The sequence below is a fragment of the Apteryx mantelli genome, chromosome Z (genome assembly GCF_036417845.1).
Source record: "Apteryx mantelli isolate bAptMan1 chromosome Z, bAptMan1.hap1, whole genome shotgun sequence".
NCBI lineage: Eukaryota > Metazoa > Chordata > Aves > Apterygiformes > Apterygidae > Apteryx > Apteryx mantelli.
Window position 1 is genome coordinate 45780023 of NC_090020.1, and position 270803 is coordinate 46050825.

The window sequence follows — 270803 nt, forward strand, 5'->3', positions numbered from 1 at the left end:
CCCAAGGCTCTGCACAATAATGAAACAATGCCATTGATGGACAGTCAGTTACATGCTTAAACAATGTTAGGAAAGCAGTCACCACTTAGACTGCCTTCACAATACACAAAGAAGAAAAGACATCCCAGAATGTCTGAGCATACCTGAAAAACCATCTATGAAAGAACACTGGGTAAGAAGTCAAACATGAAGAAAGGGGATATTCTTCTCCTTGTCCTCTTCACTTTGTTCTTTGTCACAACAAGCATCCTGTATTTGATTGGCAATTTGTAAAGCTCCTTTGACATCTTGGTTGTGAACACTTGCTGTGAGTGTCACAGCTGCACTCAAGACAGAAATTAACACCCTCAAGGTCAGGCAGCTGTGGGGAAGAGTCATATACTTCCATCAGCACTTCCCTGCAGAGTAGCCCTCTGAAAAATCTTTATTCTGTGGATAATGTGCGTAAGCATGTCATTTTAATTTCTTTTCCAATCTTGCATTTCTAATGCTACTTGCTATGTTAGATTGCAGCCTAAAACTGCCTTAATCAGTAAAGGATTTTCAGTCACTCTGGCCATGCTCTAAACCAGGTCCCCAGGCTGAACAGCTGCAGAAGTTAATCTAGCTTCTCAGTAATGAATTCATTCACCTCATTCATATGCAAGTCATGCATAAGTACCACAACTTTAAAGTAAGACCAAAACCAATCTTTTTAAATGGAGTGAATGTACAGTAGACTTAGACTGAAGAAGCTTGCACAGAATTCACAAAGGATTTGCTGTGTTAGTGAGGGAAGCTGCACACACTGCAGTTAGATAAATTCCTTTCACTGCTGCCGTCTAATTCGTTTTCTTGCCTACAAAATGGTATCAGTCTTTGCTGTCCCTGGGGCAGAAGGATGAGCAACTAACTGCCTTCCAGCAGTACCCCTTAATCTGAGACCCATTGAGGGGGCCATAGAAATTAAGGATTTATCTCTTCTTTGCCTCCTCCACTCTAATCTGGATGGTGAAGTTACAAATCAACTGCTTAGTGTGAGTCTCCCAAATGGTTGCCAACACATCCCTGCAACATCTGTCCAACGCAGTGCATTTCAGCTGAGCGAACTGGCTTGTGGGTACCTGGGTCTGGTGTAGTTGAGGTATTAGGCGGAGCATTTCTGCAGCAGGCTCCTATGTCAGCATGCTCCAGGGTGTACCTGGAGCACCTTGTAGCCTCTAGTTTTCTTATTTTTACCAGTAGGGAAGCTAAAGCTGAAGGAAGAATGGTCAAAAATAGATAGGAAAACAGTACTACTAAAGGCATCCCAGTGTTGGCATTAGGCATTTTACATTTGCTCTTGCTGGTGGGGGTTATGTTGCTATATTCATGTACCACAAGATGCTCAGCATATTTGCAATGCATAGATCAACGAAGAGTGTTACCATGAACTGTTCTAAATATACCCTCAAATGCCATTCTAGTCAGTCCTAGGTATACATCTATCCCTCAGAAATTTCTCTTTCCTCCTTTTTATTGCTGCCAGTGATTTTGATCCAAAATAAATGAAACTGAAAAGTTCATTACAGAAGCTCCAGGTATACTTTTGCACCTCCCATTGATCTATAGCATCTTGAGTGGTATAGGGCATTTCACTGTTTGGCTTGGCCTTTGTGTTGGGCTACATATGACCATACTTAAAAGAGTGTATCAGCAGTAGCATCTGCACTTTCTCTGGATATAGCCAAATCATCCCTGAAGGAAACTTATAAAATACTTCTGAACAGCAAGTTGTTTTCCTTTGGAATGGGCTCAGCTCTACAATATTTTCCCGGAGCAAGACCTCTGGAAAATGTAGCTTTAATACTTTCTGTAACTGATCATCTGATCAGTTTGGTTGATAGTACAGGATAAAATTTAGGTCCTGATGCTGATCTCCACTTCAGTGGGCACGTACAGGAGTCTCTCAAAGACCTAGTGACTGCAGAGTAAAGTTGGACAAATTCAGATTAGAATAATGCCACAAATTAAACTGCCAGCAGTTTAACTATTATTACAGCTTTGCTGAGAATATGCAGAACCATCTTTGGATGAGGAAAACTGGATTTCTTTATCAAAGTGGTATGCCGTAACTCACTGACAGCCAGCCATTTTTGTAGTTAATGTTGGTCAGTCACAATATAAATCAGTGCTCCAGCTGGCCTTTCCTGTGACTGGCTGCACAGCAGGGACACAGAGAGGACATGCTCCACTGTGCTCCCATACCCCGCAAACTGTACTCAACTGCCTACACTGCTGCTCCTCACTCATTTTGTCTTTACTACCATTCATTTCCTCCATGCTGCTAAAACTGTCTGTCCTCATCTATTGCTTCCTCCCACACCCAGACAAATACCTCCTTGCAATCCACACAACAGGCTTCCTACTGCTGGGTCTTGGCTGTGGTCCTCACACCCATCCCTACCGCAGTGCCACCATATGCAGTCCCCCAGCCTAACCCTTGCAGGATCTGTGGCCACTGCACACCCCCTCTCTCTACAGGCGCGGTCACATTTCTTGTGACTTGCTGGCAGGAAACTTTCACATTACTTCTTCTCCTCCCCAGAAAATTAGCCAATAATTGTGTACATTACATACTCCCTCCTTGCTCTCTGATGAAGGCAACTGTTAGGAAAAGCCATAAAGTGGTATGTGTGCAGCAGGCCATTTCTTGACTGGTTGGCTGCTCCTGAAGTCACCAATGGTTACAGGCTTGATTTACCACATCAGCCCTATGTGCTTGCATTATAAGGCAGTCAGCAGAATAACCTTGACATTTGTGCACCTCTGTGAAACAGACTGCAGGCTGAGAGAGCGTGCAGTCTGTGTACTGTGCCGACCCCAGGCTTCCCAGGCACTCACCTCTTCTTCTGCAACTCCTTTTTGAGTGGTGAGGGGTGAACACCGCATGGTGTTGTCAGTGTCATCAGAACAGATTTCAGAAACAAAATACAGATGTTCCTAGGAGATGCCCTTAAGATTGCACTTCTTACTGGGTGGGGGCAGCACCTTTCCTTGTTTTGACCATAAGAAAGTGTTTTTGTTTCAGACAGAATCAACAGCATTCATCTTCTGTGCAGAAAATATAGCCTGAGGTACAAGAGCTTATCACAGGCCGAGTGAAAATGTTTAAGGGCACATTTATTAAAGCAAAATACTGAAGCCAGAATAAGATCAGGACTCCTGTGTTTTTATTCCATGTTGTTTATAACTGGTATAATAAAACAGGCCTAATTATTTTAATCCTCCTCAAGGAGTCAGAATCAGTAATTAAAGGTGGCAATAATTACCTTCTCTATATTTAAATATAGCACTAGCATTCAAGAGGGTGATTCATTAATACATATCTCTGATTCATCATGAAGCACAAACAATCAGGCCACCAAAACATAGTGTTGTTATAGGGCCTCACCTAAACCCCATTGAAAACAGTAGTAAGATTCACATTCAGTGAACTTTGTGTCATACTCTTCGTATTAAAAAAAATTACTGCTTTTTAGACTTCCTACTATGTGCCATTCTGGCATTGTTTTCCAGTCTATGGTATATGAAAAATGGTATCTACAGTGTGGTAAAATAAGGCAGTATTCATTCTGGGGCTACTCATTGACATTTTTTAGGAACTTACTACCTATATGAACAGTTTAAGATTTGGTGTTGCTCAGTATGTGCTTTTGAAACATTCAGAATAGGTACCAAAGCCTGTAGAGCATATTTAAAAGGCTCCTTTCTTTTGGTCTTCATTAAAAATATAGTCCAAAAGAGTGCAGAATCACAGATGCAAAATACAGTTTGGAAGCTGTATAGTGGTGCTTTGTAAGCAAAATTGTACCATCAAGGCATATTCCTCAAAAAAGATTTCTATTCCACCATGACACTAAGCAACCATTCCATCCAGTGTCATAAGATAGTCCTTAAAGTGAATATTGTTCATACTCCAGATGTTCCTGTGTAATGGCCATACAGAACAAGAGACTATGCTTTGAACGCAGCATCAGTGAGTTCGGTTTCTTGATAGGGAACTCCAAAGCTCTACACCATTCTTCCCAGTGGAAGACTTAAGTATTAGTATGTGACATGACCAAAATGACTTAAGATACTTTGGAGAGCTGCTGCATTGCTGAAAACTGAAGCCAAAATGTATCTGAAATTTGACTTACAAGAATGGTAGCATAACTTTCTGTTAAAGCTGGAACAGAACTACATTTATTGCAGCTGGTGTTAAATACCCTGCCTTTTACAGGTTGAGCTATTATGGCTGCTAGATGGTTACTAGCTCCTTGTAACTGTGAGCACTTTCAGAAGCGATGACTGCAGGCAGCAAGTTTTATTATTATTAGATGCCAAATTGTGAAGATAACTGAGGAAAGAAGAGCTTTGAAAACAAGAATCTTGGATTGCTCCAAGAAGGTTGCAAAAAATAAATAAATCATAGTCCAGCCACAACACTCGAGGAGTTTTTATGCTGTATTTGTTGCAACCACAGCTATATTTAGAAATGAAAAATGGAAGGAAAACATTTTATATGTATATACCTAAGGGTACATCTGTATCATGCAAGGGAGCATATTGCAGAGATCCCTGGACAAGTGTGGCATAAGCTAGCTCCAGAAAATACTAGTATAGTCCCTTCCATATAACACTGTGCCAAAGCTTGGAAAGACAGTGTTGTGCAGTGTGGACAGTCCACTGTGTGCTGAGCTAGTGCCTGGGGCCCTGTGCTCTGTACTAATGTCCTTCATAGACACACCCCAAAGGCAATCACTGCCTTACAGCATCTGCAGTTGAAGATATAAAACCTGACTTTTATGCAAATGTCAGTCTGAGAAGAGGAGCACTGTGCCAATGCTTTCAAAGCCAAACAGTGGTATTACCATGCTCAATTTATGGTATGTTTATTGTACAGTCAATTGATTACAATGCCTCATGGCAAACAGTGAATAGGAAATGACTGCAAAAATGGAGAAGCAAATATGGGCACAATTAACAGAAAGCATATTTTATGTAACTTCATGTCTTAATTATTTTATTTTACTTAACAATTTACAGTGTGATGTCTGTAGGTTGATCCGAATGCGCTGCACAGACCAGCCAAATCCAATTTCTTGCATGCTCAGGAATACTGAGGCCTATGCACCAGGAGAATCGGGAAAAAAAGAAACTAGAAAGACTCAGAAGAACAGGAAAACAGAACTCCATAATTTAAACTCAAATCTTGGAAGTAAAGCTTGGGAGTTTATGCTTATACTTGGCTCTAAAAAAATGTATTGTACAAGTACAATTTGCTCAAACAAAATATGCTGGTTAAATGAGCAAGTTACAGTGTCAGATACTCTGCTATAATGATTACCTTTCCCTGAATACTCAAGTGTGCACTGGTTTATAAATTCTAAATTCTTTATTAAAAATACCCTGCAAAACTTTTAAGTGACAGATTTCTAAAAACAAGAATGATCAGAAAACAAGAAACCTGAGGTTTTGTTTGGCTTTGGATTTGTTATGGGTTTTTGCATCCTTAAAATCCAGACCAGGAAGAAATTTCACATTACATAAATGGATGACTTCAAGCATCATGATCTGAACTAAACCTGAGAAAGATTAAAAAGCAATTGTAGAATACACACTGACAGACTGGAAGAACAGAGATGACTTCAGCAGCATGGAAGAAGGCATTCAAGCAGACTAGGTGAGGGCAGGGGAAGAGTGTTAAGCTCCTGCAGAGTCGTACAGAGCTCCTACTCCTTAAGAGTGTTAAGCAACTTTATAGCATTTTTTTTTTAAATACTATATTCATCCACAGTTCACCCATGCTTCTTATCCATCTCGTCTTTCATATCACATTATTCATTCTCCTCCACTTCCATTTGCTTCATTTCTTTGTTTTGTTTTCCACACTTGCTGCTCTCAGAGCTCCCTGTTCCTTTTCTCTTCTGCATTCCAGTTTCCCATGAGCAGGTTGCAGATACTATCTCCACATCATCCTTTGCCACTTCTCCACCAAATGAGGTGACACTGTCTTGAAACTGCCTTTTTTCCATTTACGTTTGCTGCCATCACATCCATCTTTGATGCAGCTGCCTTCATTTCCTTCTACCCTTTTGCTTGCTGCCCTGTATCCTTCTCTCTCATTTTCTGGAATGAATACTCCATCTTTAACAATTCCTAATTGCTATTTCTGAAGGATCAAGTCATTCATGACCTCTCAGCTGTTGCCATTCCTGGATCCCTGTGTTGCCACTGACTAGGACCACCTCACTTTTCCTCATACAGAAAATAATTTAGGCACTGGGCTTCTTCATTTCTTTCCACACCTTTCCAGCTCTCACTTCCCAGCATCTCTCCTCTTTTGAGCAATATCCGCAGAATTTCTTTCCGCCATTTGTTCTCATACATAAGGCAGCTAGGCTTCAACCTGTTTTCTGAAGTTAACCTCTTTGATTTCCTGGAGTTTTCTCTTTTGTGATAATCTGTTAAACTCATCCCTGATGATGTCAGCTTTCATGCCAGCAATTAATCCACTCGCTGCTCTGCACATTACCTCACACTCATATTTTAATATAATCAGGAGTGTGGGCTTCACATCCTCTGAAGAAGCTATTATTTCATTTCAGTCTCTGCCAGGCACTACTTTAATTAAGGTCTCTTGTGCTGCAATTCTGCTTTCTAACCATCCATCAGGCTTTTTTCCACAGTACCCAGGAGTCTCACTTTCATGACCTTTAGCACTTTTATGACTTTCTGTCACTCAATATTGACTTTTCCATTCTCCGCTCATTCTTCCTTTCCTCCCATCAGTGTGATCACCTATTCTCTCAGTGCTCTGTGTTCCTCTCTACACAACTCCTATTCATCTCTTGCCATTAGAAGATTCCTACTACTAGTCATTACCTACCAACCACCTCTGGTGCTCTGCCCTTGCCCTTACCCTGCTGAGTATCTCTGCTGGGGAAATCCTGTAACCAGTCTCGTTTCCTCCCCTGCAGCTTCATTCTCTCCTACTTAGTTCTGCCATCTTCTTAGCTAAGTAGTTCTGTGTTTCCAATGTAATTAAGTTTGGCATCAGTAGACACAGACTGCTTTTTAACTAACTTTAACTGTATTCTCAAGTCCTCACCTCCTCCTACTTCCGCTTTCTCCTTCCCCAGAATCCCATAGTTATTATGAGAGAAAATGGAAAACGCTACTCCACTTTTTTCTGCCCTCAGCTATTCTTCATTTCCCTTTTCCAGTCCTGCAGTTTTCTTCTCAGTCTCCCTTCTCACAGACCTACATAGTTCTCACTGTCTTCCTTAGTCATTCCAGCGATCTACTCACTGGAGCATAGGTGAGCTCTTTTGGTCTACAACTTGGTCATTCACATCCCAGTTCCACTCCTTTCTGTCTCTTCTCTGTATAAGTCTCTGTCTCTGCGCATCCCATTACAAGTCTTTCTCCTTAGCGCTTGTATTTCTGGATGATGAGCAAGCTTCCTGAGTGGGGTGATGATACATATATATATATGTATCATACATATATATATATATGTATCATATATATATATATAAATGTAAAATAATATTTCTGAAAATTGTCTTAAGAGTTGGAAACAGGCCACTACAACAAAGCATACTTATAATCAGTATCTTTGTCCATATTATTTCCTCTTCAAGGTGCATTTCATAAATTTTGTACCTTAGGTGTTTACAAAGCATTGCTTTCATTTTCCCATGCAGGATATAGAAACATAGGTTACAGGTAGTTAATAAGCTTGCTGGATATGGATGAAGATTCATTAATAGCTGTTGGGTGATTTGTTACCATTTCCAAGAGCACCTAAATCTTCATATAAATATATTCTGAGTCTTAGTTATCCCTAGAGAAAACATGGATCATTTTTCTTCCATTAACAATGGAACACCAATAGCACTGTTTTTATTTATATGCACATTTCCAGGCCTAAAGCTTGTCCCTTTAAAATTGCTAGTATTAAATTCTGATGAGCCGTTGATGAAGAAAGAATTATGGGTCAACAGCAACCCTGTTAACATCTGTGCACAATGCATATTAAAAGGAAACATAAAAGTCTAAGAGGGTTTTGCAAAGTTTATCGGTTTCTCTTCCATAAGTAAGATGGTGTAAGTGTGACAAATTACACAATCCTTTTTAGCTGCACTAGTTGTAGAAATTAAAAAAGAGATGTATCCTGTTATTGTTTGTGATACTGGAGTCCCCATACATATTGTAATGTGCAGCTGACCTCCCTAAGAACAGTGAATGTCCTTCCACAACACTTCACATGACAGTGTCCTCTGCTTTGTACACCAGTACAGCAGACCTGAATCTTAAGAATCTTTCTGCCTCCCCTCTTCGATACTTAATGCATGCTGCTGGGCCAAGCATTTTTTTCCAGTTAGTACGGTGTAAACCTCAAAGGCTCGGATTCTAAAGCATAGCAGGAACAGATAATGGTCACTGGATTGAATTACAGTTATATGATGTAGTGAAATGAAAGCATTTTGTGCCCCCATAGTTGGAAACTGAGGAGAAAAGTAGACAGAAAGGTACATTAGAGAGCCCAGGTGTGTGTACACAGCCCATGACTGAGAATCTCTGCTAGGACTTTCTCCAGTGTTCACTGAAATCAGCAGGAGTCAGTTCCACTGACCTCGTTGACATGGGGTCAAGTCCTGCATGTGCAGTTTTAAACTTCAGGTAAGGGTCCTCAGTTTGCTCTCCAGCTGTCTGCTTCCTCTATGTGAAAAACCTCAAGTTATTTTAAAAAAAGAACCAATATTGATGGAACATTATAGAAATTTAACTTGTAATTATAGCCATATTATTATTATATCATTTGAGAGCTACCATGAAACAAAGGGAACACAAAATGATGTTATTATGAAAACTTTTTGAAACCACTGACCTTGAGTTCTGTATTTTACCACTGGAAATGTGTGTCAGTGTTTTTATTGGAGAGAATCTAAAATAAATGTAACATAGATATAGAAGGACCTCTGACCTCTCAATTCTGCATTGTCACTGGCAGCTGAATCTTTCAAAAAGCTTTGTCAGAATGACCAATAGGTTATTCGTTGGAAGACAAGGCAGATGGTTGCAGTTAATGAAAGCAAGAATTCTCTATGAAAGATCAAAGCAAACCAAAATGCTGCATTTTTCTTGCTTCAGTCTCTCAATTACTGGTATAATAGAAATATTGGCTCAGTCTAGTATCTAGTCTCTATACATGAGAAGACAAGCATGCCAATAGCTTTTGAAGGAGAATTCTTGTTATTCCTGAACGTGTGAGCAGAAGCAAAGTAAATAGTTCGGATGGAAAATGTAGAAACTGTGAATGATCTGGCATGCGTGCAGAATGGTTATGACCAATAAGAACCAAGTTCTTTGCAATAATTAGAGTCTGTTTTTTTGAAAGAAAGTATGAAACGACACTGTTTCTATCTTTTTCAGCAGTACTGTTTAGTGACTCAGCTCGAATTGTTAGAGTTGGGTGTTCCTACATACCTGAAGCAGTACATCATCTTTAAACAGAAGGCTGTCTGATTCCAGTGACTGTCTAGACTTGAATAATTGCTTGCAAGAACCAACACTTCAAACGCAGGTCTGGTGATTCAAGCGGCATATTTTGATATTAAGTTAGCAAAGGCATAGGAAGTCTCCGTGTCTAGCTTGTGACGCTTTATCCTTGTAACTTTAAGTGAGTTGAAATTTGTTATGTTTCTGAGGTCTAATCAAGGACTAATTTCTCTGATAAACTCACTCTGGGCTCCCGTTCATGCCAAACTCTTGACACACAGCCCTGGATCTGCGTTAGGTCCTCTCTGCCACTGAGTTTTCTGTGACTAGAGCTCAGACAGAATCTTCATCACTCTTTGTTCAACCTTTCTAACCTATTTGTTAAGACTGCTTTAAAAAGCTTGCCAAGATAATTAGAGCTAAAGCTCAATTAAAAACTACAAAGGCATTTAAGTTTTTGGCACCATATAATGACTTTTGACAGAAAGAAACTTAGCAGGTCCTTTTCAAACAGGAAGAATGCAGAATCTGATTGAGTGCCTTGTTTGGGAATGGTAATTGTAACAATACAGCCTGCTGGGAACCTTGCAGCAGTCTGTTTATTCATTTCCATTACCTTGCCTGGAAGCTGAGCCCTTCACTCTTCTCAGAGGGGTACGTGATTTTATATTTTATTATAAATGTAACATTCGTTTGAAAATATCTTCTGAAGACCTTTTATAATAATAATAATAATAATTCATTTTTTGCACATAGAACATTTCTTTTGGAGTGTCTCAAAGCACTTATAAACACCGATCAATTAAAACTCATAAAATTTAATAAATTGAATTTTTTTTTCCTTCACAGTAGAGGACAGTGCTATAAAAAGAAGTTTAGTGACTTCTCTAAGGATTCGCAGAAATACAAATCTTCAATTCTCAATCCTGTTCCTGACTCTTTAACCATTTCCAACCCAACACCCCAAATTGTGATGACTGAGTAATCTCAGATTCTGTTCATTTCTTTGCTGACATTTTAATTGTCATCCTTTTGAGTTATTAACAGAAAACAAGATACACTTGGGTATTTTGTTCTAATACTGCACAATTCCAAGAAAGTCAATCCATTAAAAATTGATTTCAAAAATTGATTTTCAGCTAAGTTCAAGGAACAAAGAAGAATATAAAGAAAAAACAAGATACTAGAAAGCTTCTTGAGACAACTGAAAGGTCGTGGTCATCATCATCATTCTGGAGAGAGAAGCCACTCTTTTGGATTCTCATATTCCTGTGCAGAAGAGAGCCTCTTTACAGAAGAATACACTAGTTCTCACAGTTCTTTTTTCACTCTGAAATGGTCTCTTCCCAAGTCAAAATATGATCTGCCAGTTCAGGCTTCTTATACCAGAAAAGACTGTAAGTACTTTGTTTGATCTCTGTAAAAGTGCATAACTTTGCAAGTTTATGACTGTCAAGTACTTAGATTCAGTCTCTTCTGTGGAAAAGAGTTATCCCACTTTGAGAAAGTCCCTTCCAGTTCACTGTGGAAAACTGCTAACTTCCACATTCATATGAGATGTAAAGTTGATAAGGCATCAACTAAATTGGGATAACACTTTTATGTAGCACTACATCATTAAACTTTTTCAGCTTATGGGCTTCATTTCTTCCCTGAATTAGAATAAAAGATCCAAGCCCCATAGACAATGGTCCCATTTTATTGTTCAGTAACAGAATAGACCCATATGTTATATGCAGTAAAGCTTTTTTACACAGGAGAGGTCAGTTACTCATCCAATTAGTGGTCAACCCTAATTGTCTCTGAAGGGAAGAGCCTCATAATGCACTTTCCAAGTTTGCAATGCTGCCCAGGAGATGTAGATGTCCCTTGTGGTAACTAGTTTACACCCTGAAGCAAGAAGCTTGATTACCCCAACGTAATTAAGTTAGCTATGTGTACAAATGTAATTAATGGTCTTAATGTTATCCTGCCTTTAAAAAAAAGTAGTAACATTGTGAGTCAGTGATCTCCCCAGGCTGATTGCAGTGTATGTAGCATAAAGTGTTTTGTTCAAAATCTACTGCCATTTGATATCAGCAAGTGCATCTTTCTTCTTGAATTAGGAAACATAAAACACCTTTATCACTGTATATATATCAATGTCTAACTTAACAGTAAGCAAAGATCAATTGCACACTGCTCATATCCACACGGATGTTAATGCCTCATAAGCAGAAAAGACTCTTCTGAGTGCTGCTTTTTATTTAAATCTTACTTTAGACCAAGTTTATAACTGATGAGTAGAAAAAAATGGATTCGTGACAATAGCTAGGTTATGTGAGTGTCTGGGCTATATCTAGGCAGATCTGAAGAACTTGCACGTCACCTTACATGTCTAAGTCCAAAATACAGGCACCTGTGTGATATCCAAACTCTACACAAGTAGCAGCTACCAAAACTTGTACATACTTGAAGCTCTCAGAAGGCTGTTTTCTGCCAGTAAGCACCACCTAGATCGTGGCACCAGTGGCACAACCAAAACCAAGCCTGCTCAAATTCTAAAACAAGGTATTTCTTAGCCTTTTTCTTTTGCAGAGCCCAATTCAAGACACAGCTTCAAATCACACCTAGAGAATTGTGTTAGGGAAATGAAACAGCAAGAGAAGAAACTTTCTTGGCTGCCTACACTGCATCAACTAGGTCAGTGGTTAAGGCAAGCAAATTAAATAATGATTTGGGTAAGTACTCATCAGGGAGAATGCTTTTAAGATAGCAAATCCACAGCAGAACCCTGTTACAAGGACCGCCCCTCATTTCCTAGGAATACCTTTTGCTGTGTAAATGCCATGCTGCTTCTGAGTCGCATGTGTTATGTGGGTGAAAATGCGTCAAAAATCTTTAAAATTAGCTAAACCTGGATATTGATTAACTGCAGGAGTCTTTCACAGATGGATGAAAATGTGTGGCATCGCTCGAATTAGGTGCTATGGCAGAGCGAGAAGCTAGTATATAGCCATTTTTACCTGGAGAGAGGCCTTGATTACTTGGCATCAGAAGAGTAGTTCTCCAGTGACCTGGTATTTGAAACTATTTGTCCATTCTTGTTCTAAAAATCTTCTGGCTGATAATAGTTATTAGTGATGACTCATCTAAATACAGTAATTTCATATAAGGACATAAATCAAAGAAGCCAGACTTTCCATGTCATTATAAAAACAGAATCTAATTAGGATTGCTCTATGTTCGTATGAGAACTAGTTGTATTTTAATAGCTTTCAAGCAGGTAGGAATGGTATGCTGATTACAGATGCAGTTACTTGGTTTGTGTTTTCTAACTAGATTTTAGTCCTCAGAGAAGCTGAACAAATCCCAAAGTAAGAAAGTCACCCTCTTTAGTTTAGCTAGGCTTCATCTCTTCATAAATTTTGGTTATAATTCATCAATCTTCATAATACACAGAACTCTAATTGATGTTATTTTAAAAAAATAACAGTTCTAAAAATGAAGCTCTCCCTTGCCTCCGGGGAAAAGGAGCTGCATCTACCTCTTTGAAAATAGATTATTTGCTAACCTCTGAGTGTAAATTACTGGAAAAAGTCCCTGTAGACTGAGCAACTGTAAGCTAACATTCTTCCTGAAATACCTTACTACACTTCTGCCATGCAAAAGGAAGATTAATTTACACTAATACTGATGTTACTTTACTTCTATAGCTTGTCTTTGACAAGGCACTTCAGGTATATGAAGGAAAACGTGAGTGAATCACTGTGTAGTATGGAATTCAATGCTTTTCTTCCCACAAACACCTCAATGTTTATATCCTTAATATCCTTACACCTAGGATAAACAATGTGGAATTTTAGTCTGCCTGTAACTTTTCAGCATTTAGTAGTTTTTGCTTCACTACCCTGAAGTAATTTCTAAAAAATTCAGGGCTTTACAGATATGGTTAACTGCTTACCCTGGGCAAATTAAATTAAGCCTCTGGCATATGATGAAAAGTTTGTTTCACCTAATTGAGCATCTAATGAGTATGGATGAATTTGAGCTACTCATAGAAATTTTGTTTTTCAAAGGTTTTCTGATTAATGTCCACTCAAATGGGCAGAGAAACACATTGAATTTATACATTCATAAGCTTTTGAAAGAAAGCTTAAAATAAGCTTGTGACCCCTCCAGAATGCTTCCTCTCAATATGTTGTGTCCTGTACTGATATCTGTAGTTATTACAGAAATACCCCGACCCACTTTTCCTTTTGATACACACAATTGCTTCTTCTTATTTCATTAGGCTTTTCCATACAACATTGTGCACATTCACTAAGAAGCTGCACTATTCAGCTTTATGATTACTCTGATCAAACTGGCATGTCAGTTTTTTCCCCTCTGGAATACACACCTGGCAACTTGATGTAGCTTCTTTACCAGCAAAATGTCGAACAACCAGGGAAAGAGGGGGTAGCATGTAATTTTGGATTCTGTTGAGATTACTGAAAGCTTTATACTTTTGACCTTGATCCATTTGATAGTATTCCTCTATGAATTCTTCATCTTAACAGTATTGCAAAAACCTGAGATGGGCACTTTATTCTTTTATTCATTATTACACATTAATAAAGCTCTAGAATGTGTCTTGTCGTTTGGGTTAGGATAAAGGAAGAAATTCTTGTAATGTGAAAAGCCAAAAATTTTTATCTCAGAAATCTTCTCATTTTGAGGAAACCTGCAGGCTTCTAGACAAAGGATTTTAAATGAAGAGATTGTGTCTGAAGAAAGTTCCCAGTCAGTTTTTCTCACCACACAGCTTGGTCACAGTGTTGTTACTAAGGGCTCATGTGGTTATCTACACTTGTTTCCTTCAATTCCACGTTTAAAAAAAAAAATATCTCTCATTCAGCAAAAGCCTGATTTGACCATGACTTTTTGAAGCTTGCAGTAGCTTTTTTCCTTCAAAACATTTTGTTCTGCCTTCCCCTTCCTTTTAAATCACTAGCCTTTGTGATCCTGCCTACATCCAGACCCTAATCCCTTCGTGCAATCACCCTACTGCTTTTGTTTGTTCAGGCTTTTCTTACCATTTCCTTTGTCTCTGACTAGGTGCTTTCATTTAATGCCTTTATACCTCCATCCATTTATCCTATGCCTATACTGAAACTGAAGATGTGATTGAAGCACATGGAGGCATGCCCATGCTAACTTTAAGCTACCTGGTTGTAGTACATGATTATTGCCTTCAGGCAAACCTGCCAGAGATTCGAGTTACTCACACAAGCTGTGGCACACACCCCTGCCCACACCCGCAAATCCATGACTCCACTTCTTCACTGCATTGCTTCCAAACTGCCCGGGTTAGAGTCAGCATGGATATACATCCCAAGGTGTGCCAGTCACCTTAGTATTGGCTGGGTAGATTCACACATCATATCTCTCTACCCCAGAGCTGTGCGTGGCTTATCTCAGTGGGACAGTTTGTTTCTTCCCCAGAAATGGATTCCTGGCTGTGCCCTGCTTCCACGTGACGATAGATTAGGTTTTCATTAGCTAAAGTTTCTTTCAGTTCCTATGGGCTCTCCCTGAAAGGGCCCAATGGCACGTGCAGGAACTGACGAAATGGGCTTTTTTCTATTCTCAGATAGAAATCAGATATTACTTATTACTCACCAGTTTCAAAGCATTTGTCAGCTGAAGCAAGAATGAGACATAGCTGGAAACTTGGTTACTGCTGAGGTGACAAGCTGGCTTGTTGCTCTGATGAGCTCTGTGGACAGTGGGTTGTGTCTCACCTTCTCCCAGTTTCTGGTATGATCTTGGCCATAGGAATCTTTTTTTCACAGAAGTAAAAATAATGCTGTAGATTACATGTATTTTTTCAAAAAATGTAAATAAAACAATACGTACTTTGCTGTAGCGGACCATTTTATCCTGGGGAACTAATGTGGGCTTTTTCACTGAACCGGGCCTGTTTAGCTGTAGCAAAATTCAAAGAATTCAACATTCTTCATCCAAGGCTAGAATAAAACATTCTTAGCCCTTCTCAGATTTTCCCATCTCAAATGACCTTCATTTATCCCTTTTAACAAATTCTTCCATAATACTTTATGAATCACCATCCTAGTATTAAACCAAATTACACTTAAAAATAAAGACACTACTCCCTCTCCTCTCCAGCTGGCAACATAGCCTGGGAACATGCTTTCCCAGCTGCTTATGCTAAAAGTTATAGTGTTTTCTTTGTGGTCTCAGCCAAAGAGTACCTTAGGATATTGTAATTCATGTTTTCGGTTTTGTTTTGCTAAACAAGTTAACCACTATCATGTCTGGATTTTTCTCCACTATATTTCCGTTAAATGCCGTAAGGCATCTCCCAGGAGCCGTGTTGACTTGCTCATGTTTTCAACTAAAATGTTTACAATAATGACATACCATGGACTGGGAGGAATTTTGAAAAATAAAAGGTCTCTGAATGGGAAAGTTAGGAACAACTTCTGTAAAGAATGTTTTACTCTCATTGAATTTAAATACCCATGTCAGCTTATGTAGCTGGAAAAAAAATGTTCTCCGTTTTCTTTGGGAGGGAAGGAACAGTGAGGGGTAAAGAATGCCAGCCTGCCAGTCCCCTGTTGGCAATAATAATTTGAGATTTTTGTTCCATTTGGGGAAATGCTTGCCTCCCATAAAGACATAAAACCTTTTGCATTCAGAGAGTGCCTCTGCATTTATGATGCTTTGTTTCTGTTCGCATGCTTCATGCATAGACCAATGGTCTTCAGTTTTGAGCAGCAGTTTTCACACTGCTGAAAAGAGGATTATGCTAATACCCCCTTTGGAGTCATCTGTAGACAACCAAAATCATTCTTCCTGGTGTTGCTCCTGACCGTTGCTGCTTCCTCAGTTAACTCCTTCAGCTTCTTTTATTTTGTATTAATATTTTCATTTTATAGCCGCAGGACATCAGCCCATAGTAGCACTCTCAGATTACTGGGTTAAGAAGCATACTTAATCTAGCTGCTCATAAAGCTTGTTGTTCCGAGGGATCTTTGCTGAAACAAAAGTATTATTCATGGCAAGAACTTTACTGTGTGCTACTTACAGGCTTTTTTCTCTTTGGAGTCATTTTTGTCTCAGGTATGCTTTTTTTTTTTATAAAATTACCTGTGTAACACCCATGTCCCTGCCTGTTTTCTCTAATAATACTAATAATTACCATTTCCAGAGACACACAGTTTTGTACATCAGTGTCCAGCTTAAAATCATTTAATAATCCATTTACTTTCAGCTTTAATAGAAAAATTGACTGAGGTTTTATTATCACCTTTGCCAATTTTGTGCATATCCTGCAGGCTCTTACAAACACTCTTGAAATGATAAAATTATGTTTCTTGCAACATTTACACAGGTGCTGAGCATTGTTTTGGCTCCAGTGCCCTCATGAGCTGTTGTTAATGCTCTCCAGGTCTAAGCTCTGTATTTCTAAATTAGGTCTATTTGCATCAGATATTTTTGATTTCTTTCTTTTTTTCCACTGTTCTTGCTGCTTTGGATTGTTGCCCACGTTTCATAAACTTCATTCCGGTCTGGATTATTTCTGATGTTTGCCAAATTACTTTGTCCAGAGTCAGTCTGAGGTTTTCAGTTGTTCTCTCACTCCCTTTCTCCTCCCCCAATTCTTTTGTTGTTCCAGACCTAATCAAGGTCTGAGCCTCTTTTTAGGGATTCATCCCTGTTTGTTTCCTTTTTCTTAAATTAAATCACTAGCTTTTTGCAGTTCCATATTAGTTTTATTCTATTCCTTCGCAGATTTTATTTTAATACGAAATGCAAAAATACTCCTCAAATTTTTTCAGTGGTTTCAACTAGCTTCCTGTTTAACTGCTATGCACATCAACTGTGTCAGAACTAGCCATATGGTAGAAATATGCCTTTTTTTCTTTATATTTTGTTCCTTGCAGATGCAGAGTGCCACACAGTTAAACACTTCCCCCTCCATACATACGTTTTTGTAGTTTCAGATCTGTTGGCTGTTGACCACTTCATCCTTCCATTCAGGCAGTTTTCTTAGGTCCTTTTTACTTCATTACCCTGTGGGAGCCAGAAGCTGCTCAGCGTTTATAGTGCTTTATCCCACGTTGGTTAAGCTCCAAGTTTGAAGTTAGTCTGAAAAATTCTGCCCACAAGGTTGCCCTCAACATGGAAAAAAAGTCCCCATGCCATAGTAGGAGCCCTTTAACTTTCAGATGTGTAGAGAAGGATACCATGCCATCTTTAGGCTGTGATTGCCACCAGTGCTACAGCTGTCTCTGTGCTGTGCCCTACAGGTGCCACAAATTCCCCAGGCTGCTCCCATGCTGGGAGCAGCACAGCCCCCAGCACACATCTTACTTGGGATATCAGCAACCCACATAAACCCATTCGCGTGGGGAAAATATAGCAGGGGAGGACCCTGGCAGCACTCTAGACCTGCCTCTGGCTGATGGCTGTCACCCCCACAGCTCCTTCCCTGTGTCTGCTGCTGTCCCAGAGTGACTGATGCCAGCTGTCCTGAGGGTGGCAGTGACAACCGAGAGGAAGCGCAGTTCCCAGGGCAGAGGGACCTAGCGTGCAGCACAGGAAGCATGGCAGTGCCCCCTGCTTCCTTGCAACTGCTCATGTGAGCGAGTGGCAGCTCAGACTGCTAGGGTCAATGGCTCAGATGAGTGGATGGGCCTTAAAAGAACCAAAGTTATCAGCATCAGAGCAAACTCCCAACTCTGGTGCATTACTCACCAACTTGTCAACTGCAAATTCTTCTCACTCCCTGCATTGGTACATCTTCACATCTGTCTCCCCTTTCCATCTTCTTCAGCAATACAAATTATTACGTTAACCTCCTCTGAGTCACTAGCATTGCTAGGCAAGCCATGTGTGGCCTGCAAATCCTCTACTGGGGCAACTGCATTTCTAAAATTTCCCCCAGGTGAAGCAGCCAATGCCTTGTGCAGCTCCACTGGGCTCAGGTGGTGTAGTCTTTTCAGCTGGCTAATTCCCTTCCCCAAAGCAATGCAGATGTGAGGCTGGAAGAGTTAGTCTCCTTCTCCTCTGTCAGGAAGACTTCACGGAAAAAATATTTGATCACTTTGAGGTGCTGGAGTGCATCAGGCTAGTGTTTTATCATCTGTACCAGAAAATCATCTTGCATCTCCTCATGTCTTACAATGGTTTTCTCTGCAGAGCAGGGTCTCTTGTTCTTTGGGTTTGAATGCTTAATGAAAGCAAACCACTTTTGGCAGTTACACAGCTATGTGATTATATGAAAATAAAAACAAACTATCTGTTTCATTCCAGACTGGAAGCTGATAGGAAAAGAATTATATTTTTATCTAGATGGCTGAATCTGGGTAAAGAAATATTCTGTCTCAGGAAGGCTTATAAACTCTATTTCTATCTCATCACTAGATATGCCTGTGGAAATAAGAAGTTTGCTAATATTTCTCCTCTATAACGAGTCATTGCATTTATAGACTAAGAGAGATCCAGAGAAGATTTTCTCCTTTTCTAGTTATGAAACAAGTGTGGCTGTTACTTCCAAAACATTTTTAAATGTCAACCAAAAATCAGTGCAATTTGATTGAGTATGCCACAATACTTTTTTTAAATCATGTATATTTTTTGGAGTTAAAAAGCCATTGAAGTTTCTCTGCTAGGAGAACTCAATGCAAAGCACCTAAAATTAGATTCAGGTGCCCTTAGTGGGTCATATATCTGATCTTATAAAATAGTCTAATCTGTGAGAAGCATTTAGATTTTTCAGGAAATTTCTCTGTAGAGAATCTGTAATAAGACTTCCTTTGTTACAAGCACACTTTTTCATGTACACTTTTAAAGTACACTTTAAAAATAAATTTTCTACCTTTTTGCACAAAATATTGGTAAAATTCTTAAGAGCTGACATACTGCTTTTGAAATCACATTGTATGAATTGGAACAGAACCTAAACTGCTTTTGCTGTTGAAACCTTAGAAAAGATTTTTGAATATGTTAACATAAGGATTATAAATCTCCGAGAAAAACAAAATATTTCTTACCTGAATGAAGGATATAACAATCAGAGCATCTGGTATTAGATTTTACTCACCTCTGAATGATGAACAATTTGGCTGGTCCGTAGTCAGCACTGTTCTTGCTTCCTGTGAACTAAGACACCATCTGTATAGCCTTAAAATCCTCCTACACATTCCTCCTCTCAGATTTGCAGCCCCAGCCTCGCCTGTGACTTGCACTCTGATTTGAAGGCCCCTCTAAAAGTCTTTGCTAAAACAGAAGAATCCCTGCCCTTCAAAGCACTATTTTCAGCACAAACTGCACAACTAGCAGTCAAAGCTGAGAAGGCTCTGGCATAGCATCGCTTATAACCACAGCTATATATAGTTATACATACATATGTACGTACACAGAGGTATTTTTACCATTTAATTTCTAGCAGAAAGCCATTCATGATTCCATGAGTTTCAGATTGGGACTTCCAGTTCTTTATTAAATGAATGACAAAAATGTGAATGCTACGGAACAGAAACATTAATATAAAGACTAATCAGCTTCCTTTTTTGTATGACTTCCATTTCAAGGTCTCCCCTTCTTCAATTAGTCCCCATGAATTGATTGTTTAATGCATAACTAATCTTGAACTTGTTCTTCTCTTGCTGATGGGAAAATTAAAGTTAATTTTGTTGAAGTCATGGTGCTTCTGTTGCACATTTGTCAAACGGTGATATTTTCAAAATCCGTATGGCAGCTGTTCTGCTTCTGCTCAGTAGTACACTGATTTCAATGGTATTTATAAACATGAAGACCTCTACTCTATTTGCTACAAAGGAAAAAAATAACAGTTTTCCCCATAAATACAGAATTTTTCCCTCATGGTGGTAGGAATTTTGTTACCATGTGCTGTGTTATAATGTGTTGAAACATACTATTGCTTTAGGTTGGAAGGTCTGACCTGCTGGCAAAGAGGGATAGAAAACTAACAGCAAAGGGTTATTTCTCTACAATAAGCACACAAAAAGAACAGACAGAGAGTTCTCTAGAGAAGTTTGCTTAGAAATATATTTCACACATTTTATTTATGTAGCAAATATATTTTGACCAAGCAAAACAATACATGTGTCATACAATTATTTGAAATGAATCTGAACTTCACCTCCAAGCCTTTTGGGAATACCTGCCCAAATCCAACCTTTGTTAATCCCCTGTTTCAAGTTTTATGGTTTTCTAAGGCAATTTTGTCTATATAGCACTGATGAAACACACACACAGTCAGTACATCTCATTTGGAATAAAATTGCAGGTTTTGTATTCACCTTTCAGTGACTTTAAACAAATCTTTTGTAAAAGGTTTGTGCAGCACACAGCTCAGATTAAGTCTCCTGGAATTGTAAAACAAAATGAATTAATAAAAGTGAAAGCAATAATATACACAGTATCAAATCCTGATTACAAGAACAACTGCGCAGAGCCTGTGAATCCTCCTCTGTAACACTGATGTAGAGAGCTGACCACTTAGAGAGCTATAACATAGTTGCTGAAACAACATGTAAGAAGCAGCAGAAATCCTGACCTGTGGCACTCATTTTGTAAGGAAGTATTTTCTCCCTGGGTATGCACTATCCAAAGCCCTTCAAGCATCCTAGAACAACTTAAATCATTCATACTATATTTTTTTGCATGCACAGATGCCATGGGTTTGTTTCACTGGATGAAGTGGACATGGAATCTGCCTCTCTTTCCTGTGCCAGCCCTGTTTTGTGCCTCAAGATACAGCAGAGTGCTGTGCGCCAGCAGAAGGGTAGAAGGAATTCAATTCTGTTCACTCAAGTTTACCCACAAAGTTATTCAAATGGTTTGAGCCTTGGACTTTTGAATTTCCAGTCCCTAATCTTGACTACATTGCAGCAAGCAGATCATTTCATCAACTGTAGTTTACTATGTCATGTGAATTTCCTTTCATTTGAATAATAGTATGTAATCTTTACTTTTGTGATATTTACTTTACTTGCTGTTTTTTTCTTAGCCATTACTAAAGGGTCATATTAAGCTGAGCTAAATCTCTTGATGCAAGTGCTCAAGCATCATAAGAGTCTTGTGACTTAGCATAACACAAGGAAGCTTTTATCATCACTTGGAGGCAGAGAAATAAATATAGATAGCTAAACATATATAATTGATGAAATTAAGCAGCCTGAAAGTAGACAACATTAGCAAGCATTGGGAATTAACATAAGAACTTAAAAAGTGGTTGAGGAACTGTCTGAAAGGGAGACAACATGGAGCTGTGATGAAAGAGGAACTGCTGGGCTGGAGAAAGGCAGTTAGGGAGTTCTTCAAGTATTGGTTTTAGAACTGATATTATTTAAATATTTTCATCAATGACCTTGGAAAACAGGGTAGGAGTATGCTAATACAATGTACCAGTGCCATGTATAGCCATGACCTGATAAAATGGGAAGAGTCCAGCTACAATATAAAGAAGGCCATATGGATTTCTTTTCATTGCATGATAAGGTGCTACTGCCAGAACAGTTTGGCTTTTGGCCCACTCTCTGCCATCGTCCTTCCCAACCCCCTTCACGTGTGATAAGGGAGCAACACGCAAGTATGATGAATATTTTGGGGAAGCTACAGCCTCTTTCCCATCATTCACTTTTCCGAGGGCCTCTTGGGGCCTGCTGGTGTCCTTCCCATGACGTGACCAGACCCATGTATCACATGAACAAGGCTCACTTACTCAGATATCCCCAGCCACATTCCAGATTTCCACTGAGTGTGCCAATGGGAACATGCATGTATTTCAGGCCACATGTGAAGAAAACATATGCATGTCCTATCTGATGACCTAAATGTGAACCAGACAGGTTAGAAGAAGAGATTCATGACAAGTCAAAAGATCAGGAAAAAATCCTATGTTATGGCCTTCATTGCCTGTGCTGCCAAAAGTTACTCTAGTCAAGCTAATTAATAAGGCTTTGGGGGAAGCAAAGTGTGAATAACCCAAATATCCTACTGAGGAATATTCTTCATGTATGACTAATACCCTTGGATCAATACAACTTTTAGACGGTCTTTCTTTAGCATAAAGTGAATATATAACATACAATTGTGATCTCTCTTGGAACAGCTTTTCTTTTGAGACACCCAGCGTTATATCTATATATTTTGATAAGGGTTTCTTCTTGTTGCAAGAGTCTGAAAAAGAGCAAGAACAATGTTCAGGTCTGTCTTCAATAGTGTGTTTTAAGGCTATGTACCTTTTGTGTGCTTTTGAAGTATTCCAGCCTTAGAGCAAACGTAACTTTCCTCTTATTTCTGTTTTTGAACTCATGGGATTTCAAACCTCGATGATCTTTGAGGACCCAAGAATAACATATTAGCTAGTTTTTCAGATTATTGTTTTCAAGTTTACAAGTTTACAAGTACAAATAGTCTAAAAACTGGAGGAAAAAGCTAATCATCTCCTCTCTCAACACAGTTCTATGGATAGAAAAACAATTGCTTTCAGGCCCTTAAGAGTGATAAGAAATCTTGTTTCTCTGCATTTTTCAGGTATTTTATTTTCTTCCTACTGAAGATTCTGATGTATCTGGAGTCATAGTTCTGTTCTGAAAACTTTACTGTCTACTTATGGCAAATGGCATAGAGCAGTTGGGTGAGCTTGATTGCCACAGTCTACTCTGCACACCCAAGGCAATGATTTTATGGGACTTCTGTTGAGCTTTAGCCAACAAAGTTAGAATCAAATATCATGCTGTATCACTCATATATAAAAAAGTCTAGACCTTCTAATTCTAAGAAACAGGAAGGTTCTCTGTTAGTGATCTATTTATTGACCTATTGAAATATTTTTGAACAGTGATGCAAAGAGGCTACACATGCATTTTTATTTTAAGCTAAAAGGGAGGCAATGAGTATTTATAAATTTCAATGTATGTATCTGAATTACATGTGTTGTCCTACAATCACCATTTCAGAAGAATCTTGCTCAAGAGGAAGAGATAGTGCATAGTTCTGCATACATGGATTCCATTAATAAGAATAGCCACAAAGTTATCTAGGGTGAGGATTACATGATTTGTATTTTGTATGAGTAATTTTGTAGAATAAGAATTGCTGGACTGGTCAGACTCAGGAAGTATGTAGCAAAGCAGTGATCAATAATTTCTTTTTTAAAAGAGAACATTATTACAGGACAACTATAAAATGATCCTTACCCTGCTATAGTCTCCCAGCTTCCGACACTTAACGATTTAGGAATTTTCAAAACTGGCGGTGGTACCTGAGCTATTGTTTTTAATAGCCACTGGAGAACCTATCTTCCCTGAATTTGCCTAACCCCTTTAGAATGTATTTACCCACTGGGTTTCCACATGTTATACTTGTATGAAAAAGTACTTCCTTTTTTTGTTTTAAAACTGTTACTCAATAATTTCATTGTGTGCTACCTAGTTCTTATGAGGTAAAAATCTCATGAAGTCATTTCCTATCTATCTACTGTATCCACACACATCTGTAGTTTCACAGGTTTCTAATTGTCCTTCAGTTCCCCTACTTTGCCATTTTTTATTTTGTGTTGAGAAATACTAGCTTTTTACTCTTTCCTCATATGGGAGCCACTAGGCATCTTAGTACTTTGTCTAGGTCTTCTATATCATTTTAGAGATGAAATAACTAGAACTGCAGGCAGTATTCAAGATATGGGCATACTATTGATTTGTGCAGTGTCACAACAATATTTTCTTTTTTTTTCTCTACTCTCCTAATAACAAAGTCTAACATTCTCTTTGTCTTCTTGCCTGCCACTGAGCACTGGAACTGACATTTTCAGTGAATTGTACACAACGCCTCCTGAATCTCTTTCCTCAGTAATAGCTATTTTAGAGCCTGCCATTGTGTATATACATATATAGCTTCCATACGTACTGACCCATACTGAAATTCATCTTTCAGTCCAATTGTCCAGTCATTGGTACGTATCTTATAATGCAGAATCCTGAATAGTAGATGTGGTCCCAAAGGAATATGAAAGCTTAAGAATTACAGGAAAAATACCAATACGTGTATCAGTCCGAAATGAAAAACAACATACTTTTGATTAAAGATATTCACATGCCAATAGAAAAGATATATTTAAGAGAAGATGCTTAAGTAACAACTCTACTAATGTGGTTGCAAGTTGAGTTTATACAATGCACTTCAGTTCAAGTGTTCTGGATGAAGTGTTACATTAAATGCTAGAATTATTTCACAGAAAAGTCCCAAAGACATCCAAAGACTATGAAAATATTAACAGGAATTTAATCTTTATGCAGTTCTGAAACTACTGAAGGCAGAGAACAGTGAGGCCAAAGACAATTGATACTAAAGAAATATCACCAAACCAGAAAAATGAGGAAAGGATGTTTTCAACTACTCTTCACTCCATGTGTTTCTTCTGATAATTTCTTCTATCCCAGGAAACACAGTATCTAGAATGAAAAGTGCTGTGAGGAGACATTTTTCTTTCTGTAATAGATAGCACATGCTCATTATATCACATTCATCTCACTATGGATAGGTGAAGAGATTTGGAAGACCTGAAATAAAAATTTATTCTTGACAAAAAATATATTTCTTAGTGGAAAGATATTTAAGAGAGTTTAGAGCACTACCTTAGATCACATAAGCTAGTTTAAATGAACATTAAAAACTTTCATATAGTTTAGAATTACAAGAGATCAATTAAAATCAAACCATTACTTTTCATACCAAAGAGTAAGCATAACATATTAGGAACCAATAACTTTGTATACTGTGTTGGTCATGAGACACAAATATTGACGTGAATTATGTAGTAAGCCTTTGGAAAACTTAATGAATATTTCATACAATAAATAAGGTATTGCCCTCTCATCCCTTTCTTTTTTTTTTTCTAAGACTCATTACTATCTAGATGCCTCCAAAATAAAATTAGCAGATAAATTTTGCTAGGTTATAGATCAGTCATAGACAAGTACTATTGCTTATTTATGAGTTAAAAATGATGAATTTGGAAATAACCAGTGGAAAAAAACATGAATCTAACAGAAATAGAACTGCCCACTAATAATTTATGAATATGATTAATCTGGTACTGGTGTATTTTCTTTTTGAATACATAGGTTTAGTCTAATGACAAGTAGGAGAGGGACACAGGAAGCGAAAAAAGCAGGAAAAAAAAGGAAAAAATAACTCGAAATAACTTCTTTGCACCCTGTTAGCAATAAGGAGTTGAGGAACAATCCTATGAAAGGAAAAGGTTGATGAAATTATAGATCAGAAAGACTATTGCAAATCTTTTTTGTTTTTTAAAGGACACAGTTTCAGGAGAAGAGGTTAGCTGTTCTGGGAGCTTTTCAAACCGACTAGATAAGTGCGCAAACACCCATTAGGAGCATCTGAAGATGCTATGCCTCCCCAGGAAACAGGAAGATAGATGTATGTAGAACAGTCTCTCTTTTTAAGTCCTTGTGCTTTATTCTTACTGTTAAAATAAGCCAGATATTGTATTTGTATCCATTTATATACATTCACGCTATGGGTACAAGTGTACTGACCCTGTTAGGCAAAGATTTTTACACTGTTATTATCCATACTGGAGCACCCCAAGCCTCCTGCTCTCACCTTCAATTTATATGATAGTAAGAGGGCTTTTAATAATAACTGTAGTAATAAGAATTGTAGTAATAACTGGGCTCTCCCAGTTGCTTCCTTTCAGTCCAAAAATCTGGAGCCGGAAGGACTGTGAGAGAGAAAGACAGGAAGGTAGGTTTTGAATGTGCATACTGAAAACATTTCTAGAGAAAGAACAGTTATTGGTAAGAAACCCATTTTTTCACTTTGAGTGGTTGTCTCTGGAAATATTCACATTGGGGGAGATGCCCAAAAGACTCCTGGATGGACTAGCCATGATCTATTGTTCTGAAAACTCATTTGTTGGTAGTTCTAGATTGCTCTCAGTCTCGAAAAGAGTGTTATGTCGGTAGGTTTTGTGCTGGCTCTCAGGGTTGAAAAGTAGACAAATGTTCATGATATCCAGCATGTCTTCAAAAGCTTGGTCTGAGTGATGAGATTATCCATTATAAAAGGCCAAGGTCAAATATAAAACTCAATCCAACCTCACAGCAAAAAAAAAAAAAAAAAAAAATCAAGAAATTACATTTAACAGTTAGAAAAGCCTGAAGAAAACAAAGAAAGCATGGAGTCAGCTTTAATACTGATAGTAGAGACAGTTTCAGCCAAGCAGTTGAGGCGACTGAGGGATGTCACAGCGCAACCTTTAAATTTTGCAAACTGTAGAATAAAGCAGATCAGCAATCAAGGTGGCTGATACCTGGCTAACACGTATCAGTCCACTTTCTGGTGACGGTCATGCCCCTGACATGTCTGGATAAAATGCATTCACTAGCAGCATCAGAGGATGTCACCTGAAGGGGGTAACCCATCTTTTAGTGAATGTGAGAACGATTTTTTTTCACCACACTTCAAGCAGACTTTCAAATCAGACAGCAAGGGTAAGTCATGAGCCCTAGGCATTTCTGGGATGAAACCCCTTAAGAGTCAGAGATTAGCCACATTCTGTAATTTTTACCTTTCTATGGGAGAAACAGGAATAACCAGCCTCATAGAAAGTAATTCCTAGGTAACTACGAGTTATCCATTATGTATCTTAATATCCCATTATCAGCTTCTGTCATCATCCCAGATACCTGCATTCAGGAACTGAAAACACAAAATGGGAATGGTGTGTTTGGTAAACAACTTATCTACGGCATGAATAACCCTTAAATTTAGATGAATGCTCCGGCTGCCGAGAGTGTGAATCATGAAACGGCCTCTGTGCAGAGGCCAGTAATTTCATCTGGTTTCCCCAGTAATAGGGCATATATTCTCTACAGCTATTGCCATATAGCAGGTACCAGTGATTCACCATATCACTGCAAATCTCAGCAAAGGGACAGAAAATCTCAAATGAGCTTGAGATTTTGAGATTTCTGAGTAACTCTGCAGATCACCTGACATACTCAGGGAACACAGAGGGGAGGAGTACTGCATCCTTTTTATTAAAATGTGAACTGCACTTGAGGGAAAGGCAGCATATCACTGAATACTGGTAAAATTCTTCAGCTTTTGGTTCTAGCACACATGTAGCTACAGTGACAACGAACATATATTCTTCTTGAAAAATAAAAGCAGTTGCTCAGCTTTGTTACACCTGACTGGCAGAGAGAGCTGATACACAGGGTATTATAGCCAAAATCCAGTTCAAGAAATTGGAAGAAATTTACTCCATTCATTGGCTAATCTATGGCCTTTTGGAACAAGGTAATTTCCTAGACTGGATAGCTAAATTTTTGGTAAACAAGTGCAAAGCACAGCATAACATGACACACTAGCTAAAATTACAGTAAATATGAGAGCAGAGGAATGCCAGTGCTGCTTGAGAACAGTCTCATGATCAGTGACATACAAGTACAATACATATGTATTTTCATTTTAGCATATGTCTATTTTCAAATGTATGTAATACTTCCTATGCTCCTCCATGCTCATCCTGTTAGGCCAGCACAAATTATCATATCAAAGAGTTTATAATGCCATCTTAATATTGAATAAAAACCTTTCTGACTGTCATATGGCAGAGTGCTATTTCTGCATCACTTTTCACATTTGATCATTTTCAAATGCTGCATGAAAACATTAAAATAAAGTCAGGGCAGGGCATGAAGCCAGGTATTTGTATATATTTTTAAACTTTGATCCTGGGAAAATATTCATCAGACAAGTATCTCCTTTGAATATTCATCTAGATGAAAGAAAATTTGCAAATTTCAATTTCTGACTTAGCCATTTGGGCCAAAATGTCTCCAATAATTCTGACACTATATATACAGTTGTTCACAATATTATCCCACTTCCTCCACAAACAACTCTAGAGCAAAGCTATGTATGCCCAGCAAAGAAACAGATGTGGTTTGTGGTGTACGACAGGCAACATACTGACTTGCACTGATAAAAAATTAAAGCTCCGCTGTCTAACAGCTTGGTGTGAACGGGCGTTATTTACAGAGGTAATGAGAAAAAAGGCCAAGGGTCCCAATAGGTGCCCATATACTTCTAGTTCTGGAGAGTCATTAGTTATTTTGCTTTTAGAAAGTATGGCATTCTGTAAAACAGAGCAAGAGTAAACTGGGTCTCCAGAAGACAGGAAGTTTGGTATAGCTGGACTTTTGGTAGCAGAGAAGGCTAACAGAGCTGGAGGAGCTTTGTATACTGTTGTGTACTGGTATAGGCACAGTATGGTTTCTAGCATGTGTAAGGCAGGAACCTCTCTTAAAATGCACAATCTAACATCCTTTCTCCTAATACCACTGGCTGACTGGAAACAGACTTCCTGAGAGTCGTTACCTCTACATGCAGCATTACTATTATCTTCTGTATCTCACTATAAATTAACACCCATATGAGAATGTTAACTAGGTAACTATTGTTGACTGTACATATTCTGGATATAACACCTAATGGTGTGATTTGCTAGAAAGATGGTCCTTTTTGCTAGAAAGATTTTGTTGGTATTCCTTAGAAAAGCCCTATATCACTTTTCTAGTGTCATTTCCCCCAGTGTTCATAAAGGAGATTAGCAGAATTGGACTCCCTGAAGAGGACATGTGAGGAAAGTTGAACTACTAAAAAAGATGAAGTTTATAAGAGGGCTGAACTGAATTGCTGGAGTTAGTGGTTTTCTAACCCCCACATTCCTTCAACTTAACAGTGGCACATCCAAGTTCTGAATCTCTAGGAACCCCTGCAGGTGTTTGGAGCAGAAACTCAAGGCCGATTCAAGACGTAGTCAGACAATACTGTCAGTCTGCAGTTACTGAATCCTAATCTCACAAAGGACAGATTGAAATAGCTGAACATTTATGATTTATGCTCATTACTGTCTGATGTGAATAGCAGACTGACAGAGCTCCCTGGAAAGTGTCCTGAGGCTTCTCTGAGAAAACATACTGTAGACACTCTTTAGGATAAGAAAAAGCAAACAAACATATTCTCTCTAGGCCACTTGCATAATGACCTAACCTGCAATGCAATCTCCAGCACGGCTGCCCAAGTCAGCACACAGGCAGTTTTAAACTGCATGTAGCAAAGCTAGCGACGGAGGGTTATGTTGTCCTCGGAGAACGGCATCTGTGAGACTTAACTAACATGTTCTAAATTCAGCAGGGGTCAAGAGTCTTCTCATGCTAAAGGAAAATACTATCAGTATCTTATTTCTTTGAGGGACAGCATGTTTCCATTCCACTGAGTTTATAACAGCTTGGATCAAACTTAATTTTGGAAAGAAAATTCAAGCTAGCCATCTCAATGTACCATTTTTCCAACGCAACAAATAACAGAGATGTTTGCAATGTACTGAATGGATGTGCAAATGCTCCCAGCTTTCTTTGAATCAGACTGACGTGTTATAATGGAAGTGGCTATGATCCCATAGCTGTATTTATACAGTTAAGAAGTCAGATACAACAATATTAAAGTGATTTGGAAGCTAGATTCTTCTGCAAATGCCACTGTTATTGGATGTGAACAGAAGATTAATGGTATTGCCTTTGGACTATGTATCCGCTCTGCATCTCTGTGGATCCAACGACTTGCATCACATTGTGATAGCTGCAAGTGCCGATTATTATTCTTAGACTAAAACACCACTTTTTGGCTTGAGTATTTTATATGAAAGTTAGGAGAGAATTTTTGACGTAGGTAGTTTACTTTGTGCAACATTCTCCGGAAAGTTTTGTCAGGTGCTGATAAAACGTTGGACTTACCAAGCATACAAATACTAGTAAAGTAACTAGTGAAGAAAAGGCTGTGTGTATGGTCTGCATTTACAGAAATTACTGTTATTCACTACAGAAAGGCTTATAACAATGGTGCATGTACAGAATGTGCTATACAGAAGAGTAAGAATTTTTGCCGTTGAACTAGTACAGTAAAAGGTGAATTGCACAGTAATAAAAATTATTAAGCCAGTGAGGCAGAAATGGTAACACACACTCTGTCCCAAATTCGCAATTGTATTTAGAGGCTTGGAGTGACTAGCAGGGGAAGGATTGGAGTCGCTGTTGTTTAGATAAAGGTGAAGATAGCACTGTTGTAGCTGATTTCTCATTCTGTTGAACAGAAGTGTTTAAATAACGTACGGTGTAAAAGGTGAGCTGCAATGGCAAAGCTGTCTTTGCTGTTTGAAGAGTCATTATTAGGACACTGACTTTAGCAGAGTTTCAGGAATGTAAATGAGGCTTTAATCTGGCCCGCTAGGTTCAGACACAGACCTCATCACATCCTGAATTACACTGAGAAGTACATCAAAACTCTCATATCCTCCACTAAACTATACTACCCTTTTTATAAAAGCGGAGATGTACATTGAGACAGGCTTGACCATGTGTAGACCTAGATTTTAAGGTAGTCTGCATTCACATTTCCTCTTTTGTATTTGAAGACGTACTTACAATCAAACATGTTTTCTTATCTTGTTTGTTGTTAGTCTTCTATTAACCTTATCTTTTCTTCATGTGAGGAATTTGGAGCAGGAAGAGCAAGCTTAGCATCAGGCTTGGAGAAGGAAGGAAAGCTCTTCTAAGCACAAAAGAGAGACCAAAGCCATTGTCATGGCAACAAGAATCAGACGTGAATGCTGCTCTTGCCTATATTCTAGTAGACAGGTTAGAAAAAAAAAACACTTTAAATTGGAGGTGCAATATTTCTGGTTAAACGTTGCATCTCTCTAAATTATAGCCTAGTTCATATAAATTGCAAAGAAGAAGATTCAGAAAAACAGGTTTGTATATAGATTAACCTAAATATATCATTTTCTAGAATGTGGAATACCATATAGCTATTGTACAGAAAACAGGTCCCTCAAAGAATACATCTCTTCCCAACGTTTGTCTCTTAGCATTTTATATTGAGAAAAATCTTCAGTTTTCCAAATAGTAGCTCCTAATGAAATAAAATTATTTCCTAAAATTCAAAATGCAAACAAAGTATATGTATCTGCACATGCTAGTATAAAAAATACATTGAAATGAAATCATTGTAATCACTTCAATAAGCAATCTAAAAAGTGCATGATTCTTAAGTGCTTTCATTTTTGCTTTAAAAAAAATTGCATACGTTTGAAATGGCTTTCGAAAGAGCACAGATCCACTGATCCTGTATTATAATCCTCCTATACTTGCTGAATACGTTAAATACATTCAAGCATTATGTGCCAAATATTTAACACGTTAAATACCCAGGAAGTATTAGAAGGTCTGAAGGAGTGTTCAGGCAAAAGTCAGGATTCTGTGTCATCTGTTTCTTTGCTGATGGAAGTTATGAACAGTACCGCATTAGGTCTAAGGGAAAATATCTTTTCTCCTGTTTTTAACATGACACAGTTTTATTAGCCTTCCATCTCAAATGTGCCAGTGCTAGCTAACCATTGGCTAATATCAAATCTTTTGTTCCTCTCCAGCGATCTGCTTTCCAGAGCCTGAGCAGTGCCCTCGCTTCTTCCTGCCACCACTGCTCCTCCCGCTGTGGTGGCCCAAGTGTGAGAGTGCCGGCATCCTCTCGGCCTTCTCCCTAGCATTTGTCTTTGTCAGCCAGGCCCATCTCTACATCTGTGTCTTACTGAAAAGACAGCAGGTATCTAAACCAATGTTGGAATTCTTTTCCTGGAGAAAGAAACCTGCCAAACAGTGATGCGAATCCCCATCATGGGGCCCTGTTGGCCACCGAATGTTACAAGAGCATTTCTCCTGCAGTATGAGCCAGCATGCCACTTGTAGAGCATCTGGTGATCCAATATGTCCAGCATTATGCAGGTGATAGTCACTCTTATCACTTAATATCATGGGTGATAATCACCAAAATGCTCCCATGCTTTGTTTAAATCAGTTACTGAATGAAAAACTGATTCAGTTCAGCTACAAGAGGGAGACTGTGTTAATGGACAAAGAAAGTCACTTGAGCTTGAACTTTTCAGCCGCAGCCCAGCAGTCTGTGACAGAAGGTACATATACACTATTAGTCAATATAGCCTATATTTTAGCATTGATCCCACAATCTTCACTGACACTAAATTACCATATTGCAGTATGTACAGAAACTTCCTTTTGCCATATTCTTTTTGCTAGAAGACTGCCATATCCTACCTGTTTGATCTATTGATCTAAGATGGCATCGCACAAGATGTGGCCAATTTTGCCTTTCCTCACTACTCTGCATGGATGCTGCCATGGAGTATCCTACACAAGACTACGAAATGCTTTCAGTACCTCTGCTTCACACCAAAGTCCTTCACCACAAACACATCAAAATATATCCTCTGCTGTATGCTCTGGTCCCTTCTAAGATAGAGACACACATTTGAGGTTTCTGTTTTCAAGATTCTTGACCTGGAACAGAATAAATATCTAAATAAATTATTTCTAAGGGAACGTGAAAGTAGTAAGAAACTAAGACTTTCAGTCATGATGAAATGTTTGAACAGCTATGGAGGTTAGAGCAAGACTGAACAATAAATTTGTGCAAGAAATAAAGACCCTCAGAAACCTCAAATTTCAAATGCAAGACACTCCTTGCAATTTGGCATCTCCATCTAAAAAAAAAAAGTTCTACCCCATCAAAAAATGTCACTGCACTTACTCTTTTCCTGTGGGCAGAAGTAAGATGAGATGGTTACTTACATTCACAGCAACTGCTGTTTGGAAAATTTTCTCTGCTCTTTTTGCCTTCAGCCACTAGAGTAAGCTGTCTTTCAAAATAAACCTGAGGAATGCTGTTTTTTTCTGTCTGTATTACAGTATTTTTACTGTATTTTAAGAGCATTTCCACAGCTATAATCTCAAAATTGACAATTTCAGTAGCATTGCCCTTATCATAGAAAACTCCTTAGGTAGACTTTAATGAAGGAATTTAGGTATACCCTCAGGACCTAGATGCAATTTTTATACATCCTTCTGTTTATCTGGGTCAGTACAGTTGTAGGATCTGTCTCTTTTTCAGACAGAGGCTTGTACTGTTCATTCTCCTCAGAGTGCAGAAACAAGCCAAACATCTACTTTTTTTTTCTTTTTTTTTCTTTTTTTTTTTTTAAGGGCTTCTCTGTTTGACTTGTCAGAAGTTATCCTCACTTTTTCTCTACTCAAGCCGAAAGGATTGGCAGTTTGAATTTTCAGGATATGTACGGTGTCCAGATGATAGAAAACCATTTGCTCTTTCCAAGATCTCTAAACACGAGTTTTGCAGGGTTGTTTGTTGATGCCCAGCTACAAGAAATACTGCAGCATTGCAGTCAGGCTGTCATTGACTGCTGTCGTGCCAGCAGATGCTGTACATTGAGCTCATCCTCCTAGTGCTAGTCTACAACAGCAGCCATACCAATTCCCATTGTGCCCTCCAAATCCTCTAGAAGTTTGCCACCATTTCATCAGGATGTATGTTTCTGGAGAGAATATGAATTTTTGGATACCAAAAATCTCAGCTTGCCAAAATGCTGTAGGTCTGTCATAGATGCAAAGAAACGTGCATTCGTCAGAAACTTTGGTTCCTAATTGCTAAGTTTCATAATTCCTAGTCACCAAGCCAAGTCCCAAATACATAAACAGCAATGTTTCTGTCCCTGGGAGATAGTCCTGGCTAGATGCTCTCTCAGTCCCATTTTCTGCACCAGTTTTCCACTGCCAAATTTCCTTTTTACCCAGATAAATTCTCTCTTACCTTGACTAAAGTTTTTAGAACTACAGAATGTCCAACTGTTTTAAAATAATTACATAATCTCAAAACCTTCCTCTTCCTGGTATGAAGAGTGGAGTGTATAAATACTGATCATCTGCTGGCTTTCCTCTCTCTTGTAGAACATTTAACATTTGAAAACCAAGCATTCCCTCTGTGACGAGGAATGATTACCACAGACTTGAAGGTGAATTATATTTCTAAGATTTTACATTTGCCTATTGATTTTCCAGCTCCATGTATATATATATATATATATACAGATTTTTACTTTAAAGACTTAGGTTGCTCTTGAGTGCAGGCCTGCTACCCATCTCTCAGTAGTGGAAGCAGGAATATTTGTACTTCCATTAATTATTAGAACACGGACATAAATCTCTTCAAGGGCATAGCAGATCTTATCAACAACAAATATATTGCTGTTTTCCCAAAGAGTGATGATTCAACAAAGCCTGAACACTAGATTAATATAATCACAGATTAATTTCAGATTTGCCAATCATATAGCAATTTGTCCTTTACATTAGACCAGATATCTCTGCAGGGACTGCAGACTTTCTCCCATACTAAGAGTGATACAAACAATAAGGGAAGTATCTATATACTTAATTCACTTAGAAAGTTCTTAAAGGGGACTCTAGGTTTTGTTGTAATATGGACACTGGCTTTTCAAAACTTTTGTGTCCCTAAACCTCTGTCCAGTAGCATAGGAACAGGCACCACAACCTTTCCAACTTTGACCACTAGAGTGCAACTTACTGTTTCATACCTAATCCATACAGTAGTTCTGAAACACTGGCAAATCCACAAGCAAACAATACCTAATAGGAGCAGAGTCCAACAAAATTCTGTCCATCTATGGCTGTCTGGGAAGTCAGCCAGTTCTGAGCAATCTCAGTTTTCTTTTTGCCCATGGAAATATCCCTTTGATGATTGCATGGCTGTGATATATTACTCCTTTTTCAAAGGATTCCCGTTTCCTCAGGTTCAATTTCAGACTGGCAATCTTCTGTTTTCACAGGCCAATTGTAAATACATTGGTTCTCGGTCAAAGGTTGTATTATGTAGCAAGATACCATCTTTCAGCAAACAAGCATTAGCCTTCAAACGTGGTTTGAGGCACTATGCAAGACAAGAACAATCACTTTTCATTATCACAAGTCTGGTATGACCATAAAAACATTGTTCCTTTGCCCTTTGGATTAGCTTTCACTTGCCAATATCTACTTTTAAAGCCAAATGTAACATATAAAATTAAACCTAATATAGGCGCCAAGTTACCACATATTAATGCCAATCAATAAAAATCCTTTGAAGTTCAGTTACCACCTTGATCCAAATCTAAAATAGTATTGCACTGGCGATTACCCTCACTTTTGGAGTAACTGTAAATACCCCCTTCACCACACGCAACCCTCCATTACACCACAGCCAGTATCTTTCTAAACCTGCTTATCAGCCACAATGCATGACTTCAACAGTGCCAAAGTGAAAGGAGATGTGTCTACAAACATTCAGAAAAAATCTAATGAGAGAGAGGTTTACCAAGAGAACTAGCAGGTCATTGCTCCTCATGCCCATCTGATTAGCATCCCTGAAGCACCAGCTTATACTTGTGCTAGAGTTCCTATTTCAGCTTGTGTTTTTTATGACAGTCTTGAGAAGGAACCCAGGCAGCCTAGTGAAATTCATACTTTGACCATAGTTTGCAATGCAAAGGTGAACTGAACTTTTACAGACCTTACATTCTGAAATTTTAGAAATTGTGACACAGGCAATATAAATTTTCTAGAGACTACACAGAATCTGTGTATGTTGCCGCAGGGTACGTGCACGTGTGTGTATTTCGTTTTGTGTTTTTGATCAAAACGTGGGGAAGACAAGGACTGATGGAAGACTCCTTACAGATTTCCATAAAGCCTTGAGGAAGGCAGTCTCAATGTCTCTCTCTTTGTTACTGATAAATACTGAGGTGATGGCTATTTAACATTTACCCCCCATAGCATTCTCATGTTAGACTACTGAACCATAACTAATCTTTTTCTTGGTTTTAGAAGAGAGCTCTTAGTTCCTAACTGAGAAGACCTTTCTGGTTTTCCCCACTTAAATGTATATTACCACTGAAGAATGAATCTACAGCAGCCTTTTCTTCTAGGCTAGCATTTACTTGGTTCACTGCTTCATATTTTGTATATTAAAAATATCCTCCCCCTCCCAAGACTGGTTACTACTTATTAAAAACATTCAGAAGATAAACAGGAAACCATTTCTGATCCAGATCTGCAGAGCTTTGTCAGTTAAAAATCTCCCAAGCTGTAGGTTTCACGTTGCAGCTACTCCTCACGTATTCTGTACTGGAAAGCTACCAATTGCCCGCAAATCATGGAGTTTCACACGGACCATATCTTTAAAAAGGAACCTACACAAATGCAATTTGTAAGGTACCTCTCCTAGCAGCAGTTACACATTTATTAGCCATAATAAAACCCAATTATTAGCATGTTGGCTTATATTCCAGAGGACCAGTTTTTGATGAATGAAAATTCACAATTCATTTGCTCTATTTTGAGACCAATTAGGTGGATAGGTTGTGGATTCTCTATGCCAAAACCATTTTAATAAGCCTGCCTTACATTTATATTTGAGCCAGCGTCTGCTCTTCCCACAGATTTCACAGATCCTATCCCACATCCAATAGTCAAGCTCCTATTAGTGTTTACTCACCAGATATAAGCAAAAGGAATGAGATGATTGATTTTGCACTGTCAAAATGGACCATTTCCTTTTGGTGTGCAAACCTTATTTCCTTATCTGGATGAAGGACTTCTACTAGCTTGTTCCATTCTGAATTTACACATTTATAACAGCCGTATTCAATCTTTTGCTGTAATACTTGTCTGTCTGAACCACTTCCAGTAGACTCATACTGTTTTTCTAAAACAGCAATGAATTCCAAACTAAAATAGTTCAAAATATATTGAACAAAAATTATATTCCTTTTTATTATCATACATATTAAACAAAGAGCTTTGTGAACAAAGATCACAGTGACAAGTCACAGCTTCCTCATGCAAAGCTGCTTCTCTCAGTACACTACGTCAAGTGATTCAGATCATATAGCTTACTTAAGATGTCTTCTGTCTCCATTAGGCAATTTAAACTTCAAGTCCAAATTCATTTCTAAATGTGCCCACTTCCAGTTTTCCCTGGAAATGTTCAGTGCTGCACAGTACATCACGAAGAACATTTCAGATAAAGGTGGCTCTTTCTGTCAGTGTTCAGCTATCGTCTTTGGCCTCACATCTTCAAACACGCACCTGGATCTTGTACATGGTCTGGATATCTAACGAAGTCTTCCTTCCTCCTCACAGGAGCAGGCCCTGCAGCACCAGCAGAAAGGAACATGTCACATGGTTACCAGTCTCTTCTTGACTTTCTTGCTCATTTTCCCAGCTAGTCCTTTGGGCCACCATATTGAACTAAGCCAAATATGTCCCCAAGGAGTTTTCTCAAAGACGCAAGACTTTTGCATGAGTTGGATCTGAACAATCTGCTTTCTCCTCCTCAAGTCCATATGGGCCTTGAGAAGCACTGCTGCAAATGTACAGTGTTACTAATGACATTTAATCATCAAGAAGCTGACCTTCACTGTCATCTGGAAGTGCTCAGTTTCCATCATCAGGCTGTTTTACTCCTTAAGTCTTTGAAGCTCTTTTCTGTTATTAAATTCCAAGTTGGCCAAAACTTTAATGTATTCTATTTTATAGGGAACTTTCTGATCCAGCATGATCAGATTGCTGATAGTCTCTTTAATGCAACTTGACTCTCTGGTTATTTTGTGGCCAAGTTTCTCAATATGCCTAAATCTTTTGTTCCAACCAAGACTTCATCTGTGCTTGCAAGCCATTTTTCTATTTTTCCTGGAAGCCCTCCAGCTCTCTTTCTTATTTCATTAAGAGCTTAACTATTTTTGCAGTCTTAAAAGATGGCAGAGACATTCAAACGTAACAGTTCCAGATCATATTTTGCCTACAATAATACATATATAGTACATACCATAGCATTTGGTTCAAAAAACTGGTCTAGAGATGCTACTTGCTTTTTGCAATGCTATAGGACAATTGCTATGTATAGAAATCTTTGAATTTGACTGGAAGCCCATATTTACTGAAAATTTAAGAACTTGTAAAAGATTTTGGTTTCACTGTTTTCTTGGTGAAGTTCTTCAGGTTCAAAGCATATGGTTTAAAGAGATTTTGAGTTCTAAAAAGAAAGGTACAACAATTAATTTCTTCAAAATTAATTGAGCTGTATATCATTCATACTGCAGAGACTTGTACACATAGGTTACTTGAACTGGAGGTTTCTTTCTTTAAGCTAGTTATATATCTGTAGGGATATTCCTACCTGTTTCTTCAAGCATACCACAGAAAACAGAGAAGGTTAGAAAACGTCTGACACAGGGATCCTCACAAAAGCAGCTCAAACCAAAGAAATTACATGTTTTCTTGGTCACTGATGTGAACAGGTTGATCTTGGAGGGTTCCCAGTACCCAAAGTTGTAACACTGGACATTGCAAAGTCTCTTTCTTCTTTACGGGTTCTTTTTGGAAACTGGGGGAAGTAATGGAGGAGGGAGAAAAAGAGAGGAGGGAGCCAAACACTATTCAAGTGGATTCTCAGACAAGGACAGTATGCTAGCAGTTATGTGAGACAAGAGTGTCAAACAAGTAGGCCATGAACCCCAGAGGCATGCTCAGTGATGTACATTAAAGTTGGGAAATTCTTTAAGAGCCGGTTGAGTGCTTTGACAGATGCTGCAGCAAGCATAGCTCCAGAAAGCTCTGTAGTTTGCACTGGGATGAGGTGGAAGGCTGCGTACGTCCTGGAGCTTACAGAAGCAGAAGAAGGTGTGAGCAGGATTTGACCCCATTTGACAACTGGTCCGGGTGAATCTTTTCAACCAGTTGCTGAGGGACACACAGAGAAAGTTTGACCCAAGATGACTGGTTGACATTGTCAGGAGCTTGGATAAAGACCGTAAACAGCTTACAGACAGATAAAAGGGCAGGTTGCTCAAATCTTGTTTAAAACAAATAAAATACCAGGGTCAAATCAGGACAAACCCAGTTTAGTAATTGTCAGGCCACAACTGTAGAGAATATATTTTCTTCTCCATGGAATTGAACTCTGGTATCTCTGTTGAAGTTAGGTATCAGACTACTGCATTTTTTGCTGCTATAACAAGAAAAGTCAAGAAAAGTCAAAAAAGTGAGCCAGGTTCAAGCAGCAAGTTGGTACACTAAAATTTGGTGAATCTTACAAGAAGTAGCCATAGAAAAAAGTGGTATTTTATCATACTACACAAAGATTTCCCCCATTAAATCAGGAGAGCTGCTTGATCAGGGTTTTTTTGTTTGTTTTTTTAAAGAATATCAGTAAAAGTACATGCTGATTCTGAACTATCTCAACAGGAATTTTCACAAATTTCTACTATCTTTTGATCCAAGAAAATTGATTGGAACTGGGGAATCCTGGAAAAACTCTGAAGTTACCAGGAGCAGCAGATAAGATGGCAGCACTAACCTTCTTCTAAGAACACTAAGAAATATTTTCAAGAGTATCCCAAGGAAGGAACATGTAAAGCCTGTATCTACAAAAGATCTGGTAAAGCTGAACATTAAAAAGGCAGACACAAAGGGAACTAAAGGCAGCCCTCATCTCTGCCCTGAGCCAAGCCCTGCTGGCAGCTCTGAAGTAGTGCCCACTGTTACCTCTGCCGAGCAAGCAAAGGAGACCATTGCTGAAGAAATCGAACTATGGGCAAGTCACTATTTCAGCTCCTCTGTTCCTTGTGAATGGGTCTTTTACCTAGAGCCTGTCATTTAGAGATCAGCAGAAATTGAAGACTGTGTTCTTACATTTTATCCTGTCAAGTCTTCCAGGACTGACTTCTCTAATAGGCTACTTTCCTTTTTTTTTAAACTACCTAGACTGTTGAAATAGTTTTGCCGTTGCTTGGGAATTCTGTTGGTTCTCTCTAGAGATTGTCTAAGTCCAACCCCCCTGCTTCTAGCAGGGTCACCTAGAGCACATTGCACAGGATCATGTCCAGGCAGGTTCTGAATATCTCCAGAGAAGGAGACTCCACAACCTCTCTGGGCAACCTGTTCCAGTGCTCTGTCACCCTCACAGTGAAAAAGTTTTTCCTCATGTTCAGATGGAAACGTCTGTGTTTCAGTTTGTGCCCGTTGCCTCGTGTCCTCTCGCTGGGCACCACTGAAAAGAGTCTGGTCCCATCCTCTTGACACCCTCCCTTCAGATACTTGTACACGTTGATAAGATCTCCTCTCAGCCTTCTCTTCTCCAAGCTAAACAGGCCCAGCTCTCTCAGTCTTTCCTCATAAGAGAGATGCTCCAGTCCCCTAATCATCTTTGTAGCCCTTCGCTGGACTTGCTCCAGCAGTGCCACATCCCTCTTGTACTGGGGAGCCCAGAACTGGACGCAGTCCTCCAGATGGGACCTCACCAGGGCTGAGTAGAGGGGGAGAATCACCTCCCTCGACCTGCTGGCAGCGCTCTTCCTGCTGCAGCCCAGGATACCATTGGCCTTCTTGGCCACAAGGGCACATTGTCCCAGGCTATGTTATTCCTTCCTGAAGGAAAGCTGAGGCACAGTGTCCTGGAGCTCAGCTGAAACAAGCTTCAAGCTGATAAACCTCAAATTCAAAAGAGAAGCTGGGAGACGATCCAAGACAACAGTCCTGTCCTTGGCAGGGATGTGCTCTCTTCCAAGCAGTAAAGGCAACACACACAACCATTTAGAGGCATGATCCTCTTGTTCCATCAGAAGGAAAGGTCAGGTTAGAACTTTTGCCAGCAATTATATCACTAAAGAGAAAAAACAAAAGAAAAAAGGCCAAGAGGCATTTAGCTAGCACACAAAGAAGGGAGAAAGCAGTACACAAGGAACAGCCAAGTTAGAAACGAAAATAAAAATAGACTAGATATCTGAGAAGACCACAAGGTACTTACTGGGTCATGATTTGCAAGGAACTGAGGTACATTCTTCCCTGCACCCTGGCTGCATGTGGTGCACAGGGGGTGATAGAAGTAAGCAGGGCAGATACCATTAGTGTTTAAGAAGTCTCTAGTTGAGTCATACCCAGGACATGAATGAGTTATAGACTGTCAATCAAAGGGCACCCCCTTTAACACATTCTTCCTACTATATAGCGTCTGTTACACTATGAATCTAAAGCTCTGAAATGTATTACAAAATATCCTGTCTTTACAGTTCAAATAGCACCAAGTTTACATTTGATAAAGAAATAGTTATTTCATTTTCTCATTACCCACAGTGTTAGTAAATAATTCATATGAAAGAAGGAAAGTAATCTCAATAATACATTATTGCCACTACATAGAAATTCTGGCAGAGAAAAGCTAGTGATACAACATATATCATAAATATTAATTAGTTCATAAAACCTGTATATTAAAAGACAGACAGATCCACAATTTAGGATGGTAATTTATAGTTTGCCTGCCTGAAAATCCCAGTATTTTTCCAAAGAAGAATTAAGCTTATTCTGGATCCTGTATTAAGTCTTTCTGTATATTCCCTCTTTTATAAAATAAAATACCTTTTGCTAATTTTTGTTGTTGCAAATTCTTAAATGTTATAATTCTTAAAAATATATAATCAAATATTACAAGAGCACAGCAGTTATTCTAAAATGAATAGGACATCATATTGAATCTCTATATCTTTATATATAATTCTGAACTGTCCTATATAAAACTACTCATCACAAGTCAGATAACCTGTTAGATCCTTTACTGCGCAACGTATTTTAGTGTGCAAAAACTGAAGTCGAAACAGTCATTTAAGAAGAACCACCTCCTTGAATATTACATCCAATAGACGTATTGCAGAACATATCAGATAGTACTTATTATAGAAATTATCATTAAAGATATGTGTGGAAAGATGTGGCAGCTGTCACGTTAAAACATGAAGTACCCAGGTATAGATCAAATACAGCTAATTATATTTCAAAAAGGAAAAGATGATTTTACCAGTAGCTGTAATTAGTGGAATGTAACTGTCCAGATTGTCACGCTGATATTAATGGATTCTGGAATAGGATGACCTTAGAAAGGTGATCTTCAAAATGGACCCATATCCATTGCTGCCTGCTTCAAATACATGTTATATACTTTTATTCTTTTCCTTGAAATTTCAGCTTTAAGATTATGGGTCTTTAAGTGATGTGTGTATACGCATATCTTATACTTATAGCTATGACTATTTGGTCCATCAACTAGTCCCAGACTGAAATTTATACTAATTGTCTTTGGTACTCATTATGAAGCTCTACCAGCACTTTGGGAAACAAACCTGTAAAGCATCTGTGACTGTTCAACTTGTCACATGTAATTACACCATACTATATTAGTATTATGTACTTAAAAGCATTCAGTCTAATTATGGCTGTACTGTTATTTTGACTGTATTTTCTAATAGCCTATTTGTTAATTTGCCCAGTGAAGTTACAAGAATAGCTTCCATTCTATTACTCTAAAATACACAGAAAGAGAAATGAGATTAATTCAAGACAGTAAAAAATTATTCTAGCATTTTACACCTGCTATTAATTTCTGTTATTTTAGCATCAGATTTCTTTTGTGAAAGAAGAGGTACCCATTCCCTTCCCATGTCCTGCATTCCCATTGTTAAGGTGTCTGCACTCAGTATCTATCTTCATCTGTTTGGCACCTGTGAAATAAGATGGCATCTTTCATCAGCAGTGCATTTCAACACAGAAAGTCCTCATTCCCAAATATTACTGATATATCAACCTTCTTAAAGAAATCATGTTTGCTGTTTGTTTTTTTAATTAGCTATGGTTAAGGCATTGATGACACTGAACACCTCTCACAATAAGATTATCTTTTATTAGAGATCTTATATTACATTTCCCCAAAAGATATAAAACCTTCCAAGAGAAAATATCAAAAACCTTCAATTTAAATCAGTTTGTTTCAGAGACAATATGAGCAAGTAAAAACAAAGACATTTCAGATAAAGGAATGTAAAAAAATCTCAGTACAGGTACAACTCTGATATGAAGAGTAATTACAAGGTTTTAAACCATTTCTTACACAGCATTGTCTTTAAAACAATATTGGTTGAAAGTAAGGATGCTTGGTTCTCTTAACCAGTAGTTAAAAAACCAGCAGCTATAAAATTAGAAAAAAGTAAAGAATCTGATGAAATTAGACAGCAAATGCACAGAAAAACAGGAACGTGAAATCTCTATATAAGTACAGTGTAAGAATTCACAAGAGCTGTTGAAAAGCATCAACGGCCACATCCTGAACCAGTTATGGTAAAGTCTCTTATCAGACTTTGGAGTTTTAACTTAGTTAAAGGTTTTAGGAAAGGACCCCAAATTGAAGGCTGTTCTGTTGCTGCATTAAAAAAAAAAAAAGGCAAAATAACAGAACAAAGACTAAATCTGCTGGTTAAGGAAAATTCAGGCATCATGATTGTACTGCTGATGATAAATTAAAAAGATACAATGCTATGAAACAGCTTCTGGAAAAAATTCCAACAGGCAAAATACTTTAAAACTTTATTGCATCAAAATTTTACTTTTCTGTTTAACAAAACTTAAAATAGAATTTTGAAAGCTCTCTTGCGCAGAACACACAAAAGTCTCTGAAGTGTTTTAATTCTTAAGATGCAACAAAATAAATGTTATTAGAACCTTCTCCTGGCAAGTCTACCAAGCTGTAAGTTCCAGCAAAAAAGAATTCTATTTTCAAATACTATAACTAAGAAAACTTACAGTACATGTTTATTGCATGAAAACATCCATTTATTGGATCCATCTGATTCTTCCATTTATGGTTAGTGGTTTTTATGTTCTTGACATAACTTGCATCAGATCCTGCTAAATATTCCATTAATTACAAAACATACAGTAGATTGAGTTAAGTGGGGAAACCTACACAATCCTGACAGAGATCCAGCCATGAAAATGCATGAAATTAAAACTTTTCTTTCATTTTCTTTAAGATTGCCTGTAGCTACAAGATATAATTTGATACACTGTGGAACGATAATGATCAAATTAAGTACAGTTGGCAGTATGAAGAGTTTGAAAATAGCACATCTTTTTACCAGTTGACTTTTCACGCATTATTATTAAAGAAAGTGACGTATGGAAAAGTAAATGTTAAGCAAGAGATGGAAATAAGAGGTATGAAGATAAAGAAAGGTCAGTAAAGGGGATCACACTCAAATGCACGTTTATAAGTTTTAATCGTAAACAGTAGTTCTACGTAGGGAAATACTTTCCACACTCAAATGGCTTCGGCACTAAATGTGAATTAGTTAATACGTGAAAGAAAGCAAAAAGAGTAAGAACCTACTCTTTAGTAATGTGAACTCTGGCGATGTTAAGTGAGGTTGCAAGTTTGAGAAATGATGTTTAAAATATAGGCACATGATTCTGAATGCACAGGTCACCACAATGTGTGACACGCAAGCACAACTCATGATGGGTTTGCAAACTATGTCTTGCTCACTATCAAACCTCTGCATCAAGTTGCAATTTCCTTGAAAGTAGCTGAATTTAGATTTTACAGTAATTCTTGATTTTTTTTTTTTGTTTTGTGATATGACATCATTTTAATACATTCAAATAGTCAAAATGTTCAGAATAAGATAGCACAAACTCGGTGCAGGAGGACATAGATCAGAGTGTGGCCAGCATTGTCAGATAGGAGATACACAGTTTAAGTATTATATAAACTACCCTTCCCCCAAAACATTAACGTAGACACCAAAATTGTAACAAGACGTATCAAAAAATAAGGCACATTTATCTTGATATGGTAATCTTGAAATAGAAAACTCATTTCAGAGAACATCAATATCCAAATGAGTTTTGTAAAAAAATCTTGTATTCATGACAATTACTGACATTTCTTATCATATATGATAATGGAATAATTGCACATATCCCAGTATGTCAAGTAACAAAATGGGAGTTTTATTAAACATTTTCAATGCAAAATTGTTTTGTAGATTCATGTTTTCCTAGTTACATAGTTCAAGCAAATGGTAGAAGCATTAAAATCTACCATCACTTATCACAAGGACTGCAAGCTTTCATTCTACCACAATTCAAAAATCTCTTTTCTGTTGAATAAATTGAAATTATTGTCATTTATGCAAATGATTGCAAATATTTGGACATTAGCTACTACCCAAGAATATTTTATTCTATTTTAATTCCAAGCTGCATCAGGGATTTCTACACTGAATTATTTGTACATAAATTCACGAAGGATCAGCAAAACAGGTTGTTTAAAATCCAACCCCCTCCCTACGAAAACTAAAATAAGAACACCAGATACACCATTAGTTAGCATTTAACCTGAGATTTAATCTGTTGAGAGGTTAACATCCTTTGAAATTTCTTCACTTGTTGCATTAACTTATACTGATGTTGGTATTTCATGAAAAAAAAAATGTTGCTTGCAACATGGCTTTTCACTGTGTTGGTCAAAAAACTATAGAATGTATGTTTTTTCTCACAGTATCCAGAAGCTGGAATAATAATAATGTGCTTCTTATTGCACATGAAACTTGGAGGAGATACAATTGCAGATTCCTCTTCTCTATCTGAGGATTAAAGCCAGATTTCATCTTAGCCGAATCCGGAACGTATTTATCTCCATAGAACTCATAATTATTTCACTTATATTTCTGGCATCTGGAGGTGAATGCATCAAAGATAAAGATGTGGGTGTAAGACTTGCCACGCTGAATTTGTTAAAGAGTTTATGCACCTTTATCTGGAAAAAAAAATATATATATATATATTTAGAAAATAGAATACATACCTTAAAATTGATTTTAAGTTAATCTTTAGCAATGATCCAAATCATACATTTCTTACAGGTAGTAGCACAGCAAATCTTACACCAAGGACACCAAATATTTCTACAAACCACGTCTCAAATGCTATACACTAGAAAAAGCCATTTTAGACAGTGTTCACTTGTCACATTTTAAAGCAACTAAATTAAGCTTAAATCAATATACAAAAAAAACTGATGGAAATATTTGGATTAAAATTCTTCCTGTTTCTAATCACGACAAGAGTCTTCTGTTAACAAAAATCCCAAACCTGTTTCAAGATTTGATTATGAAAATCCTACAGATGCACAATTATCCAGCCCCAGATCTGTAACCTTTAGAAACAAGCTGTATAATTACAGCAGTTACATATAACAATTTTACGGCGTATGCAACACGCTCAGGTGTTTGCAGTGATGTAGGTCATACAAGTGAGCAGGAACAGACAAACACATGCTGTAAGAGGTAACAGTTTTCAAAGTAGCAGTCACATAACTTTGAATAGTATTACTTAACATATTCATGACAACACACTTGAGAATTTGTAATTCAACTCTTTCCTTGATAAACTTGTTTACATTACACTATTTGAAAATTATTTGAGGAATATTGATCAGTTGCTTGAAAATAATATTCACAGGAAATTAATAAGATTAGAACTCCAACCTAGACGTTTACTTGCTGATGCTTACATGGTAATTTATATACAAGAAGTTTCATATCTTTATCAAAGGAAAGCACTACACTCAGCTTTCGAGATAAACATATCTAGTATCCTGAAATTATCACTCCTGAGAAATAACCACTAAGATTTCAACCACAATTGGACTTTAATATCAGTGTTTCTGCAAAAATTACACAGGAAAATATCCAAAAAATGTCACTATACCTTTCCCTGAGTAGTGGAACAGAAGAGACCCACATCTCTGTCCGAAAATCTACAATCAAATCCCTTCCTGTGAAGAATCAGAGCAGCTTCATCAGATGGCTCAAAATCCACCTGCAAATAAACAAAAGAAACAAAAGTTACTCAGAAAGTAGCATAGCAAGCAAGACATTTTAGGACATCATAAGCTAATTATAAGCTTACAGTGATAGAGCCACTTATGCCTCAAATAATGTTCAGTCTAGATTGAAGAGCCATACTACTTTTAATTTTATAAGATTAAACATAAAAAGAACTGAACAGCAAAGTGATTTCAGACGTACAAATTACTATAGAATATAAATTTGTTAAACCAGGGAGTTCAAAGTTGGATATATACATAAGTGCAGACACAAAATTTAAGTGTAGCTTAAGTTGTTTAGTGTAGTTGTATTAATTGGTTTCCTAGATAAATTACAAAGTAAAAACAAAACAAAATAAAAAGGATGTGGTAATTGCAATAGCCAGCTTTAATTGTTCATAGTGACTATCTTCTATCAGATTTTCATTTTGCATATCTGGTCCCTAAAATCTTACTCAGCTTAAGGTCTACAGGAAACCACACACTAATAAACAATTATTAAATAAATTTTATGTTTGTAGATGAAATATATGTTGCTCTTGAGCCTTAATTAGCATCATACAGTAATCCACAATCTCAGCTTTGTAGTTTGGACCAAAACACTAAAATCGCTTAGAACAAAATGGTCACAGGATATGCTATCATATTAATAACGACATCTTGTTTTGATGTGTACTTCAGAAAAAGTCAGATCCTCGGACTGGCTGGGAAGCTGTTTAATTTTTAAAAAATTGTTTTATACCAAGAGATGAAAAGGGATTAAAAATAAATAAATCAATCGTACAGGAAGAGTAGCAGAAAGGAAGTTGTTCTTCACATTGCATATGTTTTCATCATAAGTATTCAGCCCTTTCCCTAAGCAGTAGCCAGTGCTTAGGAAAAAAACTGTTTACACATCACACCTGGGAGAAAACTGCCTGTTTTCCAATGCAAACTGTGTCAATAAGCGTTAAGCTTTTTATTATGCTTTAACCCTTGGAAGTGTAAGGTATGAGAGATGTCTTAATCAAATACGCTTCATGTTCAAACCCATCTCCTCCTAATAAAGGAGACCGTGGAACCAAAACCAGCTTACTTGAAACACAGTATGACACAGTTTCATTGTACTACAAATTCACAGTATTAATTACTCACTGAGATGATGAAAAATAGTAAGCAGATAAACTTAACATCTCTGTGTTATTAAGTTCCTCATTTCAAAATAGTAAAAATGTACTCAACTGTATTTGGGCTTGAAATGGGATACTTATATAAATCATTGGCTGGTGAAAACTTTGCATAGTTTGCAAGGCATGAATGAATGTCAGTTTGGTCTTAGAAGGTTTTTCCAAACAAAATGGTTAAAATAAACTAATATCAGGTTCTTAATTAGTGAATTGGGTCCATCATCAGCATAGTTAAACAGGTTTACAGCACTTTATATCCTTGAGGGTTGAAAATTTTCTACATTGTTTATTGGAACAGCAGCACCATTTTCTACATTAAATAAGGTAATTATGATGATGTAACAAAATTAGCTTCAGTTTTCAACCATGAAATACCAGGCTTGGTTTTAACTGTCATTGATGTGACATGTAGATGAAATAAAGCACTGCACTTAAAAATACATGTTTTTATGCACACAAAATAATACTGTCTGCCTAAACATCAGATTAGTGAAGTATTGAAATTCATCCTGCAAAAGCCCAACCTCCTATGGGTGTAAAGTGATGCTAGAAATGACAAGCCAGTCATGGATATCAACACTTTCTCTACATCCAGTGGAATTATCTTGCAGTCATCTGCATAATAAATGCATTTCAAATGACAGCATGACTATTTCAACTCTTAAGTTTTTTAAAATTAAATATTATCCTGATTAAGATTCAGAATGTTTAAAATTGTTAATTATTTAATAACTTCCTAAGTGTTTAGGAATAGAGCTTTGCCAAGTATAAACATCTGTGATATAGCAGTCAACCATTTAGACTTCCCAAGACTTTATCACGCACATAACACCCACGTGTGAAGAATTATGCTGTTTTAACTTACTATAAAAGGAGACGTAAGACATAGCAAGTTACCATAGCCTCTCCATCTGCTTTAACTTACCTTTTCTTATACCATCTCTAGGTGAATTAGATTAAGTGCATGCAAGCCTAAAGGAACGTCTGAGTGAGTATGAACCTAATTTATGTCACACATACCTTCTAAACTTGGCTATAACCGTATGAAAACCTATATCAATTTTCTCAATTTTCAACAAATGCCAATATCCTTAATCCTGTAAAACTTCACAGCAATGTCATATGACAAAAATTCCCGAACTACCGTACAATCAAATCTCTGACTGCCTTTCTCAGAACAGCTGCCAAGGCTTGATTTGATTTTGATCTCTCTGAAAAGTTTAATGCTGTCCTCCCAGCATCCCAGCGCTCCTGGATGGAAAAAAAATTTTTGCTAGGCTGTCTCATAAGCAGTATTCTCAGGGCAACATTGCTAAGATTTTGATGACAAAACCATTTAAACGGTTTCTATCTGATTACTACAAGCTAGCAGATATGCATTAAAAAGTTTAAGCAACAGGACAAAAATATATATTTAGTATAAAAGACCAAATGAAGTCAATTTTTAAATGCTGAGGCCCAGTCTATTTATAGTAGGTAAAATTTGTGTCAGTCAATTTAAAAACTAGGGTTTTATTAAAAATGTCTTTAATTTTCATCTTCGCAAGGCATTGCACTCTTCCATGACAGGATCACATATCTTACAACGGCAGCAATTTTTTCCTCTCTGAGGGGAACGATTTAAATGGAAACAAGAACCTTCCTTACATTTTGTCCTCATTTATGCCTTAATGAACTCTCATGCATTCTGATTTCTGCCTTAAATCTTAATAATACTCTATTTTAATTTGATACACTTTTTCTGTGAAAATGTAATTATACAATCTCTTGAAAATCAGTTCCAACAGCTAAAGCAGTGTAGAAGTTTACATTTCTGTAAAAAATTGTATTGTGTCAATTAATAAAAATTATGACATTTGCCACTCATTCTTGGGGGATGGAAAAAGGAAGCAGGAAACGAGGAGAGAACTAAGAAGGTCATTTTGGCATGCAAGAAGTTCACTGCAGGGCATAGCACCATTTCTGCTGTGGGGAAGAACTGTTCTTGTCTATAGTGATAGTTCTCCTAGTGTACAACTACTAGTAATTTTCCCTTTGAAGTGCACAAACTAGTACTGCAAACTCAAGAGCTGTCAAACAATGGCCAGTATGGTGGTGCAAGTTTTCAGTTCTTGCAGAATTACAAAAGCTAGTCATTACACTGCAGTTTAGGAAGGTACATGGTGAACTTTGTATATGAGTAAAATATTTTACTGGACTATATTAATATGTTTGTTCATTAAAATAGTAATTCAGCTTACCTTTGATTGGATTGTCCTCAGATTAACTATATGCATGTCACAAGGCATGGATGACATGAGTGGAGAAAAAGTATTTAACATCTCAGGAACACCTGAATCTGCATAAGTTGTCATTGGAATTACAGGATGATTTATGAAAGCAGAAGTTATATGGCTAAGGAGCGAGGGAAAACTGACTGATGATTTCTCTTCATTCTGCAAAACACAAGAGAAAATATTTGTAAAATCAAATTAACACATCAACATGCCTAAATTTCTAAACCCATTTACTTTACATATGATTCTACTAACTTAATACAATATTTTAATTTATAGACTGACCATTTAATTACTTCTGGAAACTTCTGATCATCCACTAATTCTCTTTTCCAGTACTAGGAATATCTACTGCATTTACAAATCATTACTACATCTTTCAAAATGATCCTGGGAACATATCTCCATTTACACTACTGCTCAGTTTTCAGTGTTATACCTCAAATATGTAACCTAGAAAACATCCGTAATGGGTTGCTTATCAACATTTATTGTTAGCCCCTGCTGCTCACTCCCCTCTCACTTCATGCTGTCAAACGAGGTTGGAAATTTGTTAGTGGGACCTACTGTTTGCAAATGGAAGGCTGACTTTTGGGAGGGTTGGCAGGGGGGCTGAAACATCTCGCTTGAAATTTAGTGTATTTGACAAACTTTAACAAAGAATCACAAATTCCCTGTTCACTGACCCTGCGATTCTTGAGCACTTGATCAGTGGGGTCAGATAACTGCCCCAGAGCTGGGGACTTACAGCCTCATCTAGTTGCTCAGTGAAAAAAAATTATCAAATTCACTCTTGATGTTACCAGTGTGCTTTTCAAGAGCGTCATCTTTTCTAAACAGCTTCAGAGCATAAAGAGCCTCTCATTCTGGGCATTTTGAAATGCTGCATATGTTCTACCAGCTTCTATCACTGAAAGTGCTCTGAACAAAATAGTAGCTTGACTATACTAGAAAAACTAGAAAACCAGAAAACAATTTAATAATGCCTCTGTTTTCCATGTGGAAAACTAAGCTATCATGTTTAGTACATTTGGTAACATAGGGGAAAATGACTTAGGGCAACAATACTACCTTCATCAAACAAGAGCAAGCGTGACTACTATATCCTCAAAAGAACACCTGTGCATGTTGAGGCATTTGAGCCCTGGTTGTGCCTACTAGCATGATTTGAAAGAGAGCTGGCAGAAATGATCTCGATACATTTGAGACCAAAATAAAAATTCCTGTGACTGCTGCTTTCAGAAAAGAGCATTCTGCTCAGCTGCAACATGAAATTCAGCATCGTGTAGTAGAGCTCTGTGGGCAGACATCAACATTTTATTTCTTTTCTCACAAGCGGAAGAATTCCTGCATAACAGTTCTGTTAGACCTAAAATGGTTTAGAAAAACTGTCACTCAATATAATATAAAAATAATCTAAACTGACCTCTGTGTAGAGTTCTCTGGTCAAAATCACAATGTAAGAGCAAGCAATTCAAGATTTTCACATAAATATTTCACAAGATGAGTTTAACTTTCAAACAAATTGTTCATCACACTTAAAACCTCTGATCTACAAATTCATGGATTTATCAACACAGAGAGCAGATATTTATTGCCCTTGTTATTGCTAATTGCTTTTGAATTTTCTGGAACTAATGTGACACAGATGAAATAAAATGGTTAAACTGCAAAACCCTGAAACATTTAACTGTTTATTATTCTAACACACTGGTTAAAGAATACACAAAATATAGGGCTTCTGATATAATAAAGTTATTCAGAAGAATATTTTAAAGTTGAATAACACTACTGCAAATTCTCTTTCATATGTTAGGCTGAAGATCTTTCACAACATTGGAAACTTCCATCTATTTATTATTTAAAGTTGGAAAAATTCTTGATAAAGCAGTCTTATGACTCCACCATTCCTTATGACTCCATCCCCTTCCCACTTGTAGGTTTCCCTTTACTAAAATCTACATATCGTACCAGCCACACAGACTTCTAAGCAAATTAAAAACTCAAGTCAGAAAAGCAAAAAAATTACATCCTTCAATGTGTAAACAATGTAGTTTAGAAAAAGGAGTAAGTGACTAAAGACCAGAGCAAGTTCCTACTTCAGCAATTTGCTCCTATCTATTCAGTATCTACCTGAACACTGAGTGCCAGCTATAGCTCTTCGCAGGCTGCTTCTTCTACATAAATTCTCTGTCCTGTATTTCCTACTTTCTTCAGATTCATCTGACATGTATCCTCTTCCCCTCCCCCCCACCCCTTTCCTTTTTTAAAATCTAACTTCTTAAAACTGTTTTCTGGAAGCAACTGCAACAAGCATCTTTGTCGCTCTCAACTGCCTAAAGATTGCTTTCAGCAGTTGTATTTCAGCATCACAGCAGCAGCAACTCAAGGGACTCTTTCTCCATCTTTTACAGAATTGTGCTTTTATTTGGCTGCAGAAGTTATGTCACAAACCTGAAATGACTAAGTTCAAGCATTACTGACTTTAACTAGCAATAGCTCATTAAAGCACCACAGAAGCCAGAAAATAGATCAACTTTATAATGGAATATAAAGTTTTAAAACATCAGTGATGATAAGATAGAAGCGTGGGGACACTTATTTTTGTTCTCATTTTTCTTTGCATATTTAATCAAATAAAGCCTGACTTATTTATAGTTAAATAAGTGGTTTCTAATGAAAACTTTGCAGAGCTAAATTACTGAAAACATAGCATCTTAAGCTTTGCCAAATTTAAATTTGCATTTTATGATAGGCTGAAAACATGGAGCTAAAAAATAAATGGGAGATATGTAAAGCAAAGGAGGGGATTATTTATCTGTTCATAATGACAACCATAATAGTAAAGTTATTAAAATTCCTGGTTTGGGATATGCATGCATGTGTATTTATTTATAACTCTGCAATACCATGAAACACATACGAATTTGTAGCAATTGAAAATATGCCAGAACTGAATTGATGCAGGATGGTAATTTCTGTTTTGTTCTCAGTTCCTTTCTTAATAATGACTAACAGTGTTTGCCTCTTTGGCACCTACTAAGCATTGAGGCTAATATTTTCATAGATCTCTTATGATTCCAAAATTACTTTCCAAATTGGTAATAATCAATAGTTGCAAAGTATAGGATTGCTCCCCCGTGTGCATCACTACATTTACCTACATTGAATTCCATCTGCCATTTTACTGCATGCTTACTCAGTCTTATTAAGTCCTCCTGCAATTCCTTAGTTAATGTTTATTACCTGGATAATTCAGCATCACTGACAAACTTTCTTGTCACTGTTTTCCACATTTCCAGGTAAAGTACCAGCAAGCTTTCAGTTCGAATGACTGTACTCATGCATGCCTGCCCAGAGTGGAAACGTGCATATACACATGTTCCTTCAAAGAATTCACCATTTCACCCCAAAAGGAACAGCAAGTGTTTACACTATTGCCATAAATGCTCTAAAGTAAGTCACAACATATTTTTTCTTCAGTTTTCTTTTTATTTTTTAATCATTCTTCTGTAAAATAAGCTGACTGCTTGCATCTGATAACTTACAATGCTCTCCTAGAATATATGTTACAAATTATACTATGAGTCAGTCAAATAATATATTCAACCTATTATAAGATTCAAAATGAAAGATTTATCAAAGCCTTTGCAGCTGGTTCCTGATGCCAGGAGCGTGACCTAAGAAGCAGGAGAAAACAAAATTACTGTCCAGCAACTATAATTATTTGAGATTAGTTCTTCATAAGCACTTTTACACTGTGGGCACACATACTCCCAAAGCATTTAAGATCAGAGACACTGTCTAAACAGTATCCAAGTTAATATATTTCCTCTCCCTCTTCAGTCAATCCAGAACAAACACACTCCAAAGACATGTGCAAGTAAGAGGTCCACACGCCACATCCATCATTGTGCCCCTCAACTTCAGAGTTCTCAGAGTTAAGGGGCTCCAAGGAGATGAAAAGAGGAAGAATGGTGAGCATTCACAGAAACAACTCCTTTTTCCTTTGAAAGGTTTTATCTACATGCTAATTTTCACTGTGGATGGCACTGTAAGACATCTCAAACATTTAGTAGTTACTTCTACCAAGTGCAGCTTTACACCTGGAACTGCAGCACTTGAAAACAAACAGAAGTCGTTTAGATACCCACAAAATTTCAGGAACAGATATTCCTCAGAAGATGCCACCAAGGTTGCATGAGATGAACAGAAGTGAAGTCTTTCTGAAAGTTGTGTTCTGTATACAGAAAAATATACTATACATAGTACAAGCATAATATCCAAGAGGCAAAACCTGCCTAAACCCCAGAAATCAGAAGCACAGGAAAAAAAAAATGCAGACAAGTTTGTATCCTGGTTCACATGAAAGTAGTAAAAATATCAAATTAGTCCCCATCTTTGTCTAGGGCAAAGATACCATAGGGCAGGACAGTATTCTAGAACTGCATCTTTCAAAACCTTCTCTAAGCTAACAGAAGTAATTTGAATAAAAAGGTACTTTTTATACAGAGATGCAGCAACATATGTTGCAATAGAGAAACCATAACCAAGACATAAGGAAAGCAACTGGAAACCTCAAGGCAGAAGCGTGGGTGGGAGGGAATCATTTTCAGTTGACTAGCAAAGGGACAAAATTCTCAGATAACCCATAGTTCAACAAAGGCGAGTGCAGAGTCCTGCACCTAGGGAGGAATAACCCCAGTCACCAGGTGTTACAGGCTGGGGGCTGACCTGCTGGAAAGCAGCTCTGCCGAGAAGGACCTGGGAGCGCTGGTAGACACCAAGTTAAGCCTGAGGCAGCAATGTGCCCTTGTGGCCAAGAAGGCCAATGGTATCCTGGACTGCAGCAGGAAGAGTGTTGCCAGCAGGTCGAGGGAGGTGATTCTCCCCCTCTACTCAGCCCTGGTGAGGCCACATCTGGAGTGCTGTGTCCAGTTCTGGGCTCCCCAGTACAAGAGGGATGTGGCACTACTGGAGCAAGTCCAGTGTAAGGCTACAAAGACGATCAGGGGACTGGAGCATCTCTCTTATGAGGAAAGGCTGAGAGAGCTGGGCCTGTTCAGCTTGGAGAAGAGAAGGCTGAGAGGAGATCTTATCAACGTGTACAAGTATCTGAAAGGAGCGTGTCGAGAGGATGGGACCAGACTCTTTTCAACGGTGCCCAGCGAGAGGACGCAAGGCAACGGGCACAAACTGAAACAGAGACGCTTCCATCTGAACATGAGGAAAAACTTTTTCACTGTGAGGGTGACAGAGCACTGGAACAGGTTGCCCAGAGAGGTTGTGGAGTCTCCTTCTCTGGAGATATTCAAAACCCACCTGGATGCAGTCCTGTGCAATGTGCTCTAGGTGACCCTGCTTGAGCAGGGGGGTTGGACTAGATGATCTCCAGAGGTCCCTTCCAACCTCAGTGATTCTGTGATTCTGTGATTCTGTGAAGGACTTTGGCAAATGCCAGAACCAGAACTGATTCAACTCGGCTCAGACATGTCTTTGCTCCTGCTGTGTTTAGATGGGCAACTTTATTACAGGCATAAGTGTTCTACTTGAGCATTATCCAAAATTCAAGCTTTGAAAAAGTGCACTAAGACTTAGGTGGAGATTTTATCTTGAATCTTGTATTCTCAGGCCTGGAACCAGAGTCAATTTTTGGATGTCTGCACCAACAGAAGAAGTACAGTCACCTCTTCCCAGGGGAGGTAATGCAGTGAATCTACATCTGTAATAATAGCAGGCACCTTGATAGATTCAAGTATGTGTCAAAAGCTGCCAGAAAATCCAAAATGGGAAGCAAGTTTTTGCAAACATTGCAAAAACAATGCTAATACAGAAGATTCAGAAGGGATGCTTCAAATCCCACTCTCCTCCTACATACACCACAGCCATAAAAAGGGTTGGAGTGTGCCTCTCCCCTCGCAGTCACGTGATCCAGAATTTAAACAGGACTTGAAGGGAGTGATAGAAGGGAAGGTTTTGAATGTATAGACAACACATTTGAAAGAACAGTTAGTCTATATGTACATTCACTATGTGGGTGGCTTTCAGCAGTACCTTGCTGTTGCTAAGACAGAAGACAGAGTCCCACAGTCTCTATCTAATTAAAGTACTGCTCTCTCAGAGAAGAATAATTTCCTCAACTTCAGCAAGAGTGTTTAGCACTAAAAGCGTGAATGAAGCTCCACTAGCAGCCTTACAAACGCTATGTATTGGCAAGATTCTGACAGATGCCAGTGATATAGCTGAGTGTTAGCCTAATGAGCTCTAATCAAAGCACACAATTCCTTTTTAAACTACCTTATAGCACACTCATAGTTCTTTATCCAACTGGAAATCCTCTGTGTTGAAATGCAACCCCCTTGAATGACTCTGCAATAGATGTAAACAAATCTTCATATAGGATCTTTCCTTATCATCAAAAGTAAGGTGAGTAATTCTGAATTTTCAGTCTTGGGGAAAAACAAACAAACAAAAAACCCCAAACACTCCAGTATAACCTTAGGTTACAATTTGGAACAAGTTCTAGAAACGGCTTCATCTATGAAGAAAGCTCTAGAAGAATATGGCACATGGGCTTGAATCTCCTTTGCCCTTGTAGCAGAAGTAAGAGCTATTTTATTGATAAATGGAGGATAGAACATATTAAAAAAGACTGAAAGGGTTTTCTGGTAAGAATTTAAATTGAGGACCAGGGTTCCTTAATTTGAGGGAAAAACACTAATTAGACTCTTCAGAAATCATTTAGTAACAGAATGGGAGAAAGAAATGGAAAACACTGTAGAGAAGAAGGTAAAGCTGAAACAGCTGATAATTGGACTTTAATCAAGCTAATAGAGAAACAATTAGCTTTTCAACATACACAAGCAGTCTGAAGTTTCCAATACAGAAGTAAGGATAGGAAACTGGGGCAGACATAAACCTCAAATCACAAATCTTGACAGTTTAGTCCTCCTCTAGACAGTTTTCTGCTATGAAGCAAAACAGCCCTAGTCAGAAAAGAAATTTAATTATAACTCCAAAAGCCCACCAGCATTCAAACTATCTGATCAAACATGCTGAAATGTGGATGATGACTTTGGATCTCAGGACATTCAAACAAAATCTGGAAAAAGACAGAATTCTGGGCCTGCTAAATCAATGGATGTAGATCAAGAGATTCTGATATTAAATCACCTGAACTAGTCCTGAAGGAAGACCTAGTCTCTCACTCTCTCTTATGCTGTGTGACAAAAGACTCAAAAGAAACACGTTTATCAACTTTCTCAATTATAGGTTCAGAAAACCAGTTGGCAGCACTCTCAGAAAAAGATCGCTTCTGGACTAAAAATCCTAATTTCTGGAGTAAGATGACTCTTCAGAGCATCTCTAGTCCCAAAGCATGGAGCACCAACATTATTAAATCTCTCCCAGTAACAATCTAGCAATTGACAGCAACTGAGGTTGTCAGCCAAGGAACTCGAAGCTTCCAAAAAACAGATCTAGAAAGGTAAATTTGGTTCTCTTCCTAAGATCCAAAGATTGACAATGCATATTCAAGGAAGTGCTGCTTATATGCAAGAAGCCTGGCTGGGTGATACTGTGCTAGCCTGCTTATAGGAGAGAAACATAATGGCTGACAACACCAACTTTGTGAATATGCTGTCCTACAACACATGACAAAAAACACATGACATGTAAGGGCAGCTGCCTTAGCTTTAAAATACATATATTCTTCCCTGAGAGCATAAGTCTTGAATCCTTAACCACGTAGAGCATCCCCCACTTGAGGAAGGATATGTCTGTAAATAGGCAGACAGTAAGAAAATTGTACAACATTCTTGCACAGACATCAAGCAGTAAACTGTTTCAACTCGGCTGCAATCTTTACATGCAAGACTGCCTGGGTCTTACCTCATCAAGTGGAAAGCAGATGCATTTTCTTCAAATTCAGCTAATTACACATTCTAATAAAAAAAAAAAAAACATGATCGAGTCTGAAAGTTTCTGAGATTATGAATCCTTCACTAGAAGATCCTCCAGATAAGAATACACCCTTAATACCTTTCATCTGATATCAACCTCTGGAGCCAGAGATTGTGCATAGGTAAAAAAAACTTTTGGTGCTTTTGAGAAGGCAAATGGATACTAGATAGTGGGGTTTACACCCATAGTGAAACAAATACCAGTTAGATACTGAGGTGGACTGGAAGAAAGGATCTTACAGGTTGAAAACATTTAAGTCAATCCTTCTTCAGAAGCAATGGGATTATTCACACCAAAGTCACAGTTCTAAATTTAATTTTTTTGAAAAAGGATTTAGAGCTCCTTCAATCTCCAACAGATCTCCAAACTTCCAGCCTTTTTCATAAACAGGAAGCATTAATAGTAATAGCTTTTTTTTGGAGGTGAATAATTCTCTCAAGACTGCAATGCTGACATAACCAGGTGTCAAAGAAAACACTGTCCCATCTCTTCAAGCAGCTTTCATACTGGTTAGTGGTTGTAGGGGAACACTAAGACTGAACAGAAATGAAGTAAGGTGATGTGCAGACCTCTGAGCAGTGGGATTCAGAACACTTAAGACCTTGAAGCTGCACAAGAATTTTCAGCAGAATTATCTTCCTTATGAAAGTCTGAAGAACCCTTTCTAAGAGAGCAAGTCCTCTACAATGAATCCCACTCTTTCAGGGAAGCCTGGCAAAACTGCAGCCAGAAACGCCAGCCACAAACATGACTGCTGAACAGGCAGCTATCCTGAAATCTTAAGAAGGCTATAAACAAGAATACTGATGACAAGTTATTTTCTGTTATAGTGGAGCATCAGTCTTTCCTGAAATCCTGGGGCAAAAATCCTGAAAAATAATAAAGTTTAGATCTGCCTGAACAGTTCATGTATATATTTTGTCAAAATTAAATATTTAATCACATCACACATTTACAGTTTTGCATATCAAAGCATAAATTGTTTCAGCAACAAGTTTCAAGTTCTTTATTGAAAAATTATGATCTGGATTGCTTCGCTTTTCTGATAGCTGTTGAAATGACCAGCAAAGGAAGACTCAGATGAACAGGCAAAAAACTGATCTCCTCTGGGAATGGGATATTTTCTATCAATTCATTGGAAGGTTGTTACACAAGAAGGACATTTCTGTCACACTAATTGAAAGGGGTCCCTAAGGGCTTATTATATATGAAATAAAAAACTCTTAGGCATTGTAAAATATCCACAAGCTTTTGAGTTAGTTCCAAGTAACTCTACAATCACCTTGAAGTTTCTGGAGTGTCTGTAGATTCTTAGCTGGCACTGAGACTGCAAGTGAAGTAACCTGTGACTGTTAGAGGTAGTCAAATCCAGTGGACTTTGGACCCAGGGGAGTTTTCCTTCATAATATGCTAGAGACGAATTTGGTGGTCTCTAAGACCAAGCGATTCCTCTCATCCCGCTCTGACAGACGAGAGGCTGCTGTGGTTCTGTGTTGCCAGGTCCACACAGTAGCAAGGCTGAGCATGTATTCCCAAGATGTGTACGTGCACACGCACACACACGCCACGCACTTGGCCAGCCACACAAACAGAGAGCAGTGCTTTTACTAGCACTGCGCCCCCCCACACGAACGCTCACATAAACATGATCAGGAGGGACAACCTGATCCTGATCATCCTCTCCAGCTGATCAGGACCAAAGTTCACTAGTCAAACACCCTCATTTTCCTGATTCACAAGCACACTCAACATTCACTGATCCCTCAAGTATTAGTGTAGATATTAAATCCAACTGATATCCAGGCCTGGACCTTAGGTCTCTTAACCAGTCACCAGCTCAGACTTTGGGTCCTTCCAGATGCTGGCCTCCTACTTGTCAGGTTGAAGTTTGCTAGCAGTTAACACACACACGCATGCGCACACACAGAGTAAGGGTGCGTCCAACAAAGAGTATCCAGTCCCACGGGTCCCTCAGATGCACGGTCTCTCTCTCCACTAGCTGATACCCAGAGCTCTTATTCTACTTGCTTGCTAGTCTGACTTAAGTTGGCTAAATGGTTTGCGCAGGCTCAGAAAAGGCAGAGCACTCACACAGAAACAGACTTTAATAAGAACACAGGACAAACTGTGGTAATCAAGTACAGGACTCAGTCAGAAAATCATGCCTACCAGCAGGCTTCTACATGTGAACAGATCCTCTTATCCTCCTTTCCTGTTTTCCCACACTTGTTCCTCCTTGATACACCTTGATCCTTCCCTTTCCTTCCCCATGTCCCTTCCCCTAACATTCCATAACAAAATTCTCTTCCTCGTCCACATCTCGTAACAAGTCCTATACCCCTTCAGGCAATAATCCCCCTAGTATGCATAATGTGTTTTCTTTTGAGACATCTTGTTGGGCTGAACATCAGGAACAATCTAATTTTTCTCCCTTGATGGTCTCAGGCATGGCCAACTCAGTTTGTTCCATTCCTCCCTGGTTAGGTTACTTGGGTCCCTCCATCCATCATTGCTCCTTTTATCATTGTCAGGTCCTTGTGTTAAATGTAATTAGCATTTAGTCAGATTCCATAATGGTGGTGATGTTCTATAAATCAATTGTATGGAGATTTGTTGGTCTACAGAAGAGTGTAAATAACAAGTAAAGTAACTGGCCATCATGACCATCAACACTCTCCTGTACTTATTGAGGTTGATAAATATGTAGCCATCAGTACAGCTGGATGAAAAGGACCAAAAAGTAGGTGAACAGCAGGACTTAATTTTCTCAACGATAAAAGTATTTTATTTTAGTTCTAGCCTCTATCACACAATTTGTTTTTTCTCCTCTGATTCCTCTTATAATGTTTACATTGTTAATAATGGTGCAGGAAAAAGGAGGAGGGACTTATGTCCAAAGAAATAACCAATGCCATAGCTGTGGAAGGGACAGAGTGCTAAATTTTCTGTTTCCCCTTCCCTGATGTATAAACCTTGTTGACTGGGAAGAGCTTGAGCTGCTCTGGATGATCACAGAACTCGGGGATCAGAGATTTTCTGGAGCTCTGCTTAGATGAGGAAGTAGCTCAATGAAACAATAATAAAGACAGAGGCTACACAATATCTCCAAATTTCTGTCTGCTGGAGATGAGCCCAGAGAGGCTATCTGCATCAAAAGTCCCTTGCTGCTGATGGAAATTGTTTTTTCCATATTCAAGGAGATTATCCCGTTAGGAGTTACTTCACTGCAGAATACAAGGAGAAGAACCCTGCTTGGAGCCTTTACTCCTCCTTTAAGAGGGACTCTCTCCTACTGTGAGAACTTGCAGGAGGAATGATGAGGCCTTCAAGATGAAGTGGTGATACAGCACAGTTTAGAATTAAAATCTCAAACTGCACAAACTCAGGTAAATTGTTGATAGACCAAAGAGAAGCATACCCTCCCATTTTGGTCAATTATGTGAGCTAAAAGTAGATGAGACCAAGCTTGAATACTAAGCATACTAGGTGAAGTAAAATATTTTTCTGTATAAACAGAGCCAGCAGACAAGTGCACGCAATATGAAGACAAATAAAAACTAACAAAGGAAATGGGAAGTAATCCACTGTAGAGACATGCATACAAAGAAACTGAGACACAACTATAAGTCCAGAAATCAGAGTAAGGCAGTCCTCTTTACTGCCTATTGCACTATGAGCCAACTATAATGGGTGGCTGCTGCCCTGTTATGAAATTTACAGCTTTAACCAGTATCACATGACTGAAACTTGGAAATAAATTTGTCTTTAATTAGAACCTTTCTGCAACACATCTTTATCATAGTGTCAGAGAAAAACACTATTTGAAAAAACTAAGCTGTAAGGTACACTGGCATAAAAATGAGGAAGGTGTTGGCCTGAAAACAGGTAGCATTTGTAGGTAAATGAGAAATGATAAGTGTGAAGGAGTTCTCAAGCACCAGACAAACTTCCAACATAAGAAATATAGTATCATATATGTAGCAGTAATAATATTAATAATTTAATTGTAGTTTTTAAGCAAAGTTGCAAAGGACTAACACATATCCGAATCTTTCTTCAAATGAAATACAAACAATAGGTGTATATTTCTTACTAAATTTATGTGGTAAGGCTCTACAGATGATGTGTTGTGTTTGTAGGGGGGGGAAGGATGCAAATTTCTTATTCTGTGGTTACCAGAAAAACTCTCAAAACCTTAAAGTTCAAGATTTTGTATACATTTGAAGATTTCACCATGGTAGTGATAAGTAAAAGCTGATCATTATAATATCAGAGGCTGTCACACATGGGCTTGAAAATATTTCTAACTGGAAGTGGTTAAGTAAATGACGGGTTTCTGCTTCTTTAAGACATCAAGTTAATTAGCAGTTGATTGTTACTATACCTTAGCAACTACTACCTGGAATATACATATACATTATAAAAATGCAAACCACAGGTGGCAAATGCAATTCAATCATCAGACAGAAATGGCTACATCATCAAGCATATAGTTTCAGAGAAAATGGTTACTGATAGATATTTAGCAAGAAAAAAAGAATAGTCTTATGTGGCCAAAAAAAGGAGTTTTATTAGCTGATTGCCACATATTTGCGATTTTATTAACCGCCTGTATCAGCTTCTGTGGTTTGGGGGGAGGGTGTTTAGAGAAAAGATATCTGAGCCAGTGAATATTGGCCCTTTGCTTGAGACTGGGCTACAAATTCTGTTATATGAATTGAGCAAGTCGAGGCAAAATATGAAACAGAAACCTGAGGAAGAAAGTGGGTGCACAGAACTGAATCCTTTTCTCCAGCTATATCATTGGTGAAAAAGAGATATTACCAATTCCTACAAATCCTATGCTATTCATACTCTTAGATCATTATTGCTGCAACACTAATACAACACACTTCAAGGTCCAGAAAGTTTAAAAAAAAAAAAAGTATCAGTGCTCATCTTTAACAAGGTTTATCATAAATGTAAAATAAAGATTCTATATTTTCAAAAATAAAGGAGCGCTCACTATTTTGACAAGCAAACACTGATAATTGTGCTCAGTTTCATTTTCAGCTGAACAATAATCCCTTTGACTTAGAAAGGAAACACATTAGAGTTCTTGCTCACCAATCTTAGGAAAAAAAAAGAAATGGACATTAGGAGAGAAACCAAAAAGATATGCAGAGCCAATCAATGCTTGCTAGGACAAAGATGAACACATAAACAGTATTACTCACACCTAGAAGTAGGAGAAAAAGATGTAGACAGAAATTGTATCAAAACATAGCAAAAATATCAACAGAGGTCTGAGCGATACAGATAATGAATCAGATGAGTACAATCTAACATGAAATGAGATTTGCTCAGCTCTTACTATGTATATAGCTCAATTAAAAAATATATTAAAGAATAATACTGTCAGTGAATTCACCTTTTGTAGTATTCAGTTTAGGGGAAAAAATCTGCAAAGCAAATCAACCTGAAGCCATATGCATAGAGGTGAAATCAGCATGAATGCTTATTATTGGCCAGATGCAGCTCAAGAGCCAACAAACAGGAAACATGAGGATTAAAGACTTAGTAGAATATAGGCCACCTGAATATGCTAGTGATTATTGCAAACTCTGCCTTCCCACTGGATGGGTCAATCATATGCCTAAACACATGCATGTGGCTTGACTCTGCCATTAAAATGTACTGTTCAGGGCAGAGGTGGGGAGGTGGGGAAAGAAAAAAGGCATTGCAGAGATGTAAATGAAAAGAAATTTTTGATTGATATTGCCATAACCAAAAAACCCACAGGAATTACTCCAAAGTGAAGTACACTTATTTTAATTCATTCTTAAAGAATTGAATATCCTAGACTTCACAGTCTCATCTTTTACAGGGAAGTTTCCCAAAGAACAGAAAAATCCTGTTCTCCAGAAAAGTTTTTGAGAAGAGACAGAATAAAATATTTTGAAATGCACTGTAGAAAAAGCTTGTGCTGGCAAAGATGCAGTCAAAGCAATCAAAAGTCTCTCCTGTAATCTCCATAGCTCCTTAAGTCAATTACAAAATAGGTCTTTACAACAAAATTAAGGTCAGTGTATGAATCTCACTCTGCAGCCCATTATAGATTTAAACTGCATATAATTTCTTCACAGTTCTTCTGACAGGGCTATTATTAAACTATTATAAGAACTACCCTCTGAGTAACAATGCAATAAAATATATATATTTGTACATTTAACAAACAGAAAAGGCAAGTACTATCCTTCCTTATTTTAATACATCTCAAATAACTACATGGATCAGGAAATGTTACTGATATTCAGATAGATGTATTTTGAAAAACAGAGTGCTGGAACAGTCTGAGAATATAGCAAAGTGGAATTCCCGATGTAGCAGCAGAAAGATAACGCATCTTTACTCAACACACCTGAAGTGCTTGGCTCCTGGGGGATGTGCACACTATGCTAGAGAGCAAAGCGGTTGGGCCAACAGCACCTCTTTGACTGTGCCTACTCCCCCCTCACCGCTTATCCCCCTTCTTTTCAAGTCCCTGCAAGAGTGTACAAGTACCAGCTGCCCTTACTGGCCGACTCTGCAGGCATTTAAACCCCTTACAAGATCAGTAGGAAGGGTCAGGAGAAGGAAAGTAGATGCTGGAACACAGGTACTCAAAAAACTTCAAAGACTTCTGACCCTACCAGGCAACCTAGCATGCCATTGCCTTCGAAAGAGTCTCAGCAACTTGCACAGAACACGTCAAAAAAAAAACCCAAAACAAACAAACAAAAAAACCCCAACCACGCAGGAGAGGAAGAGGTTTTTAATAAGAAAAGGCAGTTACAGTGATGATGCCTGAATGGAGATCTCCAAACAAGCTGTTAAATATATATGAAAAACATTTTACTAACCAGATAATCCCCAAAGTAGCTGCTTAGTCCATCTTTGTTCTAATAGAGGTGGCCTCAAATTACTTTCCATATTACTGTTTTGGTTTTCCAAAATGAAACTTTTTGTCAACCCCACTTACCAAGCACTGTTTCAGTTTACAGAGCAGTTTCAAGTATGTATAGACTAGTTTTCTTTTGGAAGAAATTAACCCAGAAGCTCCCCTGCAGGCACACACCAAATATGTTCTAAACTTTCACATCTCCATTAGGGTCTGAATCAACAACTGATCCTTTGGAGAGTTTTAAGTATATTCTGACATAAAAACAGACCTGTTTTGAGCAGGGATTGGACTAGGAGGGATAGGACCTCAAGACTAGCCTAAATTATTTTATGATTCTATGGAAAATACCCACACTGCACACAGTGTAGATGCAAGCACCATGGTGTTAACTGGTTTGATCTGCTCCTGTTGTTCCAAATTATTTTCTAATGCAAACATAGCCTTCCATATCCAATAGTTCTAATTTAGCAGCTCCACATGCTAATTTAATACAATACAAATGATCCTTAGTACTAAAAGGAGTTTGTCATGGCAGCATAGATCTCTCTGCAGATCTCTTCTTGCCAAGGTAGATTAACCTGTGCAATGGTCACAGCCGTCATAGCTAGACTGCTTCCAGGATTCAAGCTAGCTTGTTTCAAGTTAGTTCAGATATTTCCATACCATGCTGATAACTGCAGATAATATATTGCTCATGCTATGCAAGATGAGAAACTAGAAAATCATAATGACATGTACAACCTCTTTAAAAAAAAAAAAACTGTCAATCATTAAATGGTGGAAATTAGCTTTAAGCTTGATATTATCATCCTCTCACCAGTGGTTAATGATATCCATTATAAAACAGAATTAATTCCAATTTATCTGCATATTCATTAGTAGCTCAGTATACAACCTCTTATCTTTAGCTGTGTGATGATTTTAAAATCTACCCAGTGCTGTCATCATGATTCTATCACCTCAGTATGAAGATGTACTCCTCATTTTGCCTTTCTCAACAAAGATAGGAGAAAAGGAAAGAGGAAAAAATGCAAAGAGCAGAGGGAAGATGGAAGAGTTATTCAAAAGATTAAAATATAAAAAGAAGAATCAAGATAAGCTGTGCAAAAAACCTCCTTACAACAAAATAATCTCAGTCTTCCCTGACTGATAATGAAATGAGAATGTTTATATGTCTGGTATCTAAATATTTCCAGTAAAATCTTATTTCCTAAGAAAATAAAGCTTATAGGATCATGTTGTTTTCTTGTTCTCTCTATTCGTCTTAAATAATTTTTCAACCTTTGCCTAGTTTCAGTCAACTTTGATTGACAAGAAGCAGATTTCTCACTAGTCAGCAATTTCTTAAAAGTTAAAAAAAAAAAACACACACATACAACAGTTAAAGAAGAGACTTCCAAAACAGTACTCCAGTCATGTGATGCAATGCAAGTTTAAGTTACTTGTTTTGTATGACCTGCTAGTTATGCAATGAGCATATGCATCATCTCCAAAACATACATAATGCATACCACCAGGTGATAGATATGGGAGGGAGACAGGGGTAAGAAAGTAGAGACTGTAGGTATTTGTGTGAGGTATAGGGGAAGAGGAAGTTGTTACGGTGAGACAACGCAAGAGATCTGACAAAACTCCTTAGGAAGCTCAATTTCCTCAGTAAAGAAGTTATTCCATGAGCAGTAGAACTAAAGTTCACTGCTGCCGCAAAAGACAAAAATTTATGTCATATAATTAATTATCCATAAAAGTCCAGACAACCATTCTTACCACATCTGTTCCATGTCTTCTTTCCAGCAGAAGTCGGAAGATATTAGCTGTAATCTTGTTATCTTGGACACCTTGTCCAAGGCCACGGTTGTCATCCTGCATAAGTCGACGATCCATGATTACTTCTAACTGACCTGAAAAAGCAATACAAGGATTATACTGGTAATAGGAATATGTTAAACTTTATTAAACATAAGACAATGTCTTTCCTTAAAATAATAATTGTAAAGGATCCCAATTTCTCTCTTACACATGAGAGAGTAATAGTGGATCACCACTGTTAGGTCAGATTATGAAAACAGTTAAAGCCTTTGGGTTTTGGTTGTTTATAACATTCCAAAATTTTCACATATCCTTCAACCTTTCATCCAATCCTTCATCAAATTTGGTCCTGCAAAATTTTAAGATTAGAGTCTAGAAATTGAAATTTAGCATGAAAAGTTATTACTGTTAACTATTACTTATAACAGGGAGACTTGGCGCATCAAGCGTTAAAGTGGAGAAGCATCCTGAATAGCTGCACCTGTATGGAGAGATTCTGCAGGGGAACTCTCTTTATCTTATGCTACATAAAAGAGTGCACCTCCAAAATGCATTCTTTTTCCATATGTTTTTTTTTTTTTTTTTAAGTTGACATCAGAAGGAAAAGTAAGTAGATAGCATGAAGAATAAATACCAACAATCACTCCTTGTGTGAGGGTATCTTCGTTTGCGTGAGAAGAAAAGAACTTTGCGCCAGACAAATATTGAGTAAGAAGTTCTTAGTTTAGAATAAATTGTAGCACTGCCTTTCCGGACTGCTCTGCAGAGACCATCTGTGCAGAGGTTGCTGCTTCCCTGCAGCATGGAGAATAATCCACTAAGAAGTGACCTAGTGCAGAACTGGGTGGAACTTCTAAGGTGGAAGAAATCCAGCATCTAGCATTAAAAAACTGTTATACATCAAATCCTGCAAATGGGGAGAGGGACAGGAAAGAAGGAATCAAGTTGTAGCGTATGTATTTTATAGTTCTTGATCAAGTATCTTAGAAGCTGATATTGAAGACACTGATGACATACAATGAGAAATCCTACTCCATACTGCTGAGATCATCTGACAGCATGAAAGGTAACCAACTACTCATAGGGAGAACCTGTCTCGAATCAAGAATGACAGGAAGGAAATAGTCATCTCTCCGGATAAACCTCAGATAGTGGGTTATGCCTTGAGACACGGATCAATCTGCTACCGAAGGCACCTGCCTAAGCTGTGATGCTTTTGACTTTTCTGCCAGAATCCTTATGAGATACCGAAGGATCTTCACAAGGAGGGTTGAAAAGAGTGCAGTTTTCAGCAGCCTCAGAACTTTCAGCTTCATTTTGGTTCTTTATTAAGGAGTCCAATGTGTCCTCAAGATAAGTGTGGCAAACCCAATGGTTTCATAAATTGTTACCTAAAGATAATGAGCCAGATGAATACATTCTCCCCTTTTATTTTGGTGGGTGCAGAGTAAATATTTGATGTTGCTAACTACCTCTTGAGCCTCGAGTGATGCAACAGCATTTGTCAGAGTGACTTAGTAAAAAAAATAATGCTATTAACAGACATGGTATACATCTTATGCTCTCTGATGCAACTGGGGTAGGGAAAAAACCTCTAATGCTCCTGACCGGATTGAAACTGTGCTCACAGAAAGCCAGTTTTACCACAATACTTATCTGCAATATTTCAAACATCAGCCATACTTCCCTGACTCAAAAAGAGAAAGAAGCCTTTCTGTGGACTTAGATGCAGAGACTAGTATTGTTAAAGAACAAACACAGATACTATTACAAGGTAACTGAGCCTCTGCGCCATAATTAGTCTCCATTACCTATTTAACTAGCACCTATAAAGGTTAGGTTATGTCAAGTTCATTCACAAGATCAGACCAAAGGGAATTTGATTTCCAGCAACAGAAAGCATGGGAAAATGTGTTTTAAGTCTTATTATCAGGTCATCTTGGAACAAAAGGTAGCTATTTTCCATTAAAGCATTAGTTTATATAATAGAGTTAATTGAACCTGCAACTCAACATGCCCCTCCCTTCTATGACAGGAGTGAAGGTGCAAGAAAGCCACACTGAGTAACTACACTTGGATGTAATTTTATCTCTAGCATGATTGACAGAGAGCTCCTTCCTGAAACACACATGGCAGCGTACATATATTGACTGAAATAAGGAATGGGTTGGTGTGGCAAATCAACCACTTCATGACTTAGTGTAGTTAGCGGATTACAGGATGCAGCAAATGCAGGTATTCTGCTTTCCCTTTGATGTTGCTCACAGCTCTTTGTCAAAGGGTCATAAGAACTATATGATATTGCACTATGACAAAATACGTCAAGCCAGCCTAAAAGAATACATTTCCTGAGCATATTCAGAGATATCATTGCTGCTCTATGACAAAAAGGATGTAGATACCTAAGACGTACACTCCTTTTAGTGCACAGGCAGATTAACCCATCCAAGCATAGAACAGCTTTGCAAGGCAGGTCTATAGCTCAATAGAAGTGGTAGTGTATCATACAAGTAAACACTGTTCAAGATTTTTTTTCCCTGTAAATAGCTGTATCACTAATTGAAATCCTTGGAACAACTTAAAACTGATCCACTCAAAAGACAGGGTTGTACAGGATAGAATTTGATGATGGATGGATAAACAAGTAATTCCCAACCAACTAATTTTAAGTTACTGAAGCTTTTAGGTTTAACTTCCTGTATTGAAAAAAAAAATGGCATTTTCTTGTATCAGAATACTTCAGCATAGGTTAAGGCTTTCACTCATGTCATTTACAGTTTTTATGATCATAAAATCCTGTCTTTTAAATAATATGCAAGAACAGCAGTACAGTCCCTTAGTTTGATAATGCAAAGGCTCCAAAAGTAGCGCTATAGTTTTCTTACTTGGCTGGCACAAGTCACAGTGATAGAAGTTTGAATACAATAGTAACTAAAAATCTGCTTTTCTCGGGGCTGTCAGGTAGCAGTTTGGTAAGTAGAGAGAATAACATTTGCATGTACTGCATGTGTAGCTATCACACCTGGGGTCAATGATGTGTTGAAGAATGATGAAGCTTATTTTTACTTGAGTGATTAGATACAAATTAAATTGTCTCAAGAGCTCTACCAATATCTGAAAAGTTGTCAGAGAGACTCTAGTACAAAAAAGTCTAAGACTGCTATCATGAGTTCTTATGAACTGATGATGGGATTTATGTTCCACTATTTTGAGCTTCAGGCAATCAAGGCAGCTCAGAATAAGTCTCAGAGCATTCAGAGCTTTTGCCTGATAAGTTTCCCTTCTCCTTCAATGATCCATGAGCAGGCAAATTACCACCTCTTTCTCACTGATAAAGGCCAAGATCTTTACAAGGATCCTCAGTATCATGCTAAGGTCAAACAGTAGGTCCCAGAACAAGAAATGGTCACGACTCACAGGATAACAGATGGGCTTCTGATGTGAAACCCTGAATCTCACAAGGAAAACAGGTTTGAAGCTTCCTTCCCTCCCTGAAGAGGCAGGATTACTACAGAGGGTTTGAATTTTTGAATAAAGATTTAGCATTCTGATATTCAGGGGCAGTTTTCAAACTACCTTGTTTTAATTCCAAGAAAAAGCAAACTGTAAAGACTTTGCCCTAAAATGAATCAGGTTTGATAATACTGCCATCAATCTATGATGGTATTCAGCTTTTGCCAGAACAGAGATTAACAAGAAAGTTTCCTGAAGAGAAACTAGGTTCTGGCATAGTTTCTGATGGGCTCTTTTAATCCTGAGCATTCACTCAGTTGCTTTTCAAACCAATGTAATTTTAAATTCACAGCATCCTACAACAAGGACTTACACATCTTAAATTATGCATTACATGCTTTATTTTGTCTGTCACTTGCTAGCATCATTTGATGTCTCCTTATTTTGGCGGAATAGGCAGTGAACAACTGACCTCTGGTTCATCCTCTCTAAGTCATTCTGAAGAATATCCTTCCCTGCTACAAGGGACTGGGCTGAATCCCTTTTGGCATTCTTGATATCAACTAGATTTTTCTCGTCAACATATTCATCAACTCTTTCAAAGAATCCCTTGACTTTGTGGGGCATGATTCCACTTCAGTCTTTTACCCAGGGTCACATTTATCCTCTAATTCATTAATTCTGCTCTTTAAAATAGCTGCTATTAGTTTGCTTGACAGGGATATTAGGCTATGTACTCTGTAGTTTCTAAGTCCACTTCCCTCTACCTTAATAATAAAACAAATAAAAAATAAAGAAAATAAATTTTAAAAAATACACAGACAATCAGCATCACGTTATCCATATTCAGCCCTCTCTTACAAAGTGGTACAAAAGATTACGAATCATTCAGTTCTGCTGTTTCATCTTTGAGTCCCATCAGAATTCTTGGGTGAATGCTACCTGGTTATGACAATTTATCATTCATTTTGTCTTCTTCAGAACCTCTTTCCAACCAGTTTGCTGATTTGAGACAAATCTCCCAATGAAGACTATGGGATCTTGCATGTGAACAAATGCAAGCTCCTCCCTATTCTAAAACTTATCAGAGGTGGAGAAACCTATTTCTTTTCTTTAAATACCAGCTGCTATAGTAATCTGTGAATGAATTAAATATTTCAGACCATCATGAAGGACAGGACTTTATAATATCTATCATCTTATACTTACCATTTTTCAAGCTCGCAACACCTAGAGACTGAGCTGAATGAAGTGTCAAACGAACGCCAACATCTTGGATATAAGCAATTGTAGTCATAGGATAGATATTTGCTTGAAGGGGCAATTTGCTCATCGTCAGTCTGGGCTGAATCTACATTATGAACATGAACTTCAATAAAATACATTCTTTTTATGCATTTAAATTTCAAAGACGTTTTCAGACATTTATCCCATGTGCTTTAGAAGCAATGATTGACAACTGGCACCAAAGCATTCACTCAGCTGTATTATTTAGCTTTTTGGAGATTTGTGGCTAAAACTACCACTTTGGAAATGATAACTTCAATGTACTTCTAGATCAAAGAACATTTTTTAAAAACTGAAAGATTCATCAAGGGAGCCTGCAAAAAAAGAATAATTACAGTTGTAGAATGAGAGAAAATTTTTTCTCCTCCAGAATGCAAGCTGTGAATATATTCAAGGTAGTAGGAAAGGAATTCCTTGGTTTATAATGGGAACTTTAAATTAATATGCTGGTGGAATTCTTGAACAATACATGACAAATGAATAATAGTATTAAAATTATTTTCATGTTTAAATATTCACTTTATTGTCTTTAGCAAAACAAAGTACTATGTGAAGAAAACTGACAAAAATGTAATCTCTTACTCAAGAGGTATTGTTTTAATGTATTTGCAATATTATTTGTAGCAACAGTAAGAAAAAAATTATTCTTACTTTTGTCCATGGCTGCAGATCCAACAAAGTTAAGAAAAACAGTTGTAACTCTATTTCATCATATGCATTATAAATAGAGTAACTTACTACACTCCAAAAAATTTACATCATTTTCTTATTTCTATCAGAGCAGCAAGTAGATGTCTTCTAGGTCTAAGTTGTTAGTTGTTTGGTATTATAAACATGACTAAAGTTAGACTACTAGGGCTCAAACCAAACAGACAAGACAAAGGGGAAAAAAGGCATGCAGGTGTACAAGCAACTGCATGATAGCTTGTAATAGCTTGCTGTATTGCAATTCTTGTGTTAAAAGGGATACAGAGGAATGTTTAACAAACTTTGTAGATCCCTTAGAAGATGAAGAAGAAAAAACACAAAATCCTTACAATTAGAAGTATTAAGGCAGTTGAAAACTGATACCCTAGGCCATTATAATTAATAGAACTGATAATTAATAGTTACCTGATATCCATTAAGATCAGTATAGAATCTATTTTGACTGTTTATGTCAGATGAAATTCTCATTGCAAGCTCACGATTATATTCACCTCTAATATCCACAACATTGGAAACCTCAAGAGACTGGCTTTCCAAACCTATAGAAAAAGCAGCATTTAAAAATCTCTCAATTTTTAAAAACCATCATCACATATATAAGAACAATGGTATTCCCAGCATACAGTGATCTAGTTTTCCCCTGGTAGTTTTCCTTTTCTGTTATATCTACCCAGATATTTGAAGCTAGTGCAGTTAGGTACTATATGATATAGCAGTGCTTCTAATTCAGTACTCATTGGACAGTCACTGTGAAACCTTCACTGAAGTAGACCAGAAACAGAATTATAATAATTCAAAATATTCATGACAAGAACCAATGTGGATTCCTATAAATCAGTAGGAAAGACTACAACACTTTTAAGTGCTGTCCTTCGCAATAGCTAATACCCTGGAACAGGCTCTGGCATTCACTGCTCCCCTTATGCTGCTTTTTCTGTTCACAAGCAACGGTAAGGTTACCGGCCTCAGACACAGCAACTGTTCCTACTAAGCAGCAAACTGATAAGCTGTTATAACTGAAACAGAGAGAATCTTCCTTAAGGACACTGAATTAAGAAACTACACACTGATATGAGCACAGCCAGGAAATAATTCTTAGTTAACAGGGAACAGATGCCCATTTTCATTAAAAAAAAAAAAAAAAAAAAAAAAGTATCTGAAGATGAAGGCAGATGCTCCATGAGATTTTTCAACAGTGCTTCCTGTTGAAAATCGAATACCTTTAATAATGTGGCCCTTTCAGATATTCTGAGACATAGCTTGAAATGGAATTAAACTGTCATTCAGTATGATCACCTTTATGCTTTCTGTAGTCTAATGGGACTAATGATTGTCAAAAAAAAGTGCCAAATAGAACAAAGAAATGAAATTTCTCTTTGTAATAATGCAGTTATACTATGCTTGTCTGACAGACTGCAAATATAGGATGGTAGAAGTTGACTGATTGCGAGAGACTTATCAACTGTCTTAGTCCTTTAAAATTTAAAGACAGTTTTTAAAGTGTTAGATATCAAGGACTTAACTTTTACAACAGCTCAGTATATCTCAGCACACAAGACCCAAAGACATGCTCATGACAATTGAGTCTCCTGAACACTGGAATCTTACCCACATGGGCAGAAAATCTTCATGTAAAATTCTGAGATGCCTAAGCACACACAGACAGACGACCTCATGTTTGTCCTTCTTTCCTCAAGCCTCACAAGTTTTTTTTGGTTTTCTAGGATTGTTACTAGTCCATTTTTTTTCTTCTCTTATATTAAATTACCTCTTTAAATAATTGCATTTAAAAAAGCTAGCACTGAGAATGGGATAAGGCTGAACATTTCATTTCTACAGGGTTTTTTGGTCAAAAACATACCAACTTCTGTAGAATTTACCTTTAATGAAATTTTAACTCATGACACTACCATGAGAACAGTCACACCTTCCTCCTAATCAAGAACGTTATTAATACAAACTTCTGAAAACCACATTCCCAAACTGCACCTGTACTCTGCAAGTGCCTAATGCAACCCATGAACTCCCACACAGTGCATGCCCTCACTAATATATAAAATAGTTATTGATTTATAATATCTAATATGATATATTAATGCAGCTATTTTTACTACAATGATCTGAAATATTTGCAAAATTTGTAAATTGTGAAAATTCATATTTTACTTCTGTTTATTCCCTGAATCTACCTGACATTGTCCAGCTTAAACTTCGGTAGTTAATACTTCCTGATCACAGAATATCCTTTTAGTTGTGCTTTTTGCATAGAAACTAACACAATGGGAACCTATAATCCCGATTAGAACTCTTAGGTGTTATTATGATAGTTAATTTGCTTTTGTTGCACATATTGCATCAACTACATACATAAGCTTGTTGATTTTAATTTAAGCTTTCTTCTGGTATCATAGAGGTTTTCTAGAAACACTGAAAACACTAAGGAAAAAAAGCATAATTTGCTGATGCAGCGAATTTTTATATTACCTTTATTTCTGTTGTTGAGCCAATTTTCTATTTTTTTTAAATTTACTCATTGTCATGATAGTTTACTTTAACACCTAAAAATTTGCCTGCTGTAAAGATTTCTAAGTATTTAACACTACTTTTTCATATAAATATCATAGATTTGTGTGTGTATATATATACACAGTGTGTATGTGTATATATACACATACGTGTGTATGTGTGCATATGTGTATATATATATGTGTGTGTATATATATATATATATATATACACACATACGCACACACATACATACACACACACCCCGTTTTCAAATTTTGTTAGGCAGTTTGACAGCATGTTGCAATAGCTTTCTTAAGATGACCTTTACTTTGTCAAATTCGAAACCACTCTGAACCTTTAAACAAGGGAACGCTAAAAGTGTTTGCCTGCTGCTTCAGTTTTTATGCTGCTTTTTGCTATGTAAAATGCAGACAGGTTTGTGATTTTACCATCTGAAGCCTTGAATGAAAAGGATGTCAAGCTCTGTAGTTGTTTCCTCACCTTTTTAAAAATATGAATTTCACCTGCAGCATTACTAGCATGTTAAAATGTTAACATTTACTAATGACTATTATATTACTAATATATGACTATTATATCTAAATGAAAATTATTCAGTATCAGAAGATTATGTCATCTTTTCCAGATCCAGTCTGTAAAAGGTGGATCTATCTGCTCAACTCTATATGTTCTTAGTTATAGATTTTCCAACTATTTTAAAGCAGGACAATTAAAACACAGGAGTATATTGAGCAAGGATACAATGATCCAGTTTACAATCTTAAAATGACCAAGGCATGGGTTACTCTCAGCTCTTCTCTACCGCATGATTTGAGTTAACACAAAAATAAAATGATTAAATTTAATGAAACATTGAAAGCCTCTGATAAAAAGATTTCTAGAAATTATGCCGCTGTCACCGACAGATGCCAATAAAAGCACAGAAAGAGTTAAATTTCACTTAGTGGTCAATTACTGAAAAGAATCATCAAGGCACAGGACTCCCTGCTCCGACAGGCTAACCAAAAGCAACAGAAGTCTGAAGCCGAGAGTGGGAAAAGCAGTGTTTTGCCAAAACTGTAAAAACCCAGTAAAGTTTGGGGAACCTCCTGCAGATAATTTATACTGTAAGATTTCCCAATGCTGAGAGATTCCTCCAACAAAACTGCTGAGTTTAAGTTTGCCCTTAGCTTAGTGATTGGCTAAGTGAGGCTCAGAAAGGGATCATATTGTCTTTAGACCCTGTGAAGAGTTAAACCTGAAGTATGCTCTACTATTTTAGAAGTGCATCTAAACATTAGAAGTACAGGTAGGGTTCAAGACTGTAGTGATGGAAAATAAACAGTGAGAATTTAGTGACAGTTTCACAATTCTTACCCTGGACTTTATAGAGTCGCATGGTATGAGTCACATGAGGGAAAAAACATACAACTTCTGAGAAAATCCTTCCATGAGTGACTCTTATGGTAGGTGGATCTGTAAAAATATAAGGCTACAAAAAGAAAACAAAGTTAGAACAAGTATTTTAAAACTCTGCTTAACAGTAGTCTCAAATGAAAGTATTTAATAAATGTTAAATAGTCATTTTAGGTTTTTTTAAACATATATAACAGAATATCTATTCTACTATATCTAAGTCTAGCATAAAAAACAGGAATTCAATAATTATTACTCCTAATCTGAAGTTCAACAAGTTTTCTTAAAAGCCTCACCTTTTCTTTAGCTAAAATTAGCATAACCATCATTACATATCTCACAGATATTTTATGAGGATTAATGGATACAAGACCTACAGACACACACTGTAATGTATTATTATTGCAAACATCTGAAGTCAGCTTCTGAGAGCATAATTATACTTGCTAACCAGTAATCAAATACTGTAGTTTCATAATATGTGACAGATGGTTTAACTGTCTGCTTTATTTGTTAACAGTTTACTGTATCAGTGGTGTATATTGTATGAGGAAAGCTGTCTCTGTACTGTCTTGTGGATCAGTTTGCATACCCTTTGGAAAGTAAAAGAAAGGGGAAACCTTCTTCAGCAAAAGCAACTTCAGTTGGAGGGCCCTCTGGAATGCAGGGCAGAGCGGGGAACAGGTAAGAAACCACAAGTGGGAGACTGACTCCTTACCAATGTCTCTCAAAGGCCTGTCTAAAGCAGAAAAGTCTATCTACAGTCAAACCTAAGAGATGAAGAAAATGGTTTCCATAGGCATACACATAGTTGAGTTTCAGCTGAGCAAATTCTGATTTTTTAAAACAGCCAATCCCAAACTGAACTGTATGCACTATGTAGAAATACACAGATGAACACAAATATGAAAATGGGCTAAATATTAAGTGTATACACAGCAAAACAAAACAAAAAACACCCCAAATCAAAAAAAAACATGCAGAACTACTGCATGGCAACAGTATTAAATTAAGACTTCATTAAAGAAAAACAAATATGAACAAAACTACTTGAAAACTTGTTATTTAGAGGGATCTAAGGAGAAAGTTCTTAGAAGGGGCTGCCCTTTTTCTATATGCAGCACAGTCATAAGAAGGACAGACAGAGCTTGCCCTTCCTCCTCACTAGCGAATAGCTGGTCCATTCTAGCTCTGGGAGCTATCCAGGACCAAAGCAGTGAAATGGAGAGATACTTGATGAGTGAGACGAATGCAAAAGCCTGAGCGCCTAACTACAAAAGCCAAAATTATCTTTTTTTTTTTTTTTTTTTTTTTTTTTTAAGTCAGAAACAGCTGGAGGAACTCTGTGCCTCCTCACTTGTTACTATAAAACATGATGGTGATATTGACAACAACCATCAAAATATGCTGTCCCAATACAAGTAGAAAGCCAAAACAGACACGTTTAGCAAAATGTGCTTGCAAAAACAGGTTTCCTGCTGCTCAGAGAAAAAAAAACACTTTCTCCCCTAAAATGAATGAACAATGATAGAACTATTTTCAAGACTGACTAGGCAAAGCCTTGGTCCGAATTCAGTGTGGACCCTGCTTTGAGTAGGAGGTTCCCCAAGAGAGTGGGTCTCTTCCAGTGTGAAGGATTCTATGATTACTCGGATCTTGAATTCAGAATAAAAATATCTGGATCTCAAATCCAGTGATAAGTCTCAAGGTTTCATTTCTTAAATAATTAAAAAGAATAGTTGTGAAATCTGACCCCCTCAGCTCCACTGGAATCAGTTTTATTGTACCAAGATTCAGTAGCCTGTCATAGCAGGTTTTGTTAAGACTAGAAAGCAGTATTTTCAGAAATTGGATAATAGAATTATGGGTCATAGGCTCCAGAATCTGTTTTTCAGTAGTCACTAACATTTAAGAAAAATAAGACCATCTGTCCTTGGAAAGGGGGGGGGGGGGAGGAGGAAGAGGAGGAAGTCAAGCTAGAAATGTTAAGGGAGATTACTGGGAGCAAAATAGTATTCCATAGCTCCCTAGGGTATCTTAAAACACTTGACTTGGCATCAAATGGGGTGCCGAGGCACCAAGAGGCAGAAATGATTAGAGAGTTGCCCACACTTAAAGGTTTACTGACTTGCATAGAAGCTGGCATGGCGTATTGCAGCCTGAAGGCACGAAGTATGGCCAATAAGAAGCCCTGCAGTCAGCTGAAGCACTACTAACCATCTTAGTGTGGCCTAGAAATTTTTGGCAGTGCTTTGGCACTGTTGGGGTGGAGCCCAAAAAAACTCCTATGTCTAAAGGAGAGTATTCCAACAGACTGAGTTGCTCTTGAGATGTTTGTGGTTTATACAAAGAATTCAAGACATTCTTCAAGATAACTTGCCTCTCAGAATTTGGCAGAGTTTGAGATTAGGCTAGGGTTTGGGAAAGATCAAATACCATGGTCTCTAGAGAGCTGTGTTTTGAGAACTACACAGAAGAGAGACAGTAGTCACTCTAACACATTTGTCTCCAGAAGCAAATGTGGGGCAGATCTTTAGATGGTAGATGTGATGCTTGATGGAAATAGATAGCACCAAGGAAATAAGAGCCACTTCAAAGACAGCTGATTCCTGAGTATTGTGAACACCCTCCAGGGAATGGTGTCTGCATGTTTGTCTTCTCCTTTTATCAGGAATGCAAAATTAGAAGGACCACCAAAAGAAAGGAACTTATGCTTGAATGAGGATCTTCTGTCTTTCTGAAGCAAAAGATTTGAAGACTGATACAGTGGGATACCCTGAATGTGTAGTCTCAATCATTTTGGACAGTGGAACATCCCAGTCTTGCCAATAAAAATGGAGAAAAATATCATTATCTTTTTTTTGGGTTGAAGGCCAAGCAGTCAGATAACTTAGATACATGTTCTTCTCCTGACCAGGAGAGGCAACAGGTATGTCTGTTAGATTCAAAATACAGGGTCTGTCATTAAAAATGTTTCTTAAAGATGGGAGCAGCAGCTGCAGCTATACAGGTCAGAGATCATATTCAGCAAAGGAAGTCCAACCATGGAGACCAAGTGTGACCAAGGGCCTGGAGAAAATCACTAGCACAAGATGTCCTGAAGGATGAAAAGAAATCTCTATTAATACTACTAATAAATAAGTACCCACAGTAATTGGTATATAAATGCATGCATGCATAAACACTGCCACCTGAAAGAGAACCACAATTTCCCAGTGTGGGTCTAATGAAAAAAGTTAATTTAGATTCTGAAAAACTGTTTTGTAAAGCAAGAGAATGAACCAGTACCTTGATCCCACAGACAAGTAGCATCTGACTCTTTGTAAATAACTGCTTTGTCCTATCCCCTATTGATACAGAACATGGCTAATAAGTAGGTCTTCACATGCTGAATTGTCTTAAATAGACAGAAGAAAATACAGACATTGAACTGTTTTGAAATCTAACCTGCTTATGGACTACTGAAGTCCTTCCCCAGATCTAACAGATTTACAGAGTTGGTCCTCTTTCACAAAAACACAGGAGATCCAAACAGGTTTTCCATCATAGTCAGGATGCATTGATTTATATTTGTTGTGAGAAACAATAAGAAGGTCCACATCATCTAGTCAGTTAAGCAGCACTGATGGTTTCCAAATTAAAATACTGCCCAAGTTTTCCCTTGTGCCTTCCTTCTACTCCAGAAGTAGAAAATGCAAAGACATGGGAAAAGCACAGGCATCTCTCTAGAGCTGCAGCACACAGCCTCTGCTCTGTGTCACTGTCCTGAATTTTGCACTGCGTTCCTGACCTGAAGCTGCCACCAAACAACTTCCACACTTCACAGAGGTAGCAGGGACAGGGTCATCCATGGTCTGAACCCTATGCCACAACCCCAGAAACAGTAGCACTGTCCTTGCTGGGGGCTGTCTAGCTCCACCACAACAAAGTTGGCCACAGTGTTGCAGCCCTAAGTCCACCTGATACCCGCAAATGGGATTGGTTCACTAGGAACATTCACTTTCTCACCAACCACTTTCCTCATTGCTGTGTCTGTTCTCCAAGTTAATGGCTTAATCAGAGGTCACGTTGCTTAAGGAAGACTGACAGTAATACAAGCAAGTCACCCGGCAGAGCCACAAAGGCCAGATGTACCCATTGGCTGCCATGGAAAAGCCTTGTTGAACCATGAGTACATCACTGCACCCGCCCCTATATTTCTTTGGCAATACTAACCAGGCATGATGGAATACCTTTTTCAAAGCTGACAGTATGAAGAGAGGCTGTTGCAAGTTGCTATAGGTATAAGCACTGAGTGACTGAAATCCTACGTTTACTAATGCATAAGCAAATGGATATTTGAAAGGAGCCATTGTGGATTTCCTAAAGCAGACGAGCAAGGAAAATTAGGCCAAAATACCAAGTAAATTCTCTCTCTCTCTCTCTCTCTCTATATATATATATATATATATAAAAACATGCCTTTGAGTAAAAAAAATCACTAGGATATAAACTGAAAATCTCAAAGTGCTCATTTAGTCTAAGGCAGTACACAATGGCACACAAGAAAGAGGTGCTCTCTCCAGCTACTTTGGGGCTCAGCCTTTCATAAGCAGATCCACAAGCTGGAGACAGTAACACTGAATGAAAGTTTCAAAGCTTCAAATAATATAAGAGAAACACTGAAAGAAGACTTTAGTTTTCTTTGCAAAGCTCCATTCTACTAGGGTTCACTAAAGAATGGGACCACTTTTCTGATACCGATAACAAATTCTTGGAGCAAATACACATTGCATACAGCCTTGACTGACCAAAGTTCTCTTTCCAGAGCAGTGACAAACAATGTTATTGGTATTGGTATTATTGTCCCTTCTATTTTAACACTATGTAAATCAGTGTCATTAACTCAGGTCACTGCTGCTGCCAAACTGGGTGCTGGTACCAGCAGTTTACCACTTCCTAGCTAGAATGCATCTCTTGCAGTACTGCAGGCTAACTTTAGATCAGCCTTAAAAATAATTAATCCAAAGGATCTCTTGGAAGATTCAGATCTGTGTACATTCTAGTATATGGATCATCATCCGCACAACACCTGACATCAATAACAGTCTACTGATGACTGAACTGCATTATACGTATCAAATTTTCTAAAATGACATGGTTTTAAGTGATGGTCTCCAAACCTAACAAGTTACAGCATGAAATTTCCAAAAACTGGCACAAGACCCTAAGAGCAGAAAGGCTACATAAATACTATAGTAAAACAGATTATACTAGATGAAGAATAACGATTCCCAAGTACTATAGAACTGAAAAGAGAGGAACCAAAAGACTATCAGGTGACAAAATAACTGGGTAACAAGGGCAAAGAAAACATGCAACTTCATTGATACCAGAGGAAAATGGCCTAACAAACATAATTCTTTGCAAGTTTGGCAGAGATACAAGGGGTGATGGAGGATAAGGGAAAAAAGGGGGTGGGAGGGAAAGGGGGGGGACGACCCCTGCCTGCACTCTATCATACTGCCATTTCCTGTAAGGACTTGGAAAGCATAGACAACCCATCTCACACAGAGAACCCTGAACAGAAACAGATGGCTTTTTTTTTTTTCTTCTAAAGACAGAAATCATTAGTTGAAAGTGTTTTAAAACTACTATAGAATTACATTGCTATTCCCAGTGGGACACTAATTCACGCTATTAAAATGCAAGCCAAACAAGCCTTAGTAAATTAATGAGGCAGAATTTTTAGAAGTATTGTGATTTAATTCTTATTGCATAAAGTCACAAAATCTGAACATACTGCCCTTAAAAGCTTAATATTAACTAAAAACATACTTGTAATTTCACCATATTGTGTTCATTTTTAAAAGTTCAATATGCATCTTACTTTCAACTATGCCTGTAGTTATGTGATACACTTTTTTCTTTAAACCAAAAGCATTTTTCTATATAGATTTCTCCAGATTATTTTTGTAAAACAAATAATTAAGAAGCCTAATGAAAACTATTAGATTTACTGATTTTTGCTTTTCTAACTAGAAGACCAAATAGTATCTAAAACAAAACCAATAAAGTTTGAACATGTTGCTGAGGAAAGGTGGTAGGGGAGAGGGGGAGGAGGAGGGAGATACTGTCCAGATATTTACAGATCAAATACAACCCTGACATTTAAAAATTATGAATAAGCGAGCCCTGGTGAACATAACTGTTGCAAAAATATTAATTATGGGCTAAATACAAAAAACGGTTTAAAACATGGTTTAAAACTGCCAACTGACAGATCTCAAAAAGCATGCTTCTAGGAGAGACTACTAAAAGGAAAGGAAACACTTCTGTCCACTTCTAGACTGATTTACACATGTAACTAAGTAATGTAAAGTAGAATGGTTGCACTTGCTTATTTCCTGGAGTAGCCATAAAGAACTCTCTTTGCCGTATATAGGCAACTTAAGTTCTCCCAGGAGAAAACGGACAGAAGAAATACGCTAAGTACCAGCTAACTTCTTAAAACTGTTTATTATTCCATCATTCCCTTCCCAAAATATCAGCTTTTTGGTTCCAAAATGGTAGAGTAGATTCTTCTTCGTAATAAAAGCAAGATAAGAACTCTGTTATTGCTGAATTTCCAAATTGAAAATTAATTTGAGTATGCTGTTTCCCTCCAATAATTACTCTGCTACAAATACTGACCACACTAGCGAATTAAATCAGAAACAATTGCTTGGTACTTAGGCATACAGTCATCAGCTGGGACCCAGTATCTTAACTACCGTATTAAACAACATGTGGTAATTCCAGCTAAGAAGTACTACACCCTGAAGTTGGAAACACTTCATTCACAATAAAGAGCTCTTAAGAATCAGAAAAATGAAGGGAAATAGAAATGTATACGTATCTCCTGGACATTTTTACCATATGAAGTGAAAGTGGACTTGTTTTAATGATAGCAAATGGTCCCATCTCGTTGTATTTCTTGCAAGGGTAGCATCTTACTTAAATTCTTTAGTGAATCATTAATATTCTTTATACACTTGCACTTTCAAATTAATACTGTATTTTTATCCAAATCTAGGGTTATGAAATATGAAGTTCTGCCAATCATTTCAATAACTGACATCATTATTTCCAGCCACACAGCTGTATTTCAGTGTTGGGGAAAACTAGTTCTTCCAAGCTGTATTTGCAGAGTGCTTCAAGATATTTCAAGATTAGAATCTCTGTGCAAACAGAAGATGTACCTTGGCATCTCCATCAGGCAAAAAGAGATAAGCGCCACTCTTATCCCGGTTACTTGTAGTTCCATACCATGCAAACTCCACCTTCATTTGACGGTTTTTACTATCTTCTTTTGTATTTATTTTCTAAGGACAGAGAATCACATTTGAAATGGCTCACTACACTTAGGTTTCCATGAACAAGAACAAAAGTTCCTGAGAAAGTAAAATGGAAGTGTTTCAAGCTATAAGGCAACATACCTCCAGTAGTCCAGACATTCCAGAGAACCACAGTTTCATATAGGAGTTCTCTAAAATTATATTATCCACAGAATTCTGCATCTCTTTTATCTTGAAAATCCTGTCTGGCTTCACCTGCATATTATTCCTTCCACTCATATATATAGTATAATCAGCTAAATCTGTTTCTGAACTCTGAACCTCCAAAAGCTGGTAAACTCCAAGCCCCAAAGGTGGTAGATGTGCCAAGAAAGAGATCTGTTGGGGATAAAGAAGCAGCCTTTATTAAAAAATTGAAAAATCAACTTGTTGCACCAGATTCATGCTCAATGCAACTCCTTTTGCTTCCACGATTATAGAACAGCTGAATTTTTCCCATTTTCCATAAACAAACAAATACAAAATCATAAATGACATTCCAAAATTAATAGCTGAAGCATGTGAAGAAAAATTAACAAACAAAAATGTTTCTGTTACTAATTTGATTAGAATCATGATCACTGTTATATTAATGCAGTAACAGTTTTCAGTCTTCTTAAAAAGGAATGTTACCTGCAGTTTGTGATTGTAAACACATTTGCTATGCCTTAAACATGTGTGTGTAGCATGTGAGGAACCTTACAGACCACTTAAAATCCACAAATTTAAAACATGAATATATAAGGAAATTGTCTCACTTCCAGTTTCTGCTTATTTAGGAGCTATAAAACAATCTGCACAGAAGAGTAATATAGAAGGGAGATTTCCAAGGGAATCTGTTTAGAATTGGAGTTAGATATGTAATTTTCTTTCTCCTTTTTCTACAGCCTCTGCAATTCTCACACAATGTTAATTATCAATAATTACCCTTTTGGAGGAAGGCTGAGAAACACTAATTGAATAACCTTTACAGGCATATGATCCTGAAACAAACTCAACTTGGCTCACAAGTCAAAAAGAATATGACTAAGAGTATAAGGCCAGAGAGAAAGAAGAGAGATCCTTGCAGTATTTTTATAAATCTAAGAATTAAAAAAAAAAAAAAAAAAAAAAAAAAACCTGATGCATGATAATTGGGGACAATCTTATATGATGAGCTGTAATTCAAAAATTCTCAGAAACATTGTTTAGAATCAGAAATAAGAGGTGGAATCAAAGCCATCTGTTGAGCTTAAGTACAGAGGAATGGAGATTACAACCCAGCCTCCCTATTTGGAAGACAAAAATTCAGAACCTAACTGCTTAAGCCATCATATCTAAAGACTTAAGAAGTCTTCCAGCCAGAGTGCTTGAGCACATATAAACTGTGTTGTGATTGTGCATATAGATAACCACTTGAAGGAAAAGGCAGTTTTAGAACTGCAGTTTTAGGAAGAAAAGACATTCAACATTTTATTCTCATGCAGCTATAATTGACCCTTTCACCATAATGCACCATATTATGGAAATTCAGTAACTAATCACTTTATGTTTCATTTTGTTCTAATGTGAAGCTACAGTACCTCTCAAATAAAAACATTTTATTGCTTTTTACTTAAAGTAGCATACCTGATATGCTTCATGTGATACTGTAGTTGCTCCATCCCAAACAGCACTAATCTGGACAGTAACAGGTTTTCCCAAAGGAGATAATAATTTAACTCTGGGTGAATTCACATTGACTGAAACCACTGAAAATCGCTCTTGTTCCACAGGATTATATATCAGAAGGTACCTGCAAGAATATATTTGCCAAATTATCTTTGTGAGACAAGCTTCTTCAGGTTTAATATTGTTGCACATAAATTATACAAACAAAGCATTAAAACCAAGCTAAAACAACAGGTACATATCACAACAAATAAGTAGGCAAAACATAACCAGGAAACAATGGATATTTAACATCAATTCTTGGCAGGTCTTTTCTTATGCTGTTATTTCTCAAATGCTTCAAACAAAAGGAATTTTGAAAATACCATACAATAAAAATAAATCAATTTCACATCTTAACTACTAAAGAATTGCCATTTATAGTTACAAGCACAAATCAGATATTCAGATTAATCTAAATGGGTTCTTCAGGATAAATTATTAAATCCTTATCCACAATTGTTTTCCCTTCATTTAAAACATAATTTAGAAACAATGAAGTAATGAACAAAACTTTGTGTACGTACATATATTTGATGTACATTCTTTGAAGGAACTAGTTTCTCTCTGCTATAAGGGAAAGTCCAAAATTATTTAAGTACAAAATTTTATCAAAATTCCCTATGGCATCTGTCACATATACACTGAAATCTATTTAATTGGATGCATATGGAATAGCTAATTTTTATATCATCTTATGCTTATTCTTCCATTTTGGCACAATTAGGTCATTAGCCAAAGGAATTGGTCTTGAAACTGAAAAAAGCAGCTTTATTAGCCTATATATGTCTTAGAACTTTGTTTACTGTTAGGTATAGAAAAAGAAAATGGTATCAAAACATTCGTGCCTCATGCATCTCTAGGACTACTATTCTATTTCCTTTCTCCTTTTCATTTCCAAGGTCAAAGAATGCACTATGTACAACTGCTTCCTGAACTTTGTCATTTCATCCTTTAAAATAAATACATACTTACGCTCCTTTCACAATGAAAAATGCTCTTGCCAAAATTTCTAATGACTTCTTAAATTCACAGCAGAACCAATAATCTACCTTCAACTTCCTTGACCCTTCCCATTGTAGGACACAATTTATCTCTTCACAAAATCCTGTCTTTCATCAGTTCCCGTAACATCCACCTATTACTTATCAAATCACTCCTTCAGCATTTCTTCTAGTAGATTCTCCTCATTCTCTGCCCTGTTTTCTATGAAGACGCCTCGGGCTTTTGTTAGTGGTTTTCTTTCTCTTCCTTCCACATTTTAACCTTCAAATTCAATTACCACCTTCATAGATCACACTACTTATCTAGAACTGTCTCTTTCTATCCAAACTAGAAATCTCTTTCTGTCACTCAGGTCTTCATCTTGAATGTCACCTCTAACTTGAACCTCTTCCAGAATCTCACATCCTGACTCTAAGTCTTCCAGATTCATCATTAGTTAGCCTGGCACTGGGGTATAACGTTATGGCCCAGCTAACAAATCACCTATGTAGTTAAACACTTTGACCTTTTATTTTCTCTTTTCTTCCACTAGCTCTCAATGCACGCAAGAGGCCTTTCTCTAAGCAAGCACCAGAGGAGAATGAGCTCTCCTGGCACCTGTGATCTACCTTTAAGATGAAGTCTGGTTGGCAGTAGAGAAAGAAGTGCTGAGATTCTGCTTTGGACATAATGAAAGTTTCAGGGCTGAGAGGCAGGAGCAAAATGCTCATAGCTAATAAGGAAGAACAAATTAAATTTCTTTTTCTGAGAGATACAACTTCAACACAATTTCAGTGCAAGGTCAGACTGATAACTTCATGCACCACTCAGCTATGAATGCAATACAAACACACCAAGGATAACATCTTTCCTTTCTCTCCATTCAGCTGAAAAAATCTCAGCTACTCTTCTTTCATCCTGCACTTTTTTCTGTACAACATTCCTCTAGCTTTAGCAAATGTAGTTTTGCTCTACTGATACCCAGAATCCTTACCAACACTGACCAGGCCACCATTTTCTCATTATACTTGCACTGGCTCACTCTTTTCTTCTGCATCAAACTTGAGTTGCTTATCTTCAACCTCATAGTCCTTCGCAGCCACCCTATTATCTCACAATCAATAGGAAAGGTCAACTCCAACTTCTCAATAGTTGAATAAACTAAGATCAGAGGCTCTATTAGATTTTTCTAATAAAAATCTTCAGACTACCTGTCACAGCTTGAATGAGCTTTCCATAAAAATTATTTTCCTCCTTTAAATCCCTTCTTTAAAACATCCTGGGCTGAACTATTATGACTGTTATACATAACAACTATTTTCCTTGTATATCTGTGTACATCCAGCTGTTGTCAGTTATTTACTAGCACAACCAAAAGCACTTTGGGAGGCTCTCTTTTTAGCCAGTTTCACACTGAGGGCTTCTAGACTACTAGATAATATTATTAGTTAACAGTATTCTAGATTAGCTTTCAAAGTCTTTAACATATTTCGCAAGAGTTTGTGAGAGCCTCCCCAGACTTGTGTAAGTCATACTTACATTTCTGTTGTACTGTGAGCTTTTTCTTCTTCTTCTTTGGATAAAATGTTAAATTAAGTTTTAACATTTTTATAATTGTTGTGGAATTGAAACCAAACTAAAACAATACTGCTCTTAGTCCAAACCTTTAGGAAGTAGCAAGACTGAAAAATAACAGTAATGAAATATTTTTAAGAACTACTCATATACCTTGAAAAAGGAGAGGACTGTATCAGATACAATATTGTCCTATGAGATGATCAAACACAAAAGGTCAGATTAAATCATCATTCTCATTCATGAATATAACATTACAAAAATATGTTTTGTTTAGTCGTTCTATGCAGTAGAAATCCTCAATTCTTATGCCTCTGTGCGAAATACAAGGCCTATGGATACAGTTCATTTCTAGTAGTGATGTATGCCTTCATTAAAATTAAATTATCTGCCAAACAAAGAATATATTCACATGAACATATTTCCAGGAACTTTGTTCATCTTCTCATTGATATAAAATGCTTCACAACTTTAATTAGTGGTGTGACAAATCTACCCATAACAAAAATCCCAGACTTTAAAAACTGGCATATTATCAATATACATCACCAGACTATTTTTCTTTGATATTAGGCTAAAGCAAAGCTTTAGTTGTGTCAAGGTACATATGCTTTATACCTTCTTGTATTATAAGCGTATTATGCATGTTTATAGTAATATGGCAGTCAGATGAAGGTAGTTATGACAGGCCAGTTTTCTGACAGTAGAGACTTTAGAACTTCGTCTAGATGAATCACAGAATCACAGAACCACAGAACCGCTGAGGTTGGAAGGGACCTCTGGAGATCATCTAGTCCAACCCCCCTGCTCAAGCAGGGTCACCTAGAGCACATTGCACAGGACTGCATCCAGGTGGGTTTTGAATATCTCCAGAGAAGGAGACTCCACAACCTCTCGGGGCAACCTGTGCCAGTGCTCTGTCACCCTCACAGTGAAAAAGCTTTTCCTCATGTTCAGATGGAACTGCCTGTGTTTCAGTTTGCGCCCGTTGCCTCGCATCCTCTCGCTGGGCACCACTGAAAAGAGTCTGGTCCCATCCTCTTGACACCCTCCCTTCAGATACTTGTACACATTGATAAGATCTCCTCTCAGCCTTCTCTTCTCCAGGCTAAACAGGCCCAGCTCTCTCAGTCTTTCCTCATAAGAGAGATGCTCCAGTCCCTTAATCATCTTTGTAGCCCTTCGCTGGACTTGCTCCAGTAGTGCCACATCCCTCTTGTACTGGGGAGCCCAGAACTGGACGCAGTACTCCAGATGGGGCCTCACCAGGGATGAGCAGGGGGGGAGAATCACCTCCCTCGACCTGCTGGCAACACCCTTCCTGATGCAGCCCAGGATATCATTGGCCTTCTTGGCCACAAGGGCACATTGCTGCCTCATACTTAACTTGGTGTCTACCAGCACTCCCAAGTCCTTCTCCGCAGAGCTGCTTTCCAGCAGGTCAGACCCCAACCTGTACTGGTGCCGGGGGTTATTCCTCCCCAGGTGTAGGACCCTGCACTTGCCTTTGTTGAACTTCATGAGGTTCCTCTCCGCCCACCTCTCCAGCCTGTCCAGGTCTCTCTGAATGGCAGCACAGCCCTCTGCCGTATCCGCCACTCCTCCCAGTTTTGTATCGTCAGCAAACTTGCTGAGGGTGCGCTCTGTCCCTTCATCCAGGTCATTGATGAAGAAGTTGAACAAGACTGGACCCAGGACTGACCCCTGGGGGACACCGCTAGCTACAGGCCTCCAACTAGACTCTGCACCGCCGATCACAACTCTCTGAGCTCTGCCATTCAGCCAGTTCTCAATCCACCTCACTGTCCACTCATCCAGCTCACACTTCCTGAGCTTGTCTATGAGGATGTTATGGGAGACAGTGTCAAAAGCCTTGCTGAAGTCTAGGTAGACAACATCCACTGCTCTCCCCTCATCTACCCAGCCAGTCATTCCATCAGAGAAGGCTATCAGATTGGTTAGGCAGGATTTCCCCTTGCTGAAGCCATGCTGACTACTCCTGAGCACCTTCTTTTCCTCCACATGCTTGGAGATGGCCTCCAGGATGAGCTGCTCCATCACCTTTCCAGGGATGCAGGTGAGGCTGACTGGCCTGTAGTTCCCTGGGTCCTCCTTCTTGCCCTTTCTGAAGACTGGGGTGACGCTGGCTTTCTTCCAGTCTTCAGGCACCTCTCCTGTTCCCCATGACCTTTCAAAGATGATGGAGAGTGGCCCAGCAATGACGTCTGCCAGCTCCCTCAGCACTCGTGGGTGCATCCCATCAGGGTCCATGGATTTGTGGGTGTCAAGTTTGCTTAAATGATCTCTAACCCACTCCTCCTCCACCAAGGGAAAGTCTGCCTTCCTCCAGACTTTCTCTCTTGCCTCCAGGGTCTGGGGTTCCTGAGGGCTGGCCTGAGCAGTAAGGACTGAAGCAAAGAAGGCATTCAGTAACTCTGCCTTCTCTGCATCCTTCGTCACCAGGGCACCCACCCCATTCAGCAAAGGGCCCACATTTTCCCTAGTCTTCCTCTTGCTGCTGATGTATTTGAAGAAGTCCTTCTTGCTGTCCTTGACGTCTCTAGCCAGATTTAATTCCAAACGGGCCTTAGCCTTCCTCGTCGCATCCCTGCATACTCTGACAACGTTCCTATATTCCTCCCAAGTGGCCTGTCCCCCTTTCCACTTTCTGTATACTTCCTTCTTCTGGTTGAGTTTTGCCAGGAGCTCCTTGCTCATCCATGCAGGTCTGCTACCTCCTTTGCTTGACTTCCTACTCATAGGGATGCACCACTCTTGAGCCTGGAGGAAGTGGTGTTTGAATATTAACCAGCTCTCTTGAACGCCCCTTCCTTCTAGGGCCCTAACCCATGGGATTCCTCCAAGTAGGTCCCTGAAGAGGCCAAAGTTTGCTCTCCTGAAGTCCAGGGTTGCGATCCTACTTAGTGCCCTGCTGCCTCCCCGCAGGATCCTGAACTCCACCATCTTGTGGTCACTGCAGCCAAGGCTGCCCCCAACCTTCACATCTTCCACCAGTCCTTCTTTGTTTGTTAGTACGAGGTCCAGCAGCACACCTCTCCTTGTTGGCTCCTCCACCACCTGTGTCAAGAAGTTGTCACCAATGCTCTGCAGGATGAAAATATTTTGTTTCCAAATTTTACTTCAGTAGAACTGAAGTACTATACTCAGTAAGATGCAATTGTTACGTATACACAAAAGCACTCACCAATGCAATTAAATCATGTTACTTCTGAAGTACCACTGAACTCCTATCCTTAAATAACACCCCATTATAACTAAAAAAAACAAAAAACCTTTAAATTCATTATGAAACAAAAAGACTACACTTCATTTAAGCTATAACATTACAAAGAATGTCAACCACAAATGTGGAGTACAGCTGCTTAACATACTGTGGTTACATTATACAGAGAAGCAATTTGACAATATTTAAAGGTTTTTTATTCCAGAATATAAGGCAAAAATAAGAATAATACTCCCTCTTTCAGGAGCAGCAAGTAGTTATTTTCCTTTCACTATTTAGATCACTGGTCTCTGGCAACAGCAAAAAGAAAACTATCAAAACTCAGGGGAAGGGGTGTGAAGAGAAAAATGTTGAAGCCCACCAGTAAGATTCCAAAGAAAAATTTTACTCAAAATATTTTACTTTAGAAACACAAGTTTGGCTGAGCCTAAGCCATCATTTCATTTATTCAACAGAAATAAATGAGAAACAAGTGCAGAACTCAGCTCTCAGTGCTAAATGGGTTGTAACTTGGACGCACTAATAGCTGCAATTTCAGAAGAGCAAATCTTGCCATCTGCCTTTCAGATACTTTTAGAAAGATACACCTTGATTTTTTTGACCCCATACTTATTTGGATCTCTGAAACCCAGAATAAGTATTTTTAATTCATATAAACTTGACAATCTTCCTTAAATAACCTAGCATATGGCATTAATAAACTCATCTACTAAGCATGTACATTCAAGTGTCAAAGATGGAGTATCTTGACTAGTTCATCATGTAGTAAAAATTTAACTTGTCTAACCTTTTTCAGCAGAGCTAAAAAAAAAAAAGTTACCACCTCTTGCGCTTATTTCAAATAACTTTGATAATTTATCAAGAAAACATACAAGAGTTTAGCTATATTCACAAGCAAAAAGTGAACAAAGAGTCGATCCAGACCTCCAACAGCTTTGATCTCAGAATTCCAGAACACTATTGCAAATTGTTTCTAAAATCATGAAGAGTTACAGTACTGCAGACTATTGTTCTTTTGTTTCCCTGATGTGCATATGTACATACATATATATATACACACATAAATTCACCAATAGCACCTGCCACTAAAGTACCTTATTCTTTTAAAATTCATTCAATGCTGACTTTATAAGGGATGCTGTCAAGTGATGTGAGAAATCAGAACTCACTACAAATAAATGTCAAAGGATTATCAGTGACAAAGGATTATCCAGAATACCACCTCTGCAACACACATGAACACAAAACAGCTTAGGACACCAACTTCCACTGCTCAGTGGGGGACCATTATTCAAGTTTGCTGTAAGGACCCATTCCTTGAGGCACTCTAGCTCAGATTCTGATCATTCTGACTGGATTCTCTCTGGTAAACCTTCGCAAATAAGTTAGAGTATTTCCCATGATAACTCATGAGAATGATTTCTCCAAGCACATATGCTCAATTTCAATGCAAAGTTGCACAAAGTAGCACCTTTGCTTGAAGCTGGCTAGTTTCTTTCTCTCTTCTGGTATAGAGGCTAAGCTACAAAACAGCTTTATGAAGAGAGAAATAAGCAGAACTACTAGAAGTACATCCAAAACTGAGAAAAGTTACAAGCCAAGAAGCCAAACGATATACTATATCAGTCTTGTACTGAAGAATAAAAGAGAACAAACAGAAGCAAGTAAGCTTTACTTAAATGTCAGAAAGGAGAAGAAAGTGAAAGTGAGGGAAGATTGCAAACACACATTAAAATGCTCGAAGCCCTAAAGAAAGGGAAATGAAGCATCTCTATATATGTTAAAACTCAGAAAACTCACCAGAAAAACTGGTGGGTGGAAACTGGACTACAGCAGGCAAGGTATTCAGAGGTCTTGGGAATAAAAAGGCATTTGAGGCATAAGATTTCAGAATTCTAAACAAAATTGAAGGTGCCTAAACAAAACTTATCTCAATGGAATGATAAAGCAATAAAAACTCTCTAGATATTGAAAACAGGACCAGGGAGAATCAAAACTGGACCTTATTTGAAAACACACAAGAAAAAAATTACTTTAAAAGATATAAGAGTGACTAGATAGTAATATTATCTAGTTAGTAAACACTGATGTGCACAAGGGGAAAGAAATGAGGAATTAGCATTTAAACTGCTTATTGCGCCATTAGCTGCCAAAACACCATAAAAAGCTAACTGAACTACGTGATTTGTGTAATATGTTGAAAGCTTAAGAAGTTACACCTGATAGCTAGAATTCTTAAAAAAAATAAAATCAAATAAAAATCAAATACATAAATTGACATTACTCAGGCCTAGAATGTTCCACATCTTTGGGGATGGTCATGAAGGGAACAAACAGAACAAAGACCATCTACTTAAAACAGGTGTTTGTTTATACATTGCAAACATATACTATTTCCCCTGAAGAAGAGATTTCCAGGAACCTTGCACAGAAGCCCATGAAAGCATGTAATAGATGCTAATTTTACTCAATTTTTAGTATAGAATAAAATCAAAAACAACTGGACCACAAAAATCATTCCCTTTTTTAAAAAAGTTTTCTTCTTGTTTTAAAATACTAGTAAAACTTTGAACAAAAACTAAGCCCAACAGTTTTTTCTTCTTAAGAAGGAAAAATTTCTTTCTCTACTGAACATTTAGCCAAAACAAAAGTCAACAGTTACGTTAGATAGAGTTACCTAGTTCACAGAATTACAGAATGGTTGAGGTTGGGAGGGACCTCTGGAGATCATCCGGTCCAATTCCTCTTTTCAAGCAGGGTCAACAGAGCAGGTTGCCCAGGACTATGTCCAGTCCGGTTCTGAGTATCTCCAAAGATGGAGACTCCACAGCCTCTCTGGGCAACCCATGCCTGTACCCTCACAGTAAAAGAAGTTTTTCTTATGTTCAGACAGAACTTCTTGTGTTTCATTTTGTGCCCACTGCCTCTCACCCTGTCTCTGGGCACCACTATTTTAATAGTGAGGTTCTATTCAAAGCTCTCATGGTCCCTCATGTGAGAGTTACAACCTTCTTAGTCAAAAGCATAACTGAAGTGATTTCCTCAGCCCTTTTTCTCCACACCTGGCCCAGTTTGCATGCATTACCACTATGTATTACTAAAGCTGGAAAGAGTCTATGAGTAATTGTTTTGAAAATAAATGGCACTAAAAAAAAAAGGGGGGGGGGGTTGGATTATCATCTGGAATCATCCAGTCATGTTGCTCCTTTGGTTATTTAAAAATTAGACATTTTATAATACCTTAATCCAAGAAGTCTACTCTCAATATTCCTTTAGGAATGAAATTAATCAACAGCAAACTGTGAAGGCTCATGATCATGATGCTTTTCATGAGAGAAGATCAGTGGGTTTTTTACGACTCTTGTTATCAATTACTAACATGAGCTTTAACAAAAAATTAAATGTTTCTCAAAATTTCAAGACATCTTTCAGTCCTACCCAAAACTTATTTGACAAAAAAGTTAGGAAAAGGAGAAAAGCTTTGGAGGAAATCAAAGTCTCATGCATGAAAATCATGCATCCAATCCTGTTTCTTAAGTTATTCAAACCTGATTCATGCTTTGTTTCAAAGAAAATTTGACTTTGAGGGTATTATTTAAAGCAATCCTCATTCTTCCTTCCTCCATGTGAATAATTACTTTTGAAATGCAAAAAGCCCTCCTGATTCCATCCAAATTGCACTTTTCTTCTAATACATATAGAATAGAATATTATTCAAAATACTGTGAAGTCTAAGCTTCTGTTTTATCTTAAATGCCATTTGGCTCACAACCGTCATTTAATAGTGCTAGATTCTATGAGAAAAATAAGGAAAGAAAAAACATGGAAATTAATTTATCGATAAATTTTGAGTTAAAAACTTCATAAGACACTGAGGTATTATTAAATGTATTTGTGCAGACCTATGCTTGGGTCCAATAACGTTTCATTACAGATTTAAAAATAATTTTCTTCCTAATTCATATTCAGAAAGGAAACAAAACAAGTAAAATCCATAGACAGAACATCCCAGTATCAGAGCACCCTCAAGGAAAAAAAAATTCCGTGTCAAATCATATCAGCCAATTTGGAGAAATCTGACTTTTAAGACTCAGGATATGTATGCACATAAATATATATGTATAAATACACATACATACACTATATATGATACATATACATATCAGGCCCCAAATTTTCCAATTTTAGGAAACATCCTGACTTGTACATTCCTATAGAGAACTGATATGCTAGTATTAATCTCAGCAGAATTCTTGCTCTACTAAACTCTTCACACATGATCAGAAACCTACCCATACTAAAAGTTTTTTTAATGTATCACTCTGCAAACATTTAACACATTAAAAAGTTACAACATCTAGCACTCAAGCAGTCTTTTCATGTAAAAAGATACAGAAACACTCACCCTTTAATAGAGGAAATATCTGCAAAATGCCAAAATAAAATTTGTCAGAGGGAAAAAAAACTATTTATCCTAAACAAAAAATTCCTTTTTTTCTGTATGAAAAACTGAAAGAAATCATTTTTCTGATGCATTAAAGATAGAACTTGCAGGTAAAGCTGTTCTTTTATTAGGGCAGCTAGTCATTAAACAAAGAAATCAGGTAAGTTTTCGGATCATTGGAAGATCTCACATGCCTCAAAACAGTCCACTTTTTTCAGTTTGCCAGTTGGTCTAATAGAATACACCATGTACAAAACAGACTGGCCTATAACCTCAGGCCGTTATGGCTACACCAGAATATACTGATTTACTATGACCCTCAAGACCATCTTGAAGAGACAAAAACCAAATCTAGACATCAGCTAACATAAAAACAATGGACAGGAAGGTTGCTCTAGTTCAAACCCATAACCAGAATTAGAAGTCAGTAGGACCACCTTTGAGAAGTGCTGCATTCACTGTTCTTGAAAACTGCCAAAATTGCAGCTCAAGCACCCATTTTTGCCAGCGTACAATTTTTGATATTTAATGTCAAAAATATTTCTTTCTATTACTTCTCCCTTTTTTCCACTGCAAATTAAAACAACGAATTCTCTTCATAACAAAATTGTATGTATTTGAAGACTTATGTTCCCTATCACCAGTCTTCTCAAACTAAACACATGCTAATCTTTCAACCTGTCTTCTTTGGCTGGTTTCCTCTTAAGCCTTTCCATTTCTTCATCCTTCTTGAAGTTTGTTTTCCAAAACTAGATCCCATATTTTTGCTGAGGCCTTTATCGCTTCAAATAAAGCAGAGTATACCACCTTCCTTTTTACTTAGAACATTTAAAGGTGACTCTCTGAATTTGTGATCCTCTGTAATGCTTAGTCTTTTCCTGATTCGCTAGTGTCCGGTTGGTTAGTCCCCATATTATTTTTCCATGGGATTGTAATGCTTCAATTTGCTTGTTGCATTTCTTTGTTTTTGACAGGGAAATATTAGCTCCAGTTTATTAAAATAGTTTTTAATTCTAATCCTATACTGTAGACTGTTCCCAGTATGACTTCAAATTTTAGATTCTATTTATTCTATATATTCTATTTGTATTCTATTCCATTAGCAAATGATTGCTACAATAGAAAGCAATCAAACAATTCGTGATTTTATGATCTGGTCAAAAAAATTTCTCGCTTGTTTTTGGCTTCACTTTGTACAAAAACAACCCTGTACCCTCCTCAGATGGACACCAAAGGATACAAGTTGAATAACAGACACCATCCAACATTCAGCAATGAACATTTAAGTAACTGCTAGTTAACAAGCAAATCTATCAGTTACCCGAGTCAAGTTAACATTGGAAAAATTACTTTACAACATACTGACCTGAAATTGAATAAAACTGTGGAATTACAAAATATGCTGTAAAGTAAAAGTCTTTCCTTTTGCTTTCCTTTTTTAATGAAAAGGGAATGGATCTCCTTTAATATTTCTGTTGGGGTTAGTGATGGGGTGGTCTTTTGGGGGGGGGGGGAGTGGGGGGAGGAGGAGAAGGAGTAGTGAAACTCCTGAAATACACATTTGGGGCAACAGCATCTGGATAATGCTTCAGAGATTTTGAGGAAGACCGTATTGAATACTTGATAAACAGCTGAAGCAACCTTATGTTAAATAATTCACCAAAAGAACACATGAATTTACATTTTTGTGTTCAGTATCATGTGTTTATATGCTAAGAAACTAATTCTCGATTGTTAGTTAAATGCAACAAGCCATACCATAATGTCTAACAGATGTCTGTGTTGGGCTAGAGAAGGAACAAAACAATATCAAGATCTATTAAGTTTGATAATGCCTTGTTATGTCAGGATTATGTTAGCTAAAAAAAGCTATGTTGTCCTCCCATATTTGATAAGACCTATATTGAGACGTTCAACATTTTAAACAATGCAACAAGACAATTAGTCTAATTTAATTTTATTTATGTGATTGACTTTTTAAAAAAGAATTTAAATAATTTTTAACAGGCACATTATGAAAACGAAGTTTCACAAAATGCTGTATCAAGCTAAGCTCAAAACACCAAATGACAAACTATATTGAAAGTGTGCTTTCAACTGGATCTACATACCTAATTATAATATTTAGTTGCAATAATTGCTAGAGATTTAATATACATCCCCTTTGAGACACCAGTAGGTGCTGAAACTACTAGCATTCACAACTATTCAATCCTAGACATTTAATTAAATGGGAAAGTCCTTTGTGAGGAATACCTTACATTCAAAGAGCTACACTTTTAGATATACTGTCAGATGTAAACATAATTTGGGGGAGTGGGCATATGGGTGGTTTGATAAAAATTCAAGTTAAGCAAACAGTCTTCCTCTATACAGTCAGACAAAAAGCAAGTTTTTCCCAAAAGGAAATTCCGATACCTTCTCAATGGGCTTTGGCTGTATGAACTCTAGGGAGACTATTTAGCTTACTTAACTGGTAAGCTAAATGATGCAAATACAGTCCTCTCCATTACATGCGGCTGAGTTTCTTGTAAATTTAAGAAACAGAACTAAGATTAGCTATCAATACTGTCACAGATGTAAGAAAAAAGGAATTTACATCTTGGCAACAACTCCTACAAGCTAATTAAATTGTTTCTTATATAGCATAATATTAGCTTTTCAAGGACATAACCAAATATGAACACAGATTAACTTTTTTTTTTAACCTCTTCCTAAAAAGACAGCTTTTCCAGTTTATGAAAAATGTCTTGCACAAGAATTAGTAGAAAGCTAATCTCAAGTTGAAACTACAAGCAGAAAATAGTTATTTGTGTCACTTTCATGAAGTATAAAAATAGAGGTGGAAACAGAACCTGTTATACACAAATCAGTTTCTTCATTATAAAAATCTAATTTGTGGCATCAAGAAATAAAAAAGAGAAACAATAAACTAGTAGTATCATAAGAACTCAGTGGGGATTCAACCAACACAAGATGAAATTATGCTACAGTCGCAACAGTACTTAAAGAGGAAGCTAAATGCTTAGTTTAGAAATAGACCTGCAATCGTAAAATTATTCATTCTTTCTAAAAGCAGTAATGACTGACAATTCTGATTAACATACAAGTAATTAAAAACAATGATTGCATGATTAAGAAAATACTCCATTATCCTCACTTGACATTTTAGAATTCTGTATCACTCCAGCAATGCCCTTCCTAGTGACTGACCTAAAGTCAAAACTCTTTACATCTGTTAATAAAGGTAAGGGAACTCATACATGCCTATCAGTTCTCTCCTCCAACCACTCAGTTATATTTTTATTTTATCCACAGCTCATGCAAAAGGAAAAGGCAGAAAATCAGGTAGGCTATACACATGTAATTCATCCCTCCACTCTCACAGGAAACAGGATCTTTGTGTGGCTTCCTCAAAAACAAACCATGTACAACCCTCAAGAAAACAGCATTCACAAAACACAGACAACACCACAGTAAGAACTATAAATTTTGAGAACACAGAAAACCAACATCAACCTAAGACAAGACTTTTTAAAAAAAAGTTATGTACCTACTACATATTCCAGATACACATACTTCCTATGACTTGGATGGATTTCTAGTGGCACATATATCCTATTCTGGAGCACATAATTACTCTCCAATTAAGGATAAAAGGATTAAATCCAAAGGCACTATTTTAAATTTTTCTTTTACCACAAAGTTGTGAGGTGCTCTGAAGTCCAAGATGGGCTTGAAGCCCCCTGACTTTTTCAGGATCAGGAAGTGCCTTCACTAAAATCCTTTCCTTGTTCCTCTCGTAGTGCAGGCTTTATTAATCTGCATTTAGAAGGGAAAAAAAATCTGGTTCAGAAGAACAGAAAGACTTTAAGTATGCCATATTACTTCAGTTTGTGCCTTGACAGCCTTGGACTAACTACAGTATTGCCTCAAAGCAACTCCAATAAAAAGGCTGAAAGGGATGGCCAGTGCCTGGAAAAAAAAAAAATAATAAAAATAATAATATACAAGTATACTAATATACTGAAAAGATGCATCTTCTACTTCCAAAATTGCTTCAATAAGGACATGCATACAATCCAGTTTTCAGGTGTACTCAATTTTTTCTAGTATATTCCTTCATAATGACCATTCTTTGTTTTTTGAAAATAAAACCAACTTTTTTACGTATTCTTTTGCATTTCTTATAACACTTCCATTACAAACATCAATTTTTTCATAGGAACGCAGAAATTTCTTTTAACACCTCATTTCAAGTTTCTTCATTTTAGTATTAGAAATTTTTATTGCAACTGAAGCATCGAATACAAGGATCTGGTAAGGATGGCTTCACAATATGTATGCACTATTGCTGCGATCCCCCAAAAAACTGTAAAAATACTGTGCATTGAACTAAAAATCCTGAATTTGTGCAGTTTTAAGAAACTGCAAAGATAAAATATTTTAAAACTGTATCAACTAATTTATTTGCGTAATTTTTCAACCATAACTTCAAAAAAAGTCTATTAAGAACCTCGGTAAATATAAAAACACTTAGAACAGACTATCACTAGTTTATCGACAACAAGACCAACCAATAACTAAAAAAAGAGCTTAATTTTTAAGCACTTCTATGCAGAGAAAATTTAATGATTACAGGTCCGAAAAGTCACAGTTTTTAGAAGTACTTGAACTCAGAAGCAGGACAGTCAAAACTGAGTTTTGAGAAAGAAACAGATTAAGTTCACAGAAAGCTTTAAAGTGCAATTAATTGCAAGCAAAAGCTACTTTCTTCTTCTTGATAAATGATAACAATTTCACTCAAAAACAAACAACAGTCTTCAGTTTTTAAGAGCTATTTCTTACAGCTAAACAGACATCTATCCCTCAGCTTATTTGTTGCTTTATTTTCAGACTTCTCAAATAAACTTTCAATGAAATGCCAACTATTCTTGAAGTTAACAGGGAGCCAGTTTCGAGATAAGACTACAAGTATTATTAACACAAGCATTAAAAAAAATTCATACTCATAAAACAGATACCTCTCTGAAAAATAGCTTTAAGTTCACAAAAAGAGCAGGAATAAGATTAAGTTGCTGTGAACTCTCCTACATTCCCACCTCCTCTCCCATTAAAATCTGCCAATGTAGAATTTGCCCATTTGGTGACAAAGTCAGTTGCACAGCCACCAACCATCTTCAAGCAGAGGGACGTGGGTTTTGTTCATTTTCAACTCACCATTTTTGGAAGAATTACTTTTACTTTTTTTTACATTTATTTCATGTTCACATCAACTGATGTTTTGGGAGTCAAGACCCCTGAGTTAACATGTGTCAGCCAAGCTTGCCTTTGCAATAGCTCTTCTTTCATGAAAATCAAGAGAGAGAATACTTTTTAACTACACATCTAATTTAGTCAAAATGACCTTGAATTTACTACAGACAGCACATGCTCATGGCAGTTACCACAGGTCATCTGAAACACAGTAAATAAGGCAGCTGAACACTGAGATTAACACTAAAAAATAATTTTAAAAGTTTATTCTGCCCAAGCAGCCAGGGTCCTGGAAACTAAAGATGCAGTTCTTTGTATGCAATGTCACTTTTTTTTCCTAATTTCTAAACTACCCGACCTACTGTGCCGAGAACGGAAGTGCTTGATTAAGGGTTCTGCATTTTAATAGAAGAAAAGAGTCTTAATGTTTGATTGAATGAACATTCATCCTATCTGTCTCCCTTAAAGTTAATAATACAGAGGTTTCTCTTCTAGGAAAACATAAGAAACTTTTGCATATGCTATTTCATCCGATTAAGTGTGTTTAAAGCTAAAAGGGCACTTTCTTCTGGGACAGATATGTGCTTACTAACAATGTATGAACTGCCACAAATACGTTTGGCCTCATTTTAAATGCTACTGTATCTTTTTCTTGTTTTATTTAAAAAATTTCATTGACAGTTCAAAACACCCTTGTTTCAACTGTCTTTTTGCTGTTTCAGTGCATAATTGTATATAAACGTATCATTTACCTCAGAACTCATGTAACCACAAACTGTAATTAAAATGTGTATGATTAAAAACTCAAAAGCTATCAGAGTTCTTTCCTTGTAACTACACTGGACAATTGTTTAAACTGATTTTGCACGAATATAGGCAACACAGGTTTAAAAAAAAAAAAAAAAACACTTAAGGTTGCCAAACGAGAATATTAAAACATGACCCCGATCCATAGTATTCTTTTTAGCTCCTCAAGATACCATTCTTTTTGCCTAAATCTTTTATCAGTTGCTTCATATGATCAGGGCAACTTTCCATTTCAGCATCTTATACCAAATTTCCTTCTCAGCCAAGCTATCTTTCCTGTCATCTTCCAGATAAATACAACTACATACACAAGGCTCTGCTAAGAATTTTCAGCCTTTGTACATGTACTCTTTATCATATATTACATATAATAACATAGCTTTAGTTATGGATTATTATGCCATGTTCAAAAAGAAGCAGTAAGCACACTTGCCAAGCAATTTCTTGGAAAGTTAACCAACTTGCCCCTGCAAAACCTCTTAAGAAAGAAAACTATAATTTTTCCTTTAAAAGAACTGCAGATTTTGGCCCTAACAAGACTAAGACAACTTATGCCAAAGCCTTGCAGCTGCTCATAGATATTGAAGTGAGGCTGATAGTCTGGATTATCTTGTCCCCTCCTCAATTTGGAAAAACAAACCTTTCTCTCATAAGATGGATGTTATTAAACTACTCAGTGCTTTGACAGATTTTTGAAGAAGCCATTGATTACAGTGTATTCTATTCAGAATTAATCCCCTAGGCAACCTGAATATTTGAGCTAGTGCAAAACACGTCTGCTAAGCTACTAAATTAGTCTGATAAAAGAAGGGTATCATACCATTCCTCTATGATTTGCAGAAAACTGATTTGTGGGTGAAATTTAATTACTGTTGGTTTGGCACTGTAAAATCCTAAATCAATGATTTTTACAAATATTCTCTACTCCTCTCTGAATACCATAGTAACTTCAGATCAAATGGGATGCCTTACACTATGCTTGCACTGTGCCATGGAGCACATGAAACCCCTCAGCCAGTTACAGGAGAGTTCAGAAGCAAAAAAAAAGCATGTCTGATGCCAGTTATTAGGTCTCATTCAGTCCTGGGTTCACCACGTTGTGTCGAACAATACTACTACAAAATCCAAGCTGGTGTACAGGCAGCTAGGTCAGGTATTTCGTCATGTACCTCACTCCTCTCCAATGCTGTCGCCAGCAAATGCTGACGACAGAAATAGCTGGGAAATCTTGCCACTTGCGTTGTCAACATATCTTTTGTCAACAGCTGTCAGGTGGAACTGGATGGCGAGAGGTTCAAACTCCCTCAAAGTCCAATGAGTGCAGGTCTCTTGCCATTTCAGAAGCACAACCTCTGGCAGACTATCCCCAAGAAGCAAGGATTATATCCAGGGACAGAGTGCTCTCATAGAATTATGATGCTGTATCCAATTTCATTAGCCCACTCATAGCCTCTGTTTCCAAGATACACTATAATAAAAGGTGACACTTGCACATACCCTTGCTACCAGACCTTGTTAATTCCAGAACTATTTCAGAACAGTGCAAAAGTAGTTCCACATCTAGCTGGACATTTACTTGAGAAAGCTTGTTTTTTTTTTTTTTTTTTTTTTTAGCTGAAGTGACCATTAAAAAACAACAACAACAACAACAACAACAACAAAAACCACCCCTATACAATTTCTTTTATGAATTAAACCACGCCAAGTCTCCAATACATAGCAAGGTATTACCATAAATGGCTTCAGTTCTAGCTGCTTATTAAAAATAACATTCACAAAGTTGAAGGATTCCTTGAAGGATGAAAAACAATAGAACCTCCTTTACAAAACTGCCCTCAGTATGTTCTAGGAAACCAAGTGTTACAACTTGACTGCCTTCCCTTGAATTCCTGAGAGTCTCAGCTAGTTCTCTCATCATGGTATGTGGTCCCTCAGAAAAAGAGGGGAAAGGAACAACATAAGCCAGAAGTCACTTTGTGAATTCCTCATGATCTACACAGTTGGACAAAATATATATATATATATATATATATATATATATATATATATATATATATATATTTAAAAACAGATAGCAGCCTTTTGATAGTTTTGTATTTAAAACCAACCAATGCCATCTACTGTGCATGGTTCTTTATTTCAAACTATCTGAAGTAACAAAATTCCAGTGAAAAACTAATGGAAAAAATCCATAACAATTTAGCAAAGCTGAAAACAATATACTGGATTAGCTGAACTGTGTTGAAATTACATGTTGCAGACCAAAGCAGAACAATTGAGAAATAAATGGACTAAATTTTGAGTGTCTGATGTGAACAAAACAGCAAGACAAGAAACTATGTCAAACACGTCCTTTTGTGGAACCCAAGAAATAAGGATGGGAATGGAAAATAAAATGAGATTGAATTAATATGGAGGTGATCAGGAAATACTTCTCAAAGTTGCTGTCCCCAAATCTCTCAGAACACATTGCAAAACTTTCGAGACTTCATTCTCCCGATTTTGAAAGGAATCCTAATCAGAACTAGGCCGAGAAAGGACTCTTAGCTACAGCTTAAGCTCAGTATATACAGTAACTGCAATATATGACTCACTTCTCTTCATCCTTTGTGCTTCCTTTTCCACCTTCATTTTAAGTCTTTTTCTCCATCAATCATCTTCTACTGTTTGATAGTTATGCTTATTAAAAAGTAGAGATTTTTTACTGCTATGAGAGCACATTCTTTAAGGCAGCAGAAGAGCAGCCAAAAAACTGCTAGTCTGCCAAATCTAGAAATATTCAGATACTACTGAGCCCCAGTGGTTTTTTGTTTTTTTTTTTTTAAACAGTAAAAACCAGTAACAGTCTCAAGCAAAAATCATCAGACATGTTCCCCTGTAAACATTGTTCATTTCTCCTCCTCAAGATTCCTTTGTTTAAAGGAAAAAGTACTGGATTAACAGCAGCAGCCAGGAGTTTCAGTCCTTTTCAACTTCATTCTCCTCCAAGTAATGTTCTTCACAGACCACTAGTCTGGTAGGCTTAATTATACACATAATTATAGAGCTAAAGGTAATAAAGGGATATTGTTAAAAGGAGGTCTTATTAATATCCTGTATTTAAAGAGTATTTTAAGGTTTGTTGGGGTGGGGGGGGGTGGGGGGAATGTCAACTTCATTAAGGAGTTAAGAGGATTTTAGTGTAATTAAATAGGCCAAAACTTCAGCACTCAAAAGCTGGTAAGAGTGTTTTGTTGTAAAGGTGGCAGAGTCACAATATGACTTCCAATACTCCACATATTAATTCTATTAAAATGAACATACTACCTTTTTATAAGATTACAGCTTCAGAAAAAGATGGCAACAGAGCACTATAGACAAATGAGATGCATAGGTGGGGGAAAAAATAATGACAAATATTTTAAAAGAGGTATCTATTTACACTTCTCAACTACACAACAATCTTAGAGATACTTCATACTGGAAGAATGATTACTGAGAAATAGATATTTTTTTCTCTCTTCTTATTTTCCCTGTAATCAAGTTGTATTAGCTATCCTGTACAGTCCATTCAACCAGCTTTCACTACTGACTGCAACTTTCACAAGCAGTAAAAAGAACACTTTACTAAAAAAAAGGATATCACAATGGAACCACATACAGACAAAAGCATATTGCAAATTAGTCTTTTGTTGAAAAGCTGATTAATTTGGTCAACTTCCAAAAAAAAAAAAGAAGAAGGAAAATGATTAAGTAATTAATCAGATTCAAAAGAAAATACTCTTATGAGTTTCACATCACTGGTTTGTAATTCTAAACTTGTGGGTGATATGAATCAATATTTCATAGGAACGATCAATTTACAAGACAACTTTTCTTCTTTTTAAATCTTCATATGAAGATGCAAAACTACAAAAAATTAAATATTCAGCCAATTAAGGAAAAGTAACAATTTGTCACAGTTGCATTGGCCTAACTTCTATCCCCCATAATAATATATTAAAACACATTAACAGAAAGAAATCTAGAAATGTCATGCTATGGACATAAACAATAAAGAATACTTATGAATAAAGGATAACCAAATGATAAAACTTTTGATGAGAATCAGACAGCATTTTTAAACCTGCTGATGCTTCAATCTTCCATTTGAAGAAATCAATTTCTGTCTTAGAAACTGAAAGCTCTGAAGGTTAAACATAGTAATCATTAATGACAATTTATCAAGTTGTGTTCAATATTCTACTGAAATTAACATTTCACATCTTTACCCGCTACTTAGAAAACTCAGATGCATACTCATAATACTCACACACTAGTTTTAATCAAAAGTTGCAGTCTCAGCTTATATATCACCTTTTACACAGGTAATAAGGTTAGCTGAGATTCAGAATACAACCAGAGAGATAGCAGAGACCTAGAAAACCTAGGTCCATCTTTAAACAGAAATAGATAGTTCAACATACAGGTATTCAAATGCAAATTCTAACAATAAAGGAAACATGCAGTAGTGTACACTTAAACATTTTGAAAGTTTGAAAGTTTTGAAAGTTTTGAAAGCTTTTTTTTTTAAACACAAAGTCATTACAAAAAACAGGCTTTTAGACAACTTTATAACAAGATTCCCTTCCTACATTTCTCCTTCACTTGCACCCCCAAAGCTGCTTCTTCATTTTATCTCCTGTAATTCTGATTACACACTCTCTGACACAGGAACTTCATATTATGTGACTGTATGGTACCTTCAGAATGCCAGAAAAAAACTAGTTAGCAATTATTTACCAATGTTATCTTCTTAGCAAGTTAAGACAAGTTCAGAGAACAGCAGCAAGAAGGCTCCCAGGATAATATTAATTTTAAAATTAAAAAGCAGAACATGTACATCTGCTTAATGTACAACTATGAGGAAAAACAAGCAAATACTTGAAATGCATAAACACCAAAAAAAGGAAAGCTTACTTAGTATATTATGCAGAGAGATAATGGGCACAGTGGATGCAAAAAAAGACATACTGGGGGTTGGTGGGGACAAAACCCTTTCAACAGTCAAAACTAGACAGGGAAAGCAGAAGCACTGGAGCTACCCTAAAATGGCAGAAAAAGAGTCAACATTGTAACTTCTTTCCAGTTATCTCCAGATTATACAATCCTCTCCTAGTGAAGCTACCAGGAGTGATGTTTTGAAAAAGTTAAAAGGTTTTAGTCAAATCACCACATTGTCCAAGACAGTTTTCAACAACAAAAAAGATATTCTGAAAGCACCCATTCACTCAAATAAAAGAATAAAACTCCTTTTAAAAAAGAAATCAGCATGTATGTTTACATGATTCTTCTAGAGACAAGCTTATATTAAAACTATATATGTATATATATGTATTATCTATATACATCAAACTTTAGGTGACTGAAAATTGAATCCCAAAAGTTCATAAGGACCAAGCTTTGCTCATTTTTCCAAAGAATCTGATTAATACTCTTGAAGAGTAACAGCCATTCTAATAAACTGTAAGCTTCATGAGTTAGGCCAGAAAGGTTTTATTACCTTGCCACTTGCCAGAACTATAGAAATTAAATATAAACCTCAGCAAAAATAATGCTCACTTTTTAAAATAAATCTTAAATCTTTTCCTCTAAAAGAACAAAAAGCCCTTGTATTACCTGTTTTACATACACACAACAGCTCTCATATCCATACATCTTATTTACTTGATTTGGATGTTACCACCAACTTGCTGAGGTTGTTTTTAATGAATGTTGAAGTTATTACAGGCTGGATAGCGAACGTTCCTGGGAGCATTTCAGTCACTTGTGACTGCAAGCTCTAGAACTACCCGTTAATAAAGAAATAAGTGTTCTTAATACACTAGAAAGACGGAGTTAACAGCAAACATCTTCCTATTTGATCTTCTACTTGATCTTCTACTTGAATTTAAAAGACAATCCAGTATCTACAGATCGTGACTTTAGGACTTACAAAACTTAAGGTTTCCCTCACAACATTAATTCAGCCAGTTGTAATTATGTTCAATTAGAGTTTTCTATTGCTGTTTTCAGGCATAATTTATTAAGTATTATAATACTGCAAAAACATATAATAAAAAGACTGCTATACTTGCTGCAGCTGAATTAGTGGTATGTGAGAAACTTTATATTTTGAAAGTTCAGTGCCCTATTTCAAACTAAACATGCAATTTTAGCATAATATGCTAAATTACATTTTACCATTATTTTGAGTGAAAAGTTAGAAAAAAGTAAGATGGTATAACAAGTATCAAGTAATGAAAAGAACACACAAAAATCTCAGATGCTCAGTAATATGTACTCGTTTACCTCGGTTGTGAAGTCAGCTTTATAACCATCTTGTGTGGCAGAGAATCTTGCGAGGACTGAACATCATCCTACAACAGAACATCTCTGAATTTGCTTTTGAATACACAGTATATTAAATACACATGAGCTTTAGGAAATACAAAGCCATGCTAGTTACATCATAAGCAGAGGTCTATTTTACCACATTACATAGGAAGATGTCAATCTCACCCTTTTCAAAATTTTTTTTTTTTATTTTTGTACATTAGACAAAAATCCACAAAGATTGTAAACTAAGGATTTCAGATTGAAAAAAGAAAAAAGCTTATTTTTACTAATTCATTGGGATAAGTTTGCTTTCATTAGTATCATTTAATATTACACACCATTATCAAATTAATAGCCCACATTTTCATTGCTGTATACTAGACATCATAACTACAAACTTCCTTAACATTTTACAAACAGCTTTCTTGCTCTTGGGAACAGCTCATAATACCTCTACTTTTGCTATAAATTTATTCGCTGAAACCCTACACTCCTGTATTTTTGTCACAAGGTCTTACAGTTTAGTCTTGGTCAGATCTCATTGTTACCTTCTACTGTACATAACATTTTTAAAAACAATTTGCAGGGTTTGTATGTTTTTTTAATATGGTATTAAAGTAATTTAAGAATTGTGCCACAGCACTGAAAAATATTTATTATTTAGCACTCTTAAGTACACTGTGACTCAGGGCTCAGTTCTACTGAGATGATAATGAAACATTGCTGTCACTGTTACCTTAGTCTCTAAGCAAGATAACATGTAAACTACTAAACTGTGGATGATAAAACAGAAATATGGGAATACAGAGGTGAGATTCCTAAATTGATAGTCATTATTAAAGTTCAAAATGAAGTAAAATAAAAGATTACAGAAAAGAAATACCAACATGAAAAGATAGAAAAGCCTTAGGAAAGGCTGCTAAGAGCAAGAAAACAGCACCTCAGCAAAACTGAGATTCAACCCACTCCAAGGAGCAATAAAAGCCAATGTTTCCCAACCTGACTGACTGCCTGGCTAACAAAGATTTGGTACATGCACTGGGCATGGTAAGTATATTAATGCTTAGCTTAACGGCACATTTATCCCAGCCCAGTACTGAGTTTACTAGCAATAAATAATTGTGCAATCTAAAATTTTGTGCATGGTCCTACTTTCAATTCTCTGTATCTTGAAATAAAATTGAGCCTACAACACAAGCAAGTTTAAAAGAAAGTCTAGTTGTCAATGCACCGTTGCATTCCTATGGGTTCATATAACAGTGGTAACTATAGACTTTGCAAGTAGAGTGCAAAGCTCCCAGTTCCTCAGAATACTCCAAAACATTCTCAAAGCCCTGTTTTTCAAACCCAACCATTGCCTGCTCACTTTAAAGTTTTCTCTCTTAGCTCCATGCAACAAGTAAGACTAGAATACACCACTACTAGTGCAATCAGTGGCACCATTACACTTAACAGATTGGATCTCAGATCACTCGCAGATCTCTAAATCATACTCTCTTTTTCAGTATATTCTCTCCAAGCAATATAGGTTTTGTTTGTTTACTAATTTAAATCTGTAAAAGTTGTATGATGTACCTAGTATTCTACTAGGCACCTAGATATTAGCTGAGAAAGCCATAATGCTTTCACATGTAATTAACAATTAAGAACAGCTGAAAACGGGGCAAGCAATGTCCTTCTGGGATCCTTCCATCGTGTCTTGTTTGCAACCTCTTTTCCTCGGGCATCAAGAAGTGCCATTTCTCCCTGGGTATATCTACTGGAATGCTGCTACAGTCTACCGGCCTGTTCCTTCAATGACGTCTCTTTGCCTCCTTCTCCTGTCACAGGAGAATGAATTTTCCTTCCTTTCCTTTTTCCTTTTCCAGAAGAAAATTCCCTGCTTCCAGCCTTAAAGTCATTATTTATCATTTGTCCTCCTTGACTCTCTTCACATTCATTCTGAACGCCCACCTCTGATCAATCCATGGCATCAGCTTCCATCACCTACTTTTGACAATATTTTGAAACAAGCATCTTTAGACTTTCTGCTTGCTCAAGGTTTGTAAATACCTCTTTGTAACTATCCTGAAAGTTCTCCCATTAACATCCTTCAAATCGCCCCCTAAAAATCTTTTGTCATGGTATCTACAAAAGTGCAGGAATTTTAGGCTTCTGGTATTTTGCAGTTACTGTACAAATAGATAATCAGCTGTTTTTTTCCATCTTATATATAGATTATAAATTCATTGAAATAAGCATCATCTTTGTGATCTGTGCTTTCACAATGGTAATTAAATGGTGTTCTTGCCTGTTAGTATGCCCCTAAGTGGTACACAGTTTAAACATGAATTACTACTTCATAACCTAGTAGTAATCTGCAGACTCATATAGCACAAGAATAGTGAAAGTTTAGTAAAATGCAACATCACAATACCCTCTAATATAATTCAGAGTAGATACTTAAACTGAAAGCTTTACTTCCTTCCGTGAATGACCTCAAAATATTCTGTTTTACGAGGGTGCATATTCATTTTGTTAGCCTTTTTCCAACCAGGATTAAATATATATATATAAACCAGGATGAATGAATAAATAAATAAATAAATATCATATCAAAGTCACAGAATGTATAAAGGACTATTTTGACTGTTTTTTTTTCAGTATATATGACTGAAAGACTAATTTAAGATAATACGCAGGCATATCTTAGCCAGCAGAATATACATCAGTGTACTACCTTTAATTATGTTAAAGCACCACATAATCATATACTAACGACTGTCTTAATCCTGCTATGTTTATGCACAAAAGCATTAAAGCATCTCATTTCCTATCTATTCAGGTGTAGGACTTTCTAAGATTACTTAGCTATCATAGTAGACTGCTTTTGACTGTAAAGTGAAAAAATTAAGAATTTTGACAGGAAACAATATTAGCAAGTGTGCTTCTTTAATGTGTTCTCCTCTGTAAAACAGATCTCAAAATGACATATGGGGATCTGTTGCTGATTTTGTTCTCTGTAAATTCCCATTTCAAATAATCTCAGTTAAGGAAAAAAGGTCAAGGTCTCATCTACACTTGGTTTTGCAAATCCAGTCTGGGCTCATATTCAGTCAAGATGGAAATTTTCTTCTTCCTGTATTTCTTAAGCAACAAGCAAAGTAAAATTACAGGATTATGTACAGTGATACATTCACATATACATCATGCATGATGCTGAAATCATCAACAAATTTACATGTGCATGAAAATTAAAACACCTGGTTTTACTATGTGATTCACAAACTCTAACAGAAGGAGCCCATTTCCTTTAGCTGTGTGGTTTCCTCAGCTCCTTACAAAAGAAAATTTCAATTTTTACTTTCCCACATCTTCAATTAAGATGAACAGTGATAAGTAGCATATTTTTGAGCACATATTACTGGCAAATTTCAGTCTGACTGAAAATCCCAGGCATTTCAAATGGTATTTGAAAAGACATCGTTATTCAAATTTTATTTTTGGAAAAAATAAAGATAACTTACCATCTTAAGAAACGGAGTTGATGCATCATAATTATAAGTATCTTTATCCTTTAGGATAAGAATATGAGCAGAGTCAATTATCACTTTCTTCAAGTTCATTAGAGAATGGAAAAGCCTGTTAATTTTTAAAGTAGTGTTAGTTTTCGGAAGTTGTGTTTATTCAGAGTGACAACAAACCTTCAAAAAGATACAGAAATATCAAAAATAAGAGTTACAGAAAGAGAAATGTAATTTTTAATATTAATGAAGCATCAGCTTAAGAACAGCTATTTATAATTGCTGCCCAGATTGCAAAATGTGGAAATATTCTGAATTTTCATTATGTTCCTTTCTTGAATCCTGAAAATGAGATACATCTCCACCCCACTGTTACACTATGAAATGTATGCCCCCAGGATACCAAGTATTTTTTCAAAATGTTATGTTTCGGAATGTTTCTGTGTTTTATATGTTTGATTTCCAATTTCTATACTGGAGACAGCAGGCCTGAAAATTTGGTTAGAGTCAAGATTGCTTATTATCAGGATCAGAGAAGCCATCACAAACACAGAGATAATACATTTAAGCAATAATCAGCACCACACTGATTCAACTGATACGAGGTTTTTGAATTTGTAAAAATATACAGCTGCCTAATTTTATTTTGTAAAATGAAAAGACACTATTTTATTCACCCCTAGCCAGAAAAGTGCACTGCACATTACCTTGACTATATGCTTTAATAGATATTAAAAAAAAAAAAAAAGGAATTTAAAAATACTCTCCATGAATATAGTAGCTTAAAACAGAAAAACAGAGTATGCTAAAGACATTTTAGATAATGACTTATTTAATGGACATGCTCTACCATCACATCTAGCAGTGCTTAATATTCCAATATGTAAGAATCTCATGAACAAAAGCATGATCACCTTAAAGGTATATAGCTACAGAGACAGTCATATATCACGCACATACCTTTTCAAAGAGGATTTCACTACATAGTTAGTGGAATATTTTGCAAATACTCAATACTGAGAAAGCAACTCACCTGAAGGATATAATACGAATGAAGAAAAACATACAAATAAAGTAGAATACTGACAGAATGAAAAAGATTTCCAAGGCTGAAGGTGGGAAGGTTATAGAGGATGTAGGATTTCTCAAGCAACGTATATTTAAATGACAGTGTTTCTTGATTGTTGTGCATCTGCACAGGCAGATATACAATGGTCTCTACAACAGTTACTACCCAAAATAACAGCTCTGTAATTAAAGAACAACTTCTTTTGCAACCCAGAGAAATTTTATTTGGGTTTCAAATTCTTACTCTATAGGAGTAGGAAAATATTTCCTAACTCATAGGAGCATAGTGAATCAAATCCACCATCCTTATAAAAATACCGCTAGATATTCACATGAAATACCACAGTAACTGCAGTAAGCGATAATACTATGTTGTTAGTACAGAGTATGTTGCTAGATGTAGCAAATAGGTATCTGTGTTTGAAGTAAATACTGTTTTTTTTTAAAGGAAAAATAATATTTTTGTTTATACATTTACGATAAATTACCTTGTGCCATAATCCACAACCACCCAATCTTTAGATGTTCCCGTAATGGCATCATGATGCTGAAAGAGTCCAAGGTTCCTCCTAGCCTCTGTCAGCAATTTATAGTGATCCACTGAAGGAAATATGCTCATCTTGTCAGATTTACTGGACTGTACCAAAGCCAAGGAGTAAAAGATCTCAGCTGCCCTAGAATTGTAGAGAAAAATCAAATATTTCTATTTCTTTAGAAAGCAAAAAGCAACATACATTTTACCTGAAGAAAAAAACTGAAGTTTTCACACAATTTTCCTCAAACCTAGTTCCATGAGTTCTTTAAACATCAATCTTGTACTTTTTAGCCTACTGCTAGCTTTAAACAATTAAAATCCCTGTTGCACCTCATCATCATAAAAAACCTCATTAGCTTTCTGAAAGACTTCAGTGATGGGAAATGCAGCTATAACCTAAAAATGTCAGTACAAATATAACATACCACTTTCACAAATGTGTGAGGTATACAGATCAGACCTTAAAATGATGCATTAAGGATAAACTGTCTTAGAGATGTACAATTCACATTCCAAAAAAAGAACTTATTAAACCAGCAACATTATCTTAAAGATAAATATTCTATAGAATCCACAGATAATATATTTATCCAGTTTATCTTTTGTACTTCAAGCAAAATAAATTCCCCAAAAGACACAGGCAGTTCATTCACCTGCTCACTAAAACATTTGGCTGAAAGACAGAAACACTGGATTCAAAAACCCTTAGACTGAACACAACACAGAGCCCTCCTCTCCTATTTCTTACGCAAATGCTTCTAGCATTAAAATATTATCTTTACGTTTTCAATGGTTTTATGAGAATCTAAATTTATTTTTCAAAAACATTAATTGCCAAACATACTGAAATACCTAACTAACAAAAAGATGCCCGTACAAATTCTTAGAAAACCATCTGTCAACTTTTTTCTAGCTCCTCTTCCTAAAATGTTATATTTTTGTTTTTACAAATTAAGAAAGTGTCAGGTTCCTTTCAAACTTTATTTCAGCTTAATGAAAGTTTCTTGAAGTTGGAGAAAACCAAAAAGATAGATTAATGTTATAAAAAGCAAAGAAAGCAAAATGTAAAACTAACTTTAAAAACGCCACAAAAATGGAAAATACCTTAACTCTTACATTTGCCCATGTTGTCAGTGAGTACATGTTAAAATTTATATTAGGTATCACAGAAAAATTTAAAAATTGGTCTCAATTTGGGTTTTCAGACTGTGCATAGATATTAATTGTTAAGATGTTTAAATGCCTTTGGATTCAGTAGCATGTGGCAAGCCGTATTTAAAGCAATACTGAAAAAGGCCATTTATCTCAAATACCCATGGACTAACTTCTGTCAAACTAAACTGAAAGGCACACTGTATATATAATAATCCAATTTATTTTCCTATTGTTGATATTTTAGCAACAGAATGAGGAAGTCCTAGGTGTATGAATCAAACTTCTTTGCCACATTCTCAAAGAGAATTTTGCACCCCAGTGCCCACTCAGAATAGAAAATGACTTCTGCTGCTGTTTACCTTCACCTCCCATCAACACTAGCTTGGCCCAAAAAAACATACTCTTTGCTCTGCCAGGGTCACTCCAGTTAATCTGGCACTTGGTCCCTTATCCAGAAATCTCACGATGGCAATATAATAGATCTACATTTTCAGTTCCTATTGCTTCTGCAACTTCACTGTAAAGCTATTTTCTTTAGAAGAACACTTGAACTGTTTTGTGTTTCAGAAAAATAAACTGATTCCATTTTACAGATCTAATACGTAAATCTCTTTGTTGCAAAATTTTTCTTTCAAGTCTCAATATTATTCTAAACATTCCAGTGGTTCAACGGTCAAAGAAAGATACCCAGAGGTGAAACCACAAGAAGCACTTTGCTAGAGGACACTTCAGCTTAAAAATAAGCCTTTACCTCCCTCTAACATATCTCCATAAAAGCTGCATAAAACCTTGCTATTTATCACCTTTGTTTCAAACTACTACAGATTAGAGGTGTGCATAAAGCAGTTACCACAGATTATTCCTTTGTTGTAATTTGTCCCTATATCTCTACCTGAAGAAATACTTTGCGAATAGATCAAAAACTGTTTCACTGATTGCTCAAAGCCTACACTAGGTTATCTTTATGTCCACTTTATAAGTAGCCTAAATAAGGGTATCAAGTACTTCTGAATTCCAAGGTGTGGCCTTTTCTATCTACTTATACAGCTAAAACTATTGCCAAGGCTCTAATCTTCCATCTGAATTATTTCAACAACCTTTTTTTGCAGTCTTAACACAATTTTGCCCTGATTACACTTATTAAGAATGAAATTGCAGGCTGTTTTCTTAAGCTGCCACCAAAAATGCCGATTTTCTTTGCATCCTTCCATTATCACATTAAACAAACTTCAGGTCACTGACTTCATGGCCTTTCACCAGCTATTTCAACCCATCTATCTCCTCTCAATTAGCATTAAGTAGTTAATTCTGTCTCAAATCAGCAATTATTCAATCTCCATTATAAAACTGTTAAACTTTCATAACGCACAAACCCAAAACTTAAAAACAAAAGACAAAATAAAATCCAAACAAACAAAGAACAACTTTTTTTCTTGCTTAAACAGGCATTCTTCTTAGCAGGTCCTGAGGGAGAACACTGCACTGCAGTTTCCCAGGTACTAAGTAGAAGTGTTAATCCTGATGGAAAGAAGGGGAATAAACCAAGAACAGGAGATACATACAGGTGAGCTCAGAAAGAACTAGGGGAAATTTAACTCAGCAGAGGGGTTTATTAATTAAATAAGAGCAGAATGTTTTTCCTCTAATTTTAAAGAAAAAAAAAGAGAGAAAACCCCAAATTCTGCTGTTCTCACAGCTATTATGTTGTCCTTGAAGCTTTACCAGGTCTCTGACAGCAAAGCTACATTAAACTGACAAGTAGGCATTTATACATCTTGTTCTTCACACATTATTCACAGAGGCTAACAGAGAATGGGTTTGTTTTTTTTTTTTTTTAAACAAGTACTTCCTTAGTGACATGTTTTGGTTTAATTCACAAGAATAATAAATCAGAAATTTAGTTCTCTTTCAGATACTCTTTACTGGCAGGTTTAACAGCTCTTTAAGATGTTGATGTTAACTGTATTTACTCTAAATGAAGGACTATATTAATAGTGAAAAGTAGTAAATACTACAAACAAACTTGAAAGTAATTCACATAACATGTCCTGAAATATACCTAATGAAAAGCGAAGATGACAATAAAAAGAATACACTTAAGAGGCTTGAGAAGATAAAGCTAAGATAAAACTAAAAGAAAATGAAATGAAATCCCTGGTACACTAACTAATTTATTCCCTCTGCCAGAGTTGAATTTAAAATTTTTTTCATAGGTGTTTTAAATATTCTAATATAAAAATTAATTATTCAATTCAGACAGCCACAGTATCACCTGCACTGTGCCATCTAGATATAAAAAGGCCACTTACAATTTTGTACTTAAGTTTTCTTCCTAAACTTTCAATAAACACAATATGCTACTATGGAATAACACCTGCTAAAGGTTTTTGTAATTATGACTAGCCTCAACATATTTTACAGTCTGTACATGTATAATATACCTAATTTTAAAACTTAAATTGTATTAAATTTTGCTAAAATTTGGTTTTTCTTTCTTTCTCTTTTTTTTTTTTTTTTAACTCTGGCATTCAAAAATTAGAGCAAAAGCATTAATAGAGTACATACCAGTGAACAGACATCTTTTTTCTGCATCTTTTGCAGAAGTTCAGTCGTGTGGCATGCTACAGAGTGCTAAGAAACACCAGGCAGCATTAGCAGTATTACTGTTCCACACTCCACTTTGCCTCTTCACTTTATTTGCAAGATGCAAGTTAGTTCAGCTGTTCTTCCTAAACCCCACAGCTTGTGACTGTAGGTTCTAGTAGTAAGTGGTGAATCCATGCCCTAAAGACTCCCTCATGGAAGATAACCCTCACCTCATTATCAGCTCAAATTCCAAAGCATCATTATTCAGAGGACAAAACACTGTTTCCAAGAAGGGTCAGAACATGTAAGGAGGAACCTGAACTTGAGTCCCCTGCGTGCCTAGTAAGCCAGTAAAGCTACTGAAATAAAAATGCCAGTGGCCATCTGGCGAGCAGGTCACCGGAAAAAAACCAACAGAAGCATATATGTGCAACTCTGCCTCTAAAGAAAAAAAAAAAGTTTCACTTTATGGAAAGTGCTTTAATATTAATCAAGGTGCTAACACAGTAATAAAATATTATTTGCCATCAAATGCTAAGGTACCAGGCTTTTGTGGATCCAGAAATGCAACCACGGAATTAAGCATTGTCATTTGCTGTTATTTGGCTGCATACATTTGGCAACATATAAAAATATTTTTAATCGTTCCAGAAATGGCATTTAAAAATACTTTTGCAGAAAATAAAAAAGTTCACAGTTTTACCATTATGAACTTGTATCAATTTAACATTTTGCTATGTTGCTGGCAACATTTCATTTTTCAGAACTGGATGCAAACTTTTTTCATAGTACTAAAATATCATTAAGAAAAAAACCTATAATGTAAAGAAAGAAGCAAGTGGAGTCTTTTTGTGTTATTAAATTTTTAAGCTCAGACCTGAAACCTACAGGTAATCATCCCATTCTGCTAAAAAGCACCTGTTTCCAGTCAGGTCACTCAGGTTGATATTCCCTTTCCTCAAAAAGTTGTTTAATAAAACATAATTTTTTCCTGACAATATAATTAAGACTGCAAGCACACTTGATGTCACTTGTACGAATATATAAAAAAAATTTCCAGATATATAAAGCATAAAAATAAATCTAATTTTACAGTGCACACTCCTTACAAGCACTCCATATGTTACAGAAAATTGTTTTGCATCCAAGTCCAAATATTGCTCCTTAAATTTCAGCAACATTCATTGTCTTACAAAATTTAAAAAATTGTGAGTCTGTAGACAGATAAAAAGGTATATTTCCACTGAGATTTAAAAAAATCAAAGAACATGTACAAGATGATGTTCAGAAAAGCAGCACATACAGAATGAAAGGCTCCCATCAGAGAGAGCAAGAGTCAGACCAACTGGTGAGCAGGCAGGCCATGCTAGATGATCACAGACAGGAAGAAGAAAATATTAAACCAACACTGAAAACATTTCACACCAATACAATATTGAACAATTTCTAGAGGAAAACAAACAAACAAAGACATGAAACACCAGGGCATCAATTTCAGGAGCTTTTGGTATGCATATATATGCTTTGATCATTTTCCAAAGATGAAACACTGCTGAAGTTTTTTCTCTCATGACTTAACCTTACTTCATTATTTTTACATTCTCTTGCACAAGGAATCTTCTCCTTGCTTTTTGTCATCATCCCTCACAACTTTGGTCTTATTTTTCTTGTACTTGCTGTGACTTTTTGGGTTCATTCCTCCCTGCTTTTCCATTTGTGAAATGCCTTTTCTCCCTCCTATTCAATCCAATACTTTATTATATTACATTGCCTCTTCCCTAATATATTTTTTATTCTCAGTCCCTCAATCTCACTTCTCCTTACACATTTCTTATTCTTCCTTCTACTGCTTCCATTTCTTCTTCACTGAATTTCTTGATTTCTCTCAGTTCTCTTATTCTCTCAGAGTTCAGAGAAAAGGCTAAAAAAGTCATATTCATTATTTAAAAAACTGATCACAGATCACAGAGAAGTTGCTTCCAAAGTTTGTGGAGACTCTATTGATGCCACTCAAGTGAAGACTTGATTCCTTGAAAGATGGAAAAAAATCTGTTTGATAAATAGTTTCACTTCTGAAAGGTACTCATATCTCTCTCTGAAACACTATTTACTACATCAGAAACATTTTCCCTTCTTTGCTCCCTCCGCTACTGCAGCAGCCACTACAACACAAAGTTATAAGGCTCAGAAATCCTTTCTTAAGGATCACTCACCATTGCACCAATTTTTCCTCTAATGCAAAAGGGTCCTCCTGACATACAGAAGCACTCTAACAGGTAAACTCAAATTGGTCCTTCCAGAAGACAAAAAGTATCCTTTGAGGAAGGATCCTTTGAAGAATAATCTTTTGGAGTTTAAATGAAATACTAAGGATTCGCATCATATGCACCAGTCCAAAATATCTTTTTGGAGCCTTAAATTATAATTAAATTTATTTACAATATATCTTATCCAGTGCATCTGCAAGGGAGAACCTCATAACTATTGCATTAACTAAAATTCAGTATAGGTTTGTTTTTGCCCCTCCCCTTTTTTTTTTTAAAGAAGATGCAAAGACTTTTCAGCAGAAACCATACCTCACAATCTGAGATTGCTTGGCACACAATAGTCCTGACTACTTCTGAATTGCCTCCAATAACCCTGGTAAAACTCACACCTTTGTATTTTTCTCTAGAAGAGTTCACAGAATAGCCATAATGATAGACTGATCTGACAGCTATCCAAATCTCATACAGAAATAAAAACCATACCTGTTATTTTTCATGAAATCAGGAATTACTGATGACTTGAATAGTATTTTAAAACAACTGTTATTTATTTGGATAGAAAAAATATCACTGTATTTCTGTGCATCTATTAACATGCCACATGCACAGATTAATTATTGTAACAAAAACTACATTTGGAGGCCATTTAGGTTAGCCTTTCTGTAATGACTGACGTAAATTTAAAATGTGCATTTCGAAATTACTTTTCCATCTGTCAAATACATTTAATACACTTGAAGACGTGTTACCCATTTACAAGATGGCTGTACTTACCTCAGGTAGGATTCCAGAACCCTATCTAGTCGCTTATAGAACGGTCGCGATGTAAAGTATCCACTCCAGTAATGATGATCTCTGTCTGCATATGTGAAAAAGTCTCCACTTAAAACAGGAAAAAATGAATTGCTGCTCTTTTCACCCAAATTGCTTTCTTTGCGCAAAGCTTCAAAGTAGTCTGATAAAGTTCCAAACTGAGCCTGGAAGAAAATTCAGGCGACTATAACATAGTCCATTTTCTTAATTTAGACGTATAAAGAGAAGGAATATGCTTGCTTTCATATACATTTTAGAAATACGCCTCTCTGCTGAGTTATAGCAGAAATACTATTGTTTAAAGAGCTTTAAAGTCTCCCTGCACACTTTTCAGACAAGGTTACTAGCTCTTCCAAAATCACTTCTAGTTCATGTGACATGAAATACTTTTGCTTCCAAGAATAAATCAATATTTAAAATAGAAGAAGTTGGAATTTCAACAGCTGAATAAAAAGCTTTTCTTTCATGTTTTATGAGCAAGTTTCTAATATCTGAGCAAACTAATACTTCAGTAATGAGGAAAACACTCCAAATTATTTTTTTCTTCCCCATGACTAATGAAGTCCAGCAATCCAGTTTATGCAGATGTCTGGGCTAGTAAAGAAACTTAATGCAATGCAGCAAAAGAACAGTTGTCTTAATTCTGCATGTTCAGTATTAACACCATTGTGCTCCATAATCTCCTACGTACTTTTAACCTAAAATGACTGCTGATTAAATAAATTAGCATTTGCTTTCAAAAGCTTTCTGTATATTTACTACATACAAAGAAATTGTGTTTATTCAGATGTAACACTGCAAGGAAAAGAAAAACAAACAGAAAATTCATTGTCTTGTGGTGATTTCAAAAAAATACTCAGAAAAAAAAATGCAGGAACGTTAGCCCTTTATAGGGTAAGTCAAAATATGGTACCCCCAAGTTTTAGATACAGAAAAACTGAAAAAAAGGAATAGAAGAAAGAGAGATGTCAATGTTATCAACACTGAGAAACTGAATGAGATGAGAAAATAATTAATGGTATTGGGGATAGCACAGAAGACCATATTAATGCAAGTAATCCCTGTAACAAACTACGAATTTAAATTTGAAGAAGCATTACACAATTAAGTCATAATCCTTTTTAGTATTAATACTAAACATGCAAAGTAGTATTTTATAATTTGAAACACCAGAAAAAAAGATTTTAACAAAAAAATTTTTTAAAGTGACTTGGAATATAGGGTGCATTATTCTGAAAATAAGAATGTCCTATTTCAGCATTTAAAAAAAATCAGTGCTCACAAAAAGAGAGAATTTTAATGTTATCTTTAATATCTTTAATATTTAAAATTTATAATGGTATCTTCTGTTGTCCTTCAGTAAATTCAGATCAAAAATAGAGATACAATTTCTTAAGGGTACAGTACACTTATCAATTCAGTCCTCGTAATTTTAATTCCTAACAAAATCCTTTGTGGGTTACAATTTCTTCTCCTTTATATGTAATTTATGTTTTTTATATATATAAAACTTATTGCATATAAAATATATGCACACATATATGCATATATATAACATAAATTAAAACTTTTAAGAATGGTAATATGGTTATAAAGCTACACTAATTTGAAATTCACTGTTAGCTCTCACAACTCAGACTAATGCTGAACAGTTTCAAAGCAACAGGATACAAACTCCAACCTTAACAAGAACAAGAATAGTCAACTGAGTACCAAACATATCACTATCTACCATAGGTAGGCATAACTACCACATGATTTACAAGGTTCAGAGCTCAGAGAGATATAGGGAAAGCATACAATGCATTAGTAAAAATGAAATTAGGTACTGGTAGCTGGAATTCTTCAAGACGAATTGTTCATGTGCATTTATACTTTTTTAATGCATCACAATCACTCAAACCAGATACAGCTAGAGCAAGAAATTTTTTTAAAGAATGCAATACCTTAATGTTTAATGAAAGAACACCTGGGGTTTCCTTTTAAGAGTCAGCAGCAGAGAGAACTATCTTAGAATATATACACTCAATTTTTAAAATGGCAAGCAGGACAATGGATTTCCAGTCATGCTCTGACAGTCTGAAACAGCTAGAACTGGTCATCAGGATGGTCAGCAGTCCAAGTGAATTTACTGACTGTCCAGTATGTCACTTCCTCTTCCAAGCCTGCCACTTCTTGATTAAAAAAAAAAAAAAAAAAAAAAGATATGAACTACCTCTGCTTGTTGAGAATGAAAATCCTGATGTCACTCCTGATAACGGCTCTTTGAGCTGAGCTGATGTAAAAAGGCCCTCTCCTTCTCTGACCATGATATTTGAAGTCCTGGTGCACCCCACCGAAACAAGGAAACATCTTTTACTACTGTTCTGGATTTCGACAAATAAGGTTAGAACATCATGCTGGTGGTGAAATAGGGTTCCTGTTCTGTTGTGGGATGGAGACACCATCTAGATCATCTCCCTCTTAGTGAAAGGGCACAGACTGGGAAATCAGGCACAGCATAACATTTGAAGGTTTGAGAAATAAGCCCTGTCATTAAGCTATGCAAGTACAGGTTGCCATGTGGACCACAATGAACAGACATACCAATTCTTTAAGTGAGACCAAACTCCAGCTAGAACATGTTTTTCAACAAAAATGAATCAGCCTTGAGGGAATCTAGCTCCACTGAGTTCCAGGCCTCTAGCAATCTCCTCAGGCTCAAGTTCTGATGCTTTACCAAGCAATGTCTCTTCAAAATCATTCAGAAGATCCAAAGACTTGTTAGGTGAACAGAGGCTGCTAACTTGCCAGTTTGAACTGCAGCAAAGAAGAGAAATAAACATACTGCCACAGAAATCCTGATATTAGTGAACCTTGCCTTACCAGGCACTTCTAGGACAGCTGGACTTTCCCTTGTTATCATAGCTGCCTACAAGAGATAATTCAGAAGAAAAAAAATATATATATATATCAATGGACCAAGAGAAATCAGGTATTTATGACCTCTCTTCTGTATGCTGGGTTACACCAGAGGAAGAAAACTCACCAGGCAAAATTGAAGAAAACCCAATAAACTTCACTTAGTGGAAAAATAGTGAAAAAAGCTGGTAGACTCTTCTACCAGCACATAAAAAGTCTCAGCTTAATTTTTCCAGAATGAGTGTAAAGAAGATCTCTACAAGAGATGTTGAACCCTCTCTAAAGTGCAGAATAGATATTCTTCATAGTAATCTAACAGATACTGTTAGGATCATAGGAAAACTACCAGCAGGAGAGTCCCAATGCCAACAGAGGTATCCACAGGATAAACAGCCTGGTCTCAAATTTGTCTCTGAGAAGGGTAAACCTCTCATAAGATCAGAAGCTCAGAGTAAGCAGCCCCTTACGTAAGTAGTAATATTCTAGCCACTATAGCATTTCTTAAGGCAGAAATGTGAACTCTTCCCTCATTTAATCTAGGTTCTCAGGAAGCTAAACCTGACCTCTTACTTGCCTGCAGAATTAGAATCCACAGGGGAAGCGCAGCACAGAGAGAAAGCTCTACTGCTAAGCTTTTATCTCCAAGGATAAATGACACCAGTTAAAAAAAATAACTAACTAAAACATAAAGGAGTAAGGCTCCAGTGCCAACAGTGCTCCAACTGAGCAAAGCAACCTAGACATGAAGAGGCTGAATTAGAGGATTCCTTATCTTTTCATGTCCAGGTATTAAGAACTAGAAAAGGTCTGGATGTTTCCAAGAGAGCCCCAAAGGCTGGTTCGATTGCAAGGCTTTAATCCAGGTGGGAAAGCCAGGGCTGATGCAGTAGACTACTGGAGACCTTGACAATGACTATGCAGAACCTTCTAGATGAGAATTTTTCTGACATCTAAGCATAATGGATGCTCTTGAAGAACCACATCAGAGGTAGAGACTTCAGATTTTGCCCCAGAGATCAGCCAGTCCAGGCTAGCAGAAATGGTACTATGGAGAGTACACTGCTGTAACTGTCCAAAGATTAACTACCTGCACACTCTATACATTATTTTGGAAAGCGAAGCTAGTGGTCACAACATACTTTAGATTTAAAATATGGGTAAAGAGTACTCTCCAGATCTCTCTCTCTCCCTCTCCAACTAAGATATAACAGGTACTCAGATATATCATGTCATCCATATCCCATAGGACAGAGAGGTAAAATCCAGCTCAGACATGCTGAAAATGATCAAGAGATCTTTCTTACGTAGAACAAAAGGCCAGGAGTCAGCAGGAAGAGTTAATGTGTTACAGATGCTAACTAGATCTGCAGGCCATGGAATGGCGGAAGTCCCAGAGAAGGTGGAGGGAAAAAACCTGTGCACAAAAACTGAAAAAAATATGAAAAAATATGAAAAAAAATGCAGACTAGATTTAAAAAGCCAGAAAATGAAATCCCCAGTTGTGCTCCACTCATCTGATACTTGAGAAAAAACAAGGTTGTGACCCACTATCTCTTATTCTCATACCGAAAGATGATGAAAACGTGTCTGAGCACAAACCCCATCTATTTTACAAGAAGTCTCTAAAGTTCTCAACTGATCCATTAGAATGTATGAAAGTGCATATTAACACTCAAACATAATTACTAGTTTAAAATGTTATCTGAGAATTGCGCTAATATATTCACTCCTTTTGTAGCCAGGTCACTTTCTTAGATTTTATTCTCTTTGACAACCCATGCCAGCAATGGCATTTCTTGAGGTTTTGTTTTGTTTTATTCCTTTTGAAATAAATAAAACCGAACGGATCCAAGGAAAGCAATACAATTCCCAAAATTTCTAATAAGGAAATATATATAATCACTTTTAAGTGACAAACCACATCCCATTAATTATGTGAGAAATGACAAATAATTCAAATTAACATCAGAAAGTGTTAAAAATGTAAGCTGATTGTATTTGTATGCTTTCTAGTATAGCTTCTTAATAAATACCTCAAAATAAAGGGATGATGACTGTAAGTGCACCAAAGAATTTTACTGTGTAGTAGCTGGAAGCAAAATGTATGCATCCCAAAAAAGAGAAAAAAAAGGAACCTGAAGTCTGTGAAAACAACAGTGCTAAGAAAAACTTAAACCCTAAAAGTTATTTCTAAAATAATCTAGTTTGGGTATTATTTATACCTTTCAACCAGATGATATTCAGAGCAAAGTTTTTATTTTGTTTTGGAAGGAAAGGAGGTGGAAAAAACAGATTTTTTTGTTTTTTTAAAATCAGCCTAGCCAAGTTAATCTGCTGTAAAATAATTTGTAGAGTAAAGCTCCATACCTGTCAAAATTTCATTTTTTTTTCCCATGGAATCTCAGCATACCTAGACAAATTGTTTTCTCCACAAACTAAAAAAAAAAATGTTGTATTTACCTTAACATGCAACTCAGGATGAGAGTTCATATAATCAAACAGCTTCTGGTAATTCTGGTACTGCTGATCCCATTCTGAGCTCTCAGCATAGCGGAAATCATCCCCTAGTGGAGCCAACAGAACTTTAGTACGGAAAAGCTTTGACTTCTTTCTGTATTGATCTAAAATCATCCAAGCCCTTGGAAAAAAAATTAATACAATTTAGAAAACAGAAGAATAAAGGTCAGTACTTGACAAAACAATTTTTAGATACCAAACTGTGCAATGGTTGACTTTAAACAAGACACACAACATTTTTCTCTATTCCTTTTAGTAACAAAAATCTGGATGTAATTCCCTGCACTGGGACATCACATCCAACCTACCACTGTTGCAGGTACTATGTCAATTAAATCCTCCCATAAACTTATCAAGCTCCATCTTAAACAGTAGGTCAGTTTGCATCAATTTGCTCCTGTGCCAAAACCAATCTTTAGTTTAAATTATGTTTACCTGCTTTAGACTTAGATAACAATCCTAATCCTCACCAGCCTTTATTTACAATAACAAACAAGCAAGCTCTTTTTGTCCCCTCTGGTAATTCCCTTGGACACTTAGCTTTATACCTTCATGTCCTTGACACAAAAAATGCCCATAAATTAATCTTTGAGGAACTCCAGTAGTAATCTTCACCAGAAATTTTTTTGCAAGGCTAATGATCATTGTTCTCCCTTCAGCCAGCTTCTTACTGTCTTACAGCCAGCCTTCTTAGGCTTTACTAATGATTTCCCATACAGTAATATCAAATCCTTTACTCATGTCCTGATAAATTAAACCCACCACATTTCTTTTGTGCAGAAAAGGCAGTAAAGTTGCCCTTCAGTACCTACTCACTCTTTGGCAAGTAAAATATCAATCCTCTCATTAAGTAGCAATATAATTAAAGTTACAAGTCTGAAGTCTGGATTAGTGAAAATGTCCATTTCCTCCCTTACTGTCCCCAAAGCCCTCAACCATTATCAAAGACTACAGGTGATGACCTTCTCTAATTAAAGTTGTGAAAATAATTTTAGTAGGAAATATAAACTACAATAATATATTTGTAAATGAGAAAAAGGTTTAAAGAGAAAATAGCTGCAAATTCCAGATTCCAGTGAGCTTTTAATTTCTACAAACACAGCTTAATACCACCATCTACTTTACTTCATACTCTTGAAGGTTAATACTTATATGAACATTTCTGTGAGAATTTAAACAAGTTTGATAAAGAAATATGGATTTCCAGTCTAATCAAGAAGTCAGGGGGTTTGCTTTTTAACTGGTTTAAACAGCTTTGAGTAAACACAAGGTCTGAATATATTGGGGCAGGGGGCGACACAGGACCTTTAGTTAAGGATCTACATAGTTCTGCTGAGACTAGCATATAGACCAGTCTAGCAGCTTTCCCCCCACCTTTGTCTATAGTTGAATTTATATTTTTTCCATGACCTTCAACAGCATCCTGACTTTAACATAAAGTCTTCCTCTCCACAAAACTATTACAATTGGCACAATAGAAGACTTGGTAATTCTCCCTTCTAAAAAGCCAGCCTAACTCAAATTTCCCATATGCAGTCTCTGGTTAGAAAAATACTTTATTTTAGAGCCTCTTGAGAAATATAGGACTTCAGGAAAGGTTACTGCTAAGAGGATATTTGACTGTGGCATCTCTCCTCAAAGTCTTCCCCAGTTTCCTTCCAAATCTACTGCAAAACTCAATGCTGCTGCATTCTCCCTGTCCCCAAATCACCTTTTGCTATAGGATTCTTAGGTGCTTTTAATGAGGTGGCACGATCTTCTGCCACTGCAAACCATTTTCAGTTGCAAAATATCAGAGAAAATGAGATGTCTCAAAATTATGTATATCCTCTGCAAAAAAAACCTGTTACTGGAAAAGATTTAAGTTGCTCTCAAATAACTTTTTAAAACATTATTTCAGAGAGGAAGGAAAAAGAGTGAGCAAAAACCCTCAGATAGGATTTGCTAGAGATGAGAAATACTTCTGCAGAAAAAGCCTGAGATTCCACTGAGATTCAACAATGCTTTCCTCTTCTGGCTCCCCAGCGAACACAGTATTAGGTGTGTTTTGATATTTATCTAACCTACCTAAATAAAAATTGGAAAACTAAAAAGATTAATGATATAGCCTTTAAACTTTTTCTAGCCCTATAATTATGGATATACGTTACCAGCAGCAACTACTACATTTTTAATGGCTTTTTTATATAAACATTTTGTTTTTATACAATCAAAAGTTCTCAGAATTGTATACAAGATACATTATGTAGTTCTCAATATTCATAGTAATCCTAATTACACTCTTAGCAACACTGGACCTATATCAAAATAGTATTAATATGTCAAGTCAGTAACAACTTTACTTGAAGACTTTTTTTAAAACCTTTCTTTGGAAAGCTTTCAGATTACCAAAGAATGCTAAAAGACCTTTGACAGATGAGGAAAAATGTTTTCCTATCACAAGTGTCTCTTTATAACTCAAAAATTTCAAAAATTTGGCTAACACACATCAATTAATATGGGGCTAGGTTCACTCCTTACATTGTAAAAGAAGGAGGAATAGCTGCCACCCAGAGTCTGTGGGAATCACAAGGAATGCTGCAGCCGCGTATAGCAAGTCTTATGTGACAGGTCTGACAGTGGTCATGGCTTTATAGTCTCCACTGTACAGCACATGAAGCACTAAGGGCTAGCTCCTTGCTCCATAATCTCAATTAGGAAAGAAAAGCTGCTAGTTGATTTGCAATTCGCTACTCAGGTGATTTGGTGGCAGATGTGGCTATGCACACAAAATGAGACTCTTCATCAAGAGTTCGAGACCAGCTGCAAACTAGAATCACCAGCACCCCAGCAGCCACGTAACCTGCATGCCAGCTGCATGTTGTGCAATATGACCAAGCATACAGAAAAAGCAGCTGAAAGCTCTGTGAATAAAACAAGGGATGGAAAGAAAGCAGGGTCAAACTGGGTGCTTCCACAACTAGTAGGGGGATTGGGGGGGTGTGGGGGGGAAATTTTCTACTTTTTCTCTGCAGTATATAACCTGCAGTACAGAAACCTCTCCTAATTTCATGCATGGAAAAGACGACATACACGAAAACAAGTTATACTTCCATTAGAAAAGCAACTCATTATCCTTAAAGAAAAAAAAAAAACACTGTTGTTTCTTGCTAGTGTGACTAATCTTGTAATTCAGGTATTAACAGTTTTTTCTGAAAAGCTAGAACTTGGGCATTCAAACACAAGGATGTGATAAGGATGCAGCTGTAGGACTGGGTGTGTGCAATAACAATCTTTATAACCTAAACTGTTATGGAGTGTAACTAAGTTCATAATTAAACAGGTACAGGCTTTTAATAAGACTGCTGTCTCATTCGTGCCTATCAAATCACAATTAAAGTTGCAGGGCAATTATAAATCCAACAGCTATTAGTCTCGACTTTTCAGCTTTATATTTCTTCCTTATATTGCTATGGCCATAACAGTACTAAAATCAGAAACTACAATCCCAGCTGAATAGAGCTATGCTTTTTTAATTTCAGTGCAGTTTGAGCATTGAAGAAAGGTCAGCAATTTAAACCTTGCCACTGAATTGATGAAATGTGTATCAAATGCTTTATTCAGATCCACACAGTATAGATACAACACATTTTTCCGGTCTTAAAAAACAAGGCAGCCAGAGATTAGAGACAAACCTTTACCTTGGTAAGTTTGTGATATAATGATATATTTTCTAATTACTTCTGTGTCTCTCACATCTCCTCTTCCTAAGAGTTGTAAAAGTTGTCTTGTTACAGAAGTCAGACCAGAAAAGTTTCTGGTTGCATACAATATTACTTGTATTTCAAGAAAAAGTGGAAATGTTTTTTGTATTCTTCAGCAAATAGCATTTCCTACATTTTAATGGATTTATTTGAAACTATACTATCAAAGAGGAAATGCATATATTCTTTTCAGTATTCTGACTGTAAATGATCCATTCTCCCAAATCAAAAGACAATGTGTTACTTTTACTTTCTCCCCAGGTATCATCTATCATCTTGCTCTTTCACCCCCATTAGACATTGTATCTACTGAAAACTGATGCAAAGGATTGATTCAGCTTTGGGAAACATATCATCCTTAAACCTTATCATACCTTCACTGCATGCTTGCCCCATTCCTTTTCTTGGTTTTATTTCACATGATTAAAGAACCATTTACTCCTTTTTTCATTTTTTACAAAGTCTAATTTAGATTGTTATGCAAAAGTTGTATCTTGGAAGTGCAGGCATAAATTAAGACTTGATTAAAAAAATCAAAAAATCTTAAAAAGCATTCATAACAGGCTCTCTGCATATTCCTCACAGTCTACTCGTTTCAGTTATTTGGTAAACTGGAACTGTTGCTCTTCTATTTATTTGCCTCAAATAATGATGATGCAAATTCAAGTTTGTTTGTTTTTTTTTAATAAGTCTGACCTAAAGAAACACTGGCTTTTCTTCATATTTGATAAGGACCGGGCTGTGCCAAAATGATTCTGCTATTAGCTCTACTGCTGCTGTCACCTTCAAGTTTTGTTTCTTTTCAAAGAAAATGACATTTTTTCCTATCAGTATTCCAAGTTCAATCTAAAATATGACAATTGTGATGCATTCTGCTTCTATGTTTGATAAAGTCTTGTAATTGAATTTTATTGACAAAAGGAAAATTTCAAAATGTTTGGCAAAATTCATATTAGTCTACTCAGAAAAAGGGTATGAAGACTAGATATGTGCATCATATGCACTTGATACTGCATCAAATCACATTTTTGATGACAGCTGCTCACTTTAAAATCTCAACATCAAGGCTAAAAACTAAAAGTCACCCTTGCTATCCTTGGTATATTTGCTACACCCAGCTATTTGCACTGATTGAAAACACCCACCTAAATTCCTAATTCTTGAATTCCTGAATGGTTTAAGTTATACAAGGCACAAAGACAGTAAACAAGGCATTAGAATGAATCTCTTTCGGGGGGGGGGGGAACGGGACGAGACGGGACACTTCAACAGTTTAATCTTTCCTTTCAAGAATTTTTTTTTCAAAACTGTAAAGTAGTTTTGTAAAACTGTAAAACTTGATCCTTACCAGTGGCATAACAACTTAATAGTAACAATTAAATGCATCTTCTTTAGTCATAATCTATTTATAAATTTCACTATCAATTATGTTCTGACCTTAAGTGCAAACACAAGGCAAGTTATACGTATTATTTTCCTACAGCCAGGTTGTTTCAAGAACTATATAAACTCACCAAGCTATGCTAGACAACCTCTTCAACCAGCATGAAGAATATTTTTAAGTTCTTCACTTCCAAAATATATAAAAACTGTACCTGTGTTGAACATTCCCAGCATGAATGGCCTCTGGTGGAACTCTCCATGGGCAACTTACTCTTCCTCCAGGAAGGCGTTTAAAATCAAATTGGCAACAGATTTTTGGATCTGGACCACAAGTATGAGGAACATCATAGCTATAGAAAGGCATCATATGACAAAGGATATCTGTACTGGATCCCAAATCTGGAATTAAATACATAGAGCACACTTTTAAAATAAAGCCTCTCAGGTTTGTTACAGCTTAATCAGTTCCACGGTCTTAACCCAAAAACTTTATTAAAAACATCAGACCAAGACAATTCATGCTCTGAATATTCATACCTGGAGTCTATGTAGACGAGATAAACTTTTCTCCTTATCTGCCTTACATAAAACAGGCTAAAAATAGAGCTAACAACACAGATTGAGATGTCCTTATTAAGCTCTGCCTGATTTGGAGAGATATGAACAAAATATTAAGGTTTTTTTATGCATATAAATCTCATTATTTCTAGAATATTAGAGATGAAGAAAAATATGTTTTACATTTTCAGCAGAATAAAAAAAAAGCTGTCATTACTTCATTAGCACAAAGTTTGAATTGGTTTAAGCAATATCTTAATTTCATGAATATATATAACTTCAGTACATTAACAATATGATTTTATGCACTTGTGTCAGAAAGTTTTCAGACCACCTTTGCAATCCTAACTTTTCCATCTAGTCAACCCATTCCCTAAAATACGAGCTTTATCCCACCAGGAGTTAGAGCTCAGTTTCTAGTTCAAACAGATCTACATATTTTTATCAGACAGAGCCTTTTGAAAGAAGGTCATTCAAAACTTCACTTTAAAGAGAGCCTTAATTTTACTCATCTGTTAACACACCCTGAACATTGATTACCTATTTCCAGCACTAAGTACATGAAAAAATTTTATACAGAAATAAGGGACGAATGTGATAGATGTGCCACAGCACCTGGCTCCCAAGAAAAGTATGCCAATGATACATATGAGAATGCTCTTCAAAAGCCGTAAGAACATGAGTCCTTACAGCTGTCCATATCTTTTGTTAACAAATTCTTATTTTATTACTTTAGAGTTAATAATCCATAAATATATGCATTTACCTTTAAACTGTGGGAACTCTCTATCTCTCTGGAACCAGCTTTGCATATTATGTCAGATGAATGTGCTGTGATCTTTGATCATACAATCTTGGAGGCTGTCATGCTTTTTTACCCAATGGTTATACACTGTTTCACAGTACATTCACAATTTCTAAATAAAAAAAATCTAGAAACTTTTGCTTCCTATAACATACACCAATGCTTAAAATATTTTGTGTTTGGAAAGTTGTTAAACTTGAATCATAATGAAAATGGTTTCAATACAGCTTAATGAAAGCAAGTTATACAACTGCCATTTCAGAATTAGAAGTTTTCAGAAGCAGTGGTTTTAAGGTTGTTAGGGTGGGAGAAGTAAAAGAAAAGAAAAAGAAAAAAAAACAAGAGACAGGATTTCCTTTTCATCATTCTAACAACTTCTTTTTTTCATATTCAGTCAAAATGAAGGCAAATCAGTAATAATTTTACACTGTAAAAACAGGCCTTTTTTTAAGCAGCTATTTCAACTGACACTGGAATTTATTCTCTCTCTAGGTACAGCAGCACCCAATTTTATAGCTTCTAGCCTCCCCACACATCACAAACAAAGAGGATGGGGAGAGATGCAGAGTGCTATAGCTGAGATTTTGCTCAGGGAAAAATAGCACCAAACAGGATTGAAACAAAGACTAGCAAGAGAAGAGAGGCCAACAAGCTGTCCAAACAAACTGTGATCTGAGAAGAGTCTCATCCTGGAAGAATTGTAACAAAACGACAGATCACAATTATGTTTTGTTTTTCATTTAAACAATATTGAACTTTCATTGCTTTAAATTAAGACTAGAAGATTAAACTTTAGGTGAAACAACTGTGAAAGTATCCAAGTTCAAAACTGTTTCAAAAGGCCATGCTACTCTGTTTGGAAGCCCAAACACTAGACCATATCATGTAAGAGTTTAACCTCACAACCATTTTGAAAAAGTCACATCAAGTATACATAATTACTTGATGTACACTGAGGGGCATATACTAACATTAAAAGAAAACCTCTAAAATGTCAGTGATGAGCATCATCTTGGATAGCGGTACGTTTTTCCTCCAGGAAAATTTGCTTGTGCAGCAGACAGCATTTTTTGAATCCCCTCCTCCCCCTTAACATCCTGTGAAAAACACACAGGAACTGAAAAACTTTATAATCATCACTACCTTTCATCAGTAATTATAAAATACATTTTTTGGACCCTGTATTGATAAAGCAGTGACATATTAGCTTATTTTAAAAAATTACAAGACCAAAATACAATTGCACACATTTGTCATACTACTTATTGGAATGCTGGTACAGTGCAAAGCAAAGCACAATATTCATATAAGAAAGTACAGGCATTTTCAGATACTTACCAGTTTGCTGAGATATAATTGCTACATTATTTAAGTGACCTTTCATACTGTAAAATGTATAAGTAATATCAAGAAAGCAATTATCTTTATTCTAAAAAAAATTTTTTTTTGAAAATTTCATTGCAAATTAAAATGGTGAAATATTTTTAATCAATTTTTCTGACTAAGGATAACCTACATATTTCAAGTCTACAGAAAGCTGCTGTAACTAATGAGACTAATTTGTCACACCATCTGAGAAAAACTGGTTGCTCGGAAGTTTTTCCCCATAGTAAGAATGGGAACAAGGCCCTTCTATCTTCAACCAATATTCACAGTTTTGTTATCATTTAAGGAAAATGTTCCTTTCTACTTCCACTTTATTCCTTGCCTCTCCTCACTAAATATAACCAGCAGGTGATGGAGTGGGAGGAGGAAAGCAAAGACGTGAGAAAAGGAAAAAAAGAATATTCCACCCTCTACTTTTTCTAAATATATTTTTGAAAGGAAAGTGAATCTTTTGTTTAAAGCTTTAAAACGGGAAATAGAAAAGTGAACTAAAATCCGTAACCTCTGCTTTTCCCTTTCCCATATAAATATTTTCTAAGGAGTGTTAGAGAAGAGAAATGAGAAAAAGTAAAAACAGAACCGAAAACGAAGTAAAAGGAAGATCAGATGAACAATGACAACACTACAGCTTTTATATTTAACCCCTTCCCCAACACATGTACTTACTTTTTTTGTTATAAAAAAAATCTCTGAAGTTTTTAAACAAAATGAAAGACTTTCTTTTAAAAACAACAAAACCAGAAGTTTAAAACTTTGAAGACTTGACTAACTTCTACAAATAACCTATTCCTGTAGAGATTGTCATAGTATTTATTGAAGCCCTCTTGATCTTTTATTTTAAATCAATAATAAAGCAACAAATAAAATAAATTGAGACAAAGGAAAAAAAAAACATACCCCAGTTCTGTCTCCAAAAAAATTCTAGTATCTTCTGAGTTGCAAAGTGTTTTTTAACTGAGTAGTGAACTCTCTGTATAAGCATATTGGAAAATCCCGCGCGTTTCAAAAGATAGGCCATTGTCGGGGAATGCCCAAAGGGATCGACGGCCCAACCAGACTTTGGTTTTACTCCTGTTGACAAAAGGAAGAGTAGATGGGCAGAAAAAAAAAGTTTTACTTTTCACTCAATAAAGAAAAAAATACCAATATAATTTAAATCAGATCTCTACGGATGAAATTTCCAAGAAGGTAAATGAAAAATACAGGCAATTAAGTCTCCTTAAGAACATACTTTGGAATTAACATTCTAGAATTAAATAGATAAGTATTTCTGTAAAATCAAATGTCTTAGAGGCAGGGCAGTCTGGCTAATTACGTAAAAAAACCTGGGATTATGACTTAAATTGTTACATTGTTACTGTTTCAACTTTTGTCTCAAATATTTAACTTTATACAGAATTATAATGAAAAACAGCTCCCATTTTAAAATTTTTCCAGATGTTACAATTAGAAAGGAAAATTGAAAGAAAATGAACAGATGCAGATGGATAGATAAGTCAGTGAATTTTCATTGTAATTTAAATAATTTTAACCTTTGCTGGCATTAGGATTAACTTTTGTTTCAAAAACTAATTGATTTACTTGGCTGGCAGTCATTAGAATTCAGCTGATTACTATTCTCTTTCCACTGAATTTCACATCAGCAAATTAGAAAGCTATACCTAACTTTTGTTTAATCGATTCAATAAGTATCTCTATTTTTACTGTACCCCCACAAGAAGAGTAGGCAATGCATTACCCTTTTACTAGACATTTTTTCTAAAACATAATTATGTTGAACAGTATTTATGGGAATTGCAATCCAAGAAAAATATAGTGAAACAGTTTTTCAAAATAATTTCAATTAAATGAAGTAATGCTGTTGTTAAAATCTCTATACAAATATTTCACACACAGAAAAAGGGTTAATTAAAAAGAAAAAGTTATCTCTAATTATGGAACTAAACCAGAAAAGTCTCCCAAAGCCACCAAAATAATTCAGCCAGCCTTATTGCAGGTACTTAGTAATTCCACCAATCCTGGAGTTGTTTGACTTTCTTCAAAGTTTCAAAAGCAAATATGAAGTCTTTTTTTTTTAATTTAACATAAACGATTTTAACAGATTACATGGGGGTGAGGTCTTACCATTACTATTTAGTTTCATATTTACTTTTTGAAAAGCTTACCTAAAAAGAACCTAATTAATATCCAGCCTTCAGAATAAATTCAAACACATGGAAGGCATATCAATTTTTAAATCAAGTGATTTTAAGGCCTTATTCATGATTTCCAAAAGACAAAAATGGTAATCCTGAAAACCGTTTGTAATACCAGAGGCATGTGAACTACAGTTTAGCATGATTTAGTCTTGCATATTATTATGCTTATATATTATGCACATCTTTCATTAATCAAAGTGTTAGGACAGAAAAAAAAGCTTAAATACACTTTATCCAAGAACCTTCATTTGTAAATAGAAACTGCAAATACTAGGCTCAATCCTGCAGTTTTCAGTAAGCGGTCTGATTTAATGTTTCGGGAAAGCAGAGTAAACAAAGCCTTCTAATCACCTGAAAAATATAAAGAAAGAATTGCAAATTGACTTCCTGTATTAACGCAGCAAAATTTTAAATCAAGCTACATACCCAGGTTCCTTTCTAGCCACTGATGTCCTTCTATCAGTTGGTCAATTAAAGCAAAGTAGTGAGGAGAGGCTTCATCAGGCATAACCCATCCTCCTGTTACTATTTCAAATTGCCCATCTTTTATTAACCTGAAAGAAAAATATGTAAATTGGGTTCAGAAACTTGCTGTGAAAATATACTGTTAAAATCTACTTCTGAATACACAAGAGATTTATTGGGCAAACAATGCCAAAATCTAAACTGATTATGCTAGTTCCAATACTAGACTACATTTTTTTAACTGAACAGAGAAAGAATGAATACATGAAGAGTGAAATTCTTAATAACTCTGTGCAAGCAAAACTATCTGCTCTTCTGCATATGCCATAGAATATTTGGGTTTTTTTTTATTCAGGAAGAGGGCTACTTCCTGCAAAGACTGCAAAAATAAAATAGTGCATGTGCCACAGTACTGAAGGCCAATTGAGTGAGATGCCCAGATATTCAAGCACAAGTTCAAGCACTACTAATATTTCCTACCCCTGATCTAACATTCTTCTTATTGTTTTAGAAAGCTGGTGGAGCTTCAAAGTTTATTATATCTATAAATACTTTAAACCATCTCATTGAAACAGACCACAGAATGATCCAGTCTCCCTTTTAAGATGTCCATGGACCTAATAATCGTGCTTTCAGTACAAGATGGTCCTTAGAGTTAAATAATGTAATCTCGGCACTTATATTGTACACTACTGCATATCTGATTAATGAATTCAAGAAAGAAATACAATAAGCATACAAGCACTTACTCATATCATAAATAATGCCCATAGAACTAATGAAAGCATACAGCAAAATAACCTCCTGTGCATGCTTCTGTAACTCTTCTATAACTAAAGAGCAGTTTAACCAATACCCAACTTACCTGAAGCAAGAAGTACACAGTTCCCTAGTGAATGTTGTTTACCTGCTTTTTGTGTTCCAAGAGATTTTATCATCTTAAAATCCCACAGTGTGCTCTAATGTTTACACATTGTACATAACTCTTTAAACAGATAGTTTTCTATGTTCCTCCCAAGATCTCCAGGGATACCAAAGCTTTGCAGCTTTGAGGCTCTCATAACTTTAATGTATGTTGCAGCTTTAGCTGCACCCAGTGTTATCTCAAAGGGATGCCCTGATCCACCTGTTGGATCCTGTCTTGAGGCATCTTAGTTTAAATATATTATATATATATAATTATACATACACAAAATATGAATATACAAAATATGAATATACTATACTATATATATAGCATATCTAGATAATAATTTTTTAATAGCGAGGGTAGTATCTCAAAACTAGATCCTTACTTAGAAGTTATCCAAGCAGCATGCTTTCTTGTCTCAATGTCTAGTTAAATCTCTTACTTTTGTATTACTTTATGACCTGTGATTTAAAAAAAACCCTGAAAATACGTGTATAGAGTATGCAGTTCTTTAATTTTTACATAGCTGCATGTTTATTGAAAACATAGTTTAAGATGCTAAACATCTCATTTCATAACTACTAAAACTGAGGAAGAGATTATCTTAAATAAATAGCTAGTATGAAAGGTTACCTTCATCCCACTGCCAAAACTTTTATGTCACTTCAAACACAGGAGCTGAGTTTATAATCACAACTCCCACAATTTGGAAAGCATCTTAATGGTTGGGAATGGATACTTTCAACCATTTTTTTCCAGCAACTCAGTAACTTCACTCCATTTCTCTAAATAGAACTTTGTTTTTTAATTAAAAATAAATAAATAAATAACCAAACACCCCAAACCAGAACTTTAATAGTGTGATTATTCTCGTCATACCACATTGCAATAAATGAAATCAAGTTCACAGTGTAGTCAAATACACATAAAGATTCAGAACATTCTGCAAGAAGTACAACACAAACAGTATAGATGCTCAAACCTTTTAACAGCATCCTTTTTTTGGCTATCTATTCCATCCCACCATTTTGATAAGTAAGAAATCTCAGACCACATAAATTTTCTTCGGTTGTCTTCTTGTAGTTTTATAACCATATTATTTAAGATATGTTGTGTCTGATCTCTGAAGTAGTCCTCAAAAGTCTTCAACCAACCTAAGTAAAGAAATAAGAACATGTGAAACAAGATGTTCTCTTATAGCCTTTACAGACCCACATCCCTCCTGCACCCTGCAAAAAGTTAAGTCACACATCGATTTAAAAAGCCAAATTTTACATGGTGTGGATGGTTCACAATGCTGAATTCTCTGGGAGTTTGTTTTTACAAAATTTAGACATTTTATTTCCTAAAAATACAAATATATGGAATACTAAGCATTCTAATTTGATCAGCTGAGATAACACTGTGGGGGAAACATTGTGTGTTTAACACTGTGGGGGAAAAAATGATTTCAGCAGAAATTAAATAGTTGAAGAGGAAGAAGTAAATATCCGTAAATTGATCTTTCTTGACAACTTCGTTAGGTTTCCTTCTCTCTTGCAACATAAGGATTGCAACATCTATTAACAGGACATCTTCCAAGCCCATGCTCTATTCCCAGCACGCACATCCCTCATTCTTCCTTCTATTTTCTTCTTTATCTCTCAAGTCATAAAGCACCCCATCACTTCGGTCTATGTGAAGCAACTGAACTAAGATCATCACTAACAGCACCTCTCACTTGCATCTTGAGAAGAAAACAGAGAGCCAATAATGGTAATCCCACAGACCTAGATACATAAAAACGGAGGCAAACTGAGCAGCATGTAATCAACATCACTACTGAATGCTTGTCAGCAATGATTGAGGAAAGAAAGGCATGTTGTGGTTGCATTCCCTCGTTAGAAAAGGTATCAACTTGGTGAGATGCAGAGTGAAAGAAAAGGGGAGGCTGTGAATTCAACCACATATTCAGGCTTCACAGTGCAGAGCCTTCCATGAAAATTCTTTAACCTCTTCCCCAAAACCTTCTGTAAGGAAGCAGACACATCTTCCTTCCCTGAACCTGGATGGGTTGTGTTCCTTCTGTAGATATAACTGGAAGAAGGAAGCAGATAAGCCTGTCTACTTAACACACAAGCAGCATATTCATATTCTTCCTATCAGCTCATCACGCACGAGTGTTATTGAGCGCTGCCCAAAAGGGCCTCAGTAGTTGAGTTTAAGAAAGTATCAGATACAGCAGAATAGCTTACTCAAAAGAACAAGTGATGATACCAGTCATTCCTGAAGCATCCACATTTTAAGATTTTGTGAAAGCTTCCATATAACATGAGGATTATTCTCCAGATAAATCTCCCTCTAGTGATTCCAGTCTGAGTTACCAGTTGTCCTCAGTTCTGTTCTATGGAAGCACTGCCATTCTCACCCAATGCTAGTTCACTTTTAAGACAACACATTACTAGTCTGTTTTGGAATACATTAATATTGCTTCAAGGCAAGTAGGTAAATACAAAAGATTTTAGTATACAACAATTCATTTTTAGTCTAACAAAAGAAAAAAAAAATTATATTACTGAGTATATCCCTTCTGAGTCAATATTCAGACTCTCATCTCTGGGAGTGGGGAAACGCAGGAGTGAAGTTTACCTTAGGTAAAATTGCAAAGCCAATGTAATTTGACAACATGCCCATTCTTTTCCAGCTCACATATCACAGTGTTAACCACATTTTGAATACAGAATCTTATAGTTAACAATAATCACTAGACAGTATGAGCCGAGTTTGATTTTTGGTGGCACTGATGTTTAAATTTGGCCTTTTCAAAGTAGAAGTATTCAGAAATGAAGAAGAAAAAAAGTGTCCAAATAAGGAAATAAAAAATTTTTAACACTCCTGAGGAAAAAGTGCTAGCTCAGTATCCTCTTTTAAAATTGACGTTTAGCATCTAGAAGAATCATCATACTTAATACAAGTTTTTGTACAGATAAAACAGTAAGGTCTAATTTAATATCTCAAAGTTGTATTTTCCTCCAGAAAGTTAATAAAAAAGGCATAAGATCTAGACATAAAACATACTTTTTTTAGAGGCGTGGAAACAGCATAATACAAAAAGTTGACAGCAAATTACTATTTCACAATAGTTTCAGGAAGGCTGAAGAGGGAAAAGGCAATGAACAAGCTGAATTCATTTTCCTTTTATGCTGTTTTGATCAAAACTTGTTGTGATCTCTGTCTATTTCAATGAGTGTTTTGTTATGGAAGCTTTCACTGAAAGAATTGGGATCTTAGGATGAATAAATCTTTTTCAATATTCATTTAACTTTTAACAGATGAAAGAAGTATTTCACTGATATTTATGTAAGAAGATGCACAAGTAGCAGACTGCAAATTTATAGCTTTGTCTGAAAATTTCTTCTGCAAGAGATAATGTTATCATACTTGCACACAGCTAATGGAGAATGAACTGAAACTGTGTCCTATTTTTTCTTATACAGAAATGTATCATAATAATAAAAACATTTTAGCATGTTTTTATTATCCTACTGTGTTGTAGCAATAAAAGCTAATTTACACTGAATTAGTTTTTTAAACATTGTTTACACTGGGTTATTAATCAAGTTTTTCAATAGAGAATCACAGGAAAAATAACAAAACAGTTGGTATAAAATACATTATGATGAAGGAAAAGCAGCTGTATGGTTAGAGTCTTTTTTTTTTTTTTTAACTCAATTTATTAAGCTACATAGGAAGGGTGTAACATGGGTAATACACCAAATCTTCAGAAATTCCTAGCAAATATTTATAAATGTTCACAGAATTCATTGCAAGCTATCTGAAAAAGTCCTCTGAAATTTAATTACCATGCTTCTGGTATCTTGCACTTAATCTATTTAGTTCTACATCAACAGTTCTTAACCCATTACTCACAGAGGCTGTCCAACTTTGCATGGAGCCACAATGATTTAAAAAAAAAAAAAAATAAAAAAAAATAATTTACAGTTGCTACCGTAAGTCGAATACCAAAGACTACCACCTTACATTTACCATTTCACATCTTGGTTCCTAATATCACATAAGATTTTTGTACAACTGAAGTTCATTCTTATTCTTATCCATAAACTACAAACTTATTCCAGGATGAATGAAAAGGTTCACCAGTGTATTTGGACCAGGAAACTCTGAATTCAAGTACAGTTTGTACGTGCAAAAACTAAAGTAGCTTAAAGCAGCAGTTACCAAAACTAAAAATACTGTATTAGCAAAAGAACACTTGTCAATTTAAGCCTACGCTAGAACTCTTGCCAGTATAAATAATATAAATAAGAAAAGAAAAGTTACTCACTCCTTAGTGACATTATGCAAAATGTGGAAAAACTGTGGAAACTTGATTTTTTTCCTTTTTCCCCATAGAGATTTTTATCATCAGGAGGTTTTCTGCATGTCTTCCTCTCCTCTCCATGCCCCCCGCTTTTTTTCCTTTTTAAAGTAAATTTCCTGGTAGACAGTAGACTCCAGGAATCATGCCAAAATGTCAGTGCAATCCACTGCTGTGCAAAAAACCCTGAAGCATCTCATTAACAGATTTGCCATTAGGCCTGTCTACAGTTTCCAGTCCAATTTCCTTCTTGAAGCTGTACCATCTCCTCGCACACGAGAAAGGCATTTTTCTGTCCTTCTTCATATAGTTAGGACAGAGACAGAGATACAGACAAAATTTCAGGTCAAAATCAGAAGAGGAGTCAAAAAATTAAACACAAAATAACCTAAGCAAAAGCACTTTACAATCTGATCACAAGAAGAATCACAAATCAACCCTGAAAACACGGAACCACTATTACCAATGGTGTTTGAGCAGTGCTTACAAAGCCATGCAGACGTATGTAATTTTCATTTCAGTGGTTAATTTTAAACCAAAAGACAAAAGTAGCACGCCACCCATAAATAAATAAATACGGTTCTGAATTGCCTACTACCATAAGCCACACTCCAACATTTAAGAGCAAATGTGTCCTTGAGAAGATTTCTAGTTCCTAACGAAACCTGGTTCAGTGAAGAGGCAAACCTAGTCAATGGCTAGAATACTATTACTTATTACATTAACACATTCCTTTTGTGGTTCACATCTCTTTCTTTAATTTACTTTACAGTAGCTCAAAATCAATTTCATTGGGTCCAGAATTCACAGATCAATACTGCTTCCTGCAATGAAAGGAACTTAATTTATTCATGATTTTGTTTTTATGGAAGAATTAAGTAAGACAATGTCATTTCAGCAAGCATTATAAAACTTTCTAGAAAAATACAAGAGAACTCTTTGCAACAAAAGATGTGGCACTTCAAATCTTAAAATTTTTAAGTGTACAAATGAATTATTAAAACCTTACATAATTTTTTCATAAAATTATGTCTAAAACAATACAAGATGAAAGCACTTAGCCTAATTCCTGGAAGAAGATAGCCATTAAATATATTGTCTTGATAGCCAAGAAAGTTAAACAGGATCATAAACTGAAAGAAGTTATCTTAGTTCTTCATAATTACATTCATGACCTAGGTAACATGTGCAGCCTTAACAGTAAAAATTATTCCTGATAATCATCATAATAATAAATTAATGGATATGTAAGCCCTGAGTTCTTATCTGTGTTTTGGAGAACTTCAGTGTGGTATGTGTCTAACTGACCACACACGAGCCTACAGTAATGACATTAATCCACAATAATGCAAATACCAGAAATAAATAAAATCCAAAATCCAAGGTTTAATTTACATTTTAATAAGAACAACCAGACGTGGAAAGAATTTTGAATTAGCTCCTTTGTAGATTCAGCAATAAAATAATTCCCTTAAGACAGAGAATCTATGCAACAATTTTTAATTTAGAAAGCCATGATATCATCATCCAATGTCAAAACTAACCAAGGTAAGTTAATCAGTTACTATTTTAGAAATGTTTCTGACATAAAACCTCAAAACTAATTTCACACACCAAAAAGGAAAAAAAAAAATCAGTAGAGACAAATTACCCAGTGGTTAATGGCTCATTGGCCAATAATGTGAAAAGAAAACCTCTAGAAACATGATGTCTCTGAGATAAGGTTACCCCAGAAATAAAACTAAAAGCAGTCTCCCAAGATAGTTATTTTCCATTTTTCTATGTGACATAGGATAAACCAGAATAAGAGAGAAAGCCACCTGGAACATGACTGTGTTGCAGCAATTGTTCCGATACAATAGAAGACAAATAAAATATGAGCCCTTACTCCCCCCCCAAATTCTCCCAAATAATGTCATTTAGCTTGATATTTACTTTTCCAAAGGCATACTTAAACTGGTAGATCTCTGCTCAATAGACCAGGAGAATCGTTCCATAAGGTATCTACCACAATGTAACTTTATAAGCATAGCTAAGCGCTCAAATGAGCACTTGACCAGAAACAAAATCTGTAATAAAACAATAAATGCTTCAAAAATTCTCATTAGACTTCTTACATGTTAGGCTTACACAGTGCAAGGTCAACTTCTGGTTTGTACAAGTGAAGCCTGCTTTTCTCATAACTAAGATGGGAAGAAAATTTGTACTGATCAGGAATTTATTTCTTGCTGTTTATAAGGAGAAAAACAAATTCTAGACACAAAGATACAGTGATTGTGTTTTAATCTTCCTACAAAATGCAACATGACTATACTAATCAGTGAACTTTCAATTTCATGGTCTATAATCTGAAACTATCTAAAGGTAAAGCTCTCAGTTTTAATTCAACTAACATTTTTCACTTCTGTTACGGCTTTATACTATCCTATTCTTACATTCAATCAGAATTTTACAGTTGGTCAGGACAATAGTCTAAATTATTAGTGGTCCATTGAACCAAACGTGAAGAAACCAAAGAAATCATTTGAAAATCATACCTAGATCTGGCCAACAGAAAACAAACCTGAAACTCCACAGTGTATTAACAGTATCAAACTTTTATGCTTAATTTTTCTTTTATCTCAACACTACAATTAACTTCTTAAGGCTATACAGATTTCCACCTGAAAAATGGAGATGGCTTTAAATAATAAAAAGGGGCTAATGTAAGTGTTAGCATAGTAATGTTACCCATGTTATAGATAATTCATGAAGTTTTTAAAGTAGTATTTAGACCTGTTGTGCACATAGGTACATTTTCACATACATTTTTACTAGGACAGAAATTTCTGGGGGGGGGAAAAAGCCTATTTTAGTCTCTTTCAAGTCCACTTAAGAGCTGCTTGTACTACATCTGTAACAATCACATCCAGGAATAGAATCTGATCTAGTACAAACTCACCTTAGAACATCCACAAATCAAAATTCTTAAATAAATAATTAAATGAAAAGATATTACCAAAATCACCATTTCCAGCTAAGAGCAATAAATGCCAGGGGGCCTGGCCAGTAATCTTTGAAGTCTTTTGACCCCTATGGTCATAAATGAGTATCATCCTTCAAATCCAGTTGTGCTGGCTGACAGTATTACTGTCCCCAAGCAGAGTTCTCTCCTTGGGAGTTCAGCTGCCTAATCCACCTCAGGCAAAGTCACATGAAACAGCTGTTGAAGCACATAAGAGGTGACATAAGGACTTTGCCAGCACAGCAGGTTATATGATCATTCCTTAATCTGCTCAGGAAGGAATGCCACCATCTATGGTGGCAATAACCTCAACCAGCACAGTCATTTGTAAAGTGAACATCTATGTGTGGCTTGAGATTAATTTGCACTGAGTCATTCCCCAGGCCCAAATGGGAGACGCTAGTGAGGTGATCTAATCCTCATTAATTGTCAGAAACTGAAGATGACAATGATGGCTGCCACTGACCTAAAATGTAAGAGCGAACCATTCTCGTACCTATTTTCCCAATACACAGCCACTGAAGGAAGGAGCACAGAGACCCCAAGTTCTGAATGAATTTACATGGAGCCAGTTAACCCAGATTTAGCAGAATTTAGTAACAGCAAGTGCTTCAGGGTGTAAGTCACCCCCAGTAACAGAGCCTGGAACCTAAGACCACCTTCTCCCTTTTCTCACAGATTCTGTTCCAAGGCAGTTTTTCACCTTTGAGCTCCAGATATTCACTAGCATAACTGGTTAAATGAAAAATTAAAGAGAAAGTAGTCTCAAAAATAAAAAAAATAGAATGAGAACTTAAGGTTTTTAGAGCTAAGAAAGTTGCATCTTTACCAGCCCCATTAACTGGTAAATATATTTCCTATACAGAGTTACACCATAGGTTCATTACGCCTTAAGTTCTTTTGCTGAAAGACATCACCATCACATCATGCCTTTTAATCCTCAGTTTTCCTTTATCACAGAAACAAAAAACATCCCCCAAAAATGGGAAAGGAAGAATGTAATCCATAGCTATACAAGAGATTTCAAACCTTTGTTACAGGCAAATATTTTCCTTTTTTGAAGTGCTTATTAACATGCACTTTCATGCTGCAGGCAATTCCAAACAAGTGTCCTTACCAAAAGCAGTACCAAGTCTGGAGATTTCTGATAATACTGTTTATAAAGGCAAGTGATAACCAGTCTTGCATGATCACCTTTGGTGATGGAAGGAGTTACCTTTACCAGGTTTATAGCTTAGTTTGACAATTTTGTATCAACTGAGGAGTCTGAACAAGCTGTAAAACATTTAGACTGTGTGCACAAGGAGATGAAGAGTTCTTGAAGATTTTACTTACTGCATGTGGAAGGACAGATATAATTTTATATTATAATGCATGAAGCACTTAGATATTAGGGAAGATGACATTGGAAAGCAAAACAGGACACCTGTAAGAAAGTCAGCTATCAAAAATGAAAGACTTCTGTGACTTCAGCTGAGACTTTGGGCAAAACCTTGGGGATAAACTATACAGAAACAATACTGCAACAGAAAGAAGAGAAATGGGTCTGTCATAAATTCACAGAATTTCCTCAAAACTTATTATTGAAGGGACAGGCGCACAGAGGACTGCTTTCAGAGAGCTGGAAGAACAAGTGACTCCCTCCAAAACAGAAATGTGAATGCTAGTAAAAGTCCATCTCTCAAAGTTCATTATGGGCCAGGAACCCAGAGTTTGGAAGTGGGACAGAGCACAGCTTGAGAGGGCAGAGGAAGAGCAGATCAAACCTCATTAAATGGAACTCTCCAATTCACAAAGAGACATTACTTTGATGTTAAACTAAGAGGTGGACAGACATGTTGCAAACATACTTCCTGGGTAAGTACAGGAAATTCCACAACTGATAACACAAAGTAAAAAAGGAAAAGGGGTTGGTGTGGCTACGTTAGATCACGTTAAGACTGGTATCTATGCCTTACCTGTCTTCAAAGTTGAATAGCTTTCATTACTCAAAAACATTTTGTATACAGAGCAGCGACCCAAACCTGACACAGTGGAGTGTGATATACACAGAGAGAAGAAATTTCTTTGGACCTGGAGAAAATCCTTGTCATCCTCTGACCTTCCAAAAGGAGGCATAGTATCTCAAATGTCATGGCAAATACACAGCGAAGCTCAAAGCTTCTGCATCAAGGTGGCTCAGGAATTACATCCTAATTTGGAGGCTAACAAAAGATATGCCCTTCTTCCCAACACTTCCACTACTTTGAGGATCCTTTCCTCAAATGCTTTGAAGAGCATTACAGAACTATTTAGTCTGTTAACCCCAAAGACACATATCTAAATGTTTGGAGGCTCTGAAGGAGCCTTATCCTGCATACCTGCTTCTTAAGAAATAGGACTAAAGTAGCTTTTGCAAGTTCAGATGGGCCAACAGCAACCTCAGGACAAACTTGCTAGGCATATGCTGAGGGAGAACATGCAATTTGTAGTAACAGAGTAGAGTATCTTCTGAAGTAATCTTGGTGTGGAAAGCGGTCCAATAATTGCAACACTCACATTTTGTAGAATGTGAGCGCTCACTGGGCCACTTTCGGTAAGCAGAACTGGTGCTGCAGAATGAACCAAACACCAGGTTAAAGCACCTGATGCCAATGCTCATCAGATGACAAAGATGTTAGTTTGTGGAAACATACTGCAGTTGTTTGCCTGATTATAGAAGACAGGACAGGGACCTGCAGATGTGAAGAAGAAAGGGGAAGGTCGGAGGTCAGAAAGCTAAAGGTTAGATCCAGAGAGTCCTCACAGAATGGCAATAAGAAAGTGGTCAATTCTGTGAGGAGCATCAATAAAAGAGGCAGGGCTGCACAGGAGGAATTAACCCAATATATTCTACTTCAGACTACAATTACAGAAAGAATGTCCAAAAAGCATAGGAAAAGATTACTAAGAATCTTTAGAAAAAGAACCAGGGGATATGTAAAGAAGGGTTTGTAAGCCTGACTTGTTAACTATTCTTTTATGGGACACACAGGAGTTGTCAGAACAGCAGTCTGTCTCCTTTAGAGAAAGGGGAAGAGGGCTACCTCTACTGGCAATGCCTAGGCCTGAAACATCTAGCTCAGACTTGCATTTGTGAAGCCACAGTGTCGGTTATAATTCCTAGAGCAGGAAGAGGAGAGAAGCTACTGTTTTGATACACCACACTAGACCCACTCATGAAACAGCAAGCTTACTGTCAGACTTAGAGGGGACCTACTGATTACATTTGGAAAAGGTTACTGAAACTAACAGTCTGAAAGTCATTATCGGGGACAAAAGTAGTCTCTACTGATCTACTGAAAATGTGGCTAGGAACACAAAGCTTAAAAATGCAGACTGTTAGTCTTCATAAGCATATAGACTGCTCCTGAAGACAAATCAGTGCTAGAACACTGGGCCCCTGATAAACTTTATGACCTCAGTGGACTCCGGGAAGCGTTACGCAAAGTTCTTCTCAGCTTCCCTCACACCTTCCTCTTACCATTCCTGAGCTTAACATTGCCTTAGAGCCACCTCAGCCTGCACTGGGCAGAGGTTTTGTTCAATCCAGCTTAAGTCACCTCCAGAGGGGTGAGGTGACACTAGGCAACTGGCCCCTAGCTAGATGCCCCTCTCAGACACACACACCCAAATTACAGGACGATCCTACCAACTTCCCCGAACGATTGGTAAGCTCCACACCCCTTTTTAAGGAGAATTGAAAGACTTCAAGTGCTGTACATTCCTTTAGGATGGTTTCAGACTCATTGAATAACTGTACTGAACATGGCTTCTCTCTGGGGAAGTTTTTAGGAGCACAACAGGAGAGGGAATAAATGAATACACAGTTCAACAAAAGACAGAGCAGAGTTTATACTTTATTTTCTCTGTTTATTCTACTAGACTTATGCTTTGTTATTTTAACTGTCATAACTGAATAATTCAATCCCTCCAGATTCTAGTGTTCATCTTCTGTTTTTCTGAGGTATCTAATACTTTCAAAATCACTTATGTTCAGACTACCATATCTTACTTCAGTCAGATGCATAGCACTTCAAATAGCAGTACAATTTAAATTGTTAGAGCATGCCACACAGTAGGAAAGTTTAAAATCACTGAAATTGTGGCTTTCCACGATAACATGCAGCTTCACCAACTTCTCATGGCCAGACTACACAACTTAGCAGCACTCTGCTACAGCAGTATAATTCACTGGTTTGTGGTGTATTTTAGTCACGTTAAAATATTATACAACCATTTTTAAATGAAGTGACACTTTCCCATTTAATATATTACACAGTAAAAATCCCCTTGAGAGGATGAAGTGGAATTATGCAAGCATATCTAGACTTCCACTTAAATTTATATTATCCCACTGTAGGTTTTTTCTTTTGGAAAATGGGGAGAAGGAAGGCAAGCAGGAGAGGGGAGAGAAGAAAAACAGTGTTAAGAGTCGAAAAACCTCAGATTTGTCATTTTCACCTTTTCCAAAAAGTGCACCCTAACACAGGCTGAGGGTTAAATATCTAAATCTAAAAAGTCAAAATAAGAACAGACTATATTTAATACAGCAGTGAACAAACTACCTGGGCTTAACAGCAGGATACATACACACTGTATTACTTTCTAATAGCAGCACTAAAGTTCTACTCTAATTAATACACACATACAGCTTTTATTGTAACAGTTATCCCTTGAAGTCAATGGAACTTAAATTATGTATCTGCTTAACTGCTTTGCTAGACTTAAGCCTAACACACTAAGTAGCAGATTTCAGAAAAACCCACATCTTAACAGAGATGGCATTATATATTTAATTCAAGCCTCTAGATATCCAAATCGATATGGTTAAAATATTACCTGGGTCATTATGTGAGTGAGGCACAACAAAAACTTGAAGCGGTTCACTGTCCCATTCATTTTCATTGTATGTGATATCAAATCCTTGTTTCCAAACACCACCATCTGGATTATCGAAAGGAAGAATGTCATAGACATCCAACATCTAAAAAGGGTAAAAGGAATATACAACATAAATTCACACACACAAAAAAAGTCTGCCATTAAAACCAAAGATGTTTTCATCAAAATCCAGTAATAATACTGGATCAGCTTGTTCATGACACAGGGAGAGATTAATTGTCAAATGAGTAGAAAGTTGACAAATAAAAGCAAGTTTCAAGTCACACTAAGACAATCAAAGCACTAGCAAGTAGAGAAAAGCATTTGACAGGCTTCATTCTGAGGAAACTATAGACTAAAATTGACTAGATAAAGAGTCAGAAAGAGACCTGAAAGAAGCAACCAAAAGGATGACAGCTCACAATGGCATTGGGGGACTGGAGCTTACACAGGGAGAGCAGTATAAAAAAATTGGAGAATATACTAAGTAGGGAAATGCGAGAAAGGAAGAGGACAAATTAAACAATCAGTAATAAAAGAGGACAACATGAGACAGATTGAGGCAAAAGTCAAAGTGACAGAAAGGAATTGAAAGAAACCAAAGAAAAAAGTTCAGAACTACAATCAACTGCTATGATAAAGCTCCTTTTATAGCTACTGCTGCCCAGTATATTATTTACTCAAGGAAAGATATATTTCATTTGTGTATGCAAATAATAAGCTTACAGGTAAATAAAATAACTCTGGAGTAACAATAACAAGTGCCTGTGAAGCTTATATACCAACAGATAGCTTCAAAGAGATTCTTCTAATGTACGTTTAGAACAAAGTTACCATATCCAACTTTCTTTTTTGGTAAGGCTTTGCCTTCTTTCCTAAAAATATACTGAATTTCCCAGAAAAAAAAATTATGAACGGGGCAGCTTTTTACTTTCTAGCCAGTTTTTAAAATATAGTCCTCTTGAACACTTTTAAAATTTACTTCCTATTTTTGAATCATGTGAACACATTTACGAAGAGCAATTTCACTTCACATGCATTTTCCTCAAATTAAAACTACCAGATAAAGACAAATCAGAAAGGTAATTTAAAACCTGAACAGAAGAAGTGGCTATAAATTCACAATGCGTAAGTGTACAGAAAACAACTATTTCTAAGACAACAGGGAAGTTCTGGAAAAAACTTTAGAAAAAGAGCAGCGAAGTTTAAAAAAAAATTCACAAAAGTAACTAGGCTTAGATGTTCATCAGCTTCAAAGCAATTTTACAATATGGTCATCTGTGATAATAGAGGACTTGGACCTAAAAGTTCATTCCAGAACTATGCACATAAGTGATGATTAAAAGTCTAAAGATATGTTCAGAAGATAAAGTGCTCGGATAATTTCAGTCCAATTTCACTACAACTGAAACACAAAGTCAATTCCCCCCCCCCAACACACACACAATTTTGGTGATTTTTACAATCCAGAAGGGGGGGGGGGGAAGGGGGGGAGCAAATGAACCACAATGGAAGTTATGAATTGTATTTTCCAATTTTAGAGCCAACTTGTATCTCAGAATGACATTGTAGAAAGGAAGATCACTGCAACTCTTCCAGCACAGTATCTCCTATATGGTCCCTAGTGCTTGAAGGTCTTTGTGCAAAACATGAGACATGAGACGTTTTGCCCAACATAGGGCATGTTCATATCAGGCCCTGATGCATACATAAAGCATTATTATAAATACAGAACATGCACAGAAGTTTCCTCCAGGCAGAGCAGACTTCTCTGAGGAAGGGGAAGGAACAAGTGGAAGAGCACCACATCTAATAGTACAGAAGACAGAAAGCAAGTGGAACATATGAGGATATAAAAGAAGGAGGAAAAGCAGCTTTCTTCTCTGGGGCTAACAAATAAACTTAAAGATTGAAATTACTCATGAATCCTCAAAGCAGCACAGAATTTCACCTAGTAATTAATCAAGGATTACATTTCATAGAAGAGATGCAAGCTCTGGAAACATGGGATCCAATAAAAACTATGAAAAAAATGTAATAGTATCAGACACTTGCAATGCCAAGTTGAAGATAATATTGCTAAAAAAACAGTCCCAACAAGATCAAGGTAAATTTACCCAGGAGACTAGACAGAACATTTAAAAATTCCCACAAAGTTAAATACTTATTTTGGTGTTCTTCAGTGCCAGAAAGGACAGAAAAGAATCTGTGTACACTCATTTTAGGTCCTTCATTGGAAGCTGATATTTTCTAAAACGCAGTGTGTGAGACTGTCAACGTAAACAGATCACTTAATCATGCATCAGTAATCATGCTTACTGCAGTCATCAGGTACAAAATTTCCCATTTGCTGTGCAAAGTTTGGAAAAAACTTTGAGAAAAAAAAAATTTAGTGATGTCTTGGACAGTATCTGCTGAAACTAAGGTAAAGTGTATTTCCAAGCAAGAATATGTATTGGGTGAATAGGAGAAAGGATCCTCTGTTACTGAAGTTGGAGCCTATTTTATTGACTTCCACAGCCCTGCAGCTTCCATTTAAGGTACTGGAAGCAAGACAGGAGAGAGAGAGAGCCCTTAGCTGAAGAAGTCAATACATCAGAGCATTCAGTGACTACTTGAGAAACTAAGCTTAAAAAGTAAAGGAGACAAAGTTTGCAAAAATTACATCAGAACGTTCCTCCTCTCACTAGGAAAGCAAGAACAACTGTGCATTTACAACATGTCTCATCTATAAATTGGTATGTCAGCAAGAAGGACAGGATGGCCCAAGCACAATAAATCTAGATGCTGCTAGGACAAAAGAATTTTCAGTTTCTAAAAGTTTTGGATATTGTGCTTTTGTGCCATAAGCACAAGGTGCATATAAACAACCAATTCAAAAAAAAAAAAAAAATTTACATTGTATGGTATGTTTTCACATGATCATATTGTCACACAAAAATACAGCAGTAATTGTAAAAAGGTCAAAACCTTCAAGTTTAACATACCCACTCTGTTATTAAGTAGTTTCTTCCACATGCCAGTGTTGAAAGCAGTGGTTAGTTACCCTGAGCCAACCATCAGCCAGTTCCTTTAAATAGAAAAATTGGGGCTTTAACTTTTATCAAGCTGTGAAGCATTTTCTACATTTTCTCTTTTTGTGCCTTGGGCTTTCAGATCATGGGCTTTTTAGAAGTCTTTTTATTCAGTATTCTCAAAACACAGATTAGATGCAGGTATTTCTCATCTGTTTTATTTGCACAATTGGGGTGCATAGCTGATCCCAACTTTTTCCCTTATCATTTCATTCAGAATAGCTGACAAAAACATCAGTTTCAAAAGTTGTCTTCTGATATACTCAAATCATCTGAGGTAAAAATGGGGGGGCGGGGGGGGGAAAGGCAATCAAACAATCAAACCATGGATTTAACTGCCCAAAACAGTGGCAATCGTATGACATTTACTGGATGTTCTCAAAAGTGGAACAAAATAAAAAACAGCAGTTAGGAAAGAGTCTTACTCTTTCAGTAGACTCCTATAACCAATCCTATAACTTAAAATCTAAAAGGACAGCATTTTTCATGAATGAGGAAAAGAAATTATTAGGCAAGCTGTTGGAATTGCCAGTTTTCACATGTTTGAAAAAGCAAGTCAGCTAGCCATTGAATTTGATCTCCATCTTGGGAGAAAATCTGAACAACAGGAAGGCAGGTGATTGGTAGAAATGTAATTTAAACATTTAAGGCATGCAGTTTGTTTACAAAAAGATTGTACATGCAAATAATTGCAAGTGGGGAATGAGAAAGAAGAAGAATTTATGGAGAAAAAGCAATCTGAGGTGGTAGTATAGGAGAGGGAGCAGTACAAGAAATAAGTGCACGGTATTATGTACTTCTCAATCAAATGTACAATGATTGTTTATTAAGGTCCCCTCTAGAAATGTCTTAAACTCTCCTCCCCCACCACCCCAATATAGCCTTGGATCTCCTGCACTCCATTTCAGGTAAAAAGCGGACCTATTCCCTGTTATCTCTGCATCTCAGAGTCTGTAACCTGATCTACTCATTTGAAGGTACATAACTTCTGTACTAACCCAGCTGTGCAAATATCTGAAAAAGCTTGTCTTATTGTACAATCAGTAGAAAAATACTATGCTAAAGGCATAAGCCAAATATACGCTTCTGAAACTGGAATAAGGAATTGTGCAACAAGCATGTGCTTTCACTGCAAATTCCTACACCCTCATATTCAAAGGGGCAAAGATGAGCACATCCACTGAGATAAATTCTCCTCTTCTGAGCAATTCTCTCAAAAAATTCTGCTGCAAGACGTTCCCTCACATAAGAAAAAAACTCAAATGGACCACTGTACAAAGGTCTGAAACACCATTTTACATAAAGGTTGGCTTCACTGAAGAATAATGATGAGGTTCAATGACATGGCATGAGACAACTGTAGTAACTCACCACTTCCAAAAAAGGAGAAAGGTACTGTTTCACCCCAATTCCACCTCTTACCTGATGCCAGCTCGCGTGTCCCCCAAGACATCTCTGAGTTAATTCACATTATTAATTCACAAAAAAAAAAAAGTAATCCATGAAAAAAGAAATTCTACAGGGTTAGTAAACTGAATTAGCTCATGGAGCAGTCTGACAAGTGCTAGAGTTGAAGCTGAATCAAGTATATGTTGAGTGGAAGAAGGAACAAACTAGGAAGGTTATGTGTAGAATTGACATGCAGCTCCTGTCACTCCAAAAGCTATTTCAGTAACAGATACCCAACAACTGAGGGCACCAGACATAATAGGAGCTGTTTTTCATGTGCTACTCTCTTCTAAAATGGTTTGAAATGGATAAAGAAAGAAAGGTGAGCTGCTAGTGACAGCAGGGCTTAGATGTTGCAGACAATGAAGAAAAGGAAAACTAGCTTTACTGTAACTTCAAGCATTTGAGAAATCATTAAAAAAAAAAAAGCAGGAAGTTTTAATACACCAGCTCCTCTGATTTCTTGAGCTGACCATGTTAGCAATAGTACACTCCCCAGATATTTCAACTTAAACATAATTCCAATAAAACCAATGTAAAAAAGCACTCAGGAATTTTCTAACACTCTCTCCAAAGTAGTATCTCAGTGGAAAACCATGTTAGAATATAGTTGTACACCTGACAACTAACTTTCTTCAACAGACATTTCGCTTCCATAAAGACAGCCTACCGGAGTCAGTTAAGACATAAACACAGAGGAGTTAAAATTTTCTGATGGTAGCTGATTTCCTTTAAACCAGGAAACCTGAGAAAAACACAAACATCTGAAAGCCTAAAGATATTGAGGCCTTTAGCTTAAGATACAAAGAAAAGCAAGCAACATTACATTACAGTACAGGCCATTGTAATCCTAATGCTGATCCTAGCAATGCCCCAGTTGGGCTTATAATGTACATACACTAAATATCTACAACCTGTACCAGATCATCTTGTCAAGTCACAGCTGTGCCAGGACTGCTTCCACCTTAGGACAATATTCCTCACATACAGGTGCAATACTTTCTGTATTGCCAGTTCAAGAGTGACAAAGAAGGGCTGTATGGAAATTAGCATAATTGCATGTTTTCCTGCTTTTTTAAATTTTGATTTTGAAGACCAATAATTATTAAACGAAATGCCAGTTTCTGAAGAAAATGAAGTGCATACTCTGCAAATCTGCCAGTTACCAATGAGTGACCTTAAGACTGATAAACTCTTCTGTGCCCTGGTGAAAAAGGACACAGAAAAGGCAAAGGTACTGAATATCTCCTTCACCTCAGTTTTTACTGGTAAGACCGGTCATAAGGAATGCAAGCCCCTGAGATCAGAGGGAAGTCTGGAGCAAAGAAGACTTATCCGTGCTGCAGAAGGATCAGGTTAGGGAACACTTAAGCAAACTGGACATAAACTAGTCCATGCACCCTGATGAGACAAACCCATGAGTGACAAGGGAGCTGGCTGATGTCATTGCAAGACATGGGTTATCTTTGAACGGTCATGACAATCAGAGAGGTGCCTGAGGACTGGAAGAAAAAAAAAAAAAAGTCATCCCTATCTTTAAGAAGGGCAAGAAGGAGGATTGGGGAATTACTAGGCCAGTCAGTCTCACCTCAATCCCTGGAAAGGTGATGGAGCAGCTAATCCTGCATACTATTTCCAGACATGTGAAGGATAGGAGGATGGCTGGGAGTAGTCAGCATGAATTTACAGTGGAGAAATCGTGCTTTACCAACCTGACAGCCTTCTACAATGAGATGACTGGCTTTGTGGATGACGGGAGAACAGTAGATGTTTTGTTACCTTGACTTCAGTAAGGCTTTTGACACCATCTCCCATAATATCCTCAGAGACAAGCTGATGAAGTACAGGCTAGATAAACTGTCAGTCAGGTGGACTGAAAACTGGTTGAACTGCCAGACTCAGAGGACTGTGATCAGCAGTACAGAGTCCAGCTGGAGGCTAGTCACTAGTGGTGTCCCCCAGGGGTTGATACTAGGGCCAACACTGTTTGACATTTTCATTAACGACCTGGATGATGGGACCAAATGCACCCTCAGCAAGTCTGCAAAAGATAGAAACTGTGAGGAGTAGCTGATACACCAGATGGTTGCACTGTTCTTCAGAGGGACCTCAACAGGCTGGCGAGATGGGCAGGGAGGAACCTCAAAGTTCAGCAAAAAGAAGTGCAAAATCCTGCACATGGGGACAAATAATGTCATGCACCAGTACAGGCTGGGGGCTGACCAGCTGAAAAGCAGCTTTGCAGAGAAGGACGTGGGGGTCCTGATAGGCAAGTTGAAAATGGGCCAGCAATGTGCCCTCGTGGCAAAGAAGGCCACCAGTATCCGGGGCTGCATTAGGCAGTGTTGATAGCAGGTTGAGGGAGGTGGTCCTGCCCCTCTACTCAGCCCTGGTAGGGCCACACCTGGAGTACTATGTCCAATTCTGGGCTCCCCAGTACAAGACAGACATGGAACTACTGGAGAAAGTCCAGGGAAGGGCCACCAAGCTGGTCAGAGGGCTGGAGCATCTCTCACACAAGGAGAGGCTGAGAGCTGGGACTGCAGTCTGAAGAAGAGCAGGCTCAGGGGGATTTTATCAATGTTTATAAATATCTGATGGGAGTGTAAAGAGAATGGGGCCAGATTCTTCTCAGCGGTGCCTAGTGACAGAAGAAGCAATGGGTACAAACTGAAAAACAAGAAATTCCATCTGAACATAAGAAAACCCTTTTTCACTGTGAGGGTGGTCAAACACTGGCACAGGCTGCCCAGAGAGGTTGTGGAGTCTCCATCCTTGGTGATATTCAAAACCAACCGGGCACAGTCCTGGGCAAGCTGCCCCCTGCTTGAGAAGGGGGGATGGACCTGATGATCTCCAGAGGTCCCTTCCAACCCCAACTATTTTGTGATTTCAACAATGAAAACACACTTATTTAAAAGCAAAAATTCATGGAACTGCACACATTCCTATGAATTTGACTCATGGATGAGATCTGAATTTCACATGCAAGGCTTTTACACGCTGGTTTCTGCAGACTGCAAGATCTTGATTTTAATAAGTCCATGGTGTAGGTAAGTATAAGGTAACACATACTAGGGAAAAAGTGATCTAAAACCATGCTTGTATAATTTTGAGCTCAAGAGCTGGGAGTTACTACTCAGGAAAGAGATCTTGGAATCATCACTGACAGTTCTCTGAAATAACTGGTTCAGTATGAATCAGCAGCAGTTGGGGGAAAAAAAAAAAGGCCAAGAAGAAATTAGGACTCCAGAACCTCCACTGGAATTAACCCAAGCCAGATCTGGTTGAAACCACCACAGTTATGCCAAGACATCCAGAAGACAGACGTTAAATCATTTTCGTCTCTTTTATAACACCATCCCCTATAGGTACTGCTCAAGACATTAATTAGAAATTATATCTATCATTTGACCAGGTTACATGACTGCAAGTTAAGAACAGGTTCTGCGTCAGTGAGAAGCAAAAGAGGTTAAAGATAAACATTTCCTTGGGCTATTTAAATTTCATTTCTAATTATAAAATACTGGTATAGTATGCAAGGAAACTGTAAAAACAGAGGAGACAAACAGAAGATCCAAAAGGACACTGCCTGCCTCCTTTATGGCTGCTTAAGATGACAGTCAAATTATTACAAGCTTTTCAATAAAAACATTTGAAAACTTACCATAAACTGTCTCTCTTCTATATTGGCTAATTCTTTTTCTGTACTTAGGAACTCAAACAGTTGAGGTAAGATGAAGTCTCGGGCAAGTGCCACAAAACTTGCCCAGTGAACCCTGAACTACTACATAGAAGAAAAAAAGCACTGTTCATGCCTCTTCTGGCCACCTTTTTAAGAGTGATTTACACTCCTCTGGTTTTAAAAGTAGCAATATGAGCACATTGTTAGATGCTTCAGTAATTGAGGGGGAAAAGAGGAGACACTTCACCATACCACATTGACCTAAGAGACCCTAGAGCTCAGTATGATGGCTATTGAGGATCCTATCTTCTTTGAACACAAACTCCAGATACTCTTCAAACTACTGACCTACAGAAATGTCAGGTCATGTCTATATTAGAGCCAGAGCTCCTCATTATGTTGATTTTACTACCTAGCTTCCTTTGAGTATGACATTTTCATCTTTTGAAAATGGTATACATTAGGCTTCTATTTAATTTGAACAATATCAATTCCCAATCCAACATAACATCCTTCCTACGAACAAATGCCACATGTAACATAGTATCATTTCTTGTTTTACAACTCCTTCATGGAAAAGAAAAAGAATCTATCAGTTAGCTTATCCAAGAATTTTTTGGCTCTGATGTTACTAGTAACTTTTTTCCTCCAACTTACGCATAGAAAATGTCTCTCAAAGTAACAAGTCCTGGTAATATTTCTCACTGAAATACTACCAAGGTTCTTTAATGGATATTTGGATCCAATCTTGCAATGGTCTCTACACTGTGGGAAAATGTAATAATAGATTCCCTGAATTTATTCAGTAAAGCCTCTTTTACCTTCATTCTCCAAAGTGACTTTTATCCAAACACATTGTCTCACTTATATGATCCCTTATTTCTTTCTAGTTTCTCACCTAATTCTCATACACCCACTCTAAAGAAACAGGGAAAAAGGAAGGTCAAAATTTGTAGTTATAAGTTAGTGTTTGTGAATAGCAGATAATTAACACTTGTTAGCTGTTTAAGAATTTGTAAATTTGGAATCAGTATACATTTTTTTAATTAATGTCCTTTAAACAATCTACTCAGAACTTCCCTGTCTTTATAAAAGACCTAAAAAAATAAGTTGACTGAGCTTGCAGAAGACATCAGCCTTGGTGAAGTGTTAAATAGTGAAGCTATATTCAAACACAGTAATTTAGATCAGTTAGTTAAGTTGCTGTTAGAAGAATTCTACAAAAGTCATGGGCTTAGATTCCATAACCAGTGTTAATCAGACATGCAGGATGAGAAATTGTACAAGTAAGCAGTACTAAAATAACTGAAGGATCATGGGGGATAACTGGATGAGCACAAGGTACTAATCCAATGACATGAAGAACATTACAATGCTCCCTTCTAGTGCAAAGCAAGGAAACATCAAGTGTGAGCAGGAAAATATTAAGAATATTACCTGCTATACTTGTTATTTACATATATTACATATGACCTTAGACATACAGAAAACAATCAAAAAGCAGCTTAGCTACTACAACCTAACAAGTCATTAACTGAGACGCTAAACAAAATGAGCTGATCAAATATATGTTCTGAAGTGCTGCAAATGTGAAGCAAACCATAAGGACAGTTTAAAGAAACATATTTTACTTTGCATTCATAATAGGCTTACAACATGTCCGGCAATTTAAACCAACAAGCTTTACTTCTAAATTCACAACAGCTCACATTTACTTCCAATTTATTTCTAGTGCACCTAAAAAGGTACATTAGCTAAAGTGGTAACAGGCTGCATGAGGGGATAACCTGTTAAAATAGAGTAACTTTAACATTTGCAATCATATGTTGACACTAACTTAACTTTTCTGCACAGAAGTCTTAATGTATGTTACAGTCAGATACTACTGCCTTTAAATAACTAGTTTCTCCATAAAAGACATACTGTATTAAGACAGTGAGAATTACCTGCCTATTCCTGAATATCTTAAAAGCATTTTAAGAGAGATATCAGACCTTACAATTGTTATAATATGAATATTTATTCATCTTGAGTCCACCATCTTCCTCCTACAGTAGAAATACATTCACTTCCAGAATGAGAGCACTGGACTTCAAAATTTAATCTCTGCTTTATAGTACTATGCATATTCATAATACTCCCACAAGATTCCCCAAAACAGTACAGATCACTAACTGAAATACTCCATTAAAATTGAATATGTAAGAGTCAATGAACTCACAAGCCTCACGAAAAAGCAAAATAAATTCAACTTGAAGTATCTGACTTTAAAAATCACCCCAGTTTATGCCAACAAGCCAACACGGTAAATGGTAAACATTCTTCATTCCTGATCCGGTCAAACCAAAGTGCCTATACTAGGATGCCAATACACAGAAGCAATTTTCAAAAGGGGACACAGTACTTGAGGTTTTTTTTTTTTTATGATTATTTCTTAAGCATGCTCTGTCAGCTCCTCAAGACCCATATACACATACATCCCTAAAGACATTTTTCTATTTCCAGCTTGTCTGAGATCAGTTTCAGAAGAATTTTGGGAGGCTGACAGAGACTGTCAGATAAAAAAATTCTTTCCAAAGAATTTCTGATCGTACTGGACAATAATCTCAGTTTAATCATTTCTTTAAAAACTGAGGAGAAGCATGCTGAAATGTCAAGTCATCATAATCACAAATTCAATTTCTATCCAGTTTAGTAAAGATAAGAAGGAAGGGTTTCACAAAATTTTCAGTTAAGCACTACAGTCACCTGAATAATTCTGTTATGTCTTAGATTACAGCAATGGTGCTTATGAGCAAAGTTTTACTACTAGTTAGATGTTTTCAGCATTATGTAAGGTAATGATAGCTAGAGCTCCAGTGAGCCTAAAAGAAAGAGGTATTGCTTACCTGTACTCCTGAAACTTGACTTCTACTTTTCGAAGCAAACAAACAATCCTCAGAATCAACTGCAAGCAAAACTGAAGCAGAAGGAAGGAGCTCAAACAGAGATCCTTGACTGAAGTTTATAGCCTCAGGATTTCTTTGACCATCCTTTACTGATTCACTTAGATTAATTACAGAATCTCGTATGTTTGAAATAATCTCATTATTTTCTGCCAACAAGCGTTCTAAATGGTCTATTTTTTCTTGCAATATTGAAAGCTGGCCCTGTAAAAAAAAAAAAAAGTTGTCAGATCAATTCTTCACATAGTTTTCTAATTTGTTTCACTGTAGTGTATCCTTACACACACAAAATTCTTTATTCTGTGTTTTGTACGAAGACAAACTATGCAAGAAATTGAATCAACACATGAAACCTTCTACTCTCAGAACAAGAGAAAGCAACAAAAGGCATTTTCTGTTATGAATTTGAATTTATAGCACAAGATCTAATCAGTGATACAGAGATATTCTTAAAAGGTCACACTGTTTCAAGTACCAATTACTCCAACTTCAACTTTTTTCATGTCCATCAAAGATTTGCAAAAATCTGATCTTCTCATTTATCATATCAGAATATCAAAGGGAAAGTCACTTTTTAGGAAGCAGCTGCATCTCATGAAATGAGATTAATAGGATGTATACATTTTATTTTTTTCCAGTACACATAAAATTATATTTCGTTATGAAACTCCACAGCTTTTAAACATATCTATATAGAATACTGAGTTTATTATATTCGTTGAAAGAGAGAGAAGAGTTAATAAAAGCATTTAACAGGGGGAAAGATCCCTTAACTGCCTAACCGTACTAGTAATCTATATAATTAGACAGTTACAAACATTAAAATAATCCTGTAAAAGACAGCTTAAACTTACAGCTCTGTCAGTCAGAAGGTCATTCCATTACTGAACAGAGAGATTTTGTGGTTGGCTCTAGTGTGCACCAGAAGAGGGAGGACAGCGAATAACATCAGTATGAAGTGAAAGAAATCAACCCATCCCAAGTTGTGGGAGGAAGATACAGACACCACAGAAAAACTTGACAGAACCTAATTACTGAACCCCTGGATCACAGGAGGTAGGATAGGAGAAGAACAAGGTATATGAAAGTGTCTGAACTCTCATGTATTCGAACCACCCCCTTCAATTGAGGAGGTGAAACTTTTCAGACATGAACGTATTAGTTTTTAGAGTCAGAGGAGGCCAGACCATTTAGTGGGTTTCTAAGGTTATTTTGGCTCAAGAGTAATTTCTTTCTTTCCTCAGACTGATTTCAATCTGACAATAATAAGAAAAGATAGAGAACAGAAATGTTACTTCATGTTATTAAAATTGAGAACAGACCCCCAAATATGCAACGTACAATTAAGTTTTGTCCAAAAGATGTTACTGCAGCAAAACCCTCTGCAGATTCAGACATTTACACTTTATCTATTAAATTCAGCACAAGTAACACTGACTCAGTAGAAGGCAGCTGTTCTGTGATCTATGCTTTTTAATGACCAGTTAAACTTCTTCTTGCACCAATGCCTTATTATATTAGCATATATTTGTATTATACTCTCGTATTAGCAACAGCCTCAGTAAATGAGTCTTTTTCCCTTTTACAATCATTCCCTTGAGACATGCTTTTGCACTTTCCTTTAAGGTACAAGCTGTTTTCCTCAAATGCCAAATTAGTTTTAACTTCCGTAGTTCAGTTCGCAAAGGATTAAGCCTCCTGCTTAAATTGTGACATGCACTTTCTTTTGAATTATGTTCACTTTGAGAAGTCTGCAAGAACAAAAAACATCCCTTATAAAAAACATTCCTATAATTCCATCTCCACAGCAGGTCTTTGCAGTTCTGTAAAATATATGTTTTATTATTTTTGAAACTTCACAGTTGAAAAATTTGTCTCTTCATTTCCTAGACTGTGGAAAGTGCTGACATAGTCTCTTTTTTATTTTTTTTGCCTCGTTTAATAAACCCTGAAAGCAATAACAAGTTTCAAAATGCAACTCAGATAAACACTTAGTGTTTCCCAAAAGACAAAAATACATTTTGGCAATAGACCCAGATTAAACTAATTGATATGTAGGGCCAATATCTTAGAATCTAAACAGTTTAAAGGCAAATACTAGAAACCTTTCAAATGTATGAATTGTAAAGAAACAGGAAATCAATAAGCAGATGATTGGGTACAGGAAAGAAAAAAATAACTGTAGTCCCATGCCCCCTGGTGGCACACAAGGAACAATTGAGACTAAAATCTTTCAAATGTTATATTTAAGGCAGTGCATGCATTTCTTAAAATTAGTATTTTCCCTTTCAGTGTCTGTGAAACCTAAAAAATGAAAGATTCCTCCACTCAGACAATTAATAGCCTGCTTTGCCACTTCCTGAAAAATAAAAATATATAAAATACCAATTGGGGCTTTACAGGCTGCCCAACATAACCTTCGGTCTTTTAAATTCTTAAGAAGCTAAAATACAGCTGCATCTACACAAGTTATTACCCATTTCACTGCACATGGCTATGGTTCACCAAAGTTACCAAATACATAAGCAGCCAAAATGCTTTTCACACCTGTCCACAACTCTACATCCAGCCTTCATAACTATAAAATCAGACAACTTAAAATTTATATTCTCATTCCCATTCCTTCTGGAAATATTCTACATCTTCCTACAAGAGAACAACTACGTACTGTTTAACAAAACACTATTATCTACCTGGTCATACGTTAGACCACCAATCTGCCTCATGTTGTCTAGCCAAGTACTGTCTCTCCGACAGTGGCAGTAACAGATGCAGAGAAAAAAGTATTAAAGACAGACACACTTAGACTGATCTTCCTTTTACACAGGCTCCCAACTTCCATGAAAGACAGACTTCCAAAATTGGAGGTCACATCATATTAAACATCTCTAGATGGACTGTTCCTTGAATTTATTACACTTTAAAACTCCAAATATGCTAGGATAATAAGTCCTACCATTTTACTGTGTAGTATGTGAGAAAATATATTATTTTTTAAACTTTAAGCCATGTAGCTGCTTAAAACCCTGCTTCTTGTGTTATGAGAAATAGTAATTTGTCCCCTGTTCATCTTCAAGCAATAATGATTCTATAGACTACCATATCCTTCCATCAGTAATTTATTTTCTAAGATGGAAAGTCTACTTAGGATTCTGAAGAGCAGCGATTCTTAGAAGTACGTTAAACACAGAACTACTTTTAACTGTGGAGGCAGATACTGTTATTTGGCGGTGGCAATCCTTGCAAAGCCCTCCCATCCTGAACTTAACAAAGGATGCGAATTAGGACTCTGCTGCTGTCTTCTCTGCAGACTGAGATGCACGGGGTCCCTTTTACAAAGCACTGAAACATACCATCTACCAACCCAGCTTGAACACAAAACAACTGACAGGCTACAGTTAAGAACAAACTTAGGGCCTCATATAGCACCCAAGTTACAACCAATAAACAGCCCTATCTCAGTTTTTTTAAATACGTTTATTTCTATCATGATATGAATTGGCCACAGAAGTTAACTTTAAGATACAACAATATCACAAACTAGAAATGGGCTCACGTTTCCATTCAGTAAGAAAATAGTCAAAGTAGTGTCAAGAATTCATCTGCAAATTTAAAATTTCAGGTGGATCCAGAGTATGCAAAAAATACCTGCTTTTTTCATTCCACACTCACCTTTTCTCCTTATTCATTTTAACTAGGTAGTAAATAATGTTTAGAATGTAGTATTCAATACTAAAGCTTTTTAAAACATGAGATAAACATTAAAAATATTCCAAGTCTTCAAGACAACGAAATAAACACATGGAAACAAAACAAGTTCAGCGACAACCTTTTTAACAGCAGGCGACTGAACTGCACTGCTCAGCACAAATTATCAAAGGCAAATAGTACACAACAGCGAAGTTGCACTAAAATGTTTCATTTTACTGATTTATTATGTGCTAGTAATGGATGTTGATTTACCAGTAAAACATATTAGAAACATTTTACAGGAACCTCAAACTGGTACTAATTAAAACATAAATATAGAATAAAAGAAACATAAAATAAAACACGGAAGTCTTGTTCATGAATAAAATTGTACTCTAACAGTATTTTGTTTTAAATTAAAGTTGGAAATTTTTCCACACAATAGGGTTTTTTTGTGTTTGTTTTTTAAATCTACAGCAGAGATGCAACAATTTTACCTTAACAAATTCCACCGAAGTTCTTGTAATCTACATGGCATTGTAGATACTGGATAGAAAAATTTGGTTAACCGCACAATTTATAACTGTCAGCAGACTTCCCCCTGAGTTTACAGCATTAATTCTTCTCAGAAAAGAAGCTATCCGGATCCAAGATTGCAAGTCCTGCCTAACAGCACAGAAAATTGGAAGGACGCTTTTTAGGTAAGCATGGCTGAATTCAAGTGGAATTCATTAAAGGATGTTCTGTGAATCTACACACTTGTTTTACATAAGGAAATGCAATGTAAAACTATGTGAATCACCTGACCTAAACAATCTGTTAATTTGTTTTTATAACTTGGGTTTAAACTTCTTTCTTCTATTTCTCTCTGCCCTTGTTCATTAATGGATTGCACAAACAAAGATTTTATTCAAAAAGCAAGAAAGGTAACCTTGCTGTCACTCCACAGAGATGGCAAATACTACTATATGAAGAAGAGCAAAGGATCAAACTCAGTACTGAAAATAGGTACAGCTTCATCGGTAAAAGAACGGCATCATGTGAGTAGCATATCTGTTTGCAATCCCCATAGTTACACAGGCTTAGACTGAATCAACTAAATCTTCCCAGGTACATTTTAATTTGAGAGCAGCACAGACCAGCTCATTCTCCCCCCATTTGGAACAAAGGCAGTTCATACATGTTAGCTGCACTGGGCAAACGACTGCTACCACCACGTGAATCAGCTACAAAAACAGTTCCTTCTGCTTCAGTCAGTCTTAACCCTTCAGCAATTTTCATACCCCAAATATTCCATAACAGCCTGCTTTCTCCACTGCCCTCTACTTCTCCTTCTCCATTTGCTTCTGACACTGGTCTGATCTGTAGCAAGTCTAAGACTCTCACCAGAAGGAGTGAGCGGCAGCCCAGCACAAGGAGGAAAACCTCATGTAACACAATGCAAGACCAGGCTGCTTCATTCCAGGAATGGACACATTCCAGGGGAAGGGACACTTTCTCCCACTTAAACATTCTACATTGCAGAGAGGGCATTAGCTCCAATTTTCACTTTCTCACTGAACATTCACTTCCTCTTTATATGCCTGTTGAAAGCAATTGCATTTAACCATCAGTCCATCGGGAAAAAGGCATCTAGTCTAAATAATTAAAGTGGGAATATGAGAAGCCGACAAATCAGGAAATCTCATGAGAAGAGGCAGGCATTAGAGACTTCTGAGGTTAAGTCAGCTAAAACTTGGTTATTACATGACTTGAGAGTCAGCCAGCAATCACCAAGTGCTTACTTCAAAAGCAGGCAGTGCCCATTCTCCTTCTCACCCAGAAAAATGAGCAGGAGACTGCAGTGGACAGGCAGTGTCCTGCTTGAGAGGCTCTAGGGCACAGAGGAGCTGTGGTGAAGAAAGAGTACTGCACTGAACAGAGTTCTCGAGGTGACACAGACTTCAAGCCAAGGTTGTCACCTATACAGATTTACAGCAGTAAGTATTGCGGAAACTGGACTCCAGAAGTCTTACTTTCTGGCTGCACTGAACTGCAGCCATCTTTCTCCACCAGTCTCTTGTCAATAACTATTTCCAGGTACGTCTCCACAAATCACACACAAAGTTCATGCCAGAAGTTAACTAAAATCTTGGTACAAGCTTCTGAACAGATGGCAGCATATTAGGATGACAAGACCAGAAAACATTCTCTGCTCACTGTTAGAGCACTGCGCAATGAACAAAACATACTAAATGTAGAATTTAAATGGTCATCTCCTGTACAGAAAAAACAAGCTTGTAAAAGCTAAAAATACAGCCTGATATAGCAAGAAACTTATTATTTTAATTCTCTAAGTTTCATCAGTTGTTCATACTGCAAGGTAAGACAGAGTCAGAACAAAAAAACAATCCAATACATCAGTCAAGAGCACAAGTCAAGGTTTAAAGCCTGTATTAATCTAGGCGGAAGGCTTATGTCCATTTGTGGTAGCGAAACTTAAACAAGTAACCCCATTAAAAACTCTGTAGTGAAACCCTACCTTTAAAGTACCCTTCAGAACAAGCCCCACTTTGGGGAGGCACTGGGATTCACCCGAATTAAGGGAACTACAAAACAAAGGTCTTCTCTCTTAAAACGAAGGCATCCTATTCCAAAGATGAAGCAATCTGACAAATAGATTCTAAGCAACTGATGGACTTCTACATTCTGCTTTACCAGAGTTAGAGATAAATCTAGAATAAAAGTATTTTGAATGCTTATTTCTGTTAAGTTTCACATAATTTACAGAAAGTGAAATATGACGTGCTGTTAGTGACTAATTAGACACTATCTTCACCTGATTTGGGGGCAGGGAGAAAGAAGAGAGGGATGGAGACAGACCTAGAAATATTTTCTGTTCTAGAGTCACTTACCCAGGCTGATATTTTCCAGGTTCATTTCCTGTTTTGATTCCCCTCACTACCCTATTTTCAGTTTTTATTTAAATTACTAGCAGCACAAAACTGGCAAAAATGGCATTAAGAGTATGGGCATTTTAGTGATACTTATTTCTATTTGATCAAGTCAAAACTTAAAAAAAAAAATTCAATCGTGTCAGACAAAAAAAGGAAAGTAAGAGAAAACTAGGAACCTTTCTCTCTCCATTTAATTTACAGAGTTTAAGTTAGGCATTGATCTTAAGTAGCAGAAGTAGCTGTTCTCTCTTATAAGGCTTGTTGCTATCCTTCTGAAAAAACACATTTTCCTCAACGTTTTGCACCAAATTTAAGACTAATTGAAGAAGGCTATTAGCCTCTCTTTGGCTAATTTTACTGTTTACCCAAAACTTCACATAAAGTACACAAGCAACAGAGACAAACACACCCTGTGAATACTAGGAAGTACAAGGAATTCTTACTGCCCTCTAATTATGTTTGACCCTCTTCCTTTACAACGGACTAAAGGTTCAACAGAAGAAATCTTAATTTCTCCTTATCTTACATTCAGGAATATCCTTGTGATACTCAAAGGCTTTCAGATTGTGGACTTTGGTGTAGTTAATAAGTTTTTGTTTATTTATTTGTTTGTTTTAAAACAAGCTGACTTGTTTCAAATTTAGGTAAATGATGATCCCTTTTGTGGGTTTCTTCAATGAACATTCAATATTCTCTGACAAGAGAGCTATAAGAATGCTACTAAAAGTCACTGTGCTTGCAGTTTTTCAGTGCTCAGAAGTCAAAAAATGACAACTTCAAAATTAAGTACAACCTTAATTACAACTATCCACATTTTAGAGTAATAAAAAACATTTTCCAAATACCTGATCATACAACTTCCTACACTTTCTCATGCAGAAGTGCTGTATTTTGTTACATGCACATAAGTTAGAGAGCTCACAAATGAGATTCCAAAAATATACCAATTACTAAGAACATGCAACAACAAAAAGCAAGTATTTACTAATGTATGTTAGCCACTGATTTCAGCTATCTCACTATGGCTATGCACCTAGCAAAACTATAGTGGGAGAAGGTATTTATAGTATATAAGAAGTTATTTAGAAAACAGGAAGTGTAGAGACGTGCTAACGCTGAAGGAAACAGAGGTGTGCACTGCACGGAATTGGGGCATAATAACTATCAAGCATAAGCTGATACGTGGTAGCTACAGCTGCCTCACTGAGACAGGGCAAACTGAATGCAGTGCTTCCTTACAGCAGGGGAAGTACTACCTCAGCAGTACTCCAGAGTACAAGTTGACAAGACCCCATTGTTTAATACACAGACTCAGCACTGCTGGTGCTTCTGACATGTATTTGGTCCTAATTTCCTATTACTATTGCTCCACCCTACCATGAGTCATCTCTTTTTTGGCCAGCTGGTACTACTTTCAAATTATTGGCAAGCTCAGATGAAATAACACTCCATAGTGCAACAATCACTGCTAGTGCCACTTGTGCAGAAGTATTTGATGTATCACATAGATTTCTTCAAAACAGGAAGCCAGCAAAGAAGCTTTAGCAGTAGCATCAACAGCCAGTCCCTTAATACTTTGCTGGAAGGACACATAGGGGAAATAAATAAATAAATAAACAAACAAGCCAGATGTTTTTAGAGGGACTGTACTTGATCATCTCTTTAATGCAATGCAATTTCTGAGCCATAAAAATATTTAGCATACATTAGAAGATCAGAGCAAGGTTCAGATAATGGTGGGTGGTCAAAGGCATTAGAGGCTGAGAGAGAGATTCAAATAAAACTTGTTTAAAAAAAAAATCAAAACACTAACTATGGATGTTGCTACATGTAAAACCAAAACTGTGCTGCTAACATGGGGAGCTTTGTGCTTTGACTTGCAAAGGAAAGACTAAAACTGAAAAAGAGCAATCACTTGGTCCTGTTCTCGTTATCAACAGGCATCATGGCAGAGATGAGTTTTAAAAATATATTTGCAGAAACAGCTTTGCACATTGTAGGGATATTTCCCATAAAAGCCAAAGTGAGCTGTGTTAAAGTGTTTAGAAGAAGAAGCTGAGTTCCAAAGCATCACCTATCAGGCAGTGACAGAGGATGCTGTGTTGTGTTGCTGTGTTGCCTTCCTCAGGCAGAAATTTCACTGAGCATGAGTTTTGATATGAAGACTACATAAAGGCCATATATTTCTGAAGCAAGATATTCCCACAAAAAAATCCTCCTCTTTAATTAAAAACTTGGATTTTTAATGTTTTTCTTCATCCTAAGAGTATCTCATGCATGCTCAGGTTAAATCAAGCAAAAATTAGAATCCAGAAGAAATACAAAATATTAGAATATGCAACTCAAAGAGAATATTTTACCAACTTCTGTAAATGAATAGCTTTTATGGGTCTGTTCTAATTCAAAGTAAAGTTAGCTGAGAAAACAAGGAAAGTTAGGTTAATGATTTTTCCTATTTGGGTCCAAAATACAGAATAGATTTATCTGTGCTTATCAGTATTTAGTATTTGTCTGTATACAGTAACACAAGTTCTTCAAGATAAGCTACCTATGGACATTCCACTTTAGACTTGTTTTAAATTAAGTTTTCATTTACCAAGATCAGTTTAGTCCCTGAATCACTTGTGCCTCAAACTCAGGGCGCATGAGACAATGCAGGACTAACCACCACATCAAGTCTCTCCCCACTGTATGGTCCTGAGAGTTCTCTGAGGAATCCTACACAACGATCTATGGTGACAACTGATACAATAATTAACTAAGGATCTAAGGCTATTCCTCCACCTTGGGCCTGTCACTGCATGCATTGTGTCCTGTCCTGAGACAGGATACCAAGCTAAACGGACCTTTAGTCTGATCCAGTGCTATCATCCTCACATTCAGTATTACTCAGTTTAGAAACAAGTGTAACCATTCTAGTAACGCTGCTGAAGCTGAGAAGGGCAAAGCAAAGCAGATATCAAGGCCTGCAAGTCCTTGAGCAGGTCCTCCCTAAAGGCTGGCGACCCCTCTGAGGCAATTCTGAGCTCAATGCTCCAGAGGCTCTTTCAGAGCGTTCCTGTCCTGAGGCACGTTCTCGGTAAGAGCTTCAGAGATCCACCCCAGAGCCACGCTGAAAGAACACAGAAAAACAGTGAAGGATGGAGGGAGAGGCTCCACAGAAGAGTATCAGAGTCCATGATATACTTTAGCAGGAAGAGATCCTACAATAGCTAGAAACAAGCTCTGGGAGAAAGACAGAGCTTCTGATATGCCAGAAATCTTAAGAAATAACATATATCTGACAGCCAGGCAGGATCTATAAAGATAGAAAGCATAGATTTTGATGCAAGAATAACTATTACAGGACAGAGGGTAATAAATCTTAACTTCCATGTACTGTAGTACCTAATTTTTTTAAATTAATGGCGACTCCAGTTCTATGGCACCCTGCAGGTCTTCTGATACCATGTTTTAAACGATGATCAACACCAATGATTACAAGACTATAAATCACTTCATTAGCTCAAGTTCTACTACAGTTGCCACAATGCTATCTTACCATGGATAGTGTGGACAACGTTCTCTTTAAGACAACTGATGCCAGCTTTTGCAAAAAGACCTGAAAAGACACAGGCTATATACTTAACAATATTATCACTGCCTCCCAAGCCAAACCACAGATTCTCTTTAACACAGCAGTGAAAGGCACTTAAAATATTTGGTTGGAGAATACATGAAGGCAACTGTCTACAGATATTTACCTATCTTGGGGGATTTTCTCCAAAAATTATTTCCACAGGACATTTCTGTTGGCATTCTTAAACAACCAATTGAACTCTCAGACTGGACATCAAGCTCAAGAAGGATAATTCTTGACCACACTGGTAGATAAGCCTGAAAGAAGACGATTCACAAGCCTGAGTCTGATGCACACTACCCTGAGAGCAAGAAAAGAGAAGATGGCTGGAAGAAACCATGGAAAAATTCCAAGACTTAGCAATTTCATACAAGTACAGATTAACAACTACAATAGCAAAAGAGAATAATCCTAGAAAAACAGAAGTTCAACTATGCCCCCTTGATATGAAACCAAATATTCTGGAAATGAATTGGAGTGCCAATCCTAACCATTTATTGTACTGCTGGTATGAGGTACAACTATTCTTTAGGTGAATGCAGACCAGCCAGGCACTGAGAGCTAAAAAATCCCAACTCTGATCCTGATTGCATTTATAGCAAAGCCTAGACAGACAAGCACTTACAAGCTCTTTTCAGAGCTCAGTGTATGCCACATAGACTGGAAGGAGAAAACTAATAAACACCCAACTTCCAGGACATGAAATGTGAAGTATGTTGTTATAAGGACTGTACACAGGAACAAAGTTGAAAGACTAGCACATTGTCAGAACAGAAAAAGTAATGAAGTGGATCTATCCATTAACTTGTAGGGGAAAAGAAAAAAATATATATATTTTTTTTAAGAAAATAATTCTGACCCTTGTAACTGTGAAAATAAGAGCATGCAAAGCAACACTGCCTTCTTATATCTACAGATACAGGCAATCTACTGCTGCCATAGGTTGTGTTTTTTTTTTTTATAAACAACAACAGCTTGAAGCTGTTACATCTGTGGCTAGTTTCACTTATACTACACTGCATTCTGGCAACACTGCACTGACAAAAAGTTTTTTGTCAGTTGAGGCAGAATTAAAGCTGTTGCTTTCAAATATTGGTTGTGACTTCTGTTCTACTCCTTATCTTTCATATTAACTTTAAACTAATGTGTTACAGGGCTCAAGACATTTGCTAAGTTCCAGAGGTTTTGCAGTTGTAACAAAGTGAAAAATTTCTATTCAGGACACTGTGGGCAGCAAAAGGAAATGACAAAATCAAATTAGTTTCATATGTAGCTTCATGAAAAGATAAAGTAATATGAAGGAAAAGTGCAACTATTCACCCCAAAGGAAGGACTCAAACTGAATGACAAGCAGAAGATTCTCCAGTAAGGAGGAACAACTCAAAGGAATTTAGATATGGAAAGTGGGGAGGGGAAGGAAAAAATAAAAATAAAAGAACCACTTTCCTTGCAGCTGACTGACTGTTCTAGAAGATAAAGAGGAGGGAGTGGGGGTGAAGGTGAAAAATCTGTCTTTGGTGAGCTTCATCATGTAGAAGGAAGAGATGTTATATCAGATTAAGGTACCAAGCCAAAGTCTGGTAAGAGTTAAAGCTATGGACTAATGTTGCAGTATAGGACACTGCCAGGACTTTCAATGGCAAGATATTAACAATGGAAAACAAAAATTTCTAATACATCTTCTATATTCACTTAAGTGTTTTGAACCAAATCCTGGCATTTAACAAAAGAGAGGACACCCATGTACAAGTTTTGCTGTTCTATTCTTTGCCTGGATTCAGTTCAGCTGATGGAATAAAGACATATGATTTACTAATGTAAGATACTGACCCTATCACCAAACCAGTATTTACGCCTTCCCTTGCACCCCACCTTTTTTTTTTTTTTTTTTTTTTTTTTTTTTTAAGTACCACACACAGTATTATTCTTCTGCTGGAGCTATATATTGAACAGATACAGCTGCAGTAGTCTGGGCTTGATTTCTTCTCCTAACCCTTTTTCCTATTCTCTTAGTTTCTCTGAAAACTGGTGGTCAACCTCTGAACTGTAACTTGAAGCAAGAAAGGCAGAATAGGTCTGTGCTCTGTCTTTACACTCAAGCCAATGTTTTTAATCTTAAACAGAAAAAAAATGGTATAAATTATTATTACTTTCACGTTAAGTGAAGAATTAGTGACATTCTATGAGGGAAATAAGATTTAGTTTTTAAATAAGCCTTTTGAGTTCTTATACTCACTTGAAGCCTCACTGCTGCACTAATACACATTTTCATTTGTTTTATTTCCCCAAGACAATAAATATGGTGCAAGCATAAATAAACTATACCTTTATCACTTGATTTTCTGTAGCTTATTTTGGTCTACTACTGTAAGAAAACAAAACTATTAATACTATTAATCAGTATTCTACCATAGCATTCTATGTGCTTTCTGAAATATTTTTTCTGGCCGTAGATAAATATTCCTTATATCAACTGCACCATGATAAACAGCTTTTAAAATTTCTTCCCTACAGTGCAGTCAGGTATAAGAGCCAGTAACAGCTCCAAAGTAATGCTCAGCGAAAATGAGAGCAGTAACATACAGTCAGCATTTCTCTAAACCCGCCTGTTGATGCCATTGTTGAGGTTTACCCTCGAGTTCTCAGTTTTCGGTAGCAACTCCTATTCGCACTCAGTAGCAGTTTCCAAAACGCAAAACCCTGCGCCGGCCCCCTACTTCCCGCCAGCCCCGCGCAGGGCGACCCGGGGCCGCAGCGAGGCTCCCCGCGCTCCCCTGCAGCGGGGCGGCGCGCTAACCCCGCGCCCGGCCCGGCCCGGCCCGCCTCCGCGCCGCGCCGCCCCGCGGGGCCCCTCGGCCGCCGCAGCCGCCGCGCTCCGCCGCGCCGCCGCCGGCCGGGCCGGGCCGAGCTGGCAGCAGCGCCACCCAGAGGCGGCGACACCTTCGTCCCCTGCCCTAACGACCCGACCGCCCCGGCGCCGCCCGCCGCCTCAGCCGCCCGCGGGAGAGCCCGGAGAGCGGCGAGCCGCGCCGCCCGCCTCGCCCCCTCGGGAAGGACGTCGGGGGACGGCGCCGCCGCCCCCCCGCACCTACGCCCCCGCGGGGGCAGCCGAAGGGGAAGCGGCTGCCCAGCACCCTCTCCCCCGTCGTCCGGCGACACGGCGGGAGCTCGCCCACCCGCCGCTTCACGGCCGTTGGGGGCCCCGGCCCCGCCGCCCCTCCCCCGCGCCGCTCACCTTGGGGAAGGTGCCCTCCCGCCGCGGGCTCTTCGGGTGGTCGAAGTGGCCCCGGTCCAGCATCAGGTAGAGAGAGAAGATCACCACGCAGAAGATCGCGCTGCCGAACACCGTGAACTGCCGGCTCAGCTTCATCTCCGCGGGCCGCCGGCCGGCCCCGCCGCACGCCCGGCCGCCGCCGCCGCGCACCGCCCGCCTCTGACGGCGCGCGCTGCGCTCCTGGGGCCCGCTCGCCGCCCCGGGCTCTGCGGGGAAAGTTCTCCTCGCGGGCCGGGCGGCGGCAGCCGGCGCCGCCTGGGCTCCTCCGCCGGCTGCCCCCGGCACGGGGCAGCCCCAAGTCTCCTGCGGAGAAGTGCCAGAAGTTGCCCCCCGCGCCGGGGCAGACGGCGCTGGCCGGCGCCCGCCGCCGCCGCGAGAGACGAGCCGAGAGTTTCCGGGAGCGGATCAGGTTCCCCGGCTGGCAAGCACCGAGCAGGGAAGTGGCAGCAGCAGCGTCGCGGGGCCAACCCAGCGCTGCTGCTCCCCCCCTTCTCTTCTCTTCCCTTCCCTTCCTCCTCCTCCTCCGGCCGCCTCGCCAGCCGCTCCGCTCCTCCTCGCTGCCGGCAAGTGGCGCCGGAGTCTGGCACCTCCGCCTCCCGCCGAGAGCGCTGCCGCCGCCGCCGCCGCTGGAGCACAGCGGCCCGGCACCGCGCAAACGCTCAGCGCGGAAATCAGCCCCCTCCCCGCCAGCGCCGGCCCCGACCGCCGCCGGGGCGCCGCGCGCTCCGCCCCCCGCGCGCGCCGAGGCGGCTGGGCGGTACCGCGGCCGTGACACGCTCCCGGCACCGCCCCCCCCGCCCACGGCGGCTCGTCTCGGTTCGGCTCGGCACGGCGGGGGCAGCCCGCGCCCGCGGGGCTGGGGTGGCGGGGGCGCACCCGCCTCGTTCCTTGCTTCAGGCTCGGGGCGCCCCGCGCTGTGCCGGAGCGGCTGCCCCGAGCGCCCCCGGCCGTTGGCGGCGGGGCGGGGCGGAGCGAGTCGCGTGCCCTGCGGGCGGCGGCGGCTCGGAGGTGCCGCTAACGGTCGCCCGCAAGGGTCGCCCGCGCGCTGGAGACCGGCCGAGGCAGGCGGCGTGCGGCAGCCGGCGCCGCGCGGAGCGAAGAGGCGGTAAAGAGAAGTAAGAGGGCTGCCCCGGCCCCCCGCTGCCCTCCGCAGGCCTTGCCCCGGCGCCCCTCGCCCGGCTGGGACGGCGGGCGAGGAAGAGGGGAGGCGCCCCCGGGTCTCCTGCGCCACCGGCCGCAGCCCGGGCCTAGCGGGGAGTGGGGCCCACCGTCGCCGGGTCGGCTGGCCAAGACCTGTCTGCTCGCGGGTCTCACCTTTCACAGCTGCTCTGGCCCCCCTCTGACGATACTGAACGTACTTGTGAGTTGCCGTCAACCTCTGCTTTGGGTCAGTCTTTTGCACACCTGGATAAGCAGTATTCCTGAAAGGCACCTCGGGTACTCATAGCAAGGGGTCGCAGCTGTTGCAGGCAGGCCGGCTAGCAACCTATCATTCAGGTTACCCACTCCTCCATTGTAATATTTGGCTCTTAATTTTCACAGACTTCATCTGCTCAGGTCTGAAATTTTTCATGCCTGGTGTTTGCTTCTGACTGATATTTTGGGCAAATATTTAGTTAAGAAGCATTTGTTGTTATTAAGAACTATGGAAATAGAGATAGCATATTCTACCAGTGTCTGTATCATTCTTTTCTAATAACTTTCTCTGGGAAGCTCTGGCATCCCAATGAAGCAGGGATGTATGTGTTAGGGTCACTGCTTTTTTTTTCTTGTTCCATGAAAATTCCCCTAGAAGCGTTTAAACTGTAGTACTCAAAAACATTTGGCCAGTGAAGTTCTGTCAAGTTTGTAGGAGCCAGGAAGCTTATATCTTTGCTAAGATTTCCGTGTTTGGAGTTTGTTCCAGTATCTTACACTTACTTGAGGGCTTGATTATTAATACCTTCTCCCTTCCCTCCTTCCACCCTCCAAAAAAGTTAAGTGTTTAATTCTGGGATTTCAAAGGCTGTATAGGACTCTTGCAGTTGCTGGGTTTAGATGTTATGAGCCACTGTGGTGTGAAATGCTGAGAGCAGAAACTGCTTCCCAAGTGCATTGTGCACCCCATATTGACTGCATTTAAGTTCAGGAAGACTGACTTTTTTAATGCAGAGGAGTGAGAAGCAGAGGCTGAGGAGAAGAGAAACTGAGCAGTGAGGACAACACAGGGAACAACTTGGGGAAGGACAAAAAGATGAGGGTTATCATGGGAACAGAAAGGGACAGGAACCAGGAACAGAGGAAGGAGAGATGAAATAGATTAGGGAAATGAATGACGTTGGAAGGGAAGGCACAGTGGTGGATGACAGACAAGAGAGAGGAAAGATGCAGAAGGGTCGCCTACAGAATCTGCAACAAAACACAGGAGCTCTGAAACCTAACACTGGTGTGTGGTTTAGCAAAGAGCTGTAAACACATTGATTTTACCTTTTCACACTTGTTCTATTCCCCCTCTAGTGGCAGATCCACATAGAAAATAAAAAGCTACTTTTCCCATTTATTACTTTGTTAGTGGCATTTAGATACTTTTGAATCCAAAAGTCAAACTTTGCAGTAACCTGTGTAAGATGTCATTTCTAAATTCCTTTTCCTTAAGAAGGAAATCTACAACAAAACAACACTACATTTACTAAAATGGCATTAGGATTTACTGTATGGTATTCTTAGGGTTGACTATGAAGCTTCTGTTCATCTTGTTATGCTTTTGCTTATAGTAAATATTAATTGTATAATCAGTCATATTATTTTTGCTCTTTCTATGTGGAATATTTGGCCCATTCATTGAATGGGGGATGTGGTGCCTAGAGGAAAAAAGCAGGATTGTTAACAAAGCAGCTATCTGTTTCTCTTGTTAAAAAAGTCAGAAGCTGCTTGATGAATGAGACGAGTTCTGCAGGCAGCAATGGTCAGATGGCTGAGGCAACAAATGTTGCCTTAGACAAGCAGATTCTGTTCTCATCTTTGTTAAAGGGTGATATCAAGTCACACAAACCAAAATATGCACAGAAAGCTAGTAGGGATTCTTTGTTTTCTAGGTTCCTGTTCTGAGACATATGTGATCTAAACTGCAGAAATGTGCAGATCACATTTGCAACTGAGGCCAATGAAAGCAATGACCTTAGACTTTCCTCACAAGGATTTTGTACAGACAAAATCATTAATGTTTGTAATAAACTAAGATTTCTTAAAACACCATTAAAAACAAAGGAAATTAATGATCCTATTGTCAGTTCACTGTTTGGATGGTGTATATCAAGTAATATGAGAGGTCACAACTTATGATGAGGGTAAAACTATGTACTGAAAGTAATCACTTCAGTAACTGCAGTCCACTGAGTGCCCTTAAAGAATCAGGGATCATGTGGAAAGTAGTATATGATCTCATACTTTAGAACTGTCTCCTAATGTATAGATGAGTGAGGGGACAATTTAAGGTTTTCTGGGCAACATCTTGGCATTTTCTGAGTATTTGTTTTTGCAAACCTTGCTATTCTTGTGGTGTGAGATTTTTGCAAGATTACACTTAATATTAGATATTGTTAGATGTTGTATTTACATTAGATACACTGTAGTATTCTAATGATTAATAGCTCATAAATAAGAATATATTTTCAGTGGAATAAGGGACTCCGCTAATGTGGTCTAATACTAAAATGTTTAATCTAGCATCAATATAATCTAGGACCAGTAGTATCTGCTTTGTTTTTCCACACTGAATGGAAAAAGAATATCAGTGCTATGCAGTATTAAAATCAATGCAGAGTTCAGATTCACCTGGAGATGTAGTGCCAGATCCAAAAAAATTTTCATCAAGTAGAGTTCAGAGTCCCTTGTTAGATGCCTGAATTATGTTGTATAAGGGATGAGGTGAAATATTAGCTTCAGAAATATAACTTGAAAACCCAGAGCTGTTCAAAGAGCTGTCTATGACAATCAATAGGAAACACTGAAGACAGTCCTGTGTCTAAAACCCAGCCCTTTCCCAGGCTTTAGGCATGTTAATCAGGGACTGGAAATGTGTATTTTCATCTACTCAGGCTCTGTAAGTTTGAACCCTCTCTTGAGTATAGATGTTCACAGTTTATTTTTCAAATAAATAATTTATGTTTCCACTTCTGAAGTGTGGATAATGGAAGAAATGGTGGTGCTGACCACTTTTATGACCTAGCCATGTTTACTTATGGCTATGTATCCATATCTGTGTGTAAATGTAGCTATAAATAAAAACGTATGTATAAATATATATTTGTGTGTGTACATATGCCACATATATGTCAATATCGTGTACATGTGTATACGCACATATTTTATATACCAAAACACTTAGGTACTTGTCAGAATACACTCTTTGAACCTTGGTCTTCCACTTGCCATGCCAGTAACCTATGCACTAGGCTACAATATAAAAGGTGGACATAGCAATGTTTCTAACATCCCCTTTTTTTTCATTAAGTGCATTTTTTAAAATTAACTGCATTTTTGTGAGGGATGCAATCTTCTTGGTATATCTTGAGAGTTACACATGTGCTTTTTCTACCCGTTTAGGGTTAGGTGGGAACCTGGGTACTGAGCCTGGGACAAACCAAGGAAGTGCAGGAGCAGAACTGCAGTCATATAAAGTCATAAAGAAGTTTCATCTTAAATAAAGGTGTGTCTTAAGCCATAGGCAGTTTCTGAGTGAGTTTTTTTTAGACCTCAGTTTCAGATTTGGCCACCTAAAGTCTGTCTAAGCCCTCCTTTAGATGCCAAATTTGTTTTCTGGATCTAGCCTCTAATAGCAAACAGAGGAAACTAGTTTCTCCGTAGTTATTTTCTTACTGACCAGGCTGATGGTATCTAAATTACATTTTTCACTACAGACTATGGAAACTTTATCTCTGGCTATTAAGAAACTGTGCAGTCAAGTAAACTCTGTACCTGAAAGGATCTACCATCCAAACAGGGAAGAAAACAGCAAAAATGTTAGACAGGTACAACTTTTATAATTCTCTTAACTGCATGCTAACTCATAAGAGTTTATAAAGCTGGAATTATTGTAGACAATAGTATTGTAAAAAACTTTTATGAAAGTTTTTACTGACAAATGTTTATGTTTCCATACCAATTTAACGAATCTTAAATCATGAAATTAGGAGACAGTATTTCTATTTTAAGATATATAAATATATATAGCCTCTTTTTCTTCAGTTTGTAGGGACAAAATATTTCAATTGGGGTAATATAAGTGTATCATCATGATGTAAAACCATTATCATTGGTTTGGACAATAAGCGATCAATAGTCACTTATTTGAAAACAATAACTAGTCTCAGATATTTTGTATGGAACATAGAAATTTGGCAACCTTTACAGTTCATCTTCAAGTAAGAACATTTCTCACCTGCTTCTTAAACTAAATGTTTATACATTAATGTACAACCTTATTAGCAACAGTTGCAAAATAAGAAAAGAGACAGTTGCTTAAAACCACAACATACTGTGTTCGAAGGATACTTTTATTCCTGAGCATGGTAAGGAGGGCTAGAACATTTTTAGTTTGCCTAAGATTTTTCTTATTGGAAATGTAACTCAGTATTGGTATTATACATTCTTAAACTGTTGTGGGTGATCAGAAATCTTTTCTGAGGCTCCCTTTTACACTAACTTATCTTTTTGTGAGTGTTTTATAAAAACATGGGAAGATGGGAGGAACCTGAAACGTGTAATAATTACAGAGAGTACATTTTGATATATTTAATACACAGAAACAAAGTGCCTAAGTGAGAAGAATTCACCTTTATCGTAAGCTCTCTGCAAGATTTGAGATCTTTCTGACACCTTTCCTTTTTTCCACCAGTGTTAAAAATACCTATTCTTATAATGTAGATTTGGTAGAAATGGACATAGGGAGGGATAGTTCTTAGTCTCATTTTATTCAGAAACTTAGCTTTCCTGAACAGGCATTCCCTCTTCCCTTCCCCATTCTGGTAACTTTTCAACCTGTGGATGAAGTAAATTACATTTGACAGGATGGAGTCTTAAAAAGAACTAATTTCCCAGACACATAATGAGAAGTGGTGGCTGGGATACAGTAGGTGGCAAAGGTGCATACCTAGTGACTTGTCCAAGAACATGAGTTACTCAGAACATGTACAGCTTATACAGTCTTTGCCCAAAAGGAAGCCATGGGGCAGAAGTGGAGGCACAGTGGGAAGAAAAGGTAACTAAAAAAACATAGGTAGAGGAGGAAAGGAAGAGAGTGAACTGGAAATATTGTAGGGAAGAAAAGCAGGAAAAACAGAGGGGACATGGAGGGGGAACAAGATGAGATTATTGTGAAAAGAGATGTTTAGGATTTAGGACACAAATCTGTAGAAAGCCATACTTCATTAGTAGTTCATGGAGTAACTAGATTCAGTTAGAATTATTGCAAGCTTCCCTCTGCCTCTCCCTTCCCCTTCCCTTTTTTAAATGAGCAAACCCTAATATTCCTGCCTGCCTATTTTATTTTCATTTGATGTTTTCTGAATGTCAGATCAATCACTTTTATTTAAATCCAAATGAAAAATCAACCAGGAAACAGCTTAGCAGTGCTTCATTGCCTACTATTAGTATCATGTAGAAGTACTTGCCAGTCCTTGCAAGTTTAAGGCTTCAAACTGCAAAAATCAATCACCGTTCCAAACAGGTAGGTCATTCTTCTCTAAAATATTAGTAATTAGTGAAGCAAAATGAGGCTTTGCTTTCAACTCCATCAAATTTCTTTGCTTGTTCTTGTTATATAACTTTTGAACACTGCATTTGATCATTTGATTGAATCTAAGACTAGAATCTTACTGATTTTAAGCACATCATTAGTATGTATATATTTTTTTTAAAACTTTGATGGCTTTAGAATTAGTCTGAATTGGTCTAGCAGAGATCTTTAGAGATTTAAAGAGCACAGCATGACAAAAATCAGAAAGTTATATTCAAATATCTGAAAGAAAGCCAGGACAAGCCACATGTCCGTAAGTCTGGAGTCTGGCTGAATGTGTGTGAACCCACATGAAAGCATACTAAGGTTTTTACAGAGTAATGGTATGTCATTCTATGGCAAGGAACACTCAACACAAATTTTTAAATAAAAAAATATTTGTTGCTGGACAAGCCAGTTCATTAATGACGTATCTAATCGTTATACAACATATGAATTTATTTTTACAAAGTGAAAAAATGTCTTCTTTCTTTACTAGAGTCTATTGGATATGTATTTTTCATTTGTGTACTGAGTCATGTGTTTAATTATATGGACATTCTGTAAAAAATATAATAATAGAATAAAATACAAGAAAAAATGTACAATATGTCTGCTATACATATATTTTATTCTCAAAATAAAAGGGAATTCTTTCAGTATTCACAGAGCAAAGATGGAGCACAAAGGAGACAAAAGTCTTTGTTGTAAAGAAGGCAGCAATAGCTTTAAGAACTGAGCATAGACTGAACTGAGGAAAGAATATCTGAACCTCACAGAACAAAACTTTTGGGGGGCTTTTCCGGTGTCATTCAATTCTCAGGAAAAATAATGATCAGAGCTAGGGTTACATCTCCAAAATAGAAATAATCAGTCGCCTGCACCTCTAAATGCAGGTAATAAGCATCATCTCTAGAAAGCACAACAGAAAGGCAATATTTAGTGAAAGATAAAGACTACATTATTAACTTTTGATTAGACGTTGGAATAGCGGGAAAAAACCACCAGATACAAAGTATTAATTTCTATTGTGTTGAAGAAGGAAGAATTCTCAGAATTATCTGCAACTGGGAAACCGTTCTGGGAATTGCAAATCTTTAAGTGCAAGCATAGTTTAAAGGGAATAAAGCAACAACTAATAGGTGGAGATAATATTCTGTATTAGCAACATCAAAGTAAAGAGCAATGTCTCGGGTACATTATAAGAAATCACATAGAAATATCAATTTGGATTTTTAATTAATATTTAATGAATATTAAAAAGCAGATAGTTACAAAAATGTTTATCAGCAGCAAATGTCGTACTTGTTAAAAATGACAGTTACAAGTGTGAAATTAGTACTATCTACTTTAGTAAGTCTGTGTTATCATTGTAAGTCTAGTAGCAGATGTAAGTGTGGTAAACCAAGCTTAGCTTGTGTTTGTCCATGGAATATTAACAATATAATCTTGACTATCTGACTTAGCCCTTAGAGTATAAAAGTGGGTCAAATATCACAGTCATCTAAATTCACATAAAGGTTAAATGTACTGGAGATATGTATCATTGCTATATAGTGATTTTAAGGAGCTTGACTCCCTTACCGGATTGTGGAGTATACTTTTTAGATGCTTCTTAAACGTTTACGTGGAGCATAAGCTCTTAAGCATGTTTTGAATCTACAAGGTTTAAACCATTTGTTACAAAAGAGAAGTTGAATGTATCCACAACTCCGTCACATTATGCAGTAGTAGGCTCAGTAGCCGAGATGGGCCAGAAGTACATTTGGGACTGAATATTTTGCTATGCTTTGGAGCAATGCCTTGGCATACATGTGAGTATATAAGAATATGTTATTTCTTGGTCCACCTTGGTAGAAAATAACTGTTCATTTCTGCAGAAGGTCTAGGTCTTTATTTGGAGAAAGAGATAATTCACTGTAACTTTAAATGCAAACATCCCTAAGAATATGTCCAATGTTTTTAATGTCTTGTATACAAACTAATTCAATTACTGCATATATCTACAAATTTACTTTTCTTGGAATAATGTTGACAATATGGAACAAAATTTGCATATTTTATGTCTATTGTTGCTTACTGCCTATTGAAAACAAAGCTTCAAACTGTAGGAGTATAGTATGGAATACTTTCAGATGATATTCTTGTTCTTACTTTTTCCTTTGATCTCTTTTCAGTTCTTTTGAAATGTACATTGCGAAAAGAATATTGCAAATCAACTTCACTTTGTGAGAAATACCTTTTTATCTTGGTTACTGCTTTTCACTGTAAGCAATCTATAGGCAAGAAGGTTGTGGAAAATTGTCATTAATATGTGAGGCTCTGTACAAAACAAATACAAAGTGTATGATTAGGCCTGCGCTAAAAAGACCACACAATTGTAAAAGAAGATAATCAAAAATTGACAAAAACTAACAAACATCTCAGAAGTACAGATTTCACTGATTACATTTCTTCAAACCAAGCTAATCCTTTTTGCTTTCCAAAATCTGCCTAAAAAAACTGGAATAGCTACCTTTTATCCTGCCCATCTCACAATTGTACTGAAGACTGATTCTAAGTGAACAAACCAAACAGAATATTAGACTAACCAAGAGGATGGAAAGCGTGTCCCCACCTGTCCCCATACCCCCAAAGAAAGGGAGTGCTTTCTGCAGTCACTGGCTACTGCTCTAGGCTGTTTGTTGTTGAAGGAGGCAGTGGCAGCTGTAATGCTTCTTAACTGGCTGAAATTTCAGCAGAAGCTTTTGTTGTAAATATGTGCGCATATATATATGTGTGCAGCATAATGCAGTGGACACTTAGAACAATAACATACAAAACAGTACAGATTGTTAAAATAATACTAACAAGATGAGAATATTAGGTTGTTATATGTCAGAAAACAGAAAAAAATAGACATTTCCCCATAAAGAACCTTACAACTTCCTCCCACTGGCCCCTTTTTGTGTTTTGCTTGAGTTGCCACATCTCCCTGTCAGCAGGGAGATAACTTGCCCTACTAAAGGCTACTGTGCAGGAACACTCCTGCACAAGAACTTGGTAACCTGTTAAAGTGTTAGTAAAAAAAAAATCTATGGACATCTGCTGCATGTTGTAACAGGTTGTGACAGGTTTGTATAACTCTTGTAGGTATCTACATTGTACAGAGGCACAGTACTCCATTGCCTTATTCCACCGTGTCATTTCACTATTCAGAAAGCAAATCAAAGAAAGATTTTAGCAAGATTTATAAAGTTCTGATAAGGAGGGCCCCACAGTTCCTGTGGGAGACACAGAAGGCAAGGATTTTGCAGCATGATGTCCTATAGTGATAGTTTCAGAGTTTTAGTTTGAAAGCAGGAAGGGAAAGCTAGGAGGATGCAGAGAAAGAGGGGCTGTTCTGTTGGCAGAATAAGCAAGTCTTATTTTGCTATCAGTTTGCTCCTTCTTCTTTGATTCCCTGTAATTTAGTAAAGGATAAGCACCATTTTCCCCGGCTTTGGCATTTATTAGCCTATCTTTTCCTTAGGAAACCTTAGATGTTTAAATAGGAGTTAAGCTCAACCTGGAACTTCTCCATCAGAAGGGCATTGATCAGCTGTCTGTCTTCTATCTGGCCGCTCATTTTCATTAATTTTGTAGGACCATAATGTCTCTGTTATTTTTGTTTCTCTGTCAGATTGATTGATGTTTGCCAGTATATTTGAGAACTACAGAACAGGATGATATGACACACATGAAGCCTCTGAATGCAGTCTTTTATTTTTTTAAAGAATCAGGCTAAATAAAGAACTGTACTGAGATTTTTGAGAAAATATCACTCTGTGATATAAAGATTTAATAATAAGTGTAATGTATTCCACCTCCCCAGCATAAAAGACTGGAAATAACTCCTAATAAAAATGTGTATTATCAAGTACTTCAACTCTCCTCAACTTCAGTGGCTTTAGACAGTTCATTATCAAGTGGCATTAAACAGGAATCACTTAAGTGGTTATGATAACACCTTGACACTGTATCTTGGCTTTTCTGTTGTTGATGTTGCATTTCTTTAGTCAATGATTAATTAGCTCCTTAGCTTTTTCATCTCTTTCTTTTTCCTATGAGGAAAAGTGTGTGAATGATGGGGAGGAAATTATCTCTCACTGTTCTCTCTGCTGGAGGGAACAGGGAGAGGATTGGCTTCTACTGCTTTTTCCTTATGGCATTCTAACTGCATCACAGGTAATCACATGCCTGTCAACATGACTATGTCAACTTCCATGACCACATTGCCAGTGTCAGCAAGATACTTACAGGACTCAATTGCCATTCCCTGTGGTGATGACAGTAACACAGGTGTTGGATTTGTGTACTAAAATTCACATTCCATCATTTTATTCTTGCATTTGTAAGACCTACAGCTGATGTGCCTGCTCATGCTTATCATCACAGAAGGAAACAGTTCAAATCAACAAAAGTCATTTCATACAGGTCACATGCTGAAGGTATGAATCTCTGTAGCCATAATTATTTGGACCAAGACCTGATTTTCAGAAGGGAAATCATTTTGGAGGAGTTTGCTATTTAATTTTGCATTTCATAACTTTGTACATTTTACTGCTAGAAGGCAATGGCAGAAATTGCAGAGCTTACTTAAGGGACAGAGAAAAAATGGAGATGGAACAGCTTGATAAAGTATTGTAGCAACTGAATAGGAGCATGTTAGTGTGCATATATAGATCAGGTGTAAGATCTCTACAAAAATTGGAGCCTCTACAACAGATGGGACCTCTTAATGACAGAAAATTTGGGGTAATCAGGCATAGACCCAAAACTTTTCCATGATGAAAAATAAATTAAGACGTTTTTATGAGGGCCTTGCTCAGCACGTTAATGCCAGTCTGTTCAGATGGGAAGACCAATAATGGTCTTGAAGACATTGCTCAGTGAAGACTGGTAAAGAAGACTTCAGATCAGATAGGTTTTAGAAAATTTTGTTTGGTGCAATGGTTTTAGCAGCTCATGGTTGCTGTACTTTCAGGAAGCCTAGAAAACCCTTGCTGCCCTTTAGATGAAGTTTTATCTTGGTATGTGTCAACTGGATAAGAAGGGTTTTAACTATGTGCCAAAAAAGCGCAGAACAGTGGGAGAAAGTACATTCAACAAGTGTCACAACACTTATGAGCTTTCATGAGAATACTTTGGAATGGATTGATGATTTGTGATAGAATTACAGATAACCATTAAAAGAATATTCTTACTTAGGCATTTAAACTGTAGGACAAGAACACTGAGGCTGAGTTATGGAGACCCATGGAGTATTTTGGTGTTTTGTGTTATATTGTGCCTATTCCTTTTTATTTAATATGCAGTTTATGTGTGTCCTACAAATTAAAGACTCCTCCTCTTTGCTATTGTTGAAATTCATTGACACCAAGACAGTGGACACGTTAGTTGCCTTAACTTGATGAAAGCATATGACATATAATTTGGTAAATCATAATGACAAAATATAATTAATGTATTTGTTCTTTTCTTAGTACGTTTTGTTAGGTATAAATTATACAGCAGAGTATTAGTTTAGTAATCTGAGTACTTTGTGGTACACAGCATGTGGAGGTAATTTTGGAATTTCACTTTGTGGTTTTAAATCAAGATCTTTGTTAGGATTTGAAGTAAATTTAAAGTGTTACTTCAGTTATATCAGCACTAAACTAAAAGGTAAATATTTGAAAACTCTTTTGTAGTTAAAAATCAAGTGGCATTAGTTTCTGTTTTTAGAAACCATAAACAATCTGCCACTATCCTTTGCTAAATAATATAGCAATAAGCTTTCAGTTATTTTTGTGACATTTGCTAAATCTTTTCATAATTTTTCGACAGAGGACACTGGTGAATCTTGTATGATAATGAACTAGTGGTTTTGAAGTTCTTCTCACTTAGCAGGAAGAACCTCTCTTTTTACTGTCATCACAGATGAATTGCTAGTGATAGTCTCCAAAAAAAGTGTCTTAGATGAGAAAGCATAGCCTTATTCCAGAATTGCTTTCACAGTTAAGCTGAGGCAGCAAATCTTTGGCTAGTTATGTTTCTTGACAGAACAAGTCTCTTTTCCTGTTTTTTAGGATACTTCCTGCTTTCTTTTTGTGTATTTTATTTCTACCAGTGTTAATGTTAACCAATATTTTAACTGGTATTTAAGGACTAGTCTCTCTATCTTTACAGAATTTCAACAGGGTGAAACTTAATTAAGGTTTACTGAAATATAGCTAATACAGAGTGGGAAGTCAGGTCTTTAAGGGTGTGATTTAAGGTTACCTAGGTCTGCACTGGTGCTAACAGAATCAGTCTTTCTGTTTGTTCCATTCATGAATTCCTACTACCTGTCTTGTGCTGCAGCGCTAGAGGTCAGGATGGTGCATGGTCAGACAATAAGGCAACCGATCAAGGCAGCAAAGAGAGATCTAAGGCAAAAGAAAAAAAAAATCAGCCAGATAGGTTCCTGAATCTGACTGTCCTTTTGATTGCAGAAATGCTAGTGCTAGCGTAAGGGTGACTACAGGAATGAGGGATGTTTGTGTTGGTTTAAACTGAATATTAAACAGCACCTTTAATTGCAAAGCACTTTAATTAGAAAACCAAAAAAGATAAATTTATTTATAGTTTTAACCCAGGGAGGCAGTGATCTGAATTTCGGGTGTGTCTGAATTGCGTGTAAAAATCAAACATGCAAGACAATATTATTACTGGGTTCTGGATTTGTTGGGTTACTAGATAAGATGATGACCAGTTAAAAGCTATCAATAGTTCTTTTCTTCTTCTGATCCATCCTACCTCTCCAAAGCTGGGATACTCTGTAGGCACTTTTGGGACCAGCTTCTCCAGGCCCAATGAAGGAAACAATGTGAATATTATTTCAAACTGTTGTAATGGCTGAATATAGAAAGATTTTTCTGGAGTTATGTTATTTCTTTCAAAGGGAGACAATTCACTGGAAAGCTTCCAAAATAAGTTCAAGGAAGCTGAATATCACATTGGATAACAGGATTGTTCTGATCACACAGGATTTATGTATGTATAGTTTAAAACTCTTCTGCCTAACTACCAAACAAGTATAGAACTTAGGTTCTCTAGTTTCACTGAGCTTCACTATCTTAAAACAGCTTGAATTTTGAAATGGAAAGAATTAATCAAAATACATTTTAAAAAAGAGAAAATTCTGTTAGAAATAATAAGAACAGATTATTTCTCTTTTCACCTAGAAGTTGAAAGGCTACTTCCTGACCTTGTGTGTAGCCCAGGTGTCTGAAAAGATATGTACAATATTTGTTCTGAAACTATTCAACTTCTAATAAAAAGTGACAAATCTGACAAATCTTAAGAACACTATTCTTCTGACACTGTTTTCAGTGATGTGTCAATAAAAGAGCAAAATTTTGAAACTGGATTACTGCTACCTGTTGTCATGACCTGGATTAAATCTTACTGGAATTTGGTGCCTGGAGCAGTCACCTTTAATTTGGTGAATGAAAGAAGCTATTAAGTTCTTTTTATGAAAAAATAGCTGAACAATAAGTACCACCCAGAACACAGTCTTAAGTAGCATACACAGGGCTATACAAAGCCTCATGCTGCCTTGCCTAGCCTCCTTCTAGTACCTAAGTGAATAAACAGTCACCAAAATATTACTCTTTTAACCCAAAGGAAAAAAAAATTAAGAGAAAAAACTTTTGAGCCAGATTTTCCTGCAGATGGAATAGAGCTGTGACCAAAGCAATTTTCAATTGTTTGATTCCTCCCAAGTTCTGAAAAATAACTTTGTGCATTCCTTGTAAATAAATAAAGATGGTAGATTCTACCCCCTTCTATCCTTGATTTCTCTTTTTAATGGAAATAACCCAGAGGGCTTTGATGTGATTCAAAGTCTAGACAAATAAAGCAGAGGTCATGATACTCATCACTCACATTATACATGTACTATTTTTTAACTGAAACATTACTTCTCATTTTATCAACAGTTCAGGATGTATGTGAAATATGATGCCTTGTAAAATTAAATTATTCTTCAGTTATGGAAATAACTTTGCATGCATCCAGAAATATTTAAAGATATATTTGTAAATGTTAGCAAAGATATGGTCAGCAAAAGGATGTATACTGCAATAACTATGTGGGAATTAGAAATTTATACATTTAAAATACAGTTTAGAATAGCTTTACAATTACAATTTTTTGTTTTGACAATAGCAAGTGAAGCAGAAGGGAGATCTTTTAGGGAATATCAACAGGTTGAAAAATGAAGTCTGAATAGATAAGATGATTATTGGTAGCCTGTTATTATTATTATTGTTATTATTATGGTTCTTTTCCACATCCCAGTTGCTAGTTTGAATACCTCTTTGCTCACTAAGACTAAATGTCACAGCTGTGTTACATTTCTACAGTGAATTATTTTAAAAATGTAATCTTACAGCTTGTCTATGGTTAAAAAAAAAAAGAAAAAAAAGAAAAAAAATCTATTTACCCATCACAGTTGACATACTTGCTCCAAACCTCATCAGAATCAAATATTATAGAATCCAAATAATATTTCCCATCAAAGTATTGCCATCAACCTGGTTATTACTACAAAGATTGATCACTGAAACTTGGCTTCTTTTAGCACAGTCTGTCTATATGCATTCAGTCCTCCAAATAATAGTCATGCATTTACCAGTGAAAATAAACCTGTTCCTCAAAGGAGAGTTCTGTTAATATATTTTCACTTATGCAATGCATAAGCGGACAAAGAACAGTATCCTTGTATAAACAGTTCCCCACCAATAAGCTGGCAATACAGCTATTCCTGGAGCAGTAACTTCTTTGGTCCAACGTTTTAATTCTTCCTGGGACAAAGCGTGGTTGAAAGCCTGGCTGCCAACTCCCAGCAGAGCTTTCTGGGAATGATGCCTGCTCCACCTCACTTTCGTTCTGTTATATGGTTTAGGGAAAATCTTCTATTTTCTTAATATATACAGGAGAAAATTGTACCAGCAATAGTGTGGAAGTTTTGCAGGAATGAAAGGCAAGAAGCCCAAAGGTACAGCAGGATCGAGTCAATTCCTGTGAAAGAGAAAGAAAATGCAAAAGACTTACCAAGAGTAAGGAGCAAAAAAGATGTCTGATATAAAAAGCATACTGAGATATGCTTTTTTATGTATTCATCTTTGATATGTTACATTGGAACCCTGGTTCCTTCCTGTCAGTAATAATGGACAGTGATCGGATCTGAACTGAGACATGTCCTTACAATAGTGCCCATCGAAGGTAGTGTTAAAGCTGTAAATGCAAATGATGTTGAGAGCAGGAGTTAAATACTTGGAAATGCCTCTGGATACAATAAAAAGGGAATTTGTGTAGATGTGATGCAGAAGTGGCTGCTTCATGAATATAGACAGCTTATTTTCTCCAAAATCCTTTTTCAACCTTCTACTCGAAATAATAGTGGTATGTGCTTTCTTATTTGAATTTGGACATTTATTTTCATTATAACATGATACTTGACAGTAGTCAAAAATGAGCTATATTTTGCAGGGATGTTTGCTAAGTAGTTATTTATGTTATGCTGTAAAACTGGGTGGGAAAGATAGATCCAGGGTACCCAAAGAGAGCTGGCATCTTTCAGAGCAACCAACTTAAATGTCAAGAGTGCACTATTGATCAAAATATCGGCAGGTTTACAACACAGCAGCCACTTGACAATATAGACAAAAATTACTTCTGTCCAGGGTTATATAAAACTGTTCATCAGGTTTTCAGTCTTCCTAGAAGAGGTATACCTATCATCTAACTCTGGCAGACAATAATAAGAAGTTGTATGAATAAACTTACTGTCAGTTGCAATTATGCTCTGCTTGGACTATCAAACAGCAGACATCAATCTCGCAGAAGTCAGTCTCCTACATCTTGATAACCTGACTAAACTGTACAGGAAGTGAAGGCTGGCTATTAATCCGACACAACTGTTAGGTACCTGGGGCAGCTGCACTGTTGCTCTATTACTCAGTGTGCTACTTTGCACCTGGGCCATAAATGCAGCAGTCCCTTTGCTGGGGTTCCTGTCTGGCCTCCCAGTTGATTAGTCATGTCTCCTGCACTGATCTGCCTCTAGCTTTTTTCATCGCTGTCTCTCAAGCTATCTCAGGACCTGCCTTGCAGTATTAAACTTCCAGAATTACTGGCAGTTAACCTGGGCGCTGAGCATGCTCCTGCCTTGCCTTTCATTTGGCTTTTGATTCTTGACCTTAGGCTTTTGTGACTACAGCCCTTACCTCCACTCCTTATTTCAGTGCAGTCAGATCAATTGATGTGACAGTCTATTCCTTGGTTATGATCTTTTAACATCTCCTGCATACTCTGAAAATGTTGCATGTTAATACTTTGTCTATTTTAATGCTATTTTCCAAAAAATTCTAGCTCAAGAAAATTCTAATGTAATTTCTTTATCCTGTGACACACGCAGATGTCAAAGTTTTCCAAAGCAATTGTCCCTTTTCACATTGTAAGGCTATTGCATTCTGTCAAACTATCTTTTCTAAGCTTACGTTGGCCCCATAGCACCATATTGGCATATCTCAAATTGCATGAAGTCAGCAGGCAAATTGAACATCTTACCATCAGCCTTGGCACTAGAATGTCCCCCGGGCCTCACAGATGTTACAAAATGCAATCATGCAGCAATAGCATTGGGGATATTTTCTATAATAGTAACTGTCCTATAGCCATCTCTAGCCATTATTCTGTCTTCCAGAGACACATTCCACAACCTGCACTGGGTCAAGTGATAGTTAAATCTCACTCTGAAAATGCCTGTTGTCTTTGCTGATGCTGTCATTCTGCAAATAGAAAAGTACCTCTTGCTCTCTCAATATATATGAGATAGTTCCACTGATCAATACAGCATTCATGTTACTGGCAGCAAGACATGTTAAGAAATAAAAGTGGCACTAAAAAGAATGGAAACAGAAGGATTCCTTTGAATTTTGCCAAAGTACTCTTGACAGATTTGGTGGTGCTATGCTGTACATTATACCAACCCTAAAATACAAAGGGAAAAAAACCGTAGGATATTGTATCACATGCTGTCCTAGGACACACAAGGAGACCCTAGCCCAAAGTCATGTATCTTTTGCCGTAGTCTTTTCCTGTCAGGGCTGCCTAAGGAATCTGAGAAAGGCAGCCAGTTCTGATTACACTCTACCAGAAGAACTGTACTGGCTTCACTGTGTCGGCTAGTAAAACCTCCTAGATAGTAGACAAGCTTCTCTTAGACTGATGTATATTATGCAGGCAGCATTGGAAAATGAACCTCTCTGGGAGAAAGAATATGAATCTTTGAGATTCTTTCCACTTTTCACCAGCAGTGACAATCAATTGACAGAAGTAAAAAGTTGAAGCTGTTGGGCTCTTGCTAAATTTCCTTCATTTTTTCATTGCTTTTGTAATGTTTGTTCTGAGAGCATGCCAATGAAATCATACTATCTGATGAACCTGAACAAGTTGTGGGTTTGCCTTAATAAAAAATCCTTCTGTTAAAAGCAAACTTAATCACATAGTTACTTAATGCCTAAAGCAAGTTTCTAAGGAGGTATGAATTATCATATTTATCTTTCTGAAAGGCTGGTGTTTTGAATCAGCAAGAGTGTATTTGAGGGAAGTGATATAGGAAGAAAGACCATACTGCTATTTAAGATTTGGAACTGAGGCTGTGGAAGGAAAGTTAACAGAGGATTATATCACATTTGAGTTCAGAGACTAATTGCAACCCAATATGTCTGTACCTCTGCTGCAGCAGCATAGTTCACCACTGTTATTAAGCTTTTATACATTTGAATTAACTTCTGAAAACTACAGTGTATTTTAAAAGGTCGACAGAAATGGCAATGTCTTGCAATTCAGATTTTTGGATATTATCCAGATACACTGACTTTATAACATGATAAATAATATCTTAACATACTGCATTGACCTAGTTACTTTTGTATGTTTTCTAGGTCTTGCTTAATGAATTGCAATTATCTTCCCCATTTGTTTTCCTTTTTGCCCAGTTATCAAGAACTATTTACCAAGAAGTAGATAATAAAGAAAAGCCCATTCAGTACTTTCTAAATAAGCTGGGCTTCCACAGATGGAAGTGTAAAAGAGAGGTCAGACCTTCTACCAGATTTCATAGGTCTGAACTAAAAAATACATTTTTGGGGGGTAGTTCTTCCTCCAAATATAGAAAACAACTTCCGTCTTTCATCCCGTTTTGCTCTTGTCCTCTAGATAACGAAATGAAAACCAGAAATGCTTTAGCCATTTTTTTCTTTTAAATACATTTTTACTAGCAATGCTATTCTTATTGCTCATGCTGAATGTATTTTCTTTACACTGTATTTATTATAGGTAACATAAAAAATGAGTATGATATGGATCTAAACATAACACTACAAATTTATTCTTGTTTTTATGAGTGGTGTTATCATCAATTCATCTAATACCATCTAATTATCACGCAATTATAGAACAAATTCTTTCATGTTCTGATGTGTGTTACATGACATTTTAAATCTAAACAGTCATGATTTAGAAAGAATCAAGAATGTTAAGCTGGATACTAAAGATATGAATTTCTTTAATTTTACCAGAGTAAGCCTCTTATATATACTGGTACTCAGAATGACACTGGCTATGGTAATTCAGGCAGTTTGAGTAATTCAGACCATTCTTAGGGTCCTTTTGCACACAAGTTCTAAGAGAATGTCATCAACAACTTGCTCATGCAGATCTTTCACAAAAATTAGTATAACAGAGCACAAAAGAATATGTTCTTAATTTTTTTCCCATTAGAGGTCAGTTCTGTCAAACATACCTTTGTAACCCCTTCCTTTTCCCAGAATTTGATTCAAATCCAAAGAGAATGGGAATTTTTCAGAGGATGTTAATTCAGACCTTCATTCCATTTGTTGCTAATTCTCTTCTCTCTTTAGCTTTGCTCTACTTTAACACTAAACAATGACGTACAAAGACCAATTCAGACATCTATCATGTACATAGTAAGAATTTCAATCAGGGTTAGGAATACTCTTTCCTAATAGGGAAGAGAAATACCATATAAAGCTGGTGGAAGAATGATGGAACAGTGGTTATTGAACAATAAGAGACCCACACAATTAGGATTGGCCTAATTAGGAGTGCATGAACATTGATGCTTAACATTTTCTTTTTTCTGCAGGTGGCTTAATCCAGTTTCTGAGGGGTATAACAAAAATGATAGTTGTTAAACCTACAGCTATTGTAAACGCTACAATAGTCGGAGACATGGAGAAGGCAACAAAATACACTTAAGCCTTTCTTAAATCCTAACCTTACCAAAATGCCAGTCTGTTCTTCAAGTAATTAAAAATAGATTAGCCTCACAATCAGACTGAGTAAAAGAATCGGTAGTGGAGGCCAGCATATTCATAAATATTTAGTGATATGTATGGCAAAAGGGACACTACATAGAGAAGAAACAATGGCAAGCAATTTCCACTAGATCCCTTTTTTTCATGTGATATGGGACAAAATAAGGGAAAACCTTCACAAGAAAAAACTTAGAACATTACACATACTGATCATGATTCAGGAGCCAGATGAACTGTCAAGACACAGGCACTGAATGATAAAAAGGGCTCACAATGTCCTTTCATTCCAGTTGGGCTACAGTTAAAGTTTGGAAAAGGAAGAATACAAGAATACCAGGTCAGGATTCAGGGTTCCTTGGGGCTAGGATGAGGCCTGTGGTCAGAAGGTGCCCACAGCTTCTTCCTTCTTTTTATCCCAGTTGGGTCACCAACTCTCAGGAGTATCACAGGATCACAGAATGGTTGAGGTTGGAAGGGACCTCCGGAGGTCATCTAGTCCAACCCCCCTGCTCAAGCTGGGTCACCTAGAGCACATTGCACAGGATCGCGTCCAGGCGGCTTTTGAATATCTCCAGAGAAGGAGACTCCACAACTTCTCTGGGCAACCTGTTCCAGTGCTCTGTCACCCTCACAGTGAAAAAGTATTTCTTCATGTTCAGATGGAAGTGTCTCTGTTTCAGTTTGTGCCCGTTGCCTCGCGTCCTGTCGCTCGGCACCACTGAAAAGAGTCTGGTCCCATCCTCTTGACACCCTCCCTTCAGATACTTGTACACATTGATAAGATCTCCTCTCAGCCTTCTCTTCTCCAGGCTAAACAGGCCCAGCTCTCTCAGTCTTTCCTCATAAGAGAGATGCTCCAGTCCCTTAATCATCTTTGTAGCCCTTCGCTGGACTTGCTCCAGTAGTGCCACATCCCTCTTGTACTGGGGAGCCCAGAACTGGACACAGGACTCCAGATGTGGCCTCAGCAGGGCTGAGTAGAGGGGAAGAATCACCTCCCTCAACCTGCTGGCAACACTCTTCCTGATGCACCCCGGGATACCATTGGCCTTCTTGGCCACAAGGGCACATTGCTGCCTTATGCTTAACTTGGTGTCCACCAGCGCTCCCAGGTCCTCCTCCGCAGAGCTGCTTTCCAGCAGGTCAGCTCCCAGCCTGTCCTGGTGCATGGGGTTATTCCTCCCTAGGTGAAGGACTCTGCACATGCCTTTGTTGAACTTCATGAGGTTCCTCTCCACACATCCCTCCAGCTTGTTGAGGTCCCTCTGAAGGGCAGCTCAGCCCTCTGGTGTATCAGCCACTCTTCCCAGTTCTGTATCGTCAGCAAATTTGCTGAGGGTGCACTCTGTCCCTTCATCTAGGTCATTGATGAATAAGTTGAAGCGTCCTATTCACTTGAGGAAAAAGGGGCGTGGCAGGAGGGAAGGTTCCTTGAGGAGGCAGAATGCCTCTTTTTTCCTCTCGCTGGAGGCTGGGTGCCTTTCTATCCAGAGTCCTGGGCTCAGATTTAGCCCTTGTTTTATTTGTTCTTTGTAATTATTTTTTCACTATTTATGTGCAGATTATTTAACAATAGTGTTAGTTAATCCACTCTATATTTTCATAAATGTAATAGCAATCCAAACAATGCTGAAATAATGTATTAGTCCAAGGCTCCTGTGTTATTATCCTTCAGTTTATTCACAGAGTGCTTCCATGTCCCTTGATACCATCCAGTATCAAGCTGGCTTTATCTGCCTTTTTCCCTCCAAGTCCAGTATTTTTGGGAACTTTTCCCAGCAACTGGATGCAGTAATTTATGGTAATAAACTTTTATTAGTTTTCCTGGCACAGATTTGACCTATTTCTAGTAGTACCCTTTCTAAATAATTCGCTGGCATAATTCAGCAACTTCAAGGGAACATTTCCTTGCACTGTTCTGGATGAGACTGTACCATTTGGGCATTTTTGATCTGCCAGTTTCTCTTACACTGCCCTTAGTCTTCTGCCTACCACATTCCCTCCCTCTACTATTTCACACCATGCAGGCTATGCTTCAGCATCATATTTATAGTCTACTGCAAAGCAGCCCCTTTCACAAAGAAAGTTATGTCATGAACTATAGACCACTGTCTCCCCTGAGGAACTAGTCCAGGACCAAGGGTATCCAGCTAGGGTATTGGCTAGTTCCCTCTCTGTGTTATTGGAAGATCTCCAGATGAGTGAAAATGTCAGAGTTTCAGAGCATGCTTAGATATACTAAAGAAATTAAAGATGGCCTTTGTTGAGGTCAAGGGTCAGAACTATAGATCCAACACTGGTCAGCATACTTATCTGCACTAAGCTGTGCTGAACTGATTCTTCAGAGGGAGGCACTGTAGAGCCTCCAAAATGATGACCAAGGCCTGAGAGTTCAAGGACTGCACTTCAGGACTCCTGTCTCCTACTCTGAGGTGTCAGCTTCTAGCGAGAACACCTCAGCAATGGATGGAGGAACTCAGGAGAGGAACAACGGTATCTGTTGCTGCCATCATTGCTAGCACCATCAGGCCCAGTGGTGAATTCCAGTCCAGGATATCGCAGGCAATATGCACAGAGCCATGTGGGACATGTGGGAATGTGCCTTGTGGGAGGAGGGAAACAAAGTCTCAGAGCTCTTCTGCTGGTAGCCTCCCACAGCAACTGCAGCAGACATAAACACCAGCTGCTGAGAAGTAGCTCTCCTTAGCTGCCAGTTAAATCACACTGCAGGACCCTACCGCCAGATCTCGTCAAGTGCAATTAGAGTAAACACAACCAAGCCTACTTGCCTCCCAAGCAAGAATGACCCTGGCAAGCATTTTCATACGTCCATGCATGTGCACACATACTAAATGATCCAGTCCCTCTCTCCTCTGCCTCCTCGCAACAAAGGACATGGTAGGACTCTTAAAAGTGACACTGGATACTCCATCCATAGCACAAGTTAGTTCTCTTCTATGTATCCCTGACAGCAACACACAGAGCTGACAAAAAAAGAATGTATCTGATTTACATGACACCTGGAGATGTACCAGTTTTCCCTTGCTGTGACCCTTTTCTATTGTTCCAGCCATTTTTCTTAATGCAAGCTCAAGGCTACTACGTGCAAAGCCAGCAGCTTTCTCAGCCTTCCTCTCCTCACCCCAGTGTTCCTTCCACAGGCCCAACATCCACCCCACTTCACAGACAGCGCTATCCATGCCTGGTGAGGCCTATAGCTGCCTACTATGCCAGTGAGGGAGGGTCAATGCCTGATCAATTATTGTAGAGCAGTGTGGGCACTATGTAGCTTCTCAGATAGGGCAGGCTTGGGATGCATGGGAAGAAATAGGTACACATAACTCAGGAAGAGGTTCTACCAATATGCAATTAAGGTTTCCTTGGGATCCTAGTCTTCTAGTGTTTATGATGCTCCCTGAGGCATCCATCAACTTTAGCGAGGGATGCTGGCATATTCCTGCACTCTTGCTGGTAACCTAACAATAGGGGCTGCCTGTAGTGACTGGAGCACCCCAGCCAGAGCTGGGTTAGCACCCCCTGCCATATTGCTTCTGGATCTGGAGGGGCAGCAGCATGGCAGATGCTGCTTACCCTCTGTGAATCTGGGTGATGCTGAGCAGCACCATGCGCTGGGTGTTAGCTTCAGGCAGGCTAAATGATGTGAAGCGCAGCTAATAAGCGAGCATACCTAGACTCTTCTGTAAAACATGCTCCACTTTCCAGATGTTTGAGCCACTATCCTCACCAGACCAGGCTCAGAAAATGAGTACAGGGAGTCTCTCCCAGCTCCAGTCCTCCCTTCCCCACTCCCTTTGCCCATGCCTGTATACCGTTCTTTCTACGGTTTCAGGCAGCAGCCTGCACACAAGAGGTACATCTCAATAGGCAAGGCACAGCATACTTCCTATGCTGGGATATATTCAAATCTTCCTGAGCCATCCCACCCTTTTGCTGACCTTATTAGCGTAAGGGCAGAAGGACTCTTCTTAAAATTCTTCAAATTTTATTCAAAACTTTTTACTAGCCTTTGAAGAAGTATGTACTTGTTTTGTTTTAAAAGTTCTTCAACTGTATTTCAAAGTTTATCTTCAATCTGCCCCCTTTTTTTAACATGTCTAATGAATCTGCAAAGTATATTCTTTTGATCCTTCTCCATATTTTCTTCAAAATATAAAGCTGCCAATACTTTTGGGTTGAATAGTCAATGTCTTGATGCATTCTGCACTGAACCCACTTGCAGATCCATACTATATATGTTTGCCTATTTGTCTTATACTCTCAGGCAATTTGTCAGGTCCCCTCCCAGCTATTCAAAACTGTGATAGGTCACCATGCAACAAGTCTGGGTGATTCAATGTAAGTTGTGCATTCAGGCATAATCTTGTCTTAAATTATAAAAGGAGAATTCACCTGGATTTACATGACTCTAAACACCTGCCACAACAGATGTGTATTCTAATCTTATTCCTATTCTCATCTAGTAAATAGCAATGTGCATGGTAAAGTTTATCAAGCTGAAATGTATTCTGAGCGTGGGAAACATGGGAAACCCTGTAAAAATTCATCCTTTTGCCTCTCCTTTCTTGTTTCTTTCTCTCCATGTCTGCCATTACTGAAAATTCTTGCATCTCCACCAGCCACATCAATCATACCATGTTTCCATTGGGCCAGAGGGAACAGGAGGCACTGAGAGCATGCATAGAGCCAGTATGGAACTGCGGGTATGCGAAGATCCCTTACTGAAAGTTAAGTAAGTGTTCAGGCTGCCTCAGGCTGCAGGGCTTGGCACAAGCCAGGAAACATACAGCATATGTGAGAAGGAGAAGGAAGCAGCAGAGGCAGGGCAGGGGTCAGGGAGCTGGCTGTCAGGGTGCCATGAGGCTGGCAGCTCTAGGGGGCCGGCATCAATGGGGGCTCCCCATGGGACAGGGCAGGGCCGGGCAGCCCAGGCCCATCCCAGCGCCCCCAAGGGAGCAGAGCAGCCAGGGCAGCCCCAGCCCCAGGCATTGGGCACCTCCATGGAGACAGGGAGGGACAGGATGGGGGATCAGAGTCAGGGTCAGCATGGCCCATGGCCAGCCAGGGGCAGGGCTGTGGCAGGGCTCGAGCTGGCACTGCTGCAGGGTCTCAGGGCAGGAACTGATGGACTCAGGCTGGGCAGAAATGGGGGCCTGGGGCTGGGAGGCCTGGGGGTGGGCAGGGACAAGGAGGGCTGTTAGTGCCCTCAGGGCCCGAATTGTGGCTCAGTGACTTTTACAGCAAAGAAAGAGGGTCCAGTCTAAACAGTTGGAGAGACATTGTTCTTTTATTGTGTCTTGGTAGCAGGTTTCATTTGAAAAGATCTCTCTCATTCTTCTCCCTAAATATGCTTGCGTTGAATAAATGTAAATCTAAAGTAACTCATGCAGTTTCAGACAGAATATGGTAAGAGTTGAGGCTTGTACATATTGTTGTCCACTCTAAGGATGAAAAGACATTTTAATGATTTTTCTGTATGAAACAGCAGAGTTAAGAGCTCTACACACTCGTGTCCAACAGATTTGGAGCCAGTTCCGTTGACCCAGCAATTGTACTGTGTCAATTATTTTCAGGATCAGGTCAGAGAATGCACTAGCACTATACACATTTGTCACAAGCTACTCACCTCCAGTTTACTATCCAGCATCAGAAACCTGACAGCTAAAGTATGGCAGATATATTCTTATCTATCTTTATCATTAACTTTTGAAGCAACCAAACACATAAATTGAATCTCTACTGCAAGGGAAACTGAATGTACTTTAACTGTAGCATCAGTTAGGAAACAGGACCTGCTTGGACTTTGTATACTGTATTTTTAAATCTATTTTCAATCTGTGTTGTCTGTACTAGTCAGTAGGTTTTATAGCAGTGAGAGAGCTATATCTGTAAGTGAATAATTTCTGCGCTGGCCAAACAAATGGAAATTCCCATGGAATGGCATGGAGGACAGAGCAGCCTGATCACATAACTATCTTAGAACACAAAGATAACAAAGAAAAACTCGGTTAGAATTTTTGGGGTCTTTTTTAGAAACGATACATTTCTTTTTGCCCTTCTATTTTTCCAAAGAATAATTCATTTTCTTTCTTGACTATTTTTGTCATATTTCACTGCCTTTAAATAAAACATTCTAGAATGTCTTCCATCGACCCCAGAAACAAATACAAAGACTTATTTTCTTTTCTTGATTAATAGAAATACAGCAGGGTTGAATTCAGATCACTTAAAAGAATTAATCACATCTAATATTTTTAGGTTTTGGCCTGGTTATAAAATAAAAGGTTTTTATGCCTTTGCTTCTTAAGACTAGTCCTCCAAACAGCAGAAAGACTTGAAGGATCTATTCTAATGTAACTAAGCTTGTATTTTTATTTGTTTAAATTCTTGCCACTCTTCCAATTAAATTAAGAAGTATTGACCTACATAGAACATTTCTCATATCTAAAAAATATCCAAGTTAGGCAATATTAAAATGTTTTCTTGGATGAGTAGCTAAGAGATAGGAAGGACAGACTGAGCATTTCTTTCACACATTAGTAGAAATGGCTTAACCATTTTGTTTTACTTGACAATTTAAATATGTTATGTAAACAGCCTAGCAGAAGCACTGATACTTGAGACCCTTGGGCTAAAAAAGCTTAATTTTTTATCAGGAGGCGTAATATTGCCGTGTGTTATCTGATATTGTGCAACATCACATTTCTTTGGTGCATACAAACTCTTGCACACAAAAACTGGAAAATAGCCTGAGACTGCAGTTATCCAGTATGGCCTGAGGCAATGGAACAATTTTCCATACCCAGCTCTTCCCCACCCTGATTCTGGCTGCATCCTTCCTTCCCTTGCACCCCCCTTGTACCAGCTCTGGCACTCATCCACCTTGTGCTATGCCAATTCAGTTACCTAAAACAACAGAAAACAATCCTGACAAGCAAGTGAAGACTCTCCTGTAGGGCCAGTGAACTGAATATTCAGGAGAGGGGCCAGAGCCAGAGCAAAGTAGGGAGGGAAAGCCTCTGGCCAGGAGTGTGGACATGGGAAGCAGGGGCAGGAGGAGGGAGGATAGCAGGACCTCCTCCCCTCTGACTGTTAAATCATTTCGTCTGTCTTGTGTAACTTCACTCTGAGACACTGAACACTGGCAGTATTGCAGCAGCATTTCTTATTTGCTAAACAAATGAGTTATCTTCAGACCTTCCTCAGCATTGAAAAGTACACAGTTAAATCAAATATGCTTTAATAGAACATTTGCAGTTTACACAGGTGTTTATCTAGTGCATAGCAAAGTGAGTCTGGTTCATGACTAGGACTTCTAAGAGGGACGATATAAATAATAACAATTGCTGAGCATGGTGGATCTTTTTTACCTCAGTACCAAATGTACAGCCTGTAGAATCAGGAGTTAATTTGAAATTATGATGAGCACACTAGAAATATTCCCTCCTTTTACTAGATCAAACTATTTAATGACCTTTGAAGGATCAAGCCCTTTACACTTTTGTTTTGAGGGCAAATCCATGTCTTGGTGCTGCTGGGACAGATTGCACATTTCAAATGAATCTGGAAACTGCTTCAACCAGTGAAAGATAACTAAATGAATAACTAAGCTCTTAGATCCAATGTTTTCTTTTCATACCTAGTCTTTGATCTTGTTTATGGAATGTGATTTTTACCCATGTTCTTCATGTGTTTTCAAAAGAACTGGAAAGAGCTGAAAGTAAACATGTAAAATTGTAAAAGTGCAATCTTAATTACCATCAAGCTCTCTTAAATTGTCTCTCTGTTTCAAGTTCTGAACCATATATCATTTTAGCCTAGAAGATATGATTGTTTCTAACACCTTGTCTCATTATCTTACACTTCTCTATACTGGGCTGCATGAACTATTTTATCAGCTTCTAAGCCTAATCCGGTCTGATACAATTTTCAAAAGCTTGGTTCTCTTCTTTATTTAGTGGTTAAGCCCAATTTAGCATTATCAGTGAATTTAGGTACATTTGAAATTACATACGCTCTTTGAGGTCATTTATGTCCACAAAGAAACCTGCAAAAAAGAATATTAATGAGATAAAATAAAACTAATGAAATTCAGAGCTAAAATGTACCTTGCATGTACTACAATACCAAAGTACAAAACAATACATTAAAAAGCTGCTCAGGTGGCACCTTGTTGTGCTTAATTTAAAAAGGCATCTGGTATGTTTCAGTCTTGTTTATGATTTTCTTTCTTTTTATTGCTTCTCTCACAACCTTTAACCTATCCTTAGTAAAGCAATAATAAATTAATGATATCCTTACATGACTGGTTTTAAAGCAAGAGCACATCTGGATAGCTGTCTTTTCATAACAGAGGACCATTGGGAGAACCAGTTATATAGCTTTTGTATAATGACATCAAAGAGGTTCAATTTTCAAAGAAATTACTATCTCCACCTCCTTAACACAGTTATTTTCTCTTTCCCTGCATAGTGGACCTGACAGGGAAAAGGAGTGGAGACTGGCCAAGCAGCAGGAAGGAGAGGTCAAACCGAAAGGACATTCAGGGACATAAATGTTATTAAAGATGGATATCTTTGTCCACTCCATGGTGTGCCACCATGTGCAGGGAGCATCTTGAATAATGGATCCCAAATAGAGCCATGTTTCTGTGGAAAAAGAAGCTTTGCAAGCAGGGGACAGATATCCAGAGAAATAACTGTAACATTTCAGTCCTGAAGTGACTGCCCTATTCAGATTGTAGAGTTATTATTCTGTATAATTTCTTTAGAAAAAAAGCATTTTCATGTAGAAAGATTCTTTATGGAGAATAAATTTTACCCCTAAACATCTTTTAAAAGTTGCCTTTTTCAGAATCTTTTCTAAAACAGATGTCATAAAAAAAGTGAATTTAACTGTCTGGTTTTTAACTCCTTGTATTTTTTTCTCTTTTTTGCTCTAGTAATGAAAATGGATTTATAAAAGTATTCCTTCTGGGCTAGCACATGGCTTGCCAAATTATTTCAGTGAAGTATTATTTATTTGTTGGATATTATTTATCACTGCATTCGCACTGTTTTCTTTCTGTCAGTGAGTGTGTGGAGCCTAGTCCAGTGGCCTCTCAGGCTACATCTGTACTTTGTTGTCTTCCCTGTGGCTGCAGTACAGGATGCCGGTCCGGGAAAAGGGGGCTCTCTGCAGAGCATTGCTGCCAGCCTGCTCGGTGGCCTCCAGCAACTTAGTTCACTTCTCTTCAGCTTCAGTTTCTCCCCATGTCACCGTGCAGATAATGGCCTCTACTATAAAGTGCTCTAAGATTGATTAATGAGTTTTATAAGATTTAGATATTAATTATCAGAAAGAACAAATTCTAGCAAATAATTCAAGCTTATTGTTTCTCCCAATCCTGAATGGTTTATTTCATTTTATTGACACGCTGTGGGTGTATCTATGTGTATTTTGCCTGACATTTGCCTCCTATCCACACAGCTGCTTGAAGTCTAGCCTTTGGACAGACTGTATGAACATGCCTGGAAGTTTGTTAACCTATGTATCATGCTCAGTATATTCAGAGTCGAGCTTGCCCTCAGAGCTGCTTTTCAGATGTATTCAGGATAATTATCACAGCTTTGATGTCTGCATGAACTGCAACTCTGGTCTGGTGGACAACCTTCAAGTTGCCCTCCAAGATCCTGTAGACATATCTTTTACTGTATGTCATTTCAATTATTTATATTTTAATTCAATTTGTTCTACCTTTCTGTGTTGTGTTCTGGTATTTGTTTAAAATGATTCTGTTCTTAAGTATGGAATCAAATGCTTTAATGAATTATAGATAGACATTTTTCACTAAATCAGCAAGATGATTAAAGAATTCAAGCGCAACAGTGAGACATCTTTTTTTCCCCTTCAGGAATTTGTAATGAATGTTCATTAATAAATTAGAGCCTAGTGTTATATGAACAGATGTGCCTATGTGGACTGTTACATCTGCAAAGAATAAGATTCCATTCAAAATCTGTATTAGTATATTCCTATTCAGGACTAAAGCTTTTTGTATGCTGGGTCTTTAAACTTTTTTATTGTTTCTATTATCTTCCAAATAACTGTAATCAAGTCCACAGGCTTGTAGTTTACGTGGTTTTCATGATTTTAATTAAACAGAGTAACTACTGTAGCCCACCTACAGCTCTTTGTAATGGACCATTTTCACTGTGCACCAGCCTGCATTTGGGGATTCTCCATTGTCATAAAACTTCCTAACTATTTGTCCTTGCTCTTTCCTAAAACGAAGATTGCAGTGCATACAAATTCCATGCAGAGTTATCTCCACAGTATAATAGGAATTGGAAATGATAATTTGACTTGATTTTCCCTTATTTCAGGACCACAATATTTTCTTCCTTCTTCCCTTGTGGACAGAAGTGACAATTTTAGACCTTAAGTTATGTTAAGGATATACAACAAACCCTGAATTAGCTGTTTGTTTGAGTACAAAACCCACATACATCAATGATTTAAGTCAGTCTGTGTGTGCCTATGCTCCAGCACTCCATCCTAAGTGGCCTTTAGCTAATCCTAAAGAAATAACATTAGAAAAAAGGAGCAGTCATTTGCTAACATAAAGTTTGGACCCAAGTACTACTTTATAACAGTAAACCATAGTTTTTATATATTTTCTAAAACCATAATAATCTTAAAGTAAATGTTTTCCTAAGCATTACAGCTATCTTTTTGGTGCCTGAGGAAAAAAGGAATATATTTTTAATGGGTCTCATTTTGTTCCTTTCCTTTTTTCCATTCTGCAGTTGAATCCTAAAATACACATGAGTAATTACCATTTTTACAAAAAATAAATAGATTAGCATATTATTTGTTAGAATAAATCTTTGTAGATGTTTGCTACCAAAATTATGCTAGTAATTGTTTTGAGTACAACAATTTTTAAATTCAGATAACCTTTCATCCCAGAGCATTTATTAGTTTATATTTACCAAGTTTCTCTCATTGCACAGAAGTAATGAAAAGTAGTAAGGGACTTAACCCTATTGTAATTATATTAACTGGATTCCTCTGCAAATATTTAGTCCAGTTATTAGAAATGTATAGCACAATTTTCAGATAGCAAGATGGAAACTGTCTGCCCCTGCTTGTTATCCTTCCCCATCTCATATACCTAAATATATCTGATATTCATACTTTAATTCAACAATTGTTGCTTCAAGATAGTCACTAAATAGATGAACAATAACCATTAACCTATGCAACACTTTTCTTCTGTACCCTTCAATTACTCCAATTATTCATATTGATTTTTTAAATTATTCAGCTTGTCCTTATGTGCAGTAATTTGTTGAATCAATTTAGGTTTAACTTCCTATTACAGTCCCATAAATCTTCTATGTGCCGCTTTGCCTCAGTGATATTGACTCTGTGCAAACAGTTTGGGGGCTTTAGACGTTTTTCAATATTTATATTTTAAACATGATCAAAATTTTTCCCTCAGCTCCTTATTTACAAGGCCTGGTATTTAGGTGATGACCTATTTAGGACTCAGAATTATTTTTTTCATTTCAAATATTGATGCAGCTGATTCAGCCACCCTGAACAAGTGAGAAAGTGTGAAGCTGATTGTTCTCAGCATATAGTATTGTCACGCTTCTGTTGTTTTTGTATAGTTCTTTCTCACTGGAAGAACAGTAAAAGAGCCATTTTTTGAATCCTTTTAATTGTACAGTTGAGTACTGTTAATCTTTCATCCTGATGGATTACAAAAAGAAGGGAGAGAGGGTTTTAATCCTTATATAAAATCTATTGCATGATCCCTCAAATTTCAGGCCAGTTGCTATTCCCCAGAAATTCCACAAGTTTCTCCTTGGGTTGGATGTTACTGCCCCTTGCAAAGCTCTGTGAAGACAGAAGGAGCATCCTTTGCAGGCTGGTACAGTCATAAGAGTTGCAAGGACCAGATTTGTGGATTCCCCCATGGATAGCTCCAGTCTATAGGTGCTGGCTGCACTTATGCATAAGAAGAAAGGTATTTCTGGCCATCTTCTCCTCCCGTTTAGAGACCGTGATGGAAATACCTGGCATTCTGACCACCTCACCACATGCATGTACAGGAAGAGGTGTTACGCTATCAGAGCTGCCTGTGCTGCTGAAATCATCTTCTCCAAAAAGACTGTAGCCTAGATGGCAACCCTTTTAAAGTGTAATCTGACCCACAGTTTGGACATACTTTCCTAGTGAATGCCTACTCCTCAGTTCAACGAGCCCAGGCCCTGACTCCTACATGCTTCAGCTCATAAAGTGAGAAAGCAGGAGTGCATTCTGTCTGATCAGTATTCATTCTGCTTTGCTACTTCTTGCTGATCATCTAGACTTTTTAATTTTTTCTTCCTTCTTGAAGTCTTGCTTTTTCTCTACTTCTTCCTTTGAAGGGCATGGAATATCAGTGATCTTAAAAGGTAGTTGCATATGAAATCTCAAGAAAAATTTGCAGTCTTTCAAAAAATTGAGATACTGCTCTTGAATTCATAGACATACAAAAATCCCATTAGAGTTTTTGATGGCTCTAGGAAGATAAGTTTTGTCACTAATTGCATCTGAATTTGATTGCTAGGCAAAGATGAGCACTGATTGAAGCCCATAAAGAATTCATAAACTTATTAAGAAAAACATCATTATAAGCTTCTTTTTTGTTGTTGTTCTGTTTCAAATTGAGCACTTAAAATCTTCTAAGTACTGTGTAAACAGTAAGTAATTAATCTTCATATCCTTCACTTTCCTCAGGTACATAGTCCCATTTTATGGATGTGGGAACTCAGAAGCCCTATCCATGTGAATTCTGATTTTTGAAACAGGTTTTTTTATTTGCATTTCTAAAAAAAGAGAGACTTTGCCCAAACTGCAAGTACATGTAAGGATTACAGATTTTTCTAATCGCTTTTCAAATTCATGGAGATTTTTGTTGTGTGCAATTTTCTGGTGCAGTAAGTTCTACAAGCTTAAGTGCATGATCTGTGAAGAAGGACTTCCATTTTGCATCTGTGAAAACTGAGCATATATTCTGACCTTTAGTTTTCTACCTTCTAACTGTGTGTAAATCCTCCTTTTTCTTTTATGACAGCTTGCTTCCGTTAAGTGCCTGTGGTGCTAGAACTTCCATGTCCCTCTGACCATTAGTACCTTCAGAGAACTCCAGCAGTTTTGTGAAGCATGATTTCTCTTTACAAAGCTGTGTTGACTCTTCCCCAACATGTTAGATATATCCATGTCCAATTCTTTTTGTTCTTTAGATATGTCGTCGCATGGGGTAATGCAGTTCAGATCTGTAGTTTCTCAAGTCTCTGCTGGAATCTTTTAATAAAATAGCATAACATTAACTGCCTTCCAGTCATCTGGTACAGAGGCAGTTTTAAGAGAGATTGCATTGCGTGGCTGACAGTTCCTTGTGTCCCTGTGGAACCTGAAGGGTGAATACCATCTGGTCCTGGCAATCTGTTATTGTCCTTTTTGGTCCATTTTGCTCATATGTTCTGTAACCTCATCTACTAATGCTCTGTCTATTATTAGTTTTGCAAGTTATTTCCCAAGTTCTTTCATGACCTGTCCTATGTTCTTCTCCTGAACTTACAGGAACTTACAATCCTTTCTACTTTTTGTATATGAATACATAACTACCTCTGCTGTTCAGCCATGCAGGCCTTTTCATGGGCTTTCTAAAGTCTTTTTTTTTATTAGAAGTAAGCATTTGGTCTGAGCCTCCATTAATTTTGTTTTTAAATTGTCTATGTCACTTGAAAAGATTTTTAACCTATCCATTTTTAATAAATCTTATTTTTATGTAATTTCCTCTCTTTGAAATTAAGCATAGATTTTTTTTGTATGGTAGATTCTGCAAAGGATATTGAGTGTGAGTACCCTATGGTCACTATAGCATTTTATAGTAACATTACAAACAAGGTCTTGCATACTGCTCTGGAACAGCTCAGGTGTTACTTCTCCTGTTGAGGTTTCCTGTCTAACTGCTCCACAAAGCTGTCGTCAATGGTATCTAAGGATTTACTCTCAGCTTCATGGCCTGATAGGACATCTATTCAAGCTGCATGGGGGTAATTGAAGTTTCCCATTACTATTGTGTTTCCTGCCCTCCCAGCCTCTTTGCTGTCACTCCCAATGTCAATCACCTCTCAAGCTTATTGTCATGTCCTTATTTCCACTCTACTTTGGCCAGGTTTATCAAGATCTGTGAGATGGATTGATGCCAGGTTGTGGACTGTAGAGTTGATAGCCTAGGCACAGCTTAATAGGGACTGTCAGTACATTTTTTCACAGTACCGCTCATTCTTGTCTGTTAAATTTAAGCAAAAGAAGTGCTCCTTTGAGAGGAGAAGGACCTGATAAAGGAGAGGGTATACAGTCTGGGACAGAAGTAACTGTTCTGGTTGGACTGTCAGGTAGCTGCTGGGCCACTGTCCTTGTGGTATTTCAACTGATCATGTACTCTAAAGTAAAGCACAGTATCTTCTGGAAACTCTCCCACTTCGCTGTTGATTTTGTTTTAGTTCTTTCATATGACTACTTCATAACTAAATGCACACATGCAAATTTTTATTGCCCTGTTTGATAACCCACCATATTTTTAAAAACCCTTAAGACACAGTTTCAGTAGTGTTAGCAGCACCCTGCAGAGAACATGCACCTTCACAACTGACGTACAGTTGGTTCAAACGAAGCTTCATTTCATAGTGGGATTGTCAAAACAGCCTGTTTCAGAAAAGACCTCTATTAATTTCTAGAGCTGAAGAACTAGCACACTCAATAAATTAGTTAATCAACTTAATATCTTTTGGATTATGACCTACAGAGTAAGAATGTATCCAGCCTATTATGTGACACATCTTTTATAAAAAGTTATTAGATTATGTGTCTATAAAAATTCAGGCTACCTTGCTTATTTCATATTGACCACATGTATCATGGTATTGTTTGAATTAAAATCTAATAGATTTTTGCTAATGCTTGTAAACTGTACTTCATATTTTGCTCTCTACATGTACCTGACTAAAGCTGTGATTTATCGTAGAAAATTAAAATCTGAAAATAAATCTAAAGTAAACATACTTAATGATTAATGTAAAATAAGCATGAAATATTTTCGCTTACTCTATTAATTTTTAATCTGATTTTTTGCACTGAAATTCAGCTATGCTACGTAAGAATTAGAATGACAATTTAGTCTTCTTGCCAATGCCTGCTATGTTTCTAAGTGTGAACAACACTGATTAATAATACTACTATCCATCAAATAAACAGCTCATGTTGCCTGATAGAGAGATATAGATATCCTCAGGAGTAAAATATTATAATATGATTTTTTAATAATTGACTAATAAATTATCAATTACTAATTATATTATTAATTAGATACCAGAGCCTTCAACAATCCATGCACAAAGGTGTGCTCATATTTACACTTCAAATCATTCCCTCAGCATGATAAATTTGTCAAGGAACTTAACAGTATTTTTTATATCAGTAGCTGAACTTAGGACGACATACTTTTTTTCTGTTTGGGAAACACACCTGGGCCTCTCTGTGATTCTTTCAAGAATTTTTTTAATTATATTGGATCAGGTATATACTTTATAACTCTGATTTTTAACTAAATAGACACATGAAAATTTTATTTTTAATGAACAGTCTGGAATTATTTACTTTTGAATGAATATACACAAAAAATTTTCATGTATAAAATTGTTTTTTACTTCTTTTTAAGCATTGCTTATATGGATATTATGCTGAAGTGTTCTGATCATTTTGATTTTATAAATTAAAAATAAAGCATTTGAGAGAGGAATTTTTTGCTATAGAAAGTGAAAAACTATAAGGCAAATTATAACATAAAAATAAATTTCTAGACAAAATTGCCACATCATATTTCCTGTATGCAAAATCTAAAATGACTCTTGTGGTTTATAACCTTCAATCCAGAAAATTGCTCCAGAAAACTGAAAATTTGAAATCAAATCCAATCAAACAAAAGACTAACAAACAGATAAAAACATAGTATTTGTGGACATATTTTATCCACTGTCTTTACAGGGAGAACATATTTGTTGTATTTGTTTCTGAACATGTAAAAGGTGCTACATTGCAATATGAAGCAACCATCTGCTTTTCACTTTTGATTTTTAGTATATGACAACACTGAAATTTATAACGAAAAATAATGTAGTAATCCTGTGAAATCAGTGTGGCTTTCTTACGTTTTACATCATACTGCATATTGGTTACAGCAATTTTATAATTTCAGCAAAATTTTGTAAAAAATAAAATCATATAAACCATTATTTTGTCCTTGAGACTGTAATCCCATGGCTATATTTCTCAATTGAACTTATATATTTACTGAAATTAAAGCACTTGTTCATCAACTTGTCCACCTAAATATCTGTTCTGTATTTAAACACTAATTTAAGTTTCTGTTATGGATAACTGGACTTATGTCAGTATGATTTAAGTATGACTGCCTGCTCTGCTGTCTCAGTCAGACTTACCTAGAATAATGTGCTTTATAACTGCTTTTTGTGTTGTAGGAAGGGTCTACTGCACATGTAATACCAGCACAATCAAATATTCAGCATATTGATAATGAATATTCACAGCTAAGAGCAGTGCACAATTAAAACATCCTGACTAATCAGATACCAAAGGGACATGACACAGTGGAGAATTAAGCACATAATGAAAATACCAAAGTCCTCTGTGCACTAAATAAAAAGAACAAATAGAAAGGAGTGTTCCTTTGATGTGTTTCATAGACAAAGCAATGAAATCTGCATGGCTGCTTGTAGGATCAGATAAGAATTTGGGGGGATTTGGTATTTTTAATGCAACTGGGGTTTAAAGATTGAATCAATATTTGTCTTCCTGAGTAAATTGTAACCTTTGACTCATGGGAATAAAGTAAATGTGAAAATATACAAGCATGTCAGTGATATGGGATTTGCATCATGATCTTGAACGTTTAAGAAAATTAAAAAATATTTTCCTATCTTCACTTTGCTTTATATGCATTTCAGAGGGTTTTTACTTCAGATTAGCAGTGGTCTGAGTGCCTATTAGCCATTGCACTACACAAGCTGCTGTCCTAGACCACATCTCTGCTTTAGCTTCATCAGAAACAGATCCAGTATGTGCACTCTACAGTGTGAACCAGAGCATGGTTAAGTGGGGACAATCTGGACATACACTTCAAAAGTGCACACCTGAGCCAAATGGAAATGCTTATGTGGGCACATCCACTGGGAGTTGGGCTGAAGAGGGTGTGCTAGGCTCGCGGCATGAAGAACCCAGGCTCTTAGTTCTCCAGAGGTGTTCTGGGAATCACTATGTCTTCATATGTCTTCACTTACACCAAAGCTTGTGTTGTTTGCATCCCTTCCCTTTTCTGTCATCCCTTGGAAAATGTCCACTTCTCTTTAGTCACGCATCTGAGTACCTAAAATGCATGCAGCACTTACCTCTGAGCAATTATGGCATGCTGCTAATGCCTTGAGAGGTCAGTGGCCACAATGCTAAGTGTCTGCATAAGCCACCCTTGTTAAAAATTCTACACTTTGCTTTATTCCATTCACACTCTTCTGTAAGTAGCTAGACACTGCAAGCTGAAGAATTTAATCTATTACCTCTTTGCTGAATAAAAGTCAGGACAATATGTTTACCCTGAGGGAAAGCTAAGACCTAGCTTACCACCTGGAATGAAAGGCATATCCAAGGTGAGTTTAATTCTGACAAGTGCAATCATAAGCTGCTTTGATGGGATATGTTCACCTTGCAAGATGGGAAGTTCAGTAGACTGCTTACAACAGTAAAGAAAAATAACCTTTGAATTTTCTGTAGAATAGGATGAAATATTTTGTGAATATCTGCAGTATCAACAAAGAACCTAGCCTTCTTTTGAAGAGCTGGATTGAGCTGTCAGCCAGAATGTACTCATCTTAATAAACAGCAAACAATCTAACTGAAATGAGCAACAGAAGCAAAAAAGAAAAGAAGAGCGAGAAGTTGCCAAATTCCATTATTGCACAATGTCTTTTTGACTGTTTGTCAAAGTGACGTAGACAGAGCAAGGGTAGGAGCTGGTAACACATCTGTGATACTCCACACTTGTAACTTTTTTTCTTGCTCTGCTTAAGAGTTCCCATCCAATGGCCGAATGCTCATTCTTTGCATGTGTTCCTGGTCCAGAAGACAAACCATTTTCTCTGGCTGTATTTTCCCTTGGTTACAGCAATAATTAGTTATTTTAAGTTTGAAATGTAGTAGGGCCTTCAAATAGCCTCCAGGAAGTCTCACAGGAGTTTAAAAAATATATATTGAGCGCTTATTGCTCCCCATGTTTGCAATGGCCATAGCAGAACCTGGCAAGGAAAGAAGCAAGGTGGAGGAATTTGAATCATTTTAATCATAGTTTAAATCAGTAAGCAGGAAATCTTGCTTTATTTAACCTTATTATCTTGTTTTTCATGGGTACTTCTTAGTTACTTTCACAAGGGAAGATTGATTCTCATTAATTGTTAAAGCCCTTGTACAGCTTATTTACAGCTAGTACAGGCTTTATAGTATATGTGATACTTTTTACTATCAAGAGTGATCTGTAAAATTTGTCTAAGCAACTATACAATTTAACATAAATTTTATCTGCATTTAAACTTTCTTGTTTTATTAATTAGAAAATTATTCTCTTTTACCTTCCTGATGAGCAGTAGGTTACTTGTCTTTGTTTAAGTCAGGGTTTTTTGGGATAAAATACAGAAATGTAGAAAATGAGGTGGAATTTTAAATGTGCATAAAGCAACATTTTTACTTTATTGATGATTGGAAAGACACTTTTAAGTAATCTATGTAACGTAGACATCTAATGTCCTAAATAGGTTGTATGTTAGACTGATATAATGAAAACAAATTATTATCTAGTTATTGAACTAGGAGAACCAAGAAGATTTTAAAACTAGCACGTCTTCTCTTTTTGCACTTCCATCATATAGGTTGGGAAACGAAAAAAGTTTGTTTGCCATTTAAATTCCCAGTAGCTGTCATAATTGTGAAAGAACTAGCCTTTAGCTTGAACTAGATGAACAAATATAATATATAATATGGGAATAGTATTTTCTCAGCATCTTCAGAAGAAGCTATTGATACCCAGAAAAGTCTGGGCCATTTACTATGTAATGTCCTATTTAGGTACAGTGGAAAGGATAGTTTTTATCTTGTACCTGACTTGATTTTGTATCTAATTTTAGAAATAACTTTCTGACTTAACCTACTCAACCTTTTCTGTTAACCCAATCTATGTCAAACCCTACAAGCAGATTTAAGTATATCGGAAACCTGGATTATTCAACAGCATAGAGGTCTGTTTTCCCAATACTCTGAAAATTTAGAGATATTTTTAGTGATATTACAGAAAATGATGATTGTTAAGCCATCAGGAATGTTAGGTTATACATCAAAATGTGTTGTGCGTTTTCCCCTTTTTGCTCTAATATCATGTATCTACCTGAAAGCCTACAAGATGGTGATACTGTAAAATGATTTTTTGTTCCCATATGTTTTAGTTTAATAATAACTGTGGACCACCTGGTTTAACCAGTTAATTTTAGAGACAACCAGGGAATATATAGCTGTGGGTATAGCATATAGAAAGGTGCATTAAAATGAATTATACATCTTAAAGCCATAATAAATGAAGACACAAATAAAATGATTCAGCGAGTTAACCAGTGGCCCAGATCCCAAGCTATACTGCAGTATTTTTGGAAGATATATCTTTGGTAAAGCATCTCTGCAACTGATTCCAAAATCTTTGTTATTTAAGGGTGTAGTGATTTGACCACATTGACTAGCACTTACTTGGCTACATTATTAATGTATTGTATCCTCATATGGTCCAAAGATAAGTTACAAAGTTCAGTAGTCAATCTATCTTCTTTGCCAGTTTCCAAACTATTGCAGTGACTCTCAACAGTTGATCTAATACAGTAATTTTTCATTGCAAGGAGAGTGCTACTGTCATATACCAGAAATCTAAATTTGACTTGGTCATCTGTAAATGTCTTCTCGAGTCACTCTTTCCCCCAAAAGTAAAAAGATAGATTTGATGAATTTAGTTTGACAAGGACAAGAAGTTAAACAGAAAAACTCAATATGGATTTACCAACAGCAAATTGAGCTTGACCAACCAGACTGCTTTCTACAATGAAATGACTGGCTAGCTGGATGAAGGAAGGGTGGTGGATGTAATGTATCTTGAATTTAGTAAAGCTTTTGTCACTGTCTTCCACAGCATTCTCACCTGGAAGCTGAATTAGGATAGGCAGGTCAAGCAGACTAATTAGATTGAAAATTGGCTGGACAACCAGGCTCAAAGGGAAATAATCAATAGCTTGGTATCTGGCTGGAATACCTGCTGAGCCAGGGGTCTATACTGAGGTCCATATTGTTCAATAACTTCATCAGTGGCCTGTGTAAGAGACAGAATGCATCATCAACAAATTTGTGGACAATACGAAATTAGGGTGAATGGCTGACACAACAAACAGTAGAGCTGCAGTCCAGATGGACCCTGAGAAGCTTAAGGATTGGCCCAAAAATGGATTGGTTAAACAAGGAGAAGGGCAACAATCTGTACCTGGGACAGAATAACCCCTTTCATCAGTAAAGACTGGGAAACAGCTGGTTGAGTAGTAGCCCTGGTGAAAAAGTCCTGGGGGTTACAGCAGACACCAAGCTGAATATGAACCAACAGTGTACTGTCTTTGCGAATACAGAAAAATGTTGCCACACCCTGGAAGAGCCTGGTCTAGATCAATGGAAGTTATCTTCTACTTGGCTCAGGTGAGGCTGCAGCTAGCATGTTGTGAGCCGTTTGGGCCCCTTGTTGAGAAGTTTCTCAGCATCGCTCTTGAACAAAGGGCCCAAAGGAGTCCATTGGAGGGCTACCAAGATGGTTAATAGCTTATAGCATATGACCAAGGAGGAGCAATTGAGAGAACTGGGCTTGTTTAATCTGGCAAAGAGGAGTTTAAGAGCCTACAGCTACCTGAAAAGATGCTTTCAAGATGACAGAACCAAACTCTTCCCTACAGTGGCAGACAGAAAAACAAGGGGCAACAGTCACTATTTGCAACTTGGAAGTTCAGTTTGGACATTGCGATAAATTTCTTCACTGAGAGAGCAGCACAGCACTGGAATAGGGTATCCAGAGGGACTGATCCTTAAAGTTTTCCAAACTCAGCTAGACAAATCACAGCTAACCTGATTCTTGTGTTCACAATAATCTTGCTTCTAGCAGGAAAGGGGACTAAATGACCTCTGTAGGTCCCTTCCAATGAACATTTCTGTGAGTCATTGATACCCCAAACTCTGCTTTCTGCATAGGTTATTTGATGGCACAGATGGATAATACCCTCTTCATTTACGTTTCCTTTATTTTTATGTGCTGGTCTGGTTGGGCTGTTACAGTTTTAAGCTTGTTTTTCATGAAGTTGATCAAATCAAAAATCTTACGTGCTTAAAGATGAAACAGCTGGAAGTACCAGACCAGGTACTATCATAAGATCAGCTGCTATAACTAGTAAAAAAGGAGGAATCTGAAAAAAATATATTTGTAATCCTTGACACAGACTTTTATACGGAAGAGTTAATGAATATCCCAGAATATGCTTACAGGGATATGCTCATAAAAATATATTTGGATAAAGGTTTAAGTACACATGCAAAAGCACAGCTGCAATGGTGGAAAGAAGGCTGTGTAATTTGTAACCAGCAAAAATAATTTAATTGGTTTGAAATTCACAGATTTAATCACTGTGTGGAAAAAATTTCAGGCCCACTGGATTGATGACATTGTGACACTGGAAAGATGCTTTTTTCATGATTTTGTGACACTGGAAAGTTGCTTTTTTCATGATTCAGATAAAGCCAAGATTTATCTTTCTGAAAACAAAATGCTTTCTGAATATACAGTGATTCAGTATCTATTGAAAAAATGTCTCTCCAGACAAAGAATATAATTATTTTTCTAAAATATTTTATACTGTTCAGTAGTATCTAATGTAAACTATTAAAAATCTAATGCATAATATTTGTAAAAAGCTGTAGAAGGCCAGACAGTGTTCAGGGCCTCACATGATAAAATACATAGGTTCTATTCCAGTAGGTTTTATTTTATAGCTCGTAGAAAATCCACAAAGAAAATCTTGTTGAGGGAAAACTGCAGTAGATGCTAAGAAAAGGAAAGATCTCAGTTTCTAATTCTGACCTTATTAATCAACTGTGCATTGGAGCTGCACAATGCACTGGCATTCATACATAATGAGAAATGGGGAAATCATTCTCAGCAGACAAATGACAGAGAAGACGCTGAATTATTTTAAAAGCTTACTAATCAGGGACTTTCAAGTCCCCTTTCAAAGTTTCTACTCTCTGTTGTTTAATCTTTTCATTTAAGAGTCCAAAGTACTTCCTTCCTCAGTGATTGTTTTGCAAAGGTATGGGTGCACCTAACTGAAGTGGTTCCTAATTTGGCCCATCTCATTGGTGTGAGCTCTAGAACTGAACTAGCAAGTGACAAAAATACAGCTTTAGGATCACTAACATTCATATAAGGGTGCTAATCATTCAGTAAATCTCAAAAAATATTTGAACTTCAAAAGATGCACTCCTCTGATGATATTTTCGGTAATCAGTCTGGCCAGATCCATGGATTTTTCTTTCAGGCATGAAAGCATAAAAGCATGTAATATGTTGCATGGTACTTTTATACTGGAAAATGTTAACTGCAACCATGAGTCACAGAGCTGGACATAGCTTATGGGTAGATTAAATTTAAGGGGAATGAGCAAAAATAAATGCTTTTTTAATGTAGTAATAACCATTAGGTCACATGGAAACCTGAATAGATGTATGGCATGTGATTCAAATGTTTATCCTGGGGAGAATTACAACCAAAGGGATTCAGGCAGTAGTTTCCCAGGTGAAGACTAAGCTGTTGCAAGTGAGTTGAAGCTGTGTACAATTCAGTTTCACATGATGTCCTGATATTACTCTAGATCTCATTAAATTATCACTATAAAGATCCCTATTTAAGGCTATTGACAACAAGGAAAGAAATATAATGCATATGGAGGTTTTCTTCTGTTGCTGTTTGCTTCTACTGTGATTAGGGAGAGGACACACTAGGTACATTCCATATAAACAAAAAGATAACATCAAAGAAATATCGGATTTGCATAATCAGTTTCCCCCTAGGGCAACATTTAGAAGAGAATCAAGCAAATTAGACATACTAAAAGACAAATGCTAAAGAAATCTATAAAAGTCAATACAGTAGATGTTTAAAATACTAGTTGTTGAGTTTCTAATCATGGTAGGTCTCAGATTCTCCACAAGAGTTTATGTTTCATTGACACACACCTCTCTTTAAAAGAAAGAAACATGCATATTGCACACACTTAAGAAGATGTCTGATATGCAATGACTGTGCACACAATTACCTTTTTTCCTTACAAGTTGTTTGACGTAGATGTTATACATAAGCCCACTTTGAAGATCTTCCTATCAGCTCTTAATATTTAGTTTTCCCAATTTAGTTTGTTTTCTACACACAAAATGATTATTTAATAGCCAGTATTCTAAAAATAGATACTATGTTAACATTGATCTTGCTATAGGAATGACAACAACTAAGAAACTGTTTTCTAGATATAGCAGAAATAAGTTTATTTTCATATATTAAAATACTATCTTAAAGATGAATATTTGGCTCCATCTAAGTTCTGTCAATTTTTACATGTACCTAATTTTGGCTACATGAACATATGCAAAAACAACTGATAAATACATCAGTTGTAAAAGTTACTTAAAATTATGTGACATTTAAAAAAAAATTACATGTATATATATACACCTATGCACATATATAAATCTGACAGTGTAAAGTTGGTCTAAAGTTATGATCTGCATTTATTTAGAATGATCAGCTTAATTCAGTCAAGTTTTCACTACTTGTAAGTAACGTGGCCCTGACAAATTTTGACTACATATATTACCACAACATTCTCTGTACAAATGTTTGTAGCAATGACAATACATTTTATAATGAATCTAAAATATTGTAAATCTAAAATTTCAGAAAACCTGGAAGTAGGTTATAAAAAGATCAATGTCTATGCCAAGTTTGATTATAATTACTTCTGTGTCACTATCAGTGTTGGGAACATAGGAATAGGCCAAACCAGCCCTTCCACAACCACATCTACATAAACCACTGGTGCTAAAATATGCAGATTGATTGTGATCACAAATAAGAGTTCCTAGTAAAAGGATAATGATGAATCATTTTTGTCTCTGATATATGCATAATGATAAGAACAATAGTAACTGAGTTCATCTTTTGCCCAAGATACAGAAACTCATGCTTGTGCATAGGTACATAATACATAAGTATCAGGTAAACAGCTGAAATAAATAACTTTTAAAACAGAATATCAGAATGGCTGGAGGATTATGATATAAGAAATAACTAATCCAGTATTTCCAGATACTTTTCACTAATTTATTGAAACCACTTCAATGTGTCAAAAATGAAAAAAAGCAAACCCTACTTAATGTAATTAACTTACATTTTTAGAAGTAAATTAACAAGATCTCTCACAAGCGAATAGTAAAGAAACTAAGTAGTCAGGAGAAGAAATACAAATTACTGTCTTGGACAAAAGCTAGGTAGGAAAGAGATAAGAAAACAGTAAAAAATGTAAGGCAACTCTTCAGCATAACAAACATAAAAGCAGATCTATATTAAGTCCTAATTTTGTTTAGTATATAGACAGTGAGGTAACAAAATTATTTAGTTAAGTCAGAGAAGACCACAAGAAATTTCACAGGGACTGTGAAGTGGACTGGATATCAAAAGGACAGGGGCAGTTCAGTGATGATAAATGCAACAGTAATGTACACTGAAGGGGAAAAAATAAGCTACTTGTACGTATTAAGTCTAAATTAACTGTATTAACTCACAAGGACATGGGCATTACTCTGGACATCACTACAATGAAAAGCTGCGGACAGAGAAGGAAATAGGTGCAAGCAAATATGAGACATAATAAAGAATGCAGAGAAATTATCTTCTGCTAACCAGACTGAAGCAGATGCTTACTTGGAGCGCTGCTGATTAAGCAAAAAATTGAAATCACTCATTGTAAACCGATTTATAACAACAGACAAGAAACTTTTATTTAATCAAGTTCTGCATTTGTACTTTTAATAATTTTCCTGAATAATTCTTCATTCTCATTGACTCATATAAATATTAAAACATACTGATTTGCAGGGAAATTTAACCTTTTCAATCCATTAGTGGCTTTCTCTGCTAAAAAATTAGGACACCTTATATCTGTAATTATTTAATGAAATTATTATGTAGCTTTGTAGATATTTATTCACATTTTTTATTTTTTATTTTTATTAGTCTAGAAAATGTTCAACAATTCACCTGTATTTATTACATTCTCATGTTCTTTATCATATCCATATTAATTTTTTTATTACATTTAGACACTTTAAGTTTGGATCAAGTTGCGTTTGGATTGAAATTGGAATTCAACTGAAATGTACCAAAAGTATTTTGAATTGTTTATGTTACTCTAAAAAAGCCACCGGAAATGAGTACATTTTAAAAGAAAACTACCTTTTAAAAACTAAATTAATAAAGAAAGAAAATTTGAAAAACAGCCGATAACTGGAAAAAGGCGAATGTTAAACATGTTGTCAAAAAGGCAAGCAGGAGGATCTGGGAAACAACAGGACAGGTCGTCTCACCTTAGTTCATGGGCATATTAGGGAGCAGGTTGTCCTGGAAGACATTTTTAAGCACAGGAAGGACAAAAGAGCAGTTGGGAACAGCCAGCATGGATTTGCGAAGGGGAATTTGTGCTTGACCAACCTGATTGCCACCAATGCTGAAATGGCTGGCTCTGTGCACAAGTGGAGAGCAGTGGATGCCATTACCTTTATTTAAGCAAGGCTTTCTGTACAGTCTCCCGGAGTATTCTGCTAGCCAAACTGCAGGAATGGAGGGCCAAAAGGAAACTCATAAAGTTCAATAAAGAAAAATGCTGAGTTTTACACGTATGATGGAATAACCCAACGCAGCAGGGACTGGGGACTGATTGGATAGGGAGCAGCTCTGCAGAAAAGGAGCTGGAGGTCCTGGTGGGCACGTAGGACAGGAGTCAGCGGAGTGCCCTTGTGGCAAGAGCATAGCTAGCAATCCCTCTTCTTCATTTATAGTCTGGAAGTAGAAATCAAAAATTCTAGCTTCTTTGGTTTCCAGTCTATTTCTTAACTCCTGAAGAACTGCTCCAAATGAAAAAAAAAAAAAGAAGTATTCACTCTGAAGTGGTTAGCTGGGTTAGCTACAGCAAAAGTATTGGCAAAACATTTTCTACACATGAGGATCCAAAAAGATTTGGTTTTGATGTGAAACAAATGCCAGTATTTACTGCACTGGAAATACTGAAAACAATATAGATACTCAGGAAATATATTACGCTGGGATGTGTTCATAAAGTTTGAGTTAACCTCAAAAGTTAAATGTTTCCCACCTTCCTTATTTTTTATATAGTTATGCAGCCTTTAACTTTCATATTTAGGGAACATCATAGATGTACCTTATATGATTTATTAAAATAAATTGTCAAGGTTATAGTAGTTTTAGGCCTTAACATAGATGGTAATATTTTTGCATTTAATTTTAAATTCTCTTCTTTTTTAAATATGTCCACTTTATTTAGATAAACATATTGGTAGTTATTCAGTATACTTTTAGTGTATTTGGTATATTCCAACTCAAACAGCATATTGCAAAATTAAAGGAGATTCAACAGAGGGGGAAGGAGAATTAATAGAGCTATGTAAAAACTTTGCTTTGAAGAGTAACAAGACCTATTATATATCTAATCTGCAAGGGGGGAAGGCACAATAACAGTGTACTCAAAGACTTCCCTTCTCCTGCTTTAATTTTCCCCCCTGTGAAATAGAGTCTCATGCACCTCTCCCTTCCCATATCCACCAGTCTGGTCCATTTATGCACCATTAGCCATGCTCCTGCCCTTTGCCCCACTCTGCTGTCAGGGCAGGGAGAACACTTCAAATCTTGCTTTTCTCAGAACAGTAATACCACATACTTTGTAGCTTTGCTGTTCCCATTAGACTGTTTTATCTTATACCCAGTTGTGGTATATTTCAGGACCAGGCATCAGTCATCTAGCCACTCTTAGTTTTGCATACTGTATATCTTTCTCCTGTTGTGGGAGACTTGTGATATAGATTCATGATAACGCTTGCAATATAAATGCTAATTTTGACCATTTATTCAAGTAACCTGTTACGGTGGCCATCAAGAGGAACATGATGAAGTGGGCTTATGGTATCAATTGCAAGTTTTCCCATGCTGAATCTGAAGAAATGGTATTCAGCTCATTGCCCTCTTGTTGTGAGACTGATTCAAAACACAAACTTAAAATGGCTTCAACCCAGTTATCCAGTCTTGGCCACTAGAATGGAGCCATAGTTACTAGTTTGTTCTAACAAATACCTTGATGATATTAGCTAAAGTATAGGAGTTGTTTATATTTCCTTTGAAATAGTAGGTTTGTATCTCTTGTACAATATAACCATATTGTAGGAAAAACCCATTTTGATGTCTAAAGACTGGATGGAAATGTTTGGAATTTGCTACAGTATCTTGCTGTCAGTGAGCTAATATGGTTTTTAATCAAGAAGCTTTAAACTGTATTAAGCATACTTATGATCTCTGCAGCTATCTTTCCATCATCATCCATCTGTGAAGGAAAGGACAAGTGAGACAAGCATATTGTCAGTTTTCAGGCTGTATTTTAAATTATATATAAATTAAAGAAATATTGTTAGCAGTTATATAATTTACTATGCCACTTATTCAGATCTTTCTGCTCTTAATTGTGTCATGGATGGCTGTGATCTGTATGCAGTTTGACTCAGCCACAATGATAGGCGCTCTACTTTCCCATTAGCTGTATGTGGGAATTAAAACTGCAGTTCAAATATCTAATATTGTCTCTCAGACTGGCAAGCATCAGGTACTTCAATGCAGAAGAATCTTCTACTGAGCCAGTGTGAGATAAATTACCTCTCTGAAGGTCTCATCCTAATTTCTCATAGTCAGACACTAGTTTAAACCTCAAAGAAAGAGATTTTTTAACCTTTCCAATATTTGCTAACAATCATTTGTATAACTGTGCCATAGACTTGATAGGTATATAAAAGCGCAATATTTCTGGGTATCCTTCACATCCTATGGCAACAAGTTCTACCTCCTAATTACGGTCTGTTCTTACAGCACTGTGCTGCACAATATTGATGTATCAGTGCTGTTGACATATCTGCAACCTTATTTTGATGCAAGGTCTACATCTTGCAATACCACACTACATGGCCATTCTCACTTTTGAATTATTCTCTTGAGCAATACTCTTTTGTTCCCCTTGTTTCTTCATATTTTGCCTATAAGTTCACCTTTCCCATCATAGAATGGAAAAGACAGGCAGAGAGAGAAAGGAACGCCACAGAATAGAGGAAAATGCAGAATATTAAAAAAGTCACAACAGTTTGGCACACTATTTTAATTCATAAAATGTGAGACAGTCTTAATGCTTCCTGACACCTCATTCTAATGACAAATACTTTAATAAGAAATACAAATGGCACAAATTATTCCATTTACTTGACAAAGATTATGAAAGCAGGAAGAGGTACACAATTAATCAGTACTTTTTGTATAATTTTATTTGTGTAGTAGTCTTCAGACGTATTATTTAGAATGATTAAATAACAGCTGTAACTTAACTATAATAAAAGAAAATGGGCAGAGGTTTTCCTTGAATTGATTATTCCAATTTTTAACTAAAAATCCTTGAGCAACTGGATTACTGTTGAAACATTTTCTATTCATTTCAGTGTAACTTTTTTCTGGCAAAGGGTGTTGTAGTAACTTCCTTCTTTCTAGGAAATGCTCCACTGGAGCAAGAATCACATTTTACATGAGAGGGCAAAATTGATCAGAACTTATTAATAGGCTTCTTACTGTGCCTGCTGGTATGCTGCAAGACTGTTCTTCAGTCTACTAAATATGCTGGAGAGCTTATTTTATTTATATCCAATCATGTTTTACCAGTTTTGAAGGCTGCATAGAGCAAGATTTTTTGTTAATAATTATGCTATTTTCAATGTTATGTATTTGTGGAATTTGGAACTTTGGTAGTACAGCATATAGTAAGCAGAGAGTAAGTGCTATTTCAAGCAACCCCACTAGAGTAGCTGTTGGGACTGAACTGAATCAGAGCTCTTTAACAGAGCAGCTGAGGTTTACCATAGGCTTATCTTAAAGTATGTTCCCATGACTTCTTTGGCTTGTTAGCTCCTCGCTACATGAATATTGCAACTGAAGGTCTTAAGCTGTTTTATTACAACCCTTGCTCATAAGAGCCACTCTGGTGGCTGTGAAGGGCTTGTCCATGTGTATTCTATATTCTTGGTGCCCAGGTGCCCCAGGCAGTCATGCTTGTACCCATTTGGCCAGCTATAGTCCCTGAAGAAGATGTTGAGCTCTAGATGCCCTTGGGCCTTCCCTCACAGGGCATAAAAGGGGAAAGTCACCTGTGCCTGAGATCTGGCACAGGATCTGATTTGGTTCTTACTTTCAATCACAGGGTATAAATAGTTCATCAAACATGCAGTGTTAGTTAAGATAACAGTACAGAGTATGCAACAGTTTTGAATTTGTGTATCTGCTCAGCAAACATCCATAAATCGTAAGGCTGCCACCTCTCCAGAATTCCTGACATTCACTTGATATAAGGATCTTCTAGTGCTCTGTAAAGGAGCTTCTGCTTCTCTACCATTACTATCCACTGGTCATGGATGCCTTCATTTTAGGACAGGGAATTTAAAAGTTAACCTATGCATTTCACTCCTAGAGCTAACAGATATTTGGGAACTTGAATAACCCTTTGCAATAATGAGAGGACTGACCTTAGTTCATGGCTGACAATAGTATCCCAGTAATGTTTTACATCAACCAGAAAGGAGGAACATCCCTTTTTTATATAGAAATTTGTGCAGCCCTTGAACAGGTATTTTCCACATGAGCTCTGCCCTGATTCACAGAATCCTTATATCCTCTCTTAATGGATAAAAAAAATGGTGTCCGGGCCAGACAACATCACTAGTTGCCAGACAAAACTTACCTACTTTTTATTCTGAGCTCTGTTTTATTCTGCGCTGTCACTGCTTCTTAAGAATCCACCAGACAACAACATCAAACTACCCCATTCATAGATACACAGTATTTTCACAACAGCTAGTTTGGAGAATGGTACATGTAAGCATATTCCCTATCTAAGGAGACAGGAATCTTAATTTAATATTGGTAAGATTGATAGCTATGCTTTATTTCTCAGTCACTCCTTAAAACAGGTATCCCTTAAAACATGATAATAGCATGCACCAAAAAAGTATGAGAAAGGTAAGGAGTCTTTCTCGGTATAGCTTCCACATACTTATTTCATAAGCATAGTTTGATGGCTGAAATCTCATCCAAAGTTTTTCCAGTTGTAACCTTTGTCTTCCAGTTCAAATAATATTCCTCTCTATCTTCTTCCCCAAATCACTTCTTCCAACAAAGATCCTCATGAGCATTCTCCTTCTGTCTAGACAGCAGAAAATCAAGGGGAGTTAAGTGCTTAAATACAAGTTCAAGCATTTATATAGCCACCTACCTTCCAAATTCTAAACACTGCTTTTGAATAGACAAGAGTTTAGTAATACAGACAAGCACCAAGAAGAAGCATCAATTGCTAGCATTAAATACTTGTGTTTTCTCAGGCTATGTTCTACACAGCTATATACTATGACTTTTCCTCTACTACTACAGATTGCCTAGAACTCAGATTTTCTATGACAAAGAGTGAAGGAGTTGCCATGCCCCTCGCGTCAACTGGTAAGAAGCACAGAAACAACAAGGATATATGCAGTGCTGGTAAAAGAATCTGAACTCTGGTGTCTAGGGTATATATACTCCAAAATCTTGTTTTGAGAATGCACAGCTGTCATAAGCTTAGTGATTCTTTATTTTACCTCTTAAATCACTTTCTGAACCCTTCGCTGGTTTTGTCTAAGTTTTCCTATCACCTCCTCAATAATGTTTTCAGTTTACTGTCATCATACATGTGTCTAAATTTTTAATCATCTTCAGTGGTTTCTTCTCTTTACTCCTTCACCCCCCTCCCTGCGCATGTACAAGGTTGATGGGAGCAAAATAAAAGGTAGCCATGAAAGAGTCAAACGGAAGAGAAATGTGATGATACTGCTTCCTTTGAATTGCAAAGTTTGGTAACACTTGTGGTATATTATTGCTGGTTTTAAGTGATATTAAATTCTCCCCTGCTTTTTAGTGCCACCTTTGGATCCTAGCTTAAGAATAGCAGTCAAAGGCAGAACAGTAACTAATTTACTGCACCATCTTGTCTGTTGGTGAGTATAACCAGGATAAAAGGAAATGGGGACATAAAGCCCTTTCATATTGCTGATGGAAGTTTTATAGGCTTGGGCCCAGAATACACATGGGTCCTAGGCTTATGAACTTTTCTCCAGCCATACTGGTTATCCAGCTTTATGTTTCTCCGACTGAGGGACAATGTTCAGTCTCCATGCTTCTTACATCATTAAGCAGTTTTTGAAAAACTGTGTTCCCCTTTCTCTTTTTGCACTATAGGGAGATGCACAAGTCCTTCCATCTCAACTGCTACGGTTTTTCTTTCATTTATATGATAGACCATAGCACAGGGATAGCGAGGCTGTGGCTCTTATTCGATGCAGTGGTGTCAGTCACACCAGGGCTATTGTACAGGATGAATTGTGGCGTGAGGTTGCTGGGTAATCCACATCCTTCTTTATGGCAAAAAAATGAGCAAGCAAGAGCTGTGAGGTCTTTCATGGGGATTCTCTAGGATGCAGGTACACATCCCGACCGACCTCCAATCTTAGCAGAGCAATGGCCACTTGGGAGCCATCAAGAATCACAGAATCACAAAACATTCAGTCTGGAAGAGACTTCAGGAGGCGTCTAGTCCAACTTCCTGCCCACAGCAGGGTCAGCCAAGACGAACATCTCGTGAGGTTCCTGTTGGCCCATTCTTCCAGCCTGCCTAGGTCCCCCTCAGTAGCAGCTCTGGACCCTTATCTGTCTCCTCAGCTCTCCAGAGTATAGGGTATGAAACTCATACAGCCAGGGAAGTTGGTCATTTTTACAACTGCAAATAGCAGTGCTTTAAAGAGAAGCTCGTAACTTGTGCATTTCTACTTGATGAGGACTCATAAACTTGTTCAGAGCACAGCATCCCCCCTACAGAATTGCATAAATTCTTCCTGCTCCCATACACACAGGACATGGAACCCACTAAGTCGTATTTTATTAATCTGCACACATTGAAATATGGTCAATAAAATAAACCTTCTCCTCATTTGTCAGTAAAGATTTAATATCAAACACTTTGTACTACCATAACCTTATAAAACTAGAAGCTAGAATGTGAGCATGGGGAATAGACAAGCATTTCTTAATGGTTATTTATATGAACCATCTCATATAAATCAATGGAAGTATTTATGTAATTAAAGAGATTACAATCTAGTTCTGGAATGGTATTATATTTGCAAAATACTGCACACAAATTTTAAGAGTATGCTACAAGCACTAAGGAGTAATGAAATCTAAACTATAATCATCTATTCCATTATATTTTGAGATTATTTTGATACAGAATGTTTGTTTTTGTCTAGTGTGCATTTATATAATTCTAATTTGACAAATTCATTCTTTTGAAATGGATATGCTGGATTTCAGTACATTATCTTGCAAAGCAAGCTACAATAGTTTCAGATAAATGAACACATAAATATGCATTGCATGTGCATCCAAACACCTCACTTCACCACAGCTGGGGAAACCCACTCTGTTTCGAAAAGAAAATCCACATACCAAAAAGCAGACATATATAAAATCTGTGAAACACCAGTACCAATATTCTAGATACAAAGACTAAATAAAATGTATACTAATGGTAATCACTTTTCTCCAAAATGGTCAATACACAAAATAATGTATGTATCTTTCACTTCTACCTCTTCCTCCTGTTCCTCATGAAACTCCATTGTCAGGGAGTCAGCCATCTCTGTATCCCCTTCATCACTGTATCTCCAGAGTAGAGGCCTGGCCAACTCACTTTCTGTTCCTCCAATTCCAGAAGTCCTGTTTTTACTTCTCTGGCTCCCATCTTGAATAGTGACAGTGTTTTTCCATCTCTCCTAACATAATTTTCTCCTGAGTTGCAAGGATTCTTTTTTCATTAGTGACTACCAAAAGCCTTAAAAACTCTTCTTGCTAGTTTCTTCTTCCACCATGAGCTCTTCCAGAGGTCGTTTTCCATTGTCTTCGTTCATGCTCCTGAGACCACTTTCTCTACCTATTCTGCTGTGCATTTCTGGCTTTTTTACCCCTCTGATATTATAGCAGTGTCATAATTCATGCAGTTTCATAACTGCCTGGGCCCCTTATGACCCTCAGCCAGCAAATTCCAGTCAAGAATTTCTCAGACTTCCTCATGCAGATTACAGCTGTGATTGCATCCCCTTTCTGCTCCCCCCTTCTTCCTCCTCTGTCTTAAATCTTTGAACACAGTTGTTCTGAGAACAGAAATCCTCTCTTATCACAGGGGTAGGTTTCTATTTCAGTAGTTTCTGTCATAATTAATCCTAAATTAATCCCTAAGTTTGAAGAGTTCATAATATTGAAGCCAGATCTCTCTTCTTCCAGACAAGAGTGGCATATCACAGGGGACTTCCTGTCTTCACCACAACAAATGCAAATTTTCCCTTCTTAATAGAAAATTCCCTACCATTTTCCTCCATTCTGGTCTTGTCAATTGATAGCCATCTATTTCCCTTGTCTTGGTTTCCTCTTGGTCCTCCCATGACTGCATGGGACTACACTTTCTTTGTGATTTCTTGTGTATCGGATGTGTTCCCTTTTGCCACTTTCCTTTTTTAATATCCGCCTCAACTGTCTGTTCATATCAGCCTACAAGTAACACGGACCACGCTCACCCTCTCCATTTTTTTTACTTCCTCTTGATATTAATATTACTCCATTGACTCAATTACAAAATATTCACCTCTCCCTTTTATATTTTAACTTTTGTTTCTTTCTAATCTATCGCAGCACTTCATTGTCACTTTCTGCCTGCACCAAAGTCACTGTTGTCAGTTCTGCAAGGTCTTATCTTGCTATTACGCTTGTCTCTCAGAAGCATTTTATGAAATTTTGTATGAATGTCATTATACAAAAATTAATTGAATTGTTACATTTTGTCACTCATGCCTGAGTGAATGTGCCTTGTGGAAAAAGTATATCTGAATTTCAAAGTCTTCATAGGTTTAAGATTTTCAGGGCTTTTTTAAATGATAGATTTTAAACATTGCCCATAGTAGATGAACGCAGAAATGTAGCTAAAGGAATTGTGTATGTATATAAAGTAACACAATACATTGAAATAATAGAAAATAAATTAGAAATAATTCAAATCAGAGGAAATTATTATTACGGTGACTTCATAGAATAGAAATTATGAAAATGAGTCATACCAATCTTATTTTCTAACAGTTACTCCAGAAACCACTTAGCTCCATGATATTATACAAGTATACAATAGCATTATACAAATGGGCATGCTCATGTCTCTCTTGCACTCGTATTAAAATAATGGAAGGATATGTACCACACAGCAACTAATGTAGAGTAAAACAAAAGAAAGAAGATTACAGGCAAATTTGGATGCCTGAAGATAAATAGATGTTCAGTCAGATAACAGGAAAGATATAACTTTAGAGATGTAGCATAAAAAGATCAAGACTGCCACACACATGAAATCAGATGAGAATGAAGAAATTGTATACACATAAGCAATAACAATAATCCTTGCAAATAATTATCAATTTGAGAAAGATTTGTTTCAAAATGGGAAATTCTGCTATATTAAATTTTAAAAATAATAGAAAGAACAAAAAATACCACCTCGGAAAGACATTCTAGTTAACACACTTCTCTCCAGAGATGAGAGAACAAATTAAATGGCAACAAAGCCAGAATGCTGATAGAAGGGGTGAAATCTGGTGCAATCACCCTCACATCAGGTGATGCAGAGCATGTGCCTCATGGGATATGTCAATAGAAAAGCTTCAGTCTCCTCAGCAAAATCACCCTGCCCTCTATAGTGAATTTTACATGAATATTTCCTTTACACATGGGAGATTCTCCATGGTCCTTCTCCACCTGCTTTAAGGAGCTCTCTATATCACATGCTGTAGTTCCATAAACTTTATATGGAGCTGAATCCATGTACTTTATATGGAGCTCCATATATCTTATATGGAGGAGAAAGGAATGTGTATGGTAGATGACAGATTGTTTGAAATAATTTATAAAAAACAAATATCATAACTGTAGGTTTGGTGATAGTGGAATTAGTGACCTACTTTTTCTTTTATTGTTGTCTCTTTCTTTGGGAAGGGTAATTATAAAATACTATTTCACCAACTTTTCCCTTCAGCATCCCCTCTTTCTCACCAAAGCTGAGTGTAGTTCTTCTTGCGTATTAGTGCCAAGTAACTTAGAATGATTGATTCAGTATTTCTGATAAGAATCAGGCTGTGTTTGTGTTGTGTTGTTCTTACAACATTTCTCTTTAATGGCTAGACCATCCCTCCTCTCTGCCTCCCCATCAACAATGACAGAAACTCCAGCTGGGTAAGAGCTTCTAGGTCTTTAATATACGCAGTAGTGTAGGACAAAGCAGAAAGACTTCTTTCCTACAAGCACTAGAACCACAGAAATCAAAAGACTGGTCTATAAGAAGAAAAGTTTGCAAAGTTACAACATTCACACTTTTTTCCCCCCCCCTAAGTCTTGCCCTGTTGTTGCATCAAAGAAAGTAAGAGAAGACCATACATATATTCTTCTTTCAGCGTGGAGACTATCATTAGTCAATGAGAAGGAATTATAAACATATCTTTATAGTGAAAAAATATTCCCAAGACTGCTTAGAATTGCAGGGAAGCAAATGCCAACATTATCCCCAAGTTATTATTATGCCAACATGTTCATAGTTAACATTTCAGAATGAGATATTTATCATCAACAGTTAGTGGGCAATAGAAATACCTGCATAATATACTCTATATCAGATATGGAGTATAGGTGGCTGCTACAGGAAGGAGTTTGTATATGTACCTAACTAGGTCCTACACCATACTTTTTTTATAATGATCCACATTTTCTTTTGAGTCCAGGTTCTATACAACATACCTGTTAGGAAACTGTAATAAGTTCCCTTGGAGAATATAATAGCTTTTCCAATTTTTTTAACAGCTTCAGAAAATATTTCCTAGGTACTGAACATTTCAGTTAGTAGGACAGAATTTACTCAATGACTGAATTGACCAGTTGCTTAAATGTACTTTTTAACTGATGCATTATAGTGAAAGAAGAAAGCAAAACAACTGTAAATGATCAAAAAGCAACATGTTTATATAAGATATCTTTATGTAACTACCTGTTTTCTCTGTAATAGCAAGCCAAAGACCATCTGCACGCACAAATTATTTCCACCTACATGGCATGATGCTTTGATAATCCTTTGCGGACTCCTTTTTGGTTTGAATAGAATCTAACTGCTGTGCTTTCCCTTTAATTTCACTGGGCCTTTTGTCCTAAGCAACTTGAGTTCACTATCAGTTCTTCTAAGTAAACATGTTGAAAGGGATGTGCTCTTTTAGGATCATGAATATCCCAAACATGGGAGTTACAGCGGTTTGTGTGCTCCAACTCTTTTATATGAATAATGATAAGACTTGTGCCTAATGTTAGCATAGTTCCTGTAGGTCAGTTAATTAAAAAGTACCTTAAAAGCTGTTATTCTACTCCAGCAATAAATTCCATGCAAAAATGTAATGCAGATGGCTCTCTTTTCTCTAGAAAATATGTTCTTGCCAAACCTACCTTTAGCTTTCATAGAAGACAATAGAATTTTCTATTCCAGTGACAGCAAAACAGGGATAGCTGGAGAGATGCAATAACCCCTTCTCTCAGGGCCTGAACATTTAAGTATTTTGTGCAAGTCTGGTTTCTCTTCACTGGTTAATCAAAGACTCTCTTGGCTCACTAGCTCCAATTTAAGTGCAGGAATGCGTAACTTTTGAGATTTGGGAATCCTCAGACCTACATAGGAATAGAACATTGGATTTCTTTGTTTTTCAAGTCTTCCTTTCTTCTGCAGAATTGGCTGTCATGTATTTTTTGTTCCCTTGGAGTATGGTGGAGTTTCTGTGTTAACAGAAGTACTTTACATTGTAAAACTGGAATAAAAGTAAAAATCCAAATTGCATGTTGTTTATCCTTCCTTATTCTGTATTTTTCTCGATCTAAATAATGAAGGTAGTTATAGCCACTAAGCTGATAGTCATTTTCTAACAAATAGTACCATCAAGTTTTTGTACATTAGGACAGAGCTATATTAGCTAGGATGTGAACATTGCAAGGGGTCATGCTTGTAAGAATCAGTCCTAACCCTAGTAAGAAATGAAAGAAAGCAAAAAAAACAAGGAAACATTTTTCCTTATCTGAGAGTTTGTAAAAATCTGTTTTACAAAGCCTGTCTTTTAGTTAAGTGTGCTTTGACATTATTTCTTTGAGTTCAAGTAGGATACATGCAAGGTTTATAAAAGGAAAAAGGATTTAACCATATTCTTGAAAGTGCTGTCATCCATATGTCTGTCATGTGGAGTTGACAGCCCTCATGCCATCTGGACATAGGACTGGATAGTCTTTAGGCTTACCAGTAGAATATACTGGGCAGACATAACCCTACTTCTATAGCTAGTTCCTCTGTCTCTCACAGCATTTATGCTTCTTTCCCTTTTGGCAGAACTACAAGGTTAATTTTAAAGAGCTACTGTACTGTATCCTGCACTCATGAGAAATTCCCACAAAAAAGATAAGTAGAAAGTGGAGAGTTCAGCATGCTCTAGATGTATGATTCTATGGACCAAGATACTGTTTGATTTTTTTTTCTGAAATAATCTTAAAGAAACAATTTTCAGCAGGTAGACATCTGGATACATATGCCAAAATTGGACAAGAATTATAGCTTTGAACACACAAATCAATACCTACCTAACTGGCATTTGAACACAAATGCCTACCTAGTGTGTGACATCTCCAGTTGCTTATTTTGCAAGAACTATTGTTCACGTACTTCCATACATACATCTTTTGTTGACAAAGATTCAAGACTGACCAACCACTTTCAACCATAGTCCTACCTGACAGTGAAGGATGGTTAATTTCTATTATCTGTGCAAGAATAGGAATATACTAATTCCCCCTAAACTTCTCATTCCTATCAAAAGCCAAATGTATAGGTTTTAATTTAGGTTTACATTCCTGCAAAGTTTGTACAATGTCAGTCAATTTATGATGGCAGATCAGCAAACTTTATCTAATTTTAATAATCATTTTTTATAATCTTCAAAAAAATTTTTCATTTGACTGCATTCCTATTTCTATCCATAGTATGATCAGATGAGTGCTTCTCTTCACAGTGAACAGTACCTTAACCCACAAATAGCCCCACTGACTTTAGTGGGACTTCCCATCAAATGTAGGTTCAGTGTAGCAAAGCCAAAGCCCCAGGGATTTGTGCTATGCCTATAGTAATGAAGTCATGACTGGGGCTTCTGAAAGCGCTTGTAAAAAAAATAAAAGTAATCACTTATTGTGGCTGGAATGTTAGGAAAATGTTTTCAGAAATATAATCACATGTCTGCAAGTATAGAGTAAGGAAATACAGATACATTTTAGAAGAGTAAGGAATGTATTTTTCAGCAGTTAGTGGTATACCTATGGAACCGAACTCTTTGACTTACTAGATCCAGCCTTTTGAACTAGGTAGACATAAACTGAAGAGAAATCACCAGCAGAAAGCTTTCGTTAATGCAGTTCTCTCTAAGCTTGTCAAAAGGACATGGCCTCTATGAGATCCTCTGATTTTGAAGAAGAATACTGGGGTGTGACAGTGCAATGAGTAATGGATTCTGTTCTTGCCTTTTCTTGCAGTGATTTAAGTTAAAACTGACTTCAGCAAGTCTAACTTCCCCCAGATCTACATGAAATGGCGTAATTAACTGCAACTATCTCCCTGAAGAGCTATACTCTATTTGGGCTAAGGTGAGTTCAAATGGACTGTGATAAAACATAAAATTAGAACAGTCATAATGAATCAGACCAAAGTATCCTGTCCATTTAACCCAGTATCCTGTCTCAGGCAGTGGCTTATAGCAGATGTCTAGGGAAACACAGAAGAACAGGGCAACTACACAGCAATAATTCCCAAGAATATGGTCCCTGCCTCCAAAGCTTTGCAAGTCAGGAAGCCAGGAACTCCCAGGGAAAGAGGTGTTTTCTTTGTGTAGATTCGAGTACTTGAAGTTTAGGAAGTAAGAGGAAGTGTGTCCATATCTAATGCAATTAAACAGAACTGTTGAATTAACTTTTTATAATATATAATAACATATATACTTACATATGTATATATACTGTAAGTTATTTTTATAAATAAAATAACATAAATGATTATTATGTTGTATAAAATAACATAAAAATTAAAGCATTACATCCTTGCACCTTTCAAGAAAAGCTTTTGGTTATGTGTGTATTTTCTCTTTCATAACATGTATAACTTCAGTTAACCATCAGAAATTGTGTTGAAAAAGTGTTGAAAAATTTTGAGTTTGAAAATTGCCAGGATGAGTCTCAAAATTGTATGTTTAGGGGCTCAGGTAAATCACAGCTTTAGATACACCAGGTCATATTCACCTCTAGTGTTATCTTCTTGAAATCCCATGGATTAATTTAGCACAGTCTAAGTGTGATTTTTAGAAAAGTTCACCCAGAGAACAATTGCTTCATGTTGGATGACATATTTAAGTCCTTTATTGTTTCTGACAAATCACTTTGCTGTCAAAGCATTTGAAGTGTTAACAGCTCTTCTGTCTCCAATGTGCAGTATATTTATCATTCAATCCTTCACTGGACATCACAGATATAAAAGGTTTTCAGGGTCATGCTCTAAAATATGACTATAAAATTATTCAGGTTCTAAAATTTGGTAAGATTATTTCTGAAATTATTTTTAGTGCCTTCTGTGTAAATTAAAAGCAAACAATTTGATTAGGAAAACATCCAAATCAAGACTCAGGAGTCTTATGCCACATTACTATTTACAGAACAGCCAAAACACATGAGTATGAACAGACACTACAGACCCTTATATAGGATGCAAACATTTGCGTATCTGTAGTCTCCTCTTTATATTCAAACATATGTGTACACATACACATACATCTATAAACATGTGTAGCTATACATCTGTATGCAAACATATATTAATACTGGAAACATCTGTGAGCATCTTTGTTAAAACTTTTGTTAAAAATACTTCTGGCATTAATTAGCCTGTTCACAAAATAAGAAATGACAAAAAGCAGCCCTGGCTGATTACTGCCCAAGATTGGTGCACTCATTGATATTTCCCTTGCTTTTTATGAGCTCTCTAGAAATATGCTTTATAGAATATAAAATTATAAATACATGCATGGCTGGATGTTTCATATCTTTATTTGCATAGTCTGTGATCCTTTCTTAAGGCAAGTTACTTTTCTATCAGCATATCAGAAGCTAAGGAGGAAAAATGAAACCATATCATAACAATTTTTTTAACTTCATATGCCCTTGTTAGTCTTGTCTTCTTTCCAGTCAGATTCAAGAATTGTTACAAACAAGCATAAATCTCTTAGGAATAAAAGAGATTAATTTTCTTCAGAGACTTAACAATATCAGTTCAAAATATCACTGTGAATCTATTACATCCAACAGTCACTGTTATGTTGTAAGTGCTAGTAGGACTAGTCAAAGCACAGTGTAAATAAAGGACCTAATGACTAATACAGAGCTGACTAACACAAGAGAGTCTTCATCCTTACTTGTACATATTTCTAATACTACAATCTATAAATACAATAGCAGGAAATAATAATAATAAAGTACACTGTAACCTTTTTCGATTATGCTTGCAAAAATCATTTTTATTCAAACAGAAAACACCTTAATGATTAAAAGACCTGTTCAGAAAATAAGAAATTAAAAACTTTCATGGCTAATTACCATGCAGGAACATGTAGTGTTGGCTACTGTACTTTTTGTAGACTATTAAGAAAAGACATGTTTTATAGAATTTGAACATATGAGAACTTTTTAGTGACTGAATGAATCCCTCTAGACACAGTCATATGCACACACACACACACACACACACACACAGAGGTTACCTTCCTCTTTATTCCCCACCCCAAACCAAACAAGGAACTCATTCTATGGACATCAGTGCTAGCACATCAGCTTAAGGAGTTGTTATCGTCCAATTGCCAGGAATTCATGACTTGTAACAGCAAGGTTTTCTGTCTACCAGAAGGAAAATTGGTTATGTCACATGCTGCGAATATCACTGTTAGGGAGTTAGCCTTGAGGAACTGTAGGATGTTAAAAATATGTCACTCCTCATTACAGCAATGTTGTCAGTCTGCAGTACATAAAATATCGTGTCACATTTATCACCTAGAATCTGTACTGTTTATCAGTTCAGGACATCAAGCAATAGCTCACCAGTCTTCTAGGTCATACTGTTTCAGAATATGGCACCTTTCAACATGATGCTTCAGAAGTTCTAGTATTTGTGGAATACCAAAAGGACTATTAGCAGTTCTGGCTACAAGCCTAAAGCCTGCTAAAAACATGATGCGCATTGATCACTAGAGAGTCAGTCATGCAATGTTACTACCTTCCCTTCTCCTGTATTTCCAAAGCTCCTAGAAGTATACAGGTTCTTCACTGAAAGGGCCCACATACTTGAAGGATATAAAAACATGAACTGGTTAATAGTTGCCCCCCACCCCCAGGAGAAAGGAAAGGGAAGGGGAAGAGGAAGACTGTAAATACTTTCATGGAGATTGAAAGGTGCACTCCTGATCTGCCCAATTTCCTCTCTTTCCTTCTGCTAACAGAAGGAGATTCAAAAGCTTTCCACAGATGAGGTGGAAATAGAATAAGACAAGGCTCAAGGGTAGTTGGAGAAGAGGAAGAGAGAGATCAGAGGAGGAGGCAGGAAAAGAACCGGTCTGTATGGAATAATAAGGAGAATGTGACTGGACACTAGTGAGAGAGTAATATATTATTCACTCAAAATAATACAAATGCATAATAAATAAATACATAATAAATAATACAATGGCAAATAACAATACCTACCAATAAAGCCTCTGAGTAAGTGTAAAACAGTGTTGGTTTGGTCTTCAAGGACTTTGAGTATTTTGTTAAAAATTTTTATTAAAGTTAGACTTGGATCAGTTTCTTATGGCAGATTTTCTAAAAAAAGCTCATGGGAAGTTTCAATACTGTGCTCATATTTGCTCAGGCAGCTACTAGATTTACTAGATGTGCATGTGCAAATATTTGAGTTCTGAGCACATTCATGGAAAAGTAGTCATACAGACTGTTATAAAAATACAGTACAGATTTGGAATTCTTAGCCAACTAGCTTTCGAAGTATGGCTTTAAGTGTACTGCTATTTGGGTTATGATTAGCAAAAGAAAATAAAAAAGCAGTAGTAACCCTTAACCTCAAATAAGAAATAAAAGAAGTGAAGGGCATAACATAAGAGGTCTGCTTTCTTCTTAATTACTTATAGAACCAAAATGTAGTGTAATAAATCCTCTTAATGATAGACTGAGCAGAAAGAAAAAAACTGTGGCCATGACTTTCTAATGTTCATAATTGGTCCAATCACTCATGTGATAAGCTATTTTTATAGCGAATGGTTTACATACCTAGTTTGTTGGCTATGAAAAGCAAGAGCCCCAAAAAGTTACAGAATGCATTTGGCTACAACCTGGAGGCTACTTTTTAATGTATTTTACTTTTTTTAGCCTTTAGTTCCTGTCCAACAGCAAATCAAGATGCTTATTGTTGCCTTTTTTGAAGAATATGTTTTACATCAAGTGCAGGCTTTGTAATATTGCATTTTTTTTAATAATTAGATTACCAGCCTTTGCCTCATACAGGACTCTTAAAAACATAAGCTATGTACAGCTAATGCTGTTGACCAACCGCATATGAGACCTCCATGTTTTATAATGGATGTGTGACTGATAAATATGAAAATCTGTTTGCAATGGTTTATCTTTTGGTTTACATGGCCAAATGGCTTTATGATTCTCATGCTGGCCATTTTTTAGCAACATGTCTCCAAATACAGTGAATTGACAGGTTCTTGCTGCCCATGACAATATTAATGTCTATACAATTTTTTAAGCTTTCTCATCTATCTGTCAGTCCAGATAGTGTCTGCCCAGTGACTGACTGCCATTAGACACAGCATAATTCTAAAAACAAACAGTGCAAGTGTCCATCTGTGTCTTACAGGCACAATGCTCATAATTCAGCAAGTGTACTTGAAAGAGTTTTAAAGTCCCTGTGGACTAGCTGGGAGAGGTTACATCCTGTATTATACTAACTGATACTGTTGGAAAAAACAGGTCATCAGGCATATAATCCATTCTTCAAGTCTAAAAGAGAAACAACAGGTTTCTCCTCAGGCAGGGAACAACTGCTATGAATTTAAACTAGTTCCTTCAGTCAGTTAGACAACTGGAAAAAAAGAGGCCCTTGCTGACATAAAGGAGCAAAGGAGCTTTTTAGCTTATTAGCAATAGGAAAGATGTGATGGTCATTAGTACTTGGAGGAAAGGAGGAGAGAGAAGTCTTTGGTATCAGGGCCAGGTGAGGGTGAGTAATTAGCTGGTGATGGCTTGTGGGAAAAATTCTAATGCAGCATAAAAACAACGGTTCTATTGAGTTAGTAATTTTCCATCCAATAAAATTAGAATATTTTATTTTCTAGGCTACATCAACCTATTGGGTTCAGCACACTGTTATATTTGAGTGTCCCAGGATAGAAGCAAATTCCAGAACTATTTTCTTTTCAACTTGTGAGAAATAAATTATCTTTTAACTTCTCCTCACCAAAGTAAATTAACAATCCACTATCACAGCCAGTGAGCTCTTTTCCTTAGGTAACAGGTAACCAGAGCTTTTCCCACACCTACCTCTTTCTTTTCTTTGTACCCATTGTCCTAGTTCAAATGGAAATTTTTCACCAGCAGCCCCAGGGCCATCACTGGAATCTGATCTACCCCATATTCAGCAAAGCAGTGAGTAGGAGGACAGAAGACTTCACATAGTTGTTTCCTCAGTTAAATGACTCTTGGAGTGCTTATCTGTGCCCTCATGACTGCCGATGACACTTAAAGAAATATATTATCATCATAATCACCAGCATTTGTTAGTACATGTCGGGTTCACTGCCCCTAACAGCTGTCCACACAAAAAATGCTCTATTTCTCTTTTTTAGTTTGGTTTTCACCATTTTCAAAGTTGCAAGGTTTTCTAATTATCTCTTATGCTCTTCAGAGTGGAGGGTGATATGTGTAGCTCTTGCTTTTTATTGTCTCTATTGCTCATATCATTACTTAAACAATCTGTAAAAGCAAGCTTTTAATGACTTTTTTTGCAAGAGGATAGACAATATGGTGAGTAAATAAAACTTCCTGTATAAAAGAAGTTGGAATGAAATTGCTACCAATAATGCTGCATTCAAATCCTGTTTCCACAAAAGTTCCCTTTTTGGCAAAGCACTTAAACACATTTATATCCCATTGGCTTCAGTGACAGTTTAGCATGTGTTTAAGAATTTTTTTGGTTCGTGGCCACCATATTCCTCTGTACCTTGCAAAATCAAGCTTTAAGACAGATCTGTTGGGGGGTGGGGAGGGAGGAATTAAAATATTGGATCTTGGCACTCATAAAAGCTTTTCCCAGATACAAAAATGAAAAACTCAAGAAATATAATTTTGAAAGTGAAAGCTAAGCTTAAGAAGTTTATAGAAAACTTTGAAAATTAGCTTCTCATACCACCACTATGAAATAGCACTGGTAAGAAAAAATAATTATTAATCTATTGAAATAGTGTATCACCAGATTTCCTTTCTCAACTATTCAGCATCCATATGGCAGGCTTTCTTAAGTGTAAATGTATTTGTCCATATACAAAAGCAATTTCATTGAATATTTTGGGCTATCAAAACATGACAGAAAAATGAATGTGCCCTTTTCCGTGCTCTGTTCCCTTTAAATCTGCTTTCCTCAAAATAGTGCAGATACTTCCAACTGTATATTCAGGGACAGGCTCTGCAAATTAATTACCAGCATTCTGGATCATTGTTGTAAATGAAACCTAAAGGCCAGTCTATTCTACTGAGTTGCAAAAGAGTCATTTATTTTATAATGCATGAGATATCTAAATATACTGTCCTGTGTAATTATGGAAAGTTTTCTGATGCAATTTAGTTTCAGCTGGCTCTGCATTTGATCGAAGGTTGTATAATATAATGATGAAGTACATTAAGCATAAGTATGTAATTTGTAAAACATCCAAAAAAGATGGAATCATTTGTCTGAAGATAATAATGCCCACTATAATCATATGACATTCAGGTACCTGAAAGGAATGCTAGATTAAAATTGGATTACCACATACATATATATATTTTGCTAAATAGATAAAAAGTTAGGAAAAGCAGTGCAAGTTGTGGTCTATATTCTTGCCATAGTCACTATTTATCTATAACTCTAATGAATGAAACTCTTTCCTACAGATGACCTGGTCCAAACTTTTGCTTTTATAGTCCATATTCTGCAACCCAGTGCACTTCTGAGTGATTCATTCTGAGATATGTTCACATATGGGAGGCAGAAGTTGACCTCCTGACTTTCAACAATATGAAGTTCATTTGGAACATGAGCAAATGAAGTGCACACAAAGCTAGTGGTGCCATGGCAAGGCCGAGATAAGATTTTAAAATGCTGAGTGACAGCTTTTGTGACTCAGTGGGAAGTCTGTGCACAGCCAGCACAGTGACTACACAACACAGCACTAGTCGTTTAACTGCTTTTACCTGAAGTTGGCAAGCAATGCAAAATTAAGCAGAACAAGTGCATCCAAAAAGAAGAACACAGGTAATTATGCAAAGGCAAATCTCACTCAGCAGTGGTAATACTGCTGTTCTCCGGAGATTGCTCCTCCGCTATTGCATACTTAAAAGATATAAATAAATAGTCATTCTCCAAGAACTTGCAGCCCGAAGACAGCATGAAAAGCATTGTACAAATCAACAGTTGAGGCAAAGACTAAGGCACCTAGTCAAAAGTGTCTCTCCAGAAATGTTTGCTATAATGACTCTCACAAATATTCTTGAAAAAAGATATTCCAAAATACACTGAATAGTGCTGAGCCAGTGATTACTGGCTTGTGTCACCTATTCACAATGTGCAGCTGCACAGAGTAATAGTTAAATTAATTTGAAGTTTATCCATGCAATAACAATGTTTCATGGAAAATGTATTCAGGCTTCAGATCAAATATATGCACAACTGGTCAGGCTCCAAACAAGCAAGTTTTACAGGAACAGTAACAACTGTTTATACAAAAACAGCCTTAACCTCTGATAAAATACAATGGCTTCTTTCAAAGGAGAGGGCTACGCTGATATTCTCTGTTAAACAAGGGGGGGGAGGATATGGCAGCAGTGACTAAAGCAATAAAGATCAATAAAAGAGACAGTACAATTCAGAAATGAATGTGATTTTCTAGTAGAACAAAATGGTTTGCAATAGGCACTATAAAATGTAATCGAAAGTTCTGTATATGCCTACATTAGGGGCTTAATTCTTTGGAAAACGCTATAGTTATTCCAAATGGCAATTCATGTTTCAAAGGTGCTTAAATTAGTAATTGTTCAGTGCTGATTATATGAAAAATTGTATTATATTTAAAAAGACTTAAGAAGTAAAGAATATTGGTTTAAGAGAAACAGAGTAATTCAGACAGAATGTTATGGCAGTCCTCATTATAGGTTAGCTGTTTGCTGGTCTGAAATCATGTCACCGCTGACTACATATAAGCTGATTTTTCAATTGATATTAAATAAATACACCTGCTCCTACAATGATTACTACTACTACTACTCCACAGCTACTGCTAGCACTACTACTAACAATACAAGATGGAGAAGCATATTTTCATTTAAGCAAACAATTGTCTATTTTCTATCAGTGTGTTTCTATCATACTGACAATTTACCTAAAGGAATAGCATAGCTAATTGATTCCATCACAATTTGAAGACCTATTAACCTCTAAGCTTAATTGTATGTATTAGTTTAGCAAATAGCAGGAATCCTTTATTTGAAATGTTGACTTCTGAGAATCTGAAGGCAGAACAAGGGCTAACAAATAATGAAGCTTGCACAAAAAATCATTAGATGCTATTATGAATGGAAATCTATTCTGTCTATTGCAATGAACTGATTATATATAGCCTTATTTTAAACAAGATAATTTTCACACAAACAGTGAATCCAGGAGGTGTACTCTTTGTGTTATTCCTGCTGTCAGTAGAATCTAACAAGGGGGAACTTAAAATCAGAAAGTAGATAACAAAAGCATTAGTTAAAATTATGTTATTTAAATAAGAAATAAGCACAGTTCTTTTCTGTATGCAGAAAGCACTGGCACACAAGGACATAAAAAACAGCCGTAATGGATCAGACTCAAGGCCCATCTAGACCATTATCTGACCAAAGGAGAGGCCAAAAGGAGACAGCTAGAGAAGAGTATCAGAATAGAGCCATACAGTGATATTTGCCCTGAAGGCTCTCTAGGCCTCCAGCAGTTTTGGCTTTGGGGACTCCTGAGCCAGAGGCAGCTGCGGGAACCTGCACGTCCCCAGCGCAGGGCTGGGGCTGCCCGTGCTCAAGGCCAGCGCTGCCGCACTGCCGTGCGGGCTGGCCCTCACTGATGAGAGAGAGCGGCACAAGAAAGAGCTGTGAGAAATGGGGCCTCCTGCTTCGATCCCGAGCTGCATTTGAGCTCAGGCCCTCGCCATCGCCTGAGCTGGGCTGCAGCGGTGCCGTGCTCAGCCACGCACCTTGCTGATCCAGACCCCAAGCCACTGGCTGGATTTGCCCCCCTGCCCCATTACTGCAGCCTCGCTGGCGATCTGGACTCCCGGCTGACCCTGCTACCAGCACCAGGCCTGCCTGCTCACCCCGCTCAGGGCTCTGGGATGGGCCTTAGGCCTCACTGCCATGCTCAGCTCCCGGCTCCCTTCCCCTGCAGAGCAGCATGCTCCTGCTGCTCCCTGACAGTAGCATCTTTATATTCAATAGCCTCCGGTGGATTTCTTAGAACAGAGCACGAGAATGAAAATACTATTAAAAATGCCTAAGAGGCAGGCAGCGTCTGCACAGAGAAATTATTTCTAGTGAACAATATTTATTTTTTTTTCAGTGGAAAGATAAGATTAAACATTAGAGCTTGAATTTTATCAGTCAAATGTCTAAATAAGACTTAGAGCTATCTTCTAAAAATGAAAATAAGTTCACACAGATTTTGTAGTCCTTTTTGTACTCATTAGGAACAAATTCCTAGTCAGTTTTGGTGAGGATGGTGAATAGTGTTCCTCGTTGAGGAGCTGAGAGTCCTAGACAGTTTACTAAGTGTCAGAAGACCCAGGGTTTGTTTACAGGTTCTCAGCTAACACTCTGATCTTATCAGTTACTCTTACATAATGATACTAGCAGTGGTCCTAATCCTAGTTAATAGGGCATACCTGCTGAGATCACTAATATAGCATCTCAAAGGTAATTCAATTTAAAAAGAAGCTTTTGTAGGGTGTCTGCAGTACACTATTTAATTATATTAAGTTTACTTTAATGTCAGCCTTACTTACAGTACTGATAGTCTGACCATACCAGCCTAATGTTTGAATATCTACTTCATTCACCTTGTCGGTTCAGGCCAAAGTAATCAGTAACTTCCTAGATAAATTGCACGTTCCCAGTGGAAAAATGGTTAATATATCTACTTGATAGTGCAGTTAAGGGAAAATGCAGACAAGTGAAGTTTATCTGCTTTAAAAATGGACAATATAGAATTTATCTACTTTTTATATATACCAACTATATGATTTACTATTGTACCACTGCTCTTTGACACACGATTACAACAAGCCTTTTATGCTGATAGCTTCACACTCTCTCTTTGTTCCTTTGGACAGCATTCTACTCTAAAAATATATGCCTCATATATATCCCCATGTGCCATTTAGGAAATTGAAATGGAAGAAGGGAACGAAAAGGAAATGTAATGGAGAAAGTGTTTGCAGTATGGAAAAAGAAACCCTTCCTACTGTTAGTAACACAGCAAAGTAGAAGCTAGGTTAGCTGTTTGGCCCTTGGAATGGAATACAGAATCCACTGTCATGCGTGAAACTCTGTGTACAGACCATGGGGGGAGATTTGGATTCAAAAATAGACAACGCACTGATCAGGGAGCCACACAGAGCTGGACAACAGGATATGCTGAGGTCACTGGTGAAAATGAAATCCTGCCCTGCAGAGACACCACCTTCTGCTAGGATCAACTCCTGAAGGATGCCAGTGGTCCTTCTTTAAAAGCTCTTAGGAGGGCTCTCTCTTTTCTAAACACAGGCTTAGGAAAAGAAGTGTGTGCATTTGTTGGGTGTGTGTGCTGATTGGGTTTGGCTGTGAGCCTTTTATAGGATAGCCTCAGCCAGACATCTTATGAGAAAAGACCTGAAGCCATGTTCCCATGTAAGTTCTCCAACTTCTATTTTATATAATGGCACATGTGCTGTCTCATTTTCTGCAGCACAATGGCACAACTTCAGCAGCTTTCCCTACTACCTCCTTTTCTAATCACAGTAGCCTATACACGGCAAACTCTTAAGAAAGACATAAAATGTGTGTTTACATCTTTTGAGGCGGTGAACAGAACTTAATATGAAAACAGAACACCATGGATCATTTCAGAATAACATGAGTGCTCTGAAATGGCTCAGAGAATTTGTCCTGGATTGGTCTATAAAGGGCAGCCACAGTTATGTCAGAGGCACAGACTGAGGCATCTGTGTCACAGTGCGAATCTAAGCAGCTTCTTGCTCTTACCTCCTGGTTCATCCAGGATTAGGCAGCAGTTTAGGATCACTTTTCATTACCCTAATTTTAGATTTAGGCACTTAACCCCCCCCCTCCACCCCGCTTTAAGTCCCACCTTAGGCATATAAATCTTTCCTCGAATCTAGCCTGCCTCAAGGCCCAGCCAGTTCCCTGAACTGTCTGTCCCAATTCCATGGGGCTCTGATATCTCAGTTCATTAACTTGTGTTGCAAAGTGGCTAAATGAATCTGTGACTTTTCTTGGTCACAGAGAGTCTGTTCATGGTCCTCTTTTGTGGAAACCTTCAGGAATGAGTGATTCATCTGAGTTTCATGATATGGGGCTTTGCTGTCCAGGGGGAACGATATGCATTGTCTTTGCTAGGTTGAATTTTGTTAATGGCACAGAAGCACAAGGCCATGAGTTAGATAAAGCAACTGTTCAGCTGGAAAAGCTGATGAAAAAATACTAGTCTCTAGGCTCAGGCAAATAATGTGAAGAAATATACAACTGAGAATGACGGAGATTGTTGAAGATGCAGACATTGTAATTTGAGGTTAATACATTTCCCAAGAGTTTTAGAGAGTGATTCTGACATTACAGAGGTTTTCAAGCTTTTAACGTAATATAATATTTATAAGATATCTTCGTAATATTTAAAAATGGCTGTTTGGAAACCTTGATGATTTAATATATTTGATAATGATAGTGGAGTAATTATAAATGATTTTATTTCCACTTAAGATTATGAATTATCAAGTCATAGAAGGAAAAGCAATCTTACAGAAGTCAAAGGGAAAAAGAAGCTATTTCCAGTCTGCATTAATTCTTCTTCATATCCTTTAGGACTAGATTCTAGTGCCTTATGAGCACTAGAATTGAATTACTGAAATATTGTACTTTTTGAAATGTATTTTCCTGAATGTTTCAGAAGCGACTTACAAAAGAAAATTGCAAACTTATCTGAAGCAGTAAAGCTAAGCTGTAAAGTTTTGGGACCAAAACTACTGGTTTGTGAAAAGCGTGTTCTGAAAAGCTAATACTGGTCAATGCCTCAGAAAATCAGCCACTGGCTAAGATAGAGAAAACAATCATTTTGCTGAATAGACAGTAGGAGAAAAACATATTCTTTCTGTTATTGTATGCATGCAATTGCATGGTTATCCATGTATATGAATAAAATAATAAAGGTAAAGCAAAACATGCATTTGCAACAGTCACTGAGGTCTTGCAGAAATATTGAAAAGCAGATTAGATACACCTTTCCAGTGGATGTTCAGGTGGCTTCTGTAAAATTAACTTTATATATAAACACAGATCAGTGTTTAACTGCCAGATGGTTAATGAAGGCCAGCCAAGTAACTTCTATAATTCACAATAATGAGTATGTTAATGAGCCTGCATTATAAACTGAACAGCTGAGTGATACATAGTGCCTACTTGAAGTTACAAAGCATTTGGAGTGTTTGATATTAACAAAAAATGTTGCATTTCCACAAAGAATGATTGGGATTATAAGTGACAGATTTGGTTAATTTGAATGAAAGGATCCTCAAAGCTTGTTACAAATATTATAAATAAATATAGTCTCCATTAATGGAAAACAACTAAAATTAAAATGAAGGGAGAGAAATTTAAACATGAAATCAGTTCCACTAATACTTTCAGTAAAGAACAGCTTTTCCAGTCCACCATTTTCTGTTTTCATTGGCTTTGCTAGTGGCAACATAGACTCTGGCTGCTTATTTTGGGCTTCATTCTTATGAAACTTAGGTTTTCTACAACTGTGTTAAGGACACATTTAGTACTTGCATGTGATAATGGACAGATGTAATGATCCATTTGGATGTGCAGTTATGAGGTGATACTTGCAGATTAGTCCTACAATAAAACAAACTGTTCCCACTGTGGATTCTGTATAGTCATACTTTTTAAAAAATGAAAGGGTAGAATTGTTTCCTCCGTTATTGACAGGAATCAGTTTGGATCACAGGTCATGGCTCAAATACTGAGGAGGAGACAGGGTAAAAGACTGTGCTAAGACACAGCTAGAGGGTAAGAAAAACAATGTCCCATGCATTTACCTGAAAGCTGATGTCTTATGAGGGTGGTTCCATTTCTTTCATTCACAGGTGGTCTCCGGTGGGAACTCCACGCTCTCCAGCTATGAAAATGCTGTTGTCCTTCCTCAGACAGGGGCTTCTGTCTTCAGACCATGCCTGAACAGCTGCCTTTATCTTTGCAGCAGATGCTTTCATCTTGGCCCTTTACTTCTTTCTTTCGGATACCTTTTTAGCCTTCTGAAACATTAATGTTATCATGATTTTAAGCTCAGGCCCTCGTTTTCTGCCTGAGCCTCTGCATGCTTGGCCATGCACCTTGTCAGTCTGGACCTTGAACCATGGACATATGCTTTTCTCACTTTTCCTTCAGAGTAACCTCCATCATTAGCAATAAAGCAATAAAACAAAGACTTGCTCTTTCTTTCCTCACTGTCATCAGGATGTTAACATCACTCTTACCAATACTCACTTCTTCATTTTCTGTCTAGCTGGTCATGCTAGATCCTTCTCTAAGAAGAGATAAATCACAAGGTGTCGGCATCTACATCAGTCTACATGAATACGTTAGCCTTAGGCCTAGCAGATCTGTACCACTACAGGTCCTAATCCCATTATTTTAAAAGCGTTTGCTCACAGAGTAACTCAAAAATGTTTGATTTTGATAAAAAATTTCTGGACTAGAGAAATGGGTACTAAAGTATAAAATTTCCACTGGATTCAGTGACACATTTATCATTGATTGAAAATTTTAATTTTCCCTCAAAATTCTTGCCCTACATCTTCTAGGTCTCTGTTAAAGCTTCTGCAATTAATCAGTTCATTATTTTCATGCCAACAATTTATAAACCTTCAGGTTCTATTTGGCCACTTCCTTACACCTTGTATAGCCATCATTCCGCTGGAGCCTGCTGATTTTTCTACAGTCTGCTGATTTTTATGCAATCTGGGCTGGTGAGAAATACGCTTGACACCATTTTTCTAGAAGTCAGTTTGGAAATGAAACTGCTGTTCAAAATAGCCTGGTAGCACTCTGCTTCTCCCAACAGCTCTTTAATGTGCCTCCTTTTACTATTCTACATCCTCCTCCTTATCCTTCTCTCATGTCAAACAGATGCCTTGGTGCTGCATTGTCAATAGAAAGCAGTTAAAAAAATGCCTGTATAATAATTCTACACTTCGGCAATGTGGGTGGTCTCCAAATGATAGAGCTCAATATTCCTTTTGGATTCCTTTCACATAAGGGTAGCAGGGTGCAAGAGATTTTTTTTTCAGCCTTATTCGTATCTCAGCCTAAGTTTAGACTCCTAGACAAAACTCCCATTGTTTTCAAGAAGTGTTAAAGTAAAAACAGTGAAACTTTGAGTTTTGTGCAACACATTTGCTTTAGCCATAACATTCTTCCATTTCCTTCTCCCCTTTCATTATTATTATTAGGCACTTCAGGACCCCATTTTTCTGGCTCATTAATCCTTTTCTTGTATTTTATATCCTATTTCAGTCATTTCTGTACATTATTCTATGCTGTTTGTATTTGCTTGTTCTGCACAGCATGCCTTCCATTACCCAGTTTGTTTTCCTTTTGTTTCAAGCCATGTGGTTTCCCTGGATTCTTTTCTGGATGTTGGTTGCTTTGTTCTTTCTCAGCATTTCTTCATGACTCATTTCATTCTGGCTTTTGATTCTGTTGTTCAGGTCCGGCATTACTTTAGATGTATAAGATTACAAAATGTTCATAATTCTACTTTAAAAGTGATGACTGGCCATTAAGATATTAATCAATTTACTTTCAATCAAGATGTACCAAGGAAATTTTGAATGTTAGTAATACCAGTTCAATCATGATTTAAAGGAGGGAGGACGTTATTGTGACAGTGTTACTAACAGACTTTGGAAATGCTTTTTCAATATCTTCCAAATACGAACAATTTAAATAGGATAAATCAAATTTGATGACTCTAAGATTTCTATGCAAGTAAAGAAAAATACTAATCTTCTATGGGAGGAATAATGATTGGTTACTGGTAAGACAGAAACCTCTGTGAAAAACTGAGAGGTGTTTAAAAATCCTGGCAGTAACAATCAGCAAGATTTCAATAGCTGCTTGAGAAAAAGGTCAAATAAGAAGGATAATACATTACTGACTGATATAGTCTGGAAGAATCTTCAGACAGTAATCTTTATCCTAAGTACTGTGTTGGTTTTGCTTTCTTCCTTTTCTGTACATCTCTCTTTCTACCTTTCTTTCTCTTTTGCTCTTTTTTTCTCTCCCCTTTTCCTCTTTTTTTCTCTCTTTCTGTCCTGAACATTCCTTTTTCTCCCACTTCATTTATCTGTATTGTTATAAAACTCTTTTAATATTCCACAGCTCTTTTATCCCGTTTCCATTCATATTGCAAGGAGAAACTGAAATTGAATACATTCTGCAAGCATGTACATCTAAAATATCATCTTGAATCAGTGTTTTGGGAATAGGGGCACTCAGATTCTTAGTACTCTGAACTATGCTCAGCAACATTTTTCTTCTCAATTGGTTCTTAAATTGCCAAAATATACCTGCGTTGTTTTCTGGCGCACAGGTATTTCTCAATTTAAATGGAATAATAATGAATTGCATCTAATTCTAATAAAATTATTAGAACATATATTAATAATATAGATTAATATAATAAAATATAATTTATAATATAATTATATTATAATTAATATAATAATTCTTATACATTTGATATATTCTGTACATTGTATTTAGTAAAATATACAATGTAAAATTTTGAAGAAATATAATATTTTACATCTTGGAATAAAGTATTATTATTCCTGTACTGTTGGGGCCCTTGCGGTGCTTCAGAACAATAATCTATATGAGATATAGAGCATGGAACTAACACTGTTTAGGATTAATTGCTTAGCACAACTTGCTTAGCATTAGTAGCTAAATTTGCTGAAGCCTTAGGCCTCAGGCTATAGCCACTGCTATGTGCTTTGAAGTAGTCCACCAAGGACACTGGTGCAGCTGGAAATGATACATCCTGAGAAAGTACAGATAAACTAGCAGAAGCCAGTGGGAACCAAGGTTAAGGGTAAGATAGCTTTGCTAAATAAGTAGCAAGGTACAAGGCATGACGGCTGCGTGCGTGATCGGTGCCATGATTGGCTCCCTGTGACATAATCTGCATGGTGATTGGCCTAGCAAAGTGTACGACTGCACAAACATATATAAGATGGGCAAATTGCCGAATAAAGTTGGAATTGAACCTGCATTCTGTGAATGCGTATGATTCTTTCCTGTCACTCCCGCGGACCGCGACACTGTACTGTTGTCATTATACTTGTGTAATGAGCTTGAGGGTCCTGATAATATTGAGCCCTGTACAACTATACAGAAAAGAAACAGTCTTTGTTTTGAAGCGCTTATAATATATTCATTTCATTCAGGTACACATGTTCCAGTATATAGTTGCACAAATTTTATATACTCTAGATGATTTATAAATAAAGAATGTCCATACCGAAGCACTCCAGAAATATATTTTTAAAGGGATTTAGTCTCCCAACTCACATAGGCTCTCTTGAAATTCAAGCTTTGTGATTTGTAAAATCATATTTTATTAAATGTCACAGTTATGAATCTAAAATGAGTTGTCATTACCCCTTTCAATGTTATTTATATAATGAACTTGTTCCATTTGAGAGAACTGAGTGATTAGCCACTTCTTCATTAATACCTTCCTGACACGCTTTGATTCAACACACAAGATTCTTCCATTAACTTCCACGAATTTTGATTCAGACTTGTGTCTATGAGCATGGAATAGCAGATCAGTCCATCCATCTCATGAAAATAGTGTTATTTCTTCAACAGCATTAATTGCTGTATATATTATTTGTTTAAAATATTTTAAATTGTGAAAGATAGGGAAAAATTAAAAATGGATTCAGAATACAGAGCCTTTCTAATGGCCTATGTGTGATTAGTGAGGGAAGAGAGCTGGAAAAAAGATTGTTTTCTGTCTTATAATGATTAGATAAAAAGCAAGAATAATTACCAGCTCAGTGGGTAGGCTGGTACAAAGGAAGAAACACTCATCAAGCAGTTGTTTTTTTAGCTTTGGCAGATTGTGCACACACACTCACACACGCCCCTTGGTAAGTTTTGCTTTCCTGTAAAATCTAATGAATTATATTCATGGCATATTTTGATGCATATTCTTCCATATGATGTGGTGAAGTCATTTCAACTCTTAAATTGTGCAAGACTTAACTAATCGGGTTGCAATTCAAATTAAGGATAACAAGGTAGGTATGGAAATTATGAGTGCATTTTCTCAATTCATTCCAGATTAAGCTTGTTATCAGCATGAAATACAACAGTAACTATATGAATAATTCTTAATAAACTTGAGTATAAGATATAGACCAATCTGGATAAAACCTAGTGAAATAATGCTTCTGTTTCCTCATTTGGTATTCAGGTGTTTTTTCATATAAGAGATTATTTATTTTATCAACTATTTATTCAAGAAAATTTGAGAGTAGACCTAGCAGTTCTGTAAATCTCATACAGAGTAAACACATTAATATTAAGCAGTACATTATTTTATCAGAAATTCCTTGTACTTTGCATTCTTTGTCAAAATGTGCCAAAGGATATTATATACATTGCTTACAGGAAGCGGACCCTTGAAAAATCAGGTTACATAACTCCTGACTTGGTATCCAGGACAGGAATAAACATACCAACACAGACCAACACAAAAGACCAAACTATGTATTTGATGATAATGATGTAAACATGCAGAAAAAAACTCTGAATTAAAAAAGTGTCACCACGGAGCAAATAAGAAAAAAGAAGCCAGTACTGAATACATCTCACTGCTCTCAAAAATTCCATAGCAGTCAGTCGCAAAACACAGAATTAGGCTTTTAAAGTGAAATGAAAGTCTGATGGCTACAAACTAATTCATTAATGTATGTCTGTTAGCAGTCAAATTCTCCCATGAGGATTGCACAGACTCTCCAGTTTGAACCCACAAAAACACCTTTGGAGTCTGCTAGGTGCAGGATTTGTGTGTCCACAGAAGGACAGAATGAATTCCATCAGTTCTACGATTATTCAAGATCCATGGAAAGATGCTGGCACAAAAAAGAGCAGTGATTTGTGACTGTTTCTTATTTCCAAGTTCCCTATCTCCCATAACACATGACTTCTGAGGTTTCAACTGGCTATAATTCCTGTTTATGTGGTGGGTACCATTATGTTTAAGATGAGGACAGGACACTTGCAGAAATTAATAATGGAAAAATTCCAGCAAAAATTGGAGAGGAGGAGCAAGAAGATTTTAAAAGCATCCATCTTTTAGCCATTTCCCCCTAGCAATAGGCACGGGGATTCATGGGTAAGTGTGAGGACAGACGGAACACTTTTTGAAATTTTGCATAGTTCATATCACCTTAATACCTAAGCATGCTTAAAAAATGCTTGCCCCCCTTTTCTGTTTCCTGTCACTTAAACTAATGTTTCATTCTCTTTAACTTATGATACTGTGTGCAATATCCTTTTTTCTTTTAGCTCCATAAAATCTTTAAGGTCCTGCATTGATTTAAGGAACAAAACTATTTGCTCACTAAACCATATGGTGTCCATGCTTTATTTCAATGAAAGATCAAAATGAGGTACCTAATTCCTTTCTCATTAGTGTCATTTTAAAACCAGTATTATATAATATTTTACTGCTAGTTTAGTTTTTTTCAGTGATGCACAGTCTGCACTCAATTTTAAAGAAATCTTAAGTTAGAAACACTCAGACCTAGTATCTGTGATAGAGAAATATTCATTGCCTGAATGAGTTCAAAAGATTTATTTGTGTAAAAGTAAAGGGTCTGTATCCTTTTCACCCACAAGCCAGTATTACAGTAGGGATAAGATATGGGTGCAAAGGGTGAGACAATATCCCTTGAGCAGATAAAGAAGGCAAAAGGTTTTCCCCAAACAAAAAGCATAATCTGTCTTCTATCAACTCATCTGATCCATGCAAATTTGCAATGCGTTCAGCAACCAGTAAATGTGGTCACTGTAAAGATGGATGTTCCATATAAGGGAAAGGCAATGCTTACCCAGATGCTGCAAAGCTATCTTAATTTGTGGTTCCTTTAGACCAAGAACAAAGCAGATTGCCTGCAACCATAGCTACTAGTTCAAATGTCAAACTTCTCTCTTAAATGTATTACGGAGGCAGCAGCAGCTGACAGGTAATCCAAGTGTAGAGGATAAGTGGATAATGGAAATTCCAGAAGAGATCCCTTGCAACAACTGAGGAAAGCCAATGGTAAGAAATGCTAAAGTCACTTGGATGTGAATGTTTGTGAATACCACTGTTACATACCACGTAACGAGTACAAATCCAGTATTGTTTTTGATATTTTGCTTTTCTGTTGCCAGCCTTGGAATACATAATTCTTTTTTTTTTATGCCTATATTACTAGAAATGCAGACTACAGCAACATCAAATGAACGTCTGACCTGCTCAGCAAAAACTAAGAAATGTAGTCAGGGATTCCACACTCAGTTACAGCCTCACATCCGAATGCACAGCAATTCTACTATCTGCCCAGCTAGTACAGAGCTGTATGACATCTTTACTTCAGGTGATCCTGGCCAGACACAGTCCTTCAAGAGACAGCACCAATGCTTGGTGGGCTTCCTGGGCCAGGTGGCAAAACACAATGCTTTGAATAAGTTTACCTTGTGTTCTTTTTCATGCTACTTTTGGATGTGATAATACTAATGGAGAGAGCTGACTCTCACATTGCTTTTGGAAAGTCAATCCTGTTCCTACAATTCACCTTTTAGGAAGCAACTGTAGGTGAAGATTTATGTACTTTTTATATCTGTGCCAAGAAACCATAAAGGGGAGGACAGGAAAATTCTAGAGAGGTCCTGCAGGAAAGCATGGAGAAAGGACAGAATGGTTCAAGTAGAGGACATCATCTTTTTAAATAAAGTTTCTTGTTTAATGTGAGTTTTAACTACTGTCACACTAACAGCTGGGGTGCTGAATAAGCTTGTTTGGGATATGAGCTAGGATTTGCAGGCGTGTATGTGCTTATGTAATTTACATAGTTTTTTTTGAGATACATCACAATTTGAATCACTTTTTCTAAAGTGCTTGCAATATACCAGATGGAATAATTGTGTTTCTTGTCTGAAGGATTATTTTAAAACAAGACCCAGTAAAGTGCTTTTTTTATAATGACAGAGAAGAATAAGAAGCAAAATGTGAGGAACCATATGAAATACTATTCTGTTTTGTCAGAGCTCTTATATGACATCTGACCTCAGTGAACGATTACAGCTTATCTTCTGTCTGGACCAGAAAACTGTTTATTTTTTCTCTTAGGTTGCATTATAATAAATGTCCTTGATATACACAAAAATTAGAAGTGGTCCTTTTTCACTGGAATTGCCATGCTCTGACAGCAGCAAGTGTCAATTGCTTCAAAAGAAAACAAAAGAACTCCTCCTGCAGCAAATGGTTGAAGAAAAAAAAGACATAATTCAAAAAAATCTCTTTCAGCTAGGATAAAAGTTTAGTTACCAGAGTCCACTTTAAACAGGTTTCTTGAAGGGGAAATTAACCATCTGAAGCTTGGCTTCAGCTACCTTGCTTCAGATATCCCAGCTGGCTCATATAAAGCTCATTTGGGCATCTCTACAATACATAACAGTGTAAGTATACCTCAGCTTTGTTTCAAATTCCATATAGTCTTTCAAATATTGCAAAGCTATAAAGTCAGTTTTTTGAACATGTATAGGTTTAATGTGTAGGTCCTTATTTTTCTTAGCACATTCAGGTTGGTTATATTTCATAAACATTTGATAAATGTATTTCGCAAACTACCTACAAGCTGATGGGCTTGACCAGGTGGCTTAACAAAAGAAACATCATTTGAGAGGGAAAAAAACAATTTGTTCTCCAGGTTTCATTCTTACAGATTTTTAGAGTATACTGGTTAGAAGAGAGACTGGTATGACAGATGATGTACATATAAAAAAAATATAAACAATAAATAAAATGAACAAAGAAACCTCCTAGCTTAGGGCACAATCTGATCCTCTTGCAGCTGTGAAGTTAGTCAAAGGCCTTCTAAGTTTCCAATGTTACTTTAACATTTTGCTCTGCATCTTCTGAAACCCTAAATAGCACAAGCCCACCTGTGCACATCTCTTTCTTGTCTAAATGTAACCTCACACCTTAGCTGAAAAGAAATAAGTAAAGGCGCTGCAAACTGTCAGATTGCCTAAATGATGATGGTACTCCCTGTGTTTTTTACATTCTTTTGGGGAGGTTCTGTATCTTTAAAATTTGCATAATATTCAGGAAATCCAAGGGGAAATAATCCTTTTGAAACTGTTTTGCTAGCCCATACTGAGAAATGGAATGGAATTACTTAAGATTACTTTAAAAACTTTTTTGAAAAGCTAACAACCCTTATATTTTGAAGTATGATATCACTCAGCTCCTTTACCTGATTAAACTAAACCTTTCCCAAATAATTTTTCTGTCATTACAAAAGTGAAACATGAATCTTTATATAATTGGGTTTATTTTTGCAAAGAATTTTGCAGTTAAATGTGAGCTTCCTACAACTTCCAACAACTCTGTTTCTTCAAACAAAAGTGGATCAAAACAACTCAGGTTGTTTTGATCATTTTTACAGCCCTCCTTTAAAAAGATTTAGGTTTACAGCAGATTAGGGACAAGCTAACGTTTGTATTTGTTGTAGGCTTAACAAAATTATTGTCCTCTTTCTGATAAACATAACAGTGTTTCACACACACTGCTTAAAATTTTACAGTTATTTCCAGCATAGCAGTGCTGAGTCACAAGGACATCCCTATTGCAAGCACTGAAAATGAGATACTCCTTTTCAGCAGCAAATAGTAGATAATGCCTTTTTCTCTTTCATCACTTATCTTTCCTTAGTGTCCACCTATAATGTAAGCAAATCTTATTTACGAAAACAAATATAAAGTCCTGAAATAAGTCCCACTAAACCCCCCAATATTCAAGATACAATGTTCATTCTGCAGAACCTATGCCAACAGGAACAGTTGTATTTTACATTCCTCATGTATTTGTGAAGCTGAGAATACGGATAGCATATTAGCTTGCAAGTGCCACTATTCCTAAATAAAGCAGTGTTATTCAGAGGGAATTAATCTGTAGCTATACCAGTAGGAGGATATTTCCATGATGAAATGAGTACAGATGTTAGAAAAGACTTTTTAATGTTTTGGGAACCGAGAATTTGTTAGACCGTGTCTGTAGCAAAATAGAGGTGCAAGAATTGCTACTGGTGTGTTTTCTTTCAAAGGTAGCACTGCATCTAATACTGGCATAGTGCAAAACATCACCAAAATATTGGAAAAGAATAACTTACGGTGCTATTTTATTTTAACCAGTATTCCTGTAAAACAGAAAATTGCTCCAAGAAGGTCATTCTGTTTCATTTTGTTCCGGGCTAAAATGCTCAAAAAATAACTTACCCTTGGAGGATCTCTGTGGAAAATCTTGCTATATACTCCTGAGTGTGTCCTGTGTCCCGGACACAGTCCTAGTGAGAACATTTGGTCAAGAGAATGACTGGAGACTAAACATCCATAGGGAAATTAGGAACAAATTGTTTGAAACTTAGGACAGCACTTTGTTGCTTTCTTGACTCTTTCTAACTCCATTACTGCATTTGTCCATTACTGATAGCAGTAATTTACAGACTGTAATTTATAACTTTTGGAACGATGGCAGCACTGAAAACCACAGCTGTTACCTGACCTCTGCTCCCAGTAAAAGACAGGTCAACTTTTGGAGAACATGGACAGTATGGACAGCTTTGATAGCTGTGAAATGAGCAGAGTACTGTGCAGAGTCATCTGGCAGACACTTCGGTAAGAAGTTCCTTCATCTCAAAGCACCGTTTGCTTGTGATTAAGATGCTTTGTCTTTCTCTCAGTCCATCATCTGTAAGGAGAAAACATTCCACACTGAATACAGTAATGATATACAGTATAAGGTATATATTGCAGAAATATATAAAGTATCATTTAATGAATAAATTATTTGATATAGATGAAACTATTGAGGAAAAAAACAATTAGGGAGCACAGATATGAGGAAAAAGGATATGTTATACAATACAGTTTGAAAGAAGGTGGGAAGTTAATAAGTCAGCAAGATACAGATGGTAGGAAAGGCAGAGAAGAGTTGACATGAACAGCTTGCAGACTATGCAAGGAAAAAAGAAAGGAAGCAGGTTAAAAAATTGAAGGGATGGTGGAAAGGACAAGTTAGGAGTTATATCCAAGAGGTAAATTGCAGAAAATCCGTATAGATTTTTAAAAGAAAAAGGTGGTTTTGAACTGGATTCTTAAAGGACTGAGGAGGAATTTCAAGGTGATGTTTCTGTTCTTAGTTTGAGTGATAAGATTGGTTGCAATGTTCTGCAGGTAAGAAGACGAAAGAGAAGGAGTTCAAAAGGTGACAAAAGGGAAGTAATTAGGGGAATACAAAGGCAAATAAGCCAGAGGATTTCAACACTGTTGGACACTGCAGCTGAACTATTAAGCAGCTGAAAGAGCTCTCAAACCTACAGAAACAGGTGACAGCAGTGGCAAAAGAAGGATAGTTTAGGATCCAGGACTCCATGGCTGTGAGGTAAGTCAGAGAGAAGTAAGCAAGTGGCATTCTCCTCAGAATTCTCCTTACTGTTGTAAGATGCAGTATTTAGCATTTTTCTGGCATTCATTCCAAAATGAAGCCAGTAAAGAAGCAGCAGTAGAAACCAAATTAAATTTTGCTAGCTATCCACACTACCTGCTAATTGAGAATGGGTTCTGTAATTACTAGAAAGCCATTTAATTAGATTCCAGTTACCATTTAGCAATCTAGCATATTTCTAGTTTAAAAATATATTCTGAGCCTTGAAACAGAGTGGTGAGGTTAGAAAATTTCTCAAGTAACATCTAATGCTACTGTGTACATTCCTATTTTACACAATACTTCTGAATATAGATGTTTTCACCATGTGCATCCTGCAAAGTCAAGTACTTTGGGGTATCCAAAAGTGAGAAAACTGGAAACAGCATAAATATTCAGTGGCTTAAGGTTAATGTATGTCCTATGGCTAAGCAATTGCTTTCTAGCCCTCTCTCACTTTTCAGAAGATTGGTGTTGTGTTTTGTTTCTTTAATGACATTTACTCCTCAAAAGAATTACATGAAAACTTTGTTCTACATTAAAAAGCAACAAAACAAAAACATTTTTGAAATAAGCTTCTCACCAGTCTTCCAGAAAGAGCCTTTCTCCCTTCTTGGAAACACCAGATACTTATTTTATTTTCAGCTTCCAGCTTTACAGACTTCTCAGCGTATTGACTTTTTGGCCTTTCAGCCATGTGTCAGCTGACCTTATGGAGTGTTGCCTTTACGAGTTTTAACCATATGCCCGGATCCACAGCAATTATAGCAGTGGATTACTACAGAAGCCTTAGAGATAAGAACTGACATCATGCACTATTGTTACTGCTTTTGCTAGTTCAGCAATACAAATATCCATGCAGTCAAACACTCACGGATTTCCTCTCCATGATGTGTTCTAGCTGTTGCAGACTTGACCTATTTGATAGTCATAGAATTATCCAAACACTTAGTTCTTCAATAGCAGTTCTAATTCTGATATAAACTGCTTGTGCTAGATATTTATGTGGTACACAGAGAACTGTAATCTGTATGTGTAATCCTCTTTAAATTGTGACGTAGCATATGAGTTGGTTGACTGATATAGTATTCCCCTCCTCTCTGGACAAAAAAGGCAGATAAATCACTGTAGTGTCATGAAATTACTGCATACTAAGCTGTTTGTATCATAATACTTTGGATACTCTCCAGCTCCCCAAAAAATCTGGAATAAATTAGATTTTCCAAATCCTACCCTTGAAGAAATTAAAGTGGTAAAAGATCAAAAATAATCATCATACAGTGACAACAGGTTTACAGAAACACATGTAACTGGTGCGTAGATGCCAGAGTCTCCCCATACCTTCTAGCCTTTTCTACTTGAGAAGTGTGCCTGAACGTGATGCCCTTTGAAGCTGAAGTTCCAGAACAGGAGTTTCTTCATTAATAACATTTTTCCTAGCGTTGTATCAGTCGGTACCTCCAAAATCACAATACAGCAAATGAAAATTTCACCACTGCAAGAAGGAAATGATACAGCTTACAAATGATCAGCTCCCTAGAAAAGGAAAATAATCCTGTCTTCTTTTATTGAAATACCTAAACACTTGAAACAGTTCCTCTCTTTAACTCTTTTCTTGCTTTCTTTTCTACAAAATTACTATTAGCAAGTGTTCTGCATTTTTAAAAGGCTTGTTTCAGTAAACGCAGGTGATAAGGCGCAGCGCGGCGCCGAGAGACGCGGACACCCAGGTGCCGAGCTTCGTCCCCCCCGCCGCCACCTGCCGCCGCCGCGCTCCCAACATGGCGCCGCCTTCCTTCCCCCCGCTAGCCCCCTTCCGAGCACCGCGGGCACCGCGCAAAGGGAGTGATTTGGGGGCTTCTGGCGCCATACTTTCCAGTGAGGGGCAAGTGCGCAGAGATGAAAGTGATACTCTGTTGGGACTGCCCATTATGTGTCCTGCCCCCCATGCTTTTGGAAGTCAGCATGAGTTTCCCTCCCCCCCCCCGCCACCTTTATGGAGGACATGGCTATACTGGAGTAACGGCCGCAGTAACAGCCGCCGCGCATCCGTTCCCCTTCCCCCGCGGGGGGCGGGCCCGGGCAACGGCCGCCGCCGCCCAACGGCTGCGGGGTGGGGGGGGCGGGCGCGCGCGCCCCGGCCTGGCAGCAGCGATACGGCGCCACCTGGCGGGCGGCCGGTGCCGCCTCCCGCGGGCAGTGAGCGGGACCCGCCGCGGGGCGCCGCGCAGCCTGGCGTCGAGATGCCCGAGTGGCACATCCGCTCCAGGCACTTAATTTAGCCATCTGCGCCAGGGGCCCGGGGTCCCCGCGCAGGAGGAAGGCGGCTAATTCCGGCCGGGAGCAGCAACTCCTCCAGCTGCGCCGGCAGCCGGGGCCCCGGGCCGCCGCGCTGCTCGGTGCCTGAGGTCAGTAGCGCCATGGGCCGCGCACGGCACCGTTGTCCCCAGAGAGGCGCAGGCAGGGCAGCCCTCAGCGAGCCTGGAGATCGGAGGGCTTAGTCCCATCCCAGCCACCAAGTACCCTCGGGAGGTGTCGCTCAGTATGTCGCCTCACAGAGCAGTCGGCCCCGCTGCAGCCCCAGGCTTTGCTGTGAGCTTGGGCGCGCTGTTCTGCCACCTCCACTTCAGCTCCACCGGATGCAGCCGAGGTCAGGTGGGAGCCCTCTGCTACTCTGGCGCAATTATGCTCATTAATTACAAAGTTAAAGTTGTTCTTTAAATTCCCAGCTAATGGTTTCTCCTTTTCTCACTAAATGACCCTTGCTCTGTAAAACAATTTCCTCGTCTTCACTGTGACTCGCACCCTGTCTGAGCTTTGCCATTTCAATTGTAAAAATGTCTTTGCATGCTTAGATGGCTTTGCAGGGTTGGAATTTTCAAGATTTAAGTATTCAAGTATTAAATAGTCAGAAGCTGAAGTTACAGATTAACTAGCATACCATACTTACACGCAGCAGTAGGAATTGTACAGAAGAAACCATGAAAATAGCTGCAGAGCAAATTAGAGATACCCAGGCTAGTTTTAAATTAGCTGGTTCAGGTGTTGGTTATAGTCTAGTTATGGCAGCTGGGAGCTCAGCAAGGGTTAGTTCACCTTCTCTTGGGATTGCAGTGTAGCTTTACCCACGGTCAGCTTTTCTGAGCTTGATCTATATTAAGGTGTCAAGATGTGGTTGTTCTCTTGAGCCAAAGATGTCTGTAGTTTTACATTGGCTCAAGTTGCCTCTTTAGAGAATTAATTTAGGAGGCAGCCAGCTGATGTTGCCTCTGCACCTTTACAATTTAAGTCCTAAGAACTGTATCTGCTACTAAGGGTCTTCATGTTTGACAGGGAACTCCCAGTTTTGTCTCATTTAATAGCTGAACATCATGATAATCCATAGGCTTCATGGGATATTTAGCTTTATCCTTTAGTATTAGTATTCCTTCTTGGAAATGACAGGGGTAAAGTGCATGTGGAGACTCTGTTGGAAACCTTGACATAGCTGGCTAACAGGCCCGTTAGAGAGTAGTGCAATTCAGTTCTCTGGTCTGTACAGATCTATAGTAGGAGCAAAGGGGGGAATGTTCTTTTGGCATTATAATTGGCTGCAATTTGAACTAACATCTGCAGGAAGCTAGCTGACCATTAGTGACAAGTTGTAGCAATACATTACATAATGAATTCCTTAAAAAATATCTGTGCATTTCTATAACTTCTTATTGAGCATTTGTGGCCAGTCACCAGCTGACATTCTTCTTTTATACTTCAAGCATTCTCTTTACTTGACTCAGTATGTTTAGACTGTGAACTCTTCAGGATAGGGACAAGCTTTTGTTTTGTTTCATCTGAAAAATAGTAACCACACAGCAGATATTAATAGATAATGAATTTCACAATGTGCTATCATGTCTTCAGATTCTTACAGCTCAAGAAAGTGCTCCTGATTTGCGTATGTTTGCCAATCAGAGATGCTTGAAAATGATCTCTATTTAAAAAATATCATTTTTTCAAAGTGAAAACCTCCACAAGAAATTTCTCCATTCAGGAGAAATCAGTTTAGAAATTAGTATATAAGGTATTGGTTTCATACAATGAAAACGTTAAATTTCAATCATTTTGGAAAACAGTGTTTCCAACTTTTTTATGATTCAAAAACATACATTATCATTTTTTAACATTTTAGGGAAGCTGGAAGTAAAACACACATTGATTTGCAAGCCATTCAGAATCCCTATTCACTTTTTTTAGCTGTGTAAGGAATTGCTGATGGACTTAGAGAGAGTTTCTGCAGGCAAGGTAGATCCCCAAGGTTTCCTTCTGGAATTCCTGCTCAAGTGAATGATACTCCAAATTTAATTAGTAAGGTCTGAAAATATTCTGAGATGTATTATTTTATTATAATTCTTTTTGTAATAAGGGACATTTTTTCTATGTACCCATGGTCTAGTGACCTTCTGAAATTTGTAGAGTACCTACATACAGTAATATTGTAGGTTGCAATATTTTGTATGACTTATTTTAATAAAAACAGTAAGATGTGGGCAATTGTGCAAGCCAGTCTTCAGTGTGATTGTTGGTTAGTTTCTCTCTAAAGCCTTTCTTCTGAGGGCGGGTAGCCAGACTAGTACCACCATATCTATTTTCTATTCTGGTGGACAATTGTATTGGATTTCGTTCCTTAGTGTTATCTCTGGGGCATACAGGGCTGACTGCTGTCTCTTCAGATCTGTCCTGTAGTGTTAACCAGAGCTGACCAGTAACTCTTGCATTCCTATGTGCTTGGTAAGTGGAAATTTTCTTAGCTTATTTGCTTATAAGGGTAGAATGGTTGTTGGCAGACTTTTTTTTCACCCTTATTTGAAATTAGGTAAGATGTTGCTGCAATTAAGACATTCTTTCACTGTTCAGTTTCTAAATGATACATTAAAATATTGTTCCTGAGAGAATATACGCATTTTATCTGAAAGTGTGGGGAAGCAGTAAAAAGAGACAGAGGAAGTTGACCACAATTTTGCATGTTAGAGCAATTGCTTTAAGTGAGATAATTGTGTTTTGTTTCCTTGTTAACTGGCTTTGTTTGAATATGCAGTCTGACTGACCAGGGAAGATTATGAGCTCAATAAATATGAAAAATGCAGATTGTGTATGTGTTCTACTTTCTTTGCCAAGAAACAAATTAGTTTGAAGAGTGTAATAGAACAAACAAAATAGTCTTGGCTTTCCCAGTATGTTCTGAAAAGGTGGTAGAAGTTTTGCAGAACTTTCAAATTCATTCAATGATCTCCTGAAGTTTTATACATGAAAGATACTACCACAGTCAGGGGTTTCTGAGGATATGGATGTATCTAGCAAATCAATAATATAGTTGATTATCAACAAACGTAACAAGATGGCTTGATTGGATGTAGGTCAATATGTATATCCAGTTTAATATTTTCAAGTTGTCATACACAATGACTGTATAAAAATCAATTATTCTTTTTTCCAAGATTTAGCAAAATTGCCAGCTGGTTTGCTGGTTACATCGATAAGATATTACAGGTGCTGTTAGTGAAACAGAATGAAGATAATGAGCAAGATAATTCCTATAATAACTTCTAGACACATTTTCAGTGGTGAAAAATCAATCTCTAGCAAATGAATTATGTCATCCTATTTAATTCAAAGAGTTTACAGTCTGAATTTTCAGGTCCTCTGTTAATTATATTGTTTGCACCATTTTAAAATCGGTTGTTCCCTGAAGAGAAGACTGATGGATCTGACCTCTTGTGGATTAGGGAACTGATGTTGAACTAATGTGAGTTTTCTCTGGCATGGGGTGGACTGTGCAGCTCTTTTCTGAGTGAGGTCTCTGTCCTACTCACTGCCTATGAAACCTGTAGAACCTTAAAAACTGTGAGGCACACAGACAATCTGATTCATTAGGAAATCAAATTCGGATATGACACATTTAAGCACTGAATTTGGATATTTTAAATCCTACTAGGTAGGCAGTATCAGCTTTTGAATCAGTTCACTCTTTAATGAAGCTGTATCTGAAAACCGTCAGATGTTACCCTCTTCGTAAATTAGTTTTCATTACAACAATATTTATCTTCCTTACACTTATTTTAATATAAAGAGATAAAAAATGCCAAAGGAAAACCATCTACTTCATTTTTGTTTCCAACACTCCAGAAGTGTAAATTTTGTCTATAACTTAGTCCAGAGTATCCAATATTTTTTCACTATGCAGTGTTAAGTAAGGAGGACCTTATGGCTCTTTCTGTGCAGCAATTATATCAGTGTTAGGCAGTTGTCATAATTTCTGTATGGTGGCACAAGCCACTGTATTTACAAATGAGCATATATTAGGAGACATCTAAATTCCTATTTAGGTATTCACGTGAAGACTGGTTCTATGCACCACCTGCTTAGAACGATTTGCTGAGTAAGGATTCAGACTGGCTGTGCAGTTTTTCTCAAAACCAGACTAAGTTAGGAGGGGCCAGAATCTATTAAAAGTAGATATTTTGGTGGTGAAGGGATGGGCACCAGTAACTTTAGCTTGTCTGAAAATGTTTAACACAATATTTCCATGTGAGATTACCACAGGTGTAGTTATCATCTAAAATGGGTTTTCCCTCTTTGTTAAGCCAGGATCTATTTTGGCACATGTGATTGTGGACATACTTAAAAAATTGTTTATCGTGTCCAAATTAGTAAGAAAACATGCTGAAGTAATGAGAAATAGAATCAAAACCCTAAAAAGCTGTGTCATTGTACTAGCTAGGGATTTTTAACATCAGTAACTGAGTATGAACTGAAAAAAGTTCAGTTCACCCTATCCAGGAAAAAAAATCTGCTGTTGACACAATATATAAGTCCCCACTAAGAGTGACAACAAATACCACAAAGGGTGGTATTTATTTCAAAATAATATTTTTTTCTAGTAATTTTTGAACTACTATTGCACATAAGAGTTTGAAAGACAAGGTTGCAGCAACTGTATGACTCGTACAGGTTTTTTTCCAGTTTAGAACCCAGTGCTTTTCCCATAGCATCTAGTAACTGAAGGAGCACTTTAAGGATGTGCCTTCTCTGAAGTCAGATTTTTTTATTATTTCAAAAAGGGAAAGAAGTATTTTGAGCAGTTGTGTATTCAAAGGTGTTAATATTAAAGGCTGAAAGAATCATTTGGGACTTGGAAAAATACAATAGTCCAGACTTTACTGTTAGTTACACAAATATAACAGCCAGAATCATATTGTCTTTGCTAAAGTAATTGTCAGAAATAAATAATCATAAACATTGTCTCTTCTTGAACCTGCATCTCTGCAACTGAGATCAGTATTTGGTTCAATACTTATAAATACATCTGACAGATCACCAACAGGCTAAGGCAAGTTCCCCTTTTTGATGGTTTAAACTAAATGCCAGACTGTGGGCTGGAGTTCCTGAGACACAGGCACCTTTACCTCTGTTGGGGAATGGCAATCTTCTCAGAGCAGCAAAGTTTCTTACACCCTGCAAATTCAGAGGACACTTCTACTGAGCTTTTAAGGAGACACAGAGCTTTCCAAAATTTTGGCACTTTCTTCTTGACTAGTCCAAGATTTATTTTTTAATTTAATTATTACCATGATACTTAGAATGCTAACACAACAGACTTTTTGGGCTCCTAACAGATTAAACTTATTATTTATTTACTTTTGAAAGAAACAAAATTTGCTGGTCTTGAACTTTAAAATTGCTTATTTTTGACGAAACAGCGTACCAAGATAGCATCAGGGTGCAGTGAGAGCCAGCTGCTCTGCAACAGAAGGTGAGCCAGGAGCCAGGATGTGGACCAGCAAGTCCAGGTCAGGATCAGGGCCAGAGATGGTGGTTGGGGTCGGCATAGCCTGGTGATCCCCCAGCAGGACCATAGTGATGAGGCAGGTCCGGAGTCAAGCCGGGAAGCTGAGCTGGTGGGACCATGTCAGGGCCAGACTCACAATTCCCAAAGGCAAGGAGGGGCAGCCCTCACTTCTAACTTACTTCACAACAGCTCTGGTCAAGGAAGAAGCCCCCCTTGGACTCAGACAGCTAAACTCCTTCACTTAGCCCCTAAACACCAGAAGGGCAATGCACTCCTGGCCCCAGAAAATTGGACTTTGTGGCAAAATTTGGAGGTGTAACACACACATGCACATGTGTGCATACCTACACACACACACACACACACACACACACACACACACTGTACTTTAATCAGCTCCATAGACCACTGACTGAATTACTTCAACTACTGTGGGCTCTGATATCAGCAATCATATTTTGTAGTTGTATTCCAAAGAGCAAAAATCAGCCATTTTAGAATAATACTTAGGCCTATCCAATTCTGCTATTTTAGCTAACTGTAAATGATCAAAATTACAAACTCTTGAGACTAGTGACCAAAACATTTTTATATATATTTAAAAACTAATCTTACTATCACTTCATTTTTTTGAGCTGACAAACCTAATCAATCTTTGTGATAGTATCCATTTTTGTTGTGCTTACAGGATGCATAGTCAACTTTTTATCACGTTACAGTATCACACTGACTCACCTGAGAAGTCTGGGGAGGGAGGGGGGAATAAGCCTTACTCAGTTACAAGCTTTTTAATCCCTCTTTATATAGCATCTTCCAAGCATATTTTTAAAAGCATGTTGCATGCCTAGGAGGTAGCAGGTTCAAAGCTACAGCTGTAACTGCTAAAGGTAAAAGTAGATGTAAAGGCAATTAATTGTCTTTAAACAGTTTTGCTTTTAGGACAGAAATAGTTGGCTCTTTCTGTTTAAATATGCTGTCATTTAGAAAAGAATTAGAGGAAGCAATTTCCACAGCTGACCATAAGTGTAAGAAATACAAGAATCTAGGGAGCTAGCAGCCTTTGCCTTGTTCACGTGCAGACATTCAAGCATCTGTTTGAGTGCTTTCCTGACAAAGGATGTTTTCCTGACTCATCTTAAGATATCTTAAGATTTCTTAAGAAGTCATCTTAATCAATTAAAAATTATTTTACTGTCTCAAATTCAGAGCACAGATTCTTCTTTCCGTAAGTGTTGGGCTGCGTTTATTATTTCTACTGTTGTAATCCTAAATATTAACATTATCTATATAAACAGCAAAGTATCTTTGCATCTTGCTGAACTCTTGTTCCTAACAATACTTATAAATAGTAATACTAAGTAATAATGCTATTTTGTAGCAATGAGTCCCCTGGGCTAAGTTTACACCGTGTCATAAAAAAGATTTTAACTGATGTAACATTTTCTGCCTTCAGTTTGTTAAACTGAATGATTTCTTGTTCTTGAGTGGCATGTGAATTTTATTATGATGGGAATTACATTATCTGTGTTTTAAATTGGAACTCACCATACTTTCTTTAGTTTATAGCCATCTGAAATATTTTTTTTAGATTCTTAATTTGCAGTTCCATGTTGTTATTTGTGTTTTTACAGCTTGTTTTGTTGTAAATCTAGAGTTTGGGGGATGCATCTGACTTACTGAGCTTGAACAAATCACTTGTAGAGTATATGTACAATAGTTCTGATGCTTCTCAGAAACATTAGCTCTGCTGTGAAGTACACGTAAGATCCCATCTGCTCAGAAATATACAGAAATCACCAAATATATTGCAGATGTGGACATATGTGACATTTCCTAACATATATCAGTAGTTCCAGTTGAAGCTACCACTCATGCACACTGCAGGAATATTAAACATCTGGAAAAAAAGAAAATCCTTGAAAACTGTTGGACAAAACTTAGAGACTAAGAATGGAGTGTATCCAAGAAAACACACAAGCATGATAGCTTGTGGTTTGCAGTAGAATGCTGTTTCAGGAACATCAGTAACTGTATTTTTTCCATCACAGCCTTTCAGTACTCTTCTGTACTTTTCGTTGAATTCTTCTGTAAAGGAGGATGAACTCACCAGCCTCCATAACAGGGTCCGACCCTAGGTTCCTGCTGAGGCAGAAGTTCAAAGTCAGATTGGAGAGAAATAAAATTTAATGATACACATGCAGTAATTACAGCTTGATTTACAGGGTGCCTCTGAAGAGGGACCCCGAACAAAGAAATCCCTGGGCAATTATACCCTTACAGTCTAAATTCCCCACCCCTTAAGCGATAGTTTGGACCAACAGTAATAGATAGGTCTTGGTTCTTCCCCTTCTTCACTGGGCCCCTCCATTGTCTCTAGGCAGGCTGCTGCTTATCTTCAAGGTTGGCTACTCCTGCTGTCCGTGCAACTTCTTTATCTCTCCAGCTTGAACTGGCTCTGGGGCCCCTTTTTACTTATCTAAGTAAAAGTTCACAGCCTGAGGCCTAAGGCTTCAGCAAATTTAGCTACTAATGCTAAGCAAGTTATGCTAAGCAATTAATTCTAGACAGCTTCAGTCCGATATTCTCTAACATCAGTCACTGCATTTTTTCCATCACAGCCTTTCAGTACTCTTCTGTACTTTTCGTTGAATTCTTCTGTAAAGGATGGACTTGATGATCATAATATTCCTCTCTTGTTATAAAACCTAATAATCTAAAATCAGGAAAAGAGGTGACACTCCTTAGTACGTTCTTATGTGGCACAGCATCAATACATGCAGCTACAGTTTGTCTTTGTGAGAAAAGTTTGATCTGAATATTACCAAGATTAAAAATATTACAAAATAGATTGCAAAACAGAGTATGCATTGTAAATGCCTCTCCCTTAAATATACTATATACTGTTCACATGAAAAATCTTTTTATTTACATATTTATTTGCCATATTATTTAGTCTTTTGAATGCAATAATAATGATAGTATGTATACTTTGATGTGGAGGTGCCTTATCTGACTGCTTTAAACTCATTAGAAACTGTCAGACTTGATAGATTTCTGGATTATGTCTTTAGTGAAATACAAACAGCAATCAATAAAGCAAATTTTCAGGAAGAATTCACTCTTGTTCCACATCAGAGGCTACAAACTCTGATGTTTGCACAGTAGTAGTATCCTTCTATTCAGACTGACAGTTTCTGACAAAACTCTTCTTATATTTCTGTGGAGCACTGGGTTGCTGCACCAAGAAGAATATTCACAGAGGCTAATTTTACTTTGGAGTAGCTAATTTCTCCTGTTTCCTTTTATGTCAATGTGTGGGTGTGTGGGAGAAGGCTCCTTAGAGGGTAATTTGCAACAGGAGCCTAACTTGAAGAGCTGTATCCTCTACTGAGGTACGTAAGCTCTACTACACGTAGAGGGAATCTGCAAACACTAACCTATCTTGGTCTTTGTGAATAACTCATATTGTCTCAAAATATCTGAATTTGGACTGTCTGTCCATCAGTCTCTGCCTAAACATCTATCAGCACTCCTTCCTAATACCTTTGAACCTTTAGCTATTTTTAACAAAAATTTGGCAGAAGGAGGGAACTCAGTGCTAATTAGATCTCTGTAAGTTCTGTGAAAATTGGCAGTTATGCAGAGGAGAGAGTAAACAAAATTAGCACTTCTGTTGAGTATGAACTCTACAGTTAACTGTTTTATATGATTTCCTGGCTAGCAGCTGGCACGCACATACTGACTAAACTTTTAGCACATATAAAGCTAGTAACCATCCACAATATATGTTGTCTCTTGTCTCACTTGAAATGGAGGGACATGGAAAAGAATTACAGGAAATATTACAGGAAGGGCGGAAGAGCCAAGGAGCAAGACCTGAACTGATACTGTAAGACAGGAGGGGAAGGGTCATAAGAACATGGATGACCAGGGATTACTGCTGTTGGGTAGTAGTAGATATGTGGCATACATTCATAGAAACCAAATTTCATCAGGTTCAGTGTTCACAGATCAACTTGTTTTCTTCTTTGGGGCTGAAGTTTATTCTCAATCTTAGGTTTTATCTTTCAACTAGTAGATGTCATTGTTTGTAAATGATTCATTTCTAACTATGTTTTGCCAATATAACATGTACAAAACATGGTGATAAATAGTGGATGAGTAAAACACTTTGGTTCTAGTTAAAAACATGCCAGGATACCATCATGGAATACTTTTTACTTCAGTTCTTTTTGTACTTATTCTGTTTATTATTGGAACAGTGTGCAAGGATACTTATGCTGACACAAGTGTTGAAAAATATAATTGTGTACTAGTTAAAATATTCTAAACAAAGCTGATGATGAGACATTTCTCTAAGGAATGAAATAATCATATTAATAAAAAACAATATTCAAGCTTTGTAAAAACAATAGTTGAACTAAGCTTCATCGCTTTAGGCAAACTGCAGCATGTTTTCTCTGGCCTTGGTATAGTCTTTGCCACGTCTGTATCCAAATTGCTATGCCTTTCTCTTCCTGCTTTCTGTACACATACAACACTGCACTGCACTTTCTCTATATATTCTTACATAAGGCCATCATTTTCCCTCTCCCTCGCTCTATCCCTGTCTTTGTTTGCTCTGTACAGGATATGTCTTTTTGCTTATCTCCCTCTTCGGTACAATGTATATCACCCTGTGTTGTGTGTAAATCTTTCTGTCCTGTATGTCACCCTTTCCCATTTTTCCACAGCAAAATGTAAAATTGCTTTCTGCCTGTCTCTGAGTGGTAAAATTGCCTTTTAAATTGAGATAAGAATTACCAGCCCAGGGATGAACTCACATGATTAAATGATTAAAAGGCTAACAGTAATTTATTCAGCAACAAACAACAAACCAGAAAACTAAAATCCAGAAACATCACTCTAGGTGAGCAGACAGGTCAGTTCAACTCAGTAGTGGTTTATGGTGATAATAAGCACTGGCAAACTAAAAGATGTGTCACTGGGTGTCTCGGAGAGAGATGCAACCTGTCACTGAGGAGGCTTCTTTCTTCAAGCTCCCTTCTTGCACGTGCCTGGTAGCGTGGAGTAGGTGGGACTAGCTATACTTCTGCCCTTCGAATTCGTCTGAGTCTGTACATCAGACTTTCTGAGCTAGTGTTGAGCGAGGCGAAGCGCTACCACGCTCTAGCATTTAATAACGCGGAGTTAAGCACCAGTAGCGTGACACGAGCCGAGGCACCAACTCCCCTGCATCCTCCACCCCAGAGCAGACCTCGGGCAAAGCACAGCCCGCGCCGCGCCGGCCCGGCCGCCCTGCCCTGCCCTGCCCTGCCCTTCCCTGCCGGGGGCTGCGGCTCGGCCCGCTGCCCGCTGCCGGGCCCCGCCGGCTCTTCCCTCCGCCCTCTCCGGCTCTGCAGGCGGCGGCCAGGCCGCGCGGTGC

At 37.3% G+C, this 270803-nt stretch overlaps 1 protein-coding gene and 1 long non-coding RNA gene across 6 annotated transcripts; one reads left to right on the forward strand and one right to left on the reverse strand.

Moving 5' to 3' along the window:
• Positions 1-43931: 43931 nt before the first annotated feature.
• MAN2A1 (mannosidase alpha class 2A member 1) lies at positions 43932-174305 on the reverse strand. Of its 4 annotated transcripts, XM_067316710.1 has the most exons (22): positions 174149-174305; positions 160612-160872; positions 149474-149618; positions 138235-138406; positions 136304-136431; positions 134577-134750; positions 131143-131329; positions 125748-125925; positions 120348-120550; positions 113519-113704; positions 111966-112080; positions 108433-108500; positions 85733-85898; positions 84227-84463; positions 83990-84112; positions 76731-76845; positions 73251-73384; positions 72060-72201; positions 67356-67489; positions 50669-50863; positions 47145-47255; positions 43932-46191 (listed from the first exon to the last, which is right to left on the reverse strand). In XM_067316710.1, exons 1-22 carry the CDS (start codon positions 174281-174283, stop codon positions 46039-46041), a joined length of 3462 nt encoding a protein of 1153 aa, XP_067172811.1. In that variant the 5' UTR covers positions 174284-174305; the 3' UTR covers positions 43932-46038. The 4 variants fall into 4 exon arrangements, with proteins under 4 accessions (XP_067172811.1, XP_067172812.1, XP_067172813.1 ...); XM_067316711.1 differs by lacking the exon at positions 83990-84112; XM_067316712.1 differs by lacking the exons at positions 149474-149618; positions 160612-160872; positions 174149-174305 and adding an exon at positions 141577-141602.
• An 868-nt stretch (positions 174306-175173) lies between these two features.
• LOC136995408 (uncharacterized) lies at positions 175174-233763 on the forward strand. Of its 2 annotated transcripts, none has more exons than XR_010886996.1 (3): positions 175174-175574; positions 179086-179196; positions 233664-233763. It is a non-coding gene; the product is annotated as an uncharacterized lncRNA (long non-coding RNA). The 2 variants fall into 2 exon arrangements; XR_010886997.1 differs by having other exon boundaries at positions 175174-175547.
• The last annotated feature ends 37040 nt before the right edge of the window (positions 233764-270803 follow it).

Bases quoted from the DNA above. Each gene is read 5' to 3' on its own strand.
- MAN2A1 (XM_067316710.1), bottom strand. From the start codon at position 174,283: ATGAAGCTGAGCCGGCAGTTCACGGTGTTCGGCAGCGCGATCTTCTGC. The intron at 120,551-125,747 runs GTAAATACAACA...ATTTTCTTCCAG, and splicing joins ATCCTGAGTTGCATGTTAAG to GCTCAGTTTGGAACTTTATC. The intron at 76,846-83,989 runs GTACATCTTCTG...TTCTTTTTGTAG, and splicing joins TGCCTGATGGAGATGCCAAG to CCTTATATTTTTACAGATCC.